The following is a 272144-nucleotide window of genomic DNA, read 5'->3' on the forward strand; positions in this document are numbered from 1 at the left end:
TGTGGGAGGAAACTGGAGCACCCAGAGGAAACCCCGCAGACACGAGGAGAGCGTGAAAACTCTACACCAACAGTCACCCGAGGCTGGATTCGAACCCAGATCCCTGGCGCTGTGAGGCAGTGGTGCTAACCACTATGCCTCTGTGCTGACCTTTGACATAACATCATGAGGATTTTTTGCATCTTCTAAAGCGGGCAGATAAATAATTTATTGTTACTAGTAGGCTTCCATTAACACTGCAAAGAGGTTGATGTGAAAAGCCCCGAGTCGCCACATTCCGGCGCCTGTTCGGGTACACAGAGGGAGAATTCAGAATTCTCAGCTGAGAATTCTCAGTGGTACGGGAATTGAACCCGTACCATTGGCCTTACTCTGCATCACAAACCAGCGGCCCAGCCCACTGAGCTAAACCAGTGATTGTGGTTTAATATGGCATCCAAAAGACAGCACCTCCATCAGTTGGCACCCAGGGGCATGTTACAGGATGGCTGAGCGACTGGGGGAGGGCGGGCACAGATTCCAAGAAGGTGCAGAGAGTGAGCATGTTCTGTACCCAGCTGTGGGCGATCGGTACCTTGCCATCCCAGCTCCCACCTGTCCTCTCTCTCGGTGTACCCTTACCTTGATTGTAATTGTTTTAAGTTCCTCCCTCTGTTTCACCTTTGGATTTACTATTGTTTCTGGGATGCTTTTTGTGTCCCCTACAATGAAGACAGACACAAAATATCTGTTCAACTCTTCCCATTTCTAATTCCCCAGACTCACTCTCTGGAGGAGCAATGCTTTTTCAATACATGTAGGAACTACTACTGTCTTTTTTTTTTGTATTTCTAGCTAGCTTTCTCTCATTTGCTAATTCCTCCCTCCTTATTATGAATAAATGTGGCTCCAGCATTGATTTTAACAAAATGGCACAAAAAGTCAGCTGATGGTGGAGTCCACTCCAAGTAAACATGAAATTGTGAGTATCCTTTTTAAGTAGTATTTTAAGTACACATCAATGCCGTTTTTACCCCCACACTGGTTAGTATTAGAACAAGTGTTGTCCAACAAAATGCAATGCAGCCTCTTTCAGAAACAACAACAGACAACTTAAGATGCAATTCACCTTTTACCGCTTATGGGTACTGCAGGCTTCAACTCTTTTACCAAGACGGCAACTTGTGTTAAATGCTGGCTCAAGCAGTGTTTCAGCATAAGACACCATCTTTGCCACCTCAAAGGATAGGGTGTTCCTGAAGATGCTGTCAAAAATGACCCCCCACCCCCCACCCTTAAACCTACCTGGTATCTACTGGCCTCCCCAGAGAGGCTTCAGCTGGGCGGAATTCTGTATAAACAAATGTGGACCAGGCTAAACAGCATCTGGGGAATTTCCTGGGCCATCAGAGGCCCCTGGTGGCCAGGAATAGTGCAGGGTAGCCCCACGGCCCTCCTCCTGGAACTTGGGCAATTTGGCACTGCCAGGCTGGCACCTTGGAACTGCTACACTGGCACTTCCACGGTGCCCAGGTCGCACTGCCAAGCCTGCAGCAGCAGGGTGTCCATGTGTGTGGGGGTGACATTGCCCATGGGGGAGGTGGGTTGGGAGAACCGCAGGCTCACTTAGAGATAGTGGCAGCCTTTCAAAATGGCGGCCCGATCTCTGAGTTCAGCTCCCCAGTGATTAAAAATATTTTGAGTGTGGGCGAAACCGGTGAGAAACTCCCCTGGGACCGAAAAAAGTGACTAAGTGTCATTGAATAGCGGTGGGGAACTCGCCGGCAGAGCCGGTGGGAAACTCCCAGCCAAACACACCACAAACGTCACCAAGAAACTTTTCAGTTAAATCGCGCCCAATAGCTCTGGTTGAGGTGCAAATAACATTGGAATAATTCCTGCTCATTTTGGAATAGTGCGAAGGGATTTTTCACCTCCAACTGAGTGTCAGGCTAGCTTGTGTACTCAAGTTTCAAGTGGGGCCATAACCTATGACCTTTTGCTTAAAGGTCAATAATACTATTGACCTTCTGCTCAGAGGTCAGTCCTTCCATTTGAATCGAGATTGACAGTTGCACAATCCATTAATTATACACTAATAATCACCTTGTGCTATATGTTCATCATCTAGTGGGCATATACGATGATCAACAAAACACTCAGTGAAATCTATACATCGTAGAAAGTAACAATAAATGTTGTCAGACACATTAGGAAAACGGTGAGCGATTAGCAGTTCAATAAATTCAAAAGCTATTGGTTTTACTTGTAATCATGGATAGAAACTGGTCTCAGCTACACATCACTGCCATACTTAATTATTCTTGTACCGAGGTTCAAAGCATTTTTTACACTTTGAATTGCGCAAGTAAAGGAGACACAGCCGGAGTGGGTTACATCCAGAGTGGGAATTTGGAACTTGGGAATTTGGTGCAGTGAGGTAATACGGTGCAGAGGGGGAGAAGGTGCTTTTTCCCTCCTGTTTTGTTCTCTCTCTTCTGTCTGGCCTGTAACTTTTAATCTGCAGGGAGAGAACCAGAGAGCATCTTAGAACCTGGGAAGGTAAGTGATTTTTATTTATTTTTATTACCTTTTCAAATTATGTGGGGGGGGGGGGGGAACTGAAGTGACATCACAGTAAAGCTGTGACCTGATTGGCTGGTTGGAAAGCTACACTAAATTTAAAAATTAAGCATTGTTAAATTAATTAAACATAATTACTTATTACTTAATTATAATTTAGAGGGGTATCTAAGCCAGAGATCGGAGAGTACTGTATTTAGCTTTCACATTTATAGTAGAAATCTAGTGCTAGGAAACATATAGTTAACAGTAACTTTTTTTAACTTTTAAATTTAATTTACTAATTAATTGATGCAATGTCAATTAGAGGGCTGCAGAGCTCTGACTTGTGAGATGTGGCAGGTCCGGGAGGCTTCCAGCATCCCGGATGGCTTCATCTGCAGAAAGTGCACCAAACTGGAGCTCCTCACAGACTGCATGGTTCGGTTGGAGCAGCAGTTGGATGCACTTAGGAGCACACAGGTGGTGGAAAGCGTCATAGATAGCAGTTATATAAATGTGGTCACACCCAAGGTGCAGGCAGAGAGATGGGTGACCACCAGAAAGGGCAAGCAGTCAGTGTAGGAATCCCCTGTGGTTGTCCCCATCTCGAACAGGTATACCCCTTTGGATACTGTCGGGGGGAATAGCCTATCAGGGGAAATAACCAGCAGTCGGAGCAGTGGCACCACGGCTGGCTCTGATGTTCAGAAGGGAGGGCCAAAGCGCAGAAGAACAATAGTCATAGGGGACTTTATAGTCAGGGGCACCGATAGGCACTTCTGTGGACGTGAAAGACTCCAGGATGGTATGTTGCCTCCCTAGTGCCAGGGTCCAGGATGTCTCCGAATGGGTAGCGGGCATCCTGAAGGGGGAAGGCAAACAGGAAGAGGTCGTTGTACATATTGGTACTAACGGCGTAGGCAGGAAGGGGGATGAGGTCCTGCAGCAAGAGTTCAGGGAGCCAGGCAGAAAGTTAAAAGACAGGACCTCTAGGGTTGTAATCTCGGGATTACTCCCTGTGCCACGTGCCAGTGAGGCTAGAAATAGGAAGATAGAGCAGCTAGACACGTGGCTAAACAGCTGGTGTAGGAGGGATGGTTTCCGTTATCTGGACCACTGGGAGCCTGTTGTTGAAAACTCACCACTATTCTTAGAACTCCCCCTATACTAAAAAGGGCCGACGTTCTAAATGGTGAACAGGGATTCTCACTCCCTCACTCCGATGCAGGCTTCAGGTGGGTGCTATTCAGGTAAAACTATATTTTCAAGTTATCCCCTGGTATAACCCATACCTTCACAGAAGATTTCATCTACTTACCACTTAGTAGCATCGATCCTTGGTCCCGCATTGCTAAGTAAGTAAAGTAGACTTTGGAATAACCACTGTTTCAGGTTAAAACCTTTGTTATTTTATTATTATATTTTTTCTTTTAAAAGCTGCAATCACTGTCTTTACAGAAAGGTGAAAAGATCTTGCTTCTGGACCCTCCTGGTTGGTTGGAGGGACCTTCAGGCTCACCTTGACAATCAATCTTCTTTAAAGTCTGGTCTTCTTTAGATGTATTCGCTGGTTAGCTCGGTTGCTATGTTCTATCTTTCCCATGTACCGAGCTGTGAGAGCTGGCTCTGCTGGCTGTCTCTGAGCTAACTCTGAGCTGACTCTGCCTCCTCTTTAAATTCTAGTCTTCCTTAGATGTATTCGCTGTTTTAGCTCGGCTACTTGGCTCTGTCCCTTTCCCATGTCCGAGCTGGCTGTAAGCTGACTCTGAGCTGCTTGTTCCTTCTCTGCTTCTCTCCTTCTCTCCTGGACTTCCTAATCTCTCTTTATGGGATCTTTCCCTGTATCCTCTCATGTTTCTCTCAGACCAGATATTGCGAGACTTCCATGTTTCAAATGACACATCTTTCCATATTTTCAATTATAAGCTCTTCTGGGGCTGGTGTGACCTGTATAAGAAGGACGGGTTGCATCTAAACTGAAGAGGCATAAATATCCTGGCCGCGAGGTTTGTTAGTGTCACACGAGAGGGTTTAAACTAGTATGGCAGGGGGGTGGGCACCGGAGCAATAGGTCAGAAGGTGAAAGCATTGAGGGAGAACTAGGGAATAGGGCCAGTATGGCTCTGAGGCAGAGCAGACAGGGAGATGTTGCTGAACACAGTGGGTCTGGTGACCTGAAATGCATATGTTTTAATGCAAGAAGTATTACGGGTAACGCAGATAAGCTTAGAGCTTGGATTAGTACTTGGAACTATGATGTTGTTGCCATTACAGAGACCTCGTTGAGGGAAGGACAGGATTGGCAGCTAAACTTTCCAGGATTTAGATTTAATTAGAGATATTCAACACGGTTTTGTGAAGGGTAGGTCGTGCCTCACAAACCTTATTGAGTTCTTCGAGAAGGTGACCAAACAGGTGGATGAGGGTAAAGCAGTTGATGTGGTGTGTATGGATTTCAGTAAAGCGATTGATAAGATTCCCCACGGTAGGCTATTGCAGAAAATACGGAGGCATGGGATTCAGGGTGATTTAGCAGTTTGGATCAGAAATTGGCTAGCTGGAAGAAGACAAGGGGTGGTGGTTGATAGGAAATGTTCAGACTGGAGTCCAGTTACTAGTAGTGTACCACAAGGATCTGTTTTGGGGCCACTGCTGTTTGTCATTTTTATAAATGACCTGGAGGAGGGCGTAGAAGGATGGGTGAGTAAATTTGCAGATGACACTGAAGTCGGTGGAGTTGTGGACAGTGTGGAAGGATGTTACAAGTTACAGAGGAACATAGATAAGCTGCAGAGCTGGGCTGAGAGGTGGCAAATGGAGTTTAATGCAGAAAAGTGTGAGGTGATTCATTTTGGAAGGAATAACAGGAAGACAGAGTACTGGGCTAATGGTAAGATTCTTGGTAGTGTGGATGAGCAGAGAGATCTCGGTGTCCATGTACATATATTCCTGAAAGTTGCCACCCAGGTTGAGAGGGTTGTTAAGAAGGCATACGATGTGTTAGCTTTTATTGGTAGAGGGATTGAGTTTCGGAGCCATGAGGTCATGTTGCAGCTGTACAAAACCCTGGTGCGGCCGCATTTGGAGTATTGCGTGCAATTCTGGTCGCCGCATTATAGGAAGGATGTGGAAGCATTGGAAAGGGTGCAGAGGAGATTTACCAGAATGTTGCCTGGTATGGAGGGCCGATCTTATGAGGGAAGGCTGAGGGACTTGAGGCTGTTTTCGTTAGAGAGAAGAAGGTTAAGAGGGGACTTAATTGAGGCATACCGGATGATCAGAGGATTAGATAGGGTGGACAGTGAGAGCCTTTTTCCTCGGATGGTGATGTCTAGCATGAGGGGACATAGCTTTAAATTGAGGGGAGATAGATACAGGACAGAAGTCAGAGGTAGGTTCTTTACTCAGAGAGTAGTAAGGGTGTGGAATGCCCTGCCTGCAACAGTAGTGGACTCGCCAACACTAAGGGCATTCAAATGGTCATTGGATAGACTTATGGATGATAAGGGAATAGTGTAGATGGGCTTTAGAGTGGTTTCACAGGTCAGCGCAACATTGAGGGCTGAAGGGCCTGTACTGCGCTGTAATGTTCTATGTTCTAAGCCTGTGTGGAATATAAGGAAAGTAGGAAGGAAGTTAAGCAAGGAGTCAGGAGGGCTAGAAGGGGTCACGAAAAGTCATTGGCAAATAGGGTTAAAGAAAATCCCAAGGCTTTTTACACGTACATAAAAAGCAAGAGGACCAGGGAAAGGGTTGGCCCACTGAAGGACAGGCGAGGGAATCTATGTGTGGAGCCAGAGGAAATGGGCGAGGTACTAAATGAATACTTTGCATCAGTATTCACCAAAAAGAAGGAATTGGTGGATGTTGAGTCTGGAGAAGGGTGTGTAGATAGCCTGGGTCACATTGAGATCCAAAAAGACGAGGTGTTGGGCGTCTTGAAAAATATTACGGTAGATAAGTCACCAGGGCCTGATGGGATCTACCCAGAATACTGAAGGAGGCTAGAGAGGAAATTGCTGAGGCCTTGACAAAAATCTTTGGATCCTCACTGTCTTCAGGTGATGTCCCGGAGGACTGGAGAATAGCCAATGTTGTTCCTTTGTTTAAGAAGGGTAGCAAGGATAATCCAGGGAACTACAGGCCGTGAGCCTTACGTCAGTGGTAGGGAAATTACTGGAGAGAATTCTTCGAGACAGGATCTACTCCCATTTGGAAGCAAATGGACGATAGTGACATTTAAGGGGCATCTTGACAAATACATGAATAGGATGGGAATAGAGGGATACGGACCCAGGAGGTGTAGAAGATTGTAGTTTAGTCGGGCAGCATGGTCGGCACGGGCTTGGAGGGCCGAAGGGCCTGTTTCTGTGCTGTACTTTTCTTTGTTCTTTGTTTGTATAAACAAAGTGTATCCTCACAAAGAGGGCAAATCTTGTTTGAGACCCAAACGCAAGTTAGCATTTAATGGTATAAAAAAAACAAAATACAACAGATGCTGGAAAACTGAAATATAATCAACAAACGCTGGACATACGCATGAGGTCAGATCACATCTGTGGAGCGATAAACAGAGTTAACGTTTCATGTTGATGGTGTTCTGGTTACCAAAGTCTCAACTGTTGGCGTGGTTACCGCTGGATTAAAATGGAAAGTGCAATTAAGATAACTACCCACTAGAACCATAGATTTCAGCCAGGGAAGTGGGATGGAAACTTTTGGAGATGGGAGGAGAAAAGAATTAGGATGCTAAAAGATTTGTTTCTTGGGGGTCGGTTTGCAGGATTGAAGGAGCTGGAAGCGAAGTATGGGCTGGAGCAGGGGGAAATGTTTAGATACATTCAGGTTCGAGACTTTGCCAGAAAGGAGAAACAAAGCTTCCCGGTAAAGCCGGCTTCCACATTGCTAGAGGAGGTGCTGACGACAGGGGGACTGGAGAAGGGGGTAGTATCAGCAGTTTACGGGACTATTTTGGAAGAGGAGAAGGCACCGCTGGAAGGGATCAAGGCAAAGTGGGAGGAAGAGTTGGGAGAGGGTTTGGAGGAGGGGTTCTGGTGTGAGGTGCTCCGGAGGGTGAATGCCTCCACCTCGTTTGCGAGGTTGGGGCTGATACAGCTGAAGGTGGTATATAGAGCACGCCTTACAAGCACACCTCATCCAACATGGAGACTCAGACATCCGAGTTTTCAGACAATGGCCTTGCCAGGGAATGATCGTCAATGATGAGCGACACGACAAAGATGGTCCGTGGCCTGTTGCACGCCCACCAACTCAGCCCCATAACAGCCAGAGGCGCAACCGTGGGCAAAGTGAGGAAGATAACCTCCTCTTCTCCCTACAACAGAGGGACTTATGGACGTTGTGGCAGGGAGGGATGTTATAACCCCAGGGGCGACCTGATTGATCTCCCCATGGGGCACGTGGAGAACGAGCTCCCCCATTGAGGGGCGGTGGACTAACAGCACACTCGTTAATTCCTCGAGATAGAAACCAGCCCAGGAAGGAGCTGGCATCACAGGATGATCCCGGCTGGGACTTGCACTGTTGCTTAGCTGCTGTATGAGTAGGAAATAAACTACTTTTGACTCAACTTTTCGGGACTCCTCATTGGCTACAATTCCTGCCATCAGAAACATACTTCCTGTATCTAAACTGTCTACTCCTGTTAGAATTTTATAGTTTTACATATGATATCTGCCCTCACTCTCCTAAGCTCCAGCGAATATAATGTGACTCAATCCCTCCTCATACGTCAGTCCCACCTTCCAAGGAATCAGCCTGGTAAACTTTTGCTTCACTCCCTCCACAGCAAAAACATCCTTCCTCAGATAAGGAGATCAAAACCGCACACAATATTTAGGTGTGGCTTCACCAAGGCAAACAATGGTACCCTGTACTCAAATCCTCTCACTATGAAGGTTAACAGACCTTCTTCACCACCTGCTGCATCTACATGCTTACTTTCAGTGACTGGTGTACAAGACACCAAGGTCTCATTTAAAAAATAATTAATTTACAGGATGTGGGAGTCGTTGGCTAGATCAGCATTTATTGCCCATCCCTAGTTTCCCTTCAGATGGTGGTGGTGAGTTGTCTTCTTGAACTGCTGCAGTCCTTGAGGTGTAGGTACAGCCACAGTGCTGTTAGAGAGGGAGGTCCAGGATTTTGACCCAGCGACAGTGAAGGAACGGCAATATATTTCCAAGTCAGGGTGGTGAGTGACTTTGAGGGGAACCTCCAGGTGGTGGTGTTCCCATGTATCTGCTGCCATCGTCCTTCTAGACCAGGGGTGGGCAAACCACGGCCCGTGGGCCGCATGCGGCCGGCCAAAGGTCTTTATGCGGCCCACCAAGTCATTAAAAAAATTTTTTTTTTAAATTTTTTTTAATGGGGTGGGGGGCTGTTGGGTTACTTACTGGTATAGGGTGGATACGTTGACTTGAGTAGGGTGATCATTGCTCAGCACAACATCGAGGGCCGAAGGGCCTGTTCTGTGCTGTACTGTTCTATGTTCTATGTTCTATATGAGGCGCCCAGAATCATAACCGGGTGAAGTAATTATTTTACTTAATATATTATGCGGCCCTTTAAAATTGTGAATTTCTGAATGTGGCCCTTGCACGGAAAAGTTTGCCCACCCCTGTTCTAGACCGTAGTGCTAATTGTTTTGGAAGGTGCTGTCCAAGGAACCTTGGCAAGTCCCTGCAGTGCATCTTGTAGATAGTGCACATGGCTGCCACTATTCATTGGTGGTGGAGTGTTTGAATGTTTGTGGAAGGGGGAGCAATCAAGCGGGCTACTTTGTCCTGGAGAATGTTGAGCCTCTTGAGTGTTGTTGGAGCTGCACTCCCCCAGGCAAGTTAAAATGAAAATGAAAAATTAAATGAAAATCGCTTATTGTCACAAGTAGGCTTCAAATGAAGTTACTGTGAAAAGCCCCTAGTCACCAGATTCTGGCGCTTGTTCGTGGAGGCTGGTACGGGAATTGAACCCGCGCTGCTGGCCTGTCTTGGTCTGCTTTAAAAGCCAGCTATTTAGCCCTGTGCTAAACCAGCCCAGGAGAGTATTCCACTACACTCCTGATTTGTGCCCTGTAGATGGTGGGCAAGCTTTGCGGGTTCAGGAGATGAGTTACTTGTTGTAGGATTCCTAGCCTTTGACCTACTCTGGCAGCCACAGTATTAATATGGCTCGCCCAGTTCAGTTTCTGATCAATGGTAACCCCCAGGATGTTGCTTGTGGGGGATTTAGCGATGTTAATATCATTGAATGTCATGGGATGATGGTTAGATCCACCCTTGTAGGAGATGGTCATTGACTGGCATTTGTGTGGTGCGAATGTTACTTGCCACTTGTCAGCCCAAGCCTGGATATTGTCCAGGTCTTGCTGCATTTGGACATGGACTGCTTCATTATCTGACGTACTGACCATTGTGCAGTCATCCGCAAACATCCCCACTTCTGACCTTATGATGGAAAGGAGGTCTTTGATGAAGCAGCTGAAGATGGTTGAGCTGAGGACACTACCCTGAGGAACTCCTGCAGTGATGTCCTGGAGCTGAGATGATTGACCTCCAACCACCACAACCATCTTCCTTTGTGCCAGATATGACTCTAACCAGCGGAGAGTTTCCCCCTGATTCCCATTAACTCCAGTTTTGCTAGAGCTCCTTGATGCGATACTTGGTTGCTGCCTTAGGGACGGCACGGCGGTACAGTGGTTAGCGCTGCTGCCTCACAACACCAGGGATTCAGGTCCAATTCTGACGTTGGGTGACTGTCTGTGCGGAGTCTGCACATTCTCCCCATGCGGGCGTGGGTTTCCTCCGGGTGCTCCAGTTTCCTCCCACAGTCCAAAGATGTGCAGGTTAGCTGAATTGGTCATGCTAATATTACCCAAAGGTTATGTGGGGCTATGGTGATAAGGGCGGGAGATTGGGCCTTGGTAAGGTGCTCTATTGGAGCATGAGCTGGTGCAGACGTGATGGGCCGAATGGCATCCTTCTGCTCTGCAGGGATTCTAAAGATTGATGTCAAGGGCAGTCACTCTCACCTCAGTTCTGGCATTCAGCTCCTTTGTTCATGTTTGAACCGAGTCTGTAATGAGGTCAGGAACTGAGCTACCCTGAGGGATCCCAAACTGAGCATTCGTGAGCAGGTAATTGCTGAGTAAGTGCCGCTTGATAGCACTGCTAATGATGCTTTCCATCACTTTGCTGATGATGCAGAGTAGACTGCATCTGTCCATGATGTCTTGTGTACATGACACACCTGGGCAAATTTCTATATTGCCAGGTAGATGCCAGTTCATAACTGAAGTAGCTTGGCTAGGGGTGCAGCAAGTTCTGGAGCAGAAATCCTCAGGACTATTGCCAAAATGTTTTCTTGGCCCATAGTCTTTGCAGTGTCCAGTGCCTTCAGCCTTTTCTTGACAACACGTGGAGTGAATTGTTTTGGCTGAAGACTGACATCTGTGATGCTGGGGACGTCCGGAGGAGACCCAGATGGATCATCCACTCAGCACTTCTGGCTAAACATTGCTGCAAATGCTTCAGTCTTGTCTTTTGCACAGATGTTCTGTGCTCCTCTCTCATTGAAGTTGGAGATATTTGTGGAGCCTCCTCCTCCATTGAGTGTATCTGTTTGAGCACTCTGGAGGCTGCGAGGAATAACGATACATTACAACTTGAGGAGGATCCCCTTGACAACTGTTAGGTTATCCTTGACGTTAAAGAACTGGGGGTATTGGCCTTTCTGTCAACCATGTGTAAGGTGATGTATGACCCGCTGCAGAAGAGGGTCCTTGGTGGTCTCTTCTCAAATGTTGACAAGTCGTTCATCTGAGGCCGGGAGGTTGCTGGCACACAGTTGCCTCAATTTGGCAGATGAAGTCGACCTGTTCACAGGGTGAGGTGATGGCGCAAGACAGGGCATCCACAATGATTAGCTCCTTTCCAGGTGTGTAAACCAGTTTGAAATCATACCTGCGGAGCCAAGGAGAAAGGATTGGAAAGGCTCATCTTTACCCTGAAGGCGTTGCCGGAAGACATAGCGCTCAAAGCTCTCGTTCGTTTCGACTTCACAGTGACTGTCAAATTTGGCTAACATGGACTGGAACTTGGTCTTGTCCTTGCCGTTGGCAAAAGTGAGTGAATTGAAGATTTGGATGGCCTGGTCCCCCGCAGTCAATAGGAGCAGTGCGATTTTTCTGGCATCGGACGCATTCGCGAGACCCGAGGCTTCAAGGTATAGACTGAATTTCTGCTTGAAGACCCGCCAGTTGGCGCCAAGGTTTCCAGAGATCCGGAGCTGTGGAGAGTCCCGGATCTTCACCATGCCGCTGGAAGGCTGGACGTCACTGAATTCTTGAAGGTAAATTACTTAGATGAAGTAGCCACTCCTGGTATCATGTTGTGTTATTCACCCTGGGGTAACACGGACTGCAACACGATGCAGATAAACTATAAGGCATACACCAAACGTGGACATTGGTTCAATACAATTTATTGAACTTCTATAACAATGCACACAGCTGGCTGTGGGTTGACTCTCTACCACTCTAAGTGGACTAACTCTAACTAACTAGACCAGACTAGCTCTGATCCACGTGTAGAAGGTGCTAACTGATATATACACCCTGACTGTCACTACAGTTGTCACCAGTGGAAAGAGGCGGAGTGCTGATGCCTCGTGTGTTTTATAGTTGGAAGCCCCCCCCTCTAGTGTTCAGTCTGGTGATTGGTTGTGTTCTGTCCTGCATGTTGATTGGCTCACCTGGGTATCTGTCACTACCTGTTTTTACCTCATGATGTGCATGGGTGCACATTGTGACAGTGGTCACTTTTACCGATACCAGAAGACATAGGGGCAGAATTAGGCCATTTGGTCCATCAAGTCTGCTCCTCCATTCAATCATGGCTGATATTTTTCTGATCCCCACTCTCCTGCCTTCTCCCCATAAGCCATAATCCCCTATTAATCAAGTTACCATCATGGGAAGATGCATCTGCAGCAGGCAGGTTGGTGAAGATGAGGTCAAGTATGTTTTTCCCTTTTCTCTTCCCTTCTCCAAATATATAGTTATTCGGATAATACTCTGCTTTCCTGTTTTTGCTACCTAAGTGCATAACCTCACATTTATCCACTGCACCTGCCATGCATTTGCCAACTCACTTAATTTGTTCAAATCACACTGAAGCAGCTCTGCATCCTCTTCACAGATCATCTTCCCACCCAGCTTTATGTCATCTGCAAATTACATTCAGTTCCCTCATCAAAATCATTAATATACATTGTGGATAGCTGTGGTCCTAGCACTGATTCATGCAATTTCCACAAGCCACTATAAATTTGGCATTAATCCATGCTGACCCTGTCCAATCCTACCACTATTTTCCAAGTGATTTGTTATTAAATCTTTTATTGGATAAACATATGGATGATAAGGGAATAGTGTAGATGGGCTTTAGAGTGGTTTCACAGGTCGGCGCAACATCGAGGGCCGAAGGGCCTGTACTGCGCTGTAATTTTCTATGTTCTATAATGGACTCTAGCATTTCCCCATTACTGACATCAGGCTAACTGGTCTACAATCCTGTGTTTTCTCTCCCCCTCCTATTTAAACACATTAGCTATCCTCCAATCCATAGAAACTGATCCAGAGTTTAAAGAATCTTGGAAAATGACCACCAATCCATGGAATATTTCTCGGGCCTCTTCCTTAAGAAGATAATAATAATAATCTTCATTAGTGTGACAGGTAGGCTTACATTAACACTGCAATGAAGTTACTGTGAAAATCCCCTAGTCACTACATTCCGGCGCCTGTTCGGGTACACTGAGGGATCATTCAGAATACCCAATTCATCTAACAAGCACATCTTTTGTGGGAGGAAACCGAAGCGCTCGGAGAAACCCACACAGACATGTGGAGAACGTGCAAACTCCCCACAGACAGGGACCCAAGCCTGGAATTGAACATGGGACCCTGGCGCTGTTAAGCAACAGTGCTAATAACAGTGCTATTGTGCCAGCCATTTTACAGACAGCTTACTTTCATTCTCTATTTTCCCCTTCTTAATCAAATTTTAATCTTTGTCCTCCTTTGCTGAATTCTAAACTGTCTGCTATTTTATCTGGCCAATTTGTGTGCCTCTTCCTTGAATCTAATACTATCTCTAATTTTGCTTGTAAGCCATTGTTTTGCCACGCTTCCCATTTGTTTTTTGAGTCTAACAGGAAAAAGCAATTGTTGCAGCTCACCCATACGCTCCTTGAATGTTAGTCATTGCCTATCCACCATCATCCCTTTACATTCCCCAACCGATCATAACCAACTCACGCCTCATACCATCGTAGTTTCCTTTATTAAGATTCAGGACCCTCGCTTCAGAATCAACTACATCACTCTTCATCCTGATGAAGAGCTCTGTCATGTAATGGTTGCTCATTCCAAAGAGGCCTTGCACAACTAGACTGTCAATTATTCCTTTTTCATTGCACAAGGATGATCTGTTCTCTAGTTGGTTCCTCAATGTATTGGGGAAAATTATCCCAGATACACTCCAGGAATTCCTCCTCCACGGTATTGGTACTAATCTGATTTTCCCAATCTATACAAAGATTAATGTCACCCATAATTACAGATGTTCATTTATTGCATGCATCTCTAATTTCATTTTGAATGCTATCCCCAACATTGCCACTACAGGTTGGAAATATATATAAAACTCTCAATAATATTTTATGCCCCTTGGTGTTTCTCAGCTCTACCCATAGAACTTCCATATCGTTGGAGCAAATATCCTTCCTTACTATTGCGTTAATTTTCTCTTTAACCAGCAATGCAATCCCACTGCCTTTTCTTTATGTCTATCCTTCCTAAATACTGAATATCTGTTGATTTTCCCAGCCATTGTCACCCTGCAACCATGTCCCCATAATCCCGAATATATCATGTCTGTTTACATCTATTTGCACGATTAATTCATCCACTTTATTGCGAATGCTTCATGCATTAAGGCACAAAGCCTTTAGGTTTGTCGTTTTGACATTCCTAGTCCCATTCCTACTATTTTCCACAATGTCCCTGTTTGAATCTGGCTCTTGATTTCACTTTTCCGTCTTTCAGTCTTTTGTTCTTGCCTTGTTTCCACCTCCTCTGACTCCTTGCATAGGTTCCCGTCTCCCTTGCATAGTTTCTGCCATTTTAATTTAAACTCTCCCCAACACTCAAGCAAATACTCCCCCGAGGACATCATTCCCAGTCCTGCCCATGTGCAACAATCTAGTTTGTACTGGTTCCATCTTCCCCCCCGAACCAGTTCCAATGTCTGAGGAATCTGAAACACTACCCCTCACACCAGCTCTTCAGCCATGTATTCATCTGATATATCCTGTTTTTGCTGCTCTGACTAGCATGTGGCACTGGTAGTAATCCTGAGATCATTACCTTTGATGTCCTACTTTTCAACTTACTTCCTAACTCCATATAATCTGCTTTTAGGACCTCATGCCTTTTTTGTCTATGTTATTTGTACCAATGTGTACCATGAACACTGGCTGTTCGCCCTCCCCTTCCAAAATGTCCTGTAGCCGCTTTGAGACAACTTTGATCCAAGCACCGGGGAGGAAACAAACAATCCTGGAGTCTTGTTTGTGGCCAAAGAAATGCCTATCTATTCCCCTTATAATTGAATCCCCTATGACTACTGCATTCTTCTCCCATGCAGCAGAACTAACCATGGTGCAAAAAATCTGGCTGTTGCTGCTTTCCTCTGAGGGGCTGTCACCCAACAGTATCCAAAATGGTATACCTGTTTTTGCAGGGGACTGGCCACAGGAGATTCCTGCGCTGCTTTCCCAGTCCTCTTTCGTGCATGGTGGTTACCCATTCCCTTTGGAATCTGAGCCTGTGGTGTAACCACTTCTCTATATGTTCATGGCACATTCCACCTTGCAGAAACTCCACAGTATCCCCAGCCGCAGCTGTAGCTCCAAATCTGGGTTTCCAGGAGCTACCGCTGCAGACACATCTTACACACATGCTGACTCCGGGCACTGGAAATGTACCTGGCCTCCCACATAGAGCAGGAGGAGCACAGCACAGCTATGCGCTCTCCACCATGATTTACCCCTTTAAGTTAAACCCTTTAGAAGATACGTAAAACCAAATGATAGTAATTATGCAAAAGCCCTTCTTCCCTAGTCCTCCTTACCTCAGAATATAGCCCTTACAAACTACAAACCACAAACTTTAAGGGATAAAAGTAGGAAATACTTACCTGACTGTACTCACCTAATCAGCTGCTCACATCTTTGAATTCTGACGTCACCTCAGGAACTCCAAACTCCAAGCTATCACTCAGCTTTTTCATTGCACTCTCGCACTGTTTTCAATCCCCCGACTTCCTCTCTTCTTGTGCTGTTTACAAACTCTTGACTGTCTCTCGACTTGCACTGTTTTCAAACTCTTGACTGTCTCTCCTCCTGCGCTGTTTTCAAGCCCCCAGTCTCTCCATTCCCACTGTTTTCAGTCTCCTGGCTCCGCTCTCAGTCTCACTCAATCTTATGCTCTTTTATACTTAGCTCCACTCTCAGTCTCCAGCGACACCCACACCCTGTAAAAAAAATAACGTGTGGGATCTTCACCCCTTTCAATCCAATCTGTTCCTCTGCAGCATACAGGCTAATCTCAGCATATGAAACAGAAAGAAAACACCATGGATAGTGAAAACCTAAAATAAAAAAAGAAAACAACAACAGCCCATATTTTAAAAGTACCTTGAACAGAATTACACATCTCAAAGTGCTTCAGGGGAGCCATAGAAAGTGAAAACTGAACCGCAGATCGAGGTATAAGGACAGGTGAGGGTCTAAGAGCTAGGTTTCAAGGAGGAAATAGAGACATTTGGAGAGGGAATTCCAAAGCTTAGGACCCTGGCAGCTCAAGGCATAGTCGCCATAGAATCACTGCAGTGCTGGCGGAGGCCAAGGGCAGAATAATTCAAATCAGGAATGTTCAACAGGCCAGAATTAAAGGCTTAGAATTAAAATGAAAAAATGCTGGAAAATACTCCACAGGTCTGGCATCATGTGTGGAAAGAGAAATAGTACTCAGGTTTAAGGTCAATGGCCAGCTCTTTCATCAGAACATGAGAATTTTGGCGATTAACAAATTTGAAGCAAGTGCAGACTGGGGGGAGGAAGGAAGGAACAAAGCCTACGATAGGGTGTTGAGGTTGGGAGCGACCAGATGAAAAGAGTGTAGTCATAATTAGAGTCATAGACTTTACAGTGCAGAAGGAAGCCATTCGGCCCATTGAGTCTGCACCGGCTCTTTGAAAGAGCACCCTACCCAAGCCCACACCTCCACCCTATCCCTATAACCCAGTAACCTGACCCAACACTAAGGGCAATTTTGGACACTAAGGGCAATTTATCATGGCCAATCCACCTAACCTGCACATTTTTGGATTGTGGGAGGAAACCAGAGCACCCGGAGGAAACCCATGCACACACGGGGAGAACGTGCAGACTCCACGCAGACAGCGAACCAAGCCGGGAACCAAACCTGGGACCCTGGAGCTGTGAAGCAATTGTGCTAACCACCATGCTACTGTGCTACCGTGTTGTCAGGGAACAAATAAAAGGACAAAAGGTCCAGAGGAAGTGTAAATGTTTACCACAGAATAACAGAGAGAGGGAGGCGTGGAAAATGTGGGGGCGGGGGGGAGGAAGGAAAGCTTTCTTGGCCTGGGAATGAGGCAGGACAAAGGCAGGTAGACCCACAGGTGTGCAGACCACCCCACATGAGGCCTACGGTAGGAGTCTCCACCCCAAGCGCTCCTTCACTTCCCAACAGCGCAGATGCGGCCTTCCTTCAGCACCTACTGTCTTGAAAAAAAAAGGGAGCGGTGGTTAAGATCTGAAGTTTATTATGCTGAGGCCGCAAGGGTGGAAAGTGCCCAGTAGAAAGATGTGGTGCTGTTCCTTGAGCTTATGTTGCTGAGCGTCACTGGAACAGCAGGTCAAAGGCAGAAGGGTCACTGTGCATATTCTGGATCCAGGCGCATTAATGCCAGTGACTGCTCCTTTTGACTGCCAGTTTGTAGGGAGTCTTTCATCTCGGTGCCATCTCCTTGGAGTGTGAATTTGGTTACCATGGTAATCTATCTGAATGGTTCACAGTTTTCCAGAAGGCTTGCCTCTTTTTCCATCTGCTTGTTTGGTGCTGTCGATGACTTGGGAGTGGGAGCGGGGTTCGGATCTGACACTAATGGTAAGAGGGACCCGGCTGGGGCTGCACACGGTTGATTTGCACTCACACTGCCAGCTCCAGTTCCCTGCGTGTTGCTAAGGCTTTGTAAACGGGTTGCTTCGGCAGAAATCATTTAACTCTCTCTCTGTCTTACCAGCTCTCGGGTGTTTGAGAATGAAACTGCAGCTGCTTTGGGGAATTGACCAGAATCTGAAAGGGGACACTGTTCAGTATCCCCAAGATTAAAATGCACTGGTACAAAGCATAAGCCTACTTTCGTAACCCCCCCACCCCCCCAACTCCCTTTTTTCCATCAGTGTGCCAGTTCTGTTGGCTGGAATTGCAATCAAAGTGCGCTGTCTTCGTGTTGTTTGTAATTACAGACAACAAACGCACTAACAGCTCTCCTGTGAGTTCAAACACCCACACAAAATTAGGCATCACTCTTTCTCCCTAACCCTAATCCCCCCCCCCCCCTTCCAAAATGCAACTTTTCTCTCATTCCTTCATGGGGTGTGGTATGGCCAGCATTTCTTTCCCATCTCTGATTGCCCTTGGCACCTTCTTAAACTGCTGCAATTCATCAGGTGAAGCTGCTATGATAGGCAGTTCCGAGATTTAACCCATTGTCAATGAAGAAAAGGCGGGTGATATATTTTTAAGCCCAGGTGACGTGTGGCATAGAGGGGAGCTTCCAGCTGGTGGTGTCACCAAGCATCTGCCACCCTTGTCCTTTGAGGTGGTAGATATTGTGGGGTTGGGAGGTGATGTCAGAGGAGACTTGGTGAGTTGCTTGCAGTGCCTTTGTCAATGGTACACACTGCTGCTGCTGTGCATCGGTGGTGGAGGGAGTAATGGTTGTGGTGGTGACTGGGTGCCAGTCAAGTAGGCTGCTCTTCCTGAATGGTGTTGTGCTCCTTGAGTGTTGTTGGAGCTGCACTCATCCAGGCAAGTGGAGAGTGTTCCACCAAAAACCTGACTTGTGCCTCATAGATCGACCACCTTTGGGAAGTCAGAAGGGAACTTAGGGTCAGCACGGTAGCATTGTGGATAGCACAATTGCTTCACAGCTCCAGGGTCCCAGGTTCGATTCCGGCTTGGGTCACCGTCTGTGTGGAGTCTGCACATCCTCCCAGTGTGTGCGTGGGTTTCCTCCGGGTGCTCCGGTTTCCTCCCACAGTCCAAAGATGTGCAGGTTAGGTGGATTGGCCATGATAAATTGCCCCTAGTGTCCAAAATTGCCCTTAGTGTTGGGTGGGGTTACTGGGTTATGGGGATAGGGTGGAGGTGTTGACCTTGGGTAGGGTGCTCTTTCCAGGAGCCGGTGCAGACTCGATGGGCCAAATGGCCTCCTTCTGCACTGTAAATTCTATGATTAGTTGCTACAGAGCTGCCAGCGTCTGATGTGCTTTTGTTGCCATGGTATTTCTGTGGCCAGTCCTTTTATGTTTCTGGTCAACAATGGTAACGTAATGGATCAATTTCCTTTTGTTGAGGATGTTCATTGCCTGACACTTGGGAAAACCTGAATGTCACTTGTCAGCTATCAGTCTGAGTGGAGGGCAGGGGATGAAATGTTAAAGAGCAATGTGTGTTTGTGTGAGTGGAGGGGGGGGGGGAACAGTTCTGTTGCTAGGGAGTTTTACCAGTGGTGTGAACAAATGCAGATTGGCTACCACGTCTAAGGAGGTGGGTCAATGTTTAGCATAATTAAAGGTTCAATTCGAGGCCATTTTACAGGATTGCCAATTGCACTTTGCCAACCCTCCATTGCATGGGGAAGCTGCCAGCTAAATGGACACTATCAGATATGGAGACTTAATTGTCCAAGGAGGAGGTCGTGATCAGGGAAGGCAGACCCAGTAGAGTGTTTGTGCCTTACATGAATATGTATTTGTTGTAGACCATGGTTTAGCTCACTGGGCTAAATCGCTGGCTTTTAAAGCAGACCAAGCAGGCCAGCAGCACGTTTCGATTCCTGTAGCAGCCTCCCTGGACAGGCGCCGGAATGTGGTGACTAGGGGCTTTTCACAGTAACTTAATTGAAGCCTACGCGTGACAATAAGCAATTTTCATTTTCATTCCTCTAAATGCAGGGCATTGTCAATCAACTGTCAGAGGTTTACAGCATGAAAACAGGCCCTTCGGCCAGCGCCGGCCCTAGGGTTGCTGGCGCCCCGGTCAAGTTGAACTTCGGCGCCCTTCGGGAGGGGGGGGGGCCGGGAGGGGGGGGCGGGAGGGGGGGGGGGCCGGGAGGGGGGGGGGGCGGGAAGGGGGGGTGCCGGGAAGGGGGGGGCTGGGAAGGGGGGGCCGGGAAGGGGGGGGGCGGGAAGGGGGGGGCGGGAAGGGGGGGGGCGGAGGGGGGGGGCAGGGGGGGGGGGGCGGAGGGGGGGGCAGGAGGAGGCGGGGGCCGGGGGGGGGTGGAGGGGGGGCGGCCGGAGGAGGGGGGCGGAGGGGGCCCGAGGGGGGGGGGGGCGGGAGGGGGGGGGGGCGGAGTGACCTGGTACATGATCGGGACTCACCGATCGGCGGGCCGGTCTCTCTGTCAGCAGGCCTCCTTTCTTCCACCGGCGAGCCTGGATCCATCCGCCATGTTTGTGCGGGGCGGCCTGGGGGAGGGCGGCCACCGCGCATGCGCTGGTTGGCACCGGCCCAACTGCACATGCGCGGGACCCGAGTCTTTTATGCGGCGCCGGGTCTCTGACGCCGGTCACGCACTCCTTGGTGGCGCCCCCTAGCACATGGCGCCCCGGGCGACTGCCCGAGTTGCCGGTACCTTGAGCCGGCCCTGCCTTCGGCCTAACTTGTCCATGCCGCCCAGTTTTAAACACTAAGCTCGTCCCAATTGCCCGCATTTGACCCATAACCCTCTATACTCAGCTTTCCCATATAACGGTGAAAATGCTTTTTAAAAGACAATATTGTACCCACCTCTACTACTGTCACTAGCAGCTCATTCCAGACACTCACCACCTTCTGTGTGAAAAAACTGTCCCTCTGGATGCTTTTAAATCTCTCCCATTCTTAGTAGCTGCAACAATATCCCGCCAGATGTTCCCCTCTGGCCATTGACTCCTTGAGTTTTTATTTGTTTTTTTATATGTGCCCGGCCCAGCTCCTGAGGTCTCCTGTGTGCCTCGGTAGTGACCACCTCTTACTACGTTGCTGAGACTCCAGAGTCCCTCTGAAATAAAAACAGAAAATGCAGGAAACACTCAGCAGGTCTGGCAGCATCTATGGAAAGAGAAACATTTCAAGTCTGTGTGACTCTTCTTCAGAGCTAAAGAGAGAGGAATGTGGATTTTCTACTGTTAGAGAGGGGGTAGAGCAGGTGTACTAATACAAAGTCAGTGATAGGTGGGAGCTAGGAGAGATTGTAACAGAGATGTGTGGGGCACAAGACTGAGGAAGTTTTAGTGGCAGTGTTAAGGACTATAGAAGGTACTACCATCCTTCTGATTGGATGAACAGCATAAGGGCGATAGGCCCACAGGCAGCAAATTAGGTGGCAGCTGTAGTACAAATACTCAGCAGGTCCCATTGCTGGTAGTCACCAATTATCAGCAATTAATTATAGGCAGCACAATGGTTAGCACTGTTGCCTCACAGCGCCAGTGTCCCGGGTTCGATTCCCGGCTTGGGTCACTGTTTGTGTGGAGTCTTCACGTTCTCCCAGTGTCTGCGTGGGTTTCCTACAGGTGCTCCGGTTTCCTCCCACAAGTCCTGAAAGACGTGCTAGTAAGATGAATTAGACATTCTGAATTCTTTCTCTGTGTACCCGAACAGGTGCCAGAGTATGGTGACTGTGGAATTTTAGCAGTAACTTCATTGTAGTGTGGATGTAAACCTACTTGTGACACGAATAAAGATTGTTATTACTAATAAAGAAATAATATAATCCATAGAATCCCTGAAGTGCAGAAGGCCACTCGATCCATTGGGTCTGCACCGACCCTCCGAATGAGCACTGTACCTTGGCACACTCCCCCTCCCTATCCCCGTAACACCGCACAATGATCATGGCCAATCCTCCTAACCTGCACATCTTTGGATTGTCGGAGGAAACTGGAGATGTCAAAGTGGGAAGTACATGACCCTTTTAACATTACAGAAAAAACTTACATTTACTATCCAGGGATGTGACCCAAAATGCTTCACAGGCAGTGAAACAGGAGTAAAATACCAGTGATACTGGAATTCTGAAATAAGAACCAAAAACCATAGAATCCTTACTGTGCTGAAGGAGGCCATTTGGCTCGTTGGGTTTGCACCGATTCTCCTGAAAGAGCACCTTACCTAGGCCCACTCCCCTACCTCCCTGTAACTCCACCTAACCTGCACATCTTTAGACTGTGGGAGGAAACCGGAGCACTCGGAGGAAACCCACGCAGACATGGGAAGAAAGTGCAAACTCCACACAGACATTCACCCGAGGCTGGAATCAAACCCGGATCCCTGGCACTGAGAAGCAGCAGTGCTAACCGCTGTGCCTCTCTGCAGGGCAGCAAGTCAGCCAATATCTTTGCAATGCACTTTCTGCTGGTTGTGCTGGCTAAAACGGCAACCAATTTACACACAGCAATCACCCACTGTTTTAATGCTGGGATGTTGGAATAAATCCATAGCATCTTTCACATCCACTTAAGAGGGAGGGCACAAACTCGGTTTAATATTCCACCCAAAAGGCACAGCAACAGCTTAGCACTCCCACAGTGCTTCACCAGAGAATCAGTCTAGATTATCTGCTGGAGGCTCTGGAATTGAACTCTTAACCTCCTGAATCAAAAAAAAGAGTCCGGTTCCACTACCTGAGACAGAGTTTAGATGTAACATGATTATTTGGGGACATTTTGTGAATGGCTAATGCAGCGGTTCATTAGTCAGGTGAACTTGTTGCAACTTTGGTTTGCAAGGTTTCTTAATTCTCTCCTCAGAACAGGATTCTCACCAAGATCTTCATATTTATACCGATGTTTTACTTGTAGATATTGCTATTTACCCCAGTCTGAAACTGGTAGCAGCTTAAAATCCTTTAGTTAAAGGAGAGTTCTATTCAGTACATGCACAATGCTTTTGTTAATAATTGGCAATTATAGAATGCAATGGTGAGATTCTGGGCTCGTTAAAATCTTTGCAGCATCAAAAGCACATAATTGTTGCAGCGCAGAAGGAGGTCATTTGTTCCATTGTGTCTGGATTGGTTTTCTGAATGAGCAATTCACCGAGTACCATTCCCCCACCTTCTCTCCATAACCCTGTTCATTCTTCCTTTTCAAATAGCAATCTAATTCCTTTTTGAATGCCTCCATTGAATCTGTCTCCACCACACTCCAAGGCAGTGCCTTCCAAGTCCTAACCACTCACCGGGTGAAAAGGTTTCTCCTCTTGTCGCTGGATCTTCTTTTGCCAATTACTGCCCTCTGGGACTTGATCCTTTAATGCATGGGAACAATTTCACCCTATCTATTCTCATCCCGGTCCCTCATGACTTTGGACACCTTGATCAAGTCTCCTCTCAGTCTTCTTTTCTCCAAGGAAAATGGTCCCAACTTCTCCAATCTTTCTTCATTACCATAGTTCCTCATCCCTGGAGCCATTATGGTGAGTCTTTGAAGTAAAGAAAGTTTAAATCTCCTAGACAGTCCTTGAGGACTTTATTAACGAGGTTTGATACCACACTGGATTTATATTCCATACCATATCTTTTTTAAATTCCTTTCTCAGAGTTACAGAGCCAATGTGTGGAATGGAAGGGGCAACCCCTAATCCTGCTCCTTACTCCAAAAACAATTCAATTCAGGTTCTCCAGATAAGGGACATACCACATCCAAACTGACAAGAGTAGGTATTAAACCTAATCTTATGCTGAGAATCCTGAACATATCCTGAGGATATGTTCCATACCACGCCAAATCCAGGTTGGAGGGCAGTAACCTTGTTCATGAAACCCAGAAAGCTAAAATTAAAGGTCAGAAGTTAGTAAAGAAGGCAAATGGAATGCTTGCTTTTATTTCAAGGTGGCTGGAGTACAAAAGTAAATACCGTATATACTCGCGTAACATGCGACTTTTGAGCACCTAATTTGAAGCCTAAATTTCGGGGGTCGCATGATACGCGAGGTACAAAAATCGCGGGTGTGAAATGCAGGCCAAGATAAGTCACATAGCATCCAGCTGGTTTAACTAGCGTCGTTCAGCCACTTGCCGTTTCCATTCATAAAAACATGAATGGAAACATCAAGTGGCTGAACATCTTCCCATCAGAATGCTGTGGTCAAAATCTGAGGAGTAGTATTCTGATGGGAAGAGTGGATTCTGCTGTGAAAGCTGTTCGCGATTCCATTTTTATGAATGGAAAGGGCAAGTGGCTGAACAACGCGAGTAAAGCCAGCTGGAAAGCTGTTCAAATCGCGAACAGCTTTCACAGCAGAATCAACTCTTCCCATCTTCCCTGATTGTGACCACAGCATTCTGATGGGAAGAGTTCAGCCACTTGACGTTTCCATTCATGTTTTTATGAATGGAAACGGCAAGTGGCTGAACGACGCTAGTAAAGCCAGCTGGAAAGCTGTTCGAATCGCGAACAGCTTTCACAGCAGAATCAACTCTGCAGAAACCACACACAATGATACCATTTGGAAGTTTTAGTTTCCAAAATTAATTTCCAAAAAAGTCACTCGCATGATACATGAGGTATACCATAAAATCATGTTTTTGGGCCGAAAATTTAGGGGTCGCATGATACGCGAGATCGAAGGATACGCGAGTATATACGGTAGGTGGTTTTGCATATGTACAAGGTACTAGTAAGACTACATTTAGAATAATGTGTATTGTTTTGTCCCTTTAAGGAAATCTATATTATCATTGGAGGCTACACAGGAAGTTTACTAGGATAATCCTGGGTATGGAAGCACTGCCCAATGAGGAAAGATTAAACAGATCGGGCCTGTGCACCTTGGAGTTCAGAAGAATGAGAGGTGATATGATTGAAAAATATAAGATCCTTATGGGTTAGACAGGGTAAATGTTGGGAGGATATTTCCAGCCATGGAGAGAGTGTAGGACCACAGAGCATAATCACAGATTGGGGTGCTCATTTTAGACGGATTTGAGGAAGAACTTTTTTTCCCAAAGAGTGGTGAATATTTGGAATAATTTACCCCAGGAATCAATGGAGGCGGAGTCATAGAATCATTTCAGTGCAGATGGAGGCCATTCAGCCCATGGAGTCTGCACCAACCCTTCCAATGAGCACTCTGCCCATATCCTCTTCCCCATCCACCCCCCTATCCCTGTAACCCCATACCCTAACCAGTACATCCCTAGATACTAAGGGGCAAATTAGCATGGCCAATCCACCTAATTTGCATGTCCTTGTGCCGTGGGAGGAAATCGGAGCATCCAGAGGAAACTCAAGCAGACACAGGGAGAATGTACAAACTCCACACAGACAGTGACCCAAGGCCAAAACTGAACCCGGGTCCCTGGTGCTGTGAGCCAGCAGTGCTAACCACTGTGCCATCATGCCACCCTTGAATCTTTTCAAGGCTGAGATCGGCATGTTTTTAAGCAGTCGGGGAATTACGGATTATGGAGAGTGTGGTGAACGTATTGTATTAACCATTCACCATGTATTACTCTGTATCACGCTGTTGCCCACATGGGCTCCACCGATGGACCATTGTACGATATTACATAGGATATATCATGTTGGTGCCCTTGTGGGCTCCGCCCCTGGCTCCGCACCTTGAGGGGAGGTATAAAGAGCAACAGTTCTGTAGGCAACTCTCTCTAACAGATCAGTCGCAGGCAGGCTCTGTTCTAGTCGATTTAAGCCACAGTTTACATCTACTCTCTGTTTCGTGTGAATTGATGGCCGCATCAATTTAATCGACTACAACACCACAATGGAATCGGCCCTCAAACCTGACTGGCTGGAACTCGACCCACAAGCCGCGGAGGCCAAAGGGATTTTTTTGCACTGGCTCCGCTGTTTCGAGGCCTACCTGACCACCTCCTCCTCGCCTTCCGTCTTTGACGATCAGAAGCTGAGCCTCCTCCATGCCCGGGTGAGCCATCGAATCTCTGCACAACTCAAGGAAGTTTCCACTTGCGCAGACACCTTCACAATACTGAAGTGCCTATATGTAAGGCCAGTGAACGAGGTGTATGCGCGGCATCTCCTCACTACTCGCCTCCATTATATCAAGGCCTGCAACCAGCCCTACTCCACCGAGGAGGTCAGGGCCATGACTAGGGACTGCCAAATCTGCACGGAGTGCAAGCCGCACTTCTATCGACTGGATAAGGTCCACCTGGTGAAGGCATCCAGGCCTTTGAGCGCCTCAGTATTGACTTCAAAGGGCCCCTCCCCTCTACCAAACGTAACATGTATTTCCTCAACGTCGTTGACGAGTTCTCCCGTTTCCCCTTTGCAATCCCCTGCCCTGACATGACTGCGGCCACCGTCATTAGGGCCCTGCACAGTGTCTTCACCCTGTTTGGTTTCCCCACTTACGTCCACAGTGACCGGGGCTCAATGCTTATGAGCGATGAACTGCGTCAGTACCTGCTCAGTAAGGGTATCGCCTCGAGCAGGACTACCAGTTATAACCCCAGGGGAAACGGGCAGGTGGAAAGGGAGAACGTGATGGTCTGGAAGGCCGTCCACCTGACCCTGCGGTCTAGGAATCTCCCAGTTTCCCATGAGCAAGATGTCCTCCCCGATCTGCTCCACTCCATTAGGTCCCTCCTTTGCACGGCCACGAACGAGACCCCTCATGACCGCCTGTTTGTTTTCCCCAGGAAATCCACCTCCGGGGTCTCGCTTCCATCCTGGCTAAAGACACCAGGGCCCGTCCTACTCCGCAAACACCATAAGTCCAACCCCTTGGTTGAGAGGGTCCAGCTCCTTCACACCCACCCCCAGTATGCACACATAGAACACCCCAACGACCGATAGGATATGGTTTCCTTCCGGGACCTGGCACCCGCAGGTTCCACTACCACTGCCACCCTAACCTACCCCCCAACCTACGCCGACCAGTGCCCCCGCCCCTACATGGCACCCGCACGCCCTCCTGTCCCCCCTCCCCCCTTCACCGACCCACAGGAACGAAGTTCCAGAGAACACGCTCCCGGAGTTCACGTCTGTGCCTGCACCGGCGACTTCACCACCCATGCCCGCACAGATGAGTTTGAAACCCGGGCCAGCTGCGATACCAGAGCTTCGGTGATCACAGAGCACGATCAGGGTGCCGGACAGATTGAACCTGTGAACCCTTCACCCCCGCCGGACTTCAATTTTTTAACAGGGGTGAATGTGGTGAACGTATTGTATTAACCATTCACCATGTATTACTCTGTATCACGCTGTTGCCCACATGGCTCCACCTATGGACCATTGTATGATATTACATAGGATGTATCATGTTGGTGCCCTTGTGGGCTCCGCCCCTGGCTCCGCCCCTTGAGGGGAAGTATAAAGAGCAACAGTTCTGTAGCAGATCAGTCGCAGGCAGGCTCTGTTCTAGTCAATTAAAGCCACAGTTTACATCTACTCTCTGTTTTGCGTGAATTGATGGTCACATTAGAGAGAAGGCAGGAAAATGGACTTAGTGAGTGTTAGATCAACCGATATTTCATTAAATGGTGGAGCAGGCTCGAAGGGCTGAATGGCCTACACCTGTTCCTATTTCTTATGGCCTAAACTGAAGTAGTGTGAGCCTACCCCTGTCAACCTAGGAGTACCCCTCGAGTCAATCTGACTCTGGATATTACTCTGAAAATGTAACAGCAGTGTGACTGGGTATGGTAGTGCTGCTCAGGTTGTTGTCTGTCCTATATGGTTATTCTATATGGAGACAACAGTACATGTTAAAGTTTGGAGCAGAACCCATTTCTGTTAGGTTTGCACCCCATCATGGCCCCATTCCTAAATTGCGACACGAGGGGGGGCGACTTCCTCTTTAGATGGGGGATGACCATTTGGGACTTTCCAGTGCTTCGAAAATGGCAAACGTTCTGAATGCGTAAAAGTTTGATTATATTTATAAATTGAACAAAACCAAGTGGCTGAAAGGTGGCGCTTCTTTTCTGGACAGTGGTGTGTGTCTCTCTCTCGGCTTTGTGCGGGGTGGCTGTGCTCTACCTAAAGGAAGAGTTTGAGAAGGTGTGTCCCTCAGTACACCCTGCGCCTTGTCCATGTCCCCAGCCCCGCCAGGAACCGTGCACAGCTCCAGCACAGCCAAGGGAAGACTAAATGCAGCCTGCCAAGCTCATCCTGCCGGTGTCGTTCATCCTGACAGGAGAGGTTTTTGCATCAAACCCCGGGCGACCCCGCGGGTATTCTCTTTAAATGGAGGCATTTAAAATGTTCTTACTGTCCGCATGCAAGTGTCAGATCTTCCCATTGCAAGATGACCTGCGGGTCAACACTCACTCTCTTTCCACACTGATGATTGAGTTGGATTGGTAAAGGCTGGTTGATATTGCAGTGTTAACAGTCAGGTAGGTGCCCAATATCAGATGTGGTGTATCCAGCTGCCTGGGGTAAACACTGCCCATTGGGACTGGGGAGGACGTGCACCGATTCATTAGGACATTGAAAGGCTAAGCAAACTCTGAAAGCATCTGCCTGATTTACTGCCCTCCGTGATCTAAAACAATAGTCAAAATATTTGCAAAGCTTTCCCTTGCACTAACCGTGTGAGGTTTTAAAAGTAGGAAATCAAAGGAATGCTTCTGAAATTCAGGAGGCGAATTCGGATCCTGTTGTTAGCACATATTCATTCTGTACGTGACCTCTCCTAGCATTCCCACATTATGTGCACAGGTCCGGAATTAAAAGGAAACAATAAAGAACACAACACACACACACACACACACTCAAACAATTAAAGAGCAGCAAAATAAAAGGACAATTAAGAGTGCGAGGTAGGTGTTGGTTGCTATGCCTAGAATTACTGTTTGGTGTTGTGGGTAACGATGTGAGCTTCATTCAACTGGCTGGGCTGATGGCTCCCTCAGTGTTTTGCGTCAGCTCCGCTTCTGCAAAGAGGGAGTCCACAGCGGGTCGTTAAATCCCATCCCACATTCCTTGTGAATCACCTTAACGCTGAGCCCGCTTGGCTGGAGCTGAGATATTGTGAAGACAAGAAGCGTTCCCTGTCAGGAAGCTGGGGGCAGCTCCACGTTCTGTGGCCAGGAGCTAGCTCCTATTCAATCCCTCACCCAGCCTAGCCTTGTCTTTTGCAATTGACCGCATTTAAGTGCCAAAGTCCTCCTCAGCCAACTTTGTTTTGTGTGTTTTGTTTGTTTACAAGACGTCGACCTGAGTTTAGATCACAGTTTACAGAGAGAACAACACAAAGCGAGCATCTGACAACAACCGGGACACTGGAAGGGGAGCTCGCAACATCACACAATGTGGACCTCTTATATGGACGGGAGCCGACCGCAGAAGAAATTGCGCAAAGTTAGTAGATCTTCTCAGTTTATTTAACTCGAAAACATTTATTTTTGTCAGGAAGGAGGCGGCTCCCTGGAATTTGGACTTGTCTAAAAATGATCCTATTGCTGTGTGTGTTGGGGGGGGGGGGGGGGGGACTTTGGCTTTTGAAATGAAATGAAAATCGCTTATTGTCACAAGTTGGCTTCAAATGAAGTTACTGTGAAAAGTCCCTAGTCGCCACTTTCCGGCGCCTGTTCGGTATTCCTACCTTACAACAGGGAATACACTTCAAAAGCATTTCATTGACTGTAAAATGCTTTGAGTGGTCCCAAGGTCATGAAATATCAATGGGAATCCTTTATTTCTGAAGTGCCTTTAGGAAGGGAGTTTATGATTCTACCAGTGTTTGTCAGTGTGTCAGAGATGTATGCCTGAGGCAGGAGGCTGTGTGACCTGTGGGGCTTCAGGTGGTGGTGTGCCCCCTGTATCTGCTGCCCTTGTCTCCCGAGGTGGTGAAGGTCACTATTTTGGAAGTCGCTTTGATTAATTACTGCAGTACATCCTGTACAAAGTAAGCACTTCAGCCATTGTACCAGGTGAGGAGAATACATGTTTAAACTGGTGGATGTGATACCAATCAAACACATCACTCTGTCCTGCATGAATTTAGGCTTCCTGAATAGAACATAGAATGTAGAACATACAATGCAGAAGGAGGCCATTCAGCCCATCGAGTCTGCATCGACCCACTTAAGCCCTCACTTCCACCCTATCCCCGTAACCCAATAATCCCTCCTAACCTTTTTGGTCACTAAGGGCAATTGATCATGGCCAATCCACCTAACCTGCACTTCTTTGGAATGTGGGAGGAAACCGGAGCACCCACAGGGAACCCATGCTGACATGGGGAGACCGTGCAGACTCCGCACAGACAGTGACCCGGTGGGGAATCGAACCTGGAACCCTGAAACTGTGAAGACACAGAGCTATCCACTTGTGCCACCATGCTGCCCACGAATGTTGGTGTATCTCCCATCCAGGTAGATAGAGAGTAGCCATCACATACCTGACCTGTGTCTTGTAGGCTGGGGAGACATCGGTGAGTGAAGAGTTGAACAATCCACCATTTGCACCCAGCCTCTAACTGTCCTGCTTTCCTAACCTTGGCATTTATGTGACTGGCCGAGTCAAGTTCATTGTTAACGGGGACCATCAGGGTCTCAATGTGGTGGATTCTGACAATGACAATTGAATGACAAAGAGATGTGGTTAGGATTTCCCTTATTGGAAATAGTGTTATGACCAGTCCTTGGCCGAGTTCCTCTAATTTCCCAATTTTGGTGAGGAGGAATTAGTTGACTCCCCTTCTTTATTTAATGTTGCCACCCCCCCCCCCCCCACCTCAGTTGGTCACAAGGTTAATTTAAAATTAATTCTTCCCCCTTTTCCCAATGCAAATTTATTTACTTTTTAGAACAAGCCAAATTAACCTGGCTTTCCCGAGTCAAAGAAAGAATACGGTTATTAGGTATTAACAAAAGAACCTGAGCAAATAATAAAGAACACAACACACACACACACACACACACACACTAATCAGTGAGAAGTTAAAAGTTCAAATAAAAGGTAAAAGATAATATACATATCAGTCTTTGACTTGCCTGTGGGTGAAACTGGTAGTGTGTTGTGGATGTTAATTTGGCTGATTCCAGTAGACTGGTGTATCAGCAATTGGTTTGGAGACACTTCTGAAGGGTGGCTGAATTGCCATCTAATTTCCTTTAGCTGTGACCTTTGCTGAACTTTCTTCATCAACACAGAGAGAGAAATCTTTTGCTTGCTTGTCCATTTTGCATGTGTGACTGGCAGTGGTTCCTTCTTGACTCTGTGTCGCACACTCTTGACACATCAGCACACTAGTACACACAGAACAGGTCTGCAGTTGCCATTTTTATCCCAGTTCCCCGTGTATTTTGAAAGGGAGCAAACCCTGGCCCCAGTGTCAGATTCCTTTGAACTCACACCATTTCTACATTCTGAGATATCAATCAGCGGGAGGTGGGAATTGGATGTCTGCTGGGATGTGAAATGTCTCTCTTTCCATTCCCTTTCTGTGGCTCTGGTTAGTCTTTCTTACCTTCACCTAGGAAGGTGGTCTCCCATTTGAGAGCAGTTCTATCTCACCTCAAACTCCAGAATTTCAGTTAAAGATTTTGAAAAATCATTGGGAAAAAACTATAACTTCATGGCAATAGTCATTGCCGAGCAATTTGAACATCATCGATGTTTTTCACTACTTATCAGCACAAGCCTGGATGTTTCTTGTGCCTTGCTGTGCATGGGCATCAATCACTTCATTAACTGAGGAACGACAATGGGAGATGAGTACTGTGAAATTGTTAGCCATTAGCTCCATTTTAGAGTTTATGATGGAGAGAAAGTTATGGATGAAGCAGCTTAAGATAGTTAGTTCTAGAACACTGCTGCGAAGATCTCTTGGATATTCTGGGCAAGACACCCACCATTTTCCTTTGTACTCCATATCACTCCAACAACGAGTTTCATGCCCCTCTTCAACTCCAAGGCTGCTTGTGAGGAAACACTGAAAACACTATGAATGCAGAACATTTCCTCCCCCTTTAAATCAAAGGTCACTGATGCAATGAACAGTACGACATGAACAACCAATTAGCAACATGAACAATCAATCAACAACAACAGTCAATACGTCAGACATTCTGGAGATCATCGTTCTCTGTGTGGTTGCTACCAAACATCAGGCATCTTCTCTTTAGTACTTGCTGCAACCTCTGGTGTCTTTGACTTGGTGTGAGTGACGTCAGTGGTTATCTTAACCGCAATCGGTCTAGTGACCTGAGGTTGACTCGGTGTTTGATTCGCACTTGAGATGTTGTTTTCCCCAATTGGTTTGGTTAGTCTCAAGTTCTCGGGAACATCTAGGTCATTTCTTGACTTGACCTCTCTGTCGGCTCTGCCTCTGGTGGATTGGTTCTTGTCACCAAAAGTCGATCCACATGCCTTCTCCCTCATACATCGTCTTTGGTTTGTATGGCATCAGAGACCAGTTCCTGTCTGTGGGAAGATGATGGCAGGACTCCATTTTTTACTTGTGGAATAATTTCTAGCCAGAACTTCTTGACCCTGGTGAAAAACACAATGTTTTTCCTTGTTCTCCCACTATATGACCAGATCCTGCTACTTCTTCTCAACAATTTATTTTGTCTTGGGTGGTTTTAGAAAATCGAACGCTGGGCGTACTTGATGTTTAACAATTAACAACACCGGAGAACCTTGGATTGTTCAGTGCGCAGTATTCATATATGTGAGCAGGAATTGATCCAATTGTTTAGACAATGAACCTTGTTCTCTGGTTACCTTTAACAAATGTTTCATCGTCTGTGCAAAATGTTCTGCCAGTCCATCTATGGCAGGGTGATAGGAGCGGACTGGATGCGTTGAATTTTGTTTTCCTTCAAGTAGTTTTTGAAATCTTGAGATCTTCCCTTCACTATGGGCATTATGTGGGAAACCACAACCCCAACCCCATAAGGTGATGTCATCTGGGACTATGGCCACTTTACCTTTACTATCATTCTACTTCATATGTTAACAGCTCTGTGCAAACTATGATGCAAGTTTTGGAACAAACTGACATGAGTCATGACTGTCAAGATCATCCTGTTAAAAAAAGCTTTGCAAATAAAATAATGAACGTAACAAAATGTGGTAACAGAATGTTAAGTAGTTAAGTAGTTTATATTGTGCGAAGGTCCTGTTCAAAACCATTTCTGAAAACCCAACATCAGTAATAAATTTTACTGAATATTTTTAGACCATTGAAGATGGATGGTGCAAATATAATGGCCACAAAAATATGGACATTTTTAAATTAACAATATTGTGTTACAGGAATATAATCAGGTGAAGAATTCCATTGCTTTTCCTCCAATTGGCAGACATCCGCTGTGCAGTTCCTTTCCTCCTGTAACTCGGAAAATACAAGTATGTTGGAAATTATTATTTGTATAGTTGATGTATTCAAATATTTTAAAACAGATTTAATTGCATCTAAAGGGTGCACCGGTGACATTTTGTTGCTTTTCCGTGTGAAATCATTTTGTATTATTTTATTTTTAGCTTTTAACTCTGACACAGGAATGGCTAATTGGAAAAACAGCCAAACAAGATATTGTTAGGAAAGCAAAGGTAGTTTTGAAGGATTTATATTTGTATTGGTAAAAATTTAAAATAAGGTATAGTCTAAGTGGGTTTAATCTAGAATCATAGAATTTACAATGCAGAAGGAGGCCATTCGGCCCATCAGGTCTACACCGGCCATGAAAAGAGTACCCCACTTGAACCCACACTTCCAATCTATCCCCTAGCCCCACCTAACCTTTTTGGACACTAAGGGCAATTTAGCAAGGCCAATCCACCTAACCTGCACAGTTTTGGATTGTGGGAGGAACCGGAGGACCCGGAGGAAACCCACACAGACAGACGGAGAACATGCAGACTCTGCACAGAGTGTGACACAAGCCGGGAATCGAACCTGGGACCCCGGAGCTGTGAATCAACTGTGCTAACCATTGTGCTGCCTTTAATCTAGAAGGATAGAAGGGTAAAATCTATAGTTAGATTCATGCTGGACAAAGGATTTTGTATGTGTGGAAGTTGGTAATTTCCAATTGGGTTTCTATTGTGCTTAGAGAGGACTACAGCGTGAAGAGTAAATAAAAGGCATAAGCATGTGGGTGTTGCATAGCAACCAGGGTAGAGAATGACTATAGGCAAATATGCATAAGGTACATAAGAACATAAGAACATAAGAACTAGGAGCAGGAGTAGGCCATCTGGCCCCTTGAGCCTGCTCCGCCATTTTTTGAGATCATGGCTGATCTTTTGTGGACTCAGCTCCACTTTCCGGCCCGAACACCATAACCCTTAATCCCTTTATTCTTCAAAAAACTATCTACCTTTACCTTAAAAACATTTAATGAAGGAGCCTCAACTGCTTCACTGGGCAAGGAATTCCATAGATTCACAACCCTTTGGGTGAAGAAGTTCCTCCTAAACTCAGTCCTAAATCTACTTCCCCTTATTTTGAGTCTATGTCCTCTAGTTCTGCTTTCACCCGCCAGTGGAAACAACCTGCCCGCATCTATCCTATCTATTCCCTTCATAATTTTAAATGTTTCTATAAGATCCCCCCTCATCCTTCTAAATTCCAATGAGTACAGTCCCAGTCTACTCAACCTCTCCTCATAATCCAACCCCTTCAGCTCTGGGATTAACCTAGTGAATCTCATCTGCACACCCTCCAGTGCCAGTACGTCCTTTCTCAAGTAAGGAGACCAAAACTGAACATAATACTCCAGGTGTGCCCTCACTAACACCTTATACAATTGCAACATAACCTCCCTAGTCTTAAACTCCATCCCTCTAGCAATGAAGGACAAAATTCCATTTGCCTTCTTAATCAACTGGTGCACCTGCAAACCAACTTTATGTGACTCATGCACTAGCACACCCAGGTCTCTCTGCACAGCGGCATGCTTTAATATTTTATTGTTTAAATAATAATCCCGTTTGCTGTTATTCCTATCAAAATGGATAACCTCACATTTGTCAACATTGTATTCCATCTGCCAGACCCTAGCCCATTCACTTAACCTATCCAAATCCCTCTGCTGACTTCCAGTATCCTCTGCACTTTTCGCTTTACCACTCATCTTAGTGTCATCTGCAAACTTGGACACATTGCTCTTGGTCCCCAACTCCAAATCATCTATGTAGATTGTGAACAATTGTGTGCCCAACACGGATCCTTGAGGGACGCCACTAGCTACTGATTGCCAACCAGAGAAACACCCATTAATCCCCACTCTTTGCTTTCTATTAATTAACCAATCCTCTATCCATGCTACTACTTTACCCTTAATGCCATGCATCTTTATCTTATGCAGCAACCTTTCGCATGGCACCTTGTCAAAGGCTTTCTGGAAATCCAGATATACCACATCCATTGACTCCCCGTTATCTACTGCACTGGTAATGTCCTCACAAGATTCCACAAAATTAGTTTGGCACGACCTGCCCTTTATGAACCCATGCTGCGTCTGCCCAATGGGACAATTTCTATCCAGATGCCTCGCTATTTTAGTTTAGCTAATTTTATTGCAGTTGAAGATATATACTGAGAAAGAAGGCAGCTCGCCCAGCTCTGCTGCAACCAGCTGATTTAGAAAGCTAGAGAGGAAACAGCTCTCACAGATTTGGTCAAAGAAAAGTCATACCATGGTAATGGTTAAGAAAACAAGTGCAGGGATCTGAAGAGCAGCTCGTAAAGGAAATTAGAGAAATAGAACCATAGAACACAGCTGAGAGGGATCCATAGAATGAAGAGAAGTTTCCAAGATGTCTGAGGTTAAAGGTGCCGGAAAACATGGACTGGAGTTCGGAATGCAAACTGCTAAGAGAAGATTTTAAAGCGTGTTTTTGGGAGCAGCCTTTGGAAACTTTCGCATCGTCATCATCTGGGGGGGTTCTGAGGAGAAATCCACAGGCGCTAACTTGTGTTAAGAGCAGAGTGCGCATATTTGCCTATAGTCATCTTTTGTTCCTGCAATGGACTATTTGTGTTAATGAGACTATTGTAGCTTAAGATGTGCTTTTAAATCCATGTAATCTTTAAACTGTGTATATTTGTTAAACTAAGGGGGGAGGAGTAAATGAGTACTGTACAATAAACCAACTTTTCATGTTTAATAAGTGCTTTTTTCTTGTTGTTAAACCTAATTAGCGACACTGTTACTCTGCTCCTCTGCATTTTATTTTTTTTTAAAGTTTAAGTTACGGTCATTTGCGCCAGGGATTCATTCTGGAATCTTCCTGTCCAGTTATAATATCAACTGGAAGTGTAACAATATAAATAAATACTTATCAATATACAGCGACTAGGGGCTTTTCACAGTAACTTCATTGAAGCCTACTTGTGACAATAAATGATTATCATTATTCTTATTATTCTTATTAGGAGTCATGTTTATACAATTGAGCACTTTTTATGTAGTTCCTTCTTGAACAAGTTTTCTGCAACTAGATTTCAGTAAGATTTGACAAATAATTTAAAAATTCAGGAATTAGAAATAAATAGGGTTTTTCATAATGCTGAGAAGACCAAGTCATTGATAACTCCATGTCGTTTACTCACTTTTAACTGTATCGTGGCACCAGATTGTCAAAATGGTCAAGACCATCCAGTTAAATAGCTTTTCTAAAATGCCTGCAAAATCCCTCAGCAGGTGCGGCTCAGCTGAAGTAATTAATTAATTACATTTTTACAAAGTAAAACACATATTTTTATCTATAGTATGTGATCTATAGTATGTGAGCTTGAATAATTAGATACTGCATTTGACTTGCTGCTTTATTGTTGTTTTGTTTTTGTTGGCATCTGGGACTGCATTAATTTTCAACTGTTTAAATGGGGTCGTATTGGAAAATAGATTGGGTTTTACTGATCTAGATAAATATAGTGTCGTGCATGTGGGCTAATACAAAGCAGGTATTTTTCAGACATGATTCTAAACTAATAGCTGTTGAACAGGAATGAGAATTAGTTGTTATGTTGAATTAGGCTCTAAATGTTCATGACCAGTGCAACAAGTATATTGCAAAAGTACATGAAGTACTTGCACAGATCATTAACATAAGCATTTTATATTATCCTTCTTCAGATTTGGTTCCTTCTCATTGTAGAAGTTGAGAGCCCTTAGAATCTCTTGAGAGGAGGGCCATTAGATTGATATCAAGTTTAAAAGCCCACATTTGTCTTGATAATCTTAGAGAGCTGGGTCTATCTACTCTCGAAAAACATTGTAAGAAGTCTTACAACACCAGGTTAAAGTCCAACAGGTTTGTTTCAAACACGAGCTTTCGGAGCACGGCTCCTTCTTCAGGTGAATGGAAAGGCTTGTTCCAGAAATGTTTATATAGACACAGTCAGAGATGCCCCGGAATGCGAGCACCTGCAGGCAATCAAATCATCAGAGATGCAGAGAGAGAGGTAACTCCAGGTTAAAGAGGTGTGAATTGTCCCAAGCCAGTTCAGTCGGTAGGCCTCTGCAAGTCCAGGCTTGTTGGTGGGGGCCGAATGTAATGCGACATGAATCCCAGATCCCGGTTGAGTCCGCATTCATGCGTGCGGAACTTAGCTATAAGTTTTTGCTAGCAATTTTGCGTTGTCGCGTCTCCTGAAGGCCTCCTTGTAGAATGCTGACCCGGAGATCAGAGGCTGAATGTCCTTGACTGCTGAAGTGTTCCCCAACTGGAAGGGAACAGTCCTGCCTGTTGATAGTCGCACGATGCCCGTTTATTCGTTGTCGCAGTGTCGAAAAACATTGACTTTGGGAAGATTTGACTGAAGAATTTTAATGATGGACCATGTCCATATGGAGAGAATTTTTCATTACATAAGTTGAAATTACTATTTTTTTTAAAGTATTTTTATTCAAGAAAATTTCAACATTTTCATAATACAATTTCCAAACAGCCCTAAAAAAGAAACAAACAAACAAGGCATGTCCATCCGCAACAGTCAACGGTAACCAATGTCTAAAAATGCATAATAAACAAACTCCAGCAATTGTAGAATCCCTTCTTGATCCCCCTCAGTTCAAACTTTACCTTCTCCGGGGTCAGAAATGGCAGTGGATCCCCCCTCCCCCCGCAATGTCGAGGCGCAAGATGGAGAGGCTGATCTCCATCCCATCAAAACCTGCCATCAAACGATCAACTAGGCGAAGGTTAAGACACCTGCCCCCGTGTCCGCCCACAACTCGAGCTAGTCCGACTCCCCGAATATGGCTTCTAGGGTCTGGGCTCCACATCCACATGAAATTGTCCTGAATACCGATTAAGTTGAAATTAATAATAGAACATGCAGATAGGTTCACATTAACACAGGTTTCATAGACAGCTTTACTTTTCAGAAAGTAATAGAGCTTTGGAATATGTTATCAACTCCTGCAGGGAAAGTGAATTCATTGCAAGCCTTTGAAAGGGAGTTGAGTGGGTTTATGGTTGGTGCAAGTGTCACTGTATACAAAACATTCGGTGGGCTGTTGGCCAACGTGCCTTGTGGTCGCAGATTCCTCATGTTTTGTTTATCGTTGGAGCTTGAGTGAGGAGTTTCCCATGATTTAGTTTCCCCAAGTTGTCTGAGAGTTTTAAAATCTTTCTTTAATCTCTCCCATGTCATTATGTGATTGCTGCTGGGTGAGAGGAATTGTGATTATTTTTTGTAAATGTTTTTTATTGGGTTTTTTGCACATGGTATATTTACAGGTGTACACAAAGAGAAACCAAAAAGCAGCTAATAAAAACAAAAATACTATATAGATAACAAAACCTCATCAGTAATATTTAAAAAAACCAAGGGATGGGAGAGTAAAAGTTGGGGATGTGTATATACATAGAAGCACTGGAGAGACAATTACATTATACATGTCTTGTGGGGAGGTGGGGGGAAGCCCCCCCCCCCTTCTTTTAGAGAGTACATACAACACCAGCAATTCACAATAAAATTGGGTGGATGTTGCCTTCTTCTGCCAGTTGGTTTTCGCTGTTGTTGTGCGTTTGCTACCGCTTCAGCCATCCGTCGTTTTTTCCTCTTTTTTTATTTTCTGGTGTCCTGCTGTGTTTGTTATGCTCGTTGTCCCTTCCTTTGCTCTCCTCCCAGCTTGTGCTTCCTCATCTTTTGCCCCGCCTCCCCCGGCTCATCTCTGTTGTTCTTTGCCTCCCGTCCTTTTTATTTGCTCCCTGTCCTTCCTCCCCCCCCCTTACCCCCTTTCTCCTCCTCCCCTGCCCCCCTCTCCCTCCCTGTAGCTCCCCTTTCTTTTCTGTTGTGTTTGGTTACCCCTTCTTATACTGTTTCCCCTCTCCCTCGGGTCTTCCTCCCCCCTTCCTTCTCTCTTCGCATGTTTTGGCTACTTTCCCCTAGCTCTTGGCTAGTTGATTATTTATTTGTTTGTTCATTAGCCACAAACGGGTCCCGGAACAATTGGGTGAATGGCTCCCATGTTCTGAAGAAGCCACCTTCCGACTACCAGATGGCAAATTTGGGTTTCTCCATTTGGAGAGATTCGATAGGTCGGACAGCCAGTCTGCATCTTTGGGTGGTGCTGCTGATCGCCAACCAAGCAGGATTCTACAGTGGGCGATCAGAGAGGCAAAGGCGTCCAACCTCCTCCCCATGAAGAGATCTGGCTGATCTGATACACCGAGGACCGCCACCTTTGGGCACGGCTCCACCCTCACCCCCACCACTTTGGACATTGCCTCGAAGAAGGCTGTCCAGTATCCAGCAAGTCTGGGGAAAGACCAGAACATGTGGGCATGGTTGGCCGGGCCTCCTTGGCACCATTCACATCTGTCCCCCAACTCCGGGATGAACCTACTTTTGGGTTCTTGTTAAGTGGGCTCTATGTACCACTTTTTGTTGCGTTAGGTTGAGTCATACGCATGTGGAGGTGGAGTTGATCCGATGTAGTGCTTCACTCTAGAGTCCCCACCCTATTTTGAATCCCAGGTCTTCCTCCCATTTCTTCCTCGTTGCGTCCAGAACAGTGTCGGCCCTCTTTACCAGTCGTTCGTACATGTCGCTAGTTTCCTCTACCTAGAATGTTTGTGTCCAGTAACTCCTCTAGTAGTGTCTGTCGTGGTGATCGTGGGTACGTCCTTGTCTCCTTCTGTCGGAAGATTTTAAGCTGCAGGTACCTGAGCTCGTTGCCCTTAGCTAACTGAAATCTCTCAGTCAGTTCGTCCAGGAATTGTGATTATGAGGTTTATGATGCTCAGATGAAAACTTGACTCTGGAACTCAATGAACAAGTTTTTAATCATAGTTTTATGTTCCTCAGTTAGAGTTGGCATTTTGTAACTCTGGCTGATAACGGAGTGGACTCAGACATTGTTATTGGACTCAACACTGTGCTAGACCAGTAGAACCAATGGAATTCTTAACTGGCCTACTGAATGCCAAAATTCTAAATACATATTTTCCAAAGTTGCGACCAAGTTTCCAGTTCTCTATGCTTCAATATAGGATGCTATAGCCTGAACCAAGAATTGGGTTCATTCAGGATTCGACTGGAAACCAAATGTTCTTGGTTGTAATTTTTGAGAGAGAGATAGGAAAAAGTGGTGAGGCTGGTGTTGTGTAGAAAGGACATGATTAGAGCGATGAAAAGGATTTGAAAAAAATCTCCCTTCATTCAGACAGACTATCTGACACAATCAGAATAGAGTTTAGAATTAATATATTACTCTATTAGGAACACATTATAAACTATCAAATAAAATGCGAGATTTGTAGACAATTTAGAAAGATTTTCGGTAGTAACAGAATTCTACTAATAGAACCATAGAATTCACACGACGTGAAAAGAAGCCTTTCAGCCCATTGAGTCTGCACCAACCCTCTGAAAGAGCTCCCCTACCTAGCCATCCCCCATCACCGTAACTGCCAAAATCCCACCTAACCTGCACATCTTTGGACATTAAGGGGCAATTTAGCATGGCCAATCCACCTAACCTGCACATCTTTGGACATTAAGGGGCAATTTAGCATGGCCAATCCACCTAACCTGCACATCTTTGGACATTAAGGGGCAATTTAGCATGGCCAATCCACCTAACCTGCACATCTTTAGACTGTGAGAGGAAACCGGAGCACCCGAAGGAAAGCCACACAGACATGGGGAGAACGTATAAACTCTACACCAATCACCCAGGACCGGAATTGAACCCTGGTCCCTGGCGCTGTGAGACAGCAATGCTAACCACTGTGCCACCATGCTACACCCATCATGTTGGACGATTTTAATTATCCTGTGGCAAATATTAGTAGTTAAAATGATGAAAGATTCTTGGAAAGCACCCAGACTGTTTCTTAATCAGTATATTGTATGCCCATCAAGAATACAATGCTTGATCAAGTTCCAGATATCATCACACCACAAGTAAAGCAACTTGAAGGTCGGAGAACATTTGGAAAATAGTGACCCTAACCTGCTTATGTTCATATTAATGATATGCAAAGTTAAAGATAAAGCAGTTGAGATTATAAATTAACTCACTTCGAGAGCACACAGCTCAAATTGGTTGGGAAACATTGCATACCTGCAATTTGACATTTTGGGATTAAAATTCAGTGGCAAGATGCAACCAAAATGCTGGAAAATAGGCTGAGACTAAATGTACTCGATCTGGTTTGTGTTCGGAGGTCGTAGGTCAGTGACTTTGCCTGCCCTCAAAAAGCCAATGAAACAGAGGGGCAGGATCCTTTCCAAAGGAAACGAATGAGAGATATATCGAGCAATTTTTGAGGGGTCTCCAACACCCCTCACATCAGCCTGAGAACCAAGGCCATAACATACATCATTCCCAAATTGGGCTGGGTGCTAGTTGTTTATATTTAAATTAGGTAACTCTTCCATCAACCCTATAAAATCCAGTGCTGTGGTATCTGGATTCATGGGCCGAGGGGTCTTGGAGCCATTTAGGTATGGGGATGAAAAAGACACATTTGGAAGACATTCTGACTAATTCTAGAGAAAAAAATATATTCTTCTGCTACCTCAAGAGCTGTGGCACTAATTCCATTGCCATAACCTCCTTGGGGAGAGGCACTGGCAGGGAGGGTGGGTTTGAGAACCAGAGGTTACAACATTGAGCACTGGGATTGTGGGATCACTGAATAACTGGTACAGCCTTTGGAACTGCTAAATGCCACTATGTTAATGTGCAATCATTTTGTTCCCAATAGGAAAATGGCTCAAAGAATCCAAGACTCTCCTATAGCTTGCAGGACCTATTCTTCATGCCTCGGATTGTAGACTTTCACAGAATTTCATATACACTTAATGACCTTAAAGACAGCAGAGTAAGTTGGTGCAAAATATTCAAATGGCAATAGCTGTAGTAAGAAATATTGGAATGTTAATTTCTATTAGAATTGATGTATTTTTAGGCAGCAGAATGTCATTGGAAGGTGCCTTATAGAAAAGTCAGCAATGATACGGATTGCAAGATCAAGACTCATTTAAAGGTATGGACAACTTACCAAGCATGGATTCCTTTTAAAATAAGTCTTGTTCTTAATTAAACAATAGGAATAAAACAATAAATGTCAAAATCATGACAAAACCTTCAGCCAATTACCTAATGTAACAATCCGTCTGCTTTCAGAAATATTTAATAAGTGAATTATTGTTAGCATTTGAATATCACAGATTATAGAATTTTTACAGCGCAGAAGGTGGTCATTTGCCTCACCGTGTCTGTACCAGCTCTATCTAGGGCATCTACTCTATCAAAAGCCCTTTACAGTTCAAAAACTTCGACAAAACCTCTTCGTACCCATCTCTACTCCAAGGAAAATAGCTACAATATTTTATGTCTCTCCTTGTAAGTTTAGCTTCCCAACCCTGGTTAATTTACACTGTACATTCACGCTGACATTAATTTACAATGAGACTGGGAAAGGATTCCATTCAAAAATACACTTTCTTGTTGATGCACAGCTTGCAACTAGTAATTTAAGGCAGGGGTTGTCAAGCCCGGGGGTGTCATGTGAGAGTACCTTTAAGAAATGGGTGTTTATCAGTGATGTCAGAGTGTGGGTGGAGCTGGGATGTCTGTCAGCTTTTTACTTTTGTTTTAGGCTGTTTGCTGCAGGGTGTGTTTCAGTTTTGTTTTCAGCGTTGGAGCTGAAGCCAGACAGAGCAGGTGTACTGTTGATCTCTCTGCCATGAAAAGATTATCTCTTGATCATTTGGTGAATTCAGAATTATAATTGTTCTTAGTAGTGAAAGTAAACCTAATGTGCTTCTGTTAAAAGGTGTTTCTTTTGTCTTCTGGATGTTGTTTGGGAAGTTATTAAGGATTGCTTAGTGTTGTATTCTTTGGGGGTTGTATTTGAGTTGATGGTTGCAAAGATGTTCACTGTATGTTTTAAAAAGGTTAACTTGAGTTCATAGAATAAACATTGTTTTGCTTTCAAAAATACGTTTCCATTTCTGCTGTACCACTCCTGTAGAGTGGGCTGTGTGTTCTCCATACTACAATCTATTAAAAGTTGTGGGTCAGGTGAACTCCATAATACACTTTGGGGTTCTCTAAACTCTGGCCCATAACAGGGGCGCGACCCATGGGTGGGTCGCGGGCTGGTGTCGGGAGGGTCACGGAGCCGTCGTCGCGCCGCTCCCGATCGCATAAATCCACGCGCAACAGCCACAGCAGCCGGCTTTTAATAATGCCCGCTGCGAGCGGCCTTCAAAATGGCCAGGAACAGATTTTAAAAATTCGGATGCACTGCGCATGCATGCCTGATCATTGGTGCGCATGCGCAAAATTATGCACATGCGCTCCGATGATTGGGGGCGCATGCGCAGTGCAGTTGCATTTTTAAAAATATGGTCGCAGCCTTTTATTTTCAAGTTCGCGGGGCCAATGGGAACAAAGGGACCCAAGACCATTTTCTCCATTTTTGTCAGCAACAAACGAGGTAAGAGAAAATGGTGGGCTGCGAAGGTCGGCCAGCTTGTGTCGCGAAGGTCAGCTGGGTTGGGTCCAGAAGGTTGGCCGGTTGGTACAAATGGGTCCTCAGAAAAAAAATTTGAAAAACACTGATTTTTAAAAAATAAATTTAGAGTACCCTATTCATTTTTTCCAATTAAGGGGCAACTTAGCGTGGCCAATCCACCTACCCTGCACATCTTTGGGTTGTGAGGGGGAAACCCACGCAAACACGGGGAGAATGTGCAAACTGTACATGGACAGTGACCCAGAGCCGGGATTGAACCTGGGACCTCGACGCCGTGAGGCTGCAGGACTAACCCACTGTGCCACCGTGCTGCCCGAAAAACACTGATTTCAGGCACCAAGTCAACATGTTTCCTACAATCTCTCGGTTCTTCTCATTTCTGCGTGGGCTTCCTCTGGGTGCTCCGGTTTCCACCCTCAGTTCAAAGATGTGTAAGTTGTAGTGACATGCATTACTATTTATACACGAGGGGTTAATGTAAATACACTACAACTAAGTAACCACTAGAGGGAGCACCAGAGATGTATATAATAGACAAAACAGGACGTCAAGGGGCACTCTTCACAGGAACGGCAGCTGGTGAGCAGAACACAGACAGACAGCTCAGATGTAACATAAGCGCTGGAGAGAGAACAACCTCACACAATAAAGCATCTACTTCAACTGTAAGACTACGAGCTTTATTCAGACACAAGAATAGGTGGATTGGTGAGGTTATGGGGATAGGGAGAGGGTGTGGACCGAGATAGGGTGCTCTTTTGGAGGGTTTATGCAGAGTTAATAGGCCGAATGACCTCCTTCTGCACTGTAGAGATTCTATGAGTCTACATAAATGACCCCACAGTGAACTTGTTGAACATTACAAGTTACTCAGTGGTGTCACTTATGGTATGCCATAATAGACAGGCTATCTGCATGAGTGGAGGGGAGCGGGGAAGGACTTGTGTCTTGCAAGAGCAAAGATTTATCTAATTATGGAAGCATAAATAGCAAAGGACAAAGGAAAGTGTTACAACCAGGTGAGGAAGAGTGCATTGACTCCTCGATTTTCCCATTCCGAACTTAACGATAGCAGTGGTTTTGAATCTTAAAATGGTGCTGTATTGCCAATTTGGTACATAATTGATGGTGCGCACTTTGTAATTAAGCCAGACAGATATTCTTGAGTTAAACACAATAGGGGTTAGCTTAATTGTACTAAAACCCACCCAGGCAAAAATATAAAAAATGTTAAAAATGCCCAGTCTTGTCCAACTTCACACTACTGCGTGCAAGCACACATTCAAACCCCAAGATTGCAGAATAAATATAAATGTATAGAGCATCAGATGTGAAACTTGATTCTTTGGCAGAGGCCGTTAGTTCAAATAGAAGCAAAATACTGCAGATGTTGGAAATCTGAAATAAAAACAGAAAATTCTGGAAGGACTCAGCAGGTCTGGCAGCATCTGTGGAGAAAGAAGCAGAGTTAATGCTTCAAGTCTGTGTGACTCTTCTTCAAAATATTGGCTGCTATGTCCTTTTTCTCCTGGAGAGGCTGTTGTAGAAATCTGGTGGCTTTCAGTAGAGAGTCTCCTCTTTCTGCTGTAGATATGATTTTAACTGAGAAAAACAGGGTTCAAAGCTTTGATAGAATAGCGAGAGAGGCGCGAAAGACAGCTGCCTTCTCCAGCAGCTAGAATATCTCTGCCTCTTAGTTCAAAAATGTTGTCGGAGACGGTGATTGCCTGGCACTTGTATGCAACGAATGTTACTTGCCAGCCCATGCCTGGACATTTATGTTAGTGTGAAGTTGGACAATACTGGACATTGCTGCATTTGGACATGGACTTCTTCAGTATCTGAGGAGTCCTGAATGGTGCTGAGCTTTGTGCAATCATCAGCGAACATCCCGACTTCTGACCTTATGATGGAAGGAAGGTCATCGATGAAGCAGCTGAAGATAACTGGGCTTAAGACACTATTTTGAGGAACTCCTGCAGTGATGTCCTGGAACTGAGATGATTAACCTCCAACAACCACAACAACGTCTTTTGTGCCATGTATGACTCCAACCAGTGGAGAGCTTTTCCCTGATTCCTATTGACTCCAGTTTAGCAAGGGCTCCTTGATGCCATACTCGGTCAAATTCTGCCTTGAAGACAAGGGCGGTCCTCTCACCTCGCCTTTGGAGTTCAGCTCTTTTGTCTATGTTTGAATCAAGGCTGTAATGAGGTTAGGTGCTAAATGACTCTGCTGGAACACAAACTGAGCATCAGTGTGCAGGTTATTGCTAAGGAAGAGCCACTTGACAGCACCATTTCCATCACTTTACTGATGATTGAGAGTAGACTGATGGGGCGGTAATTGGCCGAGTTGGATTTGTCCTGCTTTTTGTGGACAGAATGAACCTGGGCAATTTTCCACATTGCTGGATAGATATCAGCAATAATGCTGTGGCTGTACTGGAATTGTCTGACTACAAGTGTGGCAATTCCTGAAGCATAAGCCTTCTACATTATTGCTGGAATGTTGTCAGGGCTCATAGGCTTTGCAGCATTCAGTGCCTTCAGCTGTTCCTTGGTATCATGTAAAGTGAATCAAATTGGCTGAAGTCTGGTACTTGTGATGGGACCTCAGAAGGAGGCCGAAATGGATCATCCCCTCAGCACTTCAGACGTCTTGTGGCGCAGTGGGTAGCATTCCTGCTTCTGAACCAGAAGCTCCAGGTTCAAGTCCCATCCCAGGACAGTGTGTTTATAATGCAGTCAGACAGGTTGAGTGTGTCTACCTGCAAACCCTTCCAACATGCTAATGGCTGGGAAAGACTCCTGGTCAGCCATGCTTGATGTGCTATAAGTCCTTCGTGACAAACTAGTGATCTGTTCCAGGAATGACTAGCTATGGAGACAGCTGAAAGTCTGGCCTAGTGCAACCAGATGCGGGAAGAGAATTGGAACGGAACTCGGCACTTTTGATTGCAAATATTGCAGCCTTACCTTATGCACTGATGTGCTGGGCTCCCCCATTGTTGACGACCGGGGTATTTCTGGTGGGTGATTCCTCCAGTTAGCTGTTTAATTGTCCACCACCACTCATGGCTGGGTGCGGCAGGACTGCAGAGATTAGATTTGATCCATTGGTTGTGGAATTACTTAGCTTTATCTATCGTTTGCTGCTGTGCATCTTGGACAGGCAGGTTGATGAGAATGAGCTCAAGTATGTTTTTCCCTCTTATTGGTGAAGTGTTGGGCTGTGTAGACTTGTGAAGCTAACATATGCCACTGAAGAAGGTTCAACACTATTTTATTAACTACTTATAAAATAATAGACATACGATAACTGTGGGTTTAAACGATGCTAGTTTAACTAGAGACCTGTGCCTGTCCGAACCGGTTGAATCTCTCAGCACGTGGTGTGAGTCTGTACTAAACTTGATGAGCTCTTGTGCTTCTGAGAGGCAGCATCCAGAAAGAGCGGGAAAAGTGATGCCCTCTGCCTTTATAGTGCGTGTGTTCTAACTGGTGATTGGCTGCGCTGTTTGTGCATGTTGATTGGTCCTAGTGTATGTCCATCAGTATGTGTCTGCACCATGATAATAAATTTAGAGTATCCAATTCATTTTTCCCAATTAAGGAGCAATTTAACGCGGCCAATCCACCTACTCTGCACATCTTTGGGTTGTGGGGGCGAAACCGACGCAAACACGGGGAAAATGTGCAAACTCCACATGGACAGTGACCCAGACCGGGATCGAACCTGGGACCTCGGCGCCGTGAGGCAGAAGTGCTACTCACTGTGCTACCGTGCTGCCCTAACTGGTGTATATTATGACAGTTGGTTCTCTCACCACCTCCCACAGATCCAGTCTAATAGCGATATCCTTTAGGGCACGGCCAGCTTGGTCTGTAGTTGGTGCTATTGAGCCACTCTTGGTGTTGGACATTGAATTCCCCACCCGGAGTACATTCTGTGCCCTTGTCGCCCGCAGCACTTCCTCCAAGCGGTGTTCCATGTGAGGGTCGGTTGGGCGGTGGGGGGCTGGGGGTGGGGGGGGGGGGGGGGGGGGGTGTCTGCCCTAAATGTGCCGCTGTCTCTGGTGGTGTCCTACCAGTGCAACAGGACATAAGGACATATCCAGGTGATGTGGTGTTTGCGACATTGGCCCGAATTCACATCGGTGGGTACTTCCGAACCCACCGATGGCGCACCCTCACCAGGGGTTTCCCGGTGGCGAGGGGTGCATTCAAGGGACACTACGGTGATTACAGCAGGACCAGAAGATCCCGCCACCGGCCAATGGCGGGCCTCTTTGCGGATTACACTGACTCCATGAGTATGACTGTGTTGGGCTGTCGCTTGTCTATTCTGTGGGACAATTCTCCCAATTTGGGGACAAGCCCCCAGATGTTAGTAAGATGGAGTTTGCAGGGTCAATGATGTTGAGTTTGTTTTTGTTGTTTCCGGCGCCGAGGTTGACATAGTTGATCCACCTGGTTTTATTCCTTATTTACTTTCCAGTGATTTGATACAGTGACTGGCTGGGGCATTTCAAGGGGCATTTATGAGTCAACCACATTGCTGAGATAGGAAGGAGGTGTTCACACCGCCAGGATTCTCATTGTCTCTATTGGGGCAACCGAAGACTTTGCGTCTCCATGGAATGGGCTGTAGCTGCACACATACAAATCGGCTTGAAATCAGTTTCTTTGTCCTGAGCAACATCCTGTTCCATCACATAAATAGGGTTTGCAACAAGAAAGCTCCTGGAGAAAGTTTACATCAGCCCAAGCCTGCCGCTACAGAAGGACATGATCAATCCCCCTGCTGCTCACCTCCCATCACACCAGCCTGAATGGCTGAGACCACTATGCCAAGGAGTAACATCAGAGACCTCAAGGCAGCAGAAATGGAAGCAACGCACCACGTTCCAAAGTGGCAGGTTTGGTGGATTGGCCATACTAAATTGCCCCTTCACGTCCAAATGTTAGGTGGGGTTACGGGGATAGGGTTGAGGCATCATCTTAAGTAGGGTGCTCTTTCCAAGGCGCTTTGGTGCAGATCCGATGGGCCGGATGGCCTCTTTCTGCACTGGAAGGATTCTGTGATAAAAATGTTCAATATGTGAAATCAGTTGATGAGATAAGTGTTGAACTCCATGTAGCACATCTTTATGACAAAAGTCAATTAAAAATATACAAGGAAGGGGTTAACATTTGCATTTTAAAAAGTATTTTCAGAAAACCTCATGAGAGTTTCACACAGGGCATGTGACTTAAATTTCCCAATGTTTTCTTCCTCTCATAGATTTTTGGTGTTTCCATTCATTCAGTATGTCTTTCTTTGATTTACCCCTCAGCACCACTTGCATCACCGGCACGAGAAGATGATTACTCAGAGTTACAAATCTGAGTCAACAAGAAATGGTGGAAGCCACTTAGGGAGGAACAGAACTTTGCTGCAACTGAGTCAGGTTAATATGGAAGCACTTACTGCGAGTAACGTAATATAATCCTGATAATCGATGTAACTATTTAAACACCGTTTCCCTCTCCCCTAAATGATTTATCAATTTCAGTTAAATTTTGTAGCTTTATGGCCAACCAACCCTGACTAGTTAATGGTGTATGCCAAATAAGGCTGGATGCACAATCAACAAAGGGATACTTAGCTTTTGCAGCCAGGTACTAGTGAGCAATATTCGCTGTCACATGAGCAAAGTTCACTGGTTAGATATTTTCATATTAATGTATTTTTGTCATAACCCCCATGAATACGACATTGATCTCCCCGTGGGGCTTGTGGGGTACATGTTCCCCAGGTCGCGGGTGGAGGCCGACCATCTGGAGCTCCTTATGAGCAAAGATTACAAGCAGGGTCAAGTCAGGGCCTGGTGAGGGAAGTGATGCCAGCTGGAATTGAAGTGGGAGAGAGATGCTGCATACGCAAATCCTTGTAAATACTTGTAAATAAATCTATCATACATTTATCGTCAGCCTTCTCTGCGTCATTGTAGTACTGTTTTCATTAAATCTAATATTGATATTAGTTGGCTTAGAATTTCTGCTGTGATGCTCCCAGTCTCCTGCTGTAGCTTTGGTGAGAGCCGCCTGAGCCCTCACACAAACAGTGCAGACAGGTATTTCCAGTCCTTTCTTTGGAGGTTCATCCAGTGTCTCCATCGAGGTACAGCATAGGATCAGGAGAGCCCTCACAGACTTTCAACTTCTTGTACCAGCCATGCACAAACTGGGCTTTGTTATTTGTAAATTGTCACAGCACTTGATCAGAATCTGTTTAGCACACTGGACTAAATTGCTAGCTTTGAAAGTAGACCAAGGCAGGCCAGCAGCGCGGTTCGATTCCTGTAACAGCCTCCCTGAACAGGTGCCGGAATGTGGTGACTAGGGGCTTTTCACAGTAACTTCATTGAAGCCTACTTGTGACAATAAGTGATTTAAATTTTTTAATTTTTCATTCTTTGCGAAACAGTGTTTGCATATAACATACTAAACAATTATTCTGACTTTACAGAAATATTGACCAGGCTTAATCCATGGTACAATATGTTAACATTGCAAACCTGTCACAGTGAAGTGAGAGCAACTGTTCCTACTTGGGAAAAGGTTAGGGAATTATTCTTAAGTACCTTTAAGGGGGGGGGGGGGCAGGGAGGGAAAGGGAACCTGTGCTCTGTTCCTGTGCCCATACCCATCCCTGTGTCTGTGCCCAGTGTCTGCATTTGTGCCCCACGTCTGTGCCGTGTGTCTGCTTGTGGCCTGTGCCCTGTGTCCTATGCCTGTAGTCTTTTTCTGTTCCCGTCTCATGGTCTGTGCCACCTGCCAATGGCCTGTGCCCCATTGGAACCTGCCTGTGGCCTGTGCCTGTACCTGTGTCCCATGCCTGTGCCTTTGACCCCTGCCTCTGCCCCATGCCTGTCCCCTGTGCCTGTGCCCCATGCTGTGCCTGCGCCCTGTGCCCTGTGCCTTTGCCTGTGCCCCGTGTCCCATGCCTGTGCCCCGTGCCCATGCCCTGTCCTGTGCCTTTGCCTATATTCATGTTCTCTGGGTTTTGTGAATAAACTTATGTTAAGGAAAGACTGGCTCCAGATTCCTCCATTACTCAGTGAATAACTAATGATTTATAACACAGTGCACAGGTCCATTGCTGTCCCATACCATTGGGCAGTCAAGCACACAAACCTTTTTCCAGTTCCTGTTCTAATAGGATCCCACCCCATTGAATGCACACCCTGTGTAAGTCTTTCTTCTATATCTTATTGCTCATTCAACGTCAGAATGGGATTTCTTATGTTCTCGGAAAGAACTTAAAAATTGATAAATTACTGTTTGTAATGTTAAAGCTTATAAATGGAAATTAATGGGTTCATTATCAATCTGATTATTTTGAATTGTATTTTTTTACAGTCAAGTGATATTTCATTATCTGAGCCTGGCAACTGTGCATCACCTTGGCTCCAGATCGGCCCAGCTGATGACTGGGAACCATTCTTGTCCTCCAGCCAACACGATGAAGTCAGACACCTTGGAGATACTGAGCTAAAACAGCAAATCCGCCTGCAGGATGTCTATAAAACATTTTCACTACCAGCTGATACTGCCAGTCGGGGAGATAATTTGCTGTCAGCTTTTGGCAAGGATCTGCAAAAAGAGTTGGGTTTCGAACCGTGGCAGGCTGGAATTTCAGGAGTTGATACCTCAAATTACTCTGTGACTGGAGAATCGACAAGTTCTGAGGATAGTCAATGTGCGCCCATAGCTGACCGTCCAAAACAAAGTCCGATATTGCAGGCCAACGAGTGTGAGCGACAGGACACTCGGAAAACCTTCAACTTACCAAGAATGATGGTCTCAAAATGCCCGCCCTACCCAGTAGCGGATGAAAACCACCTTTCAGCAGATAATGACCCCGTAAATGAAATAATGAAAGGAAATATCAACGCAGCCTATTCACTCAAGAAGAAAAGGTTCATGATTTATATTTGTGGTGGCTACAAAGGTAATTATTTATAAGAAGTTTTATGTTATAAAAAGCACAAATTTTGACTATACTGAAGTCGAATGGAGGGGGATATAAAATGGTTTGCAGATTCCCTTCCATTCATTTTACATGATATCACAAAGTCAAAATTGCACCCAAAGAGTGGTGGGATGGACCAGATGAATATCTCAGAAGAGAACAATACCTACAATGAATTATCCAGTTTATATTTTGTGGTGGTATGAATGGGAGCACTGCCATTGGTTCAGAGCACTGGTTTCCCATTGGCTCTGGCTGGTCATGTGCCTCTCGGCTGATTGGCTGGGACTAGTCATGTGACTGCTCACCAATTGGTCGAGAGGCTAGTAGACCCCGCCTCCGAGGCGGGGTATAAGTACCCAGAGTTCCCGGCGGTCGGCCTTATACTGTAGTCGACCACCGGGCTAACATCTAGCTGATTAAAGCCTAAGTTTGGACCTTCATCGTGTCTCGCGTCCAATTGATGGTACATCAATTTAATCAGCTAGAATTTTGAAATGGAGCTACGCATCAAGCCTGACTGCCTCCATATCAGCCCGCATGCTTCGAATGCGCCTGCAATCTTTAAACATTGGCTGGCGTGTTCCAACAGTTACCTGACGACTGCAGCCAGCAAGCCCACCAAGGAGCAGAAACTCCACATCCTCCACTCGTGCGTGGGCATGGCGGTATACTCAATGATTGAGGACGAAAACGATTATGACGCGGCCATGGATCTCCCAAGAGGACACTTTCTCTGGCCGATCAATGAAGTATATGCACAGCATCTCCTGACTACTAGACAACAGTTGCCTGGTGAGTCCCTCGACGTTATTTACCAGGCCCTCACGGCTCTGGGGAGAAATTGCGCCTGTCCCCAAGTTTCTGCGACAGAGCACATGGAACTTTTAATTAGAGACGCTTACGTTGCCGGCATGCAATCCTCCTCTATCAGCCAGCGATTACAGGAAAATAATGCCATCAGCCTAGCTGAGGCACGGACTCTCGCAACCTCCCTGGAGGTCGCCGACACTAAATGCCCGCGCATACGCTCCCGGCCGCGCAGCAACCCCTTGGACTTCATGGTACGCGCCACCTCCGTACTCCGCTGCGGGACGCTCCGACAAGCTAGCGGGGCCCCGCGGCTGTTTTTGCGGCCTCTCTAAACACCCCCGCCTGCGCTGCCCGGCCCGCTCCGCTCTGTGTACGAGCTGCGAGAAGAAGGGCAATTACGCTGTGGTCTGCCAGACCAAGTCGGTCGCTGCTCTTCCGCGCAGCGACCGCGGATCCCCCCCGGGCCCTCCCAGGGCCCAGCGCCGCACACCAACCTCTCCGGCCCGCCTCCCGGCCCCCGGAACAGGCCCACGGTACCCCCTACCCCCGCTCCCGGCTGCCATGACCGGCCCGCAGACACCGCTGACCCGGCCCCCAGCCGCCACGAGGCTCCCACGGGCGCCGCCATATTGGGCCCCGGATGCCACGTGCGTGTCCTGGTCGGTCTTGGGCCCCGGATGCCACGTGCGGGTCCTGGGCGCCGCCATCTTGGGGCCCCGGCTCCATGTGCGGGTCCTGGGCGCCGCCATCTTGGGGCCCCAACTCCACGTGCGGGTCCTGGGTGCCGCCACCTTGGGCCAACACGGAAGGCCCTGCCAGCGATTACTCTGCCACCTAGGACGATCTGGAACTCTCGCCACGACTTGCTGCCATCACGCTCGACCAGTCGCGACCATGCACGCACGCCAAGACAACGATGTTGATCCAGCTCAACGGGCATGAGACGAAATGCCTACTGGACTCCGGGAGCATGGAAAGTTTTGTCCACCCCGACACGGTAAGACGCTGCGTGCTCCCCATCCACCCAGTCAAACATAAGATTGAGTTAGCCTCGGGTTCGCACTCCGTCCAGATCACCGGGTGCTGCATAGCGGACCTCACGGTCCAGGGAAGGGATTTCAAAAACTACAAACTCCACGGTGGACCTTAGGTTTGCCTACCACCAGCTCCCCATCCGTGCGAGTGACCGCAAGTACACCGTGTTTGAGGCAGATGGGCGCCTCTACCACTTCCTCAGAGTTCCATTCGGTGTCACAAATGGGGTCTCGGTCTTCCAACGGGAGATGGACCGAATGGTCGACAAGTACGGTTTACGGGCTACCTTCCCGTATCTCGATAACGTCACCATCTGCGGCCACGGCCAGCAGGACCATGACATCAACCTTCAAAAATTCCTCCGAACCACGAAACTCCTTAATTTAACCTACAATAAGGATAAGTGCGTGTTTAGCACCGACCGTCTAGCCATCCTTGGCTACGTAGTGCGTAACGGAGTGATAGGCTCCGATCCCGAACGCATGCGCCCCCTCATGGATCTCCCCCTCCCTAACGCCCTCAAATCCCTCAAACGCCGCCTGGGCTTCTTCTCCTATTACGCCCAGTGGGTCCCCAACTACGCCAACAAAGCCCGCCCCCTCATCCAGTCCACCTCCTTTCCCCTGTCGATGGAGGCCCGCCAGGCCTTTAGCCGTATCAAAGCGGATATCGCAAAGGCCACGATGCATGCTATCGACGAGTCCCTCCCATTCCAGGTTGAGAGCGACGCGTCCGATGTAGCTCTGGAGGCCACCCTGAACCAAGCGGGCAGACCCGTGGCCTTCTTCTCCCGGATCCTCCACACTTCCGAAATCCGCCACTGCTCGGTGGAAAAGGAGGCACAGGCCATAGTCAAAGCTGTGCGATATTGGAGGCATTATCTGGCCGGCAGGAAGTTTACCCTCCTCACAGACCAATGGTCAGTAGCCTTCATGTTCGATAATGTACAGAGGGGCAAGATCAAGAATGACAAGATCTTGCGCTGGCGGATCGAGTTGTCCACGTACAACTACGACATCTTGTATTGTCCTGGGAAGCTCAACGAGCCTCCCGATGCCCTATCCCGTGGTACCTGCGCCAGCGCGCAGATTGACCGCCTCCGCTCCCTCCACATGGACCTCTGCCATCCAGGGGTAACCCGTTTTTACCACTTTATCAAGACCCGCAACCTGCCCTACTCCGTTGAGGAGGTCCGGGCCGTCACCAGTGACAGCCACATCTGCGCAGAGTGCAAACCGTACTTCTACCGCCTCGAGCGAGCGCATCTGATCAAGGCATCCCGCCCCTTCGAGCGTCTCAGTATAGACTTCAAGGGTCCCCTCCCCTCCAACAACCGCAACACATGTTTCTTGAGTGTTATTCCCGCTTCCCTTTCGCCATCCCCTGCCCCGACATGACCACAACAACCGTCATAAAGGCCCTCCTGTCCATTTTCTCCCTGTTCGGTTACCTCGCATACATTCACAGCGACCGGGGGTCCTCCTTTATGAGTGATGAACTGCGTCAATTCCTGTTCAGCAGGGGCATTGCCTCTAGCAGGACGACCAGTTATAACCCTCGGGGTAACGTCAGGTCGAGCGGGAGAATGGCACCATTTGGAAGACCATCCTGCTGGCCCTACGGTCCAGAGACCTCCCTATCCCCCATTGGCAAGAGGTCATGCCCGATGCCCTCCATTCAATCCGGTCTCTCTGTACCACCACTAATCAAACACCTCATGAACGGCTTCTTGTTTTCCCCAGGAAGTCGTCCTTAGGATCCCCTCTCCCGACCTGGCTGGCCACCCCCGGGCCCATCTTGCTCCGGAAGCATGTGCGGGTGCACAAGTCCGACCCGTTGGTTGAGCAAGTCCAGTTACTCCACGCCAACCCGCAGTATGCGTACGTGGAGTATCCCGACAGTTGGCAGGATACGGTCTCGCTTCGGGACCTGGCACCCGCCGGCATGCGGCCTTCCCCCCCTACATCAACACCTCCCCCCCAATCCCGATTCCCCCCTGCACCCCCACGACCCAGCGCACAGACCCCCCCCCTTCCCCGGTCACAGCGTCTCCACCACCGGCCCGGGGTACGAAGACACATCTACGACCGACGCTCCTGGAGTCAAGAATGACCACCGGCCCGACGTCACCGGCTCCACTGCAACAGTCCACCAGAACACCACGGGCACCCGACAGGCTGATCGTGTCCATCTGATGCAACCATGGGACTTTATTGGACTCTATTGTAATATTTTTTTTTCACCCAACTGTATTCAGTTTTGTTCACTTTTGCCACGAGCCAGTGGGCAGTCCCCATCTTCTCGATTGTCTCTACTCATACCACCAGTCCTCGCCCCCCCCCTCTCTTTTACCCTTACAACACCCCCCCCCCGGCTTCTTTCTCCACAAGGTGTCAATATGGTGGTATGAATGGGAGCACTGCCATTGGTGCAGAGCACTGGTTTCCCATTGGCTCTGGCTGGTCATGTGCCTCTCGGCTGATTGGCTGGGACCAGTCATGTGACTGCTCACCAATTGATCGAGAGGCTAGTAGACCCCGCCTCCGAGGCGGGGTATAAGTACCCAGAGTTCCCGGCAGTCGGCCTTACACTGTAGTCGACCACTGGGCTAACATCTAGCTGATTAAAGCCTATGGTTACACCTTCATCGTGTCTCGCGTCCAATTGATGGTACATCATATTTTATTTAAATTGCTGGCACAAATGAAAGGTTATAGGGTATTGCCAGTAAACTGGAATTTGTACACTCAAACCTGTCAATTGGGAATTTAATATTGGGCCAAGTGCAAATACATGCGAGTTAAAAACAAACTAGATGAACTGTCAGAGGTCCCATTACTTGGGTTTGCATTGTACTTTACAGAAACATATAAAATTCAAATGCGATGCATCCTTCAGCCCCTCATCTATAATACAGTTTTAACACTTAGCTGAACCAGTTGTTCACAGAATCATTGCATTTTACAGTAGGGAAAATGGCTGTTTGGGCGATTTACACAATACAAGGTCTCTAAAAGAACAGTCATTTATTGAAGATATTGGGCGGGATTTTCCGGGCGGCAATACTATAATCGCGTTCGGCGATTGGCCGGAGAATCCCCGTTTGCGCCGCTTTTGCGATGCTCCGCCCCCTCAAAAACGGCGTACTCAGTGAGTACATCTCACGCCGTATGGACGGCATCAGGAAGTCACCTGAGGCCCTCCCCCAAGGCTCCGCCCCCAATGCTCCGCCCCCGATGGACCAAGTTCCGACAGCGTTGGTCACTTATGCTATTTCTTTCCGTGGTGGCTGCGGACTGAGTCTAGCGCCACCACAGTTGGTGGGGGGAGCCGTTCCGCGGGCAGGTGGGCACTGGTGGGGGGTGGTCCGGGCATGGCGAGGGGTGTTACTGGGTGACAGTATGTGGCAGGCTGGGTCCGCGTGCGGCCGGTGCCATGCGTATTCACGGCCACGGACCCAGAAGTTCTCCGGCCGCATCCCCAGGTAAAGCGGGAGCTTTACGCTGTGCGGCGGCTAACCCCCCACTGGATGGAGGATCGGTGCAGCTTTTCTCGCCATTTTTTCTGGCGTAAAACGCCACTGTTCCCACATCGGCCTCAGCGCTTTTTCTTCAAATCAGAGAATCTAACCCATTATATTTATTATATATAATTATTTGTTATATGTAAAATGATTGGAGGAGACAACATAGACTTGCTCCACAGAACTTCCTCGTAGTCAGACGTTAAAACGATGTTACAGTAGTCCCCCGTTATACCGCGCTCCGCAATACCGCGGTTCGCGATATACCGCGGGGGGGCTGATGGACCCCAACTGTCAGTTGTGTCAAGGGGGGGGGGAGGGGGCGAGCCGGAGGGTGTGGGGGGAGAGGGGGCGAGCTGGACGCTGTGGGGGAGAGCAGGAGGGTGTGGGGGAGAGGGGGCGAGCCGGAGGGTGGGGGGGGGGGGGGGAGAGGGGGCGAGCAGGAGGGTGTGGGGGGAGAGGGGGCTAGTTGGAGATTGTGGGGGGAGAGGGGGCTAGCCGGAGGGTGTGAGGTGGGTGGGGTGGGGGGGGGAGGGGAGAGGAGGAGACAGAGCCCAGTGGGTGTTGGGGGAGAGGGGGCGAACCGGAGGGTGTGGGGGGAGAGGGGGCGAGCCGGAGGGTGTTGGGGGGGGGGGAGAGGGGGCGAGCCGGAGGGTATTGGGGGGGAGAGGGGGCGAGCCGGAGGGTGTGGGGGGAGAGGGGTCTAGTTGGAGGATGTGGGGGGAGAGGGGGCAAGCCGGAGGAAAAAAAAAAGAAATTGACACTGCCGGCTGCTCTCTCCCTCCAATCAGAAACATTAAAACTTAAAAGTTGGATTGGAGGGAGAGAGCAGCGGGCAGTGCCAATTTCAGCGGCCGGCTGATTATTTCACTGAGAGCAGCTTCTCTCCGGATCAAAGTGAGCCGGCCGCTGAAATTTTAATTGGATCCACGATGGGGGTTTTAAATTTATTTAAAAATCTATGCTAGCGCTTCCCATTGTGAGTCTACGGGGGTCTGACCTCTCCCCCCGCCCCCCGTAGACTCACAAGGGGAAGCGCTAGCATAGATTTTTAAATAAATTTAAAACCCCCATCATGGATATCCGCGGCTCGGATACAACGCGGGTTGGGGTCTTGGACCCCAACACCCGCGTTATAAAGGGGGACTACTGTATAAGAACAAGAACAAAGAAAAATACAGCACAGGAACAGGCCCTTCGGCCCTCCAAGCCTGCACTGACCATGCTGCCCGTCTAAACTAAAATCTTCTACACTTCCGGGGTAAGTGTATGACAATCTGTGAGGAACCTCTTTCAGAAAAAATTAAAGGACGTTGAATTTTTGGACATTCTCTCTCCCCCCCCCCCCCCCAGAGATTTTTTGAGAGTCTGCGAAGTTAATTTGGCACTGTGAAAATGTCACTCTTCAAGAACATAAAAGAGCAATCCCTTTCCTCCACCCTCTCCATGTACCCTTTCAAATTTTAGATTCTGTTTTTACCATAGTTCCTGGCATTTTATTCAATCTCCCAACTACCATCTGGTGTTCAAAGTGCTCCTGAAATGAAATGAAATGAAAATCACTTATTGTCACGAGTAGGCTTCAATGAAGTTACTGTGAAAAACCCCTAGTCGCCACATTCCGGCACCTGTCCGGGGAGGCTGGTACGGGAATCGAACCGTGCTGCTGGCCGGCTTGGTCTGCTTTCAAAGCCAGCAATTTAGCCCAGTGCTAAACAGCCCCTTTGTTTGCTTCAAAGTTTAGTGCATTGCTTTAATATTTCAGGTGATGGTACCTGTCCAAATGCAGCAGTCCCAGGTACAGTCCTGGACTGTTAGCTTCCCATCAGAATCCTGCTGGTGAAATGTTTCAATTTCGGAGCATTTTGATTTTTTTTTCATATCAGTTGAGCCGGAATTTTAGTAACTTAGATTTTTTTTAAATTCCAGATACGGAACATGAAAGAAATGCCTTAATGAAGGGGGTGTGCCCACAATTAAACACTTATTGCAAAGAAAGGGGTTATGACTTCATGATGGTTGACCTCAGGTGGGGAGTAAGAGATGGAATTAGCGACAACCATATCATGGCTCGACTACACCTTGAGGTGCTTAAGGAATGCCAAGCATCTGAAGGCCCCATGTTCACTGTAAGTATTCTGTGTCGAAATTGATATGGCTCTGCTATGCTACAAGAACCCGCTTAGAGTGACACCAGGTTAGTAGGCTCAAGTTATCCTTGGTGATGCAAAACAAATTTGGGGTCCCTTTTTCAAAACCTTTACACAGAGCTGGTTTATACCAGGTTAATGTTAATTAAATGGCTACTGCTATCATAGCACGTGTAATATAACATAACCGAGTGAATGGTGACTTCTCTTTGGTTACTTGATGAAGCTGATTATTCTTATATAATTGTTTGTGCAGACACAATGGGCGGGATTCACTACCACAGGAAGCAGTTGAGACCAAAACATATGTTGTCAAGAAGGAGTTAGATCTAGCTCTTGGGGCGAAAGGGATCAAAGGATATGAGGGTGGGGGAGGGGGGGGGGGGGTGGCAGGGGGAAGGTGGGAACAGGTTATTGAGTTGGATGATCAGCCATGATCATAATAAATGACTGAGCAGGTTCGATGGACCGAATGGACTCCTCCTGCTCCTATTTTCTACGTTTCTGCGTTTTTTTCTACTTTTCTCGCTGCAGCGAATGGGGGATTTGACTGAACGCCAAATTCTCCATCCTCGCTTGTAGTGGCAGAGAAGCAGACTCACAACGGCGATGTCCGGCCGATATTTATTATATATAATTATTTGTAAATGTAAGTTGTCAGGAGGAGGCATCAGAGACTTTCTCCATAGAGCTTCCTCGTAATCAGACGTTGAAAGTGTGGTATTTGACAGTGGACCTACTGTGAGGAACCCATTTTGGAAAAATCTGAAGGGCATTGAAATTTTGGACATCCTCCCTCTGGAGTTATCATTTTAAAAGTCTGCCAGACTAATTCGGCACTGCGAGTATGCCACTCTTCAAGAAACCACAGGGTCAACGGATAGTGGGAGGTACCTCAAGACGGAAGCAATGCTTTGTTGTCTACTGTTTCCAGGTGTGGGTGAATGTATTTCATCTAATGCATGAGCTGTCTGTACTGTCTGTATAATGATGTGACCCATGACCTGGAAGTGATGATACAGGCTACTTCCAGGTCCTGTACTGGAACCCTGGTGGGCTCTGCCTCTGGCTCTGCCCTCACCGGGGCCATATATAGTCCGGCCACCTGTGGGTGGCACTCATTTGTACAGCCGACTCTGGCAGGTGGATTCATGGATATTAAAGCCTAATGTTCACTCGTTCTCACGTTCACACAGTGAATTGACGGTATAAAAATTTTATATCCATCGACGGCATCATGGAAGCCGCTCTAAAGCCAGATAAACGCGAACTCGACGCGCGTGTGTCAGAAGCCAAGGAGATCTTCGAACATTGGCTTCACTGCTTCAAGGCCTACCTCGACTCCTTCACAACGCCTTCCACTGAAACCCTCAAGCTGTGACTTCTCCACGCTTGGATGAGCCATCAAATTTCTGTGATGATCGAGAAAGCGGCCACATACGAGGCAGCGGCCGCAACCCTCAAGGCGCATTTCGTAAAGCTTGTAAACGAGGTGTATGCCCGACATCTCCTCATGACTCGCCGTCAACATGCTGGGGAATCGCTAGATGAGTACCTGGAAAAACTAACACTACTCACGAGGAACTGCAGCTACTGGGATCTGATGGCGGAGGAACACATGAACCTACAGATCTGGGACACCTACGTGGCTGGGGTCCGATCGAACTACATCAGGCAGCACTTGCTGGAAAACGAGACCACTGACCTGCGGGACACGGTAAAGTTAGCTACCTCGTTAGATGTAGTTTACCAGAACCTCAGTGTGTTTCCCGAGGACCCGGTGAACCCCTCGTGGACGCCATCGTCGCGACCCCCATCGGACCCAACTACATCGCGGGCCTGTGCCGCGCAGCTGCCAGTCTACCCCCGGGAACCGCAGTGCTACTTCTGCGGCCAGAGTGAACACCCCCGGCAGCGTTACCCAGGCGTGGGGGCAGCCATCTTGGTCACCATCTTCGATCCAGCCCGACACTTGCGATTCATGGGGGCCGCCATCTTGTGACCCCGACACGGCCGACCACGCTGGCTACCCGCAGCTGGGCGCAGTTACCCTCGACCAGTCGCAGCCGAAGCACTTGAAAAAAATCAATGATGGTCGTCCGGGTCAACGGGCACGAGACCCCCTGCCTTTTCGACTCCGGGAGCACGGAGAGCTTTGTTCACCCCGACACGGTAAGGCGCTGCTCCCTTCCCATATACCCTGCATCCCAAACCGAGTACGCCGTTTCCCATTCGGTCCAGATCAGGCGGTACTGTATCGCTAACCTCGCGATGCAGGGCGCCGAGTACGGCCGTTTTAAGTTGTACGTCCTCCATCATCTCTGCGCCTCCCTACTGCTTGGATTAGACTTCCAATGCAGTCACCAAAGCCTTACCCCCCCCTCACGGTATGCAGCCTCACGACCCTCAAGGTCTCCCCCACTTCGCACTTTGCGAACCTAACTCCTGACTTTAAGCCCATCGCCACCAGGAGCAGGTGGTACAGTTCCCAAGATATGGCTTTTATCAAGTCGGAGATCCAGCGACTGTTGAGTGAAGGGATTATCGAGGCCAGTAACAGCCGTTGGAGAGCGCAAGTGGTTGTCGTCCGGACCGGGCAAAAGAACCGGATGGTTGTGGACTACAGCCAGACCATTAACCGGTTCACGCAACTGGATGTGTACCCACTTCCCCGCATAGTGGCGTTGGTCAACCGGATTACACAGTAGCGTGTGTTCTCAACGGTCGATCTGAAGTCGGCCTACCACCAGCTCCCAATCCACCCGGAAGAGCGCCACTACACTGCCTTTGAAGCAGCCGGCCGACTCTTCCACTTCCTCAGGGACCCCTTCGGCGTCACTAACGGGGTCTCGGTCTTTCAGAGAACGATGGACCGAATGGTGGACTAGTACGGTTTGCGAGCTACATACCCGTACTTGGACAATGTCACCATCTGTGGCCATGATCAGCAGGACCATGACGCTAACTTTCAGAAGTTCCTCCAGGCCGCTCAATCCCTCAACATTACGTACAACAAAGAGAAGTGCGTTTTCCGCACTACACTACTGGCCTTCCTCGGCTACGTCGTGGAGAATGGAGTCCTAGGACCCGACCCCGAACGTTTGCGCCCCCTCACAGCCTCAAGGCCCTCAAACGATGCCTGAGGCTGTTCTCCTACTACGCCCAGTGGGTCCCCAACTATGCGGATAAAGCCCGCCCACTTATTCAAACCACCACTTTTCCCCTGACGGCTGAAGCCCGCTCGGCCTTCAGCTGCATCAAGGCCGACATCACCAAGGCTGCAATGCACGTGGTGGATGGGTCCGTCCCCTTTCAGGTGGAGAGCGATGCATCAGACGTCGCACTGGCTGCCACACTCAACCAGGCGGGCAGGCCAGTAGCATTCTTCTCCAGAACCCTCCATGCTTCCGAAATCCGACACTCCTCGGTCGAAAAGAAAGCACAAGCCATAGTAGAAGCCGTGCGGCACTGGAGGCACTACCTAGCCGGTAGGAGGTTCACCCTCGTCACCGACCAGCGATCGGTCACCTTCATGTTCGACAACGCACAACGGGGCAAAATAAAAAATGACAAAATCCTGAGGTGGAGGATTGAACTCTCCACCTACAATTACGATATCAAGTATCGTCCTGGGAAGCTCAACGAGCCCCCAGATGCCCTGTCCTGTGGCAAATGCGCCAGCGCGCAAGATGACCGACTTTGGGCTATCCACAATGACCTCTGTCACCCAGGGGTCACCCGGCTTACCCACTTTATTAAGGCCTGCAAACTGCCCTTCTCCACCGAGGAGGTCAAGGCCATGACCAGGGACTGCCAGTTCTGCGCGGAGTGCAAACCGCACTTCTACCGGCCAGACAAGGCCCACCTGGTAAAGGCCTCCCGGCACTTTGAGCGCCTAAGTATGGACTTCAAAAGGCCCCACCCCTCCACCAACCGTAATATATACTTTCTAACCATCGTCGACGAGTACTCCCACTTCCCCTTCGCAGTCCCCTGCCCCAACATGACCTCGGCCACTGTGATAAAGGCACTGCACAGCATCTTCACACTGTTCGGTTTCCCTGCTTACATCCACAGTGACTGGGCACATCGTTCATGAGCGATGAGCTGCGTCAGTACCTGCTCAGCAAACACAACACATCGAGCAGGACTATGAGCTATAACCCGCAGGGAAACGGGAAGGTGGAGAGGGAGAACGTATGGAAGGCCGTCCTTCTGACCTTCCGGTCTAGATGTCACCCGACTCCCCGCTGGCAGGAGGTCCTCCCCGACATCCTCCACTCCAGTAGATCACTCCTCTGCGCAGCCACGAACGAGACCCCACACGGACGCTTGTTTCTCTTCCCTAGGAAGTCCATCTCAGGGGTCTCGCTTCCACCTTGGCTGACAACTCAGGGACATGTCCTTCTTCGGAGTTGCGTGAGGAGCCATAAGACCAACCCCCTGGTCGAGAGGGTTCAGCTGCTACACGCCAACCCCCAGTACGCCTACATCGCGCACCAGGATGGATGGCACGATACAGTCTTACTACGAGATCTGGCACCAGCTGGTTCCCCTGCCAACGCGCCCCCCTCCCCCCTGCCAACAGCCACTCCCTGCACCCCTTACGCCCCCCTGGGTCTCCTATCTTGGCCCGCAACGGCACTGTCGCCACCCGCCACCCCCTTGCCTACCCCCACCCCCCCCAACCGTCGACGACATGCCAGACTGAGGCTCAAACTCCAGACACGACACCCCCGCAGTCACCATTGGCAACGACCGTGCCCGCCGCATTGCCCGAGCTGAGGAGGTCTAAAAGAACGAGCCGGCCTCCAGACATACTGAATCTCTAATGACCCCCACGTCACCCCCGCTGGATTTGATTTTTTTAACAGTGGGTGAATGTGGTGAATGTATTTCACCTAATGCATGAGCTGTCTGTACTGTCTGTATAATGATGTGACCCATGACCTGGATGTGATGATACGGGCTACTTCCAGGTACTGTACTGGAATCCCAGAGGAAACAGAAAATGAGCTACATAAAACTATTATTTAAATATTGTACTCTTGACTTCAAATAACTTTATAGTTTTTAGAGTGAAATATCTATTCTTTTGAAATATGGCATTTTCATGAACTTAAAATATTTTGTGGCTCCGCCCTCAGCGGGGCCATATATAGTCCGGCCACCTGTGGGTGGCACTCATTTGTACAGCCGACTCTGGCAGGTGAGTTCATGGATATTAAAGCCTAATGTTCACTCGTTCTCAAGGTCCCACAGTGAATTGACGGTATAACACCAGGCCACAAACCCTTGCTGACATAATAAACCCCTGACTCGAGAGAAGAATTCTCTGAACATTTTTTTTATTGTTTAAAAACTCCCGATGGAGAGAGAGTGTGGGTGGCTCAGAAGGAGACTGCAAGAAGAACACTTTCTCTTTCTCTCTCCCTGTCCCACCTTTGTTTTACATGTGGTCTAGAATGAGTTAAACTTTCAGCAGAAACGTCCCATCAGAATAACTCATCGGGTTTTGACTGAAAGTCCGCAAAGTTGTGATAAGTAAGAGTCGTCAAGGACAGTTTCACTGTCTGAAAGAACTTTTGTATCTGCTGTGATCAGAATTCTGTCAGATTAACAGCGTCGGGTTTTACATTTTTTAAAATCCTTTTTAAAAAGAGACGTTCCCATACTCCAGCATCTGCAGGGGACTGTGTTTGTTTAGTACTGTTTTTGTGTATGTGTGTGAGTGTATAGGGATTTTAATATCGCATTTTTCACAAAGGGGGAAAACTGTTACACCTCTAAATTACAACTTACATGTTAACCGGTTTTAGAGCTTATTTTTTAAAAAGTTTGTTTTTACAATAAATCAATTGTTTTTGAGTTTACTGGTTCAAGTAATTTTAAGTTGAGAATAACAGTATCCAAGGTAAACAATTGGCCCATTTTGTGGGTGAGTTAGACGTTTAACCACATTGTTACGACCTGCAGAGTAGTGGGGCTAGAATTGACTGCACCCTCTCCCATCCTGATCTGTCACAATAAATTGAATAATAGTTCATGTAGGCAATACTGACTGAAACCTGCCACTAAAATTTATAGCAATGTAGAACAAAATTTGCTGATAGAAAGTACATGTTCAACCCGAGGGTTTTCATAATATATAGATATTTTTTTAAATGTTTGATTTATTTAATATCTCTTGAAATGTCTAGAAACGTTATCCTTTCCCTTCGTAGGGAAAGAACGAAGAGTCATAGAGACTGCAAATTAAACTGTACAAAGGTTATTTACAGCTTTGCATTCCAACGTGATTTTAGTCACAAATCCCTTTTCTATACTGAGGAAGATAAATAACATTTGGTGAACAATGATAAAGGAGAGCCTTTAGTATTTAATAGTATAATCCGATTAATTGCATTTCATCTATGATTTGCTTTGGGTGTTAGGCCTGGCCCTCGTTTTGAATGTAATTGTTCCTGAAGTTACTGTACAAAGAAGCCTTCCTTTGTTGTTACAGCTTTTAATTGGACAGAAGCACGACTTGCCTTCCCTCCCCGACAGCATCATTAAAGATGACTTTGAAGCTATTTTGAGCTCCATTGATGGCAGGAAAATGGAAGCGGCAGTCCAGCAGCAACGGCATCGCAATCCTGAACTCCACACTCGGACTCAAAGTGCTGGATTCCATGGGGAATCTCACTGTGGAAAATCTGATCTGACTAACGACTCGGCTCCACTGAGTGCGGAGTTGCCGGAAAGCCGTGACACGGGTGTCAGTGAAATCCTGCCCCCACATATCCCTCAGACAAATAACATGAATGATGCTCTAACTCAGTCTGCAACAGACTTAGAGAAAGCAATTGGGCTCCTTCAGGAGTGGTACATGCTGGATGAAAACTGCATTCCCAGTGTTTACAGGCTTCAGCCAATCAGGTTAGTCTTAAAATGAGCAATTACCATAAAACATTTATAAATTGTACAGATGACTCATACACTAAGGAGTCAAGATGTATGTATAAATTGCAGCTCAAATGAAAAGGTCATGAAACTCACTCCTTGTGACGATGTATCTATCCTATGTATCTTTTTTTTACAGCAGAGGCATTCTGTACAATAGTTATCATTGACTAATAATGTCTGGTCCAGCTACACTTAAATGTACCACAAAAATGTTTAGTTGTAACGATTTCAGTGGATTATTAAAGAGAATTCAGCGCACAAAGAATCATAGAATTTTACTTCACAGAAGAAGGCCGTTCGGCCCATTGTATCCACACTAGCTCCCAAAAGAGCCACCTAGCTAGTCCCATTCTCCAGCCCTTCCTCCATGGCCCTCGAAATATATCACTTTCAAATATATATCCCACTCCAAGCTCTCTTGCTGACCATCTTGAAATTGTGACCCCTAGTCACTGACGTATCAATGAATGGAAATAGAAAATCCTTCTTTACCCTGTCAAAACTGTTCAGAATTTTGAACACCTCAATAAGGTCACCTCTTCTCTGCTCCAAGGAGAACAAGCCCAATTTCTCTATCTTTCTTTGTATCTAAAATTCCTCATTCCTGGTATCATTTTAGCAAATCTCCTCTGCACTCTCTCCAGGGCTTTAACATCCTTCCTTAAATAAGGTGCCCAGAACTGAACATAATACTCCAAATGTGGTTGGACCAATGATTTGTAGAGGTATAGCATAACTTCCTTGCTTTTATACACGATGCCTCCATTTATAAACCCAATGATCCTATGAGCCTTCTTAACAACTGTTTCAACTTGCCTGGCCACCTTCAGAGAATTTTGCACTCGAACCCCAAGGTCCCTCTGCCCCTACTCTCCTCAAAGTTGTACCATGTCTCTCTATATTTCTTCTACCAAAATGCATTACCTCACATTTCTTTGCATTGAAATTCATCTGCCAGGTGTCTGCCTATTTGGCCAACTTGTGAATCAATGTCCCTCTGAAGTCACTCAGCTTCATCCTCACAATTCACTATTCTCCCTAACTTAGTATGATCTGCAAATTTAGAGATTTTGCCCTCAACACTTACCTCTAAATAATTTATATATAAATTATTTATATATAATTATACCTGCCCTTGACAAAGCCATGTTGACTGTCTAGTATTAACTTTTTTTTCTATAACCGTATATTTATCTTATCCCGTATTATGGCCTTCTTTAGTTTTCCCACTATTGATGTCAAGCTGACTGGTCTGTAGTTTCCTGCGTTATCCTTTGCCATTTTCTAAAACAAACAGTATCACATTTGCAACCCTGCAGTCCCTGGGACTAATCCTGTGCTCAAAGAGACTTGGAATATTTCTGTCAACGGCTCCCCAATTTGCTTGTTTACCACTCTCAGTAATCTAGGATAAATTCTGGGCCTGGCGACTTCTCTACCTGAAGTGCTGCCAGCCTTTTTAGCACCTTTTCTTTATCTATCACTACTGCTCAGTTGCTCAACATCCACATTTTCAATTGGACCACGGTCAGCATCTTCTATTTTGGTAAAGCCAGAAGCAAAGTACTCATTTAGTCCCACTGCCATACCATCACCTTCAGTGAGCATCTTAACCTGCTTCTCCCTTATGGGCTCCACTCTATCCTTTACTCATCTTTTACTATTAATATGTTCATTTTACTATTTGTTTTAATGCAGTCTGCCATCCTTTCCTCATGTTCCCTCTTAGCCTTCCTTATTTCTTCCTTAGCCTCTCTCCTGCATTTGAGATACTCTTCCTGATTTCTAATGCTATTGTTATTCCGTCATGTACCATGCGCCTCTTTTTTCTTCCTTATTTTCTCCTCAATAACCTGAGTCATCCATGATAGACACCTTTCTCATGGGTATGTACCGAACTTGCAGCCTATTCACCCTTTGACAAAGGGTCATCTGGAATCGAAATGTTGGCTCTTTTCTCTCCCTACTGCTGCCAGACCTGCTGAGATTTTCCAGCATTTTCTCTTTGGTTTCGGATTCCAGCATCCGCAGTAATTTGCTTTTAAAAATTGCACCCTATTCATCTCTCCTTTGGAAGTCTCCCATTTTTCATCCACTCTTTTATCCACCAAAATGCATTTCCAATTTATCTGTTCCAGTTCAACTTTTAGACCCCTAAAATTTTCCCTTTTCCAGTCTGGGATCTTAATCTGTGAGTGATTTTTATCCTTTCCCAACTTAATATTGAAAATCAGTATATTATGATCACTATTTTCCAAAGGCTCCTACATTCTGATGTTCTTTGACATCTGGATGACATCATACAACTCATGGAATATGTATATGTGTCTGATAATAAATGTACAGTAAGAAGTCTTACAACACCAGGTTAAAGTCCAACATGTTTGTTTCAAACGCTAGCTTTCGGAGCACTGCTCCTTCCTCAGGTGAATACTGAGGTGAATTCGCCTGAGGAAGGAGCAGTGCTCCAAAAGCTAGTGTTTGAAACAAACATGTTGGACTTTAACTGGACTTCTTACTGTGCTCACCCCAGTCCAACGCCGGCATCTCCACATCATAATAAAAGCATATAGTGGGTTGAAGTTTCTGGTCCTTCCCAGCGGCGGGATCTTCCAGGCCCGCCAATGGCGATCCCTGCAGAAAGTTCCCTGGCAACGCAGCCGTCAAGCAATGCAAAACGCTGTTGACAACCTGCGGCTGGCCAATGATGGGTTGTCTTGCCACTGGGTGGTGTGGGAGCGGAATATCACGCCTAGTGCTTTTTAAATTAATTCTTGGAATGTGGGCGTCGCTGGCAAGGGCCTAACTGCCCTTGAAAAGGTGGTGGTGAGCTGCCTTCCTGAATTGCTTCATTGGATGAAGCACACAGAGGTGCAGTTCATGTGTTGCAGGCACACCCACATTGTTATTAAGGAGTGAGTCCCAGGGTTCTGACTCAGTGACAGTGAAGGAAAGTCAATATATTTCTAAGTCAGGATGGTGAGTGATGTGAATGGAAATTTCCAGGTGGTGGCGTTCCCTATATGTCTGCAGCCCTTGTCCTTATAGCAATGGTCATTGGTTTGATGAGTTCCTGCATTGCATCTTGTCAATGGTACACATGGTTGCCACTGTTTGTCGGTGGTGGAGGGAGTGACCATTTGTGAATGAGATGTCAGTCAAGCAGGCTGCTTTGTCCTGGATGGTGTCAGGTTTTGAGTGTTGTTGGAGCTGCGCTCATCCAGGCAAGTGGAGAGAATTCCATCACACCTCTGACATGTACCTTGTGGATGGTCGATAGGTTTTGGGGGGTTCAGGAGGTTACATGCCACAGGATTCCTAGCTTCTAACCTGCACTTGTATTTGATTGGATTGGATTTGTTTATTGTCACGTGTACCGAGGTACATTGAAAAGTATTTTTCTGCGAGCAGCTCAACAGATCATTAGGTACATGAAAAGAAAAGGAAATAAAAGAAAATACATTATAGGGCAACACAAGGTACACAATATAATTACACAAGCACCGGCATTGGATGAAGCACACAGGGGTGTAGTGTTAATGAGGTCAGTCCATAAGAGGGTCGCTTAGGAGTCTGGTAACAGCGGGGAAGAAACTGTTTTTGAGTGTGTTCTCAGACATCTGTGTCTTGCCCGATGGAAGAAGTTGGAAGAGTAAGCCGGGTGGGAGGTGTCTTTGATTATGCTGCCCGTTTTCCCCAGGCAGCGGGAGGTGTAGATAGAGTCAATGAATGGGAGGTAGGTTCGTGTGATCGACTGGCTGAATTTATGACTCTCTGAAGTTTCTTGCGGTCCTGGGACGAGCAGTTGCCACACCAGGCAGTGTGCAGCCCGATAGGATGCTTCCTCTGGTGCATCTGTAAAAGTTGGTAAGAGTTAATGTGGACATGCCGAATTTCCATAGTTTCCTGAGGAAATATTGGCACTGTTGTGCTTTTTTGGTGGTAGCGTCACCGTGGGTGGACCAGGACAGATTTTTGGAGATATGTGCCCCTAGGAATTTGAAACTGCTAACCATCTCCACCTCGGCCCCATTGATGCTGACAGGGGTGTGTACAGTACTTTGCTACCTGAAGTCAATGACCAGCTCTTTAGTTTTGCTGGCATTGAGGGAGAGATTGTTGTTGCTGCACCACTCCACTAGGTTCTCTATCTCCCTCCTGTATTCCAACTCGGCATTATTCGAGATCAGGCCCACTATGGTCATATCATCAGTAAACTTGTAGATGGAGTTAGAACCAAATTTTGCCACGCAGTTGTGTGTGTAGAGGCAGCAAAGTAGGGGGCTAAGTATGAAGCCTTGCATAGCCACGGTACGTATATGATTAGTCCTGTTCAGTTCCTGATCAATGGTAACTCCTAGTATGTATATAGTGGGGGATTCAACGGCACTAATGCCATTTAATGTTAAGAGGTGATGGCTAAATTCTCTCTTTTTGGAGATGGTCATTGTCTGGCACTTATGTGGCACAAATTAACTTGCCACTTGTCAGCCCAAGCCTAGATATTGTCCAGGTCTTGTTGCATTTGGACATGATTGCTTCAGTATTTGAGGAGTCATGAATGGTGCTGAACATTATGCAATCATCAGCGACCTTATGATAGAAGGAAGGGCATTGATGAAGCAACTGAAGATGATTGGGCCTCGGACACTATCCTGAGGAACTCTTGCAGTGATGTCCTGGAGCTGAGGTGATGCTGAGAGGATGTTTCCTTTTGTGACAGAGTCGAGGACCAGAGGGCATAACGTCAGAGTAAGGGGTCACCTATTTAACACTGAAATGAGGAGGAATTTCTTCTCTGAGGGTAATGAATCTGTGGAATTCTTTACTGCAGCATGCTGTAGAGGCTGGAACGTTAATTATGTTCGAGGCTGAGATAGACAGATTTTTAATCAGTCAAGGTGTCAAAGATTATGGGGATAAGGCGGGAAAGTGGAGTTGAGGATTACATTAGATTGACCATGATCTCATTGAATAGTGAAGCAGACTTGATGGGCCGAATGGCCTACTTCTCGCCTACATCTTACAGTCTAATGACCACAGACATCCTCTTTTGCTGGATGTGAGTCCAGCCATCGGAGAATTTTCCCACTGATTCCCATTGGCACTATTTTTGCTAGGGCTCCTTAATATCATACTCGGTGGTATGCTGCCTTGTTGATAAGGGCAGTCATTCTCACCTCACCTCTGGAGTTCAGCTCTTTTTTCCATGTTTAAACCAAGGCTCTAATAAAGTCGGGAGCTGAATGCATTGACCAGAAACTGAACTAGATGTACTGTGGGTACAAGCGCAGGTCAAATGAATCTGTAAGGGGCCTCACGGTAGCATGGTGGTTAGCATCAATGCTTCACAGCTCCAGGGTCCCAGGTTCGATTCCCGGCTGGGTCACTGTCTGTGTGGAGTCTGCACGTCCTCCCCGTGTGTGCGTGGGTTTCCTCCGGGTGCTCCGGTTTCCTCCCACAGTCCAAAGATGTGCGGGTTAGGTGGATTGGCCATGCTAAATTGCCCGTAGTGTAAGGTTAATGGGGGGATTGTTGGGTTACGGGTATACGGGTTACGTGGGTTAAGTAGGGTGATCATTGCTCGGCACAACATCGAGGGCCGAAGGGCCTGTTCTGTGCTGTACCGTTCTATGTTCTATGTTAAATGCTAGGAATTTTGAGGCGAGTAACTCACCTCCCGCCTCCCCAAAGCCTGTCCAACATCGGCAAGGCGACAATTTGATGGAATGCTCTCCACTTGCCTGAATGAATGCAGGTCCAACGTGCAAGAAGCTCATCACCATCCAGTACAAAGCGGCCGGCTTAATCAGCAACCCATTCACAAACCAAAACATTCACTCCCTCCACCGCTGATGAATAGTGGCCAGAAGTGTGCACTATACACAAGATGCACTGCAAAAACTTGCAACGGCTCCTTCAACATCACCTTGCAAACCTGTTACCTCTGCCACCTTGAAGAACAGTGGCATCAGCTGCATGGGAACACTATCACCTGCAATTTCTGCCCCAAGCCACACACCATCCTGTCTTGGAAGTATATCGTCATTCCTTCATTGTTGCTGGGTCACATTCCATTTCGAACAGCACTGTGGGTGTGCCTGCACCTCATGAGCTGCAGCGGCTCAAGAAGGCGGTTCAACACCACCTTCCACAGGGCAATTAGGGGTGGGCAACAAATACCAGTGACACCCACATCCATTAAATAATAAGAAAATAACTTTTTAGGAGTTTGATTGGAATTAAAATGTCCAGAGTTGGTAGGATCTGTGAAGAAAGCTAAGTGGATAGTTGATTATCATCTCCCATGGCTATTTAAGAGGTGTCCAAAATCCTGACAGTTTCTTGACCAAGTCTGAAAATGTTGTGGTAAAAGTTGGGTGGGAAGGTTCAAAACCCAGCAGTGTCTGAACTCGCACTAAACAATGGTGCAACCAGTCTCCATTCCCCACTATTCTCCTCCAGCCAGCCAAACCTGTTCTCACATTGAATAACATTTCTTTCCCATTCACTCACTTCCTCATGTCCGGTCACCGATCTCTCATATTTTCATTACTCACTCCCTTTTCACTGGCTCAGTGTGTGCTATAAGCATTTTGCCTTAAATATCCTCCCAGCCAAATGGATGGCCACTGACCTGAAAAGTTAATGTTGCTTCTCTCTCCACAGACGCTGCCTGATTTATTGATCGCTTGCGCCATTTTCTGTTCTTATTTCAGATTGGCAGTGTCTGCTGTATTTACATTTTTATTGTGTTCGAGTTTGAGAAGATTCTGATTAGAGAAGCTTCCTTAGAACATGGTCAAGTTAGACCAATATCATTGCTGAGTATTGACTAAAATAATCTTCGGAGTTTTAGCAAATTGACTGGGTTGTCATTGATTAATAACAAGCACAATGCTTGGGGTTTTTTTTAGGTTGTTGGAAACTCATTTAATCTGGCAGATTATTGAGTGAACAAAGAAGGAGAGAGGGGTGTAGATACTGGCCGCGATTTTTGGCACGATTGGCCAGGTGTTTCTCGATGGCTGCTTTGGTGAGATCGCGGCCCGTATTTGTCGTCACTTTGTGCTGGAAATGAGCCCCCCCCATGGCAAACCGATACAGTGAAAAAAGCAGCAGTTTAGCTATTTGTGTGATGATGGATGGCTGTCATTGTGAATAGAATAAGAATAAAATTAAAAGACTCAATCTGGCCATGAATCAAATTTATCAGGATATGATCTAATCGTTTTGTGCCTGTTACCTATTATAGTTTAATAGCTGTGCAGAAAGTTGGAAGTAGGTTGGTTTCATTGTTAAATACTATTTATCTGAACTTTAATTTTCTTTGTAGGACACACTTCAGAGATATTTACAGCATGGATCCCTCACGCAGGCAACACGCAAGGAATAACTGGTCAAGTTCGTCCAAGAAACTGTACAGTATCCTCCAGGAATATGCACCATTGGCACTCAGTAAAGAAACAACTTCAAGTCTCCTTCAAACAGGTAGTGATGGAAAAATCAGAATTAATAGCTTTAAGTGTGACGTAACAACAAGACTAACCATAAATAACTTGATAGAATGATCAATGAAGCCTTTTCAAACAACTAATTGTTACAATATATAATTGGGGTGGCACGGTAGCACAGTGGTTAGCACAGTTGCTTCACAGCTCCAGGGTCCCAGGTTGATTCCCGGCTTGGCTCACTGTCTGTGTGGAGTTTGCAAGTTCTCCCCCGTGTCTGCGTGGGTTTCCTCCGGGTGCTCCGGTTTCCTCCCCCAGTCCAAAGATGTGCAGGTTAGGTGGATTGGCCACCATAAATAGCCGTTCATGTCCAAAAAGGTGAGGTGGGGTTATTGGGTTACAGGGATAGGGTGGAGGCGGGGGTTGTGCTCTTTCCAAGAGCCGATGCAGACTCGATGGGCCGAATGGCCTCCTTCTGCACTGTAAATTCTATGATTACAAATCCCCACATTAAGTAACAGTGCGAAGAACCAGCAGTAGCTTTAACTCTAGCATGGCCTCTCAAATTTTGTCAATATGTCTGGAGAAGGGCAGCACGGTGGCCTAGTGGTTAGCACAACTGCCTCACGGCGCTGAGGTCCCAGGTTCGATCCCGGCTCTGGGTCACTGTCTGTGTGGAGTTTGCACATTCTCCCCGTGTCTGCGTGGGTTTCGCCCCCACAACCCAAAGATGTGCAGGGTAGGTGGATTGGCCACGCTAAATTGCCCCTTAATTGGAAAAAATAATTGGGTAATCTAAAAATTTTTTTAAAAAAAAGAAAACAAAAATAAAAGAAAAAAAAATATGTCTGGAGGAAATCACTGGGAATGCTGGGAATACTCAGCAGGATGGGCAGCATCTGCGACAGGCATAGCTCCTGAATGGCCATCGACCTAAAACAATAGGCTGAATTTTTCTGCCCCACTGATGCTGGGGGTGGAGGTTAAAGGGGCCTGAAAGTAGCTCTGATTGGCTCTGAGAACCCACCTGCTGCCCTGAACTGGGCAAGGATTCTGTCTCCATGCCAATTAAAGGCGTGCCTCTGTAGTGACAGAATTTATATTCTTGGGTTGTTCCTGCGGGTTTTCACGGTGCTGACCAGGTCCTGGATGAAGGACTAACCCCCCCCCCCCCCCCCCCCCCCCCCCCCCCTCCCCTCATGCCTGCGGCTCGAGTGCAAGTGCAGGAGGGGGACAGGCCACACATGCTCGGTTTCCAGATTTCCTTTGTTGCCTGGCTCCATTGGAGCCATTCAACATGTTTTTTCAGCAGCCAGAAAACCAAGTGGTTTTAAATAAATTAACTGAATGGTGCCCTGACGGCAATGTGGGATATGCTAAATGGGAGTTGTAAACTACTTTGATCATAGCCTGAGGGGAGATGGATCGGGCCTGTGTGGTGCTGTTGGGTGAAATAATGATGACGGTACCTGGTGCAATGCAAAAAGTGAGCCCACCTGAACAATGTTTAGTCCGGAGCTGAAAAGGCAGCTGAAGGTTCCGATAAACCCATCGGGATCTTGGAGTAAGAAAATCCCAGGGGAGATGATAACTCCATGCTACTAAAGCGATGGGGATCAGAGAAGTCCAGGAACAGTTGGGCTCGTGACTGTGTTTAAGCATTGGCATGTAGTCCGGCCACACAGTGAGGCACAATCTCAGAAGTAGGTGAACTCAGCTGATAAAGACCAAGAAAGCTGCATCGGGGAGCTGATCGAAGAGAGATCTGGCCTTTTGGTGAGGATTGTGCCCATAGGATCGGGCGGAGTAAAGCTGCTGTCAGCTGGAATCAGCGTGGCTCCTGGAAGGACGGGAGCTGCAATTCCTCGTGAGGAAAACAGAGTTTCAAGGACTTTGTGACTCATTGTGATCACTGACGTCTGGGTGGGTAGCTGAGAAAATTCATTGAATCTGCCTTGGTCATTTTTGCCATTTAATATGCAGTTTGTGATTTTTTTTACCACTGTTTGCTGTTAACTCAGGTTTACCTCATTTTAATTCTGGTTTGAGCATATGATAGATAGTATTGACTATTGGCTTTGCTGACATTTGTATTATAAACGTTCTTCTGTTTGTTAAAACCATGGGAACTCTTGTGGCTTTATTATCTTAGTAACTGGGATTTCAAATGTCTTGTAGCTTAATCAAACCTCTGCAGGTCCCGAAACAGATTGTAACACTGTGAAAATCCCAAAGAGTAACTGTTTCCCATTGCTAGCTCCCCGCTGAGGTGGTTTCCAGAGGTCTCCCAATGAAGGTCACTCCCTTCCCTTGCCTGACGCCAGCCCGCACAGCTAAAGTTGCCAGGCTTCACACATGATGGGAGTAATTTAACAAAATTTGTCAATATCAGGCTTTGATTGAAAACTGATGTGTATCTCTCCAGAATAACAACCAACTTTTCAGATCAGAGTTTCTGGCACTCAGTGCACAGAATATTAATAGTGGCACATCACTAGTTAGAGTTCATTTATCCCTATTCTGCTTTCTGTTGGTTAGCCAATCTATCCAAGCTAATATATTACCCCCAATCCTGTGGGATCTTACCTTGTGTATTAACTTTTTATAGGGCACCTTATCAAATGCCTTCTAGAAGTCCAGATGCACTACATCTACAGGGTCCCATTATCCACTTTGCTTGTTACATCTTTATAGAACTCCTGTAAATTAGTCAAATGTGATTTACCCTTCATAAAACCATGCTGACTCTGATGGATTGCGTTTTGACTTTCCAAATATTCTGTTTTTGCTTCCTTAATAATGGATTCCAACAACAGACGTTAAACTAATTGGTCTATGGTCTACCTGGTCTACCTCCATCCCTTTTTGAACATGGGTATTACCTCTTTTACAATCCACTGGAACCTTTCCAGGATCCAGGGAACTTTGGCATGTTATAACAAATGAATCTACTATCTCTGCTACTACTTCCTTTCAGACCCTAAAGTATAAGATATCAGACTTGTCTGCCTTTAATCCCAATATTTGCTCATTATTTTTTCCCTGGTGATGGTGATTTGGTGATTATTTTAAGTTGCTCCTTTTCAACAACTTCTGCATTACCTGTTACTACTGGGATGGTTCCAGTGTCCTCCACCGTGAAAACTGAAGCAAAATATTGATTTAGTGTATCTGCCATTTCTGTGTTCCCCATGATTTACTCACCTGTCTTGTCCCCTAAGGAACCACCATTGACTTCAGCTACTCCTTTGTTTTTATATACTTAAAAAATCTTTTACTATTGGTGGTGGTGGAATGAGGGCCTTAATTGGCCATTACTCAATTGGCTGAATGCAAGCCAGGCGGGCCACCGAAGGCCTTCCTTTCCTTCCCACCTGAAACTTGGTTGGGGCAAGCAGGCAGGCAGCAACATGGCCACTCGATAGATTTTAGTTGACTCCCCTTCAAACCCACCAGTGAAGGAACGTAAAACCAGTCCCGTATCTCTGCCACTTTGGGCTGTGCATGGGAAACTCGCAACGACCTTCCTCATACATTCCTCTGAATGTTTTCAGGCTAGATTTACTCTACCTGCCATCTCCTCCCATGCAGCCTGGCCTTGTCCTCTGGTGGGATATCCCAAGTCGCGCTCGGGGAAATCCCTCATTTGCCCACTTCCTGAGGTTGTAGCTTCACACCCACATCCAGTTCTAGCCTTCCACTGCTTCTTTGTTTCATTTGGTGCTTACAGGCATTTTCTCCTGCCAAACGTAAACCTACTTTTTCAGTGAATAAAAGCAAAATACTGCAGATGCTGGAAAACTGAACTAAAAGCAGAAAATGCTGGAAAACAAGAGTTAACAATTCAAGTCCACATTACTCTTTCTGCAGCTGTTTAAGAGCTGCAGCAGTACTGAAAATGCTATACCATCGTTCTCCCCTCATTGAACAGACTCCCGACAAGGTGCCAAGCCAACAGAGGTCATTGCCACACATGTAAAATTCAGGCTGTGTCAAGAAATTCCAAGAGGATTGTTTTTTTGCAGGGTGAGGAGATGCACAGTTTCTGTGTATGTAACTGTTTTAGTGGTTCTTGATATTTCTGGCATGGTTAAAAGTGAATACGACTTTTAAAATATTATGAAACTTCTCCTCACTCCATTTCCAGCCATTTCATCTCCTCTGACACTCAACTCCTGAACAATAAGACAACGTTCCTTGCCTTCGTGTGTTCAGTCACCATTCCACTCAAAGGGCTAGATTTTATGGGTGCTGTATTCCCCACCCTACCCCCTCTCCTCCCCCGTATGAAAGCCAATCATCAGCTTGCCCACCATCCTAGATACGCACTTGATTAACCCTGTCAGGTAGAAATTCATTAAATCAACGGACTTTTCAAAAAAACAAATATGGGATAATTAGGCCTCCTTTTCTTTCTTTCTCTAATAATAAAACCTCAGTTATAGAATGTGAGGTTAAACAGGGTCTACAAACAAAAGGACCTCCAGAGGATCACTGCCATTGGTTTAAGCGGTATATCACTGACATCCAATACAACCTGTCAACTGAGAAAGCTTCAGATTATACTGATGTCCGTCCACGGAAACCAGAATTCAACAAGCCATTATACGAAGCTCACACACGATTTCTGAAAAGCATTCACGCCAGGGTAAGAAACTGATCATTTATGATTGTTTCTATAATTGAATCGTTTCTGTGCAATGCTATGTAAGGTCTAAATATACAAATAATTTTAGGAACTATTTGAACACTGGTGTCTATTTTCACAATGCTGATCATTTTGCATATCTCCTCCTCCCTGTTCTTCACCCTCTCATTGTGTATGCTGTCTTTTAGCTTGAAGCTTGAATTAAATTGCACTGTTGTTGCAAATATGAGGTTTATGAGAGTGTTATGTTTTCGGACTGTGCCTATTATTGAGGGAAAATGGAGGGGGGGGGGGGTTTGCGGCTGTTGCTGAATTCTGCTGACAGTAAACCTGAGTGGTTTGATTGTTAAATATTAAAGGGAGGACACAGGTTGTTTTACTGGGAAGGAGTGTTCACACTTGTAGACAATGATAGAAACATCTGTTGTGACAGCGGATAGGCCTAGCCTCCGAAGACCCAGGAAGATGTCAAAGGAGGTGATGCCGCAGTGCTATTCTCACTGAACCCACGGTAATGCTCTTGGAACCTAGGTTTGAATTACACCACTGCAGATGGTACAAATCTGGACTGAAAAGTGTAATGAGAACAAAAGTCTCATGGTGACCATGAAACCATTGCCTAATGCCATAAAACCCCATCCCTTTAGGAAGGGAAATCTGCCATATTTACCTGTCTGGCCTACATTTGACTCCAAATCCACAGCAATATGTTTGACCTTTAACGACCCTATGAAATGGCAGCCAGTCTCAATGACTTTCTCAGATTGAAAGTAAAATAAAAGTTAAAAGGGTAAAGTTCTGTTCTGTAGTTTGATGTGTAACTTACTTGCTGAAATAGTGAAGATGATTGTCCAGCCCTGCTCGTGCAGGCTCAAATCGCGTCATGGCCGGAGGCTGTCACAAGAGGGCCATAACGCGATGTGTGCCGGGGAGAACTCAATTTGAGCTTCTCCCCATCCCCGGCCGGCAACGTAATCTGGTTCATGTCCAATTGTAGGCCCGGGTTCTCCAGTCCCCCGACCACGTGGTTTTCAGGGGGCCATGCTGTTCGCTGATGGTGGAATTCTCTCTTCCTACCGCTTGTCAGTGGGATTTCACATTGAAGCCACCTCGCGCCACTCTGAAACCTGTGGGCGGGGGTGCGCTGCTGACAGGAATTCTGGCCCCATCTTTCTTCTTCATCTTCCAAGATGGAACAGATCACTATTTGATAAGCTCAACCTACAAGCCCAGAACTGACAAAACCCATGCTCGGAGAGCAATACATACACATAATTGAAAATTAGAACTGATAGGATTAGATGGTGTCTGAGCCTTCCGTAAAGCAAAAGGACAAAGCTTCCACCACAATCGGGCCCAAGACAGGTTAATGAAGTGGCAAGGCTTGCCACTGCATCATCAGGCACCGCCTGGCACATGGAAGTGTTGATGTAAAGGCAGTGTCAAGTAGATTTCCTTTGTGTCTATGTGATTCAGCCGCACAAAGAATGCAGCAGTGGAGCCCAATAAGTGGATGTAATATCTTCAATGGCAGTCCCACCACTGGAATTCTTCCTGTTTGCACTGGTCAGCTCCCGGTGGGATCCTACTGGGCTAATTATGAGACCCAGTTCAGGAAAACAGACTGGAGCTGGGGCAGTTACAGAAAGTGGTACGGAAGTCCAATTCCATCGAAACCCTGGACAGTGACCAAGAACAAAACTCTCCGCCAAATGTTCCTTTCTTTCCAGTCTGGAGATGTGGAAACAACATGCTACACAGTACAATTTAAATCTAACTGAATTATATGAGCACTTTAGCCAAATTGGATATGCCATTCAACACCTGAACAACAGGCTATATTCATTCCAGCTATTCATAATTCATGGTGGGATAGGGAGCTAGAGTATTTCTTTGCCAATGCTGTGCTTGCCAAATTTTAAGTAAGTTGATTCTATTCAAAATCAACCAACCAAAGACCTTTGTACTCAGACAGATTTAGAAAACAGCCCCTCGGTAAATAAATGGTTGCAAAGTAATTGAAGGAGTTTGAATTTGTCTCAGAAAGTTGGAATGGCATAATAAGCTATTAAAGTAACACAAATAAACTGATGTGGTGGATGTGATGGCGGCGGCTGGGGGTTGGGGGGGGGGGCTTGGGGGCGAATTCAACTCAAACCATTTACTCTGCAAGGGCAGCTGGCTGTTTATAGGGAGGTGTGCTTTTGGGTGCGATTTCATGGAAAAAGTTCAAAGTGTCATCTCGGGCGCGACATCCTGGGTGTTTCCCCACCGCAACCCGGCAAGACCACGGCTGATATTGAACAGCACTCAGTGCCGAAAATGATCCCCCACGATCTTCACGCCAGTACTGGCTGTCCTGCCAGCTGATTCACCAGATTCACACCCGGTTGCTCCCCACTGACAAGGAGGAGCTCATTCCCAGGCAGCACAGAAGCATGACACCATGTAGTCCTGCTCCATGTTTCGGGGATGCTAATCTGGCCAGACCTCGGGACGCCGTGGAGACTAGATGGGTTATTCTGTTTCCCCGAGGATGCCAGCGGACCAGAAGCAAGGCCACCAATGCCACCTGGGAGGCAGTGGCAGCAGCCATCAGTTCAAGCAGTATGGTCAGGAAGTTCAGCTGGTCAAGCAGTTCAGTGCAGGAAGAAGACCAACGACTTCTACTGGGACACAAGGTTAATTGAACACCAACCCCCTGGCATCAGTTCCGCCTGTCACCCACCCGACCCCCCAACCCCCCCCCCCCCCCCCTCCCCAAGGTCTGGTTGGCACATAACACCCTCCCCACATCCGATCACCGTGCTTGTACCCGAGCACACCCTGGCACCCACCAGCACAACCCCTCCACGTCCAGGTGCGATGTCCACACATGTCACCTGCCACAGACGCCCTCTAATGCACCAAGTGTGTAGCTCGCAATGCCCCCTGCAAAAGAAGTTAGCCTATAATAGACATGAAAGGGCCCAAATGGACGACGGAGTTCTGGACATGAGCGTCCACGCACCCTATGAGGAATGGGTCGTGGAGATTGGGGGATTTCCCGAGGAAAGAACAGTCACCAACAGCAAGGTTGGCCTTTGCCACTGCCAATTCACCCAGATGACTTGCCTCAAGTGAGTTGTTCATGTCAGACAAAATGATCCTTCCCTCTCACTGACCACATGTCCCTTTTCCTGCAGGATCTCCACCTGATTCGGCAGCACCATCTGATGTAGCCCCCCATCCCCCGCACAGCTGTCAACCCCACACCCCACCAGTGCAGAGTCACACACCTTTGTAGGCAACATTAATGGACAGGCTTCTGGGGCACAATCTGGTGAGCACCACACAGTTGCTGATGAACATCAGTTGGAAGCAGGAAAATCCACGCAAGTCAGCAGTTGGAGATCTGCTGGATCACGGAACTCAGCTGAGTTGCAGTCAGTTGCCTTGTCTCTGGGCAAGGTTATCCCGGAACAGATGCTGGGACACAGCCATGACATTCAGGAGGGGATGTCAGCGACACTCCGGTGGGTGCTGATCTGAATAGTCCCAAAGAGTTTGGCACAGGAGATGATGCCAACAATGCGTGGCAGTGAGGCCAACATTGCAAGGGTGAATGATAACATTCTTGGCGTCTACAGGAACAGAGAACAAGAAGAATACAGGCGAAAGATGGGAGGGACGGCTGAAGCGGGGGTGAGCGCGAGACGAATCCGTCCGGAAGAAGCAAGTGACAACACCAACACCAGACGCATTCGAGTATTGCCCTCTGTAATTGTTTCTCCGACACTCAAATGTATATCTACCTCCCCAGTCTCACACGCCCCCCCCCCCCCCCCACCACACTCAAACAGATGCCTACTTATGTGTTGTAAATAATATTGCCAATTGTATAGAGTTACTGCTGTTGAGCTGGTGCATAATACCTTACCAGTTACTTTATTTTGCTTTTTATTTATTTTTTATTATTGCTTTGGTCGCAGGGATGTCCCTGTGGTGATATGATTTGCATAGCTGTCTGCCATTGGTGCAGAACACCGGCTTACTATTGGCCCTGGTCGGTCATCTGCCTCTCGACCGATTGGTTGAGACCAGTCATGTGACAGCTCTCCGATTGGTCGAGAGGCTGAGTTAACCATGCCTCCATACCGAGGTATAAATAGTCGGAATGCCCGGCGGTCATCCATTTATTGTAGTCAACCGCAGGGCTAAGTTCTAGCTTATTAAAGCCTAACTTTTGTATACCAACTCGTCTCTCGTGCAATTGATGGCTCATCAATCCCCAGTGCTGAAGCCCACCTCTTGGATATTTGCTTTTTGGCTCCTGTATCTGTGGCACTGATGTCCCCAGGGTCCAGGTAAAGTGTCCAGGTCTTGCAGTCTGATTGGAACGCTAGGCAATAAAACCCAATAAAACTCATCTGAGACATGGCACGTTTATCCATGAGAATGCACTTGAAAATATTTAGTTGATTAAACAATCAACAGTACCTTCATACAAAAAGGTGAAAACCAATTACTTAACAGTAAAGTTGCTCATTCAGATCAATCTGCCTCTCTCTCTCTCCCTCTTGCAACTCCCAGCAGTAGACAGGGGAAAATCGAACTGGCACAGAGCACGTCAGAAGAGAGAAAGAACTCCCCTTCCCCTTCTCCAGCTCTAGCAGCCAGTCATCTTACCATGCTCCCTTTCCTTACTCCAGGTCACAAAAGCAAAGAGACGGCAGCAAACAAACGCACAGCCTCCAGACAGCTGAAGCAACGAGCAGCAAACACCACTCAGTCAGATCAATCTGCCGCTCTCTCCTCCTCCAGCGACTCCTCAGCAGTGGAAAATCACACTGACCCAGAGCATGCCAGGAGAGAGAAAGAGCTCCCCTTCCCCTTCTCCAGCTCAGGCAGCAGGTCATCATCCATCCCCCCCTTTCCTTACTCCAGGCAGGGCCGGCTCAAGGCACCGGCAACTCGGGCAGTCGCCCGGGGCGCCATGTGCTAGGGGGCGCCAGAGACTCGGGTCCCGCGCATGCGCAGTTGGGCCGGTGCCAACCAGCGCATGCGCGGTGGCCGCCCTCCCCAGGGCGGCCCCCCCCCCTCGGTCCGCCCCCTCGGTCCGCCCGCCCCGCTCGGTCTGCTCCCCCCCCCGCCCCCCCCCTCGGGTCCGTTCCCCCGCCCCCCCTCAGGTCCGCCCCCCCCCTCGGGTCCCCCCCGGTCCTCCACCTCTCGCCCCCCCCCCCTCGCCCCCCCCCTCCCGGCCCCCCCCCTCTCGCCCCCCCCCTCTCGGCCCCCCCCCTCTCGGCCCCCCCCCTCTCGCCCCCCCCCTCTCGGCCCCCCCCTCTCGGCCCCCCCCTCTCGGCCCCCCCCCTCTCGGCCCCCCCCCTCTCGGCCCCCCCCCTCTCGCCCCCCCCCTCTCGGCCCCCCCCCCTCTCGCCCCCCCCCTCTCGCCCCCCCCTCTCACCCCCCCCTCTCGGCCCCCCCTCTCGCCCCCCCCCTCTCGGCCCCCCCTCCCCCTCCCCCCCTCCTCCCCCCTCCCCCTCCCCCCCCTTCCCCCCCCCCCCCCCCTCCCCCCCCCTTCTCGCCCCCCCCCTCTCGGCCCCCCCCTCCTCTCGGCCCCCCCCCCTCCTCTCGGCCCCCCCTCTCTCGGCCCCCCCCTCTCTCGGCCCCGCCCCCCCTCTCTCGGCCCCCCCTCTCTCGGCCCCGCCCCCCCTCTCTCGGTCCCGCCCCCCCTCTCTCGGTCCCGCCCCCCCTCTCTCGGCCCCGCCCCCCCCCCCTCTCTCGGCCCCCCCCCCCACTCGGCCCCCCCCCCCCCCGGCCCCCCCCCCCCCCCCAAGGGCGCCGAAGTTCAGCTTGCCCGGGGCGCCAGCAACCCTAGGGCCGGCGCTGACTCCAGGCTACAGAAAAAGAGAAAAACAGCAACAACAACCTCCAGGCATTTGAAGCCACAAGCAGCAGCAAGCAGCAAACACAACCAGCAGCACCAGTTGAGAATATTCTGTTTATTAAACGATCAACTTTGTACAAAAAGTGAAAATGAACTACTTAACTGTCCAGACATCATACTAACTATTAAACAACAGGGAAAAGGCACCTTGCCACAAGTACCTTTTCGCTTTAGAATATCAGCCCAAACACAAAGATACAGCAGTTCATATCAACATTAAACAATCAACAGAACATTACGGTCACCAGCAATCCGCAAAGGCATTTCTTCAATACCTGCATCAAATTGCTCATTCGGATCAATCCACCTCTCTCTCCCCTTCTCCCGGCTCCCAGCAGGAGGCTCTCAACAGTGGAAAGTCACATCGACGCAGAGCATGCGAGAAGAGAGAAAGAGAACCGCTTTCACTTCTCCAGCACTGGCAGCAAGTCATCTTACATCCTCCCTTTCCGTACTCCATGCCACAGAAACAAAAGGGCGGCAGCAAACAAACACATGGCCTCCGGGCATTAAACATTGACAAGTCAACAGTACAATAAAGTCACCAACCATCTACAAAAGCATTTCTTCAATGCCTCCATCAGGTTGCTCAGTTAAATCAACCCGCTCCCCTCTCTCCTGCAGCTCCCAGAAATAGACTCTCAACAGTAGAAGCCACACTGGAAAGTCTCACCAAAGCAGAGGACACCAGAAGGGAGGAAGAGCACCCCTTCCCTTTCACTAGCACTGGCAGTAGGCCACATTATATCCTCCCTTTCTTTACTCCAGGTCACAGAAGCAAAAGAGGCGGCAGCAAACAAACACAGGGCCTTCAGGCATTTGCAACTACCAGCAGGAGCATTCAGCAAACACAGCATCACCACGTGAGAGCCTTACAACTAACAATGGCAATTCCTTATTAGCTATAGCCTTCGGGTATGCAGCTTGAGGCTGCTCACGGCCAAAGGGAGTTAAAGAGACCTTCAGCATGTAATCAAGAACAGGACAGTTGCCCCTGTTATGGGTGTACATAATATTGGAGGATGGCTCGTAGTCCCCTCACACACCTAAACCCTCAACCCCCCTCCACCCAGCCAAGGGGAAACCACAGACCTATGACACCCAGCCCCTTGATCAGGCCCATTCCCCTCCCCCTCCCCCCCCCCACCCGAGCACGGGGCAGCAGCCCAGTGCCCCTGGGTGCATGCCGGTAATTGAACATAGAACAGTACAGCACAGAACAGGCCCTTCGGCCCTCGATGTTGTGCCGAGCATTGTCCAAAATGGGAAAGGTTTCTCACCTCCTCAGCTCCCCTCAAGGGATCTGTCTCCATGCTATCGACGCTAATCAAGATATTGAGACTGCCAAAATCAGGATCCGTGTCGGGCACGAATTGGTTTGCGATCTATCGGCCCTCTCCCGGTGGCGGGTTCCGGAACCCGTCCAAATGTGGCGAGACACCAATTAGCACCAATCTCCATCTCATTAGCAAGATGGGCAGCACAGTAGCACAGTGGTTAGCAGCGGTTAGCTAATAAAAAATTGGCATTGTTAGTTGTACGGCTCTCACGTGGTAATGCTGTGTTTGCTGAATGCTCCTGCTGACAGCTATTGCACCAGCTTCCCGTTTTTAAATAGGGGAACTGGTTAATTCCCAGGAGGCCATTAGATTGGGCTTCCATCTTAATAATAATAATCTTTATTGTCACAAGTAGGCTTACATTGCAGTAAAGTTACAGTGAAAAGCCCCTAGTTGCCATATTTGGCACCTGTTTGGGTACACAGAGGGAGAATTCAGAATGTTCAATTCACCTAACAGCACGTCGTTCGGGCTTTGTGGGAGGAAACTAGAGCACCCGGAGGAAACCCACGCATACACGGGGAGAACATGTAAACTCCGCACAGACAGACAGTGACCCAGCCCAGAATCGAACCTGGGACCCTGAAGCTGTGAAACCACAGTGCTAACCACTGTGCTGCCCATCTTGCTAATGAGATGGAGATTGGTGCTAATTGGCGTCTCGCCACATTTGGACAGGTTCCGGAACCCGCCACCGGGAGAGGGCCGATAGATCGCAAACCAATTCGTGCCCGACACGGATCCTGATTTTGGCAGTCTCAATATCTTGATTAGCGTCGATAGCATGGAGACAGATCCCTGGAGGTCTATATTGAGACCCTCAACATATATGGTAGCAATAGACCATAAAAGACCAAGACAGGAGGCACCTTTTCTACCACTTTAAAGTTTAAATATGAAAATCAGGATCCTGAAACTCATTACAAAATCCAAGTTCTGCATGTACCCCAAGCATTCAGTGTCTTCACCGCTACTTCTTAAATCCATAGAATCCCTCCAGTGAGGAAGGAATCCATTCAGCTCATCACGTCTGAACGGACCCTCCAAAAGATCAAGAGGACCAGAAGCAAGGCCACCCATTGAACCCGGGTCCTTGGCGCTGTGAGGCAGCAATGCTAACCACTGTGCCACCGTGCCATCCTTTGGCCATTGCAGACTGTTCAAAAAGAATGATGCGGGGAATATTCAGTCTTCATGTTGATAGGCCCAGGTCAGCAGGTTTGCTCCATCAAGGCCAGCAGAAACTGTGACCCGCCCACTGCCCCTGTATTGAAGCATCAACCTATGAACATCCACTCTATGCCACAAAATTCATGTCATAACCAAATTATATGACACTACTAATGGCTTTGTTTCCTCAAATACAGATATGTTATATTATAGCAACATAGTTGGTGACTGTCACACTAATGATAAATCATGCATTGGCATCCCATGAGAGTTTTGCAGCATGTTGAGTCATGCCCATCAGAATAGCTTACGGTTTACTGCATTTTCCTTGTCACTGCATCCATTTATCTCTGCTGCACCACACACTGCGATTTGGCCATTGAAGGTGACTTCATGCTCCATTGCATTCTTTCTGCTGCAACTCCAGTTCAGAACAGGCATTAACTGAGCTTAAGCCCAGCTTTAGGAATTTCAGAGGAAAGCGTCCAATTTGTACACAGCAAAGTGTTAGCTGTGTCTCACCTCTGAGTCGGAAAGTTGTGCAGTTAGGTTTTGCACCAGAAACATGAGCACAAAAACTATGCCAACACTTTAGTACAGTACTGCTGCACTCTCAGATGAGACATTAAACCGAGGCCCCATGTGCCCACTTGGCTAGAGATAACAGATCCTATGGAACTATTTGATGAGGAACCTCTGAGTTCTCCTCCGTGTCCTGGCCAACATTTATCAATCAAGCAACATTATAAATGCAGATTATCTGGAAATTGACTGTGGGATCTTGCTGTGCACAACTCAGCTGCCATATTCCTTTCAGTACATCAGTGGCCGTACTTGACAATATTTCATTGGCTGTAAAATCCTCTGGGTCATCCTGAGGTTGTGGAAAGGCACCATATTTGGTTCCATTCTTTAACAAGTGAAAAAACAAAACAGGTTAGTATTTCAACAGTCACCACCTGTTTGATCTCAGGGGCAATTGGAGGAGATGGGGGAATGATATTTGTGTCCGTCAAACTAATGTATAAAATTACCACACCTGAAATGAAAATGAAAATGAAAATTGCTTATTGTCACGAGTAGGCTTCAATGAAGTTACTGTGAAAAGCCCCTAGTCGCCACATTCCGGCGCCTGTCCGGGGAGGCTGGTACGGGAATCGAACTGTGCTGCTGGCCTGCTTGGTCTGCTTTAAAAGCCAGTGATTTAGCCTTGTGAGCTAAACCAGCCCCTTAACCAACAATTAGCAAGTGTGCCATGGCGCACAATTTATTGAAGAAAAAAAATGAAAAAAATGAAATGAAAATCGCTTATTGTCACGAGTAGCCTTCAATTAAGTTATTGTGAAAAGCCCCTAGTCACCACATTCTGGCGCCTGTTCGGGGAGGCTGTTACGGCTATTAACAACAAACTTACATTTTAAGGAAATTATTTCATGAGTTGTGGACGTCACTGGTAAGACCAGCATTTGTGGCCCATCCCTAATTTACCTTATACTGAGTGGCTTGCTATAGACCATTTCAGAGGGAAGTTAAGAGTCAACTGGGTCTGGAGTCACAGGTAGGCCAGATCAGGTAAGACCAGCAGATTCCCATCCCTCAGGAACATTAGTAAACCAGATGGGATTTTGCAAATATTGATGATAGTTTCATGGTCACTAATATTGAGTCTGACTTTCAATTCCGGATTTTATTAATTGAATTTGAATTCCACCAGGTTCTGTGGTGGGATTTGAACCCATGATCCTAGATATAGCCTGAGCCTTTATAGCTCAAACCCCTTTTGTCCTTTTCTCTATTTCCCTCCTGTAAGTTCATTCTCAGTTTACACCTATTCTTACTCCTTTTGATTAAGTTGCTGTTTGTTCATTTTTTTTTTTAATGACTTAACAGTTTTTCTTTCCTCTTGATATCTTCGGACTAGTAGGTAATCATAAATGTTATTGCTCCATAGCTTCGCCACACCAACATCTATGAGTACAAGGTCAGCTGGGGGCGGGATGGAATCAATCCACATCTTAACAGGTCCCACTTATTCTACATGCAGCAACTCTGTAACGACTTCCAAAAAACTTCCATCGCCCACTTTAACAGGTCAGTGCTTCCGAGCCCCTCTGCCAAGACAGAAATTAAAATGCTCTGGAATGGTAACATTCCTTGAAGATATTCCTTTACCTTAATGTTAAATGTGTAGATTATTGCTGAAATGGACGTGTGAAACTCTGAGGTTGCTTTAAAGTTAATTTTAAGGGAAAACTGAATAAGGATATGAGGGCGAGAGGAATAAAGGGATACACTGATAAGGTTCAATGCAGCCCGGTGTCAGGAAGCATATATGGGACGTAAGCGCCAGCAAGGACCTGTTCAGCCAAATAGCCTGTTTCTGTGCTGTAGGTACTTTGTGATTCTATAGGTGGGATTTTTAGGCCGGGCCCGCCAACATGTTCCCCGGTGGTGGAGGGTGCGAACAATCGGATACCCCGTTGACAGCGGGGCGGGTCCAGAAGATCCCACCGCTGGCCAATGAAATTAAATGAAAAATGAAAATCGCTTATTGTCACAAGTAGGCTTCAAATGAAGTTACTGTGAAAAGCCGCTAGTCGCCACATTCCGGCACCTGTTCAGGAAGGCTGGTACGGGAATTGACCCGTGCTGCTGGCCTGCCTTAAAAGCCAGCGATTTAGTGTGCTAAACCAGCCCTTAGAAAGAAATGATCTTTATTGTCACAAGTAGGCTTACATTAACACTGCATGAAGTTACTATGAAAAGCCCCTAGTCGTCACATTCCGGCGCCTGTTTGGGTGCACAGAGGGAGAATTCAGAATTCTCAGCTGGTTTGGGAATTGAACCCGTGCTACTGGCCTTGTTCTGGATCACAAACCAGCTGTTTAGCCCACTGAGCTAAACCAGTCCCTGCTACATACGGGCCCTGCTACAATGACAGGCCACTTCTGCCACCACAAAACACACCGCGGAAGATGCGTAAAATCCCACCCTGTGTATTATAATTCTTTACGAGCACTACATCACTGACTCACTTTCTGCTTCTCTGCTCTCTCAGAGACTTGAAACAGCTGTGAAACATGTCAAAATGCATTAATTAAACTGTCCCTAAAAAAGGAGAATTTGTCTTCTGTTTACTAATCTCCCTACTTTGTTAAAGTTTGGTAACCAGAACACCATAAAATAAGATAAATAAGCATGGCATAATAATTTCATTTTTAAATGACTGAAGGTCTATTAAGGCTTATTATCAGAGGCCGACTGCAATTTTCTGACAGGTGTCTGTGGAGGAAGCAGGGAATAATGTCTGGTGGCGGCATGTCAGCGCAGACTGCAGAGGGGGCAACAGCCTGGAAAGTTTTGAGGCCTTTATAATAATAATAATCTCTTTTGTCACAAGTAGGCTAACATTAACACTGCAATGCAACTGTGAAAAGCCCCTAGTCACCACATTCCGGCGCCTGTTCGGGTACACTGAGGGAGAATTCAGAATGTCCAAATTACCTAACAGCACGGCTTTCGGGACTTGTGGGAGGAGACCGGAGCACCCGGAGGAAACCCACGCAGACACAGGGAGAACTGCAGACTCCGCACAGTGACCCAAGCCGGGAATCGAACCTGGGACCCTGGAGCTGTGAAGCAACAGTGCTAACCACTGTGCTACCGTGCCGTCCGCACCGGGCTACGTTCAGTTGCAGCCACCGGCCAGCCAATGGAAATTTCCCTCTCTCTCTCACTTATCAGAAAGAACAGCCGATAGTTAGGCAGTTAGGTCCCCCACTTCAAACACCCACCCAGTCACTGTCCACCCCTGACCATTAATTTGCCAATTTGGGGAAAATCACAGCTGGCTGACGGTTCAACAGAAAATGTTGGCTTCTGACTCCCGATGTCAGGGTCTTGAAACACTGCGGGGAAAACCCTCACCTATTTTTTCTGACTTAGGATGGGCACTGCCACAAGATATCAATTGTAAGTTTCAAACGCAAAGTGAGAATTAGTGCTCAGAATGGAAGAAGTATTCAATTTTCCAACATTAGCAGCCGTCCCACGAATAAGTGCAGAAATGCTATTTGTCAGAACAAATTGTAATTCTGTTTCACTGGACTTCCAGATTCAGTCATAGAAGGTTCGCTCCTCAGGCAGACACATGCGATTGTACATTACAGTTCAAATGCTGTAGTAATTACACAGTTTGAAGCAAGTGACAATTTTCCTGACAGTAACCAAATCGTCATGGTGAGACCCCTTTATGAAGTGTAAATGTTCAGAGTAGGGCCGATGACTCACCAAGTTAAAGTAACAAGTCAACTTTCAGGATTGAAGCCTTTTTAAAGGTCCTCTTTTGTAGAAAATGGAAATCACCATCATAATACTGATTTATTCTCTCTGCTGTGGTTTGCATCTTTGATTGTTTCACTGATTGTAAGAAAAGTTAACTTGTATGTACAGCAGTCTTTTAGATTTTAGTGAGGGATCCTCAGGAACTGAAGTAGACTAGAAAACTTGGAATGAGAACATTGCTTTTTAAAAAATATTTTTTATTCTCCATTTTCACATTTTCTCCCAAATGAATGAAATGAAAATTGCTTATTGTCACGAGTAGGCTTCAAATGAAGTTACTGTGAAAAGCCCCTAGTCGCCACATTCCGGCACCTGTTCGGGGAGGCTGTTACGGGAATCGAACCGTGCTGCTGGCTTGCTTTGGTCTGCTTTCAAAGCCAGCGATTAGCCCTGTGAGCTAAACAGCCCCTTTACCCCCACCAAATTTACCCCCACCAACATTAAAAAATAATCAGTAACAAATATGTCAATCCCCATATCAATAACAATGCTCCCATCCTCCCATCAAACCCCAAACATTAGCCCGCATGTTCACACAAACAAATGACAAAAAGGAATTAGGGATGACACAGGCCCCCTCCCCCCAACCCTCCCACCCACCCCTCCACTAATGTTTGATGTTATCCAGTTCGTGAAAGTGCATAATAAATAATGCCCATGAATTGTAGAACCCCTCCATCCTTCCCCTCAGTTCAAACATAACCTTCCCAAGGGTCAAGAATTCCAACAGGTCCCCCCGCCACGCCAGGGCACAGGGTGGGGAGGTTTCTCTCCAACCCATCAGTATCCGCCTTCAGGCGATCAAATAGGCAAAGGCTACAACATCCGCCTCCGCACCCATTTCCAACCCTGGCTGGTCCGACACCCCGAATATGGCCTCCCGGGGGCCCGGGTCCAGTTTCAGGTACACCACTTTAGAAATTACCCTAAAAACCTCCTTCCAGTAATCCTCTAGCTTTGGACAGGACCAAAACATATGAACATGATTAGCGCCCCCCACCCCCCCCCCCTCCCCCCCAACCATGTTTACACACATCTTCTACTCCTTCAAAGAATAGGCTCATCCTCGCCCTCGTGAGGTGTGCTCTATATACCACCTTCAGCTGGATCAGCCCCAACCTCGCACACGAGGTGGAGGCGTTCACTTTCCAGAGCACCTCACACCAGAAACCCATCTCCATATCATCTCCCAACTCTTCATCCCACTTTGCTTTGATCCCTTCCAATAGTGCCTTCTCCTCTTCCAAAATAGCTCCATAAACCGCTGACACTACCCCCTTCTCCAGTCCCCCTGTCGTCAGCCCCTCCTCCAGCAATGTGGAGGCTGGCTCCACCGGGAAGCTCTGTATCTCCTTCCTGGCAAAATCTCAAACCTGCATGTATCTAAACATTTCCCCCTGCTCCAGCCCATACTTTGCTTCCAGCTCCTACAATCCTGCAAACCGATCTCTAAGAAACAAATCTTTTAGTGTCTTAATCCCCTTCTCCTCCCATTTCTGAAAATTTCCATGCCACCTCCCTGGCTCAAATCTGTATTCCCCCGAATCGGCATGCCCCTTGACCCTGCCCCCAACCCGAAGTGTTGACCCGAAACTGCCACCAAATTCTCAATGAAGCTACTATTACCGGACTCCCTGAGTATTTCCCCGGGGCTATCGGGAGCGGCGCTGGTGCTTATGCTTTTAATCCCGACCCCCTGCACGAACTCTCCTCCATTCTGACCCACTGGGAATCAGCCCCTCTGACCCAGCTCCGCACCTTCTCCACATTCGCCGCCCAGTAGTAATACGTCAGGTTCGGGAGACCCAAAGCCCCTGCCTGCCTTCCCCTCTGTAGCAGCACCTTTCTCACTCTGACCACCTTCCCTCCCCATATGAACGAGGTAATCCTTCCCTCAATCTCCCTGAAAAAAGCCTTTTGAGGAAAATCGGCAGGCATTCAAAAATAAACAGAAATCGCAGCAAAACATTCATTTTAACCGCCTGTACCCGATGCACCAGTGACAGAGGGAGACCATTCCACCTTGCCAGATCAGCTTTGACTCCCCCCCCCCCCCCCCACCAAACTAGAAATGTTGTACCTGCGGAGCAGCCCCCCCCTCTACCGGGCAACATGCACCCCCAGATACCTGAAGTGAGTCCCTGCCCTAAGAATGGCAGCCCCCCCCCCCACCCCTGGCCGAGACACCACAAGATACTCACTCTTGACTAGATTTAGTTTGTACCCCGAGGAAGACCCAAACATTCGAAACAGGGACATAGTTTTTAATGCGGTGATCAACCTTTGTAGATAACAGAAAAATATACTTCACCTGTTCCTCAAGCCTTCCTCAAATGCAAGTTGAAAATAAATCCCATCAAAAGCATTAGAGGTCTATGTGGGAAGATCTCCTCCGTGTGTCAGTGACATCTGGGGTGGCATGGTAGCACAGTGGTTAGCACAGTTGCTTCACCGCTCCAGTGTCCCAGGTTCGATTCCTGGCTTGGGTCACTATCTGTGCGAAGTCTGCACGTTCTCCCCGTGTCTGCGTGGGTTTCCTCCGGGTGCTCCAGTTTCTTCCCACAGTCCAAAGACGTGCAGGTTAGGTGGCTTGACCATGATAAATTGCCCTTAATGTCCAAAACAAATGTTAGGTGGGGTTACGGGGATTGGATGGAGGTGAGGGCTTAGGTAGGGTGCACTTTCCAAGGACTGGTGCCCATGGAAGACTCGATGGGCTGAATGGCCTCTTTCTGCACTGTAACTTTTATGATTCTATGATTATGAAGAAATACTTATGCAAAAACCAAGCCTTTGAAGCTTTGCTGCGAATCTATATCTTCCACTTGTGGAGGCTTAGAATTTTCAGGTCATGCTTTTGATCTGAAGACTCAGAAATTGTAGAATTAATTCCCATTGACAGATATGAGGCCTTTATACAAGTCACATTCTTCTGTCCTGCAATGATCGTGTTCCATATCAGATCTTGAGGACCCATTTCAGGCGCTGGTTGGAAATGCAGAGACAACCTGCATTCTCCTAATTTTCATTTGTTCGCCATCAAAAGCACAGCATTTACATTAAAAAAAACTGTAAAATGTGTGATATTAGCAAAAGTGCGGTGGCGGCGAGTTGCAGTGCTGGAGTTGAAAACAATGGGTGTGGGAGTGGGTTGCAGAACAGTGGATACACAACCTTTCCTTTCATCTTAATAATTAATAGTTAATATTTCAATAATTGAATTCTAGTATGTAACTGTGCGAGGTAATTTTGCATAGTTTGCACCAATGAAAATGGATACTATTTTGGAAATTTGATGGGTTTCATTTTAAACCGCCCTAAGACCATAAGATGCAGGGGCTGAAGTAGGCCATTCGGGCCATTGAGTCTGCTCCGCCATTCAATGAGATCCTGACTGATCTGATCTGATAATCTCAAATCCACTTTCTGCCTTATCCCCATAACCCTGTATTCCCTGACTGATTAAAAATCTGTCTGCCTCAGCCTTGAACATACTTAATGACGCAGCCTCTACACCCCTCTGCCATAAGGAATTCCACAGATTCAGAACTCTCTGAGAGAAGAAATTCCTCCTCACGTTTGTCTTAAACGGGTGACCCCTTACTCTGAGATTCTGCCCTCTGGTCCTAAACTCTCCCAGAAGGCGAAACAACCTCTCAGCATCTACCCTGTCAAGCCCCTTGTGTGGTAGTCACCACTGTTGTATAGTGTATACTGCATATGAGGGTATTACGGTAAGGCCCCTGTACTACATGTACGGGGGTAGATCCCTGCCTGCTGGCTCTGCCCAGTAGGTGGAGTATAAATGTGTGTGCTCCTCGAGCTGCAGCCATTTCAACAGCAGCTGCGGGAGGCTCCACATGTCTGCGTAATAAAGCCTCGATTACGCTCTACTCTCGTCTCGTCGTAATTGATAGTGCATCAATTTATTACGCACAGATTTTAAAACGATGGATCTCCGCATCAAGCCGGATCGCCTGCAGCTGCACCCTCAAGTAGACAACGCAAAGTCGGCCTTCGCACATTGGCTAGCTTGCTTCGAGGTCATACATCTGATCTGCGACAGAACCACCCTCAGAGGCACAGAAGCTCCAGATCCTTTACACGCAGCTGAGTTCAGACATCTTTCCCCTCATCCGGGACGCGCCAACCTATGTTGAGGCCATGGCGCTACTGAAGGAGAACTACACTCAGCAGACCAACAAAATCTATGTCAGTCACTGACTTTCCACGCGGCATCAACTCCTCGTTGAGGTTGTGGAAGATTTCTGGCATGCCCTGCAACTCCTAGTGAGAGACTGTGATTGCCAGGTCGTTTCGGCCGCTGAACATTCTGACCTGATACTTAGAGACGTGTTCGTTATAGGCATAGGGTCGGCCTACATCTGCCAGCGACTCTGAGAAGGGGCTTCCCTCGACCTCGCAGCGACCATGAAACTAGCGCTCTCACTCACAGTCGCTTCACGCAATATACAGGTGCATGCCCCGACCGCACGGCCCACCCCTCCTGGGCATCGTGGACCCCGCCAACGAACACCCCACCATGCACCCAACCAGCGACCTCCCCCAGCCAACCCCAGACCTGCGCCGCGCGGCAGCCAAACAATCCCGGGGGACCCAAGTGCTACTTCTGCGGACAATCAAAACATCCCGGACAACGCCGCCCGGCACGGAGCGCGCTCTGCAAGGCCTGTGGAAAGAAAGGACATTTTGCTGCTGTGTGCCAGGCCCGCTCGGTCGCCGTTGTTGCCCCAGCACCCCCCATGTGCGACCCGCGGGCGCCGCCATCTTCTTCGCCTCAGAACTCATGCGGCCCGTGGGTGCCGCCATCTTTCCCGCCTCACACCACATGCGGCCCGTGGGCGGCGCCATCTTGCTCCTCTCACAACACGTGCGGGCCGTGGGCACCGCCATCTTGCTTGCCATGTTGCTCGCCTCACATGTGCGGCCCGTGGGCGCTGCCATCTTGCCTGCCTCAGGACATGTTCGGCCTGTGGCCGCCGCCACCTTCCCCGCCTCAGGACCCATGCTCATTGGGCCGCTCATCGCTTGCAACCGCCGCCGACCAGCCATGTCTGGCCTCCGTCCCGATCGACCAGTCCTGACCGCACAACCTGGCGACCGCGTCGAGGACAGTGAAGGTCACGGACACAAGATATCCTGCCTTCTGGACTCCGGGAGCACTGAGAGCTTTATCCACCCCGACACGGTAAGGCGCTGCCACCTCACGGTACACCCCGCCAACCAGAGAATCTCCTGGGCCTTCAGATCCCACTCCGTGGTGATCGGGGGTACTGCACTGCCACCTTCACCATCCAGGGCATAGAGTTCAGGGGCTTCCGGCTCTACGTACTCCCCAACCTCTGTGCTGCCTTGCTACTCAGCCTGGACTTCCAGTGCAACCTCCAGAGCCTAACCTTGAAATTTGGCGGGTCCCTACCACCCCTCACTATATGCGGCCTCACGATCCTTAAGGTCAACCCACCTTCCCTGTTTGCGAACCTCACCCCGGATTGCAAACCTGCCGCCACAAGGAGCAGACGGTACAGTGCCCAGGACAGGACCTTCATCAAGTCTGAGGTCCAGCGGCTGCTGCGGGAAGGTATCATCAAGGCCAGCAACAGCCCCTGGAGAGCCCAAGGGTAGTTGTGAAAACTGGGGAGAAAAACAGGATGGTCATTGAGAACAGTCAGACCATCAATCGATACACGCAGCTCGATGCGTACCCCCTCCCACGCCTATCTGATATGGTCAATCAGATTGCACAGTGCCGGGTCTTCTCGACAGTAGACCTGAAATCTGCCTACCACCAGCTCCCTATTCGCAAGGCGGACTGCCCATACACTGCGTTTGAGGTGCACGGCTGCCTTTACCATTTCCTTCGGGTTCCCTTCGATGTCACTAACGGGGTCTCGGTCTTCCAACGGGAAATGGACCAAATGGTTGACCGGTACGGACTGCGGGCCACTTTCCCGTACCTGGATAATGTCACCATCTGCGGCCATGACCAGCAAGACCACGACGCTAACCGTTCCAAATTCCTCCACACCGCCAAACCCCTCAACCTAACCTACAACAAGGAGAAGTGCGTATTCAGCATGGACCGATTAGCCATCCTCGGGTATGTGGTCCAGAACGGAGTTCTAGGGCCCAACCCCAATCGCATGCGCCCCCTCATGGAACTCCCCCTTCCCCAAGGCCCTCAAACGATGCCTGGGGTACTTCTCGTACTCCGCCCAGTGGGTCCCTAACTATGTGGACAAGGCCCGCCCACTCATTCACTCCACCGTTTTCCCACTAACGGCAGAGGCTCACCAGGCCTTCAACCGTATCAAGGCTGACATCGCCAAGGCCACGATGCACGCGGTCGACAAGATGCTACCCTTCCAAGTCGAGAGCGATGCATCAGACGTCGCTCTGGCCGCCGCCCTCAACCAGGCAGGCAGGCCCATGGCATTCTTTTCCAGCACCCTCCATTCCTCCGTAATTTGGCACTCCTCGGTTGAAAAGGAGGCCCAAGCTATCGTTGAAGCTGTGCGGCATTGGAGGTATAACATGGCCAGCAGGAGATTCACTCTCCTCACTGACCAACGGTCGGTTGCCTTCGTGTTTAACAACACACAGCAGGGTACGATCAAAAATAATAAACTCTTGAGGTGGAGGATCGAGCTCTTCACCTACAATTACGAGATTTTGTATCGTCCCGGTAAGCTCACGTCCCGATGCCCTATCCCAAGGTACATGTGCCAGCGCAGAAGTGGACCGACTCCGCACCCTGCATGATGATCTCTGTCACCCAGGGGTCATCCGCGTTTATCACTTCATAAAGGCCCGTAATCTGCCCTACTCCATCGAGGAAGTCAGGGCTATCACCAGCGACTGCGAGGTCTGCGCGGAGTGTAAACCGCATTTCTACCGGCCAGACCGTGCAACGTCTGATGCATCGCTCTCGACTTGGAAGGGTAGCGTCTCGTCGACCGCATGCATCGCGGCCTTGGTGATGACGGCCTTGATATGGTTAAAGGCCTGGTGAGCCTCGGCCGTTAGTGGGAAAACGGTGGAGTGAATGAGTGGGCGGGCCTTGTCCTCATAGTTAGGGACCAACTGGGCTTAGTACGAGTGGTGAAGGCCTCCCACCGCTTTGAATGCCTCAGCATGGACTTCAAAGGGCCCCTCCCCTCCACCGACCGCAACATGTACTTTCTCAGTGTGGTCAACGAGTACTCAAGATTTTCCTTCGCCATCCCATGCCACCGTCTGCCACCGTCATCAAAGCCCTCAACACCATCTTCGCTCTGTTTGGTTTCCCCGCCTACGTCCACAGCGACTGATGATCCTCATTTATGAGCGATGAGCTGCGCCAGTACCTGCTCAACAGGGGCATTGCCTCGAGCAGGACGACCAGCTACAAACCCTGGGGAAACGGGCAGGTGCAGCGGGAGAATGGGACGGTCTGGAAGGCCGTCCAGCTGGCCCTACAGTCCAGAAATATCCTGACCTCCAGCTGGCAGAAGGTCCTCCCCGCCACACTCCACTCTATTCAGTCGCTCCTGTGCACTGCGACTAACGAAACTCCCCATGAACATCTCTTTGCCTTCCCTAGGAAGTTTCGCTCCCAACATGGCTGGCAGCTCCAGGACCCGTTCTCCTCTGCAAGCACTTGCAGCTCTACAAGGTGGACCCGTTGGTTGAGAGGGTACAGCTACTCCGCGCGAACCCACAGTACGCCTACATAGTGTACCCGACAGCCGCCAAGAGACAGTCTCCCTCAGAGACCTGGCACCAGCTGGGTCCCCACACACCCCCCCCCCTCTGCCCCGGCACCACCCTCCTTCCCGCTGGCGCACCCCAACACAGCCCCCGCTCCAGGACGATCCGTCCTCCCCTTGGTCTCACCCGTGGATGAAGATCAGGCCGACACGCTCCCGGAGTTGCCGACGAACGAACCGATGCCTGATATGCCACCACAACTGCGGCGTTCACAACGACGGATCAAGGTGCCCGACCTTCTAAATTTATAACCTCTTTCTTAAATTTTAAACAACCTGTATGTAAATAGTTTTCCACCACCCCTGCTGGACTCTTTTTTAACAGGGGGTGAATGTGGTAGTTGTTATGCTTCTTGAAAGAATGCTCGAAGTCGTCTTTAGGTTAAGGATGATTTATTGTGTCCCACAATAAATTACAGATTACACTTGATAAAAGGCTGCTCTTCAATGTTCTGCAACTAGGCCCCAAACAGACTAGCACCCTCCAGCTTCTTGCACCTCTTGCCACTCCAACCCCTCCGGTTCCAAGTGGCGGAGGCGGGCCTTCGGCGTTCCTTTTATGGGTGTCCCCGCGCTGCCCCCTGGTGACTCAGGCGAGGATCACCACATCCCCCTTCTTCACTTTTTTTTTTTTTTTTTTTTTTCGTAGTTGCAGAGCTGTAGTAAAACACAAAGGTAAAGAGTTAGGTTTATATATGTATATACACAGAACAGGGCAGGGCGATGCATTTGTCAGTCCATGTTCACAGGTTCAGACGGTCAGGTGCACGTCTGATCCGTGTAGACCTCCTGAGTGGGCTTGGAGATCCAGGGTCATTTGTGTCCGTGCGGACATCTGCTGCTGGGGTGTCAGGAAGATGTATGACCGTGTCCTGTGGATCCAGTGTGTCCTGCAGATCGAGTGTCGGAAGGACCCGTGGACGAGGTGTGACCTTCAGAAGGTCTCGCCGATTTCGTCGAACCATTGTTCCATCATCCGACTGCACGACGTAGGACCGTGGCGATGTTAGGCGGAGGACCACCGCCATTTTGGACCAACCCCCAGCTGGGTTTCGCAGCCTCACTGTGTCGCCGATGGCCAACGGTGGCAGTACCTTGGCCTGCTTGTCATAGTGCTGCTTTTGCACTTGGCGCTGTTGACGCATTTGATCCAGGACAGGCGAGTGATCAGGATTGGTGAAGTGTAGCGCTGGTAAAGTTGTCCGCACATCCCTGTTGAAAAGCATCTGAGCTGGTGATAATCCCGAGCTCAAAGGTGACGAACGGTACGATAGGAGGGCCAAGTGTACGTCAGATTTGGAGTCCGCAGCCTTGCTGATGAGTTGCTTGACTATGTGGACACCTTTCTCCACCCTGCCATTCGATTGCGGAAAGTGGGGACTCGACGTTGTGTGCTGGAAATTGTAAATCTTGGCGAAGTCCGTCCACTCCCAGCTGGCAAAACAAGGACCATTGTCGGACATGACCGTCCGTGGGATGCCATGCCTGGAGAAAGTTTCTTTGCAGGCCTTGATGACGGCTGCTGCTGTGAGATCCGGGAGTTGCAGGACTTCCGGGAAGTTGGAGAAGTAGTCAATGATCAGGACATAGTTGCGGCCCATGGAGTGGAACAAATCAATGCCCACTTTGTTCCATGGTGACGTGGCCATCTCATGCTGCTGCAGTGGCTCCTTGCATTGTGCCGGTCGATGTCTTTGGCACGTGTCACAGGAGAGCACCATGTTGGTGATGTCCTCGTTAATCCCTGGCCAGTAAACAGATTGGCGCGCTCTCCTTTTGCATTTTTCGGCACCAAGGTGCCCTTCGTGAATCCTGTGGAGGATGTCCGCCCGGAGAGCCATTGGAATGACGATCCTGTCGTTCCGCAGTATAATGCCATCGACCACGGATAGTTCAGTCTTGACATTCTGGAACTGTGGGCACCGCCCCTTTGGCCAGCCATGCTGCAGGTTGTGTAGGACTTGAAGGAGGGTGGCGTCCTCCTGTGTCGCCTGACGAATTTGCTGCAGCTTCTCATCCGTTGCCGGGAGCGTCTCCTTGCACCACTGTGCATGAGCTTCCACATCATTGATGGACGCCAGTGGCGGGTTGTCAGCGTCCATGGCTCGTGATAACGTGTCAGCTATCACAAGGTCCTTGCCAGGGGTGTAGACCAGCGTGAAGTCGTACCTGCGCAACTTCATCATCATGCGCTGTAGGCGCGGCGTCATATCATTGAGGTCCTTGTCAATGATATTGACCAGCGGCCTATGATCCGTTTCCACGATGAAAGTGGGGAGACCGTACACATAGTGGTGGAATTTGGTCACTCCTGTTATTAGCCCTAGGCACTCCTTTTCTATCTGTGCATACCTGCACTCTGTGGCGGTCATCGCCCGTGAAGCGTAAGCCACTGGAACCCAGTCCAACTGGTCATCCTGTTGCAGTAGCACAGCACCAATCCCATGTTGACTGGCGTCAGTGGAGATCTTGGTAGGTTTCACCGGGTCAAAAAATGCAAGCGTTGGAGCTGCCATCAGCTGGTATCTTAGATCATCCCATTCAGCCTGGTGAGCCTGGGTCCAGGCAAACTCCGTGTCCTTCCGTGTCACGTTCCTCAACGCCTTTGTCCGTGCTGCCAGGTTGGGTATGAATTTACCAAGGAAGTTGACGAATCCCAGGAACCTTAGAACCGCTTTCTTGTCCTGTGGTCGCTGCATGCTCTGAATTGCAGCGATCTTCTCAGCGTCCGGCTTCACCCCGTGCTCTGAGATTGTGTCGCCCAGGAATGTCAGAGAGGACTGTGCGAAAGTGCACTTGGCCCGGTTGAGCTTGAGTCCAAAGTGGTGTATCCTCTGGAAGACTTGCTTCACCCTCGCAATATGGTCTTTCTCCGTCGCCGACCATATGATGATGTCATCCACATAGACACGTACGCCTTCGATGCCTTCTACCATCTGCTCCATGATTCTGTGGAAGATTTCGGATGCAGATATAATGCCGAAGGGCATCCGATTATAGCAGTACCTTCCAAACGGCGTGTTGAAGGTGCATAGCAGGCGGCTGGACTCATCGAGCTGCATTTGCCAGAAACCCTGTGAGGCATCAAGCTTGGTGAAGATGCGAGCGTTTGCCATTTCGCTCGTGATTTCCTCGCGCTTGGGGATCGGGTAGTGTTCCCTGCGAATGTTCTTATTCAGGTCTTTGGGATCTAGACAGATCCGAAGTTCACCAGACGGCTTCTTGACGCACACCAGCGAGCTGACCCAGTCGGTCGGCTGTGTGACTCTTGAGATGACGCCTTGAGTCTGGAGACGCTGAAGTTCGGCTTTTAGCTTGTCCCGCAATGGAGCCGGGACCCTCCGTGGGGCATGAACAACCGGTATGGCTGTCTCTTTGAGCAAGATTCTGTACGTGTAGGGCAGTGTACCCATGCCCGAGAAAACGTCGGGGTAGTCGGTGAGTAGCAGCTGTATGTCCTCGTAAATGCGTGATGATGCAGCCGTGTGCATGAAAATCCGCTGAATGAGCTGCAAATCCTTGCAGGCTTGAGCGCCGAGCAGCGAGGACCTGTTGTCTTCCACAATCTCAAAGCGTAGGCCTGTTACGACAGTTTTGTTGGCAACTTGTAGGTGGCAGGATCCCTTGGAGATGATCGGGTTGCCGTTGTAGTCAGTGAGCTTGCATGCTGCAGGTAACACCTCGTGCGTCCCTGGGACCGATGCGAGATCTTTGCTCGTTAGCAAGTTTGCTGAGGCTCCCGTGTCCAGTTTGAACGTGATGGGGAAGTCCTGTACGTGCACCGTGGCAGTCCATTCACTTGCAGAGTTGATGGCATGCACGTGTCGAGGTTGTGTCGTCAGCTCCTGTGGTCCCGCTGTGGCATTAATAATGCCAATGCTGTACGTGTGCTCCCAGGAGTTGAATTCTTCATGGTCGGAAAAATTGTCGCCGGGAGCCTGAGTGTTCGTGACATCAACCGTGCGGACTTTCAGGTTGCCATGCCGTTGAGTGGACGAGTGAAATTTAGCTGTGGATTGACATTGGGAGGCAAAGTGATTCATTTTTGAACACTTTCTGCACCTTTTTCCTTGGGCAGGACATTGCCCTTTTAAGTGGGAGGAGCCGCAGTAATGACACGTCATGACGTCATGCGTATGCTGCGTTCGCGCATGCGCATTGCGGTTTTCAGACCAGGGCCGGTATTGCGAGTAGTGCGCATGCGCGGACCGATCACTTCCGGGATCGCGTCTTTCAGGACGGTGCGCATGCGCAGACGGGCCAGAGAACGGAAGAGACGGCCTGGAAAACGGAAGAGACGACCTGTGAGGGGAATTCACCATCTTTATATCGTCCTCGTGGTGGATGTTTTGTAAGGTATGTTTTTCAAATAGCTCCTGTACCTGCTGCATTTTCTGCTCCTGTAACAAGCATTTTTCTATGGTAGTTTTTAGTGTTAAATCGTTTTGCAGTAATAGTGAGTCTCTTAGTTTTTTGTCAGCAAGACCATAGATTAGCTGATCTCTGATGAGTGAGTTTGTTAAATCACCAAAGTTGCAGCCTTGTGCCAGCAAGCGTAACTCTGTGACCAAGTGGGTGATAGTCTCCCCTTGTTTTTGGAGTCTGTGACGGAGGGTGAATCTTTCAATGATTTCATTGGATTGAGACTTATAGTGTTCATCCAATTTTGCCATTATCACTTGAAACTTAGTTTTGTCTTCAGTATCCGCATATGTGAACGAGTTATATGTGTCTACCAGTTGCTGGCCACACGATGTGATTAAAAGTGCAATTTTCTTTCCATCGGTGGCTGTATGTAAGTCCTGAGCTAACAAGTACATTTCAAATTGTTGTTTGAACATTTTCCAATTATAATTTAAATTACCTGTAGCTCTCATTGGCGCTGGAAGTACCGTGTGTTCCATTGTTGCAGAAAGTCGTCTGAAATTGAGAGGCTGCAAAGTCTGGTGGCCTGCCTGTTGCTGGTGCTTCTTCTTTGTCTGCTGTCTTTGTCTTTCTTTGTCTTGCTGGTAGCGCTGGTTCCCTCTGTTCAGAGAATCCACTCCTGGTACCATGTTATGCTTCTTGAAAGAATGCTCGAAGTCGTCTTTAGGTTAAGGATGATTTATTGTGTCCCACAATAAATTACAGATTACACTTGATAAAAGGCTGCTCTTCAATGTTCTGCAACTAGGCCTCAAACAGACTAGCACCCTCCAGCTTCTTGCACCTCTTGCCACTCCAACCCCTCCGGTTCCAAGTGGCGGAGGCGGGCCTTCGGCGTTCCTTTTATGGGTGTCCCCGCGCTGCCCCCTGGTGACTCAGGCGAGGATCACCACAGTAGTCACCACTATTGTATTGTGTATACTGCATACGAGGGTATTACGGTAAGGCCCGTACTACAGGTACGGGGGTAGATCCCTGCCTGATGGCTCCGCCCAGTTGGCGGAGTATAAATGTTTGTGCTCTCCGAGCTGCAGCCATTTTGGCAGCAGCTGCGGGAGGCTCCACATCTCTGCGTAATAAAGCCCCGATTACTCTCTACTCTCGTCTCGTAATTGATAGTGCATCACCCTGAGAATCCAATATGTCTCAATAAGGTTGCCTCTCATTCTTCAAAACTCCAATGAGTACAGGCCCAATCTACTCAACCTCTCCTCATAACAAAATCGCTCCATACGTGGGATCAACAAGGACTGCCTCCAACGCCAGTATATCTTTCCTTAGATAAGGGGTCCAAAACTTCACAGTATTACAGGTGTGGTCTAACTAGTGCTGTGTATAGTTTCAGCAAGACTTCCCTATTTTGACACTCCATTCCTTTTGAAATAAAGGCCAACATTCCATTTGCCTTTTCTATTACCTGCTCAACTTGCATGCTAGCTTTTTGTGATTTATGCACATGGACCACCAAATCCCTCAGTGCTGCAGCTTTCTGCAGTCTTTCTCCATTTAGATAATATTCCGCTCCTTTATTCTTCCCACCAAAGTGCATAACTACACATTTTCTCACATTATATTCCACCCTCACCAGGGGAAATGTGGGGAAGAGTCTACAAGATGGCTTCATTCCTTTACCCACACCCCGTCATCCCACAATGTTTTCATTAACCTGAATTCAAGCAAGGAAATGCTGTCTGCCCCAGACAAACGGAGTATCTACATAAGAATTAGGAGCAGGAGTAGGCCATCTGGCCCTTCGAGCCTGCTCCGCCATTCAATGAGATCATGGCTGATCTTTTGTGGACTCAGCTCCACAACTTTACCTAATTTAAGTGATTGCGTCATGTTCCAATGGCAGTTCTCCTGACTATGACCCCCGCAATCTCTGGTCTGCTAGGAAAAGCTGGGTGCAGCAAGGGTCAGGTCCAGGTGTGTGCTTCATGGTAGCTTGTTAAAGGTTCCTTGTCTCCAGCGCCACAAGCTACAGGTAGTTGAACAGATGAGCCCCAACTTCACACTCCCAATTCCCACCTCAAATTAAAGCCAGCTATTAAAATGAATTGAGTGCAGAAAGAGTTACAATCAAGTGCTGTTAGGGCTGATGGTGATGTTGTGGTAAGATCACCCACTTAGTCATTCGGAGGTCCAGGCTACTGCTCTGGGGACATGGGATCAAATCTCACCACAGCAACTGGCCAAATTTCTCAGTTTGGGATATAAAGTTAGTCTCAGTAAAGATGACTATGAATTGTTGTAAAAAACCCATTCTGGTTCATCTCCATGTGACTCTAAACCCACAGTTGATCTGATTGAGTCTTAACCATCCTCTGAGGTTTCATAACCAGTTATTCATTTCAAGGGCAATGAGGAATGGGAAACAAATGCTGGTTTTGTCAGTGATGCTAACATCCCAAGGAAGACTAAATAAGGGACATCAATGAAGACTGATAGTGGGTGGGAAAAGCAGTGTTGAATGCACTGACAATGATGGCAGCTTTCTCCACTGTATAGTACAGGACTTGATTAAATAAAACAAGGGCGATCCCACAACATATCGCTTGTGGAGCAGCCTCTGTTTCACCTGTTCCACCAGCAACTTGGTAATTTGAGGATCTGGGCGACATTTTTAAGGGCCACCTCGGCACGAAAGAGCTCACCAACCGCCACCCGCCCCGAAATCGCACCGGCACTGCACTCTGGCATTTCACCCTGGCACTGTGTCCTGACACAGCCCCCTGATACTGCCCTGAGGCACTGCCCAGGTGGTGCCAGGGTGCAGTCTCCAGGAGAAAGTGCATGAGAGTAGTGCTCAGGGGCATGACCCACTTACCCCCCCCCCCCCCCCCCCCCCACCCCCCCAGCAATGCACTCACCTGAGCTCCCCAGGACGTGTTATAGGTGGGTACCCGCCTTGGGAGACCAGTCAGTTTCCTTGTCATTCTGCAATCACACAACGTGAATGGATTTTCTGATGGGGGCATGAATCAGGCTTAGTGGCCTGACAATGATATGTTAATGAATGCAAATTATACCCCGATATTGAATGTTGGGAAACATGTCTCGTCACTGATGGGGGGGATGGAGACAACCGCATTACATGTTTACGTTGATGTAAAACACAATTTGGCTGTTCTCGCGATATTTTCCGCTCCTGTTGTCAAATCCTCCCGATGCGATCAGGAGTGGAATATCCTAGCCAAAATAATTTATTTACATATTAAAGCCCGTGCACCCTCGGCAGATGTGGGCTAGCCATTCCAACATCTGTTGACTTCGATAGGCTGGAAGATCCCACCGACGGTGTAGGCCAGGAAATTCCGGCCATAGTTTTGAACAGCTAAATGTGTAATTTATTTTTGCACCTTGTTAGAAGACAATTTTTGCTGAACATTAAAGTTGTTTTTTTCCTTTAAAGAAATGTTGGCTCACAGAATACCAAGAGAGTGCCAGAAGGAAGAAGTAGGTGCCAAGCAACAAAGAATTGGGTTAAGGAAGAGGTTCTCGAACATGTCCATCATTGCCAGACACTGTGAGTCTTACAGCAGTTTCATAGAACATACCCGTAATTAACAACTTCATCATGACTAACATTTCAAATTAGAGCCGATTCCCTTTACTACAGGTGATAGGATAACTAAGTTTCTGGGAGATAAATAAAATAATTCAGCAACTAGAACATTACTTGTATTTACTCATTTGTGGGAAGTGGATGTCTCTTGGCTAGGTCAGCATTTATTGCCCATCCCTAATTGCCCTTGAGGAGGCAGCGGTGAGCCCCATTCTTGAACCACTGCAGTCCATGAAGCATAGGTGCACTCACAGTGCTGTTAGGAAGGGAGTTCCAGACTTGATCCAGCCACAGTGAAGGAACGGCGATATATTTCCAAATCAGAATGGTGTGTGGCTTGGAGGTGATCCTCAGGTGGTGGGGTTCTCCTGGCCTTGTTCTTCTAGGTGGTAGAGGTAATGGATTTGACTGTCAGAGGAGGCTTGGTGAGTTGCTGCTGGTTCAATTGGCCCCTATCAAAGCTAGTTTTGTTTCCAAAAGTGCTTTGCTCTGGCACAATTATAAACCTTTGTTATATTTCTTCAGGCTGCTCTTACTGTGACATGTGGGATTTGAGTTGAATTTGAACTTGAGCTTGAATTTGAATTTGATATATTGTCACGTGTACCGAGGTACAGTGAAAAGTATTGTTCTGCATACAGTCCAGACAGATCGTTCCATACATGAAAAAAACATTGGACATGCACATACACAAATACATAGGCACAGGCATCGGGTGACCTTATGAACTGTAGTACTGCTCAGTAGAGAAGATGTGTGAAGAGATCAGTTCAGTCCATAAGAGGGTCATTTAGGAGTCTGGATTTAACTTCAGGATGAAAGTGGCACAATATAGTTCAGCGTGCAAATGTGTGAGATAGGTTTAAGCATTACAAACCAAGAATGTACAACGTTTATTATTTGACCGAGATCTGAGATGATGGCAGACACATCAGAATTGATCTCTGTGCCAGAAGCCTAACAAAAAATGAGGACAATTATGGTCCACACTCCAGATACCAAACCACTTGCCTGTGCTGGAAGAGTATAAAATCTAGAGAGGACAAAGGCAACGTCAAATGAGATGATCCCCACGCTGGTCATAAGAACATAAGATTATAGATGTAGGAGGAGACTGTTTGGCTTTTCAAGTCCGCTCCATCCTTCAATACAATAATGACTGATCTTCTGCCTCAGCTTAACTTTCTGCCCACTCCCCATATCACTTGATATTGATATCCTGAGATCAAAAACCTATCTCCTTCTTCTTAGACAGTCCCTCTGGATCAAGGATGACCTGCTTCCACTCCATTTTGATGAGTTCTATTTTGGCTGCTAATAGTCCAATTTGCAACGCTCGAAATGTCTCACGAGATTCAACCAAACCCCGTGAGACATCGCAATCTGGATCCTGCCCACGCTGAGTGAGATCCAGATAAGTATATTTAAATGAGCCATTAGCTCATTAAAGTATGCATGCGCCAGATTCTCCTGGCGCCCAGTAAATGATGGACTCCGCAGCGAGGCCTCGACCAGGCACCCTTTAGTTCTGGTCCATACAAACATGGAGCAGGTACAACAACACCTGGGGGGGGGGGTCTACCAGGCCATTGGAGACCCCAGGGTGGTCGGGGACAAGTCAGGGTGGCACCCTGGCTCTCCCTCTGGTACCCAGGCACCTTGCACTGCCAGCCTGGCACTTTGACGCTGACACCCTGGCACTACCATGGGTCAGGGCCTGACTGGGGCCATGCTCATGAAAGGGGAGATGAGGGGAGTATGAAGGGTGGGAGAGTGAAGGGTGGGTATGAAGGAGCCTCATAAAAGGTTGGAGAGGTGAAGGGTGAGGGTCCTGAAAGGGGGCCAAAAGAGGGTGTGAATTGGCCAGTAAAGGGGGGAGGGCCTTCAGCAATCCCATACTGGGGTGTCCTCACTTGGGTGGGTGTGGGTAATGCGTATTGTGCAGGAGATGTGTGGTAGTATGACTAGAGGTACTACGGTACCTGGGAATGTGAGCTACCATTGGTGGAGAAGACTCGCTGCTCATTGGCCCAAGTGTTTGCATTTCATTGGTCGGAACGTATGGTAGATCCGCCCAGTGAGGCGGGGTATAAGAACCCGTGTTTCCCAGCAGCCGGCCTTCTTTCTGTAGTCGAGCTGCTGGGGAAACATTTTGTTGATTAAAGCCTTCAATTCGGGCTACATCCTTGTTTCAGTAGTTATTGATCATGCATCAAGATGACATTGCCCAGAGGTGGAGGGTGTGGGGAACACTCAAGAGATTGAGGCATCCTTTCAAAATGGCAGCCCGATCTCTGAGGAGCCGATCACGCTGGCAAATTCAGCTCCCCATTGTGGAAAAAAATTTCTAAATGTGGGCTGGATCGGGGAGAAACTCCCTAAGGCGCAACAAAATGACCAGGGTGGGGTTCTCCAGTCCCCCACGGCGTGTTTCTCAGCAGCAAGCCGTTCGTTGCTGGCGGGATTCTATAGTTTCGCCACTTGTCAATGGGGTTTCCCATTGAAGCCATCCCACCGGGAAACCTGCGGGCGGGGGTGCCATGCCAGCAGGAAGAATACATCACAACGGAAAGAGAATTCCAGCCTAAGTGTGGTTGGATAACGGTGTGGATCCCACCCAAAAAGCTGGCGGGAAACAGCCTGTCAAACTTGCCCAAAATGACACTGAGAAATGTTTTAGTTGAATCACACCCCACATCCCATCAATGAATAAGGAAAATTGTGGTTGTGATTAACGTTATTAATTATGCCAACACTGCACATTTTACATTACTATTTTGATGAGAAACATTGCAAACTCAGTACAAATGTGTTGATTGATTAATGAATTTGCAACAGTCAAAATGTCTCAGAGAAAATTCTGGGGAGCAAAATAGCATTCTGCATGAGGATCACTGCTGTTGTAATTGGAAGTTTCATGTTGTTAATCTTTCAAAAGAGCTGCATTTTTTATCGGAAGAGAAGCTACTTTGCTCAACTTGAAGGAGTGTCTGCAGGATTCGAAGCAAAAACCGATTATCCTTCTTGGGGAGGTGGGATGTGGCAAGAGTACGCTCATGGCCAAGGCATCCCTGCTGGCTTCTGATTGGGTCTCTGGGTAAGCATATCATCTTTGATATCTCATATAATCTCATTTATGTTATGAATATGAGAATGGGAGCAGGCTAGACCCTTTAGCCTATTCTGCCACACTTTCATGTCATTGCTGATCTGCATCCACGGGCGGGATTCTCTGATCCTGAGGCTAAGTGTTGACGCTGTCGTAAATGCCATCACGTTTCCTGACGGCGTCAACATGGCCTCAGGATCAGCAATTCTGGCCCCTACAGCGGGCCAGCACAGCACTGGTGTGACCCACGCTGCTCCAGCTGCCGATCCCGGTGTCAGATGGGCGGCGCAGGTCCGCGAATGCGCAGTGGGACCGGTGCGATTTCCGCGCATGCGCGGTGTCTCCCTTCTCCGCGCCGGCCCCGACGCAACATGGCGTAGGGCTACAGGGGCCGGCACGGAACAAAGGAGACCCCCCAGCCCGAGAGGCTGGCCCGCCAATCGGTGGGCCCTGATCGCGGGCAGGCCACAGCGGAGCCCCCCCCCCGGGTTTGGACCCCCCCTCACCCCCCAAAGGCCGCCCCCGGACCCTTCCATGCCGAGGTCCCGCCGAGTAAGACCAGGTGAGAATGGCGCCGGCGGGACTCGGGTTTTTTGGTATGGCCGCTGAGCCCATCCTGGGCGGAGTATCTCCTGGGGGGCCCCGTAGAGCGGCCCCCGGCTGGCGCCGGGGCGGCGTGGCGAGATTCGCGCCGGTTGCGGTGATTCTCCAGCCCGGCCCCGGGGTGAGAGAATCCCGCCCATGTTTCTTACCTTTGCCTTATGTCCCATAAATCAACTTTGGATATCAACCCATTAAGGCAAACCAGTAATCTAGTGCTTTTCCAAGCTAATGATCACAAACATTAGTTTAAGGACTAGCTTTCAGTCAATAGTTGGGATATTATGAGATTAGAAGATAACTTCAGTTCCCTAGATGGAGTCCCAACCGCTAAATCAATTCAAAATTGTCCAATGCGTTCCCTGCCAAGTGAAACGTCAAGCCTACTTTATTCTAAATCCAGATTCAGACAACACAAAGGTGAATTGACACAAAATGTTGTAAATGATTTATTCAATGCTTTGCTTTGAAAATAATCAGCTATAATGATATTTACGTCTATGGTTACAAATTATGTTTAAGCGAACATGTTCAGGTGAAGTGCTCAAGATAGCTTTGAATTAATGAATGCCTATTAGTCGGTCAATAATGATTTATGCCCTGTGTAAATTGAGCCATAAGACTGTGCAAACAAAACAGAAAGACATGGTTCAGCTGGCTAGGACACACGTTTGGATATTTACAGCAGATCGATTTTGACCTGCTTATTTGTAATGATGAAAAATGCACTATGAGATAACAAATGAAAGTCAAGGCCTGAATTTACACTTGCAAGTATCAACATTTGAACTGAATTAACATCGCAATTAAAAACTTAATAGGTTAGTTAATATTAGCACTGTATGATGAAGGCCCAGTAAAGAAAGGAAACTATCCTGCAGATAGAAATGATCGGACTCATTGCAAAGTATCTAAACTTGTCCAGGTATTTTTGGGATTTGGCATTCCCATCAGAATTACTTCCATCAAAGGTTTGACGCCTTTTAAACAGCATAAATACCCATCTCAATACACAATCTGAATTGTTTTCAAAGTATTTTTATGGGCTGCATTTACATGCACAGTAATTAATTGATCTGAATTAAGATCAGGATTATACATTTTTGATACATGTAAATTCTGCTAGCAGTTAGCCTAGTGACTTAGCAATTACAATCCTGACTTTTCAGTTTGGTGAAGCTCAATTCTGAGCATATTTTGTTACTCAGAGAATCACTGAGAGCAGTGGGGCTATAAACAACAATGAGAGAGACTTCTCAGAGTCAGCGAGCAAAGAACAGGGATATAAGCAGCAAGTTCTAGAGCCAACCAGACAGCAGGCTATTCTAGATCTGGTAATGTGTAATGAGACAGGATTAATTAATGACCTCATAGTTAAGGCACCCTTCGGTAGCAGTGATCATAACATGATTGAATATTGGATTCAGTTTGAGGAAGAGAAGAATGAGCCGAAGACTTGTGTTTTAAACTTAAATAAAGGCTATTACGGCACAGGGTTAAGTAGGACAGTAAATCGTGAAGAGGACATAAAGGGCTGGATTCTCTGCCGGCGGGATGCTCCATTTTGCAGGCAGTCCGGGGGTTTCCCAGTGGAGTACAATGTGGGAAAATGTGAACTTTTCTACTTTGGCATGAAGAATGGGAACACTTTGGTGTTTATGCCGGCGTCAACACTTAGCTCCATTTTGGGAGAATCCTGGCCATAAGATCTTGAAACTTGACAAGTGGATGCTGAAAGGATGTTTCCTCTTTTGGGAGAGACTAGAACTAGAGTACACAGTTTCAAAATAATGGGTCTTTCATTTAAGATTGAGATTAAGTGAACTTTTTCTCTCAAAGGATCATGGGAATGTGGGGCTTCCTTACACAGAGAGTGGCAGAGACAGTCATTGAATATACTTAGGCAGAGCTAGATAGATGTTTGACTAATAAGGGAGTCAAAGGGTGGTAGAGGCCAGATATAAACATGGTGTTGAGGCCACAATCAGATCGGCTTTGAACAGACTTGAGGGGCTGAATAGCCTACTCCTGCTCCTGTTGCATATTGACGTATTTCCATCAGTTCAGATGTATGTATGTTCAAGTCAACATGATGTCGTGGAAATCAGCTTGTCTGTCACTGTTCACTATTTCAAGTAGTTGGCAATAATGGAATGTTCTAATGGGAGTTAAAAGAGCAGCAAGCTGATAGCAGTAGTCTCCTCCTCATACTGTTTTATTTGTTTTAACGCATAAAAAGAAGCCTGTTTCACAGCGTATTCTGAGATGTTGCTCAAACATAAAACCCTGTCCCGGTTAATACAATGCTTGCAGTGAAATATTATGGTTAGAATTTTAAAAAAATTATTTCAGAGGACATGTTGATGCTGACTAGGCCAGCATTCTTATTCCTCTTGGACCATTGCAGCCCATTCAGTGCACGTACATCCACAGTGGTGTTAGGGAAGGATTCCAGGACTTTGACTCAGTGAGTGGAAAGGAACAGTAATGTAGTTCTCAGTCAGGGCAGCATGTGGTTTGGAGGGAATGTTTCAGGTGGTGGTGTTCCCATGCATCCTTGTCCTTCAAGGTGGTAGAGGTTGTGGGTTTGGAAATTGCTGTCACAGGAGCCTTGGTGAGTTGCTTCAGTGCATCTTTAGATGGCACACACTGCTGTCACTGTGCATCAGTGATGGAGGGAGTGGATGTTGAAGGTGGTGGATAGGTGTGGATCAAGTGGGCTGTACAGTGTTGAGCTGCACCCATCCAGCCAAGTGGAGAGTATTCCATCAGACCCCTGACTTATGCCTTGTGTATTGTGGACAGGCTTTGGGCAGTCAGGAGTTGAGCTACCCTCCGCAAAATCCTCAGCCTCTAACCTACTCTTGTAGCCAAGGTATTTTTATGGTTTGTCCAGTTCAGTTTCTGGTCAAGGGCCGATGGCTGCATTCTTCCTTGTGGGAGATGATAATTGCCTGGCACTTGTGTGGTGCCAACTTTACTTGCCAGTTATCAGCCCAAGCCTGATCATTGTCCATGGTTTGCTGCATGTGGACATGAACTGCTTCAGTATCTGAGGAGTCATGAATGGTGCTGAAAATTGTGCAGTCATTAGCGAACATCCCTATTTGGTACAAAGAAAGCAGACGGAAATCTTTGTGCTGGAACATTAGAACATCTTACTTTCCTGTTGTGGTGTAACGAGCAGCGGTTTTGAAACTTCCACGTTTTCTTCTTTCCAGAGACCTGCGGAAAGCTGTTCGTTTCATTGGCATCACTGGAGAAACCCAAAATATTCGCTTGCTTCTTCGGAGCCTGTGCTTCCAACTCGCCGAGATATACAATAAAGCAACACCTTTTTCCGAGGTATTATAATCAGATGTAGAAAATCTTACATTTATATGGATATAATTTTTATCTTCAATGCCTGGGCAATAATCGAGAGGAGTGACACATAGCTATTTCATAAATGGCTCAGTTTTGGACCTGTAGACTGGGGAAGCAGCAATTCCTTGTTGCATAGGGATAGATTTTCCTCCACAGTCCAAGAATAGTATCTGGTTCCCTGGAGTGCAGAATGGGCTGGTCAGCCAGTAGTCCTTTGTGGGAGGCATAGTTTATGTTGAGCAATGGCCTATTTTCATGGGGTAGCTGAATCTAAGTGAATAAAAGCGAAATACTGTGGATACTGGAAATCTGAAATAAAATCAGAAAGCAGGTCTGGCAGCTGTTATGTTTCTGCTCCTGGTAGCATGTTATATTACCATGATTGGTAATATGTTGTATTCTTTCCCTTCTTCCAGAACGGTCCGATGTCGTGTTGACAAAGAATATACCAATCAAAATATTGAAACAAAACTAATTTATTATTACACTACTAATTAAATGAAGTTCAAACACTCTACTGAGCTACAGATAATAATTAAATGATATTGAATCTGTCTTAAAGTACTGGATATTGCACCTATTCACTACGTGGTAACTCTATCTACTCTCAGTCAATTTTCAGGCAGGTTCCCTTTAAGTGGGCACATTCAAAATGTTCTGATGTCATGACATTTGTGATGTCATGTGGAATCTTTGATTGCGCGTGTGCAAACCGATTTTCTTCCAGATTTCGTACTTTTTTCTTGTTGACAATTTAACATTTTGGCACTTATATTTTTAGATTGATTTCTCGCGTTGTACATTTTAATCGAATCTTGAGACAATATTTTTTGGTTCTATTGCAGTCTTTTGCTGAGATTTTCATTACTTTCTCAATAATGATCAAATTTGTTAACTGGCAGTTTAAAGTTATATTTTTCAGCATCATTCTCAAAATGGAATGTGTTATCTACTTCTATGGCCTGTTATCCAGCTATTAGCAAAAATAAAGCAGTTTTTCGCTCATTGCTGACAGTTTCTAGGTTGGAGGATGAGAGATGCAGTTGTAACTCATGTTTAAACATTCACCAGTTGACATGTAGTTTACCAGTTTTCTGGAGGTGTTGTAGAGATTGCAGTTGCTTCATTAGTTCAGGATTTTTCGGAGTCTCGCAGTCGTAGGTCTTTGTCGCGTGCTAGTTTCTTGTTAACTATATTCTCACTAATCTATCTATATAGCTTCAGCTGTTACTCTGGTACCATGTTATATCATGGTGCATTAAAATTTAAAGTTGTTCACTCCTTGTACCATGGTATGTTTCTGCTCCTGGTAGCATGTTATATTACTATGATTGGTAATATGTTGTATTCCTTGTCCCCATCTTCCAGAACGGTCCGATGTAGTGTTGACAAAAAATATACCAATCAAAAGATTGAAACAAAACTAATTATTATTACATTACTAATTAAATGAAGTTCAAACACTCTACTGAGCTACAGATAATAATTAAATGATATTGAATCTGACTTACAGTACTCAATATTATATCTCGTCACTAATTACAATATGATCTAATCTCGTGTTAACTCTATCTACTCTAATCTTCTTCATATGCTTTCTCCTTGTGCTACTCCTTCCAGCTTCTCCCAGAATTCCTTCAGAGTCTCACTTAAATACAGAGAAGTGGTGGTGCCCTTTAGTATTTGATTTACACAGAGATGTAATTATTAACCCTTCACTAACCTAACTATATACATATCATTACAGCAACATTTGTGGGGAGATAAACAGAGTTAGCATTTCGGTCCATATGACTCTTCTTCAATCTGCCACAGTGTGAAGAGTCCAGAACAGAATAGGTTCTTGGCAATGGGGTGTGGCAAGCAGGGGGCTGGGTGGGGGTGGAAGGAGACCAACAGGAATGTTCTTTCTTTAGTCATTGGATATGGCAAATTATTGCCCATCCCTAATTTCCCTTGAAATGAATGGCTTGCTAGACCATTTCAGAGTTTGGAATCACAGACCAGATAATGATGGCAAATTTATTTCCCCAAAGGGCATAATTGGGCTTTTTTCATATATTGAATTCAAATTTCACCATCTGCCGTGGTGGGATTCAAACCCGGGTCCCCTGGTCCCCCAGAACCCTGGTTCTCTGGATTACTAGTCCAGTGACAATACCACTATGCCATTGCCTCCCCCTAGCCTGGTTCTTCAGGCTCCATAATAATGATGAGGTATTAAACTTGCAGGGCCTCTATCCAATCTGATCTGATCTATCTGATGTTGCTTCACACTCCGGCCAAATCAGTCCCACATGGCTTTGGGGTCCTGTTGGTATCATGGGACTTGGAGAGAATGTTTTAATGAGCTGCCCGCTGTCCTCGGATAACAGCTTGGACTACCTACTCAGTGGACCCCAGAAAGATGGTCAGCGATGACAACAGCAAATGAGTAAATATTAACACTCCATTTCCACCAGCCAGCTTTCACCAAGCAGATGGTTTGTACATTCAGTTCATAGAATAGTCTTGGATCGAATAAACAATGATATTACAATGTCAATAGATATACCAAGCATCTTCAGTTCCCAGAGAAAATCAACAATCTTCCTCTTTGATTATAGGATTTCTCAGCACTGTTAAATGAGTTTTATTCGCTGCTGGAGTTTGCTACTGAAGACAGGCCTCTCTTGATCTCTTTGGATGGCTTGGAGGAATTATCTGATGAATACAATGCTGGGAACCTTTCCTGGTTGCCAAGAGAACTGCCAAAAAATGTCTATTTCCTTGTTTCCATGACAGTCGAGGAGACTCAGGCAACACTAAAGGTAATGAAGCCTGCTAAGCAATGTAGGTTGTCCTCACTGTACTGTTCCCACAAATCAATCTGCACAAGTTTGTGAATGTAGCTATGATTAGGTCTCCTGTATCATTCAATGTTTACAGCTCAATAAAATTAATTGGGGTTATTAGTCATCAGTTTGTCATCTGCTGCTTGTTTTGCCAAAATCATGTAGGGACGGTTTGCTACAACTGTACAGGACATTGGTGAGATTGCACCTACAGTATAGGGTGCAGTTTTGGTCACCCTATATAAGGAGGGATATACTTGCACTGGACACAATTCAGAGAAGATTCATGAGGTTGATTCCTGGGCTGAAGGTGTTGCCTTGTGAGGAAAAGTTCAGTAGGTTGGGTATTCCGTAATTGGAGTTTAGAAGAATGAGAGTTGATCTTTTTGAAATATATAACATTCTGAGGGGGCTTGACCAGGTAGATGCTGTGAGGAGGTTTTCCCTCATGAGGAAATCTAGAACGAGGAGGCCCCTCCTGGTTCCAGTGGCTCGACTCTCCTGAGGTATAAAAGTAAGGGCTGTCCAATTTTATATGGAGATGGGAAGGATTTTTTTCTCTTGTTAGTCTTAGGGGCCGAATGGCCTACTCCTGCACTTCTTACATTCTTATTTTCATATGTTCTTACATTTTCTTCCACAGATTTTGGTGAGTTGAATGTCTGACCTATGCAGAAACAAACCCACTGTATTTGAGAGTCTGCAAGTCAACTTGCTGTCCTTGAAATCTATACATGTACTAGTTCTGTTCGTCTGTCACAAAAAAAGTAACCTCTCTCTATATGGACAATGCCTGCCCCTCCATAGCCACCTAGGTCTGGAAAAGTTAGACGCAGGTTGGCAAAGCAAATTTTATACTGGAGCTTAACCAGCTGAAACTGCAAAGTTTAATGTACAGATTATGTTGCTTGCCCAGCAAGGACCACCCTATCTATAAGGGCATTGACTGGTAGACTTTTCCAATGCCAAGTGAATAATTCACTTGATGGCATATTGAGAGCAAAACTACTTAAACCCCAAACATCAAGTTGGCCTCAGGGCTCTAAGTTGGCCTTAAAATATGAAACTATCTAGGGTAAGATAGTGACGAGTCACAAGGCAGCAAAATGTAAGTATTTTAGTTTTCTGATCTCATTGGTGATGACTTGGAGAACTGGCATTTCCCCTTGGGAAGGGATTATCTTCCATGGGTAATACTGGTGGGTAAGACAGGTGCTCAGATATATTTCAGTCAATCTGCCATCCTCTTGGCAGAGATAAGCCAGGCAGGGAGTAGAAAGATAAAGAAGAGAAGAGAGCAAAGATTTTTCTTTTTTAAATTTAGAGTATCCAATTCATTTTTTCCAATTAAGGGGCAATTTAGCGTGGCCAATCCACCTACCCTACACATCTTTTGGGTTGTGGGGGCGAAACCCATGCAAACAGGGGGAGAATGTGCAAACTCCACACGGACAGTGACCCAGAGCCGGGATCAAACCTTGGACCTCGGCGCCGTGAGGCAATCGTGCTAACCACTTGCGCCACTGTGCTGCCCTAAAAGAGCAAAGATAATGAAGAATGCAGGAAGAAGCTGAGATCTGCAAAATTTCCATGAATATAATACATTTTGATATTTGCAGAATTTAATTATTTATATATTTATTTTTTAATCTGCCCCTTAACTACCTGAAGTTGACCAGAAATATGCTGTTGAATTTTCCCAAAAAATGCACACATGTCAGGTTCTGACTGAAAATATGGCGTATTTCTCCACAGAGTAACAGCCACATTTTCACTCCAGCGGCAGCATTCTCCCCTACCCGGCGGGACGGGGGGTTCCGGCATAGGGGAGTGGCGCCAACCACTCCGGCGTCGGGCCTCCCCAAAGGTGCGGAGCGGTTGGCACCACGCCGACTGGCGCCAAAACCAGCACCAGCGGCCTTTCAGGCCCGCCGCCCTGCGCCGGGGCTGGCCAAAACACCTTCGCCGGTTCGCGCATGCGCCGGTGGTGACATCAGCGGCAGCTGCCGCTGACGTCACCACTGGCGCATGCACGCTGGGGGATTCTCTTCCGCTTCCGCTATGGCGGAGGCCGTGGCGGCGGCAGAAGAGAAAGAGTGCCCCCACGGCACTGGCTCGCCCTCCAATCGGGGGGCCCCGATCGCGGGCCTGGCCACCATGGGGGCACCCCCCGGGGTCCGATCGCCCCGCGCCCCCCCCCCCAGGAACCCTGGACTTCGGCCCATCGCGGCCCCTGCTGGGGGTCAGAGAATTTCGCCCCTGATCTTCTGACACTTAGTCAAAATAAAACAGGGCGGAGGGCGTGTTTTGCGCCTTCTTTCTTGAGGAACGTGGTCGAAAGAACCGGCTAGCCTGGCTCCACAGAGACTTTTTTAAAAATAAATTTAGAGTACCCAATTATTTTTTCCAATTAAGGGGCAATTTAGAGTGGCCAATCTACCTATCCTGCACATCTTTGGGTTGTGGGACTGAAACCCACGCAGACACGGGGAGAATGTGCAAACTCCACACGGACAGTGACCCAGGGCCGGGATTCGAACCCGGGTCCTCAGCGCCGTATGCAGCAATGCTAACCACTGCTCCACCGTGCTGCCCCCACAGAGTCTTTCAAAGGGCGCCCCAATCTCAAATTAAAAGACAGGTCCCCCTGCGCCGCCGTCCACCCTCGGACATTAGGCCGCCCACTCTTCCTACCATCCATCATTGCCAGCATTGGGACTTTAGTACTCGCCCCCCCTCCCCCAACATTGCCTTGGGAAAGCAGGCAGCATAATCAAAGACCCCTCCCATCCGGCTTACTCGCTCTTCCAACTACTTCCATTGGGTGGGAGATACAAAAGTCTGAGAACACGCACTAACAGATTCAAAAACAGCTTCTTCCCTGCTGTTACCAGACTCCTAAATGATCCTCTCATAGACTGATGGACTTATAGACTGATCTGGGGCGAAATTCTCCGACCCCTAGCAGGGTCGGAGAATCGCCTGGGGCCGCCGAAAATCCTGCCCCCGCCGTGGCAGAGATTCTCAGCCACCCGGGAATTGGCGGGGGCGGGAATCTCGGCACTCCAATCGGCGAGGCCCCCCCACCCCCCACCCCTACCCCTACCCCCCACCCCCACCCCACACCCCCCTACCCCTACCCCCTACCCCCCTCTACCCCCCCCCCCCCCCACCCCCCTCTATCCCCCCTAACCCCCCTCTACCCCGTAACGCCCCTACCTCCCCCCAACCCCCCTACCCCCGGCACGCGATGTAAGTGATTTCACTCTCTCTTCACAACCCCTCCCCCCCTCCCCCCTCCCCCCCCCCCTCCCCCATCCCCCCCCCCCCCACCCTCCCCCCCCCCCCCCCCCTCCACCCCCCCGGCACTCGATGTAGGTAACTGAACGGCGTCAACCATCATCAATGGTTGACGCCGGTATAAAGCAACTTTGATTTTCGCCGACATGACCCGTGGCCACGTCGGCGGGACTTCGGCCCATCCGGGCCGGAGAATAATTAGGCCTAAAAAAACAAGGCATCCCGCCGGCGCCAGCCGTTCTCCGAGGCGGGCGGCAGGATTTGAAGAACGCCGTTTTATGGCGGGTGGGAGAATTTTGAACATGGCGGGAGCGGGAATATCGGTGCCCCCGGGCGATTCTCCGACCCTGCGTGGGGTTGGAGAATTTCGCTCAGGCACTGGAGAGTGGCGACTAGGGATTTTCACAGTAACTTCATTGCAGTGTTAATGTAAGCCTACTCATGACAATAATAAAGATTATTATTATTATAACGTGTGAATGCAATAACCGCTGAGGCCGAACTGGTGTTTTAGAAGGTTTATCACAACTTCCTTGTTTTTGTATGTTTATAAAGCTCAGGATTCTGTATGATTTATTAACTGCGTTCTCAACCTGCCCTGCCACCTTCAGTGAATGATTTGTGCACTCATATCTCATGTCTGTATGAAGTATGAGTTCCCACTTTGTTCTGATACTCTGAATCAACCTGTCATTTATTGCAGAAATTACTGTTAGGAGGAAAATATTTTTTTCAGTGAGATTCCCATATTGATTTAAGGAGGGAGTGATTCAGTTTCGTTATAAAGTCTTAATTCTTTTCACAGAAGGTGAAGGAACATGGGGACATTCTTCATATCCCACCGCTCAGTTCCATGGAAATAGAGAAAATGATCAATTATTTGTTAAAGAAAGACCATCGAAAACTAACAGCTGACCAGCGGTGTTTATTACTGGAAGCGTGCGCTGCCTGTCCTGACCCCCTGTATCTCCAGTGTGCATACAGAGAGTCCCTCAACTGGCAATCCTCCACCCTAGTCTCGGACATATTTCTGCCACAAACTCTACATCAGTTGTATTCTGCCATTCTCACTAGACTGGAGAAAGAACATGGAGGAGAGCTTGTGAAGAAAGTAGCTGGGTTACTGACCTTGTCAAGAAATGGTGTCACATTTGATGAATTGACTGACCTTCTATCTTTGGACCAGATGGTCATGCAGGAGATCCAGCAGTTTCAAAATGTTTCTCAGTCCAAGTTCCCTCTGGTGCTTTGGTTCAAACTTCACAGAGACCTGAAAATTCACGTGGTCGAGTGCAGGACCGACAACACTTACACGTTTAACTGGGCTCATTCAGCACTGAAACTGAACTGCTTGAAGAGGTACTTCTCATCCAAAGAATCCCAACTATCTTTGCACATGACTATCGCAAGCTATTTTTTGGGGAAACCAACTATTTGCTCAGGAGAGTCGAGCAACTGGAACCAAGAGGAGCTGACCAGTCAACCTCTGGCCTGGGTGTTCAAGAAGAATGCTGAAGTGAATCGTGTATTCAATCTACGGAAATTGAATGGAATTCCTTACCACCTGCTGAGCTCAAACCAAATGTCGACTATGATAACTGACTGTCTTTTCAATTTTGACTTTTTGTTACACAAAGCGTGGGGTTTGTCTATTGTCAGTGTGGAAGAAGATCTGAAAGCAACAATGATGTTAGAGAGGTAAGGCGATGAGTCTCGTTCTCAATAAACCTCAAATGTAATATATTAAATGTGCAGGTTCTTGCAGGGGACATAATGTGGAGCTTCCAGTATGGGGCAAATTTATCATTTTTATTAATTAATGCCCATGTCTCTGGAAATTATAATTTACCATGTCCCATTGGAGTGAAGCGCCACTTGATGCTTATTGGAAATGCTTTTTATGGTTAAAACTGAGCACAAGTCCCCCTTTTTCCCAAAGTACCTGCCTGCTGTGCTTCTCAAAGAAAGTCATTGTGCAGATGTCACCACAACTTCTTAAAATTATTCCTGTATAACAGAATTTATATCACATAACAGAAAATTCCAATAGTACTGCTTAGGTAGTGGAATATCTTTTCTCAAGTTATTGTTTGTTGTATCCATGTAATACTTTGAATCCAAATGGTTGAACATGTTCACTCTTTATTGTCATGGCAGTATAATTTGTTCAGACCAGAGTGGATATGGAAGGAATGGTTATTTAAAGCTTATTTTCATCCTCCCAACAACTTCTTTCCTTCCCATCCTCACCAGGATGCTGTGATTCCTTACTGAGGTCCTGTCACATGATGGTGGCTATCCATTGCCTGATTAAGCACCTACTGCTCATGTGAGGGCCTGGACAGGTATGTCAGGAGACTATTTAATCCCATGCCTGTGCCCAGTCGCCAGCCTAAAATTGATGCTGGGGAGGATGGGAAGGGAGGATGGCGAGGAATGGAGGAAGAGGAAGGGAGAACGACGAGGAGGGAGGAAGAGGAGGATTAGGAAGGGGAGGAGGAGGGAGGGAGGAGAATGAAGAGGAATGACATGTTCTCTGGCGATCTGGCACCTGTGTTACTCTTGGCCCTTACCCTGTCTGTTAATCATTCATGTCAGATACCTCATGTGAAGGTTCTGCCTCAAAGGCCCCTCGGAATACAAAGCATGTCAATGTCTGAGTTGGTGGTGGCTGTGAGAGTGAGAGACGGTGTTTTTTTATTTGTCACTGTCTTCCTACTCTTCTTTTGGGGTAGCACAGTGATTAGCACTGTTGCCTCACAGTAAGAAGTCTTACAACACCAGGTTAAAGTCCAACAGGTTTGTTTCAAACACGAGCTTTCGGAGCGCAGCTCCATCCTCAGGTGAATGGCGAGGTATGTTCCAGAAACATTTATATAGACAAAGTCAGAGATGCTGGACAATGCTTGGAATGCGAGCATTTGCAGGTAATCAAATCATTACAGATCCAGGGAGAGGGATAATCACAGGTTAAAGAGGTGTGAATTGTCTCAAGCCAGAAGAGTTGGTAGGATTTTGCAAGTCCAGGCCAGATGGTGGGGGGTGGATGTAATGCGACATGAATCCAAGATCCCTGTTGAGGCCGCACTCATGCGTGCGGAACTTAGCTATAAGTTTTTGCTCGGCAATTCTGCGTTGTCGCGTGTCCTGAAGACCGCCTTGGAGAACGCTTACCCAGAGATCAGAGGCTGAATGCCCTTGACTGCTGAAGTGTTCCCCGACTGGAAGGGAATATTCCTGCCTGGTGATTGTCACACGATGCCCGTTCATTCGTTGTTGCAGTGTCTGCATGGTCTCGCCAATGCACCACGCTTCGGGACATCCTTTCCTTCAGCGTAAGAGGTAAACTACATTGGTCGAGTCGCACGAGTATGTGCCGCGTACCTGGTGGATGGTGTTACCACGTGTAATGGTGGTATCCAAGTCGATGATCTGGCATGTCTTGCAGAGCCTCACAGTGCCAGTGATCCAGGTTTAATTCCAGCCTGGTGATTATCTGTGTATGATTTGCACTTCCCCCCAGTGTCTGGGTGGGTTTTCTCTAGGTGCTCCGGGTTCCTCCCACAATCCAAAGATGAGCAGGATTGACCATGTTAAATTGCGCCTTAGTGTCCAAAAGGTTAGGTGGGGTTATTAGGTTGTGGGTATACGGTGGGGGACTGGGCCTAGGTAGAGTGTTCTTTCTGAGAGTTGGTGCAGACTCGATGGACTGAATGGCCTCCTTCTGCACTTTAGGGATTCCATGATTCATCTCTTGTTTTCCCACCACTGCTTGGTCAGGTGGAGGTTCTTGGATATCAAAATGGGAAAGGCACAAGGTTGTATTGCGGGGATAGTGTGGGTTGCAATCAAGAATCGTGCACTTACACCACCTGTAGATTGTATATCAGAGGACAGTGTGGGATGCTGGTGGAAAATGAGAAGGAAGATTATGATAGTTTCAGTCCTGTCATTGTTTGTAATCTTGGTCATGATCACTCCAATGATGCTGAGCATCATCTCCTCCCTCTGGGTGAGGACATGCCGACCTCTGACCGCTTTGCTGCTGCCGCCTCCGGGGGAACATGACTTTATCCTGCAAGAGTGGGAGAAGAAATGACAGTGAGTCTAATGGAATTTGTTTGGATGCCGTCGCTGTTATGGTTGAATAGTTGGCTGTGTGTGCAAGCTGTGAAGTGTGGGTGTGAGGTTTGCAACAGTGCTGAGTGTGTGAGGGTGCGGTGAAGCACAGGAATGTGAAGTAAGAGATGTGATTGATGGAGATTGTTGGTAGATGAGTGAGGGGATATGGTGAATTGGTTGAGTTGTGAAACACAGCAAGTGTGGGAAGAACTCAGCAGGTCTGACATGTGTGGAGTGAAAAATCGAGTTAACGTGGCCATGCTAGCTGTGGGTACAAATCCCATAATAGCTGCTAAATCTCGCGAGAGGCTGAAAATGGGATTTGCACCAGCGAGATTTTGAAATGCGATCTTCCCAGACTCCCTCTGATGATGCAATCAGGTTGATGTCCAGGACATGAGTGAGCCTGATTAGCATATTTGACAATAAATTTAAATAGCATTATGGGGTTTAACACTGCTACTTCTGCCATCAACCTATTATCCCACCCAGCTGGCGTGACACCTTTGGACCAGATTCGCGGCATGAATCGCGACTGGTTTTCCAAAAACAAAAAACAGTCGTGCTGACCACGCTGGGGCGCACAAATAGGTTTGGGCCCTGAGTGATGAGGCACATGCCCAGGCACTGCCCCATGGGCAGCCTGGGCATGTAGCCGTGCCAACCTGGCAGTGCCACCTTGGCAGTCCTGCCATGGGGAAGATTCCCCTTATGCGTGTTGGGGTGTGGGGGGGAAACCCTGATGCCTGTGAGAGAGAGAGAGAAGTGCCCCGATGCCAGGAGGGTGGCACGGGGAGGGGGGTCCTACCCAGATGCTTATGTGGTGGGGGGAGTGGGTTGCCCCAATGCTTGTGGGGTTGGGTGGGGGGTGGGGGGAGGTCCGCCATGTCCGTGATGGGGAATTTTATTTTTAGCGAAGATCAGTGCACCCTTTTGATCACTGTGAGCCGGAGTTGCCGGTTCAATCAGGCCCGGTCCCACTAGAACCACGTTGCAAACTATGCCCATGTTTCTGTGCACTAATTGCCAGAAACGCTGGAGTGAAAACTGGGCTGTGCATCTGGAGAGAGACATGCTGGCTTTTGGTCTGAACCTGACACTGCCAGATTCTTGGAAAATTCCACCCATTTCAGGACAAATATGTCTCTTCAGAACTAGTGGCTGGGTTGATGGATACAGCATTTGAGTCATTTTTAATCACTGACCTTGACCACTGGTTTGAGATCTTTGAACTTCTTTCAGCACTTCATCCAAAACCTTGGGGCTGCACTACTCACCTGGACCATGGTGGATATCTGCTTCCACTGCCTTTTCAGAGTGTATTTGGAGATTCCTAGCTCACTGTGGATTCCTGCACTCATGGTGGCACAGTGGTTAGCACTGCTGTCTCGCAGTGCCAGGGACGCTGGTTCAATTCCGACCTCGGGTGACTGTATAAAGTTTGCACATTCTTCCCGTGTCTGTGTGGGATTCCTCAGAGTGCTCCGGTTTCCCCCCACAATCCAAGGGTGTGCAGGTCAGGTGGATTGGCCTATTAAATTGATCGTCAGTGTGGTTACAGGGATAGGGTGGGGGATTGGGACTAGGTTAGGGTGCTCTTTCAGAGGGTTGGTGCAGGCTCGATAGGCTGAATGGACTCCTTCTGCACTGTAGGGAGTCTGAAGGTTTAAAGGCTTGCAATGCTACATCCGCGAATATTGGAGCGTGCTGATTCCCTTATTCCAGTCAGAATTCCCTTCCCCGACTGCCCAATTCAAGTGACACAGGCTAATTTTAAATGATACTCATCTCCTTGTCCACTTGCTAAGTCTGCAGTCACTCAATGGAGCTGGACTGCATGGCTACTATTATTTACATCAACAAGCAGGGAAAGCAGGAGGCGTGGCCTAATCTTTCAACCTAATCCCTGCGCCGGTTTTGGGTAGCTATTGAATTTACCCTCAAGGTTCTTATTTCAAGGATTCTAAACCATGTTAAAAACAGATATTAATCTCTTCCGTTTTATCCCCATTAAAGCCACTGAATATGGCATTGCAGCTCTTGAGAAACTGAAAGCTCGTTACGCCCACACATAATGGGCGAAATTCTCCGCAGACCGTCGTAACGCCGATTTCCGGCGAGCATAATTGGTGTGGATGACTCCGGCGTGGGGGCCTTCTTTTAGGCGGCTATTCTCCGTTCCCGGAGGGGCCAGCAGCGGACTGACGCGATACGCGTCAGTTTCACCAGCTGCGGAAGTGGTGAGACCCGGCGTTTTTGGGGGGGGGGAGGAGAAGGAGAGAGACTGACCCGGCGTTTTTGGGGGGGGGGGAGGAGAGAGACTGACCCGGCGTTTGGGGGGGGGAGGAGAGAGACTGACCCGGCGTTTGGGGGGGGGAGGAGAGAGACTGACCCGGCGTTTGGGGGGGGGGGAGGAGAGAGACTGACCCGGCGTTTGGGGGGGGAGGAGAGAGACTGACCCGGCGGTTGGGGAGGAGGAGAGAGACAGACCCGGCGTTTGGGGGGGTGGGGAGGAGGAGAGAGACAGACCTGGCGTTTGGGGGGGGGGAGGAGGAGAGAGACAGACCGGCATTTGGGGGGAGGGGAGAGAGAGAGACAGACCCGGCGTTGGGGGGTTTGCGGCGTTGAGTTGAGAGGAGAGGGGGGGGGGGGTTTGCGGCGTTGAGTTGAGAGGGGGGTTGCGGTGTTGAGTTGAGAGAGGGGGGGGCGGCGTTGGAGGGGGGGCGGCGTTGGAGGGGGGTAGGGGTGGTGAAGGGGGTAGGGGTGGTGGGGGGGTTGGGGTAGGGGCAGCGGCGTGCAGAGGAGGGGGGCGACGGATGCCCGGGGCCAACGCACCTTCGCCCCCCCTCTGCACGCAGCTGCCCCTACCCCAACCCCCTCCCCTCACCACCCCTAGCCCCTTCACCACCCCTACCCCCCTCCAACGCCGCCCCTACCTCCCTCCAACGCAGCCCCCCCTCTCTCAACGCCGCACCCCCCCCTCTCTCAACGCCGCAACCCCCCCCTCAACGCCGGTACCCCCCCTCAACGCCGGTACCCCCCCTCAACGCCGGTACCCCCCCTCTCAAGGCCGCACCCCCCCCCCCCACTAACGGAGAAAGGAAGGGGGGGGGAGGAAGGAAGGGGGGAGGAGGAAGGAAGGAAGGGGGGGAGGAAGGAGGGGGGGAGGAAGGAGGGGGGGAGGAAGGAAGGGGGGAGGAGGAAGGAAGGGGGGGGAGGAGGAAGGAAGGGGGGAGGAGGAAGGAAGGGGGGGAGGAGGAAGGAAGGGGGGGAGGAGGAAGGAAGGGGGGGAGGAGGAAGGAAGGGGGGGAGGAGGAAGGAAGGGGGGAGGAGGAGAGAGGGGGGGTGTGGGTACCGGCCTTCAGAAGGAGGGGGGGTGTGGGTACCGGCGTTCAGAGGGAGGGGGACGGGGTGTGGGTACCGGCGTTGAGAGGGGGGGGACCCGGCGTTGAGAGGGGGGGGGACCCGGCGTTGAGAGGGGGGGGACCCGGCGTTGAGAGGGGGGGGGACCCAGCGTTGAGAGGGGGGGGTTGCGGCGATGAGGGGGTTTGCGGCGTTGAGAGGGTGGGGGGGTGCGGCGTGAGGGGGGGTTGCGGCGTTGCGAGAGATGGGGGGGGCGGCGTGAGGGGGGTAGGGGCGTTGGGGGTGGGGGGTTGCGGCGTTGCGAGAGATGGGGGGGCGGCGTTGGAGGGGGGAAGGGGTGGTGGGGAGGGGGGTAGGGGTGGTGGGGAGGGGGGTAGGGGTGGTGGGGAGGGGGGTAGGGGTGGTGGGCAGGGGGGTAGGGGTGGTGGGGAGGGGGGTAGGGTGGTGGGGAGGGGGGAAGGGGTGGTGGGGGAGGGGGGGTAGGGGTGGTGGGGGAGGGGGGTAGGGGTGGTGGAGGGGGGTAGGGGTGGTGAGGGGGGTAGGGGCATTGGAGGGAGGTAGGGGTGGTGAGGGGGGGGGTTGGGGTAGGGGGCAGCGGCGTACAGAGGGGGGGGGCGACGGTGCGTTGGCCCCCGGGCATCCGTCGCCCCCCCCTCTCTGCACGCCGCTGCCCCCAAAACCCCCCCCCACCACCACCCCTACCCCCTCCACCCAACCCTACCCCCTCCAACGCCCCTACCCCCCTCCCCAACACCCCTACCCCCCCTCCCCACCACCCCTACCCCCCCCCGATGCCGCAAAACCCCCCTGAGCCGCAACCCCCCCGATTGCAGCAGCACACACCCCCCCCCCGTATGCCGAAAACCCCCCCCCCGATGCCGACAAACCCCCCCCCGATGCCGCAACCCCCCCCTCCGGATGCCGCAAACCCCCCCGAGCCGAACAACCACCCCCCGATGCCGCAAACCCACCCGATGAAGCAACCCCCCCGAATGCCGCAACCCCACCCGTGCCACAACCCCCACCTGATGCCGCAAACCCCCCCCGCCGATGCCGCAACCCCCCCCATCCGCAACCCCCCAACGATGCCGCAACCCACCCCCCGATGCACGCAACCCCCCTACGATGTGACGCAAACCCCCCCCCCCCCCAGCGCAACACCCCCCCCCGATGCAGCAACCCCCCACCCACCCCCCCCCCCCCCCCCCCCCCCCTCCACCCCCCCCCCCCCCCCCCCCCGGACACTGAACCGGCGTCAACCATTGAAGATGGTTGACGCCGTTTTAAAGCTACTCTGTTTTTCGCCGACATGACCCATGGCCACGTCGGCGGGACTTCGGCCCATCCGGGCCGGAGATTTGTTCAAACAAAATATAATGAAATCCCGCCGGCGCCAGCTGTTTTCAGAGGCTGCCGGCGGGATTTGCACAACGCCGGTTTCTGGCCGGTCAGAGAATAAAAAACCCTGCGGGAGCGGGATTAACGCCGCTGCCGGCCGATTCTCCGACCCTGCGTGGGGTCGGAGAATTTCGCCCAATATGTCAAGATAAAACATTTGTTCAGTGCGTAATCTGACTCCCAGCACATCTATTTAATACTAACTGTTCATTGTATCCAACAACAAAATCCCAACACATAGGTTTTCTTGCCTGCGTTAAAATGTACTTGAATGTTATTTTGCTCTCACCTAATTTTCTGACGAAAGTTTGGGCAGAATTTCCTGCTCCCCTGGGGGCAGGCTGGGTTGGTGCATGGTGGAGAACCTGTCACCTTCCCTAGAAGAAAAAAACAGTTCAGACCACTATTCCCATTCCCCTCTTTTATTGGTGTTCCATTTTAAAGTATACAAGACAGTGGTGATTATCCCTTTTAGGGCAACACAGTAGAGTAAGGGTCACGTTGCTTGGAGGACCAATCGGGACTGAAAGTGGGTAATCAACCCAGGGAGTAAAGCCCTCTCTTCGGCAGGGGAGGCGGTGGTGTAGTTGTATTGTCACTGGGCTAGTAATCCGGATACCCAGGGTAATGCTCTGGGGACCCGGATTTGACCCATTCTTACCTGGTCTGGCCTACATGTGACTCCAGATCCACAGCAATGTAGTTGACTCCTAAAATGCCACACAGCTCGAGGGTAATTAGGGATGGGCAACAAATGCTGGCCTTGCCTGTGGCGCCCATATCCCATGAAAGAATAAAGGGAAAAAAGAAGCATGCAGTGTAATAAGGGCAGCCATGTGACTGCTTACAGTTTTCATTCACGCTTTGTATTTTTAATGAAGTCCTTGAAAGTGCATCATTACGAAGACCAGTTTAAACCAGTATTCTTATTTCCCTGTTTTATTGTTTTTTCCTTCTGGGTTCTGACCGCCTCATCCAAAAGGCAGCACATCTCACAATGCAGCACCTTTGGGGCTAAAGTGGACAAAGTAAATAATGAACTTGAGAATATTCTGTGTTAATTTGTAATAACTGGAACTCGTTTAAGTAAAAGAAAGCCATTCTTTTCTGACCTCAAGGCACCCCAAATAACTTTACAGCCAATAACTAGTTTTGAAATGTAGTGTAGTTGATATTAATAAAGAGGAGGTGTTGGGCATCTTAATAAGCATTAAAATAGATAAGTCCCCAGGGCCTGATGGGATCTACCCCAGAATACTGAGGGAGGCAAGGGAGAAAATTGCTCGGGCCTTGACAGCCATCTTTGTATCCTCATTGGCTCAGATTCCATAGGACGGGAGAGTAGCCAATGTTGTTCCATTGTTTAAGAAGGGAAATTATTGGAAAAGATTCTTAGAGATAGGATTTACTTACATTTGGAAACAAATGGACTTATTAGTGGTGGACAGCATGGTTTTGTGAAGGGGAGGTTGTGCCTCACTAATTTGATCGAGTTTTTCGAGGAAGTACCAAAGATGATAGATGAAGGAAAGGCAGTAGATGTTGGAGACATGGACTTCAGTAAAGCCTTTGACAAGGTACCTCATGGTAGACTAGTGAAAAAGGTGAAGTCACATGGGATCAGAGGTGAGCTGGTAAGTTGGATACAGAACTGGCTTGGGCACAGAAGACAGAGGGTAGCAGTAGAAGGGTGGTTTTCTGAATGGAAGGCTGTGACTAGCGGCATTCCACAGGGATCAGTTCTGGAGCCTTTGTTGCTTGTGGTGTATATAAATGGTTTTGAAGAAAATGTAGCTGGTTTGATTGGTAAGTTTGCAGACGACACAAAAATTGGTGGAGTTGCGGATACTGAAGAGGTTTGTCAGAGGATACAGCAGGATATAAACTGGTTGGAGTCTTGGGCAGAGAAATGGCAGATGGAGTTTGATCCGGACAAATGTGAGCTAATGAACTTTGGACGGTCCAATGCATGTAGGAATTACACAATAAATGGTAGAACTCTTGCAAGTACTGATAGGTAGAGAGATCGGGGCGTGCAAGGCCACTGAAAGTGGCAACGCGAGGGCAGCACGGTGGCGCAGTGGTTAGCATTGCTGCCTCACGGCGCAGAGGTCCCAGGTTCGATCCTGGCTCTGTCTCACTGTCCGTGTGGAGTTTGCACATTCTCCCCGTGTTTGCATGGGTTTCACCCCCACATCCCAAAGATGTGCAGGCTAGGTGGATTGGCCACACTAAATTGCCCCTTAATTGGGAAAATGAATTGAGTACTCTAAATTTATTTTTAAAAAGAAAGAAAGTCGCAACGCGCGTGGATAAGGTGGTCAAGAAGGCATGCTGGCCTTCATTGGTCGGGGCATTGAATATAGAAATTGGCAAGTTATATTGCAGTCATACAGGATCTTAATTAGGCCTTATTTTGAATATTGTGCACAATTCTGGTTGCCACACTAACAGAAGAATGTGGATGCTTTGGAGAGGGTACAGAAGCAGTTTACTAGGATGTTGTCAGGTATGAAGGGCATTAGCTATGAGGAGAGGTTAGATAGACTCGGTCGGTTCTCGCTGGAATGACAGAGGTTGAGAGGCAACCTGATAGAGGTCTACAAGATTATGAGTGGCATGGACAGAGTGGATAGTCATATGCTCTTTCCCAGGGTAGGAGTGTCAAGTACCAGGGGACATAGGTTTAAAGTGCGTGGGGAAAAGTTTAGAACAGATATACGAGGCAAGTCTTTTACACAGAGGGTGGTAAGTATATGGAGCGCGCTAACTGAAGAGGTGGTGGGAGCAGGTACGATAGCGGCATTTAAGGGGTATCTAAACAAATATACAAATAGGGTGGGAATGGAAGGATACGGACTCCGTATGTGCAGACAGTTTTAGTTTAGGCAGGTACCATGGTCGGCGCAGGATTGGAGGGCCAAAGGGCATGTTCCTGTGGTATATTGTTCTTTGTTCTTTAACCCTGTGTTTAATAATAATCTATTATTGTCACAAGTACGCTTACATTAACACTGCAATGAAGTTAGTCGCCATATTCCGGCGCCTGTTCAGAGGGAGAGTTCAGAATGTCCAAATTACCTTACAAGCACCAAGATGAAGAGTGACTTAGTTGATTCTGAGACTAGGATCTTGAATCTTAATAAAGGTAATTGCGAGTGTACAAGGTGTGTGTTGGCTATGATCGATTGGGGAATGTTACTTAAAGGGATGATGGTGGACAGACAATGACAAACATTGCCTATCACTTTTCTTGTTCCCCTTTCTGTTTTTTGTTTTTGTCCTTGTTTCCCCCTCCTCGGGCTCCTTGCAGAAGTTCCCATCCCACTGCCATTTTAGGTTAAACCCTTCCCAATCACTCAAGCAAATACTCCCCCTGGTACATCATTCTCGGTTCTGCTCTGGTGTAACCCGTCCAGTTTGTACTGGACCCACCTCCTCCAGAATCGGTCCAAATGTCCACGGAATCTGAAACCCTCCCCCTCTCATCCAATATATCCTGCTATTTCTACTCGAACTAGCCATCATGATTCCCAGGGCCAGTGGCCTTGGAGAACCCCCCCCAACCCCCCCCCCCCCCCCCCCCCCCCCCCCCAACAAGGTTAAAAAAATTATTTCACAGGACATGGGTATCGCGAGCTAGGCCAGAATTGGTTACCCAACCCTAATTGCCCTTAAGGTGGTGAGCCACCTTGAACCGCTGCAGTCCATGTAGTGTAGGTACAACCACGGTGCTGTTAGGGAGGGAGTTCCAGGATTTGACCCTCAGCTTTCATTCTCAGCTATTGCAACAGTAAGTGCCACTGTCATGGGGAAGACATAATCGGCATTTTTTTATTATTCTTGGAAGTCAGAGTAACCTTTGGGAGTAGACTGAAATCTACTTAGAGATCTCAATCAGATCAGCCATGATCATATCAAATAGTGCAAGGGATCAAATGGCCTACTCCTGCTCCTCGGTTATGCGTTCATATACTTTTCATTCTTTGTGAACTTCCTTTGAATTCTTGTTGTATTGTTTTGTCTCACTCATTTTGTGAGTAATTTCAGTCTCTGCTATATTCTTTTAAGTCCTCTATCGTTCATACCTGGAAAAGGGGATGCAATGTGGTTGACTCTGAAAAAATGCCACTCGGTTTGAGGGCAATTAGAGGCAAGCTACAAATGCTGACCTTGCCTGTGATGCCCACATCCCAAGAACAAATAAAGAAAAAAAAAAGTATCCTCCGAGGCTTTACTTAATGGAACCTGATTTGCAGTGAGGGGCATGTGTAGATTAATTCACCCTCTGATTGCTCCATTTCTCTGTCTGTGGTAATGTGCATTGCCTATGCCTCCGGTGGATTGTATTACAAACAGGAAGGGAGGAATGTGCTTATTACCTGGCCCCAGCAATCCCCAGGCCATATCATTAATTTAAACGTTGAATTTACTCACAAAAATGGCAAATTGTTTACCTTCGCTACTGAATATGAAAGATTTTAACCAGATTTCTTTCAATAAACTCAGAATGATTGTTTATTTTTAAGCAAAACGTTTTGGATAAGTTTGCAAATAAAACTACTTGTCTCTTCTTATAAACGCCCTTCATGGCCACCCACCCCCCACCCCCACCTTCCCCGCAACACACATACAGATATGAACAAAGAACAAGCAAAAGTGGTCCCTCTGCAGAGATGGACTTTTAAGGATAGGCCTTATAAAGTAAGGGATAAAGTTCGCAGGGCCTCAATGCTATCCTCAACACTATCAATCTGGAGTTCCCTCACGTGACTGACGATCTCAGGGGATATCTTGAAATTCTCACCAATGGGTCTTCAGCATCAAGAAGAATATATAGCTGTATCAATTCTTCTTGTCTTAGCTTTGCAGGAGCAAATGCAGCCAGGTTACATTTAGACGAGGAATCTCTGGCAGCAGTTGAGAACCACACACATTTTCAGGTAAGGCAGCGAGAGAGAGAAAGAGGGAGAGATGAGAGACAATTAGGGTAGCTTTCCTTTCTCAGCCTATTCCGCAACAAGACTGACTTCAAACCCAACAGGTTCAATGCTTCAAGCTTGACCGTGCCATGTGATTTCCAATAAGCCTTGGCCTTTCAGTTTTCCTCATCAATTAAAGCAATTGCAGCTCAAAAGAAACACAGATCTTCCTCAAGTACCACGGAATTCAGGTGATTTCCTGGAAGAAGGCAGGTTTATTCCCAGTCTAAGGCGAACTTATGGCCTTTTTTAACAAAAAAAACCTGCAGGTCACATCCAAGTATTCAGATAGTACAATGTCTTTCCATATTTGAAGAAAATATATTGTTTATGATTTTTCCAGTAACTGAAATCTGTGGTTTGTCATAAGAAAAAATTGCAGCCTATCTTCCAGCTTCCTGTCTGTCACATCTAATCCCTGAACTCTTTGTTTCAGTATGTCTGGTGACTGTAGACTCCTGGTATATGAATTACCTCACGTCTCAGTACTATGTGAATGGCTGGCTTTAATCAAAATGTATCCACTGCTTTCTGGAATGTACTTCTGCGCCATGTTGAGAAATCGAAGCAAAACAAAGGCAGCTCAAGCACCATTTTATATTTTCTGAACAGGAAAGTCGATGACTTGAATATTCTGAATGAAGCCATACACTTGTCCAAAAGAGTCTTGCTTCAGGATCCTTCTCAATTGGCTTCACAGCTTGTCGGTCGCTTACAGCAGATTATTGAAGAGGATAAACCAGTGGCCCCAGGTACCAGGTTAAAGGGTGGCTAACGTAACAGAATGCCGACTGCAGCACAATTATCATTTCAACATTCTGCATGCCAGTTACTTTATGATAATGAATTCAAAATAGCAAAGTAGTATGTTTCAAGAAAGAAAATGGTGAGGAAAATTAATGTTCCATTCATTCTTCTCTTCTGTGTTGTAAGTTTCAGAGTAGTGTGAAGTGAATTTCAGTCAGGCTACTGGTTTAGAAAAGTTCCACCAGTGCCTTTGTGGATTAGTTGATGTGATATTGAGACTGTCCCAGGTTCGATCGCTGGTCGGCATTGCTGCTTGTTGATGCCTACTGGGACGTACAGCAGCAGTAATCGAACAGGGAGCCCTCAGTCAAGGAGGGGAAAAAGCAAAGTGCATTCCTTTTCCTGATTGCTATCCAGTGACTCGAGCTGATGTATAGGCAGCTTCAGGTCAAACAAGCTTCAGAGGGTGCTTCAAGGGAAGAAGAAAAAGTTGAAAAAGAAACACTCACACACAAAGGGGCTGTTTAGCACAGGGCTAAATCGCTGGCTTTGAAAGCAGACCAAGGCAGGCCAGCAGCACGGTTCAATTACCGTACCAGCCTCCTCGAACAGGCGCCGGAATGTGGCAACTAGGGGCTTTTCACAGTAACTTCATTTGAAGCCTACTTGTAACAATAAACGATTTTCATATTTCATTTCAAAGCGCACAGCACTGAAGGGAAGAGGGCAAAAGGAAAACGAGAATGTATCAACCCAGCCCACTTCATCATGATTGCCAGGGATGGTGAATAGAACAATGGCCAATCGCAGTTACTTAATCCACTGGAACAAGAGCGATGTTCATTGGGGGAAGCTCAGAAAGGAGAGGGGGAGAATCTAATTTGAAAAGCCTCTCAGCAATAAGAATGGCTCGATGGAGGAATCAGGAAGAATGACTGAATAGGAAAGGTGCTTTTCCCATAGGCAGCATCGATACGATAATCCTCTCAGCCTTCTGGTGGCTCCTGAGTAATTGGTTTGGAAAGATCCGAGTGTAGACCAGCTCTTCAGATTGAAGCTGATGTTGGACATAATGAGGAATTCTAACAGAAGGTGGTGGGGGGAGGGGAGGGAGAGGGGAGTTCATTTAGTTTTCAAACAATAAAGAAACTACCGACCTTGCTTTCAAGTTTCTTAATTTAATCAAGTATGATGTAAAAATTTCTGTTACACTTCAAATATATTTATGTTAATATATTAATTGCGACTTTAACATGTAACCTCCATTACCTGTTCTTCAGGTGACCCGAAGAAATACCCACACCTCCTGCATTTGCTCGATCAGTGTCAACAATCTTCGATCCCTTCCCTCGTACCTTCATTCACCTGCCTCTTTCCCCCAGGTGGCCTGCTATATGATACCTTGACAGGTAAGAGGAACTGTCTTCCTAGGATAGTAAACATCCTGAGGAGACAACGTGTAGCATTTTGCTTCAGAATAGAGCAAAATACTGCAATTGCTGAAAATCTGAAAGCTAAACTCCCTCCACTGATACGTTCTAACCTGTTCAGTGTTTCCGGCATTTTCTGTTTTCACCTTACTGACTGGCTCACGTCCACATAGGTTTTTAGTTACATTTAATAACATGTAACCTTAAACTATCTCTAGTCTACTCATAATTTCTGTTGAGCACTTTAAAAGCTATAATTTCCTTTATTGGGGGGGGGGGGTGGGGGGGATGGGAAGGATTATAACCCAGACTAGGCGCTGGAGGACCATCCAGAAGTCCCCATGCGAAAGCTGCAGACCAATTGCCTGGGAAGCTTAAACTTCTGATGGATAATTACCCTGCATCTGAAACCATCCCACACTCTTGATTTGAAACAGATGGTTCTGACTCCCTTAGCAGGACGGTTACACAAGAAAAGCTAGAAGGATTAAAACCACTTCTAACTGCTGGGTAACTATATCAGTGATCCCCCCAGAACCCCCGCTGGATCCCCCACCCGACTTTTAGTTACTCAATAAATTATTTGCTTTCATTGGACGACTACGAGTGTTAATTAACACCGGGTTTAAGGGCATCTTGGTATGAAGCAAATGAGTAACATATATTACAGTAAGTAATATAACAAGACCCATGCAGACACGGGGACCTCGTGCAAACTTCACATGGACAGTAACCCAGGGCCAGCATCTGCCTTTTTTAAAAAATATTTTTATTCTCCTTTTTCACATTTTTTCCCAAATTTACACCCACCAACAATAAACAATAATCAGCATCAAATATGTCAATTCCCATAACAATAATAACCATCCCATCCTCCCACCAACCCCCAAACATTAGCCCCCATGTTTACATAAACAAATGACAAAAAGGAATTAGGGATTACCCATAGTCACCCTTAATACACACAGCCCCCCTCCCCCCCCAAACTAATGTTCGATGTTATCCAGTTCTTGAAAGTGCATAATGAATAATGCCCATGACTTGTAGAACCCCTCCGTCCTTCCCCTGAGTTCAAACTTAACCTTCCCAAGGGTCAAGTATTCCAACCCGAAGTGTTGGCGAAACTGCCTCTAGATTTTCAATGAAGCTATTATTACCGGATTCCCTGTTGCTAGTGTTTTCAGTCCCGACCCCCTGCACAAACTCTTCTCCATTCTGACCCACTGGGAATCAACCCCTCTGACTCAGCTCCGCACCTTCTCCACATTCGCCGCCCAGTAGTAGTACCTCAGGTTTGGAGGACCCCAACCCCCTGCCTGCCTTCCCCTCTGTAGCAGCACCATTCTAACTCTAGCCACCATCCATCCCCATATGAACGAGGTAATCCTTCCCTCAATCTCCCTGAAAAAAGCTATTGGCAAGAAAATCGGTAGGCATTGAAAAATAAACAGAAATCGCGGCAACACATTTATTTTAACTGCCTGTACCCGACCCGCCAGTGACAGAGGAAGACCACCCCACCTTGCCAGATCAGCTTTCACTCTCCCACCAAACTAGTGATATTGTACCTGCGAAGCCTCCACCATTCCCGGGCAACCTGCACCCCCAGATACCTAAAGTGAGTCCCTGCCCTATGGAATGGCAGACCCCCACCCCTGCCCCCACTCCCAGCCGAGACACCACAAAATACTCACTCTTATCTAGGTTCAGCTGTACCCCGAGAAAGACCCAAATACTCGCAGTAGTTCCAATATTCCCCCTATCGACACACTCGGTTCCGACACATATAACGGCAAGTCGTCGGCATACAAGGACACCCTATGCTCTATCCCCACCCACAGGGGGAACATAGGACATCCCTGCCTCGTCCCACGGTGGAGAGAAAAGTATCTCGAGCTGATGTTGTTTGTGCGGACACTCGACTTCGGCTCCTTATATAATAGCTTTACCCCGTTCACAAATCTTGGTCCAATGCCAAACCGCTCCAGAACTGCCATCAAGTACCCCCATTCTACCCGGTTGAACTCCTTCTCGGCGTCCAATGCCACAACTACCTCTGTTTCCTTCCCTTCCAGCGGTGCCATAACGACGTTCAAAACCCTCCTAATGTTCAAAAAAAGCTGTCTCCCTCTCACGAACCCCGTCTGATCCTCACCTATCACCTTCGGGAGGCTCTCCTCCAGCCTACCTGCCAGTACCTTTGCCAATACTTTTGCATCAGCGTCTGCCTTTTAATTCTTGCTGCAATCTCTGGTGTCTTTGGCTTGGTTTGGACGTTGTCCATGGTCATCATAACCGGAGTCGACATAGTGATCTGAGGTTGTCTCAGTGTCTTGTTTTTTACTGAGGTACTGCTTTCCCCAATTGGTGTCAGCTTCTCGGGAAGGCCTAGGTCATCTCTTGGCGCAGCTTGACTTGGACTCTGTCAGTTCTGTCTCTGGCAGATTGGTTCTTGTTGTCAAAGGTTGATCCGCATATCTCCTCCATATCGGGTTTGTAGGATGCAGGAGAATGCTTCTGTCTGTGCTAAAATTGTGGCAGGTTCCACACTTTTGTACAAGAAGAACAAATTCTCAATTTTGGCCTCTAGCCCCAGCGACCAAAAATAGCTCCTGGCTATCTCCTTCATCCTTACAATATTACAGTGGCTTTTGTGTAATTGGTTTAATACACGTTTATTTAGTAGTGGCGGAATTATGACTCTTATTCCACCGAGGAGACAACCAGCTATCCGATATATCCTGCTATTTCTACTCTGACTAGCACGTGGCACTGGTAATAATCCTGAGATCATTACCATTGCTACTTTCCCATGAGGCAATTCACCTGAACAGTACGCAAAGCAGTACCCAGTTGATCATCCAAATTATATCAGAGTCCACAAGTGGGTTGAGACATCTTTCTCCATTAGAGAGAGAGAGAGAGAGAGAGGTGCAATTGGTTACATATAGCTTGAGGAATGCTACTACACAAGGAAGCAGGACTCCATGACGTACCACAGCCAGTATGAGGATTTAACTGGAGCTGTTAGTGTTATCTCATCAACACAGCTAACCGACTCTCATAGAACTGCAAAAACAGAGTCTCCTGTACAATGTTGTGACCCAAGTATACATGTGTACTTTGCAAACTCAGTTAATTTTTAAAGCAAAATATTGTCCCCATGGTATCTATACCAGGGGCTGGTTTAGCACAGTGGGCTAAACAGCTGGCTTGTAATGCAGAACAATGCCAGCAGCGCGGGTTCAATTCCCATACCAGCCTCCCCGAACAGGCGTCGGAATGTGGTGACTAGGGACTTTTCACAGTAACTTCATTTGAAACCTACTTGTGACAATAATCAATTATTATTGTGTAAAATCCAGCACAATATAAATGACATACGTGCATGAATGATTGTTTCTCAGTGCTGTAAGTTATTAGTTAACTGTCTGTAGCTCATTAATGGTTGCCCACTATGATCATTCAGGTCACACTGACAAGATTACAGCTGTAACAGGTATGCAGAAAGGTCTTCAAGCAATCACTGCATCCAGGGATGGGACCCTGAAAATCTGGGACCTCAAAAATGGCAAAGCTGTGCGAACGGTTCATGGAGTTGGAAGGAACATTGATTCCATCGTTATCTGCATGCAGAACAGTCTGGTTGCAGTTACAAAGGACAACTCTCTGCAGGTTTGGGATATCCATTCAGGAAAACAGATCTTTGCTGTCAGCAACTCTCTGGACCCTCCCATAGTAACATCTGCAATGGATGGATATCTGTTACTGGCCTTCTATGATGGAAGCCACTCTGTTAAAGTAAGAAAATCAGAAAATCTATTGCTACTGTAAGGCAGTCACTTGCGAAAATAATAGTAAGAGTACTTGATTCACAGTTCAGAAGCCACATTGGGATTGAATAGAATAGAATTTCACAAGCTCAGTTGAGACAGGTTGTTGCACCTATTGGAGTGAGATATTCACATTGCAGGCCAAATATGTGACATTTTCAACATAAATCACTCTTATAAATGAACACCACTACATTGGGGAAATCTTGTTTGGATCCATGGGCCAGAGTCATAAAGGAAGAAGCACAATTTCATTGGCAAAAGTAAGCTACACTACAGACATGCAAGAACTTCATTTAGACAGCATATTTTTGAAAATGTAGCTCAGATGGTTCAACCAAAGTGTGAGGCTGGTTCATATAACATGTGCGTTTCTGGAGTCCTGGGGCCTATGTAGGTTTCCTCGAAGGGAGGTTATGGTTTCAGTTGCTATTAAAAACTTTTACAATTGAATTTTGTTCCATTGGAATTTGGGATTTAGGAACAGGAGTACTGCTTGATTTTGCTGCATAATTTGCTCTGCCTGTTTTTTGTGCAATTGCTTCATTTTACTACAGCACGGTAATCTATTGGGTTCTATATCAGGTCATTGAATCTCATCAAGGCTGAGTTAGAGTGAGGGTTAGTGGGCAGGCAGGAAAGTGGAGTTAAGATCACAGTCATGTCAGCCATGATCTTACTTAATTGCGAAGAAAGCTTGATGGACCAATTGTCCTATCCTGCTGCTATTTCTTATGATTTTACATTACCCAAACGAGTAACCCAGAGCCTATGTTGATAATCTAGAGAACCTGAATTCAAATCCCACCATGACAGCTTGAGAATTCAAATTCGGTGTAAAGAAATCCGGAAGGAAGAACTTGGCTTCAGAAAGTGGCCATGAAGCTGATCCAACTGTTGTTTTTTTTAAAATGGTTCATTAATGTCTTTTAGGGAAGGAAGCTGGTCATCATTACTTGGTCTGGCCAATATGCCACTGGGGTCCTCTATCATCTGGGGCTGACACCTAACTGCCCTCAAAACAGGCTAGCAAGCCTTTCACTTGTGTACATACACAGTGGGCAGCTAGGAAAGAGCAATGAATGGCTGGCTTTGGCAATGATAAACACATCCTGCGACTGATAAAATAACATTCGATTAGCAGCGAAGGTGGTGATGAGGCAGTAAATGCTTTGGAGGCTCCCATGGTGCCTTCAGCTTTTGCTGTGGAATACAAGTTCGTGAGAGGTTCTTCATCTGGGGGTAGAAGAGAGAGGTAGGTCAGGGTGATACAAGATTGATTCCCCACCAGCAAAGAAAAGACTGGCTCTTTTCCTGGTCTTCCCAATGAATGTTATAACTGGATGGGAAGATCGCAGAATGGACCTTGACCGTAACTTTTAATTATTTTTAATCAAATGTGGAGGTCCAGAGTCACAAGACTGTTAATTAGTTTTAACAAGAAAAAAAATAATTTATTAAACATGAATTATAGTACAATACTCCCTTACTAAGGTTAACAATTACACACAGGTTTCAATAGTAACACGAATGACCCTGTACATTTGAAGCTACAATGGTCTCATTGATTTACAATGTCCCTTTTTTAAACGCACTAGATGGCTGTGGTCAAATACGCACAGCATTCTGAACCCAAGTTAGCGTCTGTGGATTTCTTCTCAGAATTCTCCCAGATGATTGTCACATGGGTTTCCAACCGTCACTCTCAAAAACATGTTTTAAAATCGTCTCTCACAATCAGGCTTTCCATTTACATGTTCCAAAATCCACTCCATGTTTTCCAAAGGACACTTTCGAGCAAAGCTTCCACTCCACTTTTACTGGCGAATCTACTAAGATTTTACACCACCCCTTTTAGGATTTATTTGTCTTAACTGCTTTTGTACACACAAACTCCAAGCCCCAGCCACCGATTGCTCCACAATTATTTAAATTAATGTCTCACAAACTGCAGCTTCTTTACAGTTCTGTAACTTGAAATGAACAGTATCCTGTTCTGCTCCCAGGTCCACTTTGTTCCTTTACCTTCAGGCTCCCTTGAAACTCCTCTTCATTTCTCCAGTTTCCATAAGTAGCTTTCCGTTAGATTTCTGCCACTGGTTTTCTTAAGCATTACTCCATTGTATGGATTTTCTTCCAGCAAAGCAGAGAGGTGTTTCCTCTCTAGCTGCCTGTCACCAAATGCTATAGCTTCCAGCTAAAACTAAACAAAGGGAAGCTCTTTTCCTTACAAGGGCTGCTCATTACCAGACAACTATATTTCTTCTTCCACCGCAGCTCTCTCTATTCCAGTGGGAACTTTTATTTTAATTTAAAGTACCCAATTCATTTTTTCCAATTAAGGGGCAATTTAGCGTGGCCAATCCTTGGGTTGTGGGGGCAAAACCCACGCAAACACGGGGAGAATATGCAACCTCCAGACAGAGAGTGACCCCGGCCGGGATCAAACCTGGGACCTCAGCACTATCAGGCAGCAGTGCTAACCACTGCACCATGATGCTATCACAGTAGGAACTTAACCAACCCCCCCCCCCAACATAGAAACACTTTTGTTCAGCATGAATCTAACTATAAAGTCCCTTCCAGGCACAGAAACATTAAATTAAACCCACCATAAACTATACCTTATATATAATATTTGCCAATACAAAAATAAATCTCTTAAAACTGCCTTTGTTTTCTTAACACTGGGAACTATGCAGGTGCGTGTCAATGTTCGCAGAAATCCAAACTGCCATAGGGAACTAAGATTTAAATACAGCTTAAAGTGGCAATGTTACATTTTATTCCATTGCTACTGGCTAATACCCATCTCATTAAATTGAAGGAGGAGTGGATGATTGTGAGGTGGATGTGGTTCAATGGAACAAAAGGCCATAGGGTTAGGAGTAGCTTATTCAGCCCACCTGTTCCACCATTCAAACAGATCCTGGTTGATTTGAACATTAACTCCAGTGACATATCCACCCTGAGGAAGTGGGTTAAGGACCACTTCTGAAGGTTTGCTACTGACACCACCTCACCCAGGCTGATTGCACCAGGACTGTTGTTAGTACTGTGGACATTTATTTTGTTTTCATCATAACTCTTTCACCACAGGAGGCATGGATGCATGACTTCAGTTGATACCTGGCTGTAAATATCATGGGTGGCACGGTGGCACAGTGGTTAGCACTGCTGTCTCACAGCTCCTGGGTTCAATTCCGGCCTTGGGTGATTGTGTGGCGTTTGCGCTTTCTCCCTGTGTCTGCGTGGGTTTCCTCTGGGTGCTCCGGTTTCCTCCATCAGTCCAAAGAATTGCAGGTTAGGTGGATTGGCCATGCTAAATTACCCCTTAGAGTCCAAAAGGTTAGGTTATTGGGTTAGAGGAATAGGGTGGAAACATGGGCTTAAGTAGGGTGCTCTTTCCAAGGGCTCGATGGGCTGAATGGTCTACTTCTGCACTGTAAATTCTATGATTCTATGATTTTATGTCCTCCATCGAGGGAATTTGAAGGCTGGGTGTATTTAATTGGGCGACAGGAAGCCAGGTAAGGATTCCACCGCCTTTCCACCTTTACCCCGATTAATCCCAGGACGGGAAGTCCCGTGTACAACTTTCTTGACCCAACGCCAATTGAGGCCATTAAGTGCGCGATTAATGCCACTTCCTGCCACAGCTGGTATTCAAGGGCAGGACGGTTGCCACGTGGGAAGCCCAAAAAAGCAGAACAATGCATGTGGGTTCCCGGGGGTGTGGCCCTCGTTCACAGGCACTCACTGCCTGATTGGGAAACCCAACATCAGGAAGGAGGAGGACCGCTGAGAGACACTACTCTGTCTTCTCTCTGACCATCCTGGCTACCCTCAGAAAGCAGCCCTTTCCCTATGACCCCCAACCTGCCCCCACTTACCTCTTTCCTGGGTCCCTCGCTGATCCTGGGCCTCTAGCGGTTGCGTTGCCTGCAGTTACCACCACTCTGCTGGTAACACGATCGTCAATAATAAGCTGAAAGCCTCTGATTGGCCAGCAGCTCTGAGGGGGTAGGTTTCTACTCCTGGAGTTCTTTTATCCTGGGAAAGACCTGCCACTGGCCACTAAATGCCTGACTGTCACTTAATATGGTGAGCCTTCCCAAAGGAGGGGACACTGGACATTCGCCGGCTCTCCAGCTTACGGATGAGACCCCCATCACCTGGATTAAATTTCACCCTATGTAGCATGTAGATAGCCATTACTAAAGGAGCAGCCATTTAATTGTACTTAATAGTGATGTCACTATAAGGCCACATGCATAATGATATTTTGGTAAAGGTTGAACACAACAGAACACACAACTCTGGAGATTTAGATATGAGAATCGCTCAAATCTGTTAGCTATTTGGAAAACAAGTTAAACTGGGGGCAACCATGAGTGTTGTTCACCCTGTGATGTTATACTGTCATTGCTGGCTAATCCCACTGCAGAAAAGTGAACTATATGGTTAGTCTTGAAATGATTCCTGTTTCTGTAAGTTACCAGTGCAGCAATGAATTCACTGCTATCAGCTACAGAGCTACTGCTCGGGACAAAAACAAATCCAAAAACTGACCTATACATTTTTTTTTGCCATTTTAGATCTTTGATCTGTCCAACTCCTGCAGACTGTTGCACCAAGTAGACATATCACCGGAGGATGACCCAATACACAAGGATCACACTGTTCTGGTATCTGAGAACTCACTGAATGATTGTGTTCTTTTTGCTTATCGGTTAGTATTCAGTCTACTCTTTCTATGCACTAAGTTAATAGTTTGTACACTAAATGGATTACAGGTAACTTCTATATTTTCATCCATCTGTGAATGTGCGAATCACAATGGAAAATACATGCAGGAGAAATGTACTTGTTCATCCAACTTTTAAGAAATGGATGGGATTCCTTACGCATCGAAATACTTTAATTTTGCAGCCACCTGGAGCTATGTAATCACCGGGGGAGATGAAAAACAGGCCAATAAGGGGGGGGGGGGGGGACCTGTAAAGCTTGTCTCCTGTCCTCTTAGATGATCAAAATTGGTCCAGGACGGGGAGATGGCTGAATAATAAATAATTCCAGGACGAGGAGATGGCTGAATAAAGGAAGCATTCATAAGATCGAGGCAACTCAAAGCTGATGAAGCTTTGGAGGAATATCGGGAAAGTAGGATGAATCTCAAACGTGCAATAAAGAGGGCTAAAAGGGCATGAAATATCCTTGGCTAACAGGGTTAAGGAAAATCCCAAAGCCTTTTATTCGTATGTAAGGAGCAAGAGGGTAACTAGAGAAAGGATTGGCCCACTCAAAGACAAAAGAGGGAATTTTTGCGTGGACTCAGAGGAAATGGGTGAGATTCTTAATGAGTACTTTGCATCGGTATTCACAAAGGAGAGGGACAAGACGGATGTTGAGGCTAGGGATGGATGTTTAAATACTCTAGGTCAAGTTGTCATACGGAAGGGGGAAATTTTGGATATTCTAAAAGACATTAAGGTGGACAAGTCCCCAGGACCGGATGGGTTACTGAGGGAAGCGAGGGTCGAAATAGCTGGGGCCTTAACAGATATCTTTACAGAATCCTTGAGCATGGGTGAGGTCCCAGAGGACTGGAGAATTGCTAATATTGTCCCTTTGTTTAAGAAGGGTTGCAGGGAAAATCCAGGGAATTATAGACCTGTGAGCTTGACGTCAGTGGTAGACAAACTGTTGGAGAAGATACTGAGGGATAGGATCTATTCACATATAGAAGAAAATAGACTTATCAGTGATAGGCAGCATGGTTTTGTGCAGGGAAGGTCATGCCTTACAAATCTAATAGAATTCTTTGAGGAAGTGACAAAGTTAATTGATGAGGGAAGGGCTGTAGATGTCATATACGTGGACTTTAGTAAGGTGTTTGATAAGGTTTCCCATGGCAGGTTGATGGAAAAAGTGAAGTCGTATGGGGTTCAGGGTGTACTAGCTAGATGGATAAAGAACTAGCTGGGTAACAGGAGACAGAGAGTAGTGGTGGAAGGGAGTGTCTCAAAATGGAGAAGGGTGACTAGTGGTGTTCCACAGGGATCTGTGCTCGGACCACTGTTGTTTGTGATCTACATAAATGACCTGGAGGAAGGTATAGGTGGTCTGATTAGCAAGTTTGCAGATGATACAAAGATTGGTGGGCAGATAGGAGGAGAGACCTGTCAGAGAATACAACAGCATATAGATAGATTGGAGAGTTGGGCAGAGAAATGGCAGATGGAGTTCAATCCAGGCAAATGCGAGGTGATGCATTTTGGAAGATCAAATTCAAGAGCGGACTATATGGTCAATGGAAGGGTCCTGGGGAAAATTGATGTACAGAGAAATCAGGGAGTTCAGGTCCATTGCACCCTGAAGGTGGCAACGCAGGTTGATAAAGTGGTCAAGAAGGCATACAGCATGTTTGCCTTCATCGGACGGGGTATTGAGTACAAGAGTCGGCAGGTCATGTTACAGTTGTATAGGACTTTGGTTAGGCCACATTTGGAATACTGCAGTGCAGTTCTGGTCGCCACATCACCAGAAGGATGTGGATGCTTTGGAGAGGGTGCAGAGGAGGTTCACCAGGATGTTGCCTGGTATGGAGGGGGCTAGCAATGAAGAAAGGTTGAGTAGATTAGGATTGTTTTCATTGGAAAGACAGAGGTTGAGGGGGGACCTGATTGAGGTCTACAAAATTATGAGAGGTATGGACAGGGTGGATAGCAACAAGCTTTTTCCAAGAGTGGGGGTGTCAGGTACAAGGGGTCACGATTTCAAAGTGAGAGGGGGAAAGTTTAGCGGGCAGCACGGTAGCATGGTGGTTAGCATAAATGCTTCACAGCTCCTGGGTCCCAGGTTCGATTCCCGGCTGGGTCACTGTCTGTGCGGAGTCTGCAAGTCCTCCCCGTGTGTGCGTGGGTTTCCTCCGGGTGCTCCGGTTTCCTCCCACAGTCCAAAGATGTGCGGGTTAGGTGGATTTGCCATGCTAAATTTCCGGTAGTGTCCTAAAAAGTAAGGTTACGGGGGGGGGTTGTTGGGTTACGGGTATAGGGTGGATACGTGGGTTTGAGTAGGGTGATCATGGCTCGGCACAACATCAAGGGCCGGAGGGCCTGTTCTGTGCTGTACTGTTCTATGTTCTATGTTCTATGTGCGTGGAAAGTTTTTTGCGCAGAGGGTGGTGGGTGCCTGGAACGCTTTACCAGCAGAGGTGGTAGAGGCGGGCACGATAGCATCATTTAAGAGGCATCTAGACGGGTATATGAACGGGCGGGAACAGAGGGAAGTAGACCTTAGAAAATAGGAGACAGGTTTAGATAAAGGGTCTGGATCAGCGCAGGCTGGGAGGGCCGAAGGGCCTGTTCCTGTGCTGTAATTTTCTTTGTTCTTTGTTCTAATGGTAATGTCACTGGACTAGTGATCCAGTGACTCATCTGTCTACTAATGTCCTTTAGGGAAAGAAATCTGCCATCCTTACATGGTCTGGCCTATTTGTGACTCTACACCTACAGCAATGTGGTTGAGTCTTAACTTCCCTCGAGGGCAATTAGGGACGGGTAACAAATACCGGCCTTACCAGCCCCACCCACATCCCATGAAATAATTTTTTTAAAGACCACAAGCGGGATTCTCCGGTTTGCTCCAGCTTTTACTAAATGGAAACATGTTCACCTCTTACTAAATGGAATACAATGAATATGCAATTGTCTCATGAGCTGACAACCTGTTTGACTATTCTTGGGGAAAAGAAAAGAAAAACCATTCAACATCTAACCTCATTCTGTCCTTCCATGACTACTAAATGTGACCCCAGTCCCCCCTCACCTATTCATCTTAAGTAATCGGTCCACATTAACACAATCTGGGCCCTCCATTGTTTTATCAGGTAAAGTTGCTATAGTCCCAGATTACCAGAGGCTGCTTTCCTCTTTGAGGGGGAGAGCTGACTGGCAGTGATGTAACCTGAGGATCACCACACCCTCTAGCAAGGGGTAAAGTTGAGAAGGCAGTGAAGTCTTCATGAATAACCTCAGCTGGTGTGGGAATTGAACCCGTGCTGTTGGCCTTGCTCTGCATCATGAACCAGCTGTCTCGCCAAGCGCGCTAAACTGGCCCCCAATTATTTTATAAACCTCAGTCGAATCACCACTCAGTCCAGAGTTCTCTGACGTATAGAGACTCAACTCAAAACAAGTGTTTTAAACTGGGAATTAATCTTACGGGGCTGGTTTAACACAGGGCTAAAGAGCTGGCTTTTAAAGCAGACCAAGGCAGGCCAGCAGCATGGTTCATTTCCCATGCCAGCCTCCCCGAACAGGCGCCGGAATGTACGGGTTTTTCACAGTAACTTCATTTGAAGCCTACTTGTGACAATAAGCAATTTTCATTTCATTATGGTAATTACAGGAACTCCAGGATTGGTCATGGTACATTGAATTATCCAACACTGTTATTCCACTCTGTAGTTTCAACAATGCCACTGTGATCACCAAACACTGTGCTTCTGTACTGTGACCAAGGATATTGTAACTTACTGGTGTAGTCATTACACCGAGACATAGTGGTGTCATTGAGTCTGATTCTTATCTAAAGAGTTAGTGAACTGTCTCCCAATTGGATCAATGTGTGCCAAGAAACCATCGTAGTAAACTGTTTTGTAATGATACTTATTTTTATCATTTGGCAGCATGATAATTGTTCCAATTCAGATATTTAAATACTCTTGAATAGATCCAGTCACGTAATGTGACAATTGAGGGTTATGCAACATTTCTGTACTTTTCAAATGTGGTGGTGAATAACGAAGGTTATATTAACATGACGACTAATGTTTTTGTTACCCCGCAATGCACAGTAAATTTAACTCATATGTCAACATAAAGACATAAATTATTAATTTCTGTTCTTGTCACATCACATGCAAAGCAAGTGCATGACACTGTGAGGGAGTTGATACCGACCATATTGAGTTGTTAAAATATTTGTGTTCGCAGTACAGAAAGAGAACATTTGAAATCCAGTGATTGTAGTCCCACTGTTTCCCCACACCGTCGCAATTTTTCAAAGTAATTTTAAACATTATGGATAAGAAGCAAGGTGAAACAAAGGAAGATTTTTAATCAAACTCCTGTATGTTATCAGATTTCACTCATTAATGAAATTATCATGGATCCTTACATTCTGCAGTGGAAGCTGAGATGTCTCCTATTAGATTTGATCAGAATTGAAGATTGTTGCCAGTGAATTAATGTTTCGAGATAGTAAGAAGGGACGATTCCTCGTTTACGAACAATTGCAAAGGATGTCATGAGGCCAGTAGAGAGAGATGACCTTAGCCCGAAAGAGCAAGATGTAGAATCAGTTTGGGTAGCGATGAGAAATAGGAAATGTAAAAGATTAACTGTGGGAGTAGCTTAAAGACCCCCTAACAGTAATCACACTGTGGGACAGAGACTACAAGAAGAAATAAATATGGCCCTGTAAGAAAGGTGCTATAAAAATGATGGATGACTTTAATCTACATTGGACAATTCAGGTTGGGAAAGGTAGCCTGGAAAATGAGCTCACAGAGTGTTTCAGGACAATTTCTTCGAGCAGTGCATTCTAGAACAAACTAGAAAGCAGTCTATTCTCGATTTAGCAATGTACAATGAGACAGAATTAATCAATAGGCTCATGGTTAAGAAGGCCCTAAGTGGCAGCAATCATAGCATGTTAAAATTTCACATTCAGTTTGAAGGCAAGCAGTGTCAATCTGGGACTACTGTTTTAAACCTGCATTAAAATAATTATAAATTATGGAGGCAAAACTTGCTAAAGTGAACTGGGAAATTAGGTTAAAAGGTAGGACAGTAGATATACAGTGGCAAACGTTTAAGGACATATTCAATAAATCTCAGCAAAGATTTATCCCAGTGAGAAAGAGCAACTCCTTGATGCATCATCCAGGACTAAATGGGGAAGCTAGGGATTGTGTCAAATTGAATGAAATACAGTATAAATCTCAGTGAAAGGTCAGAAGATTGGACTGATTTTAAGAACCAACAAAGGATGACTTACAAATAATAGAGAGAGAAAGTAGGCTATCAGAGAAAGCTAGTTAGAAATTAGTAAATTTGCAGACGACACAAAAATTGATGGAGTTGCGGATAGTGACAAGGATATAAACTGGTTGGAGTCTTGGTGGTGAAATGGCAGATGGAGTTTAATCCGGACAAGTGTGAGGTAATGCACTTTGGAAGATCCAGTGCATGTAGAAATTACACAATAAATGGTAGAACTCTTGCGAGTACTGACAGGCAGAGAAATTTGGGCATGCATGTCCACCGATCACTGAAAGTGGCAGCACATATGGATAAGATGGTCAAGAAGGCCTACGGCATGCTGGCCTTCATCGGCTGGGGAATTGAATATAAAAATTGGTAAGTCATGTTGCAGCTGTACAGGACCTTAGTTAGGCTTCATTTGGAATATTGTGTACAATTCTGGTTGCCACACTACCAGAATGATGTGGCTGCTTTGGAGAGGGTACAGAAGCGGTTTACTAGGATGTTACGTGCAGCGCCGGCCCTAGGGTTGCTGGCGCCCCGGGCAAGCTGAACTTCGGCGCCCTTGGGAGGGGGGCGGGGCCGAGGGGGGGGGCGGGGCCGGGGGGCGAGGGGGACCGAGGGGGGGGGGGGGGCGCGGACCGAGGGGGGGGGGGGGCGGGGGGAGTGGACAGAGCGGGGGGGGGGGCGGACCGCCCTGGGGGAGGGCGGCCACCGCGCATGCGCTGGTTGGCACCGGCCCAACTGCGCATGCGCGGGACCCGAGTCTCTGGCGCCCCCTAGCACATGGCGCCCCGGGCGACTGCCCGAGTTGCCGGTGCCTTGAGCCGGCTCTGGTTACGTGGTATGGAAGGCATTAGCTATGTGGAGAGGTTAGATAAACTTGGTCTGTTTTCACTGGAACAACGGAGGTTGAGAGGCGATTTGATAGAAGCCTACAAGATTATGAGTGGCATGGATAGAGTGGATAGTCAGGTGCTCTTGTTAGGAGAGTCAAGTACTGGGGACATAGGTTTAAAGTTAAGTACAGATGTGTGGGGCATGTTTATTACACAGAGGATGGTAAACATATGGAATGCGCTGCTTGGGGAGATGGTGGGAACAGATACGATAGCATTTAAGGGACATCCAGACAAATATTTGAATAGGGTGGGAATGGAAAGATATGGACTCCGTAAGTGCATACGGTTTTAGTTTAGGCCGGTATCATGGGCGGCGCAGGCTTGGAGGGCCGAAGGGCCTGATCCTATGCTGTATTGTTCTTTGTAATATAAAAACAGATATTAGAATTTATACAAGTATTTCAATAGAAAAAGAGTAACTAAACCTAGTGTAAGACCTTTAGAGAGTGAGTCTGGGAAAATGATAATGAAATACTTAGTAAACTTCCGAACGATACTGGAAAATCTAGACTTAAAAAGGAGGAAGGAATTTAAAACAATCAAAAGCACCAGGTAAAATGTGCTGCGGAAATTATTAGACCTTAAGGCTGACAAATTCCCAGGACCAGATGATCTGCACCCAGGATTTTAAAATAAGTGACTGGAGAAACAGTAGAATGATTGGTTATAATCTTCCAAAATTCCTTAGATTCTGGAAGGGACCCAATGGATAAAAAAATAGAAAATGGAACACTTATTTTCAGAGGAAGACATGGTAGCATGGTGACACAGTGGTTAGCACAGCTACGGCACTGCGCAAGGGCCCAAGGTTCAATTCCGGCCTTGGATAACTATCTGAGTGGAGTTTTCACTTTTAAAAAAATGTATTATTTACAGCACAGAAGGAAGCCATTCAGGCCATCGTGTTTGCCCCGGTTCCCAAAAGAGCTCCCTAGCTGGTCCCATTCTCGTAGTCCTCTCAATTAATCACTTTCAAATATGTATCCAGCTCTCTTTTGCAACCTCCTACGGATTCCGCCTCCATCACTCTCCCAGGCAACACATTCCAAATCCCAACAACTATCTGAGTAAAGACATTTCTCCTCATCTCACTCCTAGCTCTCTTGCTGACCATCTTGAAATTGTGACCCCGAGTGACTGACGTCCCAATTAATCGAAACAGAATATCCTTCTTTGCCCTGTCAAAACTGTTCAGAATTTTGACCTCAATAAGGTCACCTCTTAATTTTCTCTGCTCCAAGGACAACAAGCCCAATTTCTCCAATCTTTCCTTGTATCTAAAATTCCTCATTCCTGGTGTCATTCTAGTAAATCTCCTCTTCACTCTATCCAGGGCTTTCCTTAAATAAGGTGCCCAGAACTGAAAACAATATTCCAGATGTGGTCTGACCAATGATTTGTGGAAGTATTGCATCACGTCCTTGCTGTTATACTCTATGCCTCTATTTATAAACCCAAGGACCCTATGAGCCTTCTTAATAACTGTTTCAACTTGCCTGGCCACCTTCAGAGAATTATGCACTTGAACCCCAAGGTCCCTCTGTTCCTGTACTTTCCTCAAAGTTGTATCATTGAGTCTATATTGTCTCACCATGTTTCTTCTACCAAAATGCATTACCTCAAATTCCACTGCATTGAAGTTCATCTGCCAGGTGTCTGCCTTATTTGGCCAACTTGTGAATCAATGTCCCTCTGAAGTCACTCAGCTTCATTCTCACAATTCACTATTCTCCCTAACTTAGTATCTGCAAATTTGAGATTTTGCCCTCAACACCCATCTCTAAATTGTTTATATACATCAGAAAAAGCAAGGGTCCCAATCCTGAGCCCTGGGGAACCCCACTTTCAACCAGTCTCCAGTCTGAGAAATGCCCATCTATACCCACCCTCTGTTTCCTATCTCTTAGCCAACTTCTAATCCATGCTGCCAAGGACCCATCAATCCCAAACATTTTTAATTTGCTAACAAACCTGCCTTGTGGCATTGTATCAATGTTTTCCGAAAGTCTGAATACAACATCCCAGCACTACCCTCATCTACTACTGGTTTCCCCTTGGCAGAGAACTCAATTAAATTTGTCAGACATGACCTGCCCTTGACAAAACCATGTTGACTGTCTAGTATTAACTTACTTTTCGCTAAGTGTATATTTATCTTATTCTGTATTATGGCCTCCATCAATTTTCCCACTATTGATTGATTTGATTTATTGTCACATGTACCGAAGTACAGTGAAAAGTATCTTTCTGCGGTTGAGGGAACGTACACAGTACGTGCATAGTAGACGAAAGAATAATCAACAGAGAACATTGGCAAATGGTACATCGACAAACAGTGATTGGTTACAGTGTGGAACAAGAGACCAAACAAAGCAAATACATGAGCAAGAGCAGCATAGGGCATTGTGAATGGTGTTCTTACAGGGAACAGATCAGTCCGAGGGGGAGTCATTGAGGAGTCTAGTAGCTGTGGGGAAAAAGCTGTTCCTATATCTGGATGTGCGGGTCTTCAGACTTCTGTACCTTCTGCCTGATGGGAGGGTCTGGAACAGGGCAATGCCTGGGTGGGAGGGGTCTCTGACAATGCTGTCTGCCTTCCTGAGGCAGCAGGAGATGTATACAGAATCAATGTGGGGGTGACAAGCTTCTGTGATGCATTGGGCTGAGTTCACCACATTCTGCAGTTTCTTGCGATCTTGGACTGAGCAGTTGCCATACCAGGCTGTGATGCAGCCGGATAGGATGCTCTCTATCGCACATCTGTAGACGTTTGTGAGAGTCGATGCAGACATGCCAAATTTTGTTAGCTTCTGTAGGAAGTAGAGACGTTGTTGTGCTTTGCTGACTGTTGCATCAACATGAGTGGACCAGGACAGACTGTTGGTGATGGTGACCCCCAGGAACGTAAAGCTATCGATCATCTCCACTTCAGAGCCATTGATGTAGATGGGGCGGGGGGTGTCGTGCTACGCTTCCTGAAGTCAGTGATCAGTTCCTTGGTCTTTCCAACATTTAGAGAGAGGTTGTTTTCGGTACACCATGCAACCAAGTGATTTATTTCCCTCCTGTAGTCTAATTCATCATTGTTTGAGATATGGCCCACCACAGTCGTATCATCCGCAAACGTATAGATTGAATTGGAGTTGAATCTTGCCACAGAGTCATGTGTGTATAGGGAGTACATCAGAGGACTGAGCACACATCCTTGCGGGGCCCCGGTGTTGAGGAGGAGGTGCTGTTGCCTATCCTGACAGATTGCGCTCTGTTGGTGAGGAAGTCGAGGAGCCAGCTGCACAGGGAGGGGTTAAGTCCAAGATTGTGGAGTTTGGTTATTAATCTTGTTGGGATAATGATGTTGAAGGTGGAGCTATAGTCTATGAACAACAGTCTTACATAGGTGTCCCTGTTGTCAAGGTGTTCTAGTGTTAATTGCAGAGCCAGTGAGATAGTATCTTCTGTGGACCGGTTGCGGTGATAGGTGAACTGCAATGAATCAAGACCGTCTGGGAGGCTGGCAGTGATCCATCTCATGACTAGCCGCTCAAAGCATTTCATGATAAGAAACGTCAGGGCCACCGGTCGGTAGTCGTTGAGGCAGGCTACCATGTTCTATTTTGGTACTGGTATTATGGTGGTCTTCTTGAAGGAGGAAGGGACCTCAGAGCAGAGGAGTGAGGTGGTGAAGATATCTGCGAATACACTCGCCAGCTGGTCCATGCAGGCTCTGAGTGCTCGCCCAGGGGCTCTGTCGGGGCTGCCGTTTTCCACGGATTCACTTTCAAGTACGCAACTCTTACCTCTGAGGCAGTAATAGTGGGTATGGATATGTCCAGGGCTTTTGGGGCGGGTGGCATTGTTACATTGGTTGACTGCTCAAAGTGAACATAGAAGTTGTTCAGATCATCGGGTAGAGATGCTCCAGCCCCAGATAGTCTGCCTGGCCTTGCTTTATGGCCTGTGATCTTGTGTAGGCCTTGCCACAGTGGTTGTGGGTTAGTGTCGTTGGCCTGGGACTCTAGTTTGATGCGGTATTGTCTTTTTGCATCCCTGATGGCTTTCCGTACGTCGTACCTGGATTTCCTATATAGGTCAGGGTCGTCAGACTTGAACACCTCCGCCAGAACTTCAGCAGGGAGTGGACCCTTTGGGTGAGCCAGGGTTTCCGATTGGGGAATACCCGTGATGAGACCATCAATTCACTCGGAACACAATTGGAAGTAAACTGTGGTTTTAATAGTCTTACAACTGAGCCTGCCTGTGACCAGAAGAACTGAGGGCAGGCTCACACGGCTGCAGCACTTTATACTTCCGGTAAGGGGAGGGGCCATGGGCGGAGACATGGGCGGAGCCAAGGGTGGAGCCCTGTACAATCTCCTCATCTCCCCCTATGGGCAGAGCCGAGCAACGGTTCACAGACAGAGCCCACAAGGAAACAATATCGTACAATACGATACAATACAATACAGCGTGAATTACATTCACCACAACCCGTATTGTCTTCTTTGGTACACAGTCCTCGACACACTTACTGATGAAGTCTGTGACAGTGGTTGCACACTCATCCAGGTTAGCTGCCGAGGCCTTGAATATGGACCAGTCCACAGTCTCCAAGCAGTCGCGGAGGATGTCCTCAGATTCCTCGGACCAGCACTGCACGGTTTTCTTGACTAGCTCAGCACGCTTGAGGTGCTGTTTGTAAGGCAGAAGTAGGAATACTGACTTGTGGTCGGATTAGCCAAAGTGAGGTCGGGGAATGGAGCGGTAGGCTCCTTTGATGCCCACAGAGCAGTGGTCCAGGGTGTTTGCACCTCTGATGGAGCAGGAGATATGTTGATGGTGTTTGGGTGGGACCTTCCTGAAGTTGGCCTGGTTGAAGTCTCCAGCCATGATTGTCAGGGCTTCGAAGTAATTTGTTTCTTGGCTGTTGATGGTGGAATGTAGTTTGTCAAGGGCTTTTTTCACTTCTGCCTGGGGTGGGATGTAGACTGCTGTGAATTCACGTGGGAGGTAGAAGGGGCGACACTTCACGGTTAGGTATTCTAGGTCTGGGGAGCAATGGCACGTTAAGGACATCCCATCCGAGCACCAGGAGGTGTTGATCAGGAGGCAAACACCCCTGCCCTTCGTCTAGCCTGAGGCCTTCGTGCGGTCCATTCTGTGGATTGAAAAATCTTCGGATTGAATTGCGCAGTCTGGTGTGGCCGGAGTGAGCCATGTCTCAGTGAAGCAGAGCACACAGCAGTTTGTCACTTCCCTCTGGGAAGTAAGTGTAGCGTTGAGGTCATCCAGCTTGTTCTCAATCACTTGGACGTTCGCCAGGGGTACGCTGGGGAGAGGAGTCTTGAAGCCGCGTAATTTAAGTTTCACCTTAATGTCAAGCTGTCAGGTCTGTATTTTCCTGGGTTATCCTTTGCCCCTTTCTTAAACAATGGTATCATATTTGCAATCGTCGATTCGACTTCCGGTTCGCAAGCGGAGCGGCTGCAATAAAAGGGGCTCCCGCGTGACAACGAGCTCGGGGCTGTTTTCAGGGGGTCTCCGCAACGGGAGTAGGCAGGAAGGAGGGACAAAATCCTAAGTCCCGCAAAATCGATGGCAGGGGAACGGGGCCCTCGGCAACGGAGTGATCCAGCGGCAGCAGCAGCAGCAAACCCGCCTCCAACGGTACCAGAGCGCAGGGCAGGACGGGAGCAGCGGCCCAGACCGAAGCCGGGCTGAGCCTGCAGAGAGGAGGAAGCGGAGGAGCGACCAATGACCCAACCACACACCCCCTCCCAGCGGGAGAGCGCAGGGTGCGACGAGCGGCGGCCCGGACCAAGCTGCGGGGACAGAGCAGCGGGGACCGACCCACCCCCCCCCCAACCGGCAGAGACCACCACGAGGCAAGAACAAAGAGGCTTCTCTCTCTCTCTCTCTCTCTCGACCCTGTGTGAGTGAGGGAAAAGGAAGGAAAAAAGAACTTTTGCAAAAACAAAACTCTGAAAAGAAAACTTTTAAAGAGGGGGGGGGGGGGGGGGAATATTATTTTTTTTCTCTTTTTGCACTCTTTTTCTCTCACCCAAAACAAGCCCACCTGAGAAGAGTTTTATAAAAGAGAAAAAATAAAGTGGGAAAGGAAAGAAGGGAGGAGAGAAGAAAAAGGGAAGAAACAAAAAAAAATAGGGGGCGGAAAAGGGGGGGGAAAAGAAAAACAAGGGGAGAAGAAAAGAAGAAAGGGAAGGGGGAGAAAAAATGCCAGAAGGGAGCCAAAGCAGAGGGAGAAGGGGCACCAAAGGCAGACGGGGCAATGGGCGAGCCAGTCCAGACGAGCGAATCAGCGCACGAAGCGGCAGAACGGAAGTATCGCCGCATCAAAAAGAGCTGGACAGACAGGTGCACTCTCCCCCGGGGCCAGGGGGGAGCGGGAAATGGAAGGCAGCCTTTACCGAGGCGCTGAGGGAGCATCAGCAGGTAAACAAGGCAGAGGTGAAGGCAGATATAGAGGCCGCAGTGCAGGCAGCAGTGGCCAGTGCCCTGACAGAAGTGCAGCAGGCCCTGGCCAGATTTGAGGAGAAATTGGATGCCCAAGGGGAGAAACTGGGAAGCCCAGGGGGTGACCATTAAGGAGCTGGAGAAAGCAGCGACTGACATGAGCGACCGGGTCACGGCCCTGGAGAGGAAGGTGACGAGACTGGGCACAACACAGGGGAGCCTGAAGGGCAGAGTAGACGACCAGGAAAACCGCTCGAGAAGGCAAAATGTCAGGATAGTGGGTCTGCCAGAGGGGATCGAGGGTAGAAACCCCACAGCATACGTGGCCGAGATGCTGGGCAAATTAGTGGGGAGGGAAACCTTTCCCAACCCACCAGAAATGGACAGAGCACACCGGTCGCTGCGCCCAAAGCCCAAGGCAGGAGACCACCCGAGAGCAGTCATAGCTAAACTGCACCGGTACCGGGATAGGGAAACAATCCTACGCTGGGCCAGGAAAAATAGAGCCTGCAAATGGGAAGGACTCGCCATTAGAATTTATGAGGATATTGGGGCAGATCTAGCCAGGAGACATGACTAGATCAGACTTGAACTAGGGCAGAGTTCAATAGAGCGAAAGCAGCTCGTCACAGGAGCAACGTGCGTTCTGATATGCTGTACACAGCAAAACTCTGGGTCACATACCAAGAAAGAGAATACTTCTTTACAGCCCCTGCTGAGGCAAACAGGTTTGTCAAGCAACACGGGCTGGAAAACCACCAGTGCGGGTAGGGATGAGGGGCCCCTGGCAAGGGGCAACAACATGCCGACAGGGGGGGTGGGGAGGGGTGAGGCAATGCCAGGCCCCCCGCCCCTGCCACGGCAAGAGCACCCTGAACAAAGAGCAAACCACTGCCCGATGGACCACTCCAGGTGGGAGGCCAGGCCCCAGCACGAGGGAACGAGAGTAGTGGAGAAGGGAGAGCAAGCGAGAGGGGTGCAGGATAGGATGGGGGAAGAGCGGGCAGAAAACCGCAGAGGCCAGGCAAGGGAGAAGCGAGACAGTAACTCCCAAGAGGGGGGCCACCGTACTAGCAGGAAAGCTAGCGCTGGGGGCACGCAACAAAGCAGGGCCGCAGCGCGCCCCCAACAGGGGGGAAGGCGCCAGGCAGGGGAGGGAGGGGATCACCCGTCAAAGTCGGGGGAGCAAACGGGGACAGGAATAGGGGATAGAGGGGCAAAGGAGGGGTATACGGGGAGAGGAGGGAAAAGGGAGAGACTGGGGGCGGGGGGTACACAGGGAGCGAGAGACCGGGGAGGGGGGAAGGGGGGACAAACGAGGCTAGAAAAGGAACAGGGCTACAAAGTGCCACTGCCAAGGGCTCGAAACAAGGAACCGCTGCAAGCATCCACCCAGTACGGTCTCTGGGCAAAGGGAGACCTCAGAGTGCAGGGGACTACCCGCGTGGCAGTCACACAGTGGACGGCCATGGCGGGTGCCTCCAGGACAAAGGGAAACCCCGGAGCGCAGGGACCCGACCGCATGGAGGGAGCAGCGACAGCGGCCATCCTGGACGGCCCCCTAACAAAGGGAAACCCCGGAGGGCAGGGGCGCGTCCACCAGATAAGTATGGTTAATCCCACAGGAGCAAGGGGGCAAAAGCCCCCCACCAGGATAGTCACCTGGAATGTAAGAGGACTCAACGGCCCAGTGAAGAGATTCAGAGTCCTCACCCACCTAAGAAATATGAAAGCCGACACAGTCTTCTTCCAAGACTGAGACCTGAGAGAGCAGGACCGACTGCGGGTAAGAAAGGGCTGGGTGGGACAAATCTACCATTCCTGCTATGGGACAAGGGCCAGGGGGGTGGCGATATTGATCGGCAAGAGGACGATGTTTAGTGTGACAAAGACGGTTACGGACCTGGGGGGACGGTACGTCATGGTCAGCGGGGCCCTGGATGGGGCATCGGTAGTACTAGTCAACGTGTACGCACCCAACTGGGACGACACGAGCTTCATCAAGAAGACCATGGCAGAAATCCCGGACATAGCGACGCATCGACTAATCATGGGGGGGGACTTCAACTGTGCACAGGATCCAAAGACACAGATCAAACCCCAAAACGGGGAAAACCTCAAGCATGGCAAGGGAACTCAGTCACTTTATGGAGCAGATGGGAGCGGTGGACCCCTGGAGGTTCGCCCACCCGGGGAGAAGGAATTCTCCTTCTTCTCCCCAGTACACAACATATACACCAGAATTGACTTCTTTGTGGTGGGGAAAACGGTGCTTCCAGGGATAGACAAAGTGGAATACTCCGCAATTGTGATATCAGACCATGCTCCATACTACATGGACGTGCGGCTAGAGACGGGCAGGGCCCAACGCCCCACTTGGAGGTTGGACGGTGCCTTACTGGCTGACAAGGCCTTCAACGAAAGGATAGCGCGGGCCATAGCGGAATACACGGAGAACAACCAGAACAGGGAGGTCCCACCCTCCACGTTCTGGGAAGCGCTAAAAGCTGTACTAAGAGGGGAAATCATCGCTTTCAAAGCGCGAAGAGACAGGGAGGAAAGGGTGGCTAGGCAGAAGCTGGTCGATTCCATACTGGAGGTAGACCGTAAATACTCCGAGGCCCCGACCGTAGAGCTCCTGGTGGAGAGCAAAGAAACTACAAAAGAACTTTGACCTGCTCTCCACCAGGAAAGCAGTGCACCAACTCCGCCAGGTGCGTGGGACCCTGTATGAACACGGAGACAAAGCCAGCCGCCTGTTGGCACACCAGCTGCGAAAGCAGGCAGCCACCAGAGACATTGCACAAATCAGGAGTACCAGAGGCACGTTAGAAACAAAACCAGAAAAGATTAACAAAACCTTCAAGGCCTTCTACCAAGAGCTGTACACCTCAGAGCCCCTAAGGGGGGAGTCTGGGATGAAATGGTTCCTTGATGGACTGGACATTCCAGTCGTGGGGGAGGGCAGAAAACGGGGCTTGGAAGCACCACTAGTACTGGGAGAGATCATGGAGAGCATTAGCTCCATGCAGACGGGGAAGGCGCCGGGACCGGACGGATTCCCGGCGGACTTCTACAAAACATTTGCGACAGCGCTGGCCCCGCACCTGCGGGAGATGTTCACAGACTCGCTAGCTAGGGGCACACTGCCACCCACGTTAGCACAGGCCTCAATCTCGCTGATACCTAAGAAAGACAAAGACCCAACGGAATGTGGGTCATACAGACCCATCTCACTGCTGAACGCAGACGCCAAAATACTGGCCAAAATCCTAGCCAAAAGGCTAGAAGACTGTGTACCCGAGGTGGTCACAGAGGACCAGACGGGCTTCGTCAAAAGTTGACAGCTTAACTCGAACATTAGGCGCCTGCTGAACGTGATAATGACCCCCCTCTGGAGAGAGAACACAAGAGGTGATCGTCTCCCTAGACGCAGAAAAGGCCTTCGACAGAGTCGAATGGAAATACCTCATAGAGGTAATGGAGCGGTTCGGGCTTGGAACAGGGTTCACCTCCTGGGTAAAGCTCCTATACAACGCTCCCATGGCGAGCGTACGGACCAGCAATACCAACTCCCAATACTTCCAACTGCACAGGGGCACCAGACAAGGATGTCCCCGCTGCTGTTCGCCCTAGCGATCGAACCACTAGAAATCGCGCTCAGAGCAGCAAAAAGCTGGAGGGGGATCCAAAGGGAAGGCAGAGAGCACAGAGTCTCACTCTATGCAGATGACCTGCTCCTCTACATTTCGGACCCACAGAGCAGCATGGACGGAATCATTGCACTCCTGAAAGAGTTTGGAGCCTTCTCGGGCTACAAACTCAACATGAGCAAAAGCGAGATCTTCCCAGTACACCCGCAAGTAGGTGGGGGCAGCACTAAAGGGGCTGCCATTTAAACAAGCCCGACACAAATTCCACTACCTGGGGATCCAAATAGCCCATGACTGGAAAGGGATTCACAAATGGAACTTTACCAGTCTGACGGAGGAAGTAAAAAAGGACCTGCAAAGATGGAACACACTCCCACTCTCCCTCGCGGGGAGAGTCCAGACAATCAAAATGAACGTACTGCCCAGGTTCATCTTCCTGTTTAGATCCATTCCGATCTACATCCCCAAGGCCTTTTTCAAAGCGCTGGACAAACTAATCATGGCGCATGTATCGGGGGGGGGGGGGGGGGGGGGGGGGGGAATGCTAGGATCCCAAAGAAGGTCCTGCAAAAAACAAAATCCGGGGGGGGGCTAGCGCTCCCAAACCGACAATTCTACCACTGGGCGGCAACAGCCGAGCGAGTAAGGGGATGGATCCAGGAGCCAGAAGCCGAGTGGGTGCGTGCGGAGGAGGCCTCCTGCATGGGGACCTCCCTCCGAGCCCTCGCCACGGCAGCACTCCCATCCCCACCCAAAAAACACTCCAGCAGCCCAGTGGTGATAGCCACCCTCCAATCCTGGAACCAACTGCGGCAGCAATTTGGCCTGACCAAAATGTCAGACAAAGCTCCCATCTGCAACAACCATAGGTTCACACCAGCACTGACTGACGCCACCTTCAAAAGGTGGAGACAGGACGGAGGCACACTGACAGTCAGGGACCTATACACGGACGGCAGGATCGCAACACTAGACGAACTGACAGAGAAATCTCAGCTAGCCAGGGGGAATGAGCTAAGGTATCTGCAGCTTAAAAACTTCCTACGAAAGGTGACAAGGACGTACCCACAACCGCCACGATAGACACTACTGGAAGAATCACTGGACGCAAGCACACTAGAAAAGGAAACTGCAGTGACATGTATGACCAACTGATAGAAAGGGCCGACACCGTACTGGACGCAGCAAGAAAGAAATAGGAGGATGACCTGGGGATTGAGATAGGGTGGGAGGGGGGTAGACAGCTAAACCTGAGGAAAGAAAGGCGAACCATGGAGTGGGGGGGGGGGGGGGGGGACACAAGAAAGGAGAACCAGCAAGGGGGTGGGGGGGCAGGGAAATGGGAGACAGAAGGAAGGCACGGGATACCAAAACAAGCATGACATCTCTGGAGCGAAGCACTGCATAGGGTCAACTCCACCGCCACGTGCACAAGTCTCAGCATGACGCAGCTAAAAGTGGTACATAGAGCCCACTTAACAAGAACCCGTATGAGTAGGTTCTTCCCGGAGGTGGAGGATAGATGTGAACGGTGCCAAGTAGGCCCCGTCAACCACGCCCACATGTTCTGGTCTTGCCCCAGACTTGTGGAGTACTGGATGTGGTGATATGATTTGCATACCTGTCTGCCATTGGGGCAGAACACCGGCTTACCATTGGCCCTGCTCGGTCATGTGCCTCTCGACCGATTGATCGAGAGGCTGAGTTAACCACGCCTCCTTGCCGAGGTATAAATAGTCAAACGCCCAGCGGTCGTCCATTTTATTGTAGACAACCGCAGGGCTAAGTTCTAGTTTATTAAAGCCTAACTTTTGTAAACCAACTTGTCTCTCGTGCAATTGATGGCACATCACTGGACAGCCTTCTTTGAGGCAATGTCCAAAGTAGTGGGGGTGAGGGTGGAGCCATGCCCGATAGTGGCGGTCTTCGGGGTTTCAGACCAGCCAGATCTATTCCTGGGGAGGAGGGCGGACGCCCTTGCCTTTGCCTCCCTGATTGCCCGCCGTAGAATCCTGTTTCGCTGGCGGTCAGCAGCACCGCCCAGAGCTGCAGACTGGCTGGCCGACCTCTTGGAATCTCTCCAAATGGAGAAAATCAAATTCGCCATCCGAGGGTCAGACAATGGCTTCCACAGAACGTGGAAGCCATTCACGCAAATGTTCAGGAACCTGTTTGTGGCCAACGAACAAGAGGAAGAATAGCCAGGTAGCCAAGAATCAGGGGAAAGTAGTCAAGAATCAGGGGAAAGTAGCCAATACATGAAAGGGAGAGATAGACCGGGAGGGGCGGGGGGGGGGGGGAGGGGGGGGGGGGGGGGCGAGAGACAGCTAAACCTGAGGAAAGAAAGGAGAACCCCGGGGGGGGGGGGGGGGGACAAGAAGAAGCACCAGCAAGGGAGGAGCAGCAGAAGCGGAGGCGAGTGCGAGACGGCAGCGAGATCCGTCCGGGAGAAGCAGGCGACAACGAAACGAAACACAGCCAAGTATCGCACACTGTAATTTTCTCCCCAGCATCCCCCCCCCGCAAACAGTCGCCTACTTACGTGTTGTAAATAATTTTGGCCAGGTGTACAGAGCTGCCGCTGTTGGTCTGCTGCGCAATACCCTACCAGTTATTCTATTTCATTTTTTATTGTATTTGTATTTTACTATGTACTATTTTCTTCTCTTTGGTATGTTTGGGTGTGCCCTTCTCTTCTATATATGTGTATATATATATATATGTATATATACATATACATGTTTCTTATCCAGTGTGCATAATGGTAATTATACCTTGTTCAAAAACCCAATAAAAAACATTTATAAAAAAAAATATTTGCAATCGTCCAGTCCCCCGGGCCTAATTCTGTGGTGGCCTGGAATTTTATGTCAATGGCTCCGCAATATGCTCCCTTACCTCTCCCAGCAATCTAGGATGAAACCTATCTGGGCTTGGTGACTTCGCTACCTGGAGTGCTGCCACTTTATCTATCACTATACTGCTCAATTGCTCAACGTCCACATTTTCAACTGGGCCATTGTCACCACCTTCTAATTTGTCAAAGACAGAAGTACTCATTTAGTGCCACTGCCATATCCTCCGCTTCAGTGAGCAGTTTATCCGCTCGACCCTATGGGCTCCACTCTATCCTTCACTTATCTTTTACTATTAATATGTTTGAATATCATTTTGCTACTTGTTTTAGCACAGCTTGCCATCTTTTCCTCATGCTTCCTCTTAGGCTTCCTTAGCCAGCCTTCGCCTCTCTCCTGTATTTGAGATATTCTTCCTGATTTCTATTGCTATAATTATTCCGGCATGCATCATATGCCTTGTTTTTCTTCCTTATTTTATCATCAATGTTCTTGGTCATCCACGGTACTTCATCTTTGGATACCCTGGATTTATTTCTCATGGGTATGTACCTAGCTTTCACCCTATTCATCTCTTCTTCGAAAGTCTCCCATTTTTCATCTACTCATCCATCAAAATGCGTTTTCAATCAACCTGCCCCAGTTCAACTTTTAGACCCCCAAAATTTTCTCTTTTCCAGTCTGGGACCTTAATCCTTGACTGATTTTTATCCTTTTCCAATTTATTATTGAATTGTATTATATTATGATCGCTAGTTCCCAACTGCTCCCCCACTCTGCCATTCTCCACCTGCCCTGCCTCATTTCCCAGGACCAGATCCAGCACAGCTTGCTCCCTGGTAGGACTGGAAATGTACTGTTCCAGAAAGCTCTCCTGCACACACTGTAGGAATTTCTCCACGTCCGTGCCCCACGCTCTACCTTTTTCCCAGTCAACCTTAGGGTAATTGAAATCCCCAACTATCACAACCCTACTTGCCCTGCAGGTTTCCATAATCTACCTACAAGTTCTCTCGTCCACTTCCTCCCCACAATTTGGAGGTCTATAATAAATATCAAGCAAGATCTTCCTGTTTCTCACCCCAAATCATATTGATTCTAATAGAGGAACTGCATCTCGTTCAAGGGCTATGAAATTATCTTTGACAAGACTGCTACACCGTCTTCCTTTTTACCCAACCCGTTTCGACTAAAAAACCTTATAACCCAGGATGTTAAGTATCCGGTCTTGTTCTGGCTTGATCCATGTTTTTGTCAATACTATTGTCTCATGTGCCTCTATAGCAATTTCTGCTTCATGCTCCCCAATTTTGTTCACCATATTCCGTGCATTTACATGTTTGCAACTTAACCATGCCCTTATCCTTTTCTTGCCCTTTGGGAGGTGATCATTCCTTTGTTCACTATCAACACTCAAGCCTTCCTGGGGATTGGTTCCATTTCAGCTCAAATGTCTCAGACTTTTTCCCCGGGTCTGTGTGGATTTCCTCCGGTACTCTGGTTTCCTCCCACAGTCCAAAGATGTGCAAGTTAGGTGGATTGGCGATGATAAAATTGCCCCTTTGTGTCCAGGAATATACAGGTTGGGTGGGATTACAAGGATAGGGAGGAGGAATGGACCTGGGTAGAGTGCTCTTTCAGAGGATCGATGCAGTCTCAATGGGCCAAATGGCCTTCTTCTGCACTGTAGAGATGCTATGATTCTACAGAAAGCAGGAAACTAGAGGGCAATTAGCCTAACACCTGTCGTAGGGAAATTGCTCAAAAATTCATTATTACGGTAGTTAGTATTTTTTAAATCAGTCCAATCTTCTGACCTATCACTAAGATTTATACTGTGTTTCTTTCAATTTGATACAATCCCAAGCTTCCTTATTTAGTCCTGGATGATGCATCCTTCACAAAGTGTCTTTCTTTCTCACTGGGATTAATCTTTGCTGAGATTTATTAAATATATCCTTAAAAGTCTGTCACTGTATTTCTACTATTTTAACTTTTAGCCTAGTTTCCCAGTTCACTTTAGCACGCTGTCTTCATACCCTTATTGTTATTTTAATGTAGGTTTAAAACAGTGGTCTTCGATTAACACTTCTCCCTTTCAAACTGAATTTGAAATTCTATCACGCTATGATTAGATCATAATGTGATCAGGCAGAGTCAATATGGTTTTGTGAAAGGGTTATTATGTTTAGCTAATTTATCAGAGTTTTTTGAGGAAGGAATAAACACTATATATAAAAGGGAATCTGTAAATGTGATATACTTGGATTTCCAAAGGCATTTGATTGGGTGTCACATCAAAGGTTAGTTCACAAACTAAGAGAACATGGTGTAAAGGGAAACATATCTGCAAAGTCAAAAGCTTGGTTAGCTAACAGAGAAGAGTAGGGATAAAGGGTTGGCAAGCTGTAACTATTGGAATTCTACAGGGATCAATGCTTGGACTTCAACAATTTACAATCTATTTCAATAACTTAGATGAAGGGACCAAATGTATAGTAGCTAAATTTGCCGATGACATCAAGATACGGTAGGCATGAAAGTAAGTCTTCAAGAGGAGGTAGAGAGTCTGCAAAGGGTTATAAACAGGTTAAGTAAGTGTCAAGATTTGGCAGCTGAAGTAGAGTGTGGGTAAACACAGTGGGTGTCCACTTTGGCAGGAAGAATAGAAATGTAGTATGTTATTTAAGTGGAGAAAGACTGCAGAACTGTGGCACAGAAGGATCTGGGTCTCCTGGTACATGAATGACAAACAGTTAGTGGGGTGGCACGGTAGCGCAGTGGTTAGCACTGCTTCCTACTGCGCTGAGGACCTGGGTTCGACCCCGTCCTTGGGTCACTGACCATGTGGAGTTTGCACATTCTCCCTGTGCCTGCATGGCCCTCATATCCACAACCCAAAGATGTGCAGGGTAGGTGGATTGGCCACACTAAATTGCCCTTAATTTGAAGAAAAGAGAATTGCATACTCTTAAAAATAAGAAAATTATTCAAAAAAGGTTATAATTCTGTTTTGAAGCATCTCAGGGAAGGTTCACTCGATTCCTTCCTGGGACGAGGAAAGGTTGAAAGCGATACCCATGGAGGTTTTAGATGAATGAGAAGTAATCTTATTGAAACATATAAGATCCTGAGGGGACTTCACAGCATGGATACTGGAAGGATGTTTCCTTTTATGGGAGAGACTAGAACACGGTGACACAGTTTAAGGATAAGAGGGCTGTCTCCCTTTTTAGACGGAGATGAGAATTCTTTCCTCTCAAAGGTTTGTTGGTATATGAGATTCTCTTCTGCAGAAAGCAATGAAATATGGAGTAATTGAATTTATCCAAGGCTCGGGCCGCACGATGACGCAGTGGTTAGCACTGCTGCCTCACGGCACTGAGGACCCGGGATCAATCCTGGCCGTGAGCCACTGTCCATGTGGAGTTTGCATATTCTCCCTGTGTCTGCGTGGGTCTCACCCCCCACAACTCAAAAAGATGTGCAGGGTAGGTGGATTGGCCACGCTAAATTGCCCCTTAATTGGAAAAGAAAAGAATTGGGTACTCGAAATTTATTTATAAAGAAGAATTTATCCAAAGCTGAGTGAGATAGATTTTAATAATAATAATCGCTTATTGTCACAAGTAGGCTTCAATGAAGTTTCTGTGAAAAGCCCCTAGTCACCACATTCCGGCGCCTGTTCGGGGAAGCCAGTACGGGAATTGAACCCGCGCTCCTGGCCTTGTTCTGCATTGATAGGACAACCAGATCATCCATGATCTTATTGAATAGTGGAGCAGGCTCAAAGAGCCAAATGGTCCATTCCTGCTCCTAAGTCCTATATTCTTATGACCCTGTCTTAGGGTGGGAGTTACCGTTGGTGGTAAAAGCTGGCAAATGTTATTTGTTGGTATGTTGTTCCTTTATCCACTATTTTAGCTGGAGTTTTCTAAAAATAAAATACAAATTGGAGAATGCCTGTGTTAAAATAGCAGAAAATGTCATATGAACGAGTTATACTGTTGTCCAATATTATTGGCAACTGCCATCTTTAGGTTCATTTCTATTGGGAAGAAAGAGAATTATGGCTCCAACATTGAAGGCAATCTGTCACATTTCTTTCAATAGTAGCTTCATGCTTTATTTATAACATTTAATTTGCTGAGATTATTGTAAGTCCTTCCCATTTTAAAATGTTGAGTTGACGTAAGGCTGGAACATGAGCACCAGCAAAGATCTTTTGGGCCGAGCGGCCTGCTTCTGGCATAAGGTCTTGGTAATTCTACATCATATTTTTACCTTCCTTTTGTTTTGCTGAAAGTCCCACCATCATTCCTGTGGAATTTAAAGCCAGAATCGCCCAACTTTTTATTGGATCCAAATTTCACCATCTGCCATGATAGCATTTGAATCTGGGTCCCAGAGCATTACCCTGGGTCTCTGGATTTCGAGTGCACAGACAATACTCCCAAAGATGCTTGAACAGCTATGTGCTTGAACAGTTCTATGTTCTAACATTAACCCCTTGTTTAACTTTTCAATTGACTTAATTAATTTAATGTACGAATTGGCAAAATGATAAATTAACTCCCAAATGAACAATGGTACACCGTTAAATAAGTGTTAAAACCTGTCCGGATCCTATTGAACATAAAACATACATTGAACGTACAGTGCTGAAGGAGGCCATTGGGCCCATCACGTCTGCACAGACAATCTTAAGCCCTCACTTCCTCCCTATCCCCGTAACCCAATAACCCCTCCTAACCTTTCTGGACACTAAGGGCAAAGTAGCATGACCAATCCACCTAACCTGCACGTCTTTGGACTGTGGGAGGAAACCGTAGCACCCGGAGGAAACCCACGCAGACACGGGGAGAACGTGCAGACTCCGCACAGACAGTGTCCCAGCGGTGAAATCGAACCTGGGACCCTGGCGCTGTGAAGCCATAGTGCTAGCCACTCGTGCCACCGTGCTGCCCATGGGCTGGGGACAATCGGTTATCCCATGTTGTCTTTTAGGGTCCAATCAAATCAATACAATAAGGGAGGCGGGGCAGTCATTAGCAGTGCAGCTGTATAAATAGAGCTGGCCAGTGTGGTTAGCTAGAGAGGGAACCAGGGGCGGCATTCTACCCTACCCGGCGTGACGGAGGGTGCCGGAGTAGGGGAGTGGCGCCAACCACTCAGGGGTCGCGCCTCCCCAAAGGTGGTGAATTCTCCCCACCTTTGCGGGCCAGCCCCGCGCCGGAGCGGTTAGCACCAGAAGACTGGCGCAAAAAACCGGTGCCCCCCGGTGCGGGGCTGGCCGAAAGGCTTTCGCCAGTCCACGCATGCGCCGGCAGTGACGTCAGCGGCAGCTGGCCGCTGACGTCACTGCCGGCGCATGCGCGATGCGGGGTTCTCTTCCGCTTCCGCCATGGCGGAGGCCGTGGCTGGCCTGGAAGGAGAAAGAGTGCAGCCAGGGCACTGGCCCGCAGTCTGAGCGGGGGGCCCCGATCGCGGGCCAGGCCACCGTGGGGGCACCCCCCGGGGTTCGATCGTCCCCCGCTCCCCCAGGACCCCGGGGGCCTGCTCGCGCCGCTGAGCCCGCCGTTCCAGAGGTGGTTTAAACCTCGGCGGCGGGAGAGGCCTCCCAGCGGCGGGACTTCGGCCCATCCGGGCCGGAGAATCACCGCAGGGGCTTCTCCGATCGGCGGGGCGAGATTCCTGCCTCCGCCACTTACCGAGTGGCGGAGAATCTCTGCCACAGCGGGGGCGGGATTTTAGGCGCCCCCAGGCGATTCTCCGACCATGCGTGGGGTTGGAGAATTTTCGCCCCAGTAGTGAACTACTGCCGTTTTGTACATAAAGTTACTTTTTGTTTGACTCTACAAACTCGTGCTGGGTTCTTCATAGACCTCACAAAAATAAGGCTCAAGTTAAAGGTAGTTAACCCCCTGACTTCATTCCTGAAAGGTTAGTTGAGTGACTGTTTCCAAGTGATAGAGGTAACCCTGGCTGGCAGAGCTTATCAGCAGATCCCCCCCTCCCCCCCAAAACACACACACACACAGACACACCGATAAAGGTTCTGGAAGCTTCATGCATTTCATATAGTTTACCATCGTTGCAAAGACACTCAGGGAATAACTTAATCTCACTTAGATCTCAATAAAAGTACTTTAATTTTTGTAGTTACCTCATTTTCTACCACATCTCCCACTCTATGCTTTTTATTGAAATATATATTCCCAACTTTCCCCTCTAGGCCTCTGCACCGATTCAGTTCCTCACCCTTAATCATTTCAAACTCCATCATGTCACGATACCCTGGACTGGTGCGTGGTCAATTCCAGCCCCAATTGACCTGGAGTCTCGCAACACATGTGAAATTAGATTTTGATTCAAATACCCGAGGTCCTTGGGTGAACCAGTAAACTACAGTCACCAAATTTGAACCTTTAAACACAAGTAATCTTTTATTATGTACAGTTTTATAATTAAACTGACAGAATATGTAACTGACTATCTACGACCCCTTTCCCAACCCACCCTTTCCAACTTGCCCTACTCTCTGCACACACAAACAAACAGAGGGAAAAGGGTGTTGGAAAGGAAACTAAACTATGAATAAAAATAAAAGGTTGAGGACCTTTGATGCTCTGTGTTGACTTCCTGTCCATGTCTTTGTAAAGTTCAGGCTTTCGTTTTGGTATTTCCTTTCTTCTCAGCTTGGGATGGTTTTCTCTGGCAAGCTTGTTTGCCTTCTCTGCAGACTCAGCATCATTTCAGGTTCACAGCAAAGAATGTGCCAGGAACTCACTGCTTTCAGAACCATAGAGCACTTCTTTCTCTTCAGCAAACAGGAGAGAGAGAGAGCGAGTGTGCTCCTTTCACTTCCAACTTTGAAACATTTCTGTCCAGTTCTCTGAGAAAACAATACGCAGGAACCAATTACTGACCATTGTCAGGCAGAATACTGTCCCTGGCCAACCCGTTGGTTGCCAGTTTACCAATCGAACCGACTTCCTCCAAAACTACTTATTATGATCCACTCGGTGACGAGGAGTCTGGCTTCTTCTCTCCCAAACAAAACCTGGAACACGGTGTCCTGAGAAGCAGACTGTTTCAACCCTGAGTCTTTTACTTAAAGGCACATCCCAATTATGGATCCAGGGACCAAAAATAATAAAATAACCTAAAAGAAATGGGAACAAAGGAAATTAACAGGAAAGACTCTTAACATTCCAACTCATCTTTTCTTCACTTTTCTGATGTCATTGTTCTCCTGTCCTCCCAAAATCTCTCCATTTATATGAACTATTCTCCTCATATCCATGGTCATTTCCTCAACCATATAGCTTACTTTTACTCTCTCGATCACAATCGCAGGTAAGGCTACTTCCACACAGGGTCAGCAGTGTGTGCTATCTTCAAGATACACTGTAGTATCTCATCATGACTCCTTGGGCAGCACCTTCCAAATCCATAACCACTACCAACTAGAAGGATAAAAGCAGCAGATACATGTGACTACCTGGAGATTCCCCTGCAAGTTACTCACCACGCTGACTTGGAAATATATCACCGTTACTTCACTGTTGCTGAGTCAAAATCCTGGAACTGCCTCCCGAACGGCAGTGTGGCTATACCTACACCACATGGACTGCAGCAGTTCAAGAAGGTGGCTCACCATCACCTTCTCAAGGGCAATTAGGGATGGACAATAATGGGGCAGCACGGTGGCACAGTGGTTAGCACTGCTGTCTCACAGCGCCCAGGTCCCAGGGTCGATCCCAGCTCTAGATTACTCTCCGTGTGGAGTTTGCATATTCTCCCTGTGTTTGCGTGGGTTTCACCCCCACAACCCAAAGATGTGCAGGCTAGGTGGATTGGCCATGCTAAATTGCCCCTTAATTGGAAAAATGAATTGGGCACACTAAATTTTTTTTTAAAAAGGGATGGACAATAAATGCTGGCCTAGCCAGTGACACCCACATCCTGTGAAATAATTTTTAAAAAATACTTCCCTTTTACCTCGCTACCCACATTGCCTTACCCCTTCACGTTTTCAAACTCCCAACTGGTTAGCCTTTGGCCTTTCATTTACTATATAACTTGTACCCCCTCAGTCCCCCTCATTCCCATTGTCCACAAAGCCAGACCAGCCCAAAGTCTCTCCCCACCCTAACCCTGAACCTCTCTCTCTACGTATGCAATCTCTGAGTTGACCATCCAATTTATTTTCAAGGCTTATCCTACATAGTGCATGGCGCTCCACTATTTATTAGAGCTCATTGGCCTGTATTTCTCCCCTCATGGCATGTTTTCCCGCAGTGGAGGCGGCCAAACGTTGGTCGTTGACAGGATCTCCCAGTCTTGCCGAAGTCTACGGCCCTGTTTGTGGAGGTCAGCTTTGGTGGGACCAGAAGTTGAAAGAAGCAGAAAATCCTGCCCATTGTGTGCGAAATAGAAAATGTTTTTCTCCAACATCAGCACCTGAATAGACAGAAGTAGACCAACTCTTGATGGTTGATGCATACATAATTAAATTAAAAAGATCTGGTTACAGCTAAAGGCAATTAAGCTGAAACTGTTGACATGTAAATAATAAATTCACATGTCAGAAAACAACACAGCAGTGTATTGCTGTTTGCCACTGTAAGTAACTTAAAAGTTAAATTCAAGGAGATTCCCTCTCAAATAATTTCTGACAACAATACTGACATCTGTAACACATTCACGAGGGTCTAGTAGAATCTGAATAACACACCTTTGGAAAAATCTACAGGTAAGTTAATTTCTTATTCAGACATCAGGAATCACAGTGGGGGTTGATTGGGCAGCACGGTAGCACACGTGGATAGCACTGTGGCTTCACAGCACCAGGGTCCCAGGTTCGATTCCCCGCTGGGTCACTGTGCGGAGTCTGCATGTTCTTCCAGTGTCTGCGTGAGTTTCCTCCGGGTGCCGCATCCGGTTTCCTTCCACAGTCCAAAGACATGCAGGTTAGGTGGACTGGCCATGCTAAATTGTCCTTAGTGTCCAAAAAGGTTAGGAGGGGTTATTGGGTTATGGGGATAGAGTGGACATGAGGTCTTAAGTGGATCAGTGCAGACTCGATGGGCCGAATGGCCTCCGTCTGCCCTGTATGTTCTATGTTATGCTCTCCCAGCATTCACCCACAATTCCCCTCGGACAGCATTCTTTGGATAATGTTTTTTTTAAATATTTTAAATTGGTATTTAACATTTTATACATAAAACAAAACAAAAAGAATAATATAAGAACTCCCCCTAGTCTACCGACCAAATACATATATGACTCAAAAAATACCCCCACCCCCTTTAGCAGCTGATGGTGACCAACTCCTCAAAGTGAAGAATAAACAGACTCCAAGACTTATGGAATCCCTCAATTGCTCCCCTCAAGGTGAACTTCACCTTCTCAAGATACAGAAACTCCATCAGGTCCCCCAGCCACACCGAGGCACAGGATGGAGAAGCTGACCTCCACCCCAATAAGACCCGCCTGCGAGCAATCAGCGAGCCCCCACATTCTTTGGATAATAACAGTGCATGAACCTTGGCCAGTTCTTCCTCTCCTACCCTAATGGCACTAAACCTACCATTGCCTCGGTCCATACAAGCGGTTGAACCTGCGATTTTCCTGACCTGTGGAACTCCGCTATTCGGTGGAGAGCCAACTGGTAAATAACTGCTTACCTGTAAATAACATTTGTAGCGCTGACCAGGGAAATAACATTGGTCTTTCCAAAATGTATCAAGCATGCAATCCGGTCAGGATGTCTGGTTCTCCTCTAGTTAAATGCATCCTGCATTCATAATAGTCACCTTTATTCTATTCTATTCCTGAGATATGGCCAACATTGACACAGCCACATTGAATACCCAGCAGTATTGCTCTGGCAAAATGATTCTGGGCCTTCCTAAAGAATTGCCGATATGCAATGGGTGTGTAAATCCTAGAAGTGAACCTGGAGGTAGCTATGTTTCCATGATGCTGCACCAGTTGTTTTTCTTGGCAACAAAGGCTACAGGGTTGGGCATTGTTGTCAATAGGGCTGGGAGTTGCTGTCAAATTAAGGGGAGACGGTGGTGTTTTGGTAATATCACTGGAGTCGTAATCTGGAGGCCCAGTTTAAATTTGTGAGGACATGGGGGTCCCGGCGGGATGAAGTGGTGTGAGCGTCCGCACCTTCAGGGGCTAGGCCGGCGCCGGAGTGGTTTGTGTCCTGCCAGCCGGCGCGGGTCTGCGCATGCGCGGGAGCGTCAGCAGCTGCTGACGTCATCCCCACACATGCGCGGGTGGGGGGTTCACCTACGCATCGGCCATCGCAGAGGCTGACGCGGCCGGTGCGTAGGAAAAAAGTGCCTCCACGGCACAGGCCTGCCCGCGGATCGGTGGGCCCCGATAGTGGGCCAGGCCACCGTAGGGGCACCCCCGGGGCCAGATCACCCCGCGACCCCCCCAGGATCCTGCAGCCCGCCCGCACCGCCAGGTCCTGCCGGTAAGGGACCTCGTCTAATTATCGCTTTATTTTAAAACCTTAATTAGTGTCACAAGTAGGCTTACATTGACACTGCAATGAAGTTACTGTGAAAATCTCACTGTCCCCTCATTCCGGCACCTGTTTGGGTACACTGAGGGAGAATTCAGAATGTCCAAATTACCTAACAAGCGCGTCTTTCACGACTTGTGGGAGGAAACTGGAGCACCCGGAGGAAACCCACACAGACACAGAGAGAACATGCAGAACCCCGCACAGACAGTGACCCAATCCGGGTAATCGAACCCAGGTCCCTGGCGCTGTGAAGCAACAGTGCTAAACACTGTGCTACCATGTCGCCAGATTAGGCTTGGTAAACAAATGTTGGCTGTGCCAGTGACACCCACATCCTATGAAAGGATAAAAAATCCATAGGTTTGATGAGTTGCTGCAGTGCTCAGCTCTACAGTACGTATTGCAGTCACATCACACCAATGATGATGTCCTGGTTAGTGTCATGCTTCTTGAGTTTTGTTGCAAGGGCATCCATCAATGTGAGTGATGTGTATTCCATGGTACTTCCCAGTTGCGATTTGAGGCATCAAGGTATACCTTATAGAGCCATGCCCTGTGACTATTCTTGGTGCCAAATTTTTGAATGTGTCCAGTCTGATTCAGCATCTGATTGGTGGTAACACCTCAAGGTATTGATGATGGGGCTTTTGGCAGTGAGGTTGCCATGGCTGGTCGAATAGAGCTGTTGGGCTCTCTCTTGGATATAATCATTGGCACTTACCAAGTATGAATGCTACCAACCCAAACCTCAGAGTTGTAAAGGTCCTAGATGTAGGCCACATTGCTCCCAGAGCATGGAGATGAACACTGTGGAATAATCAGCAGTCGATTCTTCGACACTTCCCAATTGAAATATGCTCTCTTTTCTTTGTTCTTCTAACAGTGGATGAATTTGTGATTAATTTGGCGCCTTCTCTTTCAAACGTCCTGCTTTAACCTTTCAGCTTCATTAACTCTCACAGCCTTCAGCTGTAGTGAGAGTGAACAAAACGAAAATCAGAATAATTATGATCACTGAGCCTTTCTAACTGTCTATAACTTGAATATGGATAAGAGCAAGATCCCAGTAAGAGCCTCGTGAAACAAAAGTCAAAAACTGAACAATGGGTATATCTGGATTGAGCCTGATGGACGAAAGGCCATTCCGATAAGTTTTGGACTTTAGTAATTTTACGGGAAGCCAATTTATAGCTGGAAAGCCAATCTGAGAGAGAATAGATATTTAACCTTTGTTTTTTAAGATGAACAACAGCTTTGCCAAAAACACGAGCGTTCCCATTGTGCACAGACAGTGCTATACATATCTTCTGCATGAAGCAAAAACAGTGTGTAAGTCTCGCTCCCGACAAGAGAAAGAGCAGAGAAGACCAGTTGCCCACCATTCATGAATTATTTTCTCCCATAGGAGCATTAACCTGATCATGCTGTTGACGGAGAATGTAATCGCTATATAATGGTCTGTTTACATTACCTTGGGAAATGCTCTCTTTAATTGCCCTAATTGTTGTTTTTATGACTTTGTCAGGAGTGGGAAAGCAGCGATGGTGTTAAGTGCTAAAAAGGGAAAGGTGGTTGCCAAGCTGTCAGCCTGTGACGCAGTAGCATCTATCCAAGGAGTGGCAGTTACCAAAGAGTACTTCCTTCTAATATGCAGGTACAGAACCATTTCACACCTATAATTAGTCCTCTCTAACTGAGGTGAAAAATAACAGGGAGTAGAATGGAACTTTGGAACTCCTCATGGGGGGTAATTTTCTTTTGTGAGCTATTTGTAGTTGAAATTGTAATGCACACAAAATAAAACTTGTTTACGATTTTACTGCCAGCAAAAGAATAGTTTGAATCCTTAAACCTTCCAATCCGACCATACATAGACCAGTGGGAAAATGAACCTGTAAATGCTGGATGTCTGAGGTAAAACCATAAACGCACAGCGGGTTCATTCGTGTCTGAAAGGGAAAGATGAACCATCAATTGAACGCGAGACGAGTTGCTGTACAAAAGTTAGGCTTTAATAAGCTAGAAGTTAGCCCTGCGGTTGACTACAGTAAGTGGACGACCGCCGGGCGTTCTGACTATTTATACCTCGGTATGGAGGCGTGGTTAACTCAGCCTCTCGACCAATCGGAGAACCGTCACATGACTGGTCTCAACCAATCGGTCGAGAGGCACATGACCGACCAGGGCCAATGGTAAGCCGGTGTTCTGCACCAATGGCAGACAGCTATGCCAATCATACCACCACACGAACCCAACCTTTAAAAATGGCCACCCGCTGGTCAGAATTTTGGTCAAGTGTGTGGGCTAAAATAGGAGTAGGGGCGGGCGAGCCAGGAACGAATGCAGGGGCAGCCATGTGCGGAGTGGGCTGGGAGCAAGGCCTGCCGCTGTGCTCCAGACTGTGTTTTAAAATAACGCAAAGAACATCCCTACTGCTCTCAAACCCCTCACCCCCTCACATACTACCATTCATGACGACCTATGTCAACCCATGTCCTCCAGCCACTCCCATGATCCCCATATCCCCTATGCCAGCCCATGTACCTCTACCCCATCCCCATTGCACCATATTCCTTGCCAACCTAGTGCCCCCCTGCACCCACCTCCATTTCACCCCTACCCCCTGTTGTGTTCTCTATTTTGCTTTATCTAGATGGCTCGGATGTGTAATGTTGAATAAAGAACACAAAGCTTTGTTAACAAAGGGGCTGTTTAGCTCACAGGGCTAATCGCTGGCTTTGAAAGCAGACCAAGGCAAACCAGCAGCACGGTTCAATTCCCATAACAGCCTCCCCGAACAGGCGCCGGAATGTGGCGACTAGGGGCTTTTCACAGTAACTTCATTTGAAGCCTACTCGTGACAATAAGCGATTTTCATTTCATTTTCAAAACTATAAATTTATTACACTGCTAACTGATTCATTCACATTCATCAAGTAGAAGGTTTCTATATTAAGCCATGCTTTCTCTAACTACAGAACTCTCAAGTACACAACTGCTCCTATGCCTGATACTCTTCTAACTTCTTTCTATTTCCCAGAATCCCCAAAGTCACATGATATGTATATAACTTCTGTGGTTCCCTCTCGTGGTAAGAAGCATTATCATTAACTTGTTAACTCTTTACAGCCCAGTCAATACACATATCATGACACCTCCATGCCAACCTAGTGCCCCTCTACCCACCCATTATTATTTTGATGCAGCTGGTTCGTGGTACAGAGCAAGACCAGCAGCGAGGGTTCAATTTCCATACTGGCTGAGGTTATTCATGAAGGCTCGCCTTCTCAACCTTGCCCCTTGCCTGAGATGTGGTGATCCTCAGGTTAAAGCACCACCAGTGTGGGCAGCACGGTAGCACAAGTGGCTCGCACTGTGGCTTCATAGCGCCAGGGCCCCAGGTTTGATTTCCCACTGGGTCACTGTCTGTGCAGAGTCTGCACGTTCTCCTCGTGTCGACGTGGGTTTCCTCCGGGTGCTCTGGTTTCCTCCAACAGTTGAAAGACGTGCAGGTTAGGTGGATTGGACATGCTAAATTGCCCTTAGTGTCCAAAAAAAGTTTAGAATTTAGAATTTAGAATTTAGAACAGTACAGCACAGAACAGGCGCTTCGGCCCCCGATGTTGTGCCGAGCAATGATCACCCTACTCAAGCCCACGTATCCACCAGTAACTCTACAGCCCCATTAACCTTATTTTTTTTCGGACACTAAGGGCAATTTAGCCTGGCCAATCCACCTAACCCGCACATCTTTGGACTGTGGGAGGAAACCGGAGCACCCGGAGGAAACCCACGCACACACGGGGAGGACGTGCAGACTCCGCACAGACGGTGACCCAGCCGGGAATTGAACCTGGGACCCTGGAGCTGTGAAGCATTTATGCTAACCACCATGCTACCGTGCTGCCCAAAGTTAGGAGGGGTTATTGGGTTACGGGGATAGGGTGGCAGTGGGTCGGGGCAGACTCAATGGGCAGAATGGCCTCCTTCTGCACTGTATGTTCTATGTTTAGTCAGCCTATGGTTAAGTGGAAGTATGGCAACTTTACCTTTACTTCCTATAACAAGTTGGTGCCCACCACCCACCTCCCAATCCTCCCATGTCCCCAATGCCAATTTAATGCTAACTAATGCCAACCAATGGCCTCCACCCATCACACTTTATCCTATCTCCGGCAAGCCAACTAGCTTTAGTTTTCAGATGTTGATTGGCCTACTGTTTATATCTCATATTTTTTAATTTTTGTCAACTGAATTTCACTTAATTTTTGTACATTATTGCACAAATTTAAATATTAGATTATTAGATTATTCTCAGTGCCTGGCAACACAATGCAACATATCCTCATGTAGAGGATTCTCAAGGGTTTAAATGAACAAAAGTTGGAGATTCGCATTGTTTGGTTGTATGAAAACGAAACCACTATACCTAAAGAACCAAATTGTTTTTCAGACGTGATTCGTGTCTGGCAGACTGGATGCAGGGATGACTTTCCCTCTGGTTTGAGAGAGGGGGGGAAGTGCTGATGTCTAGAACAGCGGGGTCACAGTCTCAGGATACGGGGTGGGCCATTTAGGGCTGAGATGAGGAGAAATTTCTTCATTCAGAGGGTGGTGAACCAATGGAATTTTCTACCACAGAATGCAGTGGAGGCCAAGTCACTGAACATATTGAAGAAGAAAATAGATAGATTTCTAGACTCTAACAGCGTCAGGGGGTATGGAGAGAGCATGAGAGTTTGGTGTTGAACTAGAGGATTAGCCATAATCATATTGAATGGCAGAGTAGGATCGAAGGGCCTAATGATCTACTTCTGCTCCCAATTTCTGCGCCGGATTCTCCGAGCCCACTCCGGGTCGGAGAATCCCAGGTGGCCGTGCGAATCCCGCCACACCGCACCGGCGCCAGGACGCAATTCTCTGGAGAGCGGAGAATGGGCGCCATTGGCTCTACGTGCCCCCCCCGCTGGCGATTCTTGGCCCGGGATGGGCCGAGCGGCCGTACAAAAAAACCCGAGTCCCGCTGGTGCCGTTCTAACCTGGTCTTACCCGGCGGGACCTCAGCGTGAGTGGATCCAGGGGCGGCCTGGTGAGGAGGAGGGGGGTCCAACCTCAGGGAGGGCCTCCGCTGTGGCCTGGACTGCGATCGGGGCCTACCGATCGGCGGGCCGGCCTCTCGGGCTGGAAGCCTCCTTTGTTCCGCGCCGGCCCCTGTAGCCCTATGCCATGTTGCGTCGGGGCCGGCACGGAGAAGGGAGCCACCACTCATGCGCGGACCCACAGCGTCCATCTGATGCCGGGATCGGCAGCTGGAGCGGCATGGGTCACTCCAGGGCTGTGCTGGCCCCCTGTAGGGGTCAGAATTGCTGCTCCTAAGGCCATGTTGATGCCGTTAGGAAACGTGATGGCATTTACGACAACGTCAACACTTAGCCTCAGGATCAGAGAATCCGCCCTCTATGTTTCTTAATTGAAAGAACTCGATTGGAAATTGAATTTCTGGTCAACAAAAAGGGGACAACATTACAAAACCATTCGTCTCTTGTGCAGTCTTGACCAATGAAAGCGTGTATCAGAAAATTGCAGCTGTGGGCTCCATGATGTTCCACCCACAAGTAAACACTTCTACTGAGTGAAGCTGGGCAGTCATATAATTGGCCCTATTGTTTCAATATATAATTATGGACTGACCATTTAGGGTTACTCACAGACTCCTGCTTTGAAATTAACTTCAGATGGTCTGTAATTTGAACATTCCAGTTCATAGATCATAGAAGATCATGGATCATAGAATTTACACTGCACAAGGAGGCTATTTGGCCCTTCAAGTCTGCACTGGCCCTTGCAAAGAGCACCTTACTTCAGCCCACACCTTCACCCTATCCCCATAACCCTGTAACCCCACCCTAACCATTTTGGACACTAAGGGCAATTTAGCATGGCCAAACCACCTAACCTGCACATCTTTGGATTGTGGAAGGAAAACGGAACACCCGGAGGAAACCCACGCAGACACGGGGAGAACGTGCAGACTGCGCACAGGGTGATCCAAGGCGCGAATCGAACCTGGGTCCCTGGAGCTATGAAGCAACAGTACTAACCACTGTGCTACCGTGCCACCCTTATAAAAATCTAATCTTAATTTAAGTTACTAGTGCAACTGAAACCTGAATTTCAAGGACTCTTAAACCTCTTAATTAAAGCCACTCCATGAATTTGTAAGCAGCCATACAACTTCGGATTAATTATATTTCCTTCATTGAAATGTCATTCCAGATATCCATCCTCAAGACTGTGTGAAGTACTCCATATTGAACTATTTGATGTGAAGAAGTTTGCTTATATCCGCACAGTAAAAGGCTGTTGTGATCATCATCTCTCTGCCCTATCCGTAAATCACTTGGGTTCTCACCTGGTTGCAATGTGCAGCTCTATTAAAATGAATATCACTGAGATCATCGCCTGGAACCTAGAAACTGAAGATCACAAACACTTGGCCAAGTTCTCTTCTACAGTGATTGGAGGCAAGTGAGCTTTCCTAAGATAAATGCTTGGGTGCCTATTTGAAAATACACAATTGACAGATGACTGCCAAAACTAAAATGCTGAAAAATTGAAGTTTATGTTCCCAAGCATGCCTGAAGTTTTGATTTGTTTCTGAGATAGCAGCAAGATTGCTCATCGTCACCCCCATCAAAATCCATCACATTGTGAGTGAGTGAGTGCTAGGACAAGGGAGGGATTCTCCGGGCAGCGAATGGGCTTTGAGGAGTTAGATCCAGTCTGTCACCCAGGCCTTTGATGCTGGATTGCTTGCAGTTGCGAGTGGATTCACACAAGAAAACTTTTAGTCATATAAATACTGTGGCTACAAGAACAGGTCAGAGACTGAGACTTCTGCATTGAGTAACTCACCTAAGAACAAACAAAGAACAAAGAAAAGTACAGCACAAGAACAGGCCCTTCGACCCTCCAAGCCTGTGCCGGCCATGCTGCCCGACTAAACTACAATCTTCTACACTTCCTGGGTCCGTATCCCTCTATTCCCATCCTATTCGTGTATTTGTTAAGATGCCCCTTAAATGTCACTATCGTCCCTGCTTCCACCATCTCCTCTGGCAGCGGGTTCCAGGCACCCACTACCCTCTGTTTAAAAAACTTGCCTCGTACATCTACTCTAAACCTTGCCCCTCGCACCTTAAACCTATGCCCCCTAGTAATTGACCCCTCTACCCAGGGAAAAAGCCTCTGACTACCCATTCTGTCTATGCCCCTCATAATTTTGTAGACCGCTATCAGGTCGCCCAAAGTCAGTCCACCATCTACTGGGAATGTTAATGAATGCCCTCTACTTGCCTAAGTGACTGCAGCTCCAACAACACTCAAGAACTTCACACTATCCAGGACAGAGCAGCCTGCTTGATTGGCACCCCATCCACCACCTTAAACTTCCACTCCGTCCACCATTGATGCACAGTAGCAGCAGTGTGTACCATATACAAGATACACTGCAGCAACTCACCAAGGCTGCTTGCTAGCACCTTCCAAAGCTGCAACCTCTAACACCTCAAAGGACAAGGGCAGCAGATGCGTGAGAACACTGTCAACTTTATGTTCCCCTCCTTGCCACGGACCATCCTGACTTGGAACTATATCGCCATTCCTTCACACTCATGGAGACAAAATCCTGGAACTCCCTTCCTGCAGCGCTGTAGGTAATCCAACACCACATGGACTGTAGCAATTCAAAAAGACAGCTCACCATCAGCTTCTGAAGGGCAATTAGGGATAGGCAATTAATGCTGACCTAGCACGGAAACCCACACCTCATGAAAGAATAGAGGAAAATTTTGTGTTCAAAGGCAACTTAAGGGCAGCACGGTAGCATAGTGGTTAGCATCAATGCTTCACAGCTCCAGGGTCCCAGGTTCGGTTCCCGGCTGGGTCACTGTCTGTGCGGAGTCTGCACGTCCTCCCCGTGTGTGCGTGGGTTTCCTCCGGGTGCTCCGGTTTCCTCCCACAGTCCAAAGATGTGCGGGTTAGGTGGATTGGCCATGCTAAATTGCCCGTAGTGTCCTAAAAAGTAAGGTTAAGGGGGAGTTGTTGGGTTACGCGTATAGGGTGGATATGTGAGTTTGAGTAGGGTGAGCATTGCTCGGCACAACATCGAGGGCCGAAGGGCCTGTTCTGTGCTGTACTGTTCTAAATCTAAATCTAAATGCATAGGTGCAACAAGCATTTAGGAAGTCAGATTATATGATAGCTTTTATTACAAGAGAATGGGAGGAGGAAAGGAAATCATTGCAATTGTACATGGCTTTGGTGAGATCTGGAGTACTTTGTACGGTTTTGGTTGTTATATTTAAGGAAGAATATACGTGCTTTAGAGGCAATGCACAGGGGTGATTTCATTGAAACACATACAATTCTCAGAAGGTTAGATCATAAGAACCTGAGAGCATATTTCCCCTGACCGGTGAATCTATAACTCGGGGTCACAGTCGCATGGTGAGGAGTTGGCTCTTCAGGAGATGAGGAGAAGTACCTTCACTCAGATTGTTGTGGATCTTTTGAATTCTCTACTCCAGGTGGCTCCTTGAGTATAATAATAATATTTATTATTGTCACAAGCAGCAGACATGGGGAGAACGTACAGACTCCGCACAGGTTCGAACCATTGTGCTACCGTGCCACTGTATATTGAAGGCTGAGATTTTTAGATATTAAGGGAACAAAAGGATATTGAGATAAAACAAGTATGTGGGATTGAGGCAGAAGCTCAGACATTATCTCATTGAATGGTGGAGCAGGCTTGATGGACAGTACGACCTTTGCTGCTCCTATTTCTTTTGTTTTTATGGGAACCCTTTCATTAAATACTGTCACAGTATACCCGGTTAAATAACAGATATCTCAATATTTCAGGATTCTGCCTTGACCTGCATTTCTGCCTGGCTGTCTGTGATGGAGAGAACTTCCTGCGGGTGTGGAACTTAGCTTCCAAAATCAATGATCAATCATTGAGTATCAGTGTGAATAATATGAAGAACATTGAAGGGATTGAGGAAATTACACCTATGAAGAACTATCCTCGGTAAGGCTACCGCGCTCATTGATGAACTGATTGTTTTTTAAATTTTACCAAATAGCATATTGTTGTGGAATTGTTCCACTGCACATTGAAGACGAAATTGGAAAGAGAATATTTCATGTCTGTTAATCCCTCCAATTTAAAAAAAAAATTTGGAGTACCCAATCTTTTTTCCAATTAAGGGGCAATTTAGTGTGGCCAATCCACCTAGCCTGCACATGTTTAGGTTGTGGGGGTGAGACCCACGCAGACATGAGGAGAATGGAAAATTCCACATGAACAGTGACCAGAGCTGGGATCGAACCCGGGTCCTCTGTGCCGTGAGGCAGCAGTGCTAACCACTGCGCCACCGTGCTGCCCTCCCTCTAATTTGATTTCTGCTGTGTGAAGACACAGAAATCGCTCTTAGCAAAGTCATAAATGACACTCTATGCAAAAGTGACAATGGTAAACCATCCCTTCTCGTTCTTCACGACCTGTCTGTATCCTCCTCCGATGACTTTCCATCATCACCCAGATGGGACTGCACTCAGCTGGTTCCAATCTTATGTAGCCTGACACTGCCGGGGAATCATCTACAATGGCTTCTGTTCCCATTCCCACACTGTTATCTCTGGAACCCCCAAAGGTCTATTCTTGGTTCCTCCCTTAATGTTTTCTACAAGCTGCAGCACCATCCAAACACACAGCAGGCTGAATTGTAGTTCTAGGGTCCCACTCACGATGTCGAGTTGAATTAGGGCTGGGGAATCTGGAAGTGGCTGTGGCCCTGAAGGAGATTATCAGACATTTGAAAGGTGAAATGAAAATGAAAATGAAAATCGCTTATTGTCACAAGTAGGCTTCAAATTAAGTTACTGTGAAAAGCCGCTTGAGGTTGTCTCTCAATCAAGAATGGTGGATGGGAGTCCACACCTGGGAAAGCCAGTGGGAGTGTCCAAGGCTCTGAATGGCTGGCAATCCGAGATGGAGAAATGCTTCCTTCTAAACCTGTCTCATTCCTGTGTTCAGATCCCTCCATGGCCTTGCCTCTCCCTATCTCGGTAATCTCCTCCGGGCCTACAGCCCTCTGGGACAATAATGTGCAGCCTAGGCGAGTGAGTGGGCTGCATGAGTGGCCCTCCCTCATCTCAGTGGGCCGCAAGATTGAAATCAGGCTCGTTCACTAACCATGACCAAGATAATAAAAATCTTTACTTTGTCACAAGTCGGGTTACATTAACACTGTAATAAGGTAACTGTGAAAATCCCCTGATCGCCACACTCCGGCGCCTGTTCCGGTACACTGAGGGAATACTTAGAATGTCCAAATTACCTAACAGCACGTCTTTCGGGACTTGTGGGAGGAAACCGGAGCATCCGGAGGAAACCCAAGCAGACATGGGGAGAACGTACAGACTCCGCACAGACAGTGACCCAAGCCGGGAATCGAATCTGGGACCCTGGCGATCTGAAGCAACGGTGCTAACCATTGTGTCACTGTGCCCCATTTAATGCACGCTGAATATTTCATAAGAAGTTATAGAAAATGCTTAATCGTTTATATATTAATAGAACTCTCATCAACTTCAAACGGTAAAAACAAAATAAATATTTACATGTTGGACGCAGAGGGCGCGCACGGCTCTCACAGTCAATGTTGTGAGCAATCAGCATACACCTCACTTCACTTGTCCTTGGTTTACGTGCAAATCACACCAGTACAAAATAAAATTTAGAGCGATGGAAGTCAATGGAATGTGGCAACCTCGTGTGTGGCAAAGGTTGATAAAATAACTCGTGGGCCACACTTAGAACCCAGATGGCCCACATGTGACCCAGGAACCGCAGGTTGCCTACCACTGCTCTGGGACTTCGGCACTCGCCCCATTCTGGCCTCTTGACCCTCATTATTATCTCTCCAAAATTGCCAGCTATTAGTTACTGAGGCTCTAAACAACTCTGCCTCTTTCCTCCATAAGACACTCCTTAAAACCTACCTCTCCGGTCAAGCTTTCACTATTTGCTCTCATACCTCTCAATGTGGCTTGGTATTCCCTTTCTCGTTTCTTCTCTCTCCTTTGCCCCTCTTTCCTTATCCTGCTCCCTTGCCTGAAATTCCAGTTCCAGCTTTTTAAGTAAGACCAAAAGACATAGGAGCAGAATGTGCTTTCCTTTTCCTCCCTTTCTCATTCTTTTCCTCTTTACACTCTTTCTTTTTCTTTTGCCTTGTGGTGAATGTGTAACCACTATAAATTCACACTGTACATTACTGTGTCCCTGTGGGCCCCATCTGTGAGCCGTTGCACAGCTCTGCCCACAGGGGGAGATGAGGAGCAAGTACAGGGCTCCGCCCCCTTCAGGAAGTAAAAGTGCTGCGGTCCTGCGAGTCCGCCCTCAGTTCAGCATAGTCGCAGGCAGGCTCAGTTGTAAGCCGATTAAAGCCACAGTTTACTTCAACTCGTGTCTCTGAATGAATTAAAGGTCGCATCATGCCTCCAATTCAAGTTTTTTTGCAATTAAATCTTAGTCAATCCAGATAACTCACCCCCTGGAGAACGTAGTCTCTCTATTATCCCTCCCAATTTGAAATGCTGTGCTATTGCCTGAATTATGCTTGCTTTCCTTGTCCCTACGGTTAATTCTTATTTTAAAATATTTTTATTCGAGGCTTTTTACATATGTACACAAACTATCAGAAGACCAAAATATCAACACAAACAAACAAACACAAATCCCCAAACTTCCCAGATACGAACACCCTACCACTTCCCTTCTTTCCAATTTGTACCCCCTTATCCCCCCTCAACTCACCCCCTCCGCCCTCTCGTTGACCTCTCAATCCTCCTTAAAGAAATCAATGAGTTGTTTCCCCGTTGAACCCCTCTGCCGACCCTGGCAAAGCCAACTTGACCTTCTCCAACCACAGGAATTCTGCCCGGTGGCTCACCTACACCCCTGCCTTCAGCGGCTCTGAGTCCTGCAAACATTGCAAAATCCGTCTTCAGGCTATTCGGGAGGCAAAGGCCAATACATCAGCCTCTCTCCCCACCTGGACTGGTGGATCTTCAGACACACAAATATCGCCACCTCCAGACTCCCTCACCTGCAGGCACCTAAAGCCGTTCCCCTAGGGCAACTCATATATTTCCTCCAACTCCTCCAGCTCCGGAAACCTGCTCCCAATAAACTAGTCCCCAAAGTACTCTCTCCCCACCTGCCGCCATTCCTGAAATATCGTTTCCAGCCCCTCCGGCACAAACCTATGGAATATCGGCACCCACAACGATATGCCCTCCAGCCCAAAATGTTGCCTGCACTGGCTCAATACCCATAATGCTGAAACCGGCACTGAGCTCACTGAGTACCTGACCGGCAAGAACAGAAGAAGTGCCAACAACAGTGCCCTCAAACTCGTCCCCCTGAGACAATGCCTCCATCCATCCTCAAACTGAGTCCTCCTCCACAACCCATTGCAATGTTCGCCGCTCAATAATCATTTATCAGATTCAGCAATGCCAGCCCTGCTCGATTCCCTTGCCCCTTTTCCAGCGAACTGTGGTGATGTTGGAAACATTCCATATGCCCTCTCTCGCCCTCAGCAGCCGCCATGCCGGTTTCACGATTTTTAACGTGAACCGCGCCATCGGGAACTCAGTCCATGCAGAGCATTATGGAGGCCCCGGAGAATACCGGGTTGGACCCGCTAATGATATGCAAACGGTGTTTACTGTACGTACGTTCTGGAACGCATTGACACAGCTGTCGAGGGGCTGGAGCATTGCAATTTGCTGTCAAATTGGCACCTGCCGCGATTTTGCCGTCAGAACCTATTCTCTGCCCAATCGCCTTTCCCGATTTCGGCGTCAGCTAACGGAGAATCTCGCTCCCTATCTTTGGGGAACCCTTAGCAATTTCCAAAGCCATTTTCATTTCAACATGTATAATATATCCAACAGTAACTCCAACTCCTATGTCAAATGCCTCAGTACCTCCACACCCTCATTTTTTCAGGATTCATAGATCTCACCTTATAACAATAAATACCAGACCAAGTTTTACTATTCAGCGACCAGTAACCTGTTGCCTACATTTCAAAATATCCCGGATGCGCCTCCACTTCTGTTACAGTCCCAGCTGATGTTACTACTGGACAAGTCAAATCCCAGGATGGAACTTCAATTGATACATCCCAATTTTTATTTTTTGTTTAGATATGTGGATGTACAGAATAATAGGATGCCGATGAACTTGTAACAAATGAATAAAACATTTATTGAACAAGAAAGCATTAACTACAATACACTATTCCTTCACCCAGCTATACCTTTACAGACATATACAGATTTGTAAGGATAACACATGTTACAATATTTGCCTTACGTTCTAATACTCTCAGTAAGTGTAAGTGACAGATGCCATTAAAACAATTTCTGCATTTTTCTCATAATAATAATCACTTATTGTCACAAGTAGGCTTCAATGAAGTTACTGTGAAAAGCCCATAGTCACCACATTCCGGCACCTGTTCGGGGAGGCCGGTACGGGAATTGAACCCACGCTGCTTGTCTTGTTCTGCATTACAAGCCAGCTGTTTAGTCCACTGTGCTAAACCAGCCCCTATCATCAATCCCCTCCTGATGCATGTCACACTGTGAACCAATTGCTCTCACTGGAATACTCTTCTACGCACGGGTTTCCAATCCCCACTCTCAAAGAACACACCTGGCAATCTTCTTCAAAACACGCTTTCTGTGAGATGTTTTCATCGAGGATCCACCCTCAGGATTTCAACCTCTCCTTTACATATTCCTCTTCCTTGAATCACCATATGCATTCAAGCTTCTATGCAACCTCTTAGCTACCCAGCCACGCCAACAGAACACCACTGCTGCATGAAGATGTCACCACCCTTAGAATTACTTAAGATATAGGAACATAGGAAACATAGGAATTAGGAGCAGAAGTAGGCAATTCTGCCCTTCGAGCCTGCTCCGCCATTCAAGCAGATCATGGTTGATCTCTTCCTGGTCTCAAAGCCACCTCCCTACCTGTTCCCCATATCCCTTTAACTCATTTTTAAAATCAGAAATATATGTATCTCCCTCTTGAAGCGATTTAATGATTCAGACTCTACCGCACTATGGGGCAGTGAGTTCCACAAATTTACTATCCTTTGCGAGAAGTAGTCCCTCCTCATCTCAGTTCTAAATCTACCGCCTCTCAACCTATATCTGTGAACTCTTGATCTAAATTGCCCACAAGGGGGAACATTTGGTGTATGCTTACTTTAACAATCCCTTGCAGTATTTTATACCCTTCGATCGGATTCCCTCTCATCCTTCTAAACTCCAGCGAGTAAAATCCCAAACTGTTTAATCGCTCCTCATAAGTCAACTCTTTCATCCCCGGGATCAATCTGGTAAACCTCCTCTGAGCTGCTTCCAATGTCACCACATCCTTCCTCAAATATGGAGACCAAAACTGGACACAATACTCCAGATGTGATCTCACCAACACCCTATACATTTGCAACATTACTTCTCTACTTTTATACTCAGGTCTTTTTAAAATGAACACTTACATTCCATTTGCCTTTCTTATTACATTTTATACCTGCTTGCAGACTTTCTGCAATTCATGAACGAAGACACCCAGATTCTTTTGCCCAGACGCATTTTGAATCTGCTTTCCATTTAGAGAGAGATAATAATTTGCCGCACTATATTTTCAGCCAAATTGGATAACCTCACACTGATCCACATTAAACTCCATCTACCAAATTTTGGCCCAATCTCCTAGCCTATCTATATCCATCTGTAAAATCTGTATCTCCTCTACTGTTTCCCCTCTGTTTTTGTATCATCCGTACAGTTTTCTACCTTACACTCTATCCCTGCTTGTAGATCATTTATATAGTTTGTAATAAGTTGAGGTCCAAGGACTGAACCCTATGGCACACACCAGTTACAGTTCACCAGCTGGAGAAGAACCCATTTAACTCAACCCTCTGCTTTCTGTCAGTCAGTCAATCCTAAATCCAATCTAGTATTCTACCTATAACCCCCTGCGATCTCACCTTCAGATCAATGTTTTATGCGACACCTTGTCAAATTCCTCCTGGAAGTCCAGATATACCACATCCATGCGTTCACCATTATCCACCTTGCTCTTTAATTCACCAAAGAACCCAACGAAGTTTGTCAAGCATGACTTACCTTTCATAAAAACATGCTGGCAATGGTAGATTGAGCTTTGTCTTTCAAAAATCATAACCAATGCATCCACTATTTCTACTGCCACCTCCTTTCATACCCTGGGGTGCAGGCCATCAGGTCCTGGAGACTTATCTGCCTTTAGTCCCATTAGTTTATTCAATACTTTCTCCCTAGTCATGGCTATTACACTATGTTCCTCTGCATTAACTGCAGTTCTTGCATAATTTTTGTAATCCTCTAGATATCTGGCTTCTCACAAGCCGACGTCACCCAGGTCAGCACATTGTAACTCTGTCTTTAACTGGGAGTCTCTCTCTTTCTGCCCCTTTCTTTAACTTCAGTGAACAGGACCTTGTTCAGATTCCTGTTACCATGTTCTTATGACTTTGCAGTCTTTCTGAGATCATCCCGTCCCATTCCCAGGTTTCTGGTACTTTCTTCTTTAGCTTCTGGGACTTGCTTTCTGTCTCTCTGTATTGTCCTGCATGTACTGGCAGTGTACTGGGAGTAATCTTTCTGATGCCTCCAAACCAATTGTGCATTTGCCCATTTTCTCTTTCTATATTGTGTACAATGCTGCGTGCAATAGCTTGAGTCAGACAAAACATTGCTTCTATTTAAATGTGTATCTTTTAAGCACAATTTTCCTAATACCTCACAAAGCTTTTGCTGATCTAGTAGAGCAACATTCTCTGTATTTCTTTACGAAGTCATAGTAACTGCCCAAAACAGTTTTATTTACTTCATTCATGGGATGTGGGCATCGCTGGAAAGGCCATTGTTACCATGCCAGTTGGTGTTAAACCTGGATGGGAAGAGCCCAGATTGGAACCCTGGTTCAAAACACTGTAACTTCTACTTTTTTATATATAAAATGAGAAGGAACAAAGTCACAGGTCCGCTAATTAGTTTCAACAACAAGGGCATTTTTTAAATTCAACATGAAAAAATTGGATTATAATTCAATACTCCTTTGCTCCCCACTAGCTTAACAATGGTCTCATTGACACACAAAGTCCTTTTTAAGTACACAAGATGACTGGTAAGACACACTCCTCTCTGAACCCAAGTGAATGTCTACGGATTTCTCCTCAAAATCCACCCCCTAACGTGATTTTTATACCTTGAGCCACCTTGTCTTACAGAACTCTGGCTTTCACACAAGTGACTTTAAATTCCATTTTCTAAAGTCACGCTTTCAAATCTTTTTTTTTAAATCATGCTTTCACTCCGCTGCTTCCATCCAGATCCAGCCACCAATTTCCACAATTATTTCAAATAATGTTTCCCAAACTGTAGTAATTTCTCACAAACCTCAGCACTACTTCATCTATGTTTACTGAACAGTAATCTGTTCTGCTTCCCAGTTTTGTCTGTTCCATTATCTCCAGATGTCTTGGAAACTTCTCTTCATTTCTCTAGTTTCCTTAACTAGCTGGACTTTAGGCTTCCAGCATCTGTTTTCTTAACCATTACTCCACCGTACAGTGTTTCTTCTAGCAAGGCTGAGAGAGATGTTCCCTCTTTAGCCTTCTAAAACAAACTGATTTTAGCAGAGGTGCCTTCTCGCTCACTACCTATCTCTAGCTGCAATCAAATTAACTAAACTAAAACTTACAAGATTCTCTACATTACAAAGCCTAGTTGCTAAGCAGCCACTGCTGCTTTATTTACTCTTCACATCATAGCCATCTCTAAACATAATAGAATCACAAGTGGAATTGAAACCACTTGTGGTTATACATATACAAACACCTTTGCCCAGCATGAATCTAACTATAGATTTTAGCCCTCCAGGCACAGAAACATTAAAATAAATGCACTTAAAACTATGCCTTATTTCTAATGTTTACGAATACAAATATCAATCCATTAAAACTACCTTTATTTTCCTAATACCATTTATTGCCCATCCCTAGTTGCCCTTCAGAAGGTGCTGGTGAGTTGCCTTCTGAGCTGCTGCAGTCCCAATGCTGTTAGGGAGAGAATTCCAGAATTTGCCCCAGCAAAATGATGGAATGGCAATATATTTCCAGGTCAGGATGGTGAGTGACTTGGAGGGGAACCTCCAAGTGATGGGGTTCCCAGATACCTGCTGCTCTTGACCTTCTGCATGTTAGTGGTCGTGGGCTTGGAAGATGCTGTCTAAGGAACCTTGGTGAGTTACTGCAGTGCATCTTATAGATGGTACACATGGCTGCCACTGTTCGTCAGTGGTGGAAGGTTTGAATGTTTGAGGAGTTGTGAATGGTGCTGAACATTGTCCAATCATCAGCGAACATCCACACTTCTGACCTTATGATGAAGGGAAGGCCATTGATGAAGCAGCTTAAGATGATTGGACCTCGGACACTACCCTGAGGAAATCCTGCAATGATGTCCTGGGATGGAGATGACTGACCTCCAACAACCACAACCATTTTCCTTCATACTAGGCACGACTTCAACCTGTGGAGATTTTTCCCACGATATCCATTGATTTAAATTTTGCCAGGGCTCCTTGATACCACACTGAGTCAAATGCTGCCTTGACCTTAAGGGCAGTCGCTCTCACCTGATGTCTGGAGTTCAGCTCTTTGGTCCGTGTTTGGACCAAGGCTGTAATGAAGTCAGGAGATGAGTGGCCTGGTGTAACCCAAACTGAATGTCACTGAGCAGGTTATTGCTGAGTATGTACCATTTGATAGCGCTGTTGAATAAACCTTCCATTACTGAGCTGATGATCGAGGGGAGGCTGATGGGTGGCAACCGACCAAGTTGGATTTGCCCTGCTTTTTGTGGCCAGGATATACCTGGGCAATCTTTATATTGTAAGGTAAATGTCAGTGTTGTAGCTGCACTGGGATAGCTTTGTGAGTAGAGGCTTGAATATACAACAGGGAGAAGGGAACCTATCTGTCATTTTTACCTCAAAGCAGAAACATAAAATAACACTCCATTGTTTTAAAAGAAAGAAGTGAAACAGGTTCTGCAACTAATAACTGTACCCTATACTGATTTGATTAATTTCTTTCAAGAGGTTGCATCTCTTTTTATTTTAGTTACGTTGTGTGTATGAGCTTAAATGCAGAAGTTATATCCATCTGGAACATAAGAAAATCCAAGTACAAAGGAAAAGCAGTCCAGTTGGAGCGGGGACTGATTGAAAGTATGAACACTGTACTAGTGAGGGATACGAAACTATACATCCTTTCCGATAAGGGCACAGCTACTTTCACAGACACATCAAGGCCCATTTTTCAGGTATGTTACTCCTTTCTCACTGTTATAATGCAAAACTGTGTCAGTCTGGACCACATGTAAAATACTACAGATTCTGTAACTGTCAGCGGGTTAGAGGGTTTGGCAGGTTTGGCAATAGGATAAAACAGATTAAAACGAGTCAGCAGCTGATTTTCCATCTCTCCCAATCCACTGACTTCACTGGAAATGAAAATGGGATGGGGTGCAGAATGGGTGACAATATGACATCCAGATGCAGCTTGCCAGATTTGGCCCCAAAAGGCGGGTTGGAAGGGTGGGAACGAGTTTGTGGAGGGCGGGGATCCCAGCTCAGCATTGGCCCAAATTATATTTTTGATTCCTAGAGGTCGTGACACCCTGGTGGAGCTCTGGGGCCCACGTAAATAATCCAAGACCTTTGCAGGGCATCTTTTCTTCCATCATCCATGGAACTGGTCAAAATCTGCACTGCAAGTTTCTGTCTATTTAAGTCTTGTTCTGCATTTTAAACCATCAACTCTTTTTGGGTAAAATGCTTTTTTTCAATGAAGAATGGGATCACGGTTGCTTTCTTATCGATATAAAACTGCAAATCTCGATAGATATTATACCCAACTGACATGATAGACAATAATGTTCCAAATCTTTGCGAGCTACAAACAACATACTCTTGTATCTTATTGAACGAAGCTTCATTCTGCTCATCAAAATCAAAAAATTATAATTTACAAAGCAGGAAATTCCTTAAATATACAACAGTGTAGCCGTGTCCATTGAAGAGAAAAGTTTGGCTTTGGTTAGCGCCCTTCACCATAGCGATAATCAGAAAGAATAAATATTGAAATATTACAGATTCCTATACTCTTCACAGCTCAGTCTACCTTGACACTACCTTACACCAATTAACTTTTGCCCTCTGACACACATGCACCCACGCACAAATGCAGGTGTGAAAATGCCATTTTATTATTCGCTATTTTGTATTTACTTCAGACTCTTCTGATGTATGATCTTCTGAAGAAAAAGTTCTCCAAGAAGTTGACTGGCCTGTATATTATCCCTTGTCTGAAACATGAATACAGAATCTTGCCAGGCGATCTGCTGCTAGGGCTGTCTGAATACAGGTGAGGATACACTTCCCAGGTGACACTATGGAATGGAATGTTTGTCAAGGATGAAAGCTGCTAAAATGTATTTTACCCCAGTGTTGCACAAGGTATAATCTGGTCATAGTTTCTCTCTCATAGAAATGTAGCTTTTGGGACCGTACAAACAAAATTCATAAAATTAATTATTATTGAAGAGTAATGCTTATTTCTTTCTCTGGAAAGAGATCACCTTGTTATCTGGAACCTGAAGAGTGGATCTATAAAGGAACGGATCCGACCCACGTATAAAGAGCAACTTCTCTTAAATGCCTTCCCCTCCTACTCAAATGACAATTTCTGCAAAGAACTTCTGCTCAAGAGGAAAAAAGGAAGAGAGACAAAAGGATCAGGAGGTACAGATATTCAGTGCTGTGTTGCGAGTGTGACTATTTTGTGGAGGTACAGAAATATTGCAGGTTGATTATCTACAATGAATCCAAACCCTGCCACCTATGAGACACCTTGAGATAATAGGGAAGAATACTGGGCCTTACACTTTGTAATTTCGAGATGACCTTTGGAAACAAGTTGAAAATCTAATGTTGATGGGGTTCTGCAATACCATGCTTAATGCTTTTTGACCTGGATACAATTTAGTTTAATTCAGAGAAAATAATATTGAGGGGGTACATGATTCAAATTCTGCAAAGCAGAGATAGTGTAAATGTCAGATAGATCATTCCATTTGGACCACAAGCAGAGAACCAGAGGAGTTGGTTATCAAATGAAAATGCCTTAAAATGGCATGAAAAATTAGAAGAAGATTTGGCTGCACTAATACATATTTGTAACAAAATCGCAGCAAAATCAGTCAATATGATGTCCAATTCTTTTAGAAAGCAACTGGATGGATATCTTGTTGCGGATGAGTTCGAAGGTTATAGACAAATGTAATTAAATATGGCAGGACTAGCAGAAACCGTAAGGATTAAATATCCATAAGTTGTCTAGGCTGGTTAGATACATTTCAAAGGAGGAAATTAGTAATGCTTTGGATTTTTTTAGAGCTCTACAATTGTTGGAATATCCAATGATTAGATAAAAGAGAACAGTACAAACCTCCTAATTACAGTTCAGTTTCCTGAGTGGGGGAGTCTATCACATCTGACATGTCAGCGTTTAAAGAGCTTTCTAAAAGAATTGGACATCATATTGACAGATTTTGCTGGGATTTCGTTACAAACATGTATTAGTGCAGCCAAATTGTCTTCTAATTTTTAATGCCATTTTAAACATTGCAGCCATCTAAAGGACTAGTTAGCATGGTTTCTGAAAGAATAGATCATGGGTGGGATTTTCCAGCATTTCCCAGCAGTGGGATCTGATGTGACCATCAATTCACAAGACATGTGGTTGGAAGTGAACAGTGGTTTTAATAGTCTTACAACAGAGCCTGCCTGCGACGAGATGAACTGGCAGGCAGGCTCACGACTCCAAAGCTTTATACTTCCGGTTAGTGGGAGGAGCCATGGGTGGAACCATGGGCGGAGCCAAGGGTGCAGCCCAGTACAAACTCCTCATCTCCCCCTCTGGGCAGAGCCGCGCAACTGCTCGTATACCGAGCTTACAAGAACACAACATATACAATATAACACAGTGTGAATTACTAGATTTTGATTCACCACATTCACCCCTGTAAAAAGATCAAGTCCAGCGGGGGTGATGGGCCTACAAATTGAGTCAGTCCGGCGGTCGAGTCGTCCTCAGAGATCTGCGAAGCACCGGGGTTGCAGCCTCTTCTGGTGGCTGGGTGGTAGCGGTCGGCGAGGGTACCATGGCGGACTCCGGGGGTGATTCGGTCCGAGCTTCGTACCCGACTGGTTTGGCTGGTGACGGGGAGCGCCGGAAAACCATAGCCGCGGAGCCGCGGAGCACGGGCAGTGAACCTGCAGGCATGGGGGGTTGGGTGGGGTGTAGTGTGAGGGGTACCTCGGCGGTAGTAGTGTCGGAGCTGGAACCTGCAGGCGCAAGGTCCCGGAGGGAAACAGTGTCCTGACAGCCGTCAGGGTATTCGATGAACGCATATTGAGGGTTCGAGTGGAGTAGGAGCACTCTCTCTACGAGTGGGTCAGTTTTGTGGGTCCGGTCGTGCTTCCCGAGGAGAACCGGGCCTGGTGTCTTCAACCATGCTAGGAGCGAAACCCCCGTGGTAGTGCCGCTGGAAAAAACAAATAGCCGCTCGTGAGGGGTCTGGTTGGTGGCTGTGCATAGGAGACCCTCCTATTAGCATGGAGCGCGTCGGGGAGGACCTCCTGCCAATGGGAGGTCGGGAGCTTCCTGGACCGGAGGGTCAGTAGGACGGTCCTCCAGACCGTCGTGTTCTCCCTCTCCACCTGCCTGTTCCCCCTGGGGTTGCAGCTGGTAGTCCTGCTCGAGGCAATGCCCTTGTCGAGCGGGTACTGATGCAGCTCGTCGTTCATAAAGGACGAACCCCTGTCGCTGTGTACATAGCTGGGGAAACAAAACAGGGTGAAGACACTATGCAGGGCTCTGATGACTGTGTGGGAGGTCATATCGGGGCACGGGATAGCAAAAGGGGAAACAGGAGAACTCGTCTATTACGTTTAGAAAATACACATTCCGATTGGTCGAGGGGAGTGGCCCTTTGAAATCGATGCTCAGGCGTTCAAAGGGCCGGGAGGCTTTTACCAGCTGGGCCCTGTCTGGTCTATAGAAGTGCGGTTTGCACTCCGCACAGATTGGGCAATCCCTGGTGATGGCTTTTACCTCCTCGGTGGAGAAAGGCAGATTTCGGGCCTTAACGTAGTGGGCGAGCCGGGTGACCCCCGGGTGGCAGAGGTCATTGTGGATAGCTTTCAGGCGGTCGTCTTGCGCGCTGGCGCACGTGCCGCGGGACAGGGCATCTGGGGCCTCGTTAAGCTTCCCCGGTCGGTACATGATATCGTACTTGTAGGTGGAGAGTTCGATCCTCCACCGTAGGATCTTATCATTTTTAATTTTGCCCTTTTGTGAGTTGTCAAACATAAAGGCAACCGATCTTTGGTCGGTGATGAGGGTGAACCTCCTACCTGCAAGTAGTGCCTACAGTGACGTACAGCTTCCACGATGGCTTGTGCTTCCTTTTCGACCGAGGAGTGTCGAAGTTCCGAAGCAGAGAGGGTTCGGGAGAAAAAGGCGACTGGTCTCCCTGCCTGATTTAGTGTGGCTGCGAGAGCCACCTCTGAGGCAGCGCTCTCTACCTGAAAAGGGACGGATTCATCCACCGCCCGCATGGCTGCTTTGGCGATGTCCTCCTTGATGCAGGTGAAGGCCTAGTGAGCCTCATCTGATAGAGGAAAGAGTGTGGCCTTAAATAGTGGGCGGGCCTTGTCCGCATACTGACGGACCCACTGGGCATAATATGAGAAAAATCCCAGGCACCTTTTGAGGGCCCTGGGACAATGAGGGAGAGGGAGTTCTAAGTGGGGCACATGCGGTCCGGGTCGGGGCCCAGGACTCCGTTTTCCACAACATAGCCGAGGATGGCTAGACTGGGCAGTCTGGAGAAATCGGTGGAGGTTGGCGTCGTGGTCCTGGTGATTATGGCCGCAGATGGTGACGTTATCCAAGTACGGAAACGTGGCCCGCAGCCCATACTGGTCCACCATTCGGTCCATTGCTCGTTGGAACACCGAGACCCCATTCGTGACGCCAAAGGGAACCCGGAGGAAGTGGAAGAGGCGGCCGTCGGCCTCGGCCGCCGTGTAGTGGCGGTCCTCCGGGCGGATTGGGAGCTGGTGGTATGCAGACTTCAGATCCACCGTGGAGAAGACTTTATAATGGGCGATCTGATTCACCATGTCTGCAATCCTGGGGAGGGGGTACGCATCGAGGAGTGTGAACCGATTAATGGTTTGGCTATAGTCCACTACCATTCGGAATTTTTCCCCGGTCTTGACGACCACCACCTGAGCTCTCTAGGGGCTATTACTGGCCTCTATGATCCCCTCACGTAGGAGCCTATGGATCTCGGTTCTGATAAACACCCTGTCCTGCAGGCTGTATCGCCTACTGCGGGTGGCTACGGGTTTGCAGTCCGGCGTGAGATTGGCAAAGAGTGGAGGGGGGTCGATTTTTAGCGTAGCGAGGCTGCAGATAGTGAGTGGGGACAAGGGCCCGCCGAAGCTGAGTGTGAGGCTTTTGAGGTTGCACTGGAAGTCGAGTCCCAGTATGAGTGGGGCGCAGAGTTCGGGGAGCACGTATAGGTGGAAGTTAGCGTAGCTAGTGCCCTGGATCGTTAGGGTCGCGGCGGTGCACCCTTGGAGTTGAACGGAGTGTGAGCCTGAAGCGAGGGAGATAGTTTGCCGTGCAGGGAAGATAGGGAGCGAACAGTGTCCTACCAGATCTGGGTGTACGAAGCTCTCGGTGCTCCCGGAGTCAAAGAGGCACGGTGTCCTGTACCCATTGATTTTAACGGTCATCATTGAGTTGCGGAGGTGCTTTGGACGTGACTGGTCCACGTGACCGCGCTGAGTTGCGGGTAGTCGGCGGCTCGATCAGCTGTGCTGGAGTGGCCCCGTGATGACTGCCCTCTGAGTTCGCAGTCGTCGAGGTGAGTTTCAGAGTTTGAAGAGGATGGATCCTAAGATGGCCGCCCCCGTGGCTCGCATGTGGCGGGCGGCGAGGAAGGTGGCGCCCAAGATTGCGGCCCCCATGAGTCGCACGTGGCCGGACGTGTGGAGGGGGGTTGCCAAGATGGCAGCCCCCATGAATCGCACGTGTCGGGTGGGGGTGGCGTCGGAGTACAGGCCGCAGCATTTCAGGGCCTGCGGGCCTGTGAGTTTTGAAAACGAGTGCTCTGGGCTGCTGGAGAGTTTGGAGAGGGGGATTTCTTTGCCAGGCAGGCCCGGGCATAGTGTCCCTTGCGACCGCAGCTGCTGCAGGTTGCATTGCGGGCCGGGCAGTACTGACGTGGGTGCTGGGGCTGTCCGCAAAAATGGCACACTGGGGCTGCGTAGTGGGTGGGTGGCCGCGCGGCACAGGCCTGGAGCAGTCGCTGGTCGGGGGCCCAGGATGAGGTCGATTGGTCCACGGGGAACGAGGTGAGGCTGCGGAACGAGACCTCCACAGTAGTTGCCAATTCTACAGTGTCCTCCAAATTCTGGGCCCCTTTTTCAAGCAACCGCTGGCGCACATAGTTTGATCTGAGCTCTGCCACGTACACATCTCTGATGGCGAGCTCCATATGCTGCTCGGCTGATGCAGCCTGGTAATTACAGTCCCGAGCTAACGTCTTTAATTCCCGCAGGAATTCATCCAACGACTCCGCGGGGCGCTGGGGGCGGGTCGTAAAAATGTGGCGCACATAGACCTCGTTGATGGGCCTCACGTACATTCGATGTAGCATGGCTAGGGCCCCCGTATACGAGGTAGTACTGTTAAGTTGAGTAGATATACGGTGGCTCAACCTTGCGTGCAGTAGACTGAGTTTCTGCTCCTCTGTAGTTTCTGATGTGCTTGATTCAGCCAGGTAGGCCTTAAAACATCGGAACATTGGTTGAAAAATTTATTTTGCCTCTGCAGCCTGCGGGTCGAGTTCTAGTCGATCAGGTTTGAGGGCTGATTCCATAGTCGTTTTCTTCAAGTTTCCTAAGACTATTAAATTGATGCGACCATCAATTCACAAGACACATGGTTGGAAGTGAACAGTGGTTTTAATAGTCTTACAACAGAGCCTTGTGGCGACGAGATGAACTGGCAGGCAGGCTCATGACTCCAAAGCTTTATACTTCCGGTTAGTGGGAGGAGCCATGGGCGAACCATAGGCGGAGCCAAGGGTGGAGCCCAGTACAAACTCCTCATCTCCCCCTCTGGGCAGAGCCGCGCAACTGCTCGTATACCGAGCTTACAAGAACACAACACATACAATATAACACAGTGTGAATTACTAGATTGTAATTCACCACAGGAACTTCTGGTCCTGCCGAGCCCCGTGGCAGCTTTGCCGGCAGCGGGGTGAGTGAGCCATGGAAACTGCCATAGCCATCAGCGGCACCAAAGGATTCTGCCACCAGTGACGGGGGGGTCGCCTCCTGCCACTGCAAAACACACAGCAGGTTGCTCTGTAAATGCACCCCTCATTGCCAGGAAACCCGCTGCGGAAATGTGCCGTCAGTAGAACCAGAAGATCCCGTCGACGTAAACAGCTGGAAAGGTCCAGCCAATTACTTTTATTTTAAATAGGCGCTCGAGAAAACTCATTCCCATGTGTATTCAACAAATTCCTTTCCTTAAAGGAGCAACACAAGTAAAATTTCAGGGAGTTAATGGAAGCAAAATGCTTTTCGTTACTAAGAAAATCAACGGGAAATGGTAGATTGTGACTGAACCAAAATAAAGTATCTGGTGAACCATTGGGAGGGGGTGGATAGAATTAGTCTTTGCCAACAGTGTAAAAAGGGCTTGTAGTGAATTGACAGTCCGCTTTATATCACACCGATTTTCTTTTCCTTCATGTGGGATCCATGAAGCAAGAAGGGGGAAGAGTGCTCTCTGAGCACCCTAAACCTCAGCATTGCCTCTTCTTGACGACAGCAGGATCTTAACTCAAACCTCCTCTCCCACACTAACTTCATGCTGGGGACAGTTCTCTTGCATGCCCAGAATCTTCAGGCCTGATGCATGCACTCCGTCTCTTATCAATGTTGGCATCACTTGTGCCAGTTGAGGAATATGCAAATAAGGAGTTAAAATAGCCAGACACTAAAGTTGAGCTCCGTGCACAGTTGGGTATCACATTGAACACAGCGCCAGTCTAGGGATAGAGCTCCTCATGGAGCTTTTCCTTCCACCCACAACTTGCCCACACTGAAAAAACTAATGCTAAATTTGACTCTGCTGTTTCTGAGCCGTGAGGAGCAAAAAGGTCCAAGGATCAGTCTCCAGCTTGTATTGTTTTAGCCAATCTCAAACAGCTCACTTTAGAGAAGGAAGAATTGGCCAGCTCCCCGTGCTGATTGCTATAAAATTACTGTGTCCACTTGTGGATACTGAGTGAGGACCTGGCTTTGAAATTCTTGACAGGTCTCCATCTAAAATGCAACATCAAAAGGCAAAATTGAATAGTGGCCAATTGGATGAGGTTTCAGTGGAGACCATCATTCATGGAACTGTTACCCAGGAAGGGAGTCAAACTCGTCAAGGGATAGGGAGAGGAGAGAAAGTCGGGGAGTGGAGAGAAAATCGGGCGAAGGAAAACAACATCACCAATGAACAGGGGGCAGGTGCATCTGAGCGTCAGGAACTGGAAATAAAAGGTGGTTTAATTGTGAGATCAGTACCCTATGGATGTGGAGCAATCACCAATGCTCCTTCAACAGCACCTTCTAAACCTGTGACCTCTACCACCTGGGAGGAAAAGGCTGGCAGATACATGGGAACACCACCATCTGCAAGTTCCCCTCCAAGTGACACCACATCATGACTTAGAACTATAACGCCATTCTTTCACTGTTGCTGGGTCAAACCCTGGAACTCCCTTCCTAACAGCACTGTGGGTGTGTCTACACCAGATGGTTTTCAAGAATGCAGCTCACAACCACCTTCTCAAGAGCAATTGCCTTTGGGAAACAAATGTTGGCCTGGTTAGCAACTCCCATGTTCTGTGAAAAAAATCCTCTGTGGGTATGTGATTGCAATTTTATTCAAGAAGCCATGACTCAGTGTCCCTGTGTAATTGCAGCATTTCTCACCCCCTGGGAGAAGCGTAATGAGACAAAAACAGCTCGAAAAAGGCGGCTGGAAAAGGAAGTGAAGAAAGAAATGGAAATATTAAAGCAGTTCTCCAACGAGAAGTCTAACCCAATTGACCAGTATCTACTAAGTGGTGATGAGAAGGTGAGAAAGTCAATGTAAGAATGCATTTAAATGCATTCTTTTTCACCAAGTTGAACTATGTTATTGTGCTAAAACATTTAAGCATTTAAAATATTCTAAGCATTTGAATTTTGCAGAGTAAAATTGCACAGATTTCTCCCAATCTCCCATCATAAATTATGCTGAAGATCAACGAAAATGGCAGAAGTGGCTAGTTGTCCTGTTTCTCCAAGGTTTCTACACATCTTCCACCAAAGTTATAGTCGGAAGTTTGACCCATTGGCGACTAAGGGCTTTTCACAGTAACTTCATTGAAGCCTACTTGTGACAATATGCGATTTTCATTTCATTTCATTGCTTTCACTCTCTCTAGCTTGAGCACTTTATTTAGAGTGCAGCAGGAAGCTGTGGAGTGTGTGGTGGAGTCACTGAAATGGCAGCTCCCCCATGGGTGGACATGGTTCATGATCTGCATGAGGATCACAGTCTGTGGAACCTTTGGGCCCATGTGCCAGTCAGAGGTGAATAGTGTGATTGAACTCTATTTAGGTACTGTAGACAATGCTGACAAGATCACATTGATCACTCCAATTAACGTGTCCCCCCATACTCCCAATGCCAACCTATGGTCTTCTACACCATGGTCCCTCATATCCCCTCTGCTAATCCATGCCCCGTACAACTCCCCATAGGCATTGATAGCCTGAGGCCGTCGATACGGCATGCGGCGTACTCTGCGAGTAGTCTGTCAATACGCCAATCGCCGAACACGATTTCACCTTCGGCGACCGGAGAATCCCGCCCATAGAATCCCTACAGTGCAGAACATTGGAGTCTGTACTGACACTCTGAAAGAGCACCATACCTAGGCCCTATCCCACCTAACCTAAAATCTTGGACACTAAGGGGCAATTGAACATGGCCAATTCTCCTAACATGCACATCTTTGAACTGTGGGAAGAAACTGGAGCACCCAGAAGAAACCCACGCAGACACGAGGAGAACATGCAAACTCGTCATCGGCAGTCACTCAAGGCCGGAATTGAACCCGGGTCAATGGCGCAGTGAGGCAACAGTGCTAACCATCCCTCTCTATTGTGCTAAAAGCATCATTAATGAAAGCCATCCCTCCACCATTTCCTAGCTCTTATCCTTCCAAAATGTCATGTACCCATCAATATCCAGGTCCCAATACGTCACCCTGCAGGCATGACCCTATCATGGCTATCAGATTGGAGTTATTTATTTCTATTTGCGCTTTTGGTAAATATGTTTTGTTTCAAACACTGTGTGATTCCAGATGTAGGGCCTTTAGATTTGTCATTTTATTATTTTTGTAACTGTTCACTTTACCTGCTGATTTACTCATAGATTTGTTCTCTCTATCATGGTGCGTTTACCTTTTTCTCTTGCTTTAATAATAATAATCTTTATTGTTGTCACAAGTAGGCTTACATTAACACTGCAATGAAGATACTGTGAAAAGGCTCCAGCCACCACATTCCGGCGCCTGTTCGGGTACACAGAGGGAGAATTCAGAATGTCCAATTCACTGAATAGCACATCTTTCGGACTTGTGGGAGGAAACCGGAGCACCCCGAGGAAACCCACGCAGACACAGGGAGAATGTGCAGACTCTGCACAGACAGTGACCCAAGCCGGGAATCGAACCTGGGACCCTGGTGCTGCGAAGCAACAATGCTAACCACTGTGCCACCGTGCCGCTTTGTCTCTACTATTTGATGTATCACACCTTCAAAATTTGATCCCTTTCCCCCACTATTTTGTTTAAAATCCTCTCTACTTCCTGAGTTATGCGGCTCACCAGAGCAATGGTCCCAGTGTACATTGTCCCAATGATACTGGCCCCACTTTCCCCAGTAATAGTGCCAGTGCCACATTACCAGAATCCACTTCAGCCACATCAGTCTTTGGGCCATGCATAGAACAAAAATAGTTCTAGGAATTATTCCAATTACTTAGGGTGAAAATGATTATACAACCATAGAAACTGGGGATCCAGGTGCATTCATTCTGGTCTCTGCTGGTATTTCATTTTGATATGAAAAGGCCATCTTCATTTCCCTTGTCAATTAGCTAGTGTGTAGGGCTTCTCTGGACCTGCTGCATTCTTCTAGCGCCCATGCTTCCATGATGGTGTTAGGTGATGTCAGTTGAATTGGCAGCCAAGTGGAGTATCAGTATCTCGTGGGCTATGGAGGAGAAGGAAATTAGGCAGAGTTTGTGCTCCTGATCATTGGCGATGCACATGTAGATGAAGATAGGAGTAGGTACGGCATCAATACATTCCCACAGATAAATAACAATCAACTCAGTCTGGGCTCAGATCGGGCAGTAGGAAAATATTAGAGTGATGCTGGGATCTGAAGAACTGTAGACCAGTCTGAGTCAATGTCTTCAAGTCAAGTGAATGAACGAACAAAGAGGAAAAGTATTTGATAGCAATATTAATTCCAGACTTTAAGTGCAATCTCTGTTTCAGATTATTGTCTGCTCCTATTTTGCACATCATCTCGCCATCTTCAGCTTGGACACTGAGTCTCACATCCAGACCCTTGAAGACAGGACATCCATGCTATTCCTGCACATTGCTGCATTGACATACAGTGGCAGCTATCTGGTGCTGTCAAATTACAATGACACTGAGAAAGTTTGTTATGTCACTTTGTGGGACTTGCAGACTGGGAAGGTAAAAGCATTACTTTCTTTATAGCTCTTGTTTTCTTTAATTTTGTTATGGGATGTGGGTGTCACAGGTTAGGCCAGCATTTATTGCCCATCCCTAGTTGCCTTTCAGAAGGTGGTGGTTGGTTTCCTTCTTGAACCACTGCAGTCCCTGAGGTGAAGGTACACCCATTGTGCTGTTAGGGAGGGAGTTCCAGAATGTTGCCCCAGCGACAGTGAAGGAATGGCGATAAATTTCCAAGTCAGGGTGGTGAGTGACTTGGAGGGGCACCTCCAGGTGGTGGGGTTCCCAAGCATCTGTTGCCCTTGTCCTTCCACATGGTAGTGGGCGTGGGTTTGGAAGGTGCTGTCGAAGGAACTTTGGTGAGTTACTGCAGTGCATCTTGTGGATGGTACACACGGCTGCCACTGTTCGTCGGTGGTGGAGGGATTGAATGTCTGTGGAAGGGGGAGCAATCAGGCGAGATGCTTTGTCCTGGATAGTTTTGAGCTTCTTGAGAGTATTTGGAGCTGCACTCATCCAGGCAAGTGGACGATTCCATTACACTTTTAGATGGTGGGAAGGCTTTGTGGGGTCAGGAGGTGAGTTACTTGCCGTAAGATTCCTAGCCTTTGACCTGCCCTGGTAACCACACGTTTCAGGTCGTGAACTTTAGTCCCCACTTGGGATCTTGGGCAGAATCTTTCAGATCGCGGGGCGTTCCCACCCCACCACTGAAAAGGTTGGTGGTGAATGCACCATGGCCGATGCTGGCAGGGCCACAGCCGGTTAATGCTCAGTGTAAATAACTGGAGACCTCACCTCACTCGGGAGGAGGTCAATTGGCCAGAAGGTCAGGCGCCTCAACCGTGCCAGGTGTTAGAGGGGGCACTACTGAGGAGGGAAGAGGCCTAGCATCCTACAGAAGTTAAACTGAAATGATAACAAAATTATATTGATGGAAGGGAATATAAGTAGGATCAGCAGTAGACCACTCTGCCCCTTGAGTCCACTCTGCCAGTCAATAAGATGATGGCTGATCTGATGTGGCCATAACTCCACTTTCCTGCCTGTCTCTCATAATCCTTGATTTCCTTGTCAATGAAACCCCTCTGAGGTAATCGCAGGGGATATGGGGGCTGCCTCCTCGCAGCCTGGATTGGATTGGATTGGATTGGATGTGTTTATTGTCACGTGTACTGAGGTGCAGTGAAAAGTATTTTTCTGCAAGCAGCTCAACAGATCATTCAGTACATGGAAGAAAAGGGAATTAAACAAAATTCAAGAAAATACATGAGAATACATAATAGGGCAACACAAGATATACAATGTAACTACATAAGCATTGGCATCGGTTGAAGCATACAGGATGTAGTGTAAATGAGGTCAGTCAATAAGAGGGTCATTTAGGAGTCTGGTGACGGTGGGGAAGAAGCTGTTTTTGAGTCTGTTCGTGCGTGTTCTCAGACTTCTGTATCTCCTGCCCGATGGAAGAAGTTGGAAAAGTGAGTAAGCTGGGTGTGAGGGATCCTTGAATATGCTGCCCGCTTTCCCCCGGCAGCGGGAGGTGTAGAAGGAGTCCATGGATGGGAGGCAGGTCCGTGTGATGGACTGGGCGGTATTCATGACTCTCCACTTCGAATTAAAAAAACCTCCTTCCCCGGGCTGCCGTTGGGAAGCTGCCTGCTTTCAGCTAGTGGCCTCCCCACCTGACAGCGGGGTCCAGTCCGCCATTGGCAAAATGCCAATGGCCTGGCAAAGTGGCCCTTAATAAGTCATTTGAATATTTAACTTTATCACCCACTGCTTATGGTAGGAAGCCTATCCAGTGCCCTTCCAAACGGCGGTAAAATACCCCAACGACAGAATGTGGTCATTCATATTCAACAGTGGATACCTTAACACACTTATGTGCTAGCAATAGAACTCTTACAATTGGCTGCTCAATGTCACCACCATGCTGGATTTTGTGAAGTAGAAGTGGATCATTTAGTGGCAGCCAAATTCTCTACCCAATTGGAAAGGAATAGAGGGGGAAGGGATGGAGAAAGGTTTTGGAAATGCCTTCGAAAGTCTGGAGGAAGAACGAAGGATCTAGGAAGTGAGTCGCAAAGGAAAGGAAAGAGCAGTTCTTGACTTTTGCCTCAGTCAGAAAGTTGGGGTTTCAAGCTCCACTCCAGAGCAAATATTTGGGGCTGGTACTTCAATGCAGTAGCTGTCACTGTTGGAGGTATTTCATTAAATACAGACATTATCTGTTCTCTCAAGGGAATGTAAAACATTCCATTGTACCATTCAAAAAAGAGCACGGGCATTCCTAGCTAAAATCTATGCCTAATGCAACATTTTTGAATTAAGTTTCCTGGTCATGAATCCCATTGCTGTTTGTGGAGAACTTGCTGTGACTCCCTCTGTTACAACAGTGACCAAAGTTTGATAGTACTTCATTATCCACAGAATACTTTGGACTGTCCTAAGGACATCAAGGGCATGAGAAAATTCAAGATCTTTTACTTTCTTTGACTTTCAGTTAAAGATGGTGGAATGGGGCAGCACAATGGCGCAGTGGTTAGCATTGCTGCCTCACGGCACCGAGGTCCCAGGTTCGATCCCGGCCCTGGGTCACTGTCCGTGTGGAGTTTGCACATTCTCCCTGTGTTTGCGTGGGTTTCACCCCCACAATCCAAACGATGCGCAGGATAGGTGGATTGGCCACGCTAAATTGGCCCTTAATTGGGGGAAAAAAATGAATTGGCTACTCTAAATGTTAAAAACAGATGGTGGAATTATGATCAATCGTACAAGTTAATAGTCATTTGGAGAATACATTAGACTGAGGCATTGTTTGAAACAGATTTGGGTGTTTTCCCAGTTTCCCGAATGATATTCCTTTAGCAATGAAAACGGATTTACCAATGATTTACCTTGCAGTATGCAAAATGGCTACCACATAATAATATTCATAACACTAAATAATTTGTTTCATATGAAAAGATAAAGACTCATGTTTACATATTGCTTTTCACAACCACTGGAGGTTTTAAATGCTTTGCAGAAAATGAAGTACTTTTGAGGTGTAGTTACTGTTGGCATGTCAGCCAATATACAAACAACAAACTCCCACCATCAGCAATATGATAATGACCAAATAATCTGTTTTGGTGATGTTGATTGAGAACACCAGGGATATCCCCTGTACTCTTTTTCCAAAAATAGTGCTACGGCCTCTTTTATATTCTTTGGCGTAGGCAAATGGGACCTTGGTTTAATTATACATTTGAAAAATTGTACCTCCATCAAACAAATTGCCCACCCTTAGTACTGCATTAGACTGTGTCATGGACAGAATATATTTCAACTCTCTTACTACCCATTATCAGTATGTTCTGTATGGAAAGAAGTGTGTCTTTAGGCACCCTCGGAGTGTGTATGCCAGTTAAAATTATGCAGCAACAAGCTTTCATAGGTCTAAAATAAAAAAGGGTATTTATACTCACATGCGCACCCTGAATTAACACAGTCACCCACAAATACACACAAGCAACACAAAGATTGAATACAGATAAACAGATTACAGTTAACTCAGTCTCTGATTTATGATTTTCAGTCTCTACCGTGACAGGTCTTTGGTTTCTTGAATGGATTTGGTGATTTCAATAAAGGTGAAGTGAAGGTCTTGTGAAATGAAGTGTTCACAGTAGATTGCGGGGATTGATCTAGGAGGTTGTTTCTCAGATGGACTTTGAATCTGGACCAGGTTTCGCTGCATGACGGCCTATAGCTGGTTACAGAATCTGGTTTTCAAAGTGGCTCATGACTGATGGTTCTCATCCATCTGCTGGGTCCTGTTGAAGTAAGCGTACAGTTCCTGAAACCAGCTTTGACTACATGACCACTGGATTAACACTTCTGACCACTCTACAGTGGATTGGGGAGGGCATCATCATACAATGGGGAGTTGATAGTGGCCAGAGTTTCAATCTTCCCTTTTGTCCAACACGAAACATGGAGACAGGCAGTTTTGGAAACTTTATTGTCTTTAGGCATTGGTCCATCCCTAAGCAATGAGATGTGTGAATTCCATAAATGACTGTGAGTAACCTCCCCATATCCATATTTAATTAGGTATTTTCCAGGAACTTGATACTGTTAGTAGATGAAATGCCTAGAGTCGTAAGATTTGCGGCAGTCATCTTAACAGCTTGTTTGTGTCTAATTTTTAAAGGTATGGACTGAAAGCTCATAATATGACATGGCTTACTGTGCATGCCAAGTGTCGGCCTTGGTATTTGTGCTCAAGCCTGGAGTAGGGCTGGAATGCAGAACTTGTTCTTCACAGTTAAGCATTGCTACTAACTGAGCCACAATTGAATGTACTCAGATGTAGGAAGCTGTTAAACAATTGCAAGTTGTAGAAGCATGTATATTATCATAGATGGATAGATAAATGCAAACATTCATAGGTGTTGATAAACTAAAACATTTTTCAAAATTATGTTTTATGTTCAGGTCCGGAAGCGTTTAAAAAATGAACCAAACGTCTGTTGCATTGCAATCACGAGCACTGCTGACCGAATTGTGTTTGGTGTTGTGAAGGCAAACAGGTAATGAGTGAGCTCCACTTTGACAACTCAAATGTTTCAGCGATTCAGAATGGCTCAAAAGCAATTAAACATGACAGGCATTGTTATGTGAGAGTACCTTTAAGAAATGGGTGTTTATAAATGGGTGTGTATATGAGTATCTATAGTGAGAGTACCTTTAAGAAATGGGTGTTTATAAATGGGTGAGTATATGAGTATCTGTATAGAGAGTACCTTTAAGAAATGGGTGTTTAGGAAATGTACCTTTAAGAAATGGGTGTTTATCAGTGATGTCAGAGTGTGGATGGAGCTGGGCTGTCTGTCAGCTTTTTACTTTTGTTTTAGGCTGTTTGCTGCAGGGTGTGTTTTAGTTTTGTTTTTCAGAGCTGGATAGCTGCAGTCACAGCCAGAAGGTGTATTAGAGTCTCTGTCTGTGATCTAAAGACTGTAAATCGATCCTGGTGATTTAAAACTAATAACAGTAGTGACTTTAACCTGATGTGCTTCTGATAAAAGGTGTTTTAAGCCTTATGGATGTTAAAATGAAAGCTTAAAGGATTACTTAGTGTTGTATTCTTTGGGGGTTGTATTTGAATTGATGGTTGCTAAGATGTTCACTGTATGTTTTAAAAAGGTTAACTTGAGTTCATAGAATAAACATTGTTTTGCTTTAAAAAATACTTTTCTGTTTCTGCTGTACCACACCTGTAGAGTGGGCCATGTGCTCCCCATACCGCAATCTAGTAAAGGTTGTGGGTCAGGTAAACTCCATGATACACTTTGGAGTTCTCTAAACCCTGGCCCATAACAGGCATATTCCCCAGCATGCAGCCAGTGTGGTAGGGCAAGTGGGCTAGGAAGACACAATGGGGAGAAGAGCCTTTTGACTAAATTAACTGGTCACTTAAGACTCAAATTGAGAACATCACAGGCGGGATTTTATTGGATATACATGAAGAGCTGTGATGTGCAGTGCTATGGACCAAGTGGAATGAGGTTGGATATCTCTGCTTTAACCGACTGAGTGGCCCTCTTGGGTGTCGGAAACTTTAAAAGAAAACTGTTTTTATTGATTTTCATATTTTATGGTAGATAATTCCATCATCATTGACAAAGTTAGCTGAGGACCTGGGTTCGATCCTGGCCCCGGGTCACTGTCCTTGTGGAGTTTGCACATTCTCCCCGTATTTGCGTGTGGCTCACCCCCACAATCCAAAGATGTGCAGGGTAGGTGGATTGCGCCCCCCCCCCCCCCCACTCTATTAGCTGCTTCGAACAAGTTGGTGAATGGCCTTCACATCTTCCAACCCCCAGATGGTGAATTTTATTTTCTCCAGTTGGAGGAATTCCAATGGGTCCGACAGCCAGTTTGCAGCTTTAGGTGGTGCTGCCAATAGCCAGCTGAACAGGATTCTTCGGCAGGTGATTAGGGAGGCAAAGGCTCGGGCATCGGCCCCTTCCCCATGAAGAGTTCTGGCTGGTCTGAGACCCCGAAGACTGCCACTTTTGTGTATGGCTCTGCCCTCATCCCCACAACCTTGGACATTGCCTCAAAGAAGGCTGTCCCGAGCCTCGCAAGTCTTGGGCAGACCCAAAATATGTGGGTGTGATTGGCTGGACCTCCCTGTCACCATGCACATTTGTCCTCCACCTCTGGAAATAACCTATTTATTTGGGTGTTGCAACTCTTTAGAGTCATAGAATTTAGAGTGCAGAAGGAGGCCATTCGGACCATCGAGTCTGCACCGGCTCTTTCTTGGAAAGAGCACCTTACCTAAGTCCTCTCCCCGTAACCCATCAACCCCATCTAACTCAAGGGTAATTTAGCATGGCCAATTCACCTAAGCTGCACATTTTTGGACAGTAGGAGGAAACCTGAGCACTCGGCGGAAACCCACGCGGATATGGGGAGAATGTGCAGACTCCGCACAGACAGTGACCCAAGCGGGAATCGAACCTGGGACCCTGGTGCTGTGAATCCATAGTGCTAAGCACTATGCCACCATGCTTCCCCGAAATTTAGGATTTGTCTGTGTGAGTTGGAGGGAAGTTTGCAAGTGGTGGTGTTCACATGCACCTGCTGCCCTTGTTCTTCTAGATGGTAGACGTTGTGGATTTAGTTGGTGCTTCCAATGGCACCGTGGCAAGTTGTTGCAGTGCCTCTTGTAAATGTTGCACACTGCTGCCACTGTGTACCAACAGTGCAGGAGGTCAATATTTAGGGTCCTGAATGTGTGCCACTTAAGTGAATTATTTTGTCCTGGGTAGTGTTGAGCTTGAAGAGTGTTTTTGGAGCTTTGTTTTATTCATTCAAGAAATGTGGAAGTTGCCAGCATTTCTTGCCATCTCTAATTACCTTTGAGAAGGTGGTGGTGAGCTACCTTCTTGGACCGCTGAAGTCCATGTGGTTTAGATACCCCCACGGTGCTGGAAGGGGAAGTTCTAGGACTTTGACCCAACGACAGTGAAGGAATGGTGATATATTTCCAACTCAGGATGGTGAGTGACTTGGAGGAGAACTTCCAGGTGGCGGTGTTCCCATGTGTCTGCTGCTCTTGTCGATAGAAAGAAAAATACAGCACAGAACAGGCCCTTCGGCCCACGATGTTGTGCCGAACCTTTGTCCTAGATTAATCATAGATTATCATAGAATTCACAGTGCAGAAGGAGGCCATTCGGCCCATCGAGTCTGCACTGGCTCTTGGAAAGAGCATGCTACCCAAGGTCAACACTTCCACCCTCTCCCCATAACCCAGTAACCCCACCCAACACTAAGGGCAATTTTGGACACTATGGTGATGGTTGTAGGTTTGGAAGGTACTGGTTAAGGAGCCTTAATGCGTTCCTGAAGTTCATCTTGTAGGTGGTACTCATTGCTGCGACTGTTCTTCAGTGGTCGAGAGAGTGAATGTTTGTGGATAAGGTACCCGGCTGCTTTGTCCTGGATGGCATTACACCTCTTGAATGTTGTTGAATCTGCACTCATCCATACAAACATATGAATTAGCAGCAGGAGTAGGCCATTCAGTCCTTCGAGCCTGGGCAGCACGGTAGCATCGTGATTAGCACAGTTGCTTCACAGCTCCAGGGTCCCAGGTTCAGTTCCCGGCTGGGTCACTGTCTGTGCGGAGTCTGCACGTTCTCCCTGTGTCTCCGTGGGTTTCCTCCGGGTGCTCCGGTTTCCTCCCACAGTCCAAAGATGTGCAGGTTAGGTGGATTGGCCATGCTAAATTGCCCTTAGTGTCCAGAAAAGGTTAAGTGGGGGTTACTGGGTTACGGGCATAGGGTAGATATGTGGGCTTGAGTCAGGTGTTCTTTGTAATGGCCGGTGCAGACTCGATGGGCCAAATGGCCTCTTTCTGCACTGTATATTCTGTGTATCTATGTATCTATGAGCCTGCTCCACCATTCAATAAGATCATGGTTGATCTGATTGTGACCTTAGCTCCACATTCCCACCCACCCCTGATAACTTTTGACTCCCTTGTTGGTCAAGAATATATTTACCTCTGCCTTAAAAGTATTCAGTACCCCTGCCTCTACTGCTCTCTGGGGAAGAGAGTTCCAAAGACTTAAGACCCTTTGAGTGAAAAAAAATTTCACCTTCATCTTAAATATACAGGGTATACTTAAAAAGGAAATTAGGAGGGCAAGAAGGGGGCATGAGGCAGCTTTGGCTGAGAGGAGTCAGGTGAATCCAAAGGGAGTCTTTCAGTATATTAAAGGAAAAAGAATAACTAGAGAGAGAATAGGACCCCTCAAGGACCAAAGTGGACACATATTTTTCATATATGTGGAACCGTAGGAGATGGGCAAGCTTCTCCATGAATATTTCTCTTCTGTGTTTACCGTGGAGAAAGACATGAAGACTTGGGAACCTGGCAAGGTTAGTGGCGATATATTGGGGACAGTTCGCAATATAGTCGAGGAAGTGATGGAAGCATTAAAATGTATGAAGGCGGATGAATCTCCTGGCCCTGACCAGGTATATCCAAGAATACTGCTAGAGAGGAAATTACGGGAGCCCTGGCTGAGATATTTGCATCATCGTTAGCCATGGGTGGGGTGAGGTATCAGAGAGGAGGGTGGCGAATGTTGTGCCCTTATTTACGAAGGACTACAAGGAAAAACCTGGGAATTACAGACCGGTATGGCTAACATCTGTGGTGGGTAAGTTACGAGAGAGGATTCTGAGGGATAAGATATACAGGTATTTGGAAAGATAGGGTTTGATTAGGGAGTAGGCAGCACAGCTTTGTGCATGGGAGATCACGCCTTACAAATTTGTTAGAGTTCTTTGATGAAGTGACCAGGAAGGGTGATGAGGGCAGAACGATAGACATAGTCCATATGGACTTCAGTAAGTCTTTTGATAAAGTTCCACATGGTAGGCTGCTCTGGAAGGTTAGACCACATGGAATCCAGGGAGATTCTTTGGACTTGTGCCTTGTAGACAGAGGACCGGTTTTGGCTAGTCAGGAGGTGAGTTACTCACCATCAAATTCCCAGCGTTTTATCTGCTCTTGCAGCCACAATATTTAAGATTTTCCAGTTAAATTTATGGTCAGTGGTAACCCCATGGTGTTATAGGTGGGAAATCAGCAATAGGATTGAATGTCAAGCGGCAGGTAATGATTGGATTTTCTCTTGTTAGAGATGGTTATTGCTTGGCAATAAGCAAACGTTACTTGTCGTTTATCGGCCCCAGCCTGTATATTGTCCCGGTTTTGCTGCATGCCACCCACCACTATGGAGCGCCAGCGTGCCATTTTTGTGGCCAGCCCCAACATCCACGGCAGCACTGCCGGGCCCGCAACGCGACCTGCAGAAGCTGCAGTCGCAAAGGACACTATGCCCGAGTATGCCTGGCAAAATTGAAACTTTCTAACTCCCCCGCAGTCCAGAGCACTCGCCTCCCAAACTCGCAGGCCCGCAGACCCCGTAATGCTGCAGTGTGTCTGCCGACTCTGCTTCCGCCCGACATGTGCGACTCATGGGGGCCGCCATCTTGGCAATCCTCCCCCATGCGGCCGGCCATGTGCGAGTCATGGGGGCCGCCATCTTGGGCGCCATCTTCCTCGCCGCCCGCCACGTGTGATGCACGGGGGTGGCCATCTTGGACGCCACCTTCTTCATCCCCGCCACGTGCGATCAATGGGGGCCGCCATCTTGGCCATCAACCGCACCTCACCTCGACGACTACAACCTCAGCGGACAGTCATCACAGGGGCCACTCCAGCACTGCTGATCGAGCCGCCGACTACCCGCAACTCAGCGCAGTCACGTTGGAACAGTCACGTCCGAAATACCTCCAGAGCTCGATGATGTCCGTTAAAATCAACGGGTACAGGACACCGTGCCTCTTCGACTCCGGGAGCACCAAGAGCTTCGTACATCCTGACCTGGTAAGACGCTGTTCGCTCCCTATCTTCCCTGCACTGCAAACTATCTCCCTCGCCTCGGGCTCGCACTCGGTCCACACCGTCGCGACCCTAACGATTCAGGGCGCCAGCTACTCTAATTTCCAGCTGTACGTACTCCCCGACCTCTGCGCCCCACTCTTACTCGGGCTCAATTTCCAATGTAATCTCAAGAGCCTCACACTCAGCTTCGGTGGACCCCTACCTCCACTCACTATCTGCAGTCTAGCGACTCTGAAAATCAACCCCTCTCCACTCTTCGCTAATCTCACTGCTAACTGCAAACCCGTAGCCACTCGCAGCAGGAGGTACAGCATGCAGGATAGAGTATTCATCAGAACCGAAGTCCTGCAGCTCCTACGTGAGGGAGTCATAGAGGCCAGTAACAGCCCCTGGAGAGCTCAGGTGGTGGTCGTCAAGACCGGGGAAAAGTTCCGGATGGTGGTTGATTACAGCCAAACCATTAACCGGTTCACGCACCTCGATGCGTACCCCCTCCACAGAATTGCAGACATGGTCAATCAGATCGCCCAGTACCGCATATTCTCCACGGTGGATCTGAAGTCTGCTTACCACCAGCTCCTAATCCGCCCGGAGGACCGCCACTACACAGTGTTCGAGGCAGATGGGCGCCTCTTCCACTTCCTGCGGGTCCCGTTTGGCATCACGAATGGGGTCTCGGTGTTCCAACGAACAATGGACCGAATAGTGGACCAGTACGGGCTGCGGGCCACGTTTCCGTACTTGGACAATGTCACCATCTGTGGCCATGATCAGCAGGACCACAACGCCAACCTCCACCGATTTCTCCAAACCGCCCAGAAACTCAACCTCACCGACAATACGGAGAAATGCGTTTTCCGCACTACCAGACTAGCCATCCTCGGCCATGTCGTGGAAAATGGAGTCCTGGGCCCCGACCCAGACCGTATGCGCCCCCTCTTACAACTCCCTCTCCCTCGTTGCCCCAGGGCCCTTAAGGGGTGCCTGGGATTCTTCTCTTATTACGCCCAGTAGGTCCCCCAGTATGCTGACAAAGCCCGCCCACTATTTAGGACCACACTCTTCCCACTGTCAGCTGAGGCCCGCCAGGCCTTCAACTGCATCAAGGAGGACATCGGCAAAGCGGCCATGCGGGCGGTGGATGAATCCGTCACCTTTCAGGTGGAGAGCGATGCCTCAGAGGTCGCTCTCGCCGCCACTCTGAATCTGGCAGGGAGACCAGTTGCCTTCTTCTCCCGAACCCTCTCCGCTTCGGAACTTCGACAGTCCTCAGTCGAAAAGGAAGCTCAAGCCATTGTGGAAGCCGTACGGCACTGGAGGCACTACCTCGCAGGTAGGAGGTTTACCCTCATCACCGACCAAAGATCGGTTGCCTTCATGTTCGACAACTCGCAAAGGTGCAAAATTAATAAAATCTTGCGGTGGAGGATCGAACTCTCCACCTATAATTACAATATCATATATCGACCGGGGAAGCTCAACGAGCCCCCAGATGCCCTGTCCCGCGGCACATGCGCCAGCGCGCAAGACGACCAATTGAAGGCTATCCACAATGACCTCTTGCACCCGGGGGTAACCCGGCTCGCCCACTACGTCAAAGGACTAAATCTGCCTTTCTCCACCGAGGAGGTAAAAGCCATCACCAGGGATTGCCCAATCTGTGCGGAGTGCAAACCGCACTTCTACACCCCAGACAAGGCCCACCTGGTAACGGCATCCTGGCCCTTTGAATACCTGAGCATCGATTTCAAAGGGCCACTCCCCTCCCTTCGTAACGTCATCGATGAATTCTCCCGCTTTCCCTTTGCCATCCTGTGCCCCGACATGACCTCCCACACAGTCATCAGAGCCCTGCACAGTGTCTTCACCCTGTTCGGTTTCCCCAGCTACGTACACAGCGACAGGGGTTCGTCCTTCATGAACGACGAGCTGCATCAGTACCTGCTCGACAAGGGAATCGCCTCGAGCAGGACTACCAGCTACAACCCCAGGGGGAACAGGCAGGTGGAGAGGGAGAACGCAACGGTCTGGAAGACCGTCCTACTGACCCTACGGTCCAGCAATCTCCCGACCACTCACTGGCAGGAGGTCCTCCCCGATGCGCTCCATGCTATTAGGTCCCTCCTATGCACCTCCACCAACCAGACCCCTCACGAACGATTATTTGTTTTCTCTAGGGGCACTACCACGGGGGTTTCGCTCCCATCCTGGTTGAGGACACCGGGCCCGGTTCTCCTCCGGAATCACGTCCGGAAACACAAAACAGACCCGATAGTAGAGAGAGTGCTACTGCTTCACTCAAACCCCCACTACCCTTTATTGAATACCCCGACGGCCATCAGGACACCGTTTCCCTCCGGGACCTGGCGCCTGCAGTATCCACCACCACCACCACCACTGGCGAAGTACCCCTCACACTACACCCCACCCAACCCCCCACACCCTGCGCCCCCGTGCCTATAGGTTCCCTGCCCATGCTCGGCGCCCCCGCTCCTATAGGTTTCCTGCGCCCCCCCTTCGCCCATCGCACCGGTCAGGAATGCGCGGCTCTGCCCATAGGGGAAGATGAGGAGCTTGTACAGGGCTCTACCCTTGGCTCCGCCCATGGCCCCTCCCACTACCGGAAGTATAAAGTGCTGCAGCCGTGAGCCTGCTCTCAGTTCTTCTGGTCACAGGCAGGCTCAGTTGTAAGACTATTAAAACCACAGTTTATTTCCAATCGTGTCTCTAGTGAATTGATGGTCACATCACTGCATATGGGTACAAACTGCTTCATTGGACTGGGTTCTCCGTTGTCACTGCTGGTAGCGGAGTTCTCGATGTGGTGGAGAATCCAGCACGGGAAAGAAACCATTTCCAATGCTCCGGTCCCCACTTGCGTCAGAATCAATGTACGCATTAATGGACCGGGCACCTTATCCTCCTGATTCTCTGGTCCTCTGGGCTGGGAATCACGTGGGAGGGAACTGGTGCAGGTACACCTGACGTGGTGGACGTCACGGTGGGCCAAGGAAGTAGCCTTTTAAAGTCCATCAGAAGGCCACCCTCCCCTCCCCCAACAATGCAAGACCTGCCCACTCCCAGCAGACCCGCTCAGCGCTCCTCCCACCAGAGACCCCTAACTAAAGAGACACCTGAAATAAAGAGACACCCAAATTAAGGAGACCTCCCAGAGACCTCCTAATTAAAGAGACCCTCCCCCCCAGAGACCCCCCTCAAGGCAAACCCTGTCTGGAAGCTAGAGAGTAATCCAGGCAGAAGTAGTGAAAAAATGGCCTCCCTTCCACCAAAAGGTGAATCAACAACCCCACCATCTGGAGGGTTCCTTCCAAGTCATTCACCACCACAACTTGGAAATATATCACCATTCCTTCACTGTCTCTGGGTCAAAATAATGGAACTCCCTCCTTAATAGAACAGTAGAGAACCTTCCAAACGATTTTTCACAATGCTCAGCAAAAGTTTACACCAAGAAAAAGGAAGGACAGTAGAAAGAGGCAAAATTGACCGTGGATATCTAAGGAAATAAGGGAGAGTATCAAATTGAAGGAAAAAGCATACAAAGGGGCAAAGATTAGTGGGAGACTAGAGAATTGGGAAATCTTTAGGGGGCAACAGAAAGCTACTAAAAAACCGATAAAGAAGAGTAAAATAGATTATACGAGTAAATCTGGTCAGAATATAAAAACAGATAGTAAAGGTTTCTACAAATATTTAAAACAGAAAAGAGTGGCTAAGGTAAATATTGGTACTTTAGAGGATGAGAAGGGAGATTTAATAATGGGAGATGAGGAAATGGCTGAGGAACTGAACAGGTTTTTTGGATCGGTCTTCACAGACACAAATAACATGCCAATGACTGATGGAACTGAGGCTATGACAGGTGAGGACCTTGAGACGATTATTATCACAAAGGAGGTAGTGATGGGCAAGCTAATGGGGCTAAAGGTAGACAAGTCTCCTGGCCCTGATGGAATGCATCCCAGAGTGCTAAAAGAGATGGCTAGGGAAATTGCAAATGCACTCGTGATAATTTACCAAAATTCACTAGACTCTGGGGTGGTCCCGGTGGATTGGAAATTAGCAAACTTGACGCCACTGTTTAAAAAAGGAGGTAGGCAGAGAGCGGGTAATTATAGGCCAGTTAGCTTAACTTCGGTAGTAGGGAAGATGCAGGTGGACTGGGTAAATAATGTTGCCAGTGGACCCAAAGAAAGGGAATTCATTGAATGTTTACAGGATGGCTTTTTGGAACAGCTTGTGATGGAGCCCACGAGGGAACAGGCTATTCTGGACTTAGTGTTATGTAATGAGCCAGAATTGATAAAAGATCTTAAAGTAAGGGAACACTTAAGAAGCAGTGATCATAATATGGTAGAATTCAGTCTGCAATTTGAAAGAAGGAAGGTAGAATCAGATGTAAAGGTTTTACAGTTAAATAAAGGTAATTACAGGCGCATGAGGGAGGAACTGACGAAAATCGACTGGAAGCAGAGCCTAGTGGGAAAGACAGTAGAACAGCAATGGCAGGAGTTTCTGGGAGTAATTGAGGACACAGTGCAGAGGTTCATCCCAAAGAAAAGAAAGGTTATCAGACGGAGGATTAGGCAGCCATGGCTGACAAAGGAAGTCAGGGAATGCATCAAGGCAAAAGAGAGAGCCTATAATGTGGCAAAGAGTAGTGGGAAGTCAGAAGATTGGGAAGGCTACAAAAACAAACAGAGGATAACAAAGAGAGAAATATGAAGGAGAGGATCAAATATGAAGGTAGGCTAGCCAGTAACATTAGGAATGATAGTAAAAGTTTCTTTAAATACATTAAAAACAAACGGGAGGCAAAAGTAGACATTGGGCCGCTCCAAAATGACGCTGGTAATCTAGTGATGGGAGACAAGGAAATAGCTGAGGAACTTAATAAGTACTTTGCGTCAGTCTTCACAGTAGAAGACATGAGTAATATCCCAACAATTCAGGAAAGTCAGGGGGCAGAGTTGAATATGGTTGCCATCACAAAAGAGAAAGTGCTAGAGAAACTAAAAGGTCTGAAAATTGATAAATCTCCGGGCCCAGATGGGCTACATCCTAGAGTTCTAAAGGAGATAGCTGAAGAAATAGTGGAGGCGTTAGTTATGATCTTTCAAAAGTCACTGGAATCAGGGAAAGTCCCAGAGGATTGGAAAATCGCTGTTGTAACCCCCCTGTTCAAGAAGGGAACAAGAAAAAAGATGGAAAATTATAGGCCAATTAGCCTAACCTCGTTTGTTGGCAAAATTCTAGAATCCATCGTTAAGGATGAGATTTCTAAATTCTTGGAAATGCAGGGTCGGATTAGGACAAGTCAGCATGGATTTAGTAAGGGGAGGTCGTGCCTGACAAACCTATTAGAGTTCTTTGAAGAGATAACAAATAGGTTAGACCAAGGAGAGCCAATGGATGTTATCTATCTTGACTTCCAAAAGGCCTTTGACAAGGTGCCTCACGGGAGACTGCTGAGAAAAATAAGGGCCCATGGTATTCGAGGCAAGGTACTAACATGGATTGACGATTGGCTGTCAGACAGAAGGCAGTGAGTTGGGATAAAAGGTTATTTTTCGGAATGGCAACCGGTGACAAGTGGTGTCCCGCAGGGTTCAGTGTTGGGGCCACAGCTGTTCTTTTTATATATTAACGATCTAGATGACGGGACTGGGGGCATTCTGGCCAAGTTTGCCGATGATACAAAGATAGGTGGAGGGGCAGGTAGTATTGAGGAGGTGGGGAGGCTGCAGAAAGATTTAGACAGTTTAGGAGAATGGTCCAAGAAGTGGCTGATGAAATTCAACGTGGGCAAGTGCGAGGTCTTGCACTTTGGAAAAAAGAATAGAGGCATGGACTATTTTCTAAACGGTGACAAAATTCATAATGCTAAAGTGCAAAGGGACTTGGGAGTCCTAGTCCAGGATTCTCTAAAGGTAAACTTGCAGGTTGAGTCCGTAATTAAGAAAGCAAATGTAATGTTGTCATTTATCTCAAGAGGCTTGGAATATAAAAGCAGGGATGTACTTCTGAGGCTTTATAAAGCACTAGTTAGGCCCCCATTTAGAATACTGTGAGCAATTTTGGGCCCCACACCTCAGGAAGGACATACTGGCACTGGAGTGGGTCCAGCGGAGATTCACACGAATGATCCCAGGAATGGTAGGCCTAACATACGATGAACGTCTGAGGATCGTAGGATTATATTCATTGGAGTTTAGGAGGTTGAGGGGAGATCTAATAGAAACTTACAAGATAATGAATGGCTTGGATAGGATGGACGTAGGAAAGTTGTTTCCATTAGCAGGGGAGACTAGGACGCGGGGGCACAGCCTTAGAATAAAGGGAGTCACTTTAGAACAGAGATGAGGAGAAATTTCTTCAGCCAGAGAGTGGTAGGTCTGTGGAATTCATTGCCACAGAGGGCGGTGGAGGCCGGGATGTTGAGTGTCTTTAAGGCAGAAATTGATAAATTCTTGATTTCTCGAGGAATTAAGGGCTATGGGGAGAGAGCGGGTAAATGGAGTTGAAATCAACCATGATTGAATGGTGGAGTGGACTCGATGGGCCGAATGGCCTTACTTCCGCTCCTATGTCTTATGGTCTTATGCTGGGATCTATCATCAAGGAAGAAATAGCGAGGCATCTGGATGGAAATTATCCCATTGGACAGATGCAGCATGGGTTCATAAAGGGCAGGTCGTGCCGAACTAATTTAGTGGAAGTTTTTGAGGACATTACCAGTGCGGTAGACAATAGGAAGTCAATTGATGTGGCATATCTGGATTTCCAGAAAGCTTTTGAAAAGTTTGCTGCAAAAGATAATGATTCCTGGCGTTAAGGGTAAAGTAGTCGCATGGATAGAGGAATTGTTAATTAATAGAAAGCAAAGAGTGGGGATTAATGAGTGTTTCTCTGGTTGGCAATCAGTAGCTAGTGGTGTCCCTCAGGAATCAGTGTTTTGCCCACAATTGTTCACAATTTACATAGATGATTGGGAGTTGGGGACCAAGAGCAATGTGTCCAAGATTGCAGATGACACTAAGATAGTGGTAAAGCAATAAGTGCAGAGGATACTGGAAGTCTGCAGAGGGATTTGGATTGTTTAAGTGAACAGGCTAGGGTCTGGCAGATGGAATACAATGCGGGCAAATGTGAGGTTATCCATTTTGGCAGGAATAACAGCAAAAGGGATTATTATTTAAAATATTAATATTATGAAATATTAAAACATGCTGCTGTGCAGAGGGACCAGGGTGTCTTAGTGCACGAGTCACAAAAAGTTGGTTTACAGATGCAACAGGTGATTAAGAAGGCAAATGGAGTTTTGTCCTCCATTGATAGAGGGATGGAGTTTAAGACTAGGGAGGTTATGCTGCAACTGTATAAGGTGTTAGTGAGGCCACACCTGGAGTATTGTGTTCAGTTTTAGTCTCCTTACCTGAGAAAGGACGTACTGGCATTGGAGGGTGTGCAGAGGAGATTCACTAGGTTAATCCCAGAGTTGAGGGGGTTGAGTAGACTGGGACTGCACTCGTTGGAATTTAGAAGGCTGGGGGGGATCTTATACAAACATATAAAATCATAAAGGGAATAGATAGGATAGGCGTGGGCAGGTTCTTTCCACTGACGGGTGAAAGCAGAACTAAGGGGCATAGCCTCAAAATAAGGGGAAGTAGATTTAGGACTCAATTTAGGAGTAACTTCTTCACCAAAAGATGTGAATCTATCGAATTCCCTGCCCAGTGAAGCATTTGAGGCTCCTTCATTTAATATTTTCAAAATAAAGATAGATAGTTTTTTGAAGAAGGTGTTCGGGCTGGAAGTGGAGCTGAGTTCCCAAAAGATCAACCATGATCTCATGAATGGCGGAGCAGGCTCAAAGGGCCATATGGCCTACTCCTACTGCTTGTTCTTATGTTTTTTTAAAAAATATTTTAATTCAAAATTTTTACATTATAAATAACCGAAAAGGAAAACCAATAAACAATAGTAAATCTCCAACCAAACATGAACATACACCCTCCCCCCCCCCCCCCCCCCCCCCAACGGGTTGCTGCTGCTACTGACCCTCTCCTAACGCTCTGCCAGAAAGTCTAGGAACGGCTGCCACCGCCTGAAGAACCCTTGCACAGATCCCCTTAAGGCAAATTTCACCTTCTCCAATTTAATAAACCCTGCCATGTCGTTAATCCAGGATTCCACGCTTGGGGGCCTCGCATCCTTCCACTGAAGCAGAATCTTTCGCCGGGCTACCAGGGAAGCAAAGGCCAGAATACCGGCCTCTTTCGCCTCCTGCACTCCCGGCTCATCCGGCACCCCAAATATTGCGAGCCCCCAGCCCGGCTTAACCCTGGAATTCACCACCCTTGGCACCGTCCTCACTACGCCCCTCCAGAACTCCTCTAATGCTGGGCAAGCCCAGAACATGTGGGTATGGTTTGCTGGGCTCCCCGAACACCTCGCACATCTATTCTGACTCCCAAAGAACTCGCTCAGCCTTGCCCCGGTCATATGCGCCCTGTGCAGCACCTTAAATTGTATCAGGCCGAGCCTAGCGCAAGAGGAGAAAGAATTTACTCTTCCCAAGGCAGCCGCCCACGTACCCTCATCAATCACCTCCCCCAGTTTCTCCTCCTACATACCTTTTAACTCCTCCACCGAGGCCTCCTTCTCCTCCTACATCACCTGATAAATTGCCGAAATCCTAAACTCTCCAACCCACACCCCCGACAGCACCCTATCCTGAACCCTGCACGCCGGCAGCAGCGGGAACTCCACACCTGACGCCTAACGAACGCCCTTACTTGCATATATCTGAAGATATTTCCGGGGGGGAGACCGAATTTCTCCTCCAGTTCCCTAAGGTTCGCAAACTTCCCGTCAATGAACAGGTCCCCCATCCTCCTAATTCCCGCCCTGTACCAGCTCCGGAACCCCCATCCATTTTCCCCGGGACAAACTGATGGTTCTCTCGTATCGGCCCCCACCTCCCCCCTGTGACGTCTCCACTGCCCCCAGATTTTGAGGGTCGCCGCCGCCACCAGGCTCATCGTGTACCTCCTCGGAGGGAGCGGCAGCCGTGCCGTCACCAGCGCCCCCAGGCTCGTGCCTACACAGGACGCCATCTCCAACCTCTTCCATGCTGCCCCCTCCTCCTCCATTACCCACTTGCGTACCATCGCCACGTTGGCAGCCCAGTAATACCCGCAGAGGTTAGGCAACGCCAGCACCCCCCCCCCCCCCATCTCTGCTCTGCTCCAGAAATACCCTTCTCACCCTCGGAGTCTTCTTAGCCCACACGAACCCCATAATACTCCTGTTAACCCGCTTTAAAAAAGCCTTAGGGGTCAGGATGGGGAGGCACTGAAACAAAAACAGAAACCTCGGGAGCACCGTCATCTTAATGGACTGCACCCTACCCACCAGGGAGAGCGGCAGCATATCCCACCTTTTGAACTCCTCCTCCATTTGCCCCACCAGCCTCGTTAAATTGAGCTTATGCAGCCCCCCCCCCGCCCCCCCAGCTTCTAGCCACCTGAACCCCCAGGTATCTAAAACTCCTCTCTGCCCTTTTTAGCGGAAGCTCACAAATCCCCCTCTCCTGGTCTCCCGGCTGCACCACGAACAGCTCATACTTCCCCATATTAAGCTTATACCAGGAGAAATCCCCAAACTCCCTGAGGATCCTCAACACCTCCGGCATTCCCTCCACCGGGTCCGCCACATACAATAACAGATCGGCTGCATACAACGATACCCAGTGTTCCTCCCCTCCTCGCACCAACCCCCTCCAGTTCCCAGACTCCCTCAAAGCCATGGCCAGGGGCTCAATTGCCAGCGCAAAGAGCAGGGGGGATAAAGGACACCCCTGCCTCGTTCCTCGGTATAGCGGAAATATTCCGACCTACTCCTGTTCGTGGCCACACACGCCACCGGGGCCTCCTACAGCAGTCTCACCCAGCTGACGAACCTCTCCCCAAACCCAAACCTCCTCAACACCTCCCACAGGTACCCCCACTCCAACCTATCGAAGGCCTTCTCCGCGTCCATAGCTACCACTACCTCCACCTCCCCCTCCACTGCCGTCATCATAATTACATTCAGGACCCTATGTACGTTGATAGTCATCTGCCTCCCTTTCACAAAACCCGTCTGATCCTCGTGTATAATCCCCGGGACACAGTCCTCAATCCTCATGGCCAGTATCTTTGTCAGCAGTTTTGTATCCACATTGAGAAGTGAAATCGGCCTATACGTTCCGCACTGTAAAGGGTCCTTGTCCCGCTTCAAAATCAGAGAGATCAGCGCCCTAGACATCATCGGGGGCAGGACCTCCCCTCCCTTGCCTCATTGAAAGTCCTAACCAGCAGCGGGCCCAACAGGTCCACGTATTTCCTGTAGAATTCCACCGGGAACCCATCTGACCCTGGTGCCTTCCCTGCCTGCATGCTCCCTCGTCCCTTGACCAGTTCCTCCAACCCAACCGGCACCCCCAGCCCCGTCACCTGCTCCTCCTCCACCCTCAGGAACCTTAGCCGGTCCAAAAAGCAACCCATCCCCCTTCCTCCAATGGGGGCTCAGTCCGATACAGTCCCTCATCGAAGTCCCTGAAGACGCGGTTGATACCCACCGCACTTCGCACCATATTCCCCCCTCCTTCCCTCACTCCCCCAATCTCCCTCGCTGCCTCCCGTTTCCAGAGCTGGTGTGCCAACATCCTGCTGGCCTTCTCGCCATACTCATACACCGCCCCTTGCGCCTTCCTCCACTGCACCTCCGCCTTCCTGGTGGTCGACAAGTCAAACTCGGCCTGGAGGCTGCGCCGCTCCTTAAGTAATCCCTCTGAGTATTTCCTATCTACCCTTACCATCTCCCCCACTAGCCTCTCCCTCTCTCTCCTCTCCTTTCCTTCTTTATAGGCCCTGATGGAGATCAGCTCTCCCCTGACCACCGCTTTCAACGCCTCCCAAACCACCCCTACTTGCACCTCACCGTTATCATTGGCCTCCAGGTACCTCTCTATACACCCCCGGATTCGCCCGCTAACCTCTTCGTCCGCCAACAGCCCCACCTCCAAATGCCACAGCGGGCGGTGATCCCTCTCCTCCCCCAGCTCGAGGTCCACCCAATGCGGGGCATAGTCAGGGATGACTATCGCCGAATACTCCGTGTCCTCTACCCTCGGGATCAGCGCCCCGGCTCATTACAAAAAAGTCAATCCGAGAGTAGGCCTTATGAACATGGGAAAAGAATGAGAATTCCCTGGCCCCCGGCCTCGCAAACTTCCACGGATCCACCCCCCCACCCCCAATCTGGTCCATAAACTCCCTCAGCACCTTGCCCGCCCCCGGCCTCCTGCCCGGCTTAGACCTAGAGCGATCTAATGCTGGATCCAGCACAGTGTTGAAGTCCCCGCCCATTATCAAGCCCCCTGTCTCTAAGTGCGGGATCCGGCCCAACATGCGCCGCAATAAACCCGGATCGTCCCAATTCGGGGCTATACATTTACCAAAACTACCTGCACCCCCCTGCAGCTTACCACCTCACCATCACATACCTACCTCCATTGTCTACGACGATGCTCAACGCCCTCAAACGACACCTCGTCCCCCACCAAGGTCGCCACCCCCCCCGATTTTTTGCATCCAGCCCTGAATGGAACACCTGTCCTACCCACCCCTTTCTTAGCCTTACCTGACCTGCCACACGTAAATGCGTTTCCTGAAGCACGGCCACATCTGCCTTTAGCCCCTTCAGGTGCGCGAACACACGGGCCCGTTTGACCGGCCCGTTCAGGCCTCTTACGTTCCAAGTTATCAGCCGGATCAGGGGGCTGCCCGCCCCCCCTCCCCGGTCGACTAGCCATACCCCTTCCTAGGCCAGCCACGTGCCCGTGACCCCGGCACTTCCCGTTCCTCCCAGCGGCAGACCCCCTCCCCGACCTCCCCTACAGACTCCAGCTCCCCTTGGCCATTCCAGCAGCAACCCGGTTCCCCCCCCCCCCCCCCCCCCCCCCCCTCTAGCGGCTGCAATATGCTCCATGGCGAATTCAGACTGCAGAGCTGGACCCTCCAAATAGAATTCAGACCCCGGAGCTGGACCCTCCAAATAGTGCCCCTGATCAGCCGCACGCCCGACCCTAACCGCCCGCCCAAAATTAGTCCGGTGCCTTATAAGGTCCCCCCTACCCTCCGATCAGCCCGCTCCCGACCATGGCAGCACGGTAGCATAGTGGCACAGTTGCTTCACCGCTCCAGGGTCCCAGGTTCGATTCCCAGCTTGGGCCACTGTCTGTGTGGAGTCTGCACGGGGCTGGTTTAGCTCACTGGGCTAAATTGCTGGCTTTTAAAGCAAACCAAGAAGGCCAGCAGCACGGTTCGATTCCCGTACCAGCCTCCCCAGACAGGCGCCGGAATGTGGCGACTAGGGGCTTTTCACAGTAACTTCATTGAAGCCTACTCGTGACAATAAAGCGATTTTCATTTCATTTCATTTCCTCCGGGTGGTCTGGTTTCCTCCCACAGTCCAAAGATGTGCAGGTTAGGTGGATTGGCCATGCTAAATTGTCCTTAATGTCCAATAATGTTCGGTGGGGTTACTGGGTTAAGGGGGTTTGGGTGGAGGCGTGGGGCTTAAGTAGGGGTGCTCTTTCCGAGGGCCGGTGCAGACTCGATGGGCTGACTGGCCTCCTTCTGCACTGTAAATTCTGTGGCGGCCACCAACTGAGTCCGCAGCCGCCATGCTGGTATCCTGACTGGCAGGACCACATTAGATCCACGCCATCGGCACGTCAGCCGGTCGGGGCGGAGAAGGCCTCCAGCATTGGCCGCAGGTAGGTGATACGCGACGTGGCGTACTGCTTTTCGGGCCCCGGAGAATCGTGGAACTGGCGCTGGTCCCGATTTCGAGCGCCTAAATGTATTTTCTGCCCTGGCACCAGCCGCGGTTTTACCGTCGGGGTGCAGAGAATCCAGCCCCATGGTTCCCTCACTTTTTTAACTTCTTAATTACAGCTTTAGCAGACACAGAGTCTGGATACCTTAACCTGTGTTCTTTAATAATATTATTTGAAAGAGAGTAGTCCCAGCAGAACCCAAACTGAGCCTTGGTGAGATGTTTGTTGCTCGAGGTATGGCTATTTCTGGAGCACGAGGCTTCAGCATTGCATTCAAAATGCTATGGGGGCCCACGGCCTGTGAGGTGTCCAGTGTGTGCAGTCATTTATTGATATATGGAGTGAATAAAAACTGGTTGATAACTTGCCCCTGTTACATTGGAACCTCAGAAAGAGCCCAAGATGCAGCATCCATTTTGCATTTTACACTTCTGGCTAAAAACACTAACAAACTTTTCGGCCTCATCTCATCTTCTACTGAAACACTCATCCATGCCTTAGTTACCTCTCGGTTTGACTATTCCAATGCATTCCTGGCTGCCTACCATCTTTCACTCTCCCTGAACTTAAGTTCATCTAAAGCTCTGCTGCCCATGTTTCCACTCACACCAAGCCCTGTTCACCCACACCCGTGGTCACTCGTGCCATTGCCTTCCGGCTCATGGCTCAATTTTAAATTTCACTCTCTTTTTTTCAAATCCTTCCGGGGCCATGCCTGCAAAGCTGTAGCCTCCTCTTGTCTATCAGGGATAAATGCGTTCCTCTTGGGTATCCCGATTTTAATCACTCCACCCTACAGCTGCCTTGGCTGTAAACTCCTGGAAATCTCCTCGCTGTTTCCTTCTTTAATATGCTTAGAGCTTCCCGCTTTGATCATTTGCCCGAATGCCCATCTGCTGTGAGTTCAAATTCCGCTTCAAACCGTTCCTGTGAAACATTTTACTATGTGAAAGTTAAATACAAGTCATTGTTACTGCAATTAAATCATATTCACTTGCCTTCAGCTGTGGATTAGATTATCCTTTGCTGCCTTCTATTGGTGATAGATTCAAATGGCAAACGTTGTCCTAAAGGTGCAACTCAAAACTGAGTGCAGCAAGGAAAGGTGTTTCAAATCTGGGATTTTGCTGAATGAGGGACTTAGTGTGGTGAGGGAGGGGGCACTGTTCTGTCCTTTTACACAAAGAAAAATGGCCCAAGAGAGGGAACCAGAACGAGACCCGAAACCTGAAGGCATTAATTATGTGAGCAGGTAGGCGGTTGGCAAGTTAAAGTTTTTTCCTCTCTCTAAACTGGGGCAATAGTTTTAAACTGATGATACTGGGGATAAAAAGTATTATGGTAAATTTATAGCATAGCCGATTGAACTCCATAACTATCATAATCGTTGAGTGATACTTCTAAAGTTAAAACTTAATTAGTTAAACACAATAAAGATGGCAGGGCAGGTGATGCATTGCAGCTGAAGCACGTGAGAGCTGACAGACACATGAACAGCAACCACATCTGCAGCAAGTGTCCACAGCTTGAGGAACTTCAGCGTAGAATTAATGAGGTTCGAGTCAGAGCTTTGGATACTGCAGTGCATCAGGAAGGGGGAAGTTACTTGAACACTTTGGTCCAGAAGGCAGTCACAACCTTGAGACTAGGTACTTCAGATTTGCTCCATGGTCAGGAACAGAAGGCTGTGAATGCAGGTGAGACAAGTATGTGGATCCAGAATGCAGCGGAGCTTCAGCCCTTGCAATTATCCAATAGCTTTGATTTACTGGCAGTTTGTGTGGACGACAGCAGGAAATGCTTGGAGGGTGTGAAAATAATCCCAGCAACGGGGCATTCATAGAATTTACAGTGCAGAAGGAGGCCATCCGGCCCATCGAGTCTGCACCGACTCTTGGAAAGAGCACCCTACCCAAGCCCACACCCCCATAACCCAGTAACCCCACCCATCACTAAGGGCAGTTTTGGACACTAAGGGCAATTTATCATGGCCAATCCACCTAACCTGCACATCTTTGGACTGTGGGAGGAAACCGGAGCACCTGGAGGAAACCCACGCACACACGGGGAGGATGTGGAGACTCCGCACAGACAGTGACCCAAGCTGGGATTCGAACCTGGGACCCTGGAGCTGTGAAGCAATTGCGCGAACCACTATACTACCGTGCCGAAGCAAGTGTGGGAGTGAAAAGAAACATTGTGGGAGTATAGGGTATGGTACAGTGTGTGTGTGTGTGTGTGTGTGTGTGTGTGGGGGGGGGGGGGGATACTGTTCAATGCAGCTGAGAGCATTTCATAGAATTTACAGTGCAGAAGGAGGCCATTCGGCCCATCGAGTCTGCACCGGCTCTTGGAAAGAGCACCCTACCCAAAGTTAACACCTCCACCCTATCCCCATAACCCAGTAACCCCACCCAACACTAAGGGCAATTTTGGACACACTAAGGGCAATTTATCATGGCCAATCCACCTAACCTGCACATCTTTGGACTGTGGGAGGAAACTGGAGCATCCGGAGGAAACCCACGCACACATGGGGAGGATGTGCAGCATGAGGCCTGAAGGTCTGCCTGGCGCCAGAGTTAAGGACATCTCTTCTAGGCTGGAGAGGAAATTAGAGTGGGAGGGGAAGGATCCAGTTTCATGGTACCAAGAAATAGGTAAGACTAATAACAGGTTCCACCAGGAGGTGTAAAATGCTAGGGACTACACTAAAAGACAGACCACTAAGGTAATAAACTCAAGATTACTACCAAGGTCATGAACAAATTGCCATTGGGTAAATAAGAATATAGTTGAACCGGCTCAATAACTGGTGTGGGAGAAATGGGTTTCGATTCATGGGGTATTGGCATCAATATTGGGGAAAGAGGAGAGAGTACTATTTGGACGTCTGTCATATGAACTGCACTGCGACCAGTGTTCTGGTGAATTATATAACAAGCCGAGGTCCAGATCGCGCCGGCGGAGCAAGTTAGGTGATTTGCGATTGGCCAGGAACCCAATATTGGGCTCACGCTTGTTTCACCCCGTGCACCCGATCAGCACCAGGCGCAACGGGGTCGCTGAATCAAGTTCTATATATTGACATATTTTACAAGGATTGTTAAACTGTTGGCTGTGACAGCATTGTACATGAATGGTACTGCCTCCCTGTATTATTGACCAGGGATACTCAGGTTTACAGTATACCCGTTACACTCATGTCCTCAATGCAGCACGGTAGCACAAGTGGATGGCACTGTGGCTTGACAGCACCATGGTCCCAGGTTCGATTCCCCGCTGGGTCAGTCTGTGCAGAGTCTGCACGTTCTCCCCATGTCTGCGTGGGTTTCCTCCCATAGTCCAAATACGTGCAGGTTAGGTGGATTGGCCATGATAAATTGCCCTTAGTGACCAAAAAGGTTAGGAGAGGTTATTGGGCTGAAGTGGGTCGGTGCAGACTCGATGGGCCGAATAGCCTCCTTCTGCACTGTATCTTCTGTGTAATGCAAGAAGTGTATCCCACAATGCTCCCAAAATGACTCAAACTGTGGCCTCCTCATAAAGCAACTGTGGCACCTGTTAATAACCATGGATGCTTAAGGTACGATTGTGTAAGATCAGTGACGCTGGGTTGCCATTGTTTCCCGTTTTCTGGTCACCAGCTAAAAGATTCAAAAAGATTGACGCTACCTGCCCCTAGTGGTCGCAGTGTACAAAAATGCAGTGGCAACGAGCAGTTGGCCAGCATCACTTCCAGGTCCGCTGACACCCGATAAGATGCTGTTCAGGCAAAAGATGCTTTTGGTTCATGAATCATGAATGTTCTTCCAGGAATGTCACCAACTTGATAACAAGCTGACTTTGTGTTTTGCCTTGCAGTTGGCTCATTCAGGCACAAAAGTGACCAGAGAATTATAGATTCACTCCAGTGCAGAAGAGGGCGCATCGAGCTGCATCGACCCCCTGAAGGAGCACCCTAACCTCGCCCCCCCCCCTTCCCACCTCGTCCTATCCCCGTAACCCCAACTAATCTTTGGACACTAAGGGGCAATTTAGCATGGCCAATCCACCTAACCTGCGCATCTTTGGACTGTGGGAGGAAACTGGAGCACCCGAAGGAAACTAACGCAGACATGGGTAGAACATGCAAACTCTACAATCACCCAAGTTCGAAATCGAACCTGGTTCCCTGGTGCTGAGGCAGCAGTGCTAACCACCCTCGAGTAGTAATCTTCATACTCCATCACTGGGGTCACAACACGAGGCCTTTGGCTTTTAGATGCATGTCAAGTCAACAGGTAGTGAGTTTTTCTTTCTCTTCCCTTTTACTAAAAAGGCTGAAAGTGTGGGACCCATTCAGAAAAGGCCACAAGACTATCCCAGGATATGAAAACCTTAACTTTACAACAAACAGTACTGTACATTTGACAGATGGTGGATCTAAAGCTATTGTTCTGGCAGGTATGTGCAGCCAATATCCATTGAAAGTAATATCTCTGGGTTTAATCATGATTTGGGGGATTAAATTCTTTCTTTCCCCACCAATCATGTTTTTTTTTATTATTCATGTCAACCTACCGCACACTAGAACTATGGATTAGGGATCTTTCCAGGTCTCAATTAACATCTTAGTGTAGAAGACAGCAGTTTATTGGCCACTGAAGAGCATGGAGAAGTGCTCTTCTGTTTTTCCGCCACACCATTTTCTTAATTGACTGTTCGGAAGTACACAATGGGATTGGTTACTGACTCCCCATGAGCACACACTGGAGGCTAGCAACTCCAAAGTGGTGGACTGCAGGCATTTCATCAAGCAAGCAGTGATCCCTGTCCAATCGCCAGCAACACAATATGAATCTCGAAAACTTGCACTGGGTTAATTTACATTGTTAATCTACTGGCTAAGGGCTAATTAAAGCAGAACATGACAGAGCTCGGTACTGTGATGGAGTAAAATCAGTAGATTCCCTGCAGTGCAGATGGAGGCCATTCGGCCATCGGGTTCTATCCTCCGAAAGATCACTCTACCTCGGCCCACCCTATCCACGTGCATTGATCGTGGCTAATTCACCTAACTTGTATATCTTTGGACACTAAGCAGCAATTTAGCATGGCCAATCCACCAAACTGCACATTGGAAACCGGAGCACCCGGAGGAAACCCAAACAGGGGAGAACGTGCAAACTCCCCACAATTACCCACAGCCGGAATCGAGGCTGGGTCCCTGGCGCTATGATGCTAACCACTGTGCTGTGCAGGAACGAAGCAACTATCGTCAAGCACCTCTTATCCACCTCAGAGCAGCTAAAGAACAGAATTGATAGAGGCTAGTTGCATAATGAGATTGCCTCTTCAAATGGAAGAGGTAATAAATCATCAAATTCAAAAAATGGTGTGTCTCTACCTTCCATTAAATCAAATTCTGGTAAAACTCTTAATAATTCAAGTAATCTCTTTTTTTGTTTTTTTATAAATTTAGAATATCCAATTCATTTTTTCCAATTAAGGGGCAATTTAACGTGGCCAATCCACCTAACCTGCACATCTTTGGGTTGTGGGGGTGAAACCCACATAGACACGGGGAGACTGTGCAAACTCCACACGGACAGTGACCCAGGGCCGGGATTCGAACCCGGGTCCTCAGCGCCATAGGCAGCAATACTAACCACTGTGCCACCGTGCCGCTCCATAATTCAAGTAATCTTTAAACCACCTCCCAAATTAAGACTTCAGTCCTCTTCTCATGTGATATTTTAATTGGGGAACTAATCTGAGAGTCAGTACACAGTGATTTGACCGTGTCAGTCCAAAGTCCAAAGATGTGCGGGTTAGGTGGATTGGCCATGCTAAATTGCCCGTAGTGTCCTAAAGAGTAAGGTTAAGGGGGAGTTGTTGGGTTATGGGTATAGGGTGGATACGTGGGTTTGAGTAGGGTGATCATTGCTCGGCACAACATCGAGGGCCGAAGGGCCTGTTCTGTGCTGTACTGTTCTATATTCTAAATGCTCGTTTAAATGTAATAAAGTAGTTGAGGTTCACCAGCTGTTTCTTTCTCCTGCCTCAGGTGGTGTGAGTATGTGGGATCTTGATGGTGACACAGTGCTGTCAGTTTTTACACCTGACAGCATCATTCAGAACATGACTCTAATACTTGAGAGCAACCTCATTCTTCTTGGTATGAGCAACACACCTGTCCTCATCACCTTAAAGCTGACATCAAAGAACAAACTTGAACTAACTTCCACAGGAGAGGATATGTTTGGAGAAGAATCGAGTAGCAGTGAGGAAGATGACAATTCTTAATTAAATCAGTGTCTTACCCAAGCCTGAGTATGTATTTTAAACATTGGTTGGGCTGTACAATAGTTGGTGCCATTTTAAGATTATTGAATTTTGCAGGGACTTCTGCTTGCTGACATTGTGCAACAAGTGCAGTGTCTACATCCCTTTTCTTTGTATTTATGCTGAAAGAGCAGTGTCACTGAATTGCAGACACCCCATTTAATTTCAAAACTAGAATTGCATGCTTCCAGGATCAATTCTTGCTGTACAGTATCTTTTAATTGCCAGATAATGACGTAAATCTTCATTGAGATTAACCCATTTACATGGTTTGGAATTTCCAGTAAAAAGGGCGTGAATACATTAGCTGATGTTCAACGTTAATTAAATGGATTAGCACATCAATCTACATTTGTTTAGAAGGATGAATGGCTCATTCACACTACATATTCTCTTCCCATTCAATAGCCCCTGGACTATTTTTATTAATTGTTTTTCAATGTCCTAACTTGTGTATTGAATGAACAGTTTCCATTTCCGTATTATCTTCATAGGAAATGAAATGAAAATCGCTTATTGTCACGAGTAGGCTTCAATGAAGTTACTGTGAAAAGCCCCTAGTCGCCACATTCCGCCGCCTGTCCGGGGAGGCTGGTACGGGAATGTCATGTCTCAAAGCAAAATAATGACTGTTCTATTTATAAAGCAATGATCAATCAGTACATTGTATAAGGAATCAATGTATTTAATGGAAGTCATGAAATCAGCAGCAACTTGAAGGGGCTTTGTCACACTTTCCTGATTTGTTCAGAATTCCTGAAACAACGATCTTAACAATGGAGTTTTTTCCAGCGTTTTCTGTTTTTATTTCAGCTTCACAACTCCATTGCAGACCGTGATTTCGACTATTGTAAAGTGGTTTTGCATTTTGTTTTGAGGACTAATAGAGATCAACACTGACGTCACTGCACAATTTCACGTCTTTTTGCAAACCACTTTAAATGCCACACAACTTTCTTCAGATCCATTCTTTGCTGCAATACTATAGAACAGAGTGGGTTGTGGACCGATTGGCCGCACTGTCCCCGTTCACGGGAGAAGCGCCCAACAGCTGCTACTGGCTGTTAAATTGAGAATGGCAGCCGCCACAGCCCTTTAAATTAAAAGAAAACAGGCTGTGTGCAGTCTTTCAGCCAGAAGCAGCAGCAGAGAGCAGATCACACACCCTGTACATACACCGGGTATGGTCAAACACCCTCCATGTATGTGCTTGTGGCGCCAAATCATGGAGAGAGCTGCTTCCATTGTTTAGCTGTTGGTACAAGGACTGTGAAGACGGATCATTCTCTGAAAAGAAGCAGCCAGACTCAGATAGCTACTGGTGAGGGTCCCTAGTTGCCCTTCAGGGATGGGCAATAAATGCTGGCCTAACTGGCGACGCCCACATCCCGTAAATGAATTTAAAGAAAGGAGATGGCAATTTACATTATTAGGTGCAGTTCCTTTGTGCCGTCTTCATCTTTATGAAAATGGAAAATTCAACCTCACACATGTAGGTCATCTTGAAGGGCAATAGCAACAAAATGCTTGCTTTACTCAGCACTGGATACTTTGAACCTGATTCAAGTTAGATCATGAGGACCAAAGGTAGATGAACATGGCATGTGTTGTAAAGATCAGTCGGCAAAAAGTGGTCCCGGGAAAAACTTTTGAAAAACACTGCTATTGAATATTGTATGGACATAAAATGATTTTTTCTTCCTAGCCCAAGACATGCCTGCAGCTGAATGGATAGTTGGGTAGGGTCGGAGAGGTCACATATGCCGATGCTATTATTGATAGCATATCGATACTATTAACTGACACAGGCAGGTTAAAGGCCCTCCGATTTTCCTCAGCCTATGGCGTGAGATCAGTAGCTTGAATCTCCAACATTATGCCAGCACTGCAGTCCACAAAAGTGCCAAACCACAGACACAACATTGTCAATTAACCATACACAGTCTATCCACTAATAGCTCTCTCCTTATTTGTTCTTGGGATGAGTGTGTCATGGGCAATGCTAGTATTATTATCCATCCCCAACTGTTCTTGAGTAAATGGTCATGAGCCACCTAGAACTGAGCGGCTTGCTAGGCCATTTCAGAGGGCATTTAAGAGTCACATATTGGCCAGACCAAGCAGAGATCCTCCTCAAAAGACATCAGGCTCATTACTAACAAGTTGAGCATTTCATTCCAGATTTATTAACTAAATGAATATCACATTTCTGCCTATGTAAAAAGTTTAAATAAGCATATCTACACAAATACTGCCTCCGTGCACGAGTCTATACACAAATGAAAATTCAGCAATGTTTAATACCATAGTAAAAATGATTGCATAGTTACATACAATTTAAGCTAATGTTCTTGTACATGATGACAGAAGTTATGAAAATCTTTTAAAATTTAAGGTTGGCACTACCTCGACTTCCTATCCTTTTTTGATTTTTCTATGCATTTGTCCATAGTCTTTTCAGTATCACCTCTGCATTTTGGACAGTACCATTTACCTTTTGGCTTGTACGTTAATCCTACACATGAAAAATGAAACCACTCAATTGGACATTCGTCATTATCACAACCTATCATTTCACCATAGGACACCTGGTTGCAGAGGCAGTAAGTGGGTTCATTAGGATCAATTGGAAAGTCAATAGGGGAGATTTCCCTTTCTGGTCTAGCTTTTGAGCGCTTCTCTTCTTCGCAGATTTCGATTTTTTCTCTTTAGGAGGCTCCTCTCCCTCTCATTTCATTACCAATATGGCACAATTCACGGTTTTCGCCATTTTTCGGTCTGCGCAGCCTTCTGGAAGGCCTTTCCGTTTGAGGCACCTCCATTTTGACCTTCTCGGTAGACTTCTCATGTTCAGTTGGGTCCTCAAAACAGTCAGAGTGACTATCCATCTCCCGTGCACAATTTTCCACCTGTTCACTCATGTGTGTGACGATCTGAATTTTCTCATCTCCCAGCTCTTGGCTGCTAATTAGCGCTAGCTGGAGATGATGCAGCAGTCGCTTCCTTTGAGCAATGTCTGTTTCCTGCTTATACTTTTCATAAGCATCATCAAGTTCCTTCAAAACGTCTGAAACAGGGAAATAAATCTAAGTTTGCAAATTAGGAAATGATGAACACGATGCTATTTTAACATTCATCAGTATTCTGGCCTGCAATCAGTTCCCAGTGTATTTAAATAAACTCATTAAACTACATTTGACCCCGACAGAAATTTATACGTGTAGAGAAGCTACACAGACACAGTGAAGAACAAATTAGTCCTCCTTGTTTTTTAAATGGCTGTTACATTGTGTCTCACTGCCATTGCAGACTTGTCTTTTTATGCTAAGTCAGCACAATTGCAGCAATATAAACACCAGCCGGCTTCAAAATGTAAATCAAAAAAGAAAATCAAGGGCAGCACAGTGGTTAGCACAGTTCCTCCACAGCTCTAGGGTCCCAGGTTTCGATTCCCGGCTTGGGTCACTGTCTGTGCAGAGTCTGCACGCTCTCCCCATGTCTGAGTGGGTTTCCTCTGAGTGCTCCGGTTTCCAAAGTTGTGCAGGTTAGGTGGATTGGCTATGACAAATTCCTCTTAATGTCCAAAAATGTTAGGTGGGGTTACTGAGTAGGGTGGAGGCGTGGGCTTAAATAGGGTGCTCTTTCCAAGAGCCTGCGACTCTTTTCTCTAGAACACTATCAAACTATTCGGAAGGATAGAGTGGATGGTAAAGGAGTTATTGTAGCTTTGTTATTTAAGGATGACATCTGGGCAGTAGTGAGGGATGACATCGGTGCTATGGAGGATAACGTTGAATCCATTTGGGTGAAAATCAGGAATAGTAAGGCAAAAATGTCACTGACAAGAATAGGCTATAGGCACCAAATAGTTCACAATTTACAAAGGTGATTTGGAGTTGGGGACCAAGTGTAATGTGTCCACGTTTACAGACGACACTAAGATGAGTGGTAAAGCAAAACGTGTAGAGGATACTAGAAGTCTGCAGAGGTATTTGGATAGTTTGAGTGAATGGACTAGGGTCTGGCAGATGGAATACAATATTGACAAATGTTACATTATCCATTTTGGTAGGATTAACAGCAAAAGGGATTATTATTTAAGTGATAAAATATTAAAACATGCTGCTGTGCAGAGGGACCTGGGTGTCCTAGTACACGAGTCGCAAAAAGTTGGTTTACAAGTGCTTAAGAAGGCAAATGGAGTTTTGTTCTTCATTGCTAGAGGGATGGAGTTTAAGACTAGGGAGGTTATGCTGCAATTGTATACGGTGTTGAGGCCAGACCTAGAGTAGTGTGTTCTGTTTTAATCTCCTTACCTGAGAAAGGACGTACTGGCACTGGAGGGTGTGCAGAGGAGATTCACTAGGTTAATCCCAGAGTTGAGGGGCTTGGATTACGAGGAAAGGCTGAGTAGACTGGGACTGTACTCTTGGAATTTAGAAGCCAGCTGGGGAATCTTAAAGAGACATATAAAATTATGAAGGATAGATAGGATAGGTGCGGGTAGATTGTTTCCACTGGCGGGTGAAAGCAGAACTAGGGATCATAGACTCAAAATAAGGGGAAGTAGATTTAGGACTGAGTTTAGAAGGAACTTCTTCATCCAAAGGGTTGTAAATCTATGGAATTCCCTGCCCAGTGAAGTAGTTGAGGCTCCTTCATTAAATGTTTTCACGGTAAAGATAGTTTTTTGAAGAGTAAAGGGTTATGGTCTTCTGAAGAGGGGGGAGAGGTGGTGGTGATCTGATAGACGTCTTCACAATTATAAAAGGCTTTTATTGTAAACAAAATCATGGTAGTTCAGACCTACACCCTTAATATGGTGGTCAGCAGAAGCTAACCTGCCATAAATCTCTCTCTCCCCCTCCCCGATGTCTTTCTTTCCCCCTCCCCGTCAGCTTTCGCTCTCTGCCCGTCCTGCAATCTCTTACCCCTCCTTCCCTGCCGTGTCTCTCTCCCCCCCCCCATTACAACCTGCCCCCCACAACATGACTCTCTCTTCCCCAGACCCCGTCCCTCTCCCTGCCCCCGCCTCTTTCCTCCTCGCCGCCCGCCCCCTCGCCCCTTTCTTCCTCCTTCCTTCTCCTCGCACCCGCATCTCCCCTCGACCCCCCCCCCCCCCCCCCCCCCCCGGTCTCCTGACTATCTCTCTCTTTCCTCCTTGCCCCCCCATCCCTCTTTTCTCCTCCTTACCCCCCGCCCTACATCTCTCTTTCTCCTCTTCACCATCTCTCTCTTCTCCTCCTCGCACCTCCCCGTCTCTCTCTTCACCTTGACCCCCCCCCCCAGTCTCTCTCTTCTCCTCGCCCCCCTCTTTCTCTTCTCCTCGCACTCCCCCAGTCTCTGTCTCTCCCTCACCCCCACCGCAACCCAGTCTCTCTCTCTTCTTCTCACCCACCCCCCTCCCCACCCCCAGTCTCTCCCTCTTTTCCATGCCCCCCCCCCCCCACTCCCTCTTCTTCTCACCGCCCCGGGTCTCTCTCTTCTTCTCGCCCCCTCCCCTGTCTCACTCGCTCTTCTCCTCACCCCCTCCCCTGTCTCACTCTCTCTTCCCCTCGCCACCACGTCTCTTTCTCTTCTCCTAGTCACCCGTCTTTCTCGTCTCCTCGCTACCCCGTCTCTCTTTCTCTTCTCTCGACCCCCCCTCCCCGTGTCCTGACTATCTCTCTCCCTACTTGCCCCATCACTCCTTTCTCCTCCTCACCCCGTCCCTCTCTTTCCTCCTCACTCATCTCTCTCTTCTCCTCGCCACCACCCCATCTCTCTTTCTCTGCTCCTCGCCACCCCGCTCCCTCTCTTCTCTCCCTCCACTTCTCTCTCTCTTCTCCCCCTCCACTTCTCTCTCTCTTCTCCCCCTCTCTCTCTTCACCTCGCCCCCACCTCCCAGTCTCTCTCCTGCCTTCCTCCCCCCCCCGCTCGCTCCCTCCTCTGCCTCCACCCCCCCCCCCCCCCCCCGGTTGCTCCCTATTCTGCCTCCCCACCCCCCATCGCTCCCTCTTCTGCCCCCCCCCGCTCAATCTTCTGCCTCCCCCTCCACTTCTCTCTCTCTTCTCCCCCTCCACTTCTCTCTCTCTTCTCCCCCGTCTCTCTCTTCACCTCGCCCCCACCTCCCAGTCTCTCTCCTGCCTTCCTCCCCCCGCTGTCTCTCTTCTTCTAACCCCCCCCCCCCCCCCGGTTGCTCCCTCTTCTGCCTCCACCCCCCCCCCCCCCCCCCCCGGTTGCTCCCTATTCTGCCTCCCCACCCCCCCGTCGCTCCCTCTTCTGCCCCCCCGCTCAATCTTCTGCCTCTCCCTCCACTTCTCTCTCTCTTCTCCCCCCTCTCTCTTCACCTCGCCCCCACCTCCCAGTCTCTCCACTGCCTTCCTCCCCCGCTGTCTCTCTTCTTCTAACCCCCCCCCGCTCGCTCGCTCTTCTGCCTCCACCCCCCCCCCGTTGCTCCCTATTCTGCCTCCCCACCCCCCGTCGCTCCCTCTTCTGCCCCCCCAGCTCAATCTTTTGCCTCCCCCTCCCTCCTATCCCTCCCCCCCGTTGCTCCCTCTTCTGCCGCTCCCCCCCCCCAATCGCTCCCTCTTCTGCCCCCCCGCTCAATCTTCTGCCTCCCCCTCCACTTCTCTCTCTCTTCACCTCGCCCCCACCTCCCAGTCTCTCCCCTGCCTTCCTCCCCCCGCTGTCTCTCTTCTTCGAACCCCCCCCACTCGCTCACTCTCTGCCTCCACCACCCCCCTGTTGCTCCCTATTCTGCCTCCCCACCCCCCGTCGCTCCCTCTTCTGCCTCCCCCTCCCTCCCTCTTATCCCTCCCCCTCCCTCCCTCTTATCCCTCCCCCCCGTTGCTCCCTCTTCTGCCTCCCCCCCCCCGCTCCCTCTTCTGCCTCTCCCCCCCCCCCACTCTTCTGCCTCTCCCCCCCCCCCTCTTCTGCCTCTCCCCCCCCCCCCCCCCCCCCCGGTCGCTCCCTCTTCTCCTCCCCCGCTCAATCTTCTGCCTCCCCCTCCCTCCCTCTTATCCCTCCCCCCGTTGCTCCCTCTTCTGCCCCCCCCCCCCCCCCCCCCGCGCTCCCTCTTCTGCCGCTCCTATTCTGCACCTCCCCGGTCTCTCTCTTCACCTTGACCCCCCCCCACCCAGTCTCTCTTCTCCTCGCCCCCCCACTTTCTCTTCTCCTCGCACTCCCCCAGTATCTGTCTCTCCCTCACCCCCACCGCAACCCAGTCTCTCTCTCTTCTTCTCACCCCCCCTCCCCATCGTCTCCCCACCCCCAGTCTCTCCCTCTTTTCCATGCCCCCCCCCCCCCCACTCCACTCCCTCTTCTTCTCACAGCCCCGGGTCTCTCTCTTCTTCTCGCCCCCTCCCCTGTCTCACTCGCTCTTCTCCTCACCCCCTCCCCTGTCTCACTCTCTCTTCCCCTCGCCACCAATTCTCTTTCTCTTCTCCTAGTCACCCGTCTTTCTCGTCTCCTCGCTACCCCGTCTCTCTTTCTCTTCTCTCGACCCCCCCTCCCCGTGTCCTGACTATCTCTCTCCCTACTTGCCCCATCACTCCTTTCTCCTCCTCACCCCCGTCCCTCTCTTTCCTCCTCACTCATCTCTTCTCCTCGCCACCCCGCTCCCTCTCTTCTCCCCCTCCACTTCTCTCTCTCTTCTCCCCCTCTCTCTCTTCTCCCCCGTCTCTCTCTTCACCTCGCCCCCACCTCCCAGTCTCTCTCCTGCCTTCCTCCCCCCGCTGTCTCTCTTCTTCTAACCCCCCCCCCCCCCCGGTTGCTCCCTCTTCTGCCTCCACCCCCCCCCCCCCCGTTGCTCCCTATTCTGCCTCCCCACCCCCCGTCGCTCCCTCTTCTGCCCCCCCCGCTCAATCTTCTGCCTCCCCCTCCCTCCTATCCCTCCCCCCCGTTGCTCCCTCTTCTGCCGCCCCCCCCCCCCCCCGGTCGCTCCCTCTTCTCCCCCCCCCCGGTCGCTCCTCTTCTCCCCCCCCCCCCCCCCGGTCGCTCCCTCTTCTTCCCCCCCCCCCCCCCCCCCGGTCGCTCCCTCTTCTGCCCCCCCCGCTCCCTCTTCTTCCCCCCCCCCCCCCCCCCCCGGGTCGCTCCCTCTTCTCCCCCCCCCCCCCCCTCCCCTCCCCTCCCGGTCGCTCCCTCTTCTCCCCCCCCCCCTCCCCTCCCCTCCCGGTCGCTCCCTCTTCTCCCCCCCCCCCCCTCCCCTCCCCTCCCGGTCGCTCCCTCTTCTCCCCCCCCCCCCTCCCCTCCCCTCCCGGTCGCTCCCTCTTCTCCCCCCCCCCCCTCCCCTCCCCTCCCGGTCGCTCCCTCTTCTCCCCCCCCCCCCCCCCCTCCCCTCCCCTCCCGGTCGCTCCCTCTTCTCCCCCCCCCCCCCCCCCCCGGTCGCTCCCTCCCTCTCGTCCTCCCGGTCTCTCTCTCTCGCCCCCCGCGGGCCTCTCTTCCCTTTCCCGCTCTCACCACGGTACCGGGTATCGATCTCCCTCAGTCGAGAGACACTCCGCTGCAACTCCAGTGGCAGCGCCTCCACACTCTCCAGGTAATCCTCCACGTAGCCGGAGAGCCGGGCCTTGGGGCACTGCGTGAGGCCGAGCATGGTAATGGTACCGGCCCCGGGCCCAACCTCTCCGGTCCCAAACAAACTCTGCGGTCTCCGCGCGCCTGCGCACTCACCCCGCCCGCGCGCGCCTGCGCACTCACCCCGCCTGCCAGCCAACCCGCCCGCTCACCCGGCTCGCGCCTGCGCACTCACTCCGCCCGCGCGCGCCTGCGCACTCACCCCACCTGCCAGCCAACCTGCCCGCTCACCCGGCTCGCGCCTGCGCACTCACCCCGCCCGCTGCGCGCCTGCCGCTTACCCGGCTCTCCAGCCCGCGCCTGCGCACTCACCCTGCCTGCCGCTCATCCGGCTCTCTAGCCCGCGCCTAAGCCTACGCACTCACCCTGCTCGCGCATTATGCCGATCAGCCCTTCAAGAAAGGGCAAGAAAGTCAAGAAAGCAATTAAATCTCATTCTCGCGTCCCATCTTTCCAGTCAAAGAGTCGAATCGGAATGAGTTTTGAATTGCTGACTGGATGTGGAGGAAGGACCCCACCATCCCTTTCACGGTCGGTCACCATAGCAACTGGCGGTCATAATAACCGCCGGTGTGGGGGAAAAAACGACATTCTGAGAATGAGCCCCGTGCTGTTGATGTACTCCGTACATTACCTGCGTAACTTCCAGCTTGGACGGCTGCCCCGTCTGCGCCCGCGCGCTCAGTCCGGGAACATCGTAGCGCTCTCAGTGCAGGCCCTGCAGACAGGGACGATCGCTTCAAGGCGAGACACTCACTGTCCACGGGTCCGGGGACTTTCCCCTAGGCGCTATGAGGAGAGAAACTGCGTTCTCTGTGTGTAGCCTAGTAAACAGGTCTTCAGAATGCCTACCCTAAATCACCACCGCCGACCCTTTTATATCACCATCAGTGCAACCACATTACTATTGTGGTCTCCAGAGTTCAGCGACATGGAGTGGGAGCGCGGGTCAATAAAGTCATCCCGAACACGGAAGGCCTTTCAAAAGCTTTGCCTTTTTGTTAAGTTAATGAAAAAAATGGGGCACGGTCAGGTTTACGAACACATTATGCTAATGAGATTTGCAAACAGCCCCGCCAATGAAATCTTGCAACATGCTGGAACTACCCAGCGCTCTGAAAAAGTGTTTCTGAAAGTGGCTGAGGATAAGAAAGTAGCTCCAAAATCCGCCAGGTGAATCTTGACTAAATGGCAAGCAAAGAGAAGCAGAGAAGGTTGAATTCTACCCACATCTACAAAGTAAGAAGTCTTACAACACCAGGTTAAAGCCCAACATGTTTGTTTCAAACACTAGCTTTCACCTCATTCACCTGAGGAAGGAGCAGTGCTCCGAAAGCTAGTGTTTGAAACAAACATGTTGGACTTTAACCTGGTGTTGTAAGACTTCTTACTGTGCTCACCCCAGTCCAACGCAGGCATCTCCACATCACATCTACAAAGTGATGATAAAACATATTCACCCAGACACTGGCATCTCCTCCCAAGGTTGAGGCTCCTATCTGGCCACTCACAAACCTGGCTTGACAACCTCAAGAATTCATCCCTGCTAAAAATGCCGACCACTGTTGGACAGCAAGATCACTTTACCTTGGTTCCACTTTACCAATCTAATCATGGCCACAATATCGAGTAGGCCATTCAGTCCCTTGGCTGATCTGTGACCTAAATTCATAAAACTGCCTTTGATCCATAATCCCTATCTTGTTATGCTATTTAGGTGTAGCATAAGCAGCTTCCTTGTGCTGCACTCGACACAGGAAGGATCAGACGTGAAGACAACTCCAACACGTTTATTAAACTATATACACTACTATAACTTGGGTTCAACACCACTGTAAATCCTATAGCTCCTCAGACTGACTAACCAGATTGCTACACTCCACGTGGTGGGAATGATATCGAATCAACCTTGTCTCTGTACTCTCTGACTGTCTCCACTTCAAAGAGGCAGATCATGTGTGTGGTGTCCTTTATATATGAGTTGGTGTAATGCCCTCACGTGGTCGTGTCACCTGTGAGTATCGTGAGTGCCCATTGGTCGTGTCCTATCTAACTGATGTATTGGTTGAGTGTGTGTGTATGATGTCTCTGATGCTCCCTCTAGTGTCTAACTATTCTACATGTATGTACATTAACCCCTTGTGTATTTACAGTGATGAACATCACCACATCCCCCTTTTTTATATGTTACATTTTTCTGTACAGTAAGAAAATTTAACACAAAACAGGTAGATAAGTTAAGGTATATACAAGTCAGGAAAACAGTGATTAAACAATAAGTCTAAATTACATGTGTGAGTCCAAAAAAAATCAAACAGCGAGGTCAAATGTCTCTCTTGGTGGGTTGGTGAATTTGATGATTTTGATGGTGGCATGTCCTTGTGAATGCCAGAATTGTCCCTGTGCCACAGGAACCAAGAAGTGGTCAAATCACTTCACAGACTGTGTTGAAGTCTCTTTTTTTTCTTACGATGCCTGTGATAGCGATCAATTTTGTCTCCAAATCTTATTTCTGTCAGATGTCCAATTAGTTCAACCATTCTTCGTTGATCATTCTCTCTCTCTTTGAGCGTCCTGGTTAGATTGCATTGAGCGGGTGCTGTCCCACTTGCTTTTGTGAAAACACACAGTGAAAGGAGATACATCTCGAAGAGATCACTTCTCTTTTTTCTGCTTGTCGAGATCACACTGAAGCAACTCTGTATCCTCCTCACGGCGCTCCCTCCAGCACATTTTAGTGTTATCTTGAAAATTAGATTGACATTCAGCATCGCATTTATCCACTAACATTTCTTCACGTGATTCTGTTGTACTAGTACTATCCTCAGAATCTTCAAATATATCAGATATACTTATTTCTGGACAGATTAATTCACAAGCTGTAACATCAGATTGACATGCAGCATTACTACTAGCCATCCCTGAATTGGTATCCCTGCATTGTTCTGATAGTGTGCGGAGTCTGCACGTCCTCCCCGTGAGTGCGTGGGTTTCCTCCGGGTGCTCTGGTTTCCTCCCACAGTCCAAAGATGTGCGGGTTAGGTGGATTGGCTATGCTAAATTGCCTGTAGTGTCCTAAAAAGTAAGGTTAAAGGGGGGGGGGGGGGGGGGGGTGTTGTTGGGTTACGGGTATAGGGTGGATACATGGGTTTGAGTAGGGTGATCATTGCTCGGCACAACATCGAGGGCCGAAGGGCCTGTTCTGTGCTGTACTGTTCTATGTAGTCAGATTTTGTTAATTAGATATTTCATCTGGATAATCAGGGTAACACGGAGTAGGATCTTTGTTGGTCAATGAACTTACACTTCTATCTTTTGAGAGAGTAGATATTCCATTGCAACTTCCTATTGTAAAATTCAATCCATCACCTTGCTGATTGAATTCACAGGTGTCAATTTTTGAGCCTTCAGTCATACACTGTTTACTTTGTGTTGGAGATTTTAATGTGATATCTGAGAAACTGAATTGACACAGTGAACTATCTTTGTCCATCAGTGAAAGCCCATCGTTTTTTGAGGTTGTCCCTGGCAGTTCTATCGAAGTTTTGTCTGATATCTGTACATGGAGAGCGGTTGATGGCATTTGATGAACATTTACTTTCACATTGCTCTTTTTCATCTCCACTTCATCCTCAGGTACCTCTGAACCTGTGGTATACTCTTCATCTTCAGAATACATCACTTGCTGCTTCAGCTGCAAACTCCAGTTTTGCAACAGTGAAAAAGTTGTGACATCTCCGATTTTCTGTCCGTTCAATTAATTAGGTTCAGCTAAGATGTCAAAATCAAGCTCCTGTTCCGCAGAAAGATGTGTGTTTGCATTACTTTCCTCCGTGTTACAGAATGGCACACAGACAACATTCTTGTGCTGCAAGACATCACAGTACTGACTGGTATTGAAGTAACATTGCCATTTTGAAGCTGATTGGCAAATTTGACAACACAATCCCGCACTTTACAACCTGTGCTTGTCTGAAGAGGATCAAACCGTACTACAGAAAGTACTTTCTGCTTGCAGCAAGGGTAGAACCCAATGCCAGGAGTGGGCAGCTGGTTGTTTATGGAAAGAGACATTACTTGTTCTGGGTGATACTGGCAATGGGAAGTCAGTGCATTGGAAAACTTTTTTACATTTTGTGCAGGGCAACCAACTTATAGTTTCCCATAAACGCCAGCACACAGCTTGCCAATACTTCACGTCTACGTAAAGACTATCAGTATACTCGTGCACATCCCAGCTTTTATCTCTAATGTGCAAGTATATTATATTTTCTCGAAGATCGATATTTATTTTCAGAGGAGTACGAGGAAGCATTTTTTCAGTTTCGTATAGGCTACCTCTGTACAATGTATCAGCACTTGCTGGGGAGTCTGGGTCCTTGTACTCTGGATCAAACAGCCTCTCAACCTTCTTGCAAAATAGTTTACTTTTAAACTTATCTTTGTGTCTTTTATTTAATCAGCTTCATTGTGTGTGAAAAGATCAACAAAACGCGAGGCCAGTGTTCCATTAGTACAGTTCATATTGCAAGGAGTAGCTACAATGGCACTCATGTTTTCATGACAGTAATGCATACATTCTTCAACTAAGGAATCCATTTTCAAAAATTCAGATGAAATGAGTATTGAAATTACATTGTTGGCTCTAGTTCTGGATGTTCAGTTTGTCCTTGATGTTTTAGTTTCCTGCACTCAAGGACCATACTCTGTGGATGATACAAGGCCGTCACACAGTTACTCGTGTCAGTGAGCGTTGTGGCATCTGCTCTCACCTTGAGCGTGCCATCACCGAGGTTGAGGCGCTCCCTGTCTGGGGTCAAGTTTGTGTTGACCGAGTTATCGTTGGTTCTTTGGCGCTCCTCGCCCGGAGTTTCGCATACCGTGGGTAGAGCCTCAGTAGCTGCGTGCTGTGTACTTGGGTTGTGTAAGCTGTCAGTGTCGTCATCTGGTGGCGCAAAGAACGTGGGTGGACCGTCATTGTCGTCCTGCTGTGCGTTGGAGTGTGGTGGGCTGTCATGCTCCTGGTGCTGTTTGCTGGAGCATGGCAGACTTGCATCGTCTGCTGCGAGTTGGTCAGAAGACGTTGCTAGACCCTCATGGTCTTGTGCCTGCAAGGACTGCGTGTTGAAGTCTTGCATTACTTCTGTTGTGGAAGCTGTCCACGAATTCGCCGCGGAGGCTGGTGACACTGGAGTCACGTCTTGTATGTGCAAGGACTGCGCTCTGGAGTCATGCATTACGTCTATCGTGAAGTCTGTCCACGAGCTCGCCGTGGAGGCGTGTGACACTGGAGTCACTTCCTGTTCGTGCAAGGACTGTACTCTGGAGTCTTGCGTGTCTGCAATCGTGGAGGCTGTCCACGAGCTTGATGTGGAGGCTTGTGACACAGGAGTCACCTCTTGTTCAGGGAAGGACAGCAGTGTGGAGTCTTGCGTGTTTTCTTCTGTAGCGTCGGGAGCCCTTAGCGGTGCATGGACCACGCTCTGTGTGGCAGCAGGCCGCTCTCTGTGGGCTTGAACCGTGGTCTGGCTGTTGGTTTCAGTATGGGGGTAGCCTCCCAAGGTAAAAGGATCGTCATCGTCTTCGAGGACCATGTCATCACGGTCTGCCTCGGAGCTGGGATGGGGCTCGCGAGGTCCAGAAGAAATAAACAGGTCAGTCTCGAAGTATTCCATGTTGGAATCATCGGTTTGGGCTTGTTGCAGGGTTCCTTGGAGGTAAGTTTCATGTTGTTGGTCAAATTGAGGCATTGTGCAGTCATTCCAGGTTAAAGTGGGTCGTTTTACCGCTTTGAGTCCTTTAAATGGATGTGGTCGGGGGCTCTTATGTCATGACGCATGTGACGTCAGACGCAGGAAGGATTTGCGCGTGCGCAAAGTGCTGTTCCTGGACTGCGGTCCATAATTGCTATTGCGTCTGCGTGGCTGCTCGCACATGCGCACACGGTCCTTCCCGTTCAGCAGCTCCTGCACCAAGATGGCCGCCAATCAAAATCGTTCTCTGCTCCGGGGTCTCGGCCTCGTGGTAAGTAGAAAGGCTTTTCTTCCCTTCCATTGCCGGTTGGGGAGAGTTTTGTTCACAGAATTCGCCGAATTTGTCCAGGACAGCCTTGGAAGTTGCTCCTTTTTTTCCTTCTGAAGAACTGTAATTCTTGAATGATTTCTTCTGCTCCGGCACCAGCGAGCAGAAGGTCTATCTTTTCAGCAGCGGCCACATCTTGTAGATCTACTGCCACCAGGAATAGTTCAAACCGTTGCCGGAACGCCCGCCAGTTTTCGCGAAGATCGCCGTGACACTGGAAACTGCCGACCACTGTTGGACAGCAAGACCTTGGTTCCACTTTAACGATCTAATCATGGCCACAACATCGAGTAAGCCATTCAGCCCCTTGGCTGATCTGTGACCTAAATTCATATAATTGCCTTTGATCCATAATCCCTAACTTGTTATGCTATTTAGGTGTAGCATAAGCGGCTTCCTTGTGGTGCACGACACAGAAGGATCTGACGTGAAGTCAACTCCAACACGTTTTTTAAATTCTATACACTACTATAACTTGGGTTCAACACCACTGTAAATCCTCCTATAGCTCCTCAGACTGACTAACCAGATTGCTACACTCCACGTGGTGGAATGATATCAAATCAACCTTGTCTCTACTCTCTGTCTCCACTTTAAAGAGGCTGATCACGTGTGGTATCCTTTATATATGAGTTGGTAATGCCCTTGTCACCTTTGTGAGTATCGTGAGTGCTCATTGGTCGTGTCCTATCTTACTGATGTATTGGTTGAGTGTGTGCATATGATGTCTCTGGTGCGCCCTCTAGTGACTAACTATTCTACATGTATGTACATTAACCCCTTGTGTATTTACAGTGATGAACATCACCACAATCCCTTAATATATTTGCTATATATCTCAGATTCAAAATTAACAACTGATCTGACTGTGGGAGAGAGTTCCAAACCTCTACCACCCTTTGAGTGAAGAAGTTCTTCCTGACATCTCTCCTGATCGGTTTAGCCCTAATTTTTACTAGGATGCTCCCTAGTTTTAGAACCTCCAACCAGTGGAAATAGTTTATCTACCCTGTCTTTCCCTGTTAATATCATGAATATATCAATCAGATCACTCTATAAACTTTTCAATTCTAGCAAAAACAGGTCGAATTTGAATAATCTCTTGTTACAACACTGTGATCAAGGTACAATTTTTGTAAACCTATGTTGCACTCTCTCCAAGGCCAAAATATCCTTCCTAAGGTGTGGTGCCCAGAACTGCCCACAATACTCCCAAATGGGGTCTAACCAGGGTTTTTATAGCTGCAGCATAATCCCTGTGTCTTTATATGCCAGTCCTCTAGATATAAAGACTAGCATTCCATTAGCCTTTTTGATTATTTTTTGCACTTGTTTCTGGAATTTTAAGAACCTATGCACCTGAACTCCCATGTCTCTTTGGACATCCACTGTACCTAACCACTTTCCATTTAACCTCACTCTGACAATAAATTCCATCTGCCATAGTTTTGTCGTTCACCTAGTCTGTCAATATCTCCTTGCAAGTTTCTGCTATCACCTAGGCTGCCAACAATGCCACTTAAATGTGATCCGCAAATGTTGATATGACTTTCTATGCCATCATCCAAGTCATTAATGAATAGTGTGAATAATTGACGCCCCAACACAGATCACTGCTGTACACCACTAGTCACCTCCTGCCATTAGAGTAATTGCCCATTATCTCCATTTTCTGTTGCCTGCCACTCAACCAATTTCCTAACCATGTCAATAATTTGCCCTCAACTCCATGGGCTTCCACTTTAGTTAACCGTCTCTTGTGTGGAACTTTATCAAATGCCTTCTGGAAGTCCATATAAATGACACCCATAAACATTCCCTTGTCCACTACCTTAGTCACGTCTTTAAAAATTTCAGTAAGATTAGTCAGGCATGACCTTCTCTTCATAAATCCATGCTGGCTCCTCCTGATAGACCAATGTTTTTCAAGGTGTTCAGTTACCCCATCCTTGATTATAGAGTCCAGCAATTTCCCTATCGCATATGTTAATGGTCTGTAATTCCCTGGTTTCCCCCTTTCATCCTTTTTAAAAAGTGGTGTGACATTTACAAATTTCCAATCCAGATGGACTACATGGCAGCATAGTCATTAGCTACCAGGGTCCCAGGTTCAATTCTTGGCTGGGGTCATTGTCTGTGTGGAGTCTGCATGTGCACCCCGTTTCTGCATGGGTTTCCTCCAGGTGCTTCGGTTTCCTCCCGCAAGTCCTGAAAGACGTGCTATTAGGCAATTTGGACATTCTGAATTCTCCCTCTGTGACCCCAAACAGGCGCTGGAATGTGGTGACTAGGGGCTTTTCACAGTAACTTCATTGCAGTGTTAATGTAAGCATACTTGTGACAATAAAGATTATTATTGACTCCTGAATCTAGGGATTTCTGGAAGATTATAGTTAGTGCATCTGCAATGTGCTCCCCTGCTTCCTTTAACACCCTCGGATGGAAACCGTCAGGTCCTTTGTCACTGTTTGGTTCCATCAATTTCCTAGTTAGTGATGCTGTTCTTACATTAATTGTATCAAGTTCCTGTGCTCTTTCAACTATTAATTTTTCCGGAAGTTCCAGCAAGTTATCCTCCTTTTCCACTGTAAATACTGAGGCAATAATCGTTCAACATGTCTGCCATTCCCCATTATCGATGATAATATCTCCATTTTCAGCCTCCAGTGGGCCCACAGTGCTCTTGACCATCCGCTTTCCTTTTATGTAACTACAAAATTTCTTCTTCTTGATTTTGATGTCCCTTGCAAGTTTCCTTTCATAATCCCTTTCAGTCACTGTTATAAACTGCTTTGTATCCCTTTGCTGGTCTTTGTATCGATCCCATTCATCTGGATCTGTGCTATTTCTCACATTTTTATAAGCCCTTTCTTTGTAAACAGCAGATGCTGAGTTTGAATCTCAGCGCTGCCCCCTCCACACCTTGTGCTCAAAAACAACTCGCTGCAGAAGAAATGCTCCCGTTTATTTTATTTTTTTTCAAATTTATTTAAATTTTAGGCAGGGAAATGTTGCTGAACACAGCGGTATTGGTGGTCTGAAGTCCATTTGTTGCAATGCAGGAAACATAACAAGTAAGGCAGATGAACTTAGAGCTTGGATTAGTACTTGGTACTATGACGTTGTTGCCATTACAGAGACTTGGTTGAGGGAGAGACAGAATTGGCAGCTAAAAGTTCCAGGATTTAGATGTTTCAGGTGGGATAGAAGGGGATGTAAATGAGGTGGATCCATGATGCAGAATCTATTTGGGGAAAGATGGAGACTTAGTCCTGCTCTACTTCTACTCTTCTTGCCATAATCACTACACCATTGCCTTTTTCGGCCATCAGATTTTCCTCAAACCCAATGATGGTCTCCTGTAGAAGCCAGGTATTTCTAATACAACTAATATAGGTAAAAAGATAGCTGCTTAAGCAAAAATATTAATTCCCAGTTTTAAAATTAAAGAGAACATATAATTTGCAAACTCATGGTTATGAGTTTGCAAGTAGCACAGAAGTCTGATAAGGTCATTACATTTTTCCAAGGACAAGGGCTGAATCCATAGCAACGAGGAATAAGAATGAAGGATTGTACGGTTCTCATGCCGCTCGAGATTAGGTTGAATCATATCCCATGAATTATACAAGCTAAAAAAAAATATCTTGAACTATATTGCCTTATTTTTAATAAATGGACAATTAAAACATCGAATCAAATATAATAAATATATTTGATTCCAACATTCTCATTATAACGATTTTATAAAAGGCTGAATTGAAATAGACAGTTTGAATTATATTTTCGAAGTTATGTCCAGCATGGCATGACGAGATAACATAAGGTCTCCATTGTTGCAGTAGTGAGGTCAGCATGAGGTCTCTATTGTGGCAATAGGTAGGTCAGCATTAGACCAGTTTTTGCTGGTTTCTACTGAGATTCAGCAATGTACAAGAACGACTGGTAACCCTGAATTGAATTTAATTCAGTAGAAATTCATGTTAAAAACTTGTCAGGTGCAAATAAGAATTGTTTTATTTGGAATTCATTGGTTACAAACTTGCAAATCATTTAAAAGGTAGTTTGTACACAATTTGATTTTTTTCAAAGAATCACAGGAATTATCTTCTGAGACAACAGCTTGAACACAACTTTAAAAGTCAAAGTCTGAAGTCAAAGTCTGAAAATGAAGTATGAATACAGAACTCTTTTATAACTCTCTTCCTTTCCTTTCCTTTCCTTTTCTGTCTAACCCTTTCTGTCTCTCTCAACTCTTTATTTCTGTCTCTCTCTCTCAACTCTTTCTTTCTTTCTCAAGCGATCCGATCACACCCCAATATAATCCTAATTGGTTTGAGTTAGACTCAAACACATTTGATTGATAGCAAGCTGTCCATCTTCACTATGTAACATTACTTCTAATTGTTGCCTGCTTGCTTATTTTTGCATGTTAAAGAATGCGATATTGTGCTTTATCAAAACCAGCAAAAACTGGTCTAATGCTGACCTACCTATTGCCACAATAGAGACCTCATGCTGACCTCACTACTGCAACAATGGAGACCTTATGTTATCTCGTCATGCCATGCTGGACATAACTCCGAAAATATAATTCAAAACTGTCTATTTCAATTCAGTCTTTTATAAAATCGTTATTATGAGAATGTTGGAATCAAATATATATATTATATTTGATTCGATGTTTTAATTGTCCATTATTAAAATAAGGCAATATAGTTCAAGATATGTTTTTTTAGCTTGTATAATTCATGGGATATGATTCAACCTAATCTCGAGCGGCATGAGAACCGACAATCCTTCATTCTTATTCCTCGTTGCTATGGATTCAGCCCTTGTCCGTGGAAAAAATGTAATGACCTTATCAGACTTCTGTGCTACTTGCAAACTCATGACCATGAGTTTGCAAATTATATGTTCTCTTTAATTTTAAAACTGGGAATTAATATTTTTACCTATATTAGTTGTATTAGAAATACCTGGCTTCTACAGTCGGCCCTTTGATAAATAGAAAGATCAAGTGAGATATATCAGAATAAGATAAAAGACATCATTAAAGCGATAGGATAGGTAAAAGCGCAAAGAATAACTCATTCATATTGTCATTGCAGATTTAAACAATAGAATGGACACTTAGCATTGCAACAAGCATTTCAACAATAATCATTGAAATTCTAAAGAATCATTATTACAAATAACATTAATAAATTAGCCAAATTTGATACTACAGATTCAGTATATAGATTATACAATAATTGATTATAATATTACGGTTAACATTTCAACAAAAGTATTTTGCCTCAAATTCATCAATTGTTGGTGCAGTAGGGTTAGTGTAAATCATTCTGACAGTTGGTCCCCTGCGTTTAGCGAATAGTTCTTTGATGCACTTAGCACATTGGTATGTTATATAAATGATGATCCAGCTGACAGGAGAATAGGATTATTCTCATTATGGACATTCCAGTGTGTCCAAACCACCCGCAAATCTATCCCAGAGAGAACTTGGGATGGATCAAGCTTTTTGATTTCTTTTTGGATATGTAATACCAAATCTTTACTTCTTCAGAGTTATCGGGAATGAAAGTGCAACATTCTGCACCAATCAGGGCGCACTTGCCACCTTTTTCGGCTAGCACGTAGTCAAGTGCCATTCGATTTTGTTAATACCACGGTTCGAAATTGCTCGTATTTCGTCAGAGGTTTTATCTAGGCGAGTGTAATCAGCTACATTTTGTATGATGGTTGTATTTTATTCAACTCATCTCCATCATTACTCCCAATAGAAGGAATGATTCTAGCATAAATTGCATCTCTAAAGGTGATGGAACGTTTTTTTCTTTGAAACAGTCATTTCTGAAATATGAGGAGATTAGTCACATGATGAATGGCAGGTACCATGTATCCTAAATAGCAAGATCCTGACCAGGATCTTGGGAGCCAGGGATATGCTTTATCATCACAAATAAAATAAATTCCATATATAAGCAGAATATGAGTAAATATATTCTAAGAGCCATTGGTCTTCGGATGTTTCCATTATTTCTGAGGTTAGGTATGCCTGTTATCCTTGAGGACCACATAACTCTTTCTAAGCGGTCGCTTGTACATTTAAAAGCTGTGTTAACATCTACATAGTTAGTACAATTACTATTACCCATCGGTATCCCTTTAGGGTCCTTACTGATGAGGCAAATTGATCCTTTTGTTAATATAGTTGGGAGGTTAAGATGTTGAGGTATTTTTGTCAGGGTTAAATTGAAGTTGGTACCATCCTGAAAAGGTGTTTAGTGGATAGCCTGCCAGATTTCAATAAGTTAATAGATTTTTGGATGTCAACCTGGTACCTTCCATTTTCACATGTATATGCTCCAGAACGGGTCACCACAGAGCGAGGGACGCTTTGATAGATGTACATTCTGCTGTTTCGAAGCAATTAAAGGGAATAGTTAGGAAGGGGAATACCCTCCCCTGAGTTAGTAGGGGTTTGCAATGCATACCCAACAATTAGAAATGTTAAAGTTTTCAGCATATATCTTAGATGTGTAAAGGAATGTGTTCTTATTCATTTCTGATACAAACATTCACAAAATCAATCAATAACTGAAAATAAATTGCGGCAAACATTTTACTTGTAGGCGCGCTTCACGTGCGATGCGTGAATCCAACTTTTCTTTCCTTTTAACTTTACAGCGGGATTGGGTGGTGAGAAGGATTACGAAAGGACCTTCCACTTCGATCCAAAGGTTCCTTTTGCAGCTTTTTGACGTACACTTCTTCCACCGGGCACCAGGTCGTGCCCACCTTCTGGAGGATCGCCCCACGCAGCTAACACCTGTTGAGAAGCAGAGCTAACAGCATTTGTTAGATTTTGGCAGTGAGACAGCAAAGCATCACTCATTAAATGACAGTCTGCTTTCCGCAAGTCAATAGTAGTTCCTGGCAGAGACATTGGTCTGCCTGTGATGATTTCAAAAGGGCTCAGGCCTGTTGTTCTGTTTGGTGTTGCTCTAATACTGCATAATACTATTGGCAAAGCTTGGACCCAATTCATGCCTTCCTGACTGTATTTAGACAGTCTTTCTTTCAAAGTTCGATTCATACGTTCCACTTGTCCTGATGATTGTGGATGATAAGGACAGTGTAAATTCCAGTTAATGTTTAGTAGTTTACAGACTTCCCTACAAACAGCTCCTGTGAAGTGGGTTCCATTGTCTGAGTCCATGCTAGCTGGTACCCCATCTGGGAATAAAGTCTTTGCATGTTTGGCTGTATGGGCAGCTGTCCCTCTTCTAGCTGGAGCAGCTTCCACCCATCTGGAAAATTTATCCACTATTACAAGGACGTCATTGTACTGTTGACACTTGTAAGTCCTGGAATGGACCTGCAGGAGCAGGAGCTCTTAATTGAGGCATTGATGTTATAGGACCCAAGTTATTCTTTTGACAGGTTACACATCGGTTTGCTATCAATTGTGCATGTTTTTTGAATCCTTTACCACACCAACTTCTATGGAATCGATCCATCATTTGTTGAGGTGATATGTGTCCCCATGAATGAATTTGTTGAGCTAAGAAGGGCATTAGTGATTGCGGTGCGACTGGTTTACAAGTTTGAACTTCTTTCCACATTTCATCATCATATGTTGAATACCTGATTCTAACCATGTCCATTTTCATTACCTTTTTCTCCCATCAGATTTTCCTCAAACCCAATGATGGTCTCCTCTCTTCGGATTTGCAAACAGCTTGGACAACATTTTAAGCTCATTTCCCTTTCTTCACTAGCCTCGATTTGCAACAATCGCCTATTCCTGCCAATTGGGTTGGACCCAACACTTAAACTTTGGGAAGTGAAGAGTCCGGAGCGGTTTGTGGGAATTAGTTGAAAAATTCCAGTTGCTCAACTTGTTTCATTATTTTCAAGTATGCAATTTATTGCATCAGGCTTTTCCTTTATTTCTTAGGCGTCTCCTTCTTCCTTGATGAGGAGGATTCCGTCCCAGGCCCGACCTGGCGAAGGGTCTATTTCAGATCTGTATGGCCATATTCTTTCATCAGATTCTGCTCCATTAAGCAGTGTGAGGGTGAAATGGGAAAGTGAATTGGGTTCCATTCTTACTAATGGGGTTTGGAGCGAGGCCCTTCACAAGTTAAAACTCCATGTCATCATGTGCCCACTGAGCCTGATTAGGTTTAAGGTCCTTCACAGGACGCACTTGGCTGGGCAAGGATGAGTGGGCTTTTCCCAAATGTTGAGGATATGTGTGATCGCTGTTTTCTTGGTCCGGCTAGCCATATGCATATGTACTGGTCCTCCCCCAAAGCTGTAGGCTTCTGGGTTTCATTCTTTAATAGCATGTCGAAGATACTCCTGGTGGATTTAGATCCATGTCCACTGGTGGCCATTTTTAATGTGTCGCCGGTGATTCAGTCTGGGGTAGAGACGGATCTTGTTGCCTTTGCTCCACTAAGAGCTTGGAGACAAACATTGCTTAGTTGGAGGTATCCCATTCTGCCCCGTGCATCTGCTTAGTTGGGTGACTATTGATGTCATTTCTGCATTTGAAGGTCAAATTCACTATAAAGCGCTCGGTGGAGAGGTTCTACCCAAGATGGCAGCCATTTATTTCCTTTCTTAAGGAGTTAGTCATTGTCAGTTGTTAGTGGGTTTAGGTTAGGTTTAGTATTTAAGTGAATTATGGCTTTTTGTTTTACCTTCACATTTAATTTTGGGTTTCTTTCTTTCTCATTTGTATTTTTTTGTTCTGGATTGTATTATGAAAAAAATGTAATAAATATATTTTTTTAAAAGATATAGCTCTTTGGGGAAAGGGGATCAAAGGATATTGTGGGGGGGGGGGGGGGGGGAGATCAGGCGATTTGAGTTGGATGATCAGCCATGATTATAATGAATGGCAGAGCAGGCTCAAATGGCCACCCTCACCTCCTATTTTCTATGCTTCTAAAACACAGCTTAGATTTTAGCCATTGGTGAGAAAATATGCCAATTATATATTGCAAGTTGGGATTAGACTTGCCTGAAAGATAATTCTGTTCCTCAACAATTCGAAACAGTGTATGCTTAACAGTGCACCTTGGCAGGAAGTAAAAATACTGGATAATAAGAAAATAACCATTTATTTAACATTTATAATATAGAAATGACTTAAAGTCCCATAACTAATCTAGATAATTATTTATGTTGCATATTGTATAGAACCAGTTCGATTTTGGTTTCATGTGCAAATATTGAAATATTAGCATGGAAAATTTCAGATGTTTATGGTAGAATAAAGGAGCAATGGATAATTTAAATGTTGAAAACATACAGTAAAACCAAACGTTGGAAACAGAGCAGGACCGTCAACCTCTGTAGCGGGAGATAGATCAATGGTGGCAAATGCTGATTTAACACGCTGCATGCTCCCAGTATTTTCTGTTCCAAATTTATCCTAGTGTTCCATAACAGGAATTGGGATAGTTACTTCTGCGTCTTCCTCCCAAGTCCAGAGGCACAAAAAAAAATTGAAGAATCCCACCATTGATTGAACTGACATTGCATAGGCCAAGATCAAACCAAAGACACTCCAATTTTATATGGTTTAATACCACACTTTATCCACCATTATGCATTTACCTACCAAGTCATCGGAGAAGCATTTTCAGATTGCCTCTTCGTTTGAGTTTACTTCCTCATTTTACTTTGGGTAGCCATAATCTGGCTGATCACCTTTCTCCTTCTGTCAGTCATCCATTCCTTTGCCATTCCCACAGAGTCCAAGTCTCTCAACACCTTATCCTTCTATCTGGTTTCAGGCCTTCTTCCTCTTCTTCCCGACAGTTCCATCTTCATCACATGCCTCACGACATGTCATCACAACAGATGACTATACTACTTCAGTCTCTTCTTGCCTACTTTCTTTAATGCTTCCATGATCTTCACCGACACTTCCTTTCACGCCGCTCCACAAATCCATCTCAACATCCCCATCTCATTGGTATACAATGGTTGTTTCTCTATTCAGATTTCCATCAACGTTAAATTCAGTTCTACTGCCAGGTGTGATTGGAATTCATATTTATTTAATCAATTTTTAAATTAACATTGGCAGACAAGTGAAGATTTAGTTGAAATGTCCATAAACGACATGGGTTTTGCGCACTTAAGCTGCTATTTTCTCCTTCATTAATATTAGTCTAATAGATTTGTAGCAGAAAGAATAAACATTCTTGTATGTAATGATGTACATCAAAATAGCTTTCTTATGTACTTAATAACTGGACACCAAATTTTGGGTGACCATTTTATTAATATCACTATCTGCATTTTTAATGAAAGTTTTGATAGCCCGATAGTATGTAAGGCTTTTTTTAGGGTGTCTTTGTACTAATGGTCTTGGTGTAGCTTTCCCTGAGACAGTTCCTCGTAGATCTGCTTGGGAATTCTATAGTCAGCCATGTGGGAGACATGGCCTGCAAGTTCAATTTTCTGGAGGGTGGTCTCCATGCTGTTGAGCCCAACATGATGGAGGACCTTGTCTGTGATTTTCTTCCTCCCATCCAATCCTCATGATGGACCTTGGATGTCTATTCTGGAAGCATCCTGAGCTTTGATGTGATGCCTATATCAGAGTCAAGATTCTGAGCCATACCAACAGGGAGGTAAGGACAGTGGCCTGGTACAGTGTGATTTTAAACTTCAGCTTAATTATATGCTGCTTTGAGACATGATCATGGGAGTTGGCCATAGGTAGAACTTGCTTTGTGTGCACCGATATCCTCATGGAAAGTAGCATCTTTGGAGCGTAAACTACCAAGAGAAATTTCTACAGCCTTGAGACTTGTTGACATCAACAAATGTGTCGGGTACAAGATTTTGTTTGACACAGTCTGGATGTCTTCCTTGTTTCCGCCGCTAGGCAGTCATCTGCACATAGAAGCTCTCTGGTTATTGCCTCTGTGACTTTGTTGGAGGCCTGCAGTCTGAGAGATCGAAGAGCTTCCCTGAATGAACCCAACCTTGTTGCTTGCAAGCACGTCCCCAGTGGCTTCCTTAAGGTTAGGATTAACCAATGCAGAAAAAAGAAATAGAAGAGTTGGGCCGCCACACATCCATCTGTACCACCACTGTGAGTGAACATTACTCTGACTTCTGAAATTTAATTCTTGGTTGCTGGTTTTGTCATTTCCTTCCCAATTTTCTCAACCCTTAAGTCCCCTGGCAAGTTATAATAATAATCTTTATTGTCACAAGTATGATAACATTGCAATGAAGTTACTGTGAAAACCCCTAGTCGCCACATTCCGGCACCTGTTCAAGTACACAGAGGGAGAATTCCGAATGTCCAAATGACCTAACAGCCGTCTTTCGGGACTAGTGGGAGGAAACCGGGGCATCTGGAGGAAACGCACGCAGACCGGGGAGAATGTGCAGACTCCGCAGACAGCGACCCAGCCGGGAATCGAACCTGGGACCCGGGAGCTGTGAAGCCACAGTGCTAATCACTCCCCTGGCAAGTTTTACTACGCTTCCCTTTTTCTCACTTCCCAGTATTTCTCTTACCCTATTTGAAACAATTTGATATATCTTCCTACACACAAGAGCTGCTCATGAGTTGTTGAGTGCATTATAGAGGCAATTGCAGAAATACAAACACATTTTTAAACACAGCCACATCAGAAGGTACTAAACAATACCAAAGATGAAATATCTTTAATATTAAAAAAGTACAAAACAGAAAGGAAGGGTAGTTGAATGGGTTTGTTTATACAAGTATATCATTTTCTGAAACAAACTTACATTGATATATAAAGCAGTTTAGAAAGGCCTACACCAAAAACTAGCAAAGAAAATCAGAATGTTACATTAACAAATTGGTAAAAGATTCCAACCATAACATAGGTAAAGGTGCATCAGTAGATTGCTCTATTTTAAACAAATTTATAGACAATAATTCTGAACGAATCTTGACTTGTAATAATACATAGTGCTGATCTTGTGATAGCCAGTGGATTAACTTCCAAGGTTTTATTTTGAAACAAATGACAGAGAGCTCTCTCACTTTACATTTTAAATTGGCTTCAGTGCCTCAATGCTTGCACCAGAAGCTGGCAAGGTCCACTGGTGGTCAGGAGGGCACTGGAAAAATGGCTTGCAAACCATAATACGAAGGTTGTCAGAGACAAGAACTCACTGGCCAATTAATCCAAACGCAAAAGATATACGAACCACTAAACTGAAATTGGGAAACTCATGCTTTCTGTCTCCCACTCTGGTGTAATCTTTACTCACAATATCCATTAGAATACAATAAAGCAGAACTCCAAGCTATCACTATACTTTTCAAACTTTCATTAAGCAACTAACTGGCATGTTAAAAAATTCCAAATCTACATCTTGAATTTTATTGCCAACATTATATTACTCCTTATCGTATTACATCACTTAGTAGATTTGGATTGAATAGATAACGCAAGAAATATGTCCAAGAATTAACTTCCAACATTATCAATGTATTTAAAATATAGGAAATGGTGGCATAGTGGTATTATCACTAGATTAGTAGTCCAAAGGCTCAAACTAATGCTCTGAGGACATGGGTTCAAATCTCATTCTGCAGTTGGTGGAATTTAAATTTACACTTTGTTTCAGATGGTCAACACCGCTTAGAATGGGGTCTTCTGTTTGGTCAGAGGCAGGAAGGTGTGACTGATTGCAAGTGAGGCAGGCAAGGGGAAGATAGAAGTGGAGGAGCCTCAGCTTTTGCAATTGTTCAGCAGGTCTGAAGTTCTTGCAGTCTGTACAGACGAGAGTGGGGAGAGCAGGGTAGATGAGCAAACTGACCAAAGCACCATGATACTAGAAGCCATTCAAGTGGAGAGAGATAACAGAAATGTAGGTGATGGCAACGTACAGTATAGTGAGTGATAGATACTGGTAGGTCTTTTCAGCAGAGAGTTATACTCCAGATGGCTGTATTGCCTGTCCAGTGCAACATTTGCATTGGGCTGGAGAGGAACTTGCAGTGGGAGGGAGAGATCCAGTGGCCATAGTCTATGTTAGCACCAACAACATAGGTCTTTCCCGTTTTGTGGGAGGAAACTGGAGCACCCGGAGTAAACCCACACAGACATTGGGAGAATGTGCAGACTCTGCACAGAGTGACCCAAGCCGGGAATCAAACCTGGGTCCCTGGCACTGTGAAGTAACAGTGCTAACCACTGTGCTACTGTGCCAAACAAAGTAGTAAACCTGAGGATTGGGAGTAGTTCCACGAAGCAATTAGGGAGGAAAATGGTATATTGGCCTTTATTGCAAGGGGATAGGAGTATAAGGGTAAGAAAGTCTTGCTGCAGTTGTATAGAGCCTTGGTGAGACCACACCTGGAGTAGTGTGTGCATGTTTTGGTCTCCTTACCAGAAGGATATACTGGCCATAAGTGGAGTGGAACGAACATTCACCAGACTAATCTCTGGGTGGTGGGATTTTTCTGAGGAAAAATCAAAGAGGCTGGGCTTGTTCTCCAGAGTTTAGAATGACAGGTGATCTCATTGAAATGTACAAAATTCTTATAGAGCTTGACAGAGTAGATAAAGAAGGTTGGAGAGGACTAGAACCAGGGGAGACAGTCTCAGAATGAGAGGTAGGCCATTTAGGACCAATATATGGAATTTCCTCAATCAAGGTAGTGAATCTTTTGAATTCTCTAGCCCAACACCTGTAGAGGTTCAGTCAGTGAGCATGTTCAAAGCAAATGTCACTAGATACCAATGACATCAAGGGATATGGGGATAGCGCCGGTAGATGGCATTAAGGTAGAAGATCAGCCACAATCTTGGTAAATGGCAGAACAGGCTTGAGGGACCTCTTGCTCCTATGCTCTTATGAAAGAATTGTCATAATATTTAAAATCTATATTGAAGAATCGGAACCCTAGAACATAAACGTTTCAGTTAAAGGCCCATTGCCTAGATGCAAAACGTGATCAGTAATTACTTAATTTTGGACTGCACGTAAGAAATTTTGCTTGATAAGTCACCATTAATTACTTGCTTTCCTTGAATGATTTTGCATTCATACACCTATTTTATTGTTTATAAACTCAATTTTTAAACAAATAGTACATTGTTAATTCACTTTCATACATGCCACTTGAACAGCACTGAACACCTTGCATGCTCTTCGGCAGTGCTGACATATAATCCCTTCATTGGTCAAAATCTATTCTTGCATGTACATAATTTTAAGATTAATGTGTTTTAGGATTTTAACCTTCGGTTTGCAAGATATAATTCCGGTTTGGCAGACTGATTTTAAATGTAGGATAGATGAAATAAAGTTTGGTCTGGATAGGGAGCAGACAGGGTTGGGATAATTACAAATCAAAGGGAGGTCCATGTTATGTTAGTGAAGGGTAGGGCAGCTCAGTGGCGCAGTGGAAGCACTGCAGTCTCACGGCGCTGAGGTCCCAGGTTCAATCCCAGCTCTGGGTCACTGTCCGTGTGGAATTTGCACATTCTCCCCGTATTTGCATGGGTTTCGCCCCCACTGTGCAAGGTAGGTGGATTGAACATGCTAAATTGCCCCTTAATTGGAAAAAATGAATTGGGTACTCTAAATTTATTTTTAAAAATGATAGTGAAGGGTGAGATGTTAAAAGTTAAACAAAGGGAGCCTCATGAGCACAGTGGGCCAAACAGCTGGCTTGCAATGCAGAACAATGCCAGCAGCGCCGGTTCAATTCCCGTACCGGCCTCCCCGAACAGGCGCCGGAATGTGGCGACGAGGGGCTTTTCACAGTAACTGCATTGAAGCCTACTTGTGACAATAAGTGATTATTATTATTAACCGTCTTGAGGATTCAGCTGTGTGGACTCAGGAGGGGGTTCAAATTATTAATTCAGACTCCAGATCAAAGAAAGGTTTGATGGCAACTTGTAAACAAAGGGAGGTTTTAAAGTACCCACTTACCCAGGAAAAGTTTAAAAATAATTGGTTTGTATCTCTACCTGAAAACAGACCCCATGTGTCACATTTCCCCATGCTTGAAGGGGAAAGATTCTGTTGCTTTAATATATTTCTGCTGTTTTCACAGCCTATGGGAAAATCAGCCTGGGAGTAGTTTGTGAGAAGGCAGTCTATGCCCACAGTCAGGACAAGGGGTCCAGAGGCCATCAAGAACCAGGGGAGTTCCTGATTTGAAGTCACTGTGCAGAATTTGCGACCAGGGCCCCTGCTGGGAACAAAATGTCCAAATTCATGAGGAATTAAAGATTGCCACATCTGTCTAATGAAGCCAGTGTGAGAGATTGGCAGTGCAATCCTCACAGAGAATTAGTATTCTGTAAGTCTAAGTGTCAGACTGGGAGACAAAGGAGAATCAAAGTGAATTCCTGGAAGCTCTGACACACATTGGTTTGGTTACAGAACTGAATGACCGCTCACAAAACTGTAACATAAAAAGGTTCAAATTAAGAGTAGGATGGGAAAAGTTTGGTTTGGAAATTTGGTGTAAAGTATAACTGCTTATGAGGTATAATAAGTTAGTAGTGCTAGTTTTGTTTTGACATTTGTCACAATAAAAGTGTTTTTCTAAAATGTGGAATCTTATTGCATGGTCTTTCATTTAATAACTGGGAATTTTGATTTTTTTAAAAATCGTTAGCGGTTTCTATGGAGACTAGCACTCTCCAAATTTGAAAATGTTAACGTTCAGCATCAACTTGTGTAACCACATTTTTCTGTTATCGATGCTGTGCAACAAGGCTTTACTCTAATTAAAGGACAGTTACTTGTAACAACACACACAAAAGGAATTTTCAAAGACAATTTGATCCATCCAAAACCAAGTATCATTTAGCCAATTCTGATGAAATGGCATCAACCTGAAAGGTTAACCGTTTCTTGCTCCACAGACGCTGCCTGACTTGCGGAGTTTGCTCAAATGGTTTCCCCCATTTTCTGCTTTTATGTTACTACCCCAATAAACTCTGGCCGGTGATGGAACTACAATCTATTTAGCTTCTCGTTTGCTTAGATTGTTCAGCAATGCAAAAAGGAGGTATTGTTGCCTGTCGATACACACATCCAAACTTGGAATCTAAAACACGACAAAGCAGTCGCTTTGTATTTAGAAACATTTTGATGGGTCCCAAAGCTGGAAGCGATGCAACGGGCTCCTTCCAGAGTGAGGTGCTGGACGATACTGTTGAGCTTGTTTAAAACGAAGCAGCCCAAGCAGGTTTCTGAGTCACAGCATTTCTGTTGGAAGTTTAACACTTCTGAAAGTCTATCGTATGTTACAGAAATCCTGGGGCCACACTTTTTGTGCAGTGGCTCTGAACTACTGCAACATGTTTCTCATGGTCATTACTTCTGTTTGTTAATTAAGTTCAAAAAATAAATTTTAATTGATTTTGACTGGTGTCTAGATGTTGACTATTTCAGAATTGCAAATTAGTGCTTGCAATTGAGTTTGGGGTTGTTTTGAACTAATACTCACTACAAAGAAAGTTTCAATTAATTTTAAATGGAGCTCTACCCTTCTGCATAGGACTCCTCTATAGTGGGAAAGTGGTGTTCCTCAGAGATCAGTGCTGGGACCACAGCTGCTGTTCACCAATTACATATAGACAATTTGGACTCAGGAATCAGAAATGCAATTACAAAATTTGCAGACAATACCAGGTTGGGGAGGTGCAGTTAACACAGGAAGATTGGAACAATATCCAGGAAGACATTAATAACCTTGCTGAATGGGTGGGGCAATTAGCAAATGAACTTCCGCACAGATAACGGTGAGGTGATGCATTTTGGTAAGAAGAATAAGGAGGCCTCATATTGCACGGAAAATAAGTGCCTAGTGTGCGCGTGTGGGGGGGGGGGGGGGGGGGGGGAGCACAGTGCTGGTGGTGGGATACATTTAGACATAACTAAAAGTTATGATGCAGGTTAATAGGGGCCATAAAAAGCACACCCATAATCACTAGGGTTTATTTCTCGAGGAATAGAGCTGACAGTTTGGCAAGTTATGCTAAATGTGCACGGGACCATGGCTCGACTACACTTGGAATATTGTGTACAGATCTGGTCTCCATATTATAAAAACAGGAGAGTGGAAGGGGACTTGCATAAAGCATAAACGCCAATGTGGATTTATTGGACTGAACAACTGTTTCTGTGCGGTGAATACTATGCAAAACTAGAGAGGCAGGTGAGTGGAGGAGTGTCTCAACATCTGATTAAAACCTATTTTTTATTGCATTCATACCCTCCATATAATCCGAATTCAAAAATATTACCCAACCATACATTAACTACTTCAGCCCTGTGCCTATAATTTGTCCCAAAAACAGTAAATTATGAGTTAATCTTTGATTCAAATTAACTTTCACTAAATGAGTCAGTGAATTGAATTCTAGATTATTGAATCCTCGGCATTATCTTTCTAAACCATCCCAGTACAGGATTCAACAGGCGTATAACACAAATCGGTAACATTCTGGGTTACGATAAACTTTGATACAAGTCACGGGTTAGGTCTCAGCAGGAGTGGTATGTTCAATTCTGGTCATTGCACTTTAGAAAGGATGCCAAGGCCTTGAGAGGGTGCAGAAATTTACCAGAATGGTACGAAGGATGAGGGACTTTCTCCAACCATCATCATTTAATCACAGCTGCCAATATACAGAGGTATAGCAGGTATCCCTTGCTATGAAACATCCTTCACAAAGATTGTCTGCAAAGCCCATGTTTCTTCTGGACAATCAGCTTCTGCTGATTCTGTTCCTAAGAGAGTATTTGCACTAGTCCACTATCCGAGAGCTGTCATTTTGTAGGTTTTGAATAGAATTTATTTTAAATTCTAATGGAGCCAAATGTTTACCGTGGTCAAATTTGTGGGCGTGATATTGACCAGTAGTTAAAAATAAGACCTAGAAACAGTTAAAAATAAATACACAGGCATAAAGATCTTAAGCAACTGTACACAACCATTTTGTGGCACTGTTGATGGTACTGTAACACTCCTTTAAGACAGAACCACAATTGTTAATAATGTAATTAAAAACAATAAAATTAAAATATTAAAAATTAGGTGAACACTCCTGCCTCATTTAGGTGAAGGTGAGCAGCTGAGAACAGGTAATGAAGTATCTTTTACTAGGTTGTATAAAATCTACTCAAAATAAAACAAACCACACAGACTGCTTCATTTTGGATCACGTTCAGAATTTGGTTCAGTTTAGTCATGTATTCCACAGGGCTGCCACTTCAGGTTGGGTTGGGAATGTCCCCTGTTCAATCAAAATCGAGTTACCTCTCATTGCTGGTTTAGAAAGACAATCTAGCCCAAGTCTTCGCCTCAAACCTGAAACTGCAGTCTTGTTGCTGAATTAGATCAGCAAAAGAAACGCTGCAACATAACCCAAATCACCCTGAGATAAGCTGTGTAGTGTGCTTTATTCCAGACTTTGTACAACCTGTTGAAATGTCCATAACTCCCTGACCAAAAGCATATTAACCTGCTAGGGCCCTGAAAGGATGGGATGGTCAAAAGGCAATCTTGTTTTCTTTCTATATAATGGGATCACTTCTCCAGTTAAATTCCATTTGGGCGATGTCAACCTAGAGTTTAGGAGCACCAACTCCATAACCCAATAGTGTTGACACATTTCCACAAATTGATCATGGACAATTATTTGATGGGGGGGGGGGGGGGGGGGACCACTCAAAAGGGGTAGTAGTAGATGGTCTCTTGAGATTAAACCACTTTCTGGGATGGAGTAAGAGGGTGCTTTAATCAGTACCCAGACACAAATGACAGAAGATCACGGAGGCTTGTTACACACATTTTTTAAAAACAAAGGAAGATACTTTGTTTGTTTCTCCTTTAAAATAATTCAAGTAGCCACAAGAACATTTATTACAGTAAATTGAAGGGTACTTACTAATTCATATTTGCACCAAGAAGCCAGAAAATTACTTCTGACCGCAGTATTTCTTTCAATTTTTAGAAAGAAGGGCATTCAGCTTTAATCTCCTCCCAAAAGAAATCAAAATAACCTCTAACTGCAAAATGTGCCTTTTAAAATCATCAAGTAATTTGACAATAGACTTCTGTTGCATTTTTCAAAGTATATATACATAACACTTTTCTAATTACTTCAGTAGACGATCTACAAGCACTTTTTTTTTTTACCTTGTATCAGGTTCTAAGGGATTCACTAATGCAGGAGCTAGGTTTAATCGTTGCAAATCCTCACTCAAAAGTACTAAATCTTCAATTTCATTTCCTTTGAATTTTCTTTTACATATCTTCACTGTTACCTTCTGTTTCAAGAACAATTTCATAGCCTCCTTGGCGGCCATTTCTTTGGCACTCACTTTGCATTTACCATATCCTGTTGCCAAATATACAGACTTGCACCTTAGTTCACAAACAATCCCTTCACGGGCAGAGCTTTGTGGCAAATGCAGTTCAGAAATATCTTTTAGGGGAACACACACACTTTCAAGGGTCCCCTTTGCTGACTGTATGCAGTTACTCAAGATGCTCAAATGGTTAAGCTCATTACTGAAACCACCAGCTGACACCAACTTCCACGCTATAGCCTTGTAGAGTTTGTTATAAAAGGTCTGTTTCTCTTTCACAGCTTCTGGAGTTAAGCTGACCACCGTTACGAGGGTCTTGCAGCTTTGCGAGACAGGGGGCTGCACAGCCTTTTGGGAACTCCCAACCGAGGCAGGGCGGTCAACAATGTCTGGCTGAATATTAGGTTTAACCTCTGCAGAGTTAGATGGGAAATGCTTGGTCTGTGCTGGAGCTTCAGGACGATGCAGCAGTGTCTGCGGTTGGGTGACTGGAGCCTGGGTAGGAGTACTGACTTTCTTCACTTCACTTGCTCTTGAGACTTGCCGGACTTCTTTTTGATTTGAGCTGGTGGATGGTGCTGGACCCACTGGAACTTGGACCTGCGGTTCAGGCAAAGGAGACGATGGTTCACTAACAGGAAAGCCATCCAGGCCTGGGATCCTGGTATTATCAACGTCCTGGCTGCCATTTCCTGTGCATTCAGACGTTGTAGCAAATTCCATGCAAGTGTCTTCTTTATCTTCCTTTTTCGTTGGACAAGTTGTTCCTTTATTGTTTCTGTTGAAACAAACATAATTGTGTGGAATCCATGTTATGGAATGCACTTCAAATTGAAGCTTAGTCTTTAGTGCCCAAAACTCATTAAAACACTGACAAGAAATCCACAGCTTCCACAGCTGTGCACTACAGTATAGTTAAGAGTTATTTCACTAATTAAAAAAAGTAGCTGCCATTTGAAGAAGTAATACTTACAATCAAAATTATTGATTTATGATGGCTAAATAAGCTTCTGTTTGTGTATATGGGAGGATATATAAAGTGTAAGGGATAACATTCTTCAGTCAGCTTGTAATTAAGGTCACTGGTTTATGGCGACTGGTAAGGCTTTCATTACATGGATTTATGAAGTTCCCCTGAAATTTACAAATCAAATTCCACAATGCTACCTGTTTTCCCCTGAAAAATGCAAGTGAGTGTTTCCGTTTATAATTCAAAGGAATAAAGAGGAAATTCAATCAGCTCCATCCAGATCATCTTCCTAGTCTTCATTCTTCCTAAATTCATCCCTTGCTTTGTTTAAAAGGCACGTCTATGTACCTATTGACACTAAATACATCATGCACTATTAAATGTCATGAAGAGTATCTGCAGCCCAGATCAGAACAGGTGACATTTTAAACATTTCAGCAACTCCAGCCCTGTATAATTTTACTCTCAGTTCCATAAGCTAAATGAAATGGAAGAGGCCTTCATAAAAACATGCACTGAAGTTCAAACACTTAACTTCACAACTACATTTAACGTGGCTTAATAATCAAATGCATGGGCAAGTCAGCTTTTTTGTCACATTGTGAAGCATTTGGGCTGTATCATTACACTTAAATGGCAAGAATCAGTTAAAGGCAGCCGGTAATGAAGCAAAGCACTCTTTCTTTGCGAACAAAGATTAAATGGAAAACGCCAGGCATGCCCTGGCATTTGGCTCAGGAGTGGTTGCCATCCAGGAGAAACTCACTTGTTTATCAATTCAGCTGCCAGAAAATGTACGATTGATGCTGGAATTAAACTGTACAATCACATTTCCTAATGGTTCTGGAATCTTTCTATTCTCCATTGTTAAAACTTTTAATTTTAGTTAATTTTATTCAGTTCCAACTTAAGCAAAATTCTTACTTTTCCATCTAGTAAAATGCTATATTTAATGGTTAAGTGTGGAATTTTTCATGTGGTCTCGAGTGTTTTGTTTTTTTACTAAGTGAGGTTCTTTGACAGGAACTGGACTAATTATCACTAATTGAGACAGTCAAGCTTAGCATTGGACAGAATGAATAATAATGCAGTTAACAAGCTTATTGAGAGGAGCCACACAAATCCAGCCAAGACAATTAACAGTATTCTCCTGCTGGGGTTATAAATTTCCTAAATAAAACTAGCCTGGAGTTTCAAACAGAAAATGCTGGAAAAATTCAGCCGGTCAAGGCAACATCTGTGGAGGGCGAATCAGAATTAACGCTTCTGGTCGATGACCTTTCACCAGATGCACGGAGACCTTAACTCTGTTCCTCTCTCTACAGATGCTGCCTGACCTGCTGAGTATTTCAAGATTTTTTCATTTCAATTCAGATTTCAGGCATTCATTATTTTTTGTATTGGAAAGTTTCAACTTAGCCAGTCCAGAGTCCCTAGAACTGAATGAAGCACATCCTAGTTGGCAATCTAAGATGCCACAAGGGAAACAAATGGTTAAAAACTTGTGATGATGTACAAAGCAGATGGAGCATTACTCAGAGTTGACCCACAACTACCCGACTTAGTCATGTCTAATGTCAATAATGGGTGGCAAAAACGGAAATCTACTCCCTAGCCTACCACAGTCATCCACCTATAAAATGCAAACTCAACCAGTATGCTTCTAAGGTTCAGTTAGGATGATACAGCACAGATACAACTGGATCGCTTAGAGTTTGTTTAGAGTAAAGTCCTTAGCTGTTTCATTGAACAGATTGGTTAAAGGACAAATAAAAAATATTTATCATGTTGTTCCTCTCTGTACTGTTCCATTGAACAGATCACACACAAAAGCATGTCTGATGAGTGAAATAGTTAACTGACAACATATAAATTAGGACAGCAGTAACAAAAGGAATGTACTTATATTTATATGCTGACTTTTACAGGACATCCTGCAGTGCTTCACGGCCGACTAAGTACATTTAAAGTACAGTCACCGTCAGGGAAACAGGGCAGCCAATACATGCATAACCAGGTCCCACAATCAGCAATGAAACAAATGATTAAGTCAGCTTTTTCCGTGGTTGGGTCATAAGTGCTAGCCAAGACACAGAATTCCTTGTTGCATGTGCCAACAGTGCCATTGGATCTTTTAGGTTTACCTAGAAGGCTTCAATTCAATGTCTCGCCTGAAAGAAAAAGCACCTCTGACAATGCAACACCACTCAGTACAGCACTGATCTGTCAGCCTAGATTATGTTCTCAGGTTTTCCAGTCTGTGATTTCAACCACACGATTTGACTTGGAAGCAGGGTGCTACTGCACAGCTATAACTGAGACCTAATGTCTAACTGGAATTGTGGAATCACACATGGAAACAGACTATTTGGGCCATATTATCTGCTCTTTGGAAAAAGCTATCCATTTGTCCCACTTCTGGTGATCTTTCCCTGCAGCCTGGAAATTTTTACAAAAAGGACCTTTTTTGTCAGAATTTATTCACAAACATGTAGCACTAGTCTCTAAATACTGTTATAATCAGCACTGATAAATCACAGTTCATTTTAATTAAACAGATAAATGAGGTCAGGGGGACCTTTAAAGAGACACTCCTATACAGTATACAGTTAATCTGCTAACCATTACTGTTTAAAAGGTGTCTTTTCTTCAGCTTATTGGCAACCAAATCGTCCCTTCTGATATGAACTGGTGGATTTGCAACTTTGATACCTTCTCCCATCTCCAACACTTTGTCCATTACCGACTTTGAATCTAAAAAAACACAAGTTATAATGGTGCGCCAAGATTTGCAGATCAGTGTGTGAAAAACAATTACATTAGCAATTCTTGACTTCTAATCAAATCAGATGTTTGCATGCTTTGCGTATGGTGGATTTGAATCTGGTTATTCAAATTTGCTTAATGCGGACTTGGACTGATTAGGCCATGTATCTGTTAAAATTATAGAATCATAATCCCTGGAGCGGCCATTCAGCCCATTGGACATGTGCTAGATCTTTGAAAGAGCTATCCAAAAAGCTTAACTTCCCTGCCCTTTCCCCACATTGCTGCAACGTCCTTTTCTTCCCAACTATACACCAATTCCTTTGTGAAAGTCCTACTGAATTTGCTGCCACCACCCTTTCAGGCAGTCGATTTGAGAATTCTGCACACTTGATTCCAAGTGTTTTGAGCA

General features: G+C 47.1%; 3 protein-coding genes and 1 pseudogene across 3 annotated transcripts in view; 1 reads left to right on the top strand and 3 right to left on the bottom strand.

Annotated features, from left to right (window-relative positions):
* The first annotated feature begins 17743 nt into the window (after window positions 1-17743).
* LOC119970691 (NACHT and WD repeat domain-containing protein 2-like) lies at window positions 17744-234647 on the top strand. The gene is made up of 32 exons (XM_038805713.1): window positions 17744-17824; window positions 29130-29281; window positions 33188-33280; window positions 42107-42223; window positions 42311-42388; window positions 49224-49337; window positions 51292-51883; window positions 59205-59404; window positions 65931-66346; window positions 73710-73864; window positions 78264-78472; window positions 88860-88999; window positions 106859-106972; window positions 109950-110108; window positions 113942-114065; window positions 116693-116896; window positions 121026-121918; window positions 134698-134837; window positions 136113-136241; window positions 139732-140063; window positions 144694-144827; window positions 176106-176234; window positions 180857-181104; window positions 183506-183674; window positions 192910-193111; window positions 194084-194214; window positions 194422-194591; window positions 201920-202074; window positions 204557-204763; window positions 209249-209343; window positions 231980-232104; window positions 233708-234647. The coding sequence occupies exons 2-32, from the start codon at window positions 29231-29233 to the stop codon at window positions 233944-233946; spliced, it is 6264 nt and encodes a 2087-aa protein (XP_038661641.1). The 5' UTR covers window positions 17744-17824; window positions 29130-29230; the 3' UTR covers window positions 233947-234647.
* Window positions 234648-236151: 1504 nt separating this feature from the next.
* On the bottom strand, window positions 236152-242661 carry LOC119970692 (inhibitor of growth protein 2-like). The gene is given in 4 exon segments (XM_038805715.1): window positions 236152-236665; window positions 236668-236711; window positions 236713-237052; window positions 242425-242661. Coding segments are annotated over 4 exon segments (798 nt in total). The 5' UTR covers window positions 242561-242661; the 3' UTR covers window positions 236152-236387.
* A 2986-nt stretch (window positions 242662-245647) lies between these two features.
* LOC119970693 lies at window positions 245648-249248 on the bottom strand (annotated as a pseudogene).
* Window positions 249249-260308: 11060 nt separating this feature from the next.
* LOC119969936 (protein CDKN2AIP homolog A-like) overlaps window positions 260309-272144 on the bottom strand; it is a 24298-nt gene continuing 12462 nt past the window's right edge. Inside the window, exon 2 of the mRNA XM_038803904.1 lies at window positions 260309-268774. Coding sequence (XP_038659832.1) covers window positions 267820-268774 — 955 coding nt within the window. The 3' untranslated portion in view covers window positions 260309-267819. The remainder of the gene's footprint in view (window positions 268775-272144) is intronic.

The sequence above is a fragment of the Scyliorhinus canicula genome, chromosome 8, assembly GCF_902713615.1.
Source record: "Scyliorhinus canicula chromosome 8, sScyCan1.1, whole genome shotgun sequence".
Taxonomy (NCBI): domain Eukaryota; kingdom Metazoa; phylum Chordata; class Chondrichthyes; order Carcharhiniformes; family Scyliorhinidae; genus Scyliorhinus; species Scyliorhinus canicula.

Bases quoted from the DNA above. Each gene is read 5' to 3' on its own strand.
- LOC119970691 (XM_038805713.1), top strand. From the start codon at position 29,231: ATGTGGACCTCTTATATGGACGGGAGCCGACCGCAGAAGAAATTGCGC. The intron at 42,389-49,223 runs GTATGGACAACT...TTTACCCCTCAG, and splicing joins AGATCAAGACTCATTTAAAG to CACCACTTGCATCACCGGCA. The intron at 193,112-194,083 runs GTATGTTACTCC...TATTTACTTCAG, and splicing joins CATCAAGGCCCATTTTTCAG to ACTCTTCTGATGTATGATCT.